Below are 288,358 nucleotides of genomic sequence, written 5' to 3'. Positions count from 1 at the left end.
CTTCATCATCCACAGAATCCATTAATAAAGATAGCCTCTCTCACCCAGCACAAAAATGACCACAAATACCACTAATAGCCAGAGCCTTACAGTTGTTCCAATACTTGGGAACACCAAAATGTATTTGCCCAATGCTGAAAAGATGGCAAAGTTGGAGGTAGGCAAGTTTCCTTTGGGATAACATTCCATAAATGGGGGGATATCACAGAAAAGGCCTGTTCTCTCTTTAATGCCCCTGTCACCAACATCTCACAGAAGGGGCACACAGAGAAGGACCCCCCCTTTCTTGATGATTCATCTACTTTCTTAGTTGTTTTTTCCCCAGATAGACATGAAATGGAGCCTCAGGGATTCAGGTATCACATAATTCAGGTAATCATAAGAGCCAGTTATTCTTGAATTCTTGTATTCTTGAATCCCATATAAGCACGCACACTACATTCAGATTACACAGCAGTGCTGTGCTACAAAGAAGAAGAAATGTGGATATCATTTTTGACACAAATTTTCATTTATTCAATGAAGCAATTGGATTCCAGCTCAGTTTAATAAGCATAATTTGCTTTCAAGTCTGATGGGATGTTGAAATAATAAATCAAATGACACGGCCCCCAAATGTGCATTTTAAAAACACAGAAACATCAACACACTTTGGTATTCTGAGCTTTGACACATTGTTTCTTTCTTTGATAACACATCAAACCGTCCTCTAAAAGATCTGAAGGACTGCAAAGTGTATCGAGGGTAGTTTGCTTCAGCAAAGATCTAAATGGGTTTGGCAACTACTTGAAAATGTCAAGAGATTCATAAACAAATATTCACCCAAACACATTCCATCTCAAGCATAGTCAGAATTCTGGAACCACATATGTTTTAAAATATAATCTTCAACTTGGAAAGAGAACCTATCAGCAGATAATGGATTCCACCAAACACAAGCGTTGATTTAAAATGCCACAGGAGAATCTTAGTAGGAATAAAAATGCACTGAGGAAACATGTGAGCACTAAAACTTTATAGTACATAAACAGCCTCTTTGATAGTTAACATAAGGAATTTGTCAAATATTCACATTTGATTGTCCCAGTAATTTTCTCCATGCAGTTTTATAGTGCTCAACTAAGTGTGTTTGCAGTAAATGACTGTGCAGTAAATTACAAATGGAAAAACCTAACCTGCTTTACTTTATCATGTGCACAAAGCAAGTTGCCTGATGCGGTGCATTGCCCAATGCTGATCAGAACGGTTGCACGTCAGGCAACTTGTTTTGTGTACAGTATAAGACCCTTGCACACAACCCCAAGACACAAAAAAGAAAAGGCACACATTTCACTTTTTTCAAGGGATCTGGTTAAAAGTTGGATCCAGCAGAGTTAACCTGACCTTTGAAAAGCACGTAGAGATGAAAAAGGAAGTGGGAAAGTGTGTCACTCTTTCAACTTCCTTCTTCAGCTCTATGTACTTTTCAAGGGAGAATAAGGTAACCACCCTCACCACCTCATGACCATGGGATCATTGAGTAGGGTAGAGGAGGGCGCAGAGGTTTCATGGGAAACATCAAGGGTGCCATTGTACCCACAGGAGACACATTGACAACCCTTGATCTACACATAAAAAATTACGTTTATAGGGTTGGTTTACACCTCAGGTTCTAATCACAGTGAAGAACACCAGTGTAAAATTTACACACCAGGGCTGTGCAAACCAAACCTGAGGAGGTTGTAATTATTTAAAATTCCTCAGTTTTTAAAACCACTGATATCTGACACAGATCTCCGTTGGATATCATTTATTGCTTGGCTTTAAAAGATGAAGTAGTTGTTTGAGCTCTAACACCAATCTAGGCTTTGTAGGACAATTCACGGTACGAAACTAAAACACTTTTGCTTATGAGGAGCTAAGTGAATCATGCTCAGGCACATCGTAATGCTCTACTAATTTACTTTTAGACATATGTGGGTGGCTATAGTCCTCTTGGAAGCGGGATGCAAAGAAACACTGGCATAATGTAGTAATATAAATCTAGTAGACAGTTCAATTATGAAAGCTCTTTGCTAGCACAAGTCCCATTAAAATGCTTGGAACTTGTGCTGGCAGAACACTTGGGGGATCAGATAGTAAGTGCCATAGAATTTTAAATGTCATCTTGATATTTCTTGTATTTCTTGACTATTTCTACAGGAGGGATTGAACCCAGGCCTTTCATAATAAAACTGATGGAACTTTTCTCTGAAATTTATTTTTTATTAAATGGCTCCCCTCTGCAGCAACATCTTCATTCTTTCTGCACTGATGGATCCGAATGGTATCTAAATACATTTTTTGGCATTTATCCTAGGATACTTGCCTGCCATCCCAACATTATACTGGAGGCAAAGATGGGTCCAATTTGAGCAATCACCCTGTAGCGAGAGAACATTCTGTAGATGTGTAGAAAACTAAAGGGCAGTTCATACATTACAAAGAAGGCAGGGGAAAGTAGAAGCAAAGTGAATTACACTTTATGGTTTTTTTCCACTTCTAACAAGTGAATGGAAATCTGTCAATTTTGGTTACTCTATTTCTCATTTTTCTTAAGTATATGCCCTTATATATACACTTTGCATTTTTCTACACATTCCTTGGCTGGAGAACTGCACTACAAAATCTGGAGAAGTGTGAATTGCAAAGGATCGCTGTGTTTTAGTTCACATGTTGCTTTGTAAAATGAAAAGTAGCTAGGCTTGCCTGTAAGTGTGAACTGAATCAAATTCCCCCCCCCCAATAGATGAGATCCATAATCTCTGGATGACTTGAAGCTAACATCACTTTACAAGAAACATAAGAAATGGCATTGTTGTATCCTTTTTCTGTGTTTTTGGCAGGGGTGAGACTAAATATATGGACTGGTACTGAAAGTATTAATGTTCCTTAAAAAAAAAAAGCTTTAGCCCTATGATTTGCCTCCCCAATATGAATTGATCATGAGTATTGCAAAATAGTCTGTGGGTAAAATCTATGCATTCTTGTTTTCCCCATTTAAGCAAATAGAAATGGGAATTGGCTCTCAGTTGGCTGAAATCTTACAAGAATGCAGCACGTTAATTCTCCTAACACAGAGAAAATCTCAGAATCTGAAGAAGCAAAATATAAAATAGATCTGAAGGGCAGGATCAGCTACCCCATGGGACAGAATGAGGCAGCTACCCCAGGCAGCAGATTTGCAGTATCATGGAAGGGCAGTGCATTGTTCATTCTTTTAATTTATGACTGTTGTATTTTTACTGCTGGGGAGGAGGAGCTTGTGGGATTTTCTTCTTTAGCTGCCAAAACAAAATGGCTAGTCTTAGAAACTATGCACTTAAACGTCGGGGAGGGGGTTTGGGGGTGATTGTGTATGTCAGGAGCTTAGCAGCTTTGTTTGCTAAGAAGCTGAGATGTTCTTTGAGACTTGATGCAATGCATAGCTCCACATTCTTGTCCCCTTTTCTCTCCCTAGTTTTTGTCTCATGAGTGTCCACAACTTTTCCCGTTTCAAGCAGCTTGTACTTAATAGTCTAGCTGCTAGACCATTTACCATCACTTCAGAGCCACCTTCAAGCTACTTGCTAGAAAGCTTTCAGCACTACATTGAAGGGAGCAAGAGAAATTTGAATCTTAGTTCAGCCCAAGTTCAATTATTCCTGTGATGTAAAGAAAACTGCCTGTTACAGGGCCTACCATCACGATTATTCCACCAGTGCCTACCTGCTATTATATGGCCCTATCTAATGGCAATATTCCATGACTTCTTTGTACTATAAAAAATTGATACACCCTCATAGTATGCTCAGGCTTCCCTATTATAATGTATTACTGTGTGACTGTCCCCAGCATTGCTACCCATGAAATGATAAACTGCCAAAAGAGGACTTTTCCCATAGATTTGAAGAACCACATCACTCTGCCCATGCCTTAAAATCAGCTTCAAAGGCCCTGCTTGTCTGCCCACCATCAAGATCAGTTAGGCTAACAGGCATGAGAGACAGGGTCCTCTCAGTGGTGGCTCCTAGGCTATGAAAATCTCTCCCAGTGATTGGCCCCATCAGCACTGGCCTTCAAAAAAAGCCTTGGTAACCCACGACTTTAATTTAGAATGACTTTGGGGCTGCTGCTCAGGAGAGCCCGAGAGGAAAGTGGCTGTCAAGAGCAGATGCTGAGGAAGAACTCTTATATAGACACAGGTTCTGAAAAGGTTTTTAATTCACAGGTAGACCTGTAGCTGCCCAATCAATTGGCAACAGAAAGAGAGAGAGGGAGAGAGAGAGAGAGAGAGAGAGAACAAAGTCCCTTCAATGGCCCAGCTATACATCATTTTTATTTTACAGTTTTTGTGCTCATTGCCATTCTTTATCAACTGACAAAAACTCATGCCAGGATATGAATATAAAAAATAATTCAGAAATATATGTGGAAAGGAGCATCATACTGAGGCTAACGACCACAATTCAAATGGTCCTTGAAGTTATACATGGAATGCTTTCAGTTATAGCCAATGTAAATACAAGCCTAAGACCCTCTTCTCACTGATGCTTGCATTATACAAATTAATCTAACAACAATTTTTTTATAAACTTACAAATTAGCACTCCGAAGATGGGGGGAAAAAACTTTCCAAATTTGGAGAGAAGCACCCAGTGCAATGGCTGATAATTTAAACTTCAGCAATATTGTACTGATGCTTTGAGATGTATTAATGATTAATGAGGTTGTTCTACATTTTCAAAAGCCATATTTTGAGTCATCACAGTTGACTTCCCATTCATTGCATCTGCCTTTTGTTAATGTGTTGTCCTTTTGCTTTCCTCGGTCCCAATGCAAGCAGATGATCTATCAGCATAATTTGAATACTGAAAATTAAATGGTTTTAGAGCCCCTTGCCATCACCACTCATATATTAAATGTTTTTAAGTCAACTCATTCAGCAAGGAGATTTTGGATAAAATACAATGTCGTCACTGTCAAGAGATAGAATGCAGAAGTAATGGCTATAAATAGATGTATAAAATCATATTGCCAAATCTCAGAAGCGGCTGCTCTCCAGAAGAGCAATGCAATTGACAAGCAATTTAAGCTTGAGTGTGAAAGGATGCAGAAATAACAAGATTTGCATGAAAAATATTGAGATCATGAGAACATCAAATTTAAACAAAAAAAAAATCCTCATGTGCCTCATGATTAAATCATGAGAGCTGACATTACTGTTAGAACATTCAATATCCTTGGCTTTGAAAATAGTCTTATAATGAGGAAAGTGTGTATCTGTCTTTACAGAAAGTAAACATTGTTTGTAGGCTGCCACCTCATTATTATGGGAATCAAGGACACACAAATTTCAAATCGCAAAACTGGTCAGGAGATCCAGTTACAGTTGAGCCTCTGTTGTCAGGAAGATAAACCAAAAGCAAAGACAGACGTGGACCTTGCTTGTGAACCGTTCAATCAATCAGAGATTAAACAATACAAAAGGGCAAAAGAATTTCAATCAGACTCTTGATTGTCTGCTTATTACATCTTATCAGGGGCTAATCTTGCTTAGCAAAGGATAAAGAGTTAGCCTGCTCAGTGATGGAGGCAGCAGATGTAAAGCCAGATCACAGGAGAGAGAAACTCTTGCATCCACTTGTCATTGGCCCTTCGGGGAAGGGGGGGGGGAGACCACTTCCAAGATGTGATATAATGGAACATCTGAAAAACCTGCAGGACTTGTTATTGCAGAAAGAGACTCAGAATCCTGTTCATGCTTTCACCTTATATTATTGCCCTCTGAACCTGAATGACATGTCCAGAGGGATGCCATGCTTATTACAAAAATGGAGAGACTGTGACAGGTACACAGCCCTTTTTTGAAAACTGCTTTTCTTGATAGACATATTTTTAAAATGTTAAAGCCCCTTTTTCCTGGTATCATCACAAGTATCTTTAAGTATTTTAAGCTAATACTTTTATTTGCTGCAGTGTAATTGAAAACTGCAAGCCGGCTACATTTCCAGGTAACTATCATTCTCCCAGTAACTCATGACAGATTTTGTAAAGGACCTGGTATTTCAACTGAATAAAAGGATAGATAGTAATCTAACTAGGCTATTGTCTCAGAGCTGCCAGGATCAGCTGCTTCAGTGAACCCTGTTTAATAGGAAATATTAAGCAAGAAAACTTCATGCGTTGCTCTCTAAACAGAAATATATTTGTATTTTAATTTCCACTGCACCCAGCAGACAGATGTGTTATCGTAAAAGGTTTGAGAATACCCTACTTTTGATTACAAATAATTAAGCATGGCAGGACATCTCCTGCTGTGTCATAATCCCATGGAACCATGTCATTTCATCCTACCAGTTTCGTCATGCAATGTTTTGGAGCTGACATTTCGTTGCATTGACATTTCGCCATGCACCATTTCATTGCGGCAGCATCTCGTCATGCAGCATGTTGCGACTGACATTTCATCATGGACATTGTCTAGGGCATTTCTTCATGCTCCATCTCATGGTTGACATTTTTGTCAGAAGGATATTTTGTCTTTCCCAAAATGATGGCTCCATCATCTGACAAACAATTAAATGATTATCATTCGGGATCTAATTTGCATTTCTGTAAATTGAAATGAGCCCATATGACAAACCGGGAGGGAGAATGGACATCAGAATTAAAATAATGTGATTAGTCCAGTCCCCGCTTCATCCTCACAGCAAAATGTGCTACCGTTCCCTAAAATAGAAACTAATCTGTGCAGAGTCACATGTGGAAAGTCACCAACAAAACAATAAATATCTTGAAAAGTATTTTGGGGTATCTGCAAATCATTAACCCAAAATAACTTTATCTCTTTAGTCCAGAAGAGAGAATACCAGCAGGGAATGTATCTAAAGCTAGTAGTTCAAACTGTGACCGAGTAGTATATTTTATGTATGTTGAGTGATATCCAGAATTATCCATCATTGAAATCAATGGACTTGAATAACTTAAAGACCTTTCATTTCAATGGGTTAACTAACCCTGAGTATGACTTGGCTGGATTTTGCCCTTCATTATTTTTTTTGTTTTGGTTTTTTTGGCACTTAAAATTGCTTTTTCAACCAGGTACAAATGCTTGTCAAAAAACAGATAATCTAGGCACAACAAAGACCAACATTTTGAAGCAGTGCCAAGGAGAAAAGTTTACCAGCCTTTGGACCTACGACGTTTCAGGTATGTCCTCAAAGTATTGGCTTAAAGTCGTTTCAGTTCCCAGTGAGCCCTAAAGAAATATGAAGCAAAAAGCCGACCAGCTTTTCAAGGTGAAGCTGTGCATTCTGTAGACTACCCCTAAAAGATCTCTGTGTGAAGCTTTCAATCCTTGGTCTTTCTGAGAGTTTACAGTCCTCAAGCTAGTCCGAAAGAGGCCTGGCAGTAAATTCTAGGGCTTTGCACAAGCCCCACCCACCTCCAGTGTATGTCCCTCTTCCTTGGTCCCCAATCAGGCTGACCTGCCCTGGACCAACCTAGGGACCATCCTATCCTGGAGCTAGTCCCAAATTAGTTTGGAGGTATGGGACTAATTGCATCTCCTTCCTTCCTCCTCCCAACCAACAGCAGGCAATTAAGGTAGTTCTCAGTAGCCAGCAGTCAGGGTAGGCCTTGCCATTTTGGGGGCTCTCCTTGATGCCCCACCCCTGACAGCCAAGGATCACTCTGGGCCATCCAACCCAACCTGTGGTAATCCATGGTTGTGCCCAACTCATCCAAGGCCTGATTCCCTCTGAATATGCCCAGTTTTCCTCGGGACTCAGTCATATCCAGCCCACAGTCCTAGTAGACCCCCTTTTCCAGAACTCAGGAGGTGTCATACTCAAGGCTCTTCCTCTAGGTCACATGGCCATCAGCAGCCCCAGTATATGGAAACACTTATAATGTTTCCCATAAGTGTGACAACAAAATAATGCCAATGTATTATCACTGGCTGAATCAACAGCAAAATCTAGCTGCATATCCCCATTAAAAAAATCAACTAATCTAAACAAAAGCATAGAAAACGAAAGAGAAAATAATACAAAGTCCTATTTCACAGATAAACTTAACTTGTCCCACACAATGAAAGGTGAATCCTGTCAGCTCTCACCTGGGAGCTTCCCTTTCTTCTCCCATTCTCCCATCCTGGGAGATTTATTCTTCCCTGCCTCTCACACAGGGTCCTTTGTCAAATATCCATCACTTTCATTTGCATGTTAACCCCTCTTTAACCCTGAATAGAGAACCACAGAAATACAAAAGACTAGAACAGAGCAGAAACAAAGAAAAAGCAGAAAACACTTCTAGTTTTAGATGCATAGTCAAGAATGATTGTTTTATTAGAAAAGGCCTTGTACTTTTGAGGCACTCTCTGGTTATCTCTGACTTGCTGGTTAACTGTTTTGTTTTGTGTATTTATTTATCTAAAATATTGCCTACGTACCCAATTGTGACCTACATATACGGTACCATCCTCTCACAATGTCTATTCTGCACGAGGCCAGAACAGGGCCTTTAGTGTAGTGGCACCTAACCTTTGAAACTTTCTACCATTATATATCACAGGCACCTTTTTAATTGCCTTTTCAGCACCTGCTAAAAATGCTCCGCTTTCCTCTTGTATTATGTATGTATACATATGCTGTTTTAATATAGGTAAGTGTTTTAGATAGGTTTTTATTATATCATCAATCATTCCAGGATACCTCACATAAAACGAGTCATTAATTAATTATGGTAATGACATTTAATGATTTAGATTGTGAACCTAGCTTACCTGCGAGTAAGCCCCACTGAATTTAGTAGGACTTACTTCCGATTAGACATGGTTAGGAGTGTACTGATACTTTTCCTGTTGTTTTAAGCACTAAGCTGCCCTGAAAGTGGGATATAAATAATATTTCATTAAAATAAATACATTTTAACATATTATTCCCTGCCCTGAACTTTTTGGGTACAGCAGGGTTACCATAACAACAAATAAATTCATGTTAACTAAAGGTCACAGAACCTATTGTACAAAAATATAGCATTTGTAAGGTAATTTTAAATCACTATCTTTTTCCTGAGGAGGAATTAACAGAAGCACACACAACTGAAGCATTAATTTCTAATACAATGGAGGTTGGAGAAAATTAAATTATAGACAAGAAAGAAGCCATAATTTTGAAGGTCACATCACTTTCGTCGCACAAACTTATATGTGTATATAGATACTTTAAGTGTAGATATTTTTCAGCTCTGCACTTTAACACTAACCAAAGTGGACAGGACTAAACAAGCCCATACTCCAGACTTCGTTTTAGAAAATGGAAATCAGGGGGACTCTGCACTAAAGAAATGCTATTTAGACATAAGGAAATGTTATCTGCATCCATGCTTGCCAACGAAGGGAGGATTGTATTCCAGACATGCCTTCTCAAGCTTGTTGAAAGAGGGGGAAAGATTAAAGCACGTCTCAAAAAGCCATTCACTGGGAAAATGGGGTTTACCTTCTTGAAATGTTACCATTTCCTTTTTTTACAATTTAATTCAAGTGTCTTCAAGTTTCTGATTCCAGTTGGAAAACAACAACAAGCTGTAGTATGGTATGTCAGTTTTTATTTGACACGCCTAAAATGCTTAAGATGCTCAGAATTATCCCTTGCAAAAAAAAAAAAGTGTCAGATCAGCAAGCATGTGTTGACTGCTACTCCTGCTTATAATACAAGCAAGTAGAGGAGGAATTAATCTGTGTAGGAGTGATCTGGAAGTATTGGAGCAAGAAAATATTATGTGATACCTTTCTGGGTCGACAGACCCCACATAAGTCAGGCCAGACTGAGTGCCTGCACTTAAATCCCGAGCTAGAGGACTATTTGCCAGCTCAGGGTCCACAAAGTTATCCTGGAAGTTGGAGCAGAAATGCAGCCAGCAGAGAAGAACTGTCTGATTCATTTTGCTTGCTGATGTGAAGGACAAGATGACACCCTTCACATCAGTCCATGTCTGGGCGCTGTGGTATGTGGCCTGCCCTACAGCACCTAGACTACTGCCCTCAGGTGTAAAAATGCCATCCCAACACAACAAGAGTCAGCTTCCTGTCAGTCTATCAATGCAAGCATTTCTGCTTGCCCGATGGAGCATTTGCCCCCTCCTACCCTTGTGTGCTGTTCTGGTGTTCATCCAACCGCCTACCCACCCCTAAGATGACCTGATTTGGGGACACACACACACACACACACACACACACACACACACACGAAGGGGGAGTAACCTGTTGTGCTAGCAAGACTCCATGCACTGGCTCCTGCTAGTGCAACTATTTAGTTCAGGCATGCCCAACTTCAGCCCTCCAGATGTTTTTGGCCAACAACAACAACAACAATTTATTATTTATACCCTGCCCATCTGGCCGGGTTCCCCCAGCCACTCTGGGCGGCTTCCAACAAAATATTAAAATACAGAAATCCATCAAACATTAAAAGCTTCCCTAAACAGGGCTGCCTTGAGATGCCTTCTAAAGGTCTGCTAATCGTTGTTCTCTTTGACCTCTGGTGGGAGGGCATTCCATAGGGTGGGTGCCACTACCGAGAAGGCCCTCTGCCTGGTTCCCTTTAACTTGGCTTCTCGTAGCGAAGGAACTGCCAGAAGGCCCTCAGCACTGGACCTCAGTGTCCGGGCGGAACGATGGGGGTGGAGACGCTCCTTCAGGTATACTGGACCGAGGCCGTACAACTCTCATGATCCCTAGCTAGCAGGACCAGTGGTCAGGGATGATGTGAACTGCAGTCTCAAAACATCTGGAGGGCCGAAGTTGAGGAAGCCTGATTTAGTTGAAGCCACCTCATAATCTCTAAGCAGCGTCCAATAAGGGTACAAAAGCAAAAATAAAGAGATAAATCAGTTAAAATTAGCATAACAACAAAAAAGCTTAAAATGCCTGATGGAATACTCTAGTTACAAACTTAATTCATTCCGGAGGTCCGTTCTTAACCTGAAACTGTTCTTAACTACAGGTGTGCTTTTGCTAATGGGGCCTCTTGCTGCTGTTGCGCCGCCAGCACACAATTTCCGTTCTCATCCTGGGGCAAAGTTCTCAACTCGAGGTAACTCTTCCAGGTTAACAAAGTTTGTAACCTAAAGCGTTTGTAACCTGAGGCATTTGTAACTTGAGGTACCACTGTAAAAAGTTCTTGACCAAGTTTAACAGAGAGAAAGACTGCCTGGTCTCATCTGGGAGGAAATTCCACAGAGTTGGGCCCACAATACTGTACAAAGAATTGTGGAGTTGGAAATGATCCCGAGGGTCATCTAGTCCAACCCCCTGAAATTCAAGCGCTTGGTGGATATGAGCTGTGCAACCCACAGTAATTCACCTAGGGACATTTGTGATTGTGATCAAGCTATCTCTGCCCAAGAAGACCCATAGTAGGAATACCAGCCATAGCTGGTAAAAGTCATTTCTAGCCATTGAGACTAACAGTCTCCAGTGGAAAAGATGGATTTTTGTCCTTCACCTCAAGTAGAGGTATATATATATATATATATATATATATATATATATATATATATAATCAGAAATACATATTTTTATTTTTATTTTTCTCATAAATAGACTGTCTCCATTTGAAATAGACATATTAACCTGAATATTGAGATAATGTTGCATCTTATCCATACTGTATGTGTGAACTGGGTTATGTTTCTTAAGATTAAGTTGCTATCAAATTGCAACATACTGTTGTTACCCTTTTGAAGCAATGCATCTGATAATTAACACTTGAGTTTTAGCACAGTTTTAGTGAAAAGAACATCTGCCCCAGACAAAACAGTTACTTGTAACAGACAGGTAATTGTGTTTGCAACATGAACACCTGATTCTGTGTTCATTTCCTGGTGAATTCTATGGCGGTGATTCAAAATAGAAGTACTGTACTGGTAGGCAGCAGGAGCAGATGTGAATAAAGCAACCCGAGGTCGCGCACCCCCTCCCCCCAAAAAATATGATCTATTTTATAGATCCAGCTTTGCTTGTGCCTCTTAGCTTCGTTTGTGATACAATTGATGAAATGAAGCACTGTAAGCACAATAACAAGTGAGACGAGCTGAACAAACGTCTCAGAATAGCTTCCTTAGGAAAGTGGGAAGAAAGAACCAGAAAGGTCTTACACCTGAGTTGACATGCCCTGCTGATCAATACAAATTTCGTTGGAAAAGTCCCAAACTTGTGTATAAAGAAGTTGTTATAAGGGGACAAACCGCAAAAGATGCCACTTCCTGTGTGTATAAGAGGAATGGGAGCACGGCATGGAGACTTAAATTGGGTGGGGAAAACTGAATGGTTTTGCACGGGATGGTAATTAGTATTTTGTTTCTACAAACGTAGATCTCCGTTGTTATAAACCTACTTCCTCTGTAACCTTGCGGCTTGCATAGCTTCAAGAGACCAGATCCTGTTGATATTCTTAAATGATTTTCAAAAGAAAATCTTTGCAAGTTGCTCAAGCGATTTCCCCCCAGATGAATAATAGCTAACGGGGACTCTGGGATGGGAAGCATTCAGAAACTCAGTTGGTGCCTCGCACTCTATTGAAGGCAAGGAGGGGAGCCTGCTGGCTCCATTATGTGAGTCTCACACTATGAGGCAAGGAACGGGGCTTCCCACTGAAGGTTCTGCAAAATAAAAAATCAAATAATATACAGAGAATGTATAGCAGTTGTTAGCTTGACAGCCGCCAGTAACTTACCTGCAAACTCTCACAATCCCCTTATAGCAGCTCACGGAGAACAATAATTGTTTATTGATCTAAATGTTAACCATGTATCACTTGTTCTTCAATAAGGTCTAGAAATGTGACTGAAGGGCAATAATGGCTTCGTTTAGCAACATATCCATGGAGTCTATGTACTTTTTCCTATTACCATAATTTTGTCAGCAAGCTTGAGTGTTGTTGTTGCTGCTGCTGGCTTTTCCCCTTACTGCTGCCAGGTTATGGAAGCGTTCCTGTTTCAGTCCCTAATGTCATGGAGGGAGTTGCCTCCCCGATTCCTCCGTCCAGACTGCTAATCAATCACTCGCAGGCACCAAATGGGTTTGTTGTTGTTGTTTAGTCACTAGGCTTTATTGCCTTCTTCTCTGGCACCAGCTACAGAACATCAAACAGCAAGTCTAAAATGCAGCATGTTCTCCTCCTGCCCCTAGCTACCACCTGCCTGAGGGATCCCACCCAGCAGTAGTTGCTCACCGAATCACTACTTCATGACACCTAATGCTAGTTGTTTTCATAAACACAGTGAAACACTCAGAGACTGAACAGATTCAGTTCTCAGAACTGTAACCTATATGCTGAAAAAAGTAGGATCTCTAAAACTGAGCATGGAGCCAGAGCAGAGATGGGGAACCTCTGGCCCATCAAGTGTTGTTGGAACTCCACCTTTCTTCAGCCCCACCAGCATGGCTACTCACCAGGGAAGATTGGGAGTTGTAGTCCAACAAAATCTGGAGGCTAAACTGGTCCTAGAATGATTGAGAAGCAGACATTGGTATGGAGCTATTAAAGGATAGAAAGATGATGTTGTGCAAACAGAAGTAGGGTTGATTAATGGTAACTAACCAGGTCAGAAAGCAGGTTGGGGCTCAGCTTCAATTGTGTCTTTGAATGCACTTTTCAATGGCTTCCTCTCACTCCTATGACAAAATGTAAGCCGTGTAAACATAGGGCTCCTCCCGGTGACCTCTTTATTAGGCAGCAGTGGAGAGTGTCCAGTGCTGCCTGGGTATTTTTTAGAAACCAAAAAATATTATGACTTTTAAATGGATAATACAATTTGTAAGTTTGCACCCATCATGCGAAAAATCAGGTGGAGTCAATCCAAAGTCATGATTTGGTTCACCATCTTGATTCAAAATGGTGCCTGGCATTCAAACCTCAAGGAAGACTGCTGCCCCCACCTTGAGAACTCTTGACCAAGTCTGGCAATGATATATCGAGAGGCGACTAAACCGATGCCAAAAAAAAGGGACAAATATTCATTCTGATTTGCTTGCACAATGCTTATGTGGATATTACACTATATATCCTGAACCCTGACCTACCTGGCAGCAAGTCAGGACGCCAAGTCCAAAGTTCAAAGTCCAAGGGTCAGTCCACACAAGCAGAGTCCATAGTCGAAGGGTCAGGAAACGCAGTCCAAAGTCAGTCCAAGTAAGCCAAGTCCAGAAGTCAGGAGATAGTCCAGAGTCAAACCTGAAGCACAGTCCCATGGAGGTTCAGGAGCATCCAAGCCAAGGTTCATCAACATGGGCAGTTCAGAAGACACAGTACCTCAGCTCTGCATGCTGATTGCAACATCTGAGCTTGATGAGACATGTGAACCTCACCTGTTCAAAGTCTACTCTAGCTGAGGAATCACACACCACCTCCCAGAACTAATGAGACCCATCTGGTCATCTGGGCTAGGCTGGACTGGGCTGTGGGCCCTTGCCTGCCTCGGACTCCTGGAAAGCCTCTCCTGCTGTTCCCTACACCTCAGAACCAGTGGTGTTTGTGGAGATAGAAGCTCCTCTGGCTCTGGTGATGGATTCTGCTCTGGATCCTGTGCATTGACCCCCATCCACTCACCATCCTCCATCATCCTGTGAGCATAGCTGCCAAGTTATCCCTTTTTTAAAGGGATTTTCCCTTATGCTGAATAGGCTTCCTCGTGAGAAAAGGGAAAACTTGGCAGCTATGCCTGTGAGTACTTCCTTCCCCATCCTCTGCTTTCCCAGTGTGTCCCAATCCCAGCTTTGCCGGGATCCTCTTCCTCCTCCCCATTGTCCTGCCAGTTCATGTCAGGCCTTTAATGAACATTTGTTCTGATTTGTTTGTATGAATTCATCCTGATTTGCTTATGCAGTGGTAACATGCCTTCTGGTTAATAATTGGTTCATTCCACACTTTTCAGTGCATCTGCCCATCACTTTCCTAACCGCAAAAAAAAATCATTTTTAAAAGCAAATTTGTTATGCCAAGCCACCAGAACACTTTAATCCACTTTACAAGAACAAACCTACATTTCTAGTATGTGCTTGAATCACTCCAGCAAAATACTGGCAGTATGGTGGCAACCTAGAAACAATACTGTGGTGTATCCTCAGTAGCCATGTTCTCCCTGGCCAGATTGCATTCTTCACCCTTGCAGTGCACATGCCCTTCCTCCACAGTGCACCCGTATCACCTGTCACATTGACAGACGTTTTGCTAGCATTACAACCATATATGGACCAGACTAAATGTAAAGTTAATTGCATAAAAGGAATTAACTTATGCTTTAAAAAAATGTAAACAGACACCATAAGATGGGAAGGAGCACCCATGGTGGGTGGGGCAAGAATTAACACTCTCATCCTCTGGACGCGGGTGGTGCTGTGGGTTAAACCACAGAGCCTAGGGCTTGCTGATCAGAAGGTCGGCGGTTTGAATCCCTTGACGGGGTGAGCGCCCATTGCTCGGTCCCAGCTCCTGCCAACCTAGCAGTTCGAAAGCACGTCAAAGTGCAAGTAGATAAATAGGTACTGCTACAGTGAGAAGGTAAATGGCGTTTCCGTGTGCTGCGCTGGTTCGCCAGAAGCGGCTTTGTCATGCTGGCCACATGACCTGGAAGCTGTATGCCGGCTCCTTCAGCCAATAATGCGAGATGAGCACCGCAACCACAGAGTTGGTCATGAATGGACCTAATGGTCAGGGGTCCCTTTACCTTTACCTTTAAAAAATGTAAACAGACACCATAAGATGGGAAGGAGCACCCATGGTGGGTGGGGCAAGAATTAACACTCTCACCCTCTGCAGTCCCAATGAAAATATCCCCATCATGAAGCTGCTAATTGGCTCAGAGAGAAAGCTCCAGTTGGTATCAGAGACCATTTCTCTCCCAGGGTTACAAGGGATGTTTCTCCCCCAGCTGTCAGGAAGATGGGAATTTTCATGAGGATCACAGCATGGAGGGAAAGGACTAAATCTCTCATTGTCCACCAAGGTCCTGCTGCCTGCCCCCCAGCTATATATGCTAACTCATTTCATTCAATTAATGTCGCATTTTGTTAGGCTCTGCTTTTTATTTTATGGTAGATATGTTCTAAAGTACAAACACTTTGGGATCAGATCTTGGACAATATTTAGTTATTAGTTGGAATGTGGGGACTGTATGACCAAGCTGGTGTTCTACTTGATATTGACAGCTAAGATTTTAATAGTACAGTGTTTCAAAGACTCAGAGCCCTCAGCTGTATCATGGGAAATTAAGTGTTGTTATATGTTGTCTTATGTCTTTTAGACAAAGGCTAGGAAAGAGGGTTTGTATTGATAGATTTTATTTTTTACATTACAACACGTATAATCAAACAAGAGCATGTTAACTAAGCTGATTTTTTTAAAATAATGAAGGGCATGTTAAATTTTCATAGGAATATAGATCTTTTCAAAAAATGAAATGATTGTTTGAGTTATGGATTTATTTATTTTCAGACAGTATGTGCATTTTTCTTCTTTTTATAATTTTGGTATTGTACTGTTTTGAATAATTTAATTTTAAAATGAGTCTTGAAAGGCATGGCAATAATATAATTTCTTCTCTGGAGGAGTATTGTGCACTAACTTAGAATGTGTGAGCCATCATGCTTACCACAGCACATCACTAGCTGCATGTGATATGGTTGCCTTCTGTTTGCGATCCATCCTCAAACTCAAGTTTTGTACTACATATTCAGATTTTTGAGCAATGTAAATTAAAGATCATTACCTATCCAGTCTGTTCTCCTGAAAATGTAGGTACCTCTTAGAAATGGGCTAACCTCATAGGTTATGAAGAAGATATTGGCTGTCACCTTGTCTTTTTAAAAATAAATGGCCCTGAGAATGAGTCCTAGGAGCTAAAACTACCTAGACATCAGGAAAATAGGTTCATTGGGAAGTGAGCACAGCATGCTTTTAGGATGCTTAATACAGTATATGACAAATCTGACTCATGAAACTGAAAGCTGTGTGAGAGAATGAGAGAGAGAGAGAGAGAGAGAGAGAGAGAGAGAGAGAGAGAGAGAGAGAATGTGTGTGCCTTTTTTCCAAGCTTTGTTCTGTCATCTTTCAGACAACTTCTTTTTTCTTTCTCAGGAAATAAATATACCATGATGTTCATCAGCTTAGATCCTCCTATCTGCTGCCATTGCTGGATGTGGCTGCTGAAGGCCCATGTTCATATTCTTTTAAGCCGGGACTCCCCCCCCCCAAAAAAAAAATATGGTGGACATATTTCCCGTAACAGTTTCTGGCCCTGTGTATTTAAATTGAGCTGGCAGTACAGCATGATTTTAAATGCAGTGAACGGCAGATGAAATATTGCACTGAAAGATGTTGAACTGTTTGAAACGAGGTAATTCATTACTGCTTAATAAAGCAGAAGGCAGATAATCATCGTGATGGCCCTAAATAATGACAGCGGCGGCAGTCAGCTACAGCACAGTTCTCGCACAAAGGGCTCTCCATGCCAAACTAGTACAGTAAAGTTTTCAAGTTCATGGCTTATAGCAACTTCGTAGATTTGGGTGCCAGATAGACCCTCAGATACTGTGCTGACAATTAGTTACTTATCTTTCAATTCTGAAAATGGAAGCTGAAAGTTAAGTGGCAACAAAAAGCAAAGCACCTCTGGGATTGAATCTCAAGCCAAGGCTAGACAGAAATGACAGAAAATCATTGGGAACAGAAGGCATTAAAAGGTCAGAAATAAATTGCGATCAAGCCCTGTTTGATCATTTTATCAGTCGGTATTTTTCTTTGCTTTAGAATAAACAATATGCTCTTTTCTCTAACACAACTATTAAGCTCTGCAATTAGGAACGTACCTGGAAGCAAACTGTCTTCCTACTTGGGTGTTATTCAGTTTCAAGAGTGTCAAATTTGAGAGCTGGAAGAAGAAAAAATGCATACTCTGTCAGTTTTCCTATAGGAAAGACTAGTTTTTAAATCCAGAAAATACACAAACTTTGGTAAATACTTTTAATTTCTGATTTATGAGATAGGGCACTTGTTTACTGAGGAACTGATGCAAAAAGAGATGTGTTATGTCGATACTTCCCACCATCAATGGGCAATTCTAAGCACATGTGGGCTCTCCCAAGTGTCTATGCAACTTGAAGATCTGCAGCAGATAGGATGCAAACCATGGGTTGATGCGCCACATAGATCTTGTCATGTTAAAAAGCACTTGTCACAGAACTTAGCCAAGTCATGTCCAGTGGTGCAGTGGTACATCTAGAAGTGCAGGAGCTCCTGTAGAAAGCCCTTGTAGACCTGTCCCCAAAGAGACTCCCAAAATTCAGGCAGCTCTGTAGATCCATTATTACATACACAACAAGCACAATACCCAGTTTATTGGGATTAGAATCCCTGCAATCCTGTGCATCGATTCAGTTGTGGTATATGAAGGGTGGTGGAGCAGCAGTAGTCTCCTCCCAGTAGCAGTGCCATGCTCACAGGTAGGGCAGGATGAGGTGGTGGTGAGGTCAGAAGAGCTCTGGATTGGTGGCAGAAGTGGCCCTGTTCTCCTCTCATGCACTGCTGCTCCATCGTTTCATGGGACACAGCTCTGCTGAACTCGTGTGTGCTTACTTCTGACTGTATTGCTTCAACTTGTCACCCACAATGAGCTTTAACCAAAGACATGCTGCCAGCTGAAATGTGACCTTTAGCTTTTAATTAGAAATGCAACCTATCTTGCACTGAAAAGCTTTTTAAACTGGTAGCATCCGAGCCAACCAGGCCATGAGGTAGGGTGAAGCACCTGCCTCAGGCGTCAGAAGAGCAAGAGGCGGCACTCCGCTTACCCCACATCCACTGCCAAGAGGGAGGGGGTCCAGTGTGTGGTGTTGCTGATCTTCTTCCCTGCATCTAGGCAGAAAAGGCAAGTTAGCAGCAACATTTTGAGGAGCACCCTGTCTCTCATTGGGTTCAGCAGGAGCTTGGGCATTCCTACACTTCATCTGCCAGCTCCCCACCCCAGGAAGCCAAGCAGCAATGGTCTGAAGAGCATCTCAGTTCCCACTGACTTTGGTGAGAGCCGGGGTGCAGTGGTGGCAGACGTGGGTGCAGAGCAAAGAGCCAGGAGGCAGCAATTCCCATTTCAGGTGATGAGATGGGATGGGTAACATAATGTAGCAATACCACCAAAGAAAAAGAAGAATCCACAAGGATAGACAAAATGGAGTTCAAATGTTGTTGGACTCCAACTCCCATCATCTCTGACCATTGGCCATTGTGACTGGGATCAATAGGAGTTGCAATCTCACAGTATCTGGATGACACCTCACTGGCTCCTTCTCTACTGCCGTCAGACTGGTGCGATGTATTCTGCGCTATATGGGAACTTCATAGGCATCATGGCTCAAGGCCAAGTTTGCACTGGAGTCAATTCAAGGGGGCAACTTGTCTTCCATCCCAATTGTGGGATCTTCGTGCTTGATCCTACAAGCATGAATTTACTATAGTAAACAAAAATCTGAATGCGTGGTGTGTGTTTTTTAAGTATTTGGCAGGTTCTGAAGGATTGTAAATGATGGCTCAATCCGTGTGTTTTCTTTGAGATGTTCTCTTTCAAGAAGTCTATATTCTACACTGCTTATAGTACATGATTTTAACACGCTGCTTATGAATTAAAGCATTTTATCATTTACACTGTGTCCTGAATAGGACACTGTGATAGTGTGAGATTCAATTGTCTTTAATTACTACTTGCTTCTGTCTTTAAGTGCCCACACAGGGATCTTTTTGTTAATAAGTTAATTTCCTTTATGCTCTAAGAGTGCTACAATTACAAGCTTTGATATGCACATTTGTGTTTCAGTGTAACTTTTTCTTCTGGGATGTGTCTGGTTTCTCTCTCTCTCTCATTATCATTTCAAGGCAAATTTGTAGCTCAGGTGGTAGAATTTGCAACTTACCTACTTTTCAGTACCGTTATGACAAAACTGGACTCCCTAATGGCTTCTACTGCTGAAGCGGGCCTTTATACTTTCATTTTTTTCCAGCTGAAGATTTTGAGAGCCATAATATGCCCTGGAATAAAACTTTAGTTGCGAGTGATAGGCATAGCTGCCAAGTTTTCCCTTTTCTCGCGAGGAAGCCTATTCAGCATAAGGGAAAATCCCTTTAAAAAGGGGATAACTTGGCAGCTATGGTGATAGGCCAAAGTGGGCTAGATGAAGCCAAGATGCAAGGGCATTGAGCTATCTTTGCTATCTTTGCTCAAAGAAATCAGGGTAGCATTTCTGTTTCCAGGTGAGATCATGGCTGGTACCGTGGGAAGTGCTTTCACCAAAGCAAGAGAGTGACTGAGGTGTTTAGTGGGGGCAAAGTAGCACACAGGGATGGAGATGGGTTAAGGCAAAATCTCAGAGGAAGAGAATAGGAGTGAAGATTGACTGACCCTGGAGTCATGTCTATTTCTATCCTAGTTAATGCATGTGCACAGAGCCGTCACAGCAGTTTCTGATGAACTGCATGCATAGAGCAGGATAACCTCAGACTGCGGGACCACCCAGGGCTCTTCCTCCGGCCTTTGGGACTGTAACCACTTCAGGTCTCCTCTCCACACACACCCTGCCTTCTGGAGGCCTTTTGTTGGTTAGAATGTGTCATTGAACTGCGATCATTCTTCTCGTGTGCCAGTGTGGTGGGATGGAGGTATGTGTGTAGAAACCTCTGACTTTTGTTTGGCCTGTACTCACTACTCCTTTTACTTTTGCTTCTGACTCCGCCCACCATTAGCATATGGCCCCTAGAAGATTGCTCATGAGGGAATGTAGCCTTTGGGTCGAGCAAGGTTCTCCACCAATGACCGAGAGTGACCAGAGGTGTCCAGCCCTGGAGAAAAAAATTAGAGATGTAACCCCTGGTTGGGAGGCTCTTACTGGAGGAAGGAGCTGTCCCAGCAGCAGAATAGGAGTGGAGATGCATGTAAACTCAAGCAACTCCTGGTTGTGTGTGCGCCATGTGGATTCGTTTTAGCTCTCGAGGGCCTCCTACCTCTCCAATCTTTGGACCAATTAGGAAAGGCATTGCATTCTCTTAGAATGAATCCTGCAGCATCCCTTTCCCCCTTGCTGTGAGTGTGTGGCTTTTCTGGTCTTCTCTCTTTGGTTTGGGAAGAGTCGGAGTACATATATATACATATACATAACCAGTTCTTTCACAGCATTTATACTAGCGGAGCTGTGAATTCACACCAGGAACATTTTTTTTCAGCCAATAATTTATCATCAGTAATTAGCACACTGCAATTTATTTATTTATTTGAAATATTATAATCTGCTCTTTCATAACATATAACAAAGTGGCTTCCAACATTAAAAATGTGATAAAATCAGTCTATAAATACCTATAAAGCTTAATTTTAAACATCAGTAGATACTGGTATATTTAAAGAAAAATTCATATTGAAAAGGCCTGTTGTTCATGCATCAAACAATATCATTTACCCAGCCAGTTACCATAGCTGCTATAAAACACTAGTGTTACCTCCAGCTGGAATAGATATAGCAGAGGTCTATTTGATATAGACCTTAATGATGCTGTACATAGGTTATCATACTGTCTTGCTGCTAGATGCTAGAGAGAGTATCTTTTGACAACAACTTTGAAGCTGCCACGTTGTTTTAGGAAACCGTTCATTCACTCATTCAATTAATTAAAGTTCTGTCCAACTGTCTAGGCCCCCAGGGCAGTTTACAGAATACAAATAAATGAAGTATAACAATACAACCAAAGTCAAACTTAACCATTAAAATGGAGCTTTTCAAAAGTTTTTTTAAAAAAATAAATAAATCATGCAGTGTGTCAGAAAAATAATATTAAAAATTATATAGTTGAGTTAGCATGTCACAGTCTACTGTCCCACAGAGCTTCTGCCATATATATCCAGAAATAACTCCAAGGAGAGATCTGCTCAGGTGTTCATGGCAAAGGAGACAGAGACATGCTGACTTGTTCTCTGAAATGCAGCAAAGCTAGCCAGATTTTTGTACCTTTCACCTTTGAAGAGATGAGCCACAAGAATAATTATAGGGTGTGCTGGCCAAATTTTATTGCTTTACTTTCAAGCGTATTGTAATTTATGAATGATAATGTAGTGAGTCCAAAATCTGGGGTAAGTGATGGAAACTTTGATGAGACAGGAACTGGATGAAAAAAATGGAAATAAAACAGTTAAACTGGATTCAAATAGGTATTTACAGAAATATAATTAATGTCATTAGTCATACTCCTAATGCACAAAATCAGAGAGATTGCCATTGCAGATCTGAAGCAAAAATGGGAAGGCCCTCAATGTGATTGAAAAGTAGAATGAGGGTGAGAGGATACCATGAAGTACTTAAATGAGGTTGCCTATAGGCAACGTAAAAGCAACAGAAATAATAGATTTGCAGCAAGCAGTAATAATAAGGAAAATATGAAATACATTACAGCATCAGATAAATCTCAGAGCAGAAGTAAAATTTGTGGAAAAGACCAATGGAGTTGAATGAATGCTTAAAAGGATTTCGAATTCTCTTTTCATCCCATTGCTCCACAAACTAAACCAACAGCCTTTGATATATTCTTGGCATCTATAATTATTCCGTGGACAGACTCTCTTAATTGCATCTTGATTTTTAAAAAATGACATACAAGTGTCTACTTCCATTTAAAAAATGGACACTTTTTGTGGACCAGTGAGCTGGGATTCTTTAAAAGAAGTGGCACCGAAACTCAACAAATATTTCACAGTGTGCAGGACCAAACAACCTGACCACTGGTGAACCTACATTCCCCCTAACACCAGGTGCAGAATGAAAAACAGATCAGTTGACTGGAAAAGGTTACAAGAAATGGCCTCATACCGAGCAACCTGGCTGTCAAGGTCTTGGGACTTCAAGCAGTATTTTCCAGTCCAGCTCCCAGAGATTCTTTGTAACTAGAGATGCCAAGGCTGGATTCAGCTAAAAACTTCATGCATGCAAAGAGCAAACTCTGCCTTTACCACAAAAGACAGTTACATTTACGAAATGGGGAGCATTACCAGAGTTGTGTATGGAAAGCATTTGAGATTGATGTGTAATCTGGAAGTGGAATCTACCAGTGTGGTGTAGTGGTTAAGAGCGGTAGACTCGTAATCTGGGGAACCGGGTTTGCGTCTCTGCTCCTCCACATGCAGCTGCTGGGTGACCTTGGGCTAGTCACACTTCTCTGAAGTCTCTCAGCTCCACTCACCTCACAGGGTGTTTGTTGTGGAGGAGGAAGGGAAAGGAGAATGTTAGCCGCTTTGAGGCTCCTTGGGGTCAAATCCAAACTCTTCATCATCTTCTTCTTCTTCATGCCACTTAATCCTGAAGTCCCATGTCCCTTTATCTTGATACAGTACTGTACTTAGCTTTATGCCTGAGTGAGTTTCTACAACATCAGAAAGTAAACAATGTCAAAAATGGGGAAAATGAGGGTGGTTTGATGAGGCTCAGCTATTCTTTCGACTTTTTCCATTCACTTTTCATGAGTAAAAATGAAGAACAGGTTAACATTCTTAACATGATGAGTAAAGTTTCCCCTGAGCACAATGTGAGGATCAGAATCAATTACAATAACTTTACAATTTCTCTTACTTAAAACTTTACTGAGTTGCAGCTGAAGTAAAGGTAAAGGGACCCCTGACCATTAGGTCCAGTCGTGGACGACTCTGGGGTTGCAGTGCTCATCTTGCTTTATTGGCCAAGGGAGCCGGCGTACAGCTTCCAGGATCATGTGTCCAGCATGACTAAGACACTTCTGGCAGCACATGGAAACGCCGTTTACCTTCCCGCTGTAACAGTCCCTATTTATCTACTTGCACTTTGACGTGCTTTCAAACTGCTAGGTTGGCAGGAGCAGGGACCGAGCAACGGGAGCTCACCCCGTCATGGGGATTCGAACCACTGACCTGCTGATTGGCAAGCCCGTGTCCCTTTTCCAGCTGAAGTAGCTGCTTGCAAACTGCTGATACTGGGTTTGAATGGAATAATACTTTGGTTGTAAACTGAGGGCTCGTGCTGTTAAACTGAACCTTGCCGGGCCTCCATAACCATCAACTACAACAAATTTCAGCAAATAGCAGATCAGCCATGATGGGCTAACAACATGAAAAAATTCAGCTCTGTGCCACTTTGTGAAAGCTGCTTTGAACTTTTGCTGATCCTCAGTTACAGTAATGTGGGACTTAGATGATGATATGGTAAAGGACAGCATCATACCATTGGCATAAATAGGATGGTATTTACCTTTTGAAAAGATGTTAAAGAACATGACAAGAAAAACAATAGTGTCACCATGGATATGGAATTATAAATATTGTTGGAATATTTCAAAGGAATGTGCTGGAGAAGTAGGGGTCCCATTTACACACACACCCATATAGATCATGTATGCAAATAGGCTACTTCTTATTGGTCGGGGGTTCATTTATGTAAGTAATAAAAGTGATGTGAAAAATAGGGAATTTCATCATCCTGGTCCAGTTCCTGATCAAAATAAAAGGTGTGTCCTCTCTCTCTCTCTCTCTCTCTCTCTCTCTCTCTCTCTATCTCTCTCTCTCTCTCTCTCTCTCTCTCTCTCTCTCTCTCTCCTTGCTGTGTGTCCAACTCTGTTTCACATGATTTCACTCAGCTGAAGGCCAAAGGGTTCTGGCCCATAGCCCTAGATATTATTCCACATTTTATTCCAGAGTGTGAAGGCTAGAAGAAGGTATACGGAGGCCAAATCTTTGATTAGGATTAGAAATAAAGAAACTATGGGTGCATTTTCTTATGTGGAACACTAGCAAAATTATAATTTGTGGACATACTCTATGATTGTGTGGTAAAGGGTCCATAAAGAACTAAAACTGTGGCTTCAATCAACATATTAAAGTTGTGTTCTATGCCAATCCTCACTGTGTGGTTAATACAGATCCACAATCATTACAGTGCAGGTCTGAAATAAATTACATTTGAAAACAAGATACAGGTAAATAGATCAATTAGATATTGCATATGTGTGCCATGTTTCTAAAGGCCCATGTACAGGCTCCACATCATACTGTATTCAAGAAAATACAACAACATTGGGTAAAACTCCAAAGCACTGAGACAGATTTAGAGTGTTTGTTTCTATGATTTTACTGCAATGGCTTTCCAAAAATTTCCACACAGCTATTCAGCTAAATGGATTGTTTTAAAGGAAAAGATACAAAGCAGAACTGAAACAAATGTAGCACAACTGATTTGAATGTCTAAGCACAAGCCAAGTGCTTGAAATATCCATTCAAGGGACTCCAAACTCACCCATGGATGGTGAGTTTTCTTAGTGGGTTTTGCAAGGTGACACCAGTTTCCATCTGAAAAGATTTGCATCTGAAACAAGTTTGCACCTGAAATGTTTTGCCTTCCATTTAAAATTCCCTGAGAACAGATTCTGCATTTCCTCTCATAACAATTTGCTGTCACAGATCCAAACTAATTAATTTATTGTGATAATTGGTAGAATAAACATCTAACAAGTGGTAGATGACTATATTTTACACATGTCGGAATAAAATGGATAAATTATTCTAAGAGCCAAAAGTCTCATATACTGAGACACATCAAGGTTGTGTCAACCCATCCTACTACAAGCTCCAAGCACCCACACACTGGCACCCACATGAACAGTGTGAACATATGCAAGGAGGGAGCCTTGTCAGTTGCATACGCAAAGACTTCCAAGCTATCAGGAACTCTGGATGATCGAGGTTCCAGATCACATGGTCTGTACAGCTGTAAGTGTAAAGTTTCCTTTTCTGAAAATGTGCACCCTGTAGACAGATGCTAGAGATAGAACTGCTACTGCATAGTGTGCATGATGTCTGGCCAGTCAACAGAGCCCTTCTCATACATTGATCAAATGAATATCACTAATATCACATTTCAAAGGATAAAAATTGAGGAAAGGTTAGATCAAGCAGTAGAAAGTATGGCCAGTGAGCTGAATCCAGCCTGTGAAGCAATTGCCACTTGCCAGAGAAAGATACCCCTTCATGGATCAATGCCTTGTCGTGGCGAAGGGGCATGAATAACTCAGAGAAGCTATGAGATATGCCATGCAGGGCCACCCAAGATGGACAGGTCATAGTGGAGAGTTTTGACTAAACGTGACCCATCTGGAGAAGTAACTGGCAAGCCAATCCAGTATCCCTGCCAAGAAAACTCCATGGACAAAGACAACAGGCATATAATTGGACTGCAAGAAGATCAAACCTATCCATTCTGAAGGAAATCAGCCCTGAGTGCTCACTGGAAGGACAGATCGTGAAGCTGAGAATCCAATACTTTGGCCACCTCATGAGAAGAGAAGACTCCCTGGAAAAGACCCTGATGTTGGGAAAGATTGAGGGCACTAGGAGAAGGGGACGACAGAGGACGAGATGGTTGGACAGCGTTCTCAAAGCTACGAACATGAGTTTGACCAAACTGCGGGAGGCAGTGCAAGACAGGAGTGCCTGGCGTGCTCTGGTCCATGGGCTCATGAAGAGTCGGACACGACTAAACGACTAAACAACAACAGAGAAAGATAATCTATTTCAAGGGCTCTGAGAAATGGAGGCATTACCCATTTTAATGTTCTTATTGACTACATGAATGCTTGGATTGTTCACTTGGTTAGAGTGTGGTGCTAATAATGCCAAGGTTGCAGGTTCCATCAGGGACAGCTGCATATTCCTGCATTGCAGGGGGTTGGACCAGATTACCCTTAGGGCTCCTTCCAACTCTACAGTTCTATGATTCTATATGATGTAATACTCTGCCCATGCCCAAATGCTTGAGCGTCCATAATTTCAAATCCTTGCTGAGGCCTTCCACAGCACCATCAGCAATACCTATCTTCTGGTCAGGATGCTTCCAGTCCTCAGACCACCACCTGCAGGGTGGAGTTTCTGGTAATACCAAAGTTGGTTTAATTGGAAGCCTGGTTCTTCCCTCTTTCTTTTGTAATGTAGGCGGGAAATGTTAAAACTTTGATTGTGTCTTCTAACTACCGTGCTCTTCAAAGGAGGCAATGATTACCCATGAAAGTAAAGGCTCTGACTCGAGGTGCAGAAGTGAAATTTAAACTATATATACTGCTGCTCCTGCTTTTACCAGCAGCATCCCATGCCGACATGTGTCACCCCTCTGTTAAGTGGAAAGTGTCAAGTCTGCTTCCTAGTGAAAGAGAAATCAATGAAGCAGAGCCTCAAGATATTCTTAGAGAAAGTGGTTTATTCCCACTGAAACTCTAGCCTGGAATGGAAGTGGCCAGCGGTATGCCCTTCAAATTCTTTTCAATGCTCCTCAAAACGGACTGTGAGTCTACATACTAAAGAAGCTCAGCTTCAGCTTAATGTCTAATATCTTTCTCCTAAGCATGACTCGGAAATAATCCATTCTCAATTAATTAACCTGCGATCCTATACCCATTTACCTGGGAGTAAGCCCCACTAACCTTCTTGTGTAAGTTTACTCAGAAAGAAATCCCACTGAGACTTTCAGGGAAACATGCAGAGGACAGGAGCCTTAATGTTAAATCCTGTTTATCAGACTGTGGGCCTAATGTGCCATTTCTGACCAGGGATTACCATATGAAGTTGACAGCTTTGTACTCTGTTCTCATCTTAAAACTGTATTCACTGAACACATGGTAGTGCTAGGGATGGAGAGGAATCCCTATTCACACCTTCACCTGAATCAAGGATAATTATGGGAGGAATTCAACTTCTGATCTATGGTACTGGTCTGTTCTGCCTTGGTGAGACTCCACCTGGAGTACTGTGTCCAGTTCTGGGGATCACAGTTTAAGAAGGATATTGACAAGCTAGAAGTGTGCACAGGACAGCGCCCAAGATGATCAAGGGCCTGGAAACCAAGCCTTATATGGAATGGTTGAGGGTACAGTGGTACCTCGACTTATGAAGACGATCCGTTCCGCGGCCGTCTTCGTAAGTCGAAGTTTTCGGTTGTCTAAGCGCCGCTTCTGCGCATGCGCAAGGCACATGTCGCACTTCTGCGCATGTGCTGACCGCGTGCGCTGCTTTGCGCAGGCGCACAATGCGCACACCGGGCGCGTGCAACGAAAAGACTTATGGGGTTGTCAACTTCGGAAGTTGAAACCTTCGGAAGTCTAATTGTTAGGATGTCGAGGTATGACTGTATTGGATATGTTTAGCCTGGAAAAGAGAAGACTGAGAGGAAATATGATAGCCATCTTCAAAAAATCTCAAGAGCTGCCACAAGGAAGATGGAGCAAGCTTGCATTCTCCCTGCTCTAGAGGGTAGAACCTAAACCAATGGATTCAAGTTACAAGAAAGGAGATTCTGACTGAACATCAAGAAGAACTTTCTGAAAGCTGTTCAACAGTGGAATAGTCTTCCACAAGAAGTGGTGGACTCTCTTTCCTTGGAGGTCTTTAAGCAGAAGTTGGAGGTGGTTGGACTAGGCAACCTTCAGGTTCCATTTCAACTCTACAATTTGATGATACACAACACCCCTGTTCAATATGCCAGGGACTGTTTTTTTGCAGGATCTGTATGATGTGCATGGGCAAGTTGCACATAAATATGTGTATAGCAGGAAGTAGTGCTTGCCACCACAATCCCCATCCAACCGAATGTTCATTAGCTCATGTGAAGAGGACTATAGCCTTGTTAGATACATTGGGGGGAAATCCTGTATTCTGTAATCAAATATATAGCACTCCTCTTTATCAGCTGACTTGCTTCTCACATTTTTTAGGCTTGTGGTCTCCATGACTGATCCGTGACTGTGCCATATGCAGTTCCACATTCAGCCACTTCATCTTTGAGAGGCTAAGAAGCAGATGGCCCTGCTTTTGGACAGTAGTTTATATTTTAGTAGAGCTTGTGGTCATTTCCAGTTCTTATAGCCCTATACAGGCTTTCAAGCCACACACTGGAAAGGTTTGTAGGGGGGTACATAGGTAATCACATCAGCTCTAACACTAGTGGCTCCATCCTATGTATGCTCCCCTGACAGTCCCACATTGAAGGTCGGAAATTGAAAAGCCGCCTTGTGACCAGGCACACTGAAAGTGCTGGATTCCCTGTTGTGCAGAAGCTTCAGAGTCCAGCTGCATGTTTAGCAACCCAATTCAGTCCATCAAACGCAATGCACAGCACAAAGGTTTCCTGTTGCAATTTGGGGAGGAGACCTTATGTGTGTGCCGTCTTCACACATTCTCTTTGAAAGCCTGATGAAAGCTTATATAGTCTTTAAATGCAACACTTCCAATGTCAGTGCCTGCAAAGTATCTCCATAAGCAACATTCATTACCTGCCTAGTGAAGTATATCAGGCTATTCAATTAGGTTTCTTGAACTAGAGCTAGAAGATGACTCTCTGCTCTCTAGGTGATGCCCAGAGAGCTGAACATTTTATAGTTCACCAGGTAGGATATATCTCCACAGCTAGACTAATGATTTCTTAAGCTGCCTTATTAGCGGTTTGACGCTGAACTGAAACAAATGAATTCAACTTTGGTAAAGAAAATAATTTATAGAACTGATCCAATCAAACAGTGCATCATTTAACACCCAAAGCCATAGGCAGTGTTTCCCTATGGCAGTCTAAAAATGTATTTTAATCAGCTATGAAAAGATGTAGAATTGGCACCATTGTGGAATATAAAGCATTTAACCCTATTGTGAATAAAAATGCTAAGTCAAAGATGGATTCGTGGTGCTTCCTTTCCTCTGGCTATTTCAAAGCATTAGAGACAGGTGGTAAAATGGATCAAAGAGAACCATTCAGAAAGCAGAGATTGCAAGGGATGTGGAACAGCAGAGGAAATAAAGTGGTGGGGATCCTGCAACAGGGACAGATGTAGGACTTCTACTAGCAACCTTTTTATTGAGCATTCATCCTGATTTGCCTGCACAAAGCTCATGTGGAGATTAGACGACTGTATGTCCAGTCCTTAAAGAGCATATTGTTTTGATGTTATTGGGATGTGATACAAACAACAAACATTTATCCTTGTGTGTTGTTTATACATCTTCCCATTAATCGTTTGTTCATTTCATACTTTTCCATACACTTCCCCATTATCACTCTCCTAACCACAAAGTGTCTGTATATATTGTTTGCTTGTTTTGAAGTGGATTGTTGTGTTGGGTGACAAAGTGCTTAATTGTGCAAACATACATTTTTAGAATGCACTTGATGCTAGAGGTGACCATAGTGGAAACAATGGATTGATCCACTATGGGAAAGATGAGTTTGCCGCAGTGGTTGGATTATGTTTTGAGCTACTCTGTACATACTGCACAATGACAAATGGACTCACACTTCTTCTTTGCATCTTTCTTGCTTTAAAATAAATAAGAGAACAGACTCCAGTGCAATCCTAACTGTGTCTACTCAAAAGTAAGTCCTAATTAATTCAATGTGTCTTACTTTCAGGTAGGCGAGTTAGGATGCCCCACATATTCCTGATTAACTTTCACATTTAGCTAAGGTAAGGGGAACAAACTGGTGTTGCAATCCTGAAAATACACACTGTGAATTGTGCTAATTTCAAGTTGCATAGTGTAATTTCTTCAGCTGTGCATATGCTTTCAGACATGTATACCAGTGTTTCTCAACCAGTGTGCCTCCAGATGTTTTGGGACTACAACTCCCATCATCCCTAGCTAGCAAGACCAGTGGTCAGGAATGATGGGAGTTGTAGTCCCAAAACATCTGGAGGCACACTGGTTGAGAAACACTGATGTATACAGTGTGTGTATTTAAAAATTCTGTAGCAGAGTGAACACACGAATGTTGAACTATTTCCCCAGAGATACTGGCATAGAAGGAGGTGGGCAGCTGGTTGTGTGAGGAGATAAAGAGTGACCCCTGACACCATTTTCTGAGAGGATTTCTGAATTGGCTAGACAACCCCACTTGACTGTGAAGAGTTGTGGCAGCCTTTAGCTAAATGCTTTTTTAAAAGAGAAGAGAAGAAGAAGAAGCAATTATATTGCTTCAGGAGAATTATAAATGTGAATTAATATTTAGTGAGTGTCGAGCATTTTTACTTTGTACAGACCATATACTTTTTTGACAAGAAGTTATCCAAAGCTACAGAGATTTTTCTGGTTTTGAAGTACCCTAGACTGTCTCCCTGGTGTTTCATTCAAAATTGCAACTGTCTCACAGCAAAGGAACTATTATCTATGTCAAGAGGGCCCAGCCACAGATGGCAGTTTTTAAAGTATTCAGTGTAAAGCCGTTTCTGAGTGTCTCCTCATGAAGAAGGGGAAAGAAAAAAACACAGTGTGCCTTCTTAGACCATACTGCCTTTGGACTTCCATAACTAAAGCTTACCTGCACACATCTTAGCTCTTAAACATTATCTACAGAATGCAGAGCTTGACTGGGTCCACTCAGTTGATAGATTTTGATCAAATTGACCAATTCACAAGCTATAATGAGAAAGCTTAGGTGATTTCTAGCAAACTACTTTCCTCAAACAAAACTTTCGCAACCTAGTTATTTAAAATAAAAAAAGAAACAAAAAGGAGGAAAATTGCTTTATATAGATAACTAAGAAAATTGAGCACTTATATCAGCATCCTCAAAAAAATATAGCTAGCTGTGAGGTAATGTGAATTGCACATTTCATGCTGAAAGATTATCCCAAAGGAGTATCATATTGTTTCACAAGCTGCTGATAGAATAACAAAAACCCCAAATGTTAGAATTGGAAGGAGCCTCAAGGGTCATCTCATCCAAGTGCTTCTATTTATGTGCGCTATGCCATAGCGAAGTCTGCTGGATGCATATATACCAATAAAGACTTCATGACTCATCCAGTCACAAGTTGCATTTATATTGGCTAAGTAGTCAGGTGAATCATTGGATGTTTTGTTGGGTGTTTTGTTTTGTTTTGTTTTCCAAAGTGCTGAATCAGAGTGTGAACCCAAACTTGTAGTTAGTGCACAGCCCCCACCAGATCCAATAAGGCTGTGATCCTGTACTAATTTGTAAGCAAGCTCCACTCAACTCAATGGGACTTAATTCTGAATAGATACACCTAGGATTCTGCCGTATAAAGTATCAAAATTATTCTTAAATAGCCATTTGGGTATTTCCCCAAAAGATGTGGATCAACGGGACACAAAGCTTGCTTGATAGGAGATGAACTTGCCAATGGCATAGACCTTTGCCACAGTGGTGACTCCCAGGCACCTGAGTAGAGACAAAAATGATGTGTATTTATAATCCAGCATGAAGGCTAAAGTCTTCAATAGCATCTGGGCACCATAAAAAATGGTTGGAAAAGCACTTTAGGTGCTTTTCCTATAAATCATTGAGCAGGAATAACTAATTGGGCTGCCTATCTTATTTAAATTAAGTACACTCTTTTAAAAAAGAAAAACCAAAATGTCGATATTGCTTTGCAATTGGTACTTGGAGTCATCAAAAACAAATGTTAACCATTAGTAAATGGCCCTTGTACAATGCATAGCATATACTGCCAGCATCCGGCTTCCTGCTTCTAGAGGTTGACAGACTGTTGATCCTGTGTATGCTTAATTCAAAGCTGAATGAATTAAAACAGGAAGAACATGTTGTTGAGTTAAAAACCAGTAACAGGTCTTCACCGTGGGGCTTGACTTTTCTGAGTAGACTTGTGGACTTCTATATCAAAGGAGCCTTTTGCCTTTTATAACCACAAGCATTTAGAAATTAGAAGTTTGAAGTCTCTCCTAAGCTTCACCTTTGAGCCGTCCTGGCAGCTGTAGTGTGCCCTTCCAAATGGAAGTGCAAAGGGTTTTTATCAAGTGCTGCTAACTCTACAGAGACAAGATGATATCGCGTGGCACATTGCCTACTAAATATAGTTAAAGACAAAGTGGTATTTTATATATGCTAGAAAATACCATCTGATACTATACAAAATTGTCTGTCAACTGTCAGAGGCTTTAAAATTCCAAATATTGAAACTGTGCATCAAATAGCACCAGGTCTCAAACACTGATCTAAATCATCAGCAAATGTTTAGTAAATAAAAGTAAAAATCAGTATCCTCGTAGCTCATAGGACAGGATTTTGAGAGATGTTTGGGAAGAGTTTGCTTCAACTATATATGTGTGAATCTTGTATAACCGATTACATACTAATAATAATATGCAACTGATATGCAGCTACAAAAGCTGAGGGTGCCTAGGAGGCTGAAGACCATCTTGGCTCTGAGTTCTGGGGGACCTGCTCCCTGCATTGCAGGTCTTTTCCAGCTGGCCTAGGAGGGCCAGACCCTGACTTGCTCTGGCTACAAAAGCTCAGACTTTCAGGTTGGGGTATTGCATAGTGACTTTTGTTGCTGTTATCATTGCCCCAATTGTTTCTAATTAGTTGCAGGTCCCTTGTGGATATCCAGAACAGCCAGTCCCTTAGTTGACACTTACTCAAGATAAAAGCAGAGCTCAGTTCTGGAAAATAATAATAATCTAAAACATATTGACAAGCTTCTTTCCCTGTTCCATGTAGCACAGAGCAGGGAAATATCCAATAGGCATAGTAACAATTCATATTACATATTGCTTTTCCCTGTACAGCCTTTGAGCAGAACAGTGGAGAACAGTGCTTTCACGTGTGCCAAGACAGGACTGACCTCCCTGCTGCTTCCAACATCCATCAACTCAAGCATGATGGAGGCTGGAAGTTGGAGTCCAACAACATCTAGAGGGTGACAGTTTCCTTATCCTGGCTCTTCAGTTCCCTGTTACCAGTGCCAGATCTTGGAGTCTCAAATTTCAGCAGCACCCTGTGCGATGGCAAAATTTGGCACCCCCCATCTCTTGCCTTCATAGTTGTGACACCCCAAGGCTCTGCACCCAGTGTTACTGAACTAGTCATGCCCCCCCAATCTGCCTCTGCTGTTATCTTAGAAGAAATCTTCATGCACCTGATGAAGTGGGTCACAAAATTTATGTCATCATAATAATAAATTAATCCATTTTAGGATCTGGAATGTTCACATAGGCTGAACAAAAAATGAAACAAATTAAGGACATACATACAAATTAAGGACCTACTAGAGATCACTCAGATGTCTTCTAGGTGACAGCCTGAAAAACTTCCTTGGAAATTTGGGGCATGGATGCTTTTCTACCATTAATCAATGGTAGATATTTGAGAAGTTTCAATTGCCTCTACTGAGACAAATTAAATACTTTCTAAGCAGTGGGACTCACAATACAGCAGGAGAATATTGTTTCAAAAATAACAGCGGTGTCCTTTCTGATTAAACTACCGGTAATTATCAACTAATGACCTTCACGCTTGTCCCATGCTTAGATTGGGAAATAGAGTCAAGTGATTTCTATGTAATATCGAAATCTGCTGTGTATTGTTTTGCTTGTAGATGATACCGCTATACAGTACTGGATTCATGCAATACTCATACATTTGACTCAAGTGATGCATTATTTACAGAATACATTTATGCATTATTTGCAAAAACTTACAGGTTTGCAAATCTGTGCCTGTCTCCTTTTCCTACTGAAGTGCTTTGCCAGTGTGCACATTACTGTCAAAAAGCTCAGAAGGATATTACTGTGCTCTAGCTGCATAGGCAAGAATGACATACCTTCTTGAATTGGGCTGGGGAAACAATATGAGAACCTGGGCAAACTCCCTCATACCACATTTTATTATGATGTGTATCTTCTTGTATGAGAAGCACTGGGTTTAACAAGCATATCCTAGGAGCCCTATTCCTTCCCATTTTTCCTGACAATAAATCCCAGTTGTGAACTAACATCAAGATATTTGAATAGAATAGCCTTTGGCTGTGCACATGTCCTCATGAGGGAATGCAACAAGGTAGCTCACATGGAGAGAGTTTCCAAGAGTGTATTCTGAAAACTGATGAAATAAAATGATACAGGTGATACAAAAGGAGAAAGTCAAATATGTAGCCTTGGTGAATAGCAGGAGGCTGATCACTGTGAGCCATAGAGATGGAAAACATACAACTGAATCATTTTACTGGTTGGGAGCTGTGAGAATAGGACTCTGGACTAGATGGGCTTTTGGGCTGATCCAATAGGGCTCTTCTGGTGTTCTTGGGTACATACCCCTAATCGAAATGCTTGTAACATTAACCTACTGAATTGCATAAATGGATGGATGACAGAGTTGGAGCCAGAAGAGATTCTTTGATGGAGAACATTCCTTCCATTGATGGAGGATGCTCCTCTATATCTGATTGTGGTTGTTTCTAATAGTAAGGAGTAATAATTAATTCCTATTTGTATGCCTATGGGCATAACACAATCCTAGTGCAGCTTTAACTGATGTGGAGCAGAAAACAAGTAGCCCTTTAACTAGCGGTGCACATGAAACCTTACACTCATAAAATGCCATTTTTTAAAAAAGAACACAAAACCAACAGAGTTTTTATCCGGCGTCATGAGGCCATAACCCTGTTCTTCTGAAGAATATTGTCGAGAGCTCTGGCACAGATATCATCAGCACTAATCTATTTTCATTTCCAGATTCATCAAGGCAAGGCTAAATAGGTATTAACTGCTTTCCCATCAAAGAAGAGCTGCACTGAAGAACTGAAATGAGCAACTTCAAGGAGATAATTTAGCACCAGATCAAAGCCCTTTAGGGAAATATTTACATTTTTTTCCAGTTTACTCAGAGAAACTGCTCTGGGTATCTGCAGATATCCACTGTGATATTTTTTTAACTGACAGAAACGTTGATGCCAGAACTCAAGGTAGTGATTTAATCACAGGGCAGTGCAGCCTCCAGCAACCCAGTCTTGAAAAAATAATCAATAAGTACCGTCTCAGCTGTATTAGAGACATTTTATTTTACTTCTTCACTTGTCCAAGTTATTAATTTGGCTATGTTTTATAGCCTCCTTTTTATATATAATACCGGATAGTCTTAAAGAACGTTGAGCTAATTTATGCTGGAAATCCTCTTCATGCCTGGATTTCCCTGTTATCATTATTGATTGACCTACAAGAAGGCCTTTCCTCATGCAATGAGGCACTTAGCAGACTTCCAAACTACACGTGCAGAAGGTTTGTCATACTGTAGCCACTGCCTGAACATTGTCCCCAAAGAGAAGGGTGCAGCAGCACACTTTAATGGCACAAATTATATAACAGTTTTCTGGAAACTGATTTAAGAAAAAACAGACTGGATGAATCACTGCTCTCTCTCTCTTGCTCAGAATACTGTAGCAGATCCACTAAGATTAGAACATTAGAGTAAGCACTGATCAAGCACATTAATCCATTTATGAGTGCTGTATAAAAAAGAACCTTCTTATACAAACAATTTTCAGGAAAACATAGGGAATTCAGGAGCTGCTAAACATAACCCTTTGATGTACACATAATATAGGAACTGCCATTGCCATTTTCAACATGATGGAAAGGAAAAACGCTATTAAGGTTTTTGCACTACAATTCTTGGCTAGATGCCTCTGTCTCAAACACACAGAAAAGGAGATGCCACACAACTAGGGCTAAGGAACAAATTCACATTTAAAGATGAACCTACTTAACCCACATTTTGAAACAAGATGGGAGCAGAAATGAAGCCATCCTTTAAAATTCACACTTCTCTGAATTATGCAGTGCAGTTCTCCAGCCAAATAATGTGTAAAAAAATGCAGATGCTAGGGTTCAGTGTACCTAAAATTGCATATGCTACTGAAAACTGAATTTTAAAATTCATTGTTTAATACAGTTTTCATGCCGTGACAATTGTCTTCTAATGTTGGTGTAAGGAACCGTCATCGCCATCTGACCACAGCCTTTCTGTCTGTTTTCAGGGCCCCATAGAGAAATGTGCAATTGGACAACATGTGGGAGATTGGGGGGTTGACTTCTCCCTATTATGCTGATGACAATTCCTCCATCAAAGAACGAAGCGGGTTTTCGTCAGAATTGGAGGGAGGTACGAGAAGGCTATGAGTGAATAGAAGTGTATCATTAGATCAGGCTTCCTCAAACTCGGCCTGTTTGTTTTGATGTTTTGAGACTACAATTCCCATCATTCCTGACCACTGGTCCTGCTAGCTAGGGATCATGGGAGTTGTAGGCCAAAAACATCTGGAGGGCTGAGTTTGAAGAAGCCTGCATTAGACGGATGTCAGTGAATGAAAGGTGCATGATTGAGTCATGTCTATGTTTGAAAAAGAGAGGGGAGAAAGAGAAGGGGTGGTAAAGATGAAGGGAGCCATCACCTATACTTCTGTGTTTGGCCCCTCTCACTACCAGAGAAAGGAGCATGCCCACTCCTAGTATGTGGCCTCAGGTCATATTTCTTAAAATGAAGTCAACCCTCTAGTAAATATAGATTTTTCATCAAGCTCTAAAATAATCTGAAGTACTTCTCTGTGACTGATTTCAATGTAACATAGAGCCACTGCAAGACAGATACTGTATTGGGTGAACACCAAGCTAACATGGTATTGGTGTGGGATTTAGCAATGGCAAGGGTAGGAATTGAAGTCAAGACATCTGGTTCCTTTTAGCCTCAAAAGCATGCCTTCCTTGTACATCTCACTAATGTGTCTGAATGTCCCCAGAGATCTCTCATCCAAACACTGACCAAGCTCGACTTTACTTAGCTAATGAGATCTGACGAGATCATGGCTCAAGGCTGTATGGCTGCAAAAACCACATTAAACATGTCAATGCAGGTGATTCTCCTAGTATATAAATTGACAGTGGAAGCTTAGCTTGTATTGCATTGGAAATCTATTAACATTTGAAGTAGTTTGCTTGAATTAAAGGCCTTAACAGAATTACAATTACTTTCCTTCTCCTTTGACAACTTTGCAAGGTGCCTTTTTGTGTGTGTCTCACTCCTAGAAAGTTTTATAAACAAAAGGACATTTTCTACACACTCTATGTATTTGGATAGATAGCTTTCATAATGGATGATAATTCCACAAGAGTCATGCAGACATTTTGTAACACTTTATTGATGAACACCCCACCCCACCATTTAGATTACACTTTTTCTTGTTGTGTGAACACAACAAAATACCCAAGACGTGTGTCGCATGTGTTTCTCTGAACATTAGGAAGTATGAAGGAAGATTCAGATAAGAATTAGCAAGGTTAAAAAAATTCTTATTTTCCTGGTTCAGAATATGAACCCTAGCAGCAGGATAAATACTATAAACTTTTGTGTTTATCTCTGACTCAGATTCTAATCAGAAGAACTCCACCCTCTGTGTATACCCTTACCCCATTTTTTCCTCTTTTCTTGGAGTATAGTTCCCTTGGCACCCAATATCCCTGGTGACCATGAGAACTACATAGCCCATGCTCCTATTAGTCCTGGACAGTGCTGTGAAAAGTCATCAAAGTATAACAATCCTGCAGAGGGAGATCAAATAGGCTATTACTGTAACATACAACAGCAACTGCATCACACAGCCATTGAGCCTTTGCTGATTGGCACTGAGAACCCAGTGGACATAACTGGGATGAATTTTCCTAGATCTTTCACCACTGTCTTTTAGACTCCAAGAGAAGTCAGTGATGTTTGCTCCAGCATTTTTGAAATCTTCTCAACTTTAACTGCTCTTAAAATTATTTTACTGCTATATTTATGCTTACAGCTGTTTTCATACACTTTATAATATATTACTAGTTTTCCTGTTTTTTAAATATCTGTTTGGTAGGTATTTTAGAGTGGAAATGTAATATATGATATCAGTATAATTTAGTATATTTTTAAAGGTACTATCTGATCCTGTCAAAGAGACCACTAATCTCCCTTCTGTCATGTCCTGGTACTGTAATTTTGGGGGGAGGGGGGCAATGGGTAGTATTAAAGAGATTCAGGGTGCCCCCCAAACCAGTTGTGTAGCATGGGGGGCAGGGGCTGGTGCCCAAGTGCAAAATTGTTAGGGGTGCAAAATTTCAACACTCAGTGCTGCCATAATACAGCCTGTTAGAATATCGGGGTGTAAAGCCCAATATTCTTCCTCTTGCCACTGGCTTCGGTAAAGAAGACAGCTAACACAGCTGTGCGCTTCCGTTGCTAGGCTTTGTTGAAAATGGCTTCTCCATGCGAACCAGCTAGTGACCTCTCCAGACAAATCTCTGTAGCTGAGATCTGCTAGGTGATGCGGAGGCCATTAAGCAGCTGAATACACCTGCATACTCTGTCCATTTCCCTCCCTCCCTCCAACCCCACCCTCTTCACAGCCCTGGGCACTGGCAACCCATGCTACACCACTGCCCCAAACTCAAAAGAGAGCTAAGTCTATAAACCTGGTGCTTATGATCCTCCACCACCTTATTTTCAGGCCCCACTCCATAACTAACGGTGAATGTGTTCTGTGGCATTCTCTTCCTAATAGTATTCCCATTATCTGAGTGCTGGTCCATTTCTAGCCAAAATGGCCCCATCCATACAACATGGGAAGCTGCCTTATACTGAGAGTCAAACCATCTAGCTCAGTTTTGTCTACACTGGCTGGTAACAGCTCTCCAGACTGCACAGCAAGTATCAACAGGCACAGAGGGAGGGAGGCCTAATGAGGTAGGGAACCCAACAGCCCAATAAGCATGTTAAGTGACCACAGAATAGAGTGTGGTCTACTACTGGTGTAGGGGGGAAAGACTGGAAACATTTTTACATGCTTCAGTTATAAGCAACCTAGTGATACTCTAAGCCTGTGAAATAGAATTCATAAGTAAGATACTTTCAACCTTCATATATTTCCACCTTCATTTACTGAAAGTGGACACACATTTTCAGAACTATTACAGAATTAGGCTGTTTGTTATACAAAATACAAAAATAGTTATTAGTGACTATAATACAAATAGATGACTAAATGCAAACAATATTATTGTCCCCTCAGCTTCTTCCTCACAAATTCCTCACAAAATAACAGTGTGATTATCTGTTGCACTGAAAAGCACTTCCTCAGCAGCCAAATGTCATAACTTTTATTAGCAATTATGGTACTCAAGTATAGTTGTTGAGAAGGAAATAAAGCGCTGTATGCTAAGATGGTTCATTCAGCTTGAGAACAACAGATATGCTGGAAAACAAAGTTATTGCAAACAGCACTTTATTGGAAGATTTGTGTGTGCATGTCATATATGTTTTGTGTTGTGTGTCATAAAATCCAACTGTTGTAGATCAGGTCAGCTGCACTGTAAGAGCAAGTATTGTGCTCTAGATTGTTCTAAGCTTACAACATATCCCTTGCTATGTTGAAGTCATCTATGTTGAAGTCATCTTGAAAATTGCATTTGAAAAGGTTTTGCCTGTTTAAAAACAACAAACAACTCGTTTATCTAGGATATGCATGGTATCAAGCAACACAGAAATGTGTTACTAGAATAATTACTTGTTGGAGCAGTTTGACTTCTATTCCTCTGTCTAGTTTAAATTTCAGTCACAATATAAGGAGTAAGGTCATAGGGTCATTTCTGTCATTTGCATTCTTGACCAACTGATACTACCTCACACACCAAGCCATAGGGACAGTTGCTGAAGACTCATTTCGAGCCACAAGCAAAACATAATTTGGACTATTAGAAATACAAACATTTCCAATCTCCTATTAACAGGCTTGTATTCAGTCAAATGAATGTATAATCTATTATTCAGCATATTGAGAACCCAATTAGAATTCCCTGAATATTGATTGCGTTTTTGACAAATCATAGAATCATAGAGTTGGAAGAGACCACAAGGGCCATCCAGTCCAACCCCCTGCCGAGCAGGAAACACCATCAAAGCATTCTTGACATATGCCTGTCAAGCCTCTGCTTAAAGACATCCAAAGAAGGAGACTCCACCACACTCCTTGGTAGCAAATTCCACTGCCGAACAGCTCTTACTGTCAGGAAGAACTGACCAAGAAATGTGGTGGAGTCTCCTTCTTTGGAGGTCTTTAAGCAGGGGGTTGGACTGGATGGCCCTTGTGGTCTCCTCCAACTCTATTATTCTATGATTCTAAGTTCTTCCTAATGTTTAGGTGGAATCTTCTTTCTTGAAGTTTGAATCCATTGCTCCGTGTCCACTTCTCTGGAGCAGCAGAAAACAACCTTTCTCCCTCTTCCATATGACATCCTTTTATATATTTGAACATGGCTATCATATCACCCCTTAACCTTCTCTTCTCCAGGCTAAACATACCCAGCTCCCTAAGCCGTTCCTCATAACGCATCGTTTCCAGGCCTTTGACCATTTTGGTTGCCCTCCTCTGGACATGTTCCAGCTTGTCAGTATCCTTCTTGAACTGTGGTGCCCAGAACTGGACACAGTACTCCAGGTGAGGTCTGACCAGAGCGGAATACAGTGGTACTATTACTTCCCTTGATCTAGATGCTATACTCCTATTGATGTAGCCCAGAACTGCATTGGCTTTTTTAGCTGCTGCATCACACTGCTGACTCATGTCAAGTTTGTGGTCTACCAAGACTCCTAGATCCTTTTCACATGTACTGCTCTCAAGCCAGGTGTCTCCCATCCTGTATTTGTGCCTTTCATTTTTTTTTTTTGCCCAAGTGTAGTACTTTACATTTCTCCTTGTTAAAATTCATCTTGTTTACTTTGGCCCAGTTGTCTAATCTGTTAAGGTCATTTTGAAGTGTAATCCTGTCCTCTGGGGTATTAGCCACCCCTCCCAATTTGGTGTCGTCTGCAAACTTGCTCAGGATGCCCTCAGGATATATTTTAATGTTGTTTAAAATACATATGAAACTATTTCCAACTGGCTATTGGGAACCTTTCCAATATTGCTAGTTCCTTTAAAAAACATGAATTATTGTATAGCATGACTGGCTCCAGTGGACAACAAAGCAGGCTGTTTACTAAGGAACTGACAAAGAGCTGACAAACAGCTTACCACCCCAAGACAGATGCTATTAGCAGGGTTCATATGTTACATTCAATGAGTGTATAATCTTTGTGCCTCTGTACACAAAGAGTTGATCTGTACACTTGTACAGTTATTCACATGTAACACTCCATGAATGTATGGTCTCTGTACACAATTGCTGAGCTGTACAAATCAACAAGTGTACACTCACTCTCTCGCACACACTTGTTGTACATGTGCAGAAACAGCTTGTACCCTGTATTCACTCTAACATATAAACTAGCCTATTGTGCTTGGAAACTGATTCATCTTCATTCTACAGATAACTAATTTAATGACTCCCTGATTTCTGTCAAACAAGGTGTTTTATGCCACAAATTTTATGTATATAGAAAGCATTCCTTTAATCCAGGCATCCCCAAACTGCGGCCCTCCAGATGCTTTGGCCTACAACTCCCATGATCCCTAGCTAACAGGACCAGTGGTCAGGGTTGATGGGAATTGTAGTCCAAAACATCTGGAGGGCCGAAGTTTGGGGATGCCTGCTCTAATCTGAGCTGATCAGAAAAGGGTGTTTTCCATGTTATAGCCAAAGGAGGATTTATTTCCCCCCACTTTCTTTGCAAAAGTCAATCATGTCTACCAAGAAACCTGATTGATTATGCAAAGTCCACCGATGCTAGATGGCCACTGAAGGGGAGAATGTTAATTATCTAACATTTTAGTAGGGAGATCAAGAATCTAACCTTTAGAAAAGAACTATCAGGGAAGCCTCAAGGGAATAGTAATCAAATATTGAGAATTCTACCCCACTATTCGCTAGTTCAGATCCAGCCTCCTGGGACCCAAAGTTATTATCGCCTGGCAGGTTTTCCATAAACTTATATCAAAGGGATTGATGGTACCAGTCCCATTTGCAAGGGATACATGCCCTCATCGTAACCTAGTACAAATACCAAAAGACTGAAAGGGCATAGCAATCACAGTACTCTCTTTTCCATACAGATCAAGATCAAGAGAGAGAAGGATGTTTTGGGTGTGCAGAGAACTTTCTGCAACTTTCCCATCTACATTGAAATTAGATTTTCTTTTACTATAATGGGTACTTTGGTTAGTTAAAAGCAAAAGTTTTGGTGGGCATTTGTGAATGATTTTTTAACGCACTGATAGAAAAGTACCAAAAGAGTGCCCTTTGCATTGCATTGCCTGTTTTAATTGCTCTCATGACCATAGTCTTAGGCAGACCCTTCAGTTAAAGAAAACTTGAGTGTTTTCACTTTAAAATGTCAACTTGTGTTCAATTGGTGTTTTATGGAATTGCCCTGATTTCAGGACCATATGCTCGGGAGGATATGCTACTGTTTTGAAGACTGCTGCCAGAGTCAGTTAGAATATAGGTCAGTAACTAGAAGGGGACAGACCTAAGAAGCAGAAATATATGCTAGGATCAGAGGTAAACAATGGTCAAATTTAATGGCCATTCTGGATTTCCAGGACTCCTAATCTCCATAGAACCCAAAGCTGTCAAAAGTCGTCGTTCATGCTGCTTGACTGGTCAGAATCAGGAGTCATCCAGAAGGCTAAAGGACTTCATCAGTATAACAGCAGATATAGATATAGGTATAGATACAGGTATAGATATAATGTTTTTCACTAATAATATTATACTTCTTTTTTTTTTAACCATAATTTTTATTGTTTCTTCATAAATAAACATAATCAAATATTCTTACATAATCACAACTTAAATTGAAAAATATATCCCTGATTATACCTTTTTAGGGATATCTCCTTTAATTACAACATATTTTACATTTGTTCTGCCGAACACGGCTTCCCCTTTCTCCCATCCTTGGTTTTATTAATCGAGTTTTTACGACTTGCGCTCATATAAAACAGAATCTTGTTAGTGTTCTTACATCTTATCATCCTCTATGTAATCTCCATTATTTACAGATGCAGGTATCATGAAGTCACAAAAGATACAATTGGTGTTTCGCAGTGTGTTTTAAGATATTCCGTAAATTTTCCCCATTCTTTCTCGATTTTCTGATCTTTTTGGTCCCTTACTCTTCCAGTCAGCTTAGCTAGCTCTATATATTCTACCATTTTCTCTTTCCAGTCCGCTATTGATGGTACCATAGTGGATTTCCATTTCTGGGCTAGGAGCACCCTGGCTGCTGTGGTGGCATACATAAATATTCTTACATCTTCTTTTCTTATTTCCTTCCCAATTAAGCCCAACAAACATAGTTCAGGTTTCTTTGGGAATGTGTATTTTAACAATTTTTTTAACTCATTATAAATCGCCTCCCAAAAGGGTTTAACTGTTTTGCATTGCCACCACATATGATATATTTCTCCAACCTCCTCCCTGCACTTCCAGCATTTCCTGTCCTGTTTCTTATAAATTCTCGCTAGCTTGACTGGGGTCAGATACCAACGGTACATAAGTTTCATAATGTTTTCTTTTAATATCGTACACGCGGTGAACTTGATATTAGAATTAGATCAATTTCTATGTTGTGGCCGATGTCCCTTGCCCATTTGATCATGACGTCTTTTGTTTCTTCGTCCTTGGTATTCCATTCGAGAATAAATTCGTACATGTGTGACAACATCTTTTTGTTTCCTTCCACAATTTCTACTTGAAATTTAGATTTCTCCCTTTCAAAACCGTTCCTCCTATTATCTTCCTTGAATAAGTCTACAACCTGATAATACTGTAACCAGCTGGTCATTTTAGATTTTAATTGATCATATGGTCTAATTTTCCAGCCTTCATCTGATCTTATTATTATGTCGCCATATGTTAACCAGTTAGTTTCCATATTTTTTTTCTTAACTGTCAAGGCTTCAGTTGGTGATAACCACAAAGGGGTCTTTCTTTCTAGTAAGTTTTTATACCTTTCCCACACTTCATAAATAGGCTTTATGAATACGTGTGATAAAAATCCTTTGTGCACTTTTACCTTATTATACCACAGGTACGAGTGCCACCCGAACCTGTTCTTAAAACCTTCCAGGTCTAGTAAGTCAACATCTTTTAAAGCCATCCATTCCCTAACCCAGACTAGACAGGCAGCCTCATAATATGTTTTTAAGTCTGGCAGGGCAAAGCCTTCCCGTTCTTTTTTGTCTATTAACAATTTGTGCTTTATCCTTGGGGGCTTTCCCTGCCATACAAATCTTGAAATCTTTCTCCTCCATTGATCGAGGCAGCCTGTCCCTTTAACTACCGGGAGTGTTTGGAAAAGGAAAAGCATCCTCGGGAGTAAATTCATCTTTATTGTGGCTATTTGGCCGCATAATGACAAATTTAGGTTTTTCCATTTTTCTAAATCCTTTTCTATATCCTTCCAAGTTGTTTCGTAGTTGTCATTAAATAAGTTAATATTTTTGGGTGATATCCATATCCCTAAATATTTTATTTTTTTGACTGCCATTATACCATATTCGTTCTGTAGTTCCACTATCTCCTGTTTACTTAAATTTTTGACCAACATTTTAGTTTTTCCAGTGTTCAGCCTAAAGCCGGCAAGCGTACCGAATTCCTTTATTTCTTTTAGAGCTTCTTTAATGCTGTCCTGCGGGTCCTCTAGCATTAGAACCAAGTCGTCCGCAAATGCCTTTTGTTTAAATTATTTCCTCCCCAGTTTTATGCCCTTTATTGCTTTATTTTCCCTTATTTTTTTCATTAGTATTTCTAACACCGAGATAAATAATAAAGGTGACAAGGGGCACCCTTGTCTCGTGCCTTTTTCAATATTTAGCTCCTCGGTTAGTACACTGTTTACTATAAGTTTGGCCTTTTGCTCGTTATAAATGGCTTTGATGTCATTCAAAAAAGTTTCTCCTACGCCCAACATTTCCAAAGATTTTTGCATAAATTTCCATGATATATTGTCGAATGCCTTCTCGGCATCGACAAATATTAAGGCAGACTTCACATCTATCCTCATATCTAAATACTCAATGACGTCTATAACCGTTCTTACATTATTTCTCATATGACGTCCTGGCAGGAATCCAGTTTGGTCCTTATGTATAATCTTATTCAGGACCTGTTTCCATCTATTTGCCAAAATGTCCGCATAGATTTTATAATCGGTGTTGAGCAACGATATTGGGCGATAATTCTTTATATTTAACAAATCGGCATCTCCTTTTGGTATTAATGTGATAAAGGCATTTTTCCATGAATCAGGTATTACACCATTTGTTAAGATATTATTTACGACTCTCAACAATATTGGTGACAACGGTTCTTTCAATTCCTTATAAAATTTAGCTGATAGCCCGTCAGGTCCAGGCGCCTTTCCTAATTTCAATCTTGCCATTGCTCCATGTAACTCCTCTAATGTTATTGATTCATTCAGGTAGCTTTTTTGATCTTCTGTTATTCTATCCAGCTTACAAGATATCAGGTATCTATCCATCTCACTTTCCATTTCCTTACCTTTCTGATATAATTCTTTATAGAACCTCTGAAATTCCTTCCTAATTTCGTTTGGATCCTCAATTATCTTTTCGTTTTTCAGTATTTTATTTACATAGTTTTGCTTTTGTTGCCTTTTTAGTTGCCAGGCTAAAAGCTTACCACATTTATTGGCATATTCAAAATTTCTCTGCTTTAGCCATTTCAACTTCCACTCCACCTCCTGGTTTATCATCGTAGAAAACTGGGTTTGTAGCATAGATATCTTTTGTTTTATCTGCTGATTCCCTGGTTTACTAATTAGCAGCTTCTCATTTTCCATAAGACTTTGTATCAGCATCTCTTTTTTCTTGTCCCTCTCCCTCTTTTTTATACTATTCTGTTGGATTAAGAAACCCCTCGCTACCGCTTTACCAGCGTCCCATACAACATTTAGATTCGTTTCTTTGTCTAGGTTTAAGTCAAAATATTGTTTCATCATATCACTAGCTTTTTCCACCACCCTTTGGTCGTTAAATAAACTTTCATTCATTCGCCATCTAAACGATACATCATCTTTTTTTAATTCCATAAACATTGGACTATGATCGGAAAGGGTTCTTGGTTGGATTTCAACTTTTCTCACTTTGGGGATTAGTTCTTTTGACAACCATATATGGTCTATTCTCCCAGAGCTTTTATTTGAATTGGAGTAATATGTAAACTGTTTCGTGGTTGGAAATTTATATCTCCAAATATCAATTAATCCCAGATTTTCAACCATCTTAAAAAAACTTTTGGGTAGTTTCCCTTCAAACATATCCTTCTTTCTTACTGTTCTATCCATTTCCGGGCTTACTACACCGTTTAAGTCTCCTAACAAAATTATTTTCTGATCCACGAACTCTTGTAGGTTTCTTTCCAATTTTTTGAAAAAACCGGCTTTCCCTTGATTTGGAGCATAGACACCGACAACCAATACTTTCTCTCCCCACATCATTGTTTGTACCACCACTACCCTCCCCTCTTCGTCATTATAAATCAAGTTTGGTTCAAATTTTTCTTTTATATATAGAACTACTTCTTAGGTAATAACCAAAAGAGTAGATGCATCTGACATAAAGAAGTGCAACCAATATTACATGTGCAACTAATTTAACAAATGTAAGTGAAAATCTTTGATAAAGTTACTGCATTCCTGTGTTTAAAACAGGATATTGCTTCAGAAATGTGGAGAACCATATATAAGATTGGAAAAATGAGCAAACTGAGAAAACACAAATTGATAGATCTTTCCAGCCATTATGCTTTTCGGAAATGGGTTGTCTGCATTATGATAGACAGATAGGCGGATGTTTATTTCTGTAAACTTCCAAGATTCCCCCAACATGTTGATAATCCCTTTTGTTTCTTTGTAATCCCACGCTGTCTACAAATCTGTTGGCACTCACTACCAGACTATTTTAAGCAGCGAGTCTTTATACTTGAGAGATTGAAATTAAAGAAACTGATATACAAAAGTGGGTGTCAAATATTTACAAATGAACTGACCGTGATAATTGATAACTTTTACGAACCTCTATGGAGAACTACAGTAAACACTGAATGGCTGTTTATTATCTACTCCCAGTAAATACTGCTGATTCTGCTTCCAGAGTGTGAAAGATAGCAAGTTTTATTAACAGGTTTGTTCCTTTGGGGAGTTAGTTTATGAAAGAGGTATGAGCTATGTATCTTTCCTTAGTTGCCCACTATCTCAATTTGCTGAGAAACTGTTCTCTGTGCTTCACTGTGTGAGAAGAGAAATTTTATTTTTAAGCTTGACACCGAACAAAAAGCAATGAATACATGAAGCTGACAGGACTGAGGGATCACAATTATTGGCTGCTACCTTCACAAGTTTTATTGGCAGGTGAAAAAGAGGAGACCTCCGGTTCTAGCTGCTGAGGGGATGTGTAGGGTCAATATTGGCAGGTAGCAAGAAAGGTTAAGACCTGCTCCAGAGTGTAACTTCTAATGTGAAATAAGTTGACAGGAGTTATGTACGTTATTTATTTGGAGCTGGGAATTGCTTTACAAACAGCTGAATTGCACCAGGCATCTCTTTCCAATATACCACAAAGAGCCCTGTGGCATCTTAATGACGAACAAATTTATTACGACATAAGCTTTTGTGGCACTGAGCAGGGCAAGCAATGAGGACCTAAGTTGGCAGCTCTCCCTAAAGTGTATCAACACAGGAGTCAAAAGTTCATGGAATGCAAGAGACCCTTAATAGGGGCGTCACAAATGTATGCAAGATGTCCCACGCAGTGAGCCACTCTGCTAACCCTACTGACTACTAAATCTGACTTGCAGGCAGCTAACTGCTAAGACATATTAGAAGAACTACGTATTTAGAAACAAGACATTAGGCACTGCCAGATTGTCACTATTTTTGAGTGGGATGCAGTGACATACCAGCAAATGCAAGTTGCATAAGCTGATTTGGACTCCTGAGCAACAAACCGACTTCTCCCCACAAATTGGTCTTTTTTGGCAAATTACTGGGAAGTATGGTGTAATGTCATCGTATAACCTCTGTGCTAAGAAATCATAATGAGGGCTCGATAAACACCATCAGTTACACACTACTACTACTGTATTACGGTTTTGTTGAAAGGTCAAGATGTTAGGTTATCTGTTGCTAAACATCAGTACAAACTGGAGCAAGTTATAGTTTCTTTTCAGGAACTCACAGCCTGTATAGGCAACACACACAAAAGGAATGGCAGAAAAGAAAGAAAATATTACGTTGAAGTTTTGCTGGTGGGCAAATGAGACACAGGAGAATTAACTTCCCCCCTAACATACTAGCAAGTTTGACGCAAAGTGAAGAAATGAACCACTGGCTTCTGAAGTATGATCTACCACTTCAGTTACATGATCATTCATCCTTTTGTAGTTCAAGGCTTCCAGAAGACTGCATATCAGACTCTCATCTGTCTTTCTGGACTGTTAAGAGAAAGAAACCCTGTGCCTCTCTCCAGAGTCTAACACAGCAAAGTCCCAAGTGTTTGCTCAATATTACAAAGTGCCAAAAGTTATAGTAGAAACAAAGATGAAAGAATTTTTTTCCTGTTAATTTGTACTTGGCATTTCCAGGTCAACTGGTGGTGATTCTCAGCTAGTTCAACCCATTGCCATTGCAAATCAATAAAATGCAGCAGGAAGATTAGTGAATATCTGTGTTAATTAATTTACCTACTGCCCATTCAACCAAGTTATAGGCAATTCAAAGACAATACAATGCAAAATACAATTTAAAAAACAACAACACCCAAGCTTACACACGGGGGGGGGGGGGAGCCACAAAGTAGAAAAATTCCAATAAAACTTATTTTAGGCTATGCTGCTTCTTATAAAGGCATCAATAAAGGCAGATAGGAATACGCCTAGAAATCTCTGAATGAATGAAGTACTAGGAAAATGGGGGAGGGAGGAGAGAGAGAGAAGTAACAAATATTTTAACCAATGTATTAAAGCCTATATACTTTTATTAAATGTTGCCCTGAATTTGTTTCTGCTGTCTGATAGGAAGAACTAATATTTATGTATGGGAGCAGTGCCCTCAGAAATCATTACAGCAATGAATATTTCAAACAGAGCATAGGGAGCACTTTGGGGAGAGAGAAAGACATATCAGCGGAAAATCAAACCAGGAAATTTTTATAGCATTTTAAATCTTTGCCTGTCCTCTCTTCCACATGGAAGATCATTATGTCAGGCTCTGAGTATGGGTCCTGGTTTTAAAAGTAGCTGGGCTCTCCCCAATTAAGGGGGAAAGATTTACTGACTTCTGTGCATAGGAGACATTCCAGCTATCCTCCCCTTCTCAGTTCAGTTCCAAGCAAATAGTTTGAGCATGAACATGTAAATTCATCACTGACCCTGTTTGGGTCACTGGTTGAATCTGAGCCAGAAAGCTTCAATGTTGAAAGGGTGAGCTTTTTGTGCTTTAACAAAACAGGACTCCTGGAAGGCACAAAGCTGTGAAAGTGATAGAGGACTTATTTTTTTAGTGTATATCAAACACCCATCTCCCCCTTTTCTTGATATGGCGGTTAAGACCTAATTCACACATCAGTTTTTCAGTGTTCGATGTGGATTGAAAAAAAAGAGTTTGCAAACAGAGTTCACACTTCTACTACTTTGAAAGATGATTAGACAAATTCCCAGAGGATAAGGCATTCAACAGCTGCTAGCCTTGACATCTATGCTCTGCCTCCTTGACTGGAGGCAGTAGTGCTTGTAAAGACCAGTTGCTGCGAAATACAGGAGAGGAGACTAGCCGCGTCCTGTTTGTGGGTTTCCCACAGGCATCTGGTTGGTCACCGTGAGAACAGTATGTTGAGCTAGATGGGCTATTGGCCAGATCTAGTAGCCTCTTCTTATGATCTTACATGTTGTACAGTGGTACACTTATCAGCATCTGTGTTGGGCTCCATTTCCCCATTGAGTTGTATAAGCAACGTAGGAAGTCTCTTGAAGAAAAGCAGGTTCTACAGCAACAGTGCAAAACAAATTGTCTTTTTCAGAAGTACGGTACTACTCAATATTTATCTGGGCTTGGGGGTGGGTGGGAAATGCATCCTTTTGCTCCTCGGCCTTCAGCAGTAATTAAATTTATTGTTTTCATTTTTATAATTTAAAAGAGAACATTTAAGTAATACTGCCAATAGTTCCATGGCAAATCAGTCATTGATTTTGAGTTATCAGGAAGCCTAGAGGCCAGCACTGCTTCAGTGGCATCCTTCTTGTTTTTAGAATTGGGTTTACTGAAGCAAGAAATACCAATATGTCAGATTCATTTCAGCAATGACACCTGATTCAGGAATGATTCATCAATGTTCACTTTTTAACAGCAACCTTCTCAAGTGGGCAGTTAACGACAACCATACTGGCTTTCAGCTACAGTGGAGCAACAAATGGTTTGTGACCTTCTTTTGCTATTTTGCACATGCCTTCCTGAGGTTACTGGTTTTTACTTAAGGAAGTAATTAGGTCACTTCCAATGAGGTGGGCTTCCTCAGCCAAGAGATAGCACAGTTCAGACAGGAATTTATGTAGTTCAGAAATATCTGGAGATCCAACGGTCCCCCACACCTGTCCTGGTGATATAACCTGGCATTGCTAACTGATGTCAGGAGTATATACTATGCCATCATCATCAATTTCTGTGTTTCATGGGGGGTACCTTGTTGTACACAAGTGGTAAAAGATGTCAATAACATGTACTCAGACACACTTGCTAGCTATCTCCATAGCATTCTTTAGCATGTTCCATTGGTCAGCTCAGTTCACATTCTGTGACAGTCAACCAAGAGTACAATTTTGCAGGAATATTATTCACCTAGAGATGATCTCAAGTCAAGGCAGGTAAAACAAAATAAAATCATAGTAAGATGTGGAACTGGATATCCCAGAAACGTACCCAGCAGATCACAGATACGGATATTTAATGATAAGATAACCTTTTTTTGCCTTTTAGTTCCACACATCTTTGCAGATGGATGCAGAGAGAGAGAGGTGGACCTGAAGACTGAAAGTGAAGTAAATTCTCTATTCTAGAGAGAAGCAAAAAACATATGAAGGCATACGAGCTCCAGGAAGTCAGAAATCTATATTTAGAACACAACTTCACTTCTGCGTAATGCAAGATGATTCCAAAGTTAGAATCATAGAATTGTAGAGTTTGGAAGGGACCCTGAGGGTCATCTAGTCCTTGATGTTCAGACAAATGTCAATGCATATAATTCTCCCTGGAGTGGTTAACATCCCTTTTACAGTTTTTTGAGTAATAGGGGGGAAATGTTTACAATCTAGGGAGTGGCTGAGTTTGGAACTGAATGTGTTTGTGCATTCATATTCCTTCCGTCCCCACTTCACAGTAGTAGCAGGGTACTGTGCTCTGCCTTCCTTTTCTGCCTCTCCTACTCCCTGAGATTCTATCCACAACCAATATCAAAGAAATATTTAAGCATAGATTTTGTTGGGTTAGGATGATTTTAACTTCTTGTAGCATGGCCATGTGCCCTTTACAGACCATTTGCGGTATAGCACAATGCACTGTATGGTGTTCTTCTTTCTCATTTTCACTTCCAATTTTAGCCTTGAGAGAAAAGATCCCCTAATCCACAGCTAATTAATAGGATAGACTGGAATTCTATCATGTCACTGCACTCTTAGTCCGCCCATAATCAGATTAAGACCCTTAATCTAAGGGTTGTTGACATGGCAGATTGCAATCCTCCTGAGAAGCCGTTACATTCTCTAATATGATAGGGATTATGGTGATTTAGTGGTTATTCATAATTTAAAACCTTTTGTGAATAGCATAAAGCAGACACTTGGGAACAAAGGGGTCCAAGTGCACATTTTAGCATGAGCCAAAAAGAAAATATCTGGTCATAATATTGGTAGGTTTATCCTAGCAGCACATAATTAATGGGACAAGAAAGACATGCGCATAAAATATGGTTCTGCTTTGTATACCAGATACTGGTCACCAGTGGGGCCTGCAAGACAGTTTTGCAGCTTAGGCTGCTCCTGTTCAGTGTGCCAGCCAGCCAGCCATGCCCTTTTCCATGGTACACCATTACATTCCCCTGTCCCCCTCAATTTTCCATTTGCCACCCCTAGACACTTAGGAGTTTCTTGCCACGGAACATGTTCAGTCTTTATTCAACTGTTTTCAGAACTCAGCTACATTGGCAAAGAAAAATCACTTTATGTGTGTTGTTTATGCATTCTAGCACTGTGACACCAGATGGGGCTGTAGAATTCCATTTTTTCCAACCCGATTTCTCATACAAAGTTTGCAACACGTTTAACTGAAACGCTTCCAGCCTCAGTTTGGTTTTACATTTTTGCCACCATAGATTTTCCTCCCCATATATTTTCTGCTTCTCCAAAGCTTGAGGTCTTGAGCAAGCTAGTGTCTCCCTCTTATTTCCCAGTAGCTAGCCTGCTTTGGCAAAAAAAAAAAAACCCCAACCAACCCATCAGAACTTAGCACCTGAATTCACTCGTAGTATATATGATGACCTGCTTAGACATAACTTGACAAGAGCAAGATTCATTTTTAAATGTATTTCTGTAAGTAGGTCTGCTGCCTGATTCTATCCCTTGAGAGGGGCAGAAGCAACAATTTAACTAACAACAAACACTGGCACAGCGGCATTTGTAGAAAGAGAATACAAAGACAGTGGTGGGTGGTGAGGTGGAGGTGCTTACTTGACCTCCCAACAGATGAGTTGCTGTTGCTTACCAGGAAGTTGAGGGGTGAAGCCACTGCAATGAAAAGTGAGCCCATCCATTACACTTGCCAGTGTGTTTGCACTGTGACGCCCACCTTAACCCTTGCCTCTCAGTAAGCAGTGACTTACCTGTCAGGAAACAAGGCAAGAACCTCTGTCCCATCACAAAGAAAGACATTGATGTAGCAGGGTAAGCATTGTGGTAAGTCTTTTTGTTAGTTCCTAGATCAGTGTTTCTCAAACAGAAATACTTCTCTTGCCAAGGTGGGAGGAAGGGGGGAAAGGACCAGAGAGATATAATATTAATAAATAATAGTAATAATATGCTTCCAGGGGAAGACAAGTGATGAGCAAGGCTACTTGTCCTTGCGCTCTGTGGTCTGTTTTAGTACGGTAGTAGTAGTTGTAATAATCTGGAAAAGAAAAGAAGGGGATAAAAGCAGTGAAAGCTGTTATAGGAGGAAATGGTGGATTTAAAATGACCAAGGAGAACAAGAAAAAGAAACTGGTGCTTTGAGGTGTGGGAATAAGGTACAAGCAGAGTGTGAAAGGAGAATGGGAAAGGAAATATGTTCTCCACTTCGAGTCTCTGGGTCAGCAAATCCTACCTTAAAATGGGGAGGCTGTCACAATACATCCAGCGCAAATGTCTTTACTTATCTTGAGGAAAGCTGAGCCATGGAACTGCTCAGCATGAGGAAAACATTGCGGCAAAGAATCTAGCAGTTTACAGAGATAAATTAGATATCGGTAGAAAATGATGTCTGCAATTGCCAACTGATTATGTAAAACTCTGCCTCCATTTGACAGGTTCTGCCCTTACACCATCATTTTGTGGCTTCAATAATTTTTAGCTACCTCATCTTCACATGGACCCCCAGGGCAGAAAGATTTTAAAAAAAAAACCCCTGCTTGAGCTGCCTGACTAGACTGACAACCATAGGAATTATTACCTGTATTTGCTTGTAGTGCTGGACATTGCCATTCCCACTTAGGGCAGTGTCTAGGGTCAAACAGATGGCCTATTGTTGCACCCTTTGAGCCTTCTCTGCTTATGCCTATTAAGGAAGGGAAAGAGGAGGTGGAAAAGGTTCACATGGGAAAGAGAAAGGTGAAATGGATCAGTTTCAAACTTCAGAAGGCTCCAAGACTAATTCTAGATAAAACCAGGAGGATAAACACACACACACACACACACACACACACACACACACACACCATTTTGGGCCGCATCACATCAAGAATCACCCAGCATGTTCACAGCATCTTGGAGGCTCTCAACTCTCCCAAATCCTGCAGTCTCCTGGTACAGAATGTGGCAGAAAGGCATGGTGGTATGGATTCTGTTTACACAAGGCTAAATTTTAGCCCAAATGGAGATCATCCAACTGCATTATGAAGTTTTCCCGAAATTCTCTGATATCGAATAGATCTGTTTATCACCAGGAATACAATTCACCAGATGGTGTGCACAAAAAACCCTTCCTTTTCATTCTTATAGCTGCCCTTTCTTTCACCAAGCCACATAAATGTATCCAAACATAACCTCTTGTGAAAATATATCATTTTTATTCCTAGTTAACTGTCATGTAACTTAAAGAATTGTGGAAAATGTAGTTTGGTGAAGAAGCTGCAAATTCTCTGTTAGAGTCCCTAATCACCTAACAAGACTATCATTTTCAGGGCCCCTGGGAGAGGGGGGAAATCTGTTAAACACAGTGCAACTATCTAATCAGCTCTGCACACTCTGCTATTCCCAGAAACTGATATACTCTAGCAGGTTTTATGCAACAGTGATTTAGAAATGCAAAAAAAATCTGTAGACAATTCTTAGACTGAGACTTTTGTTCCAATTGACTATTATGGAATGCTGACGTTGTTGGCAATATGTTCACAGGTATTTGCCCATAATATTCTCCTTCTACAACACTCTCCTTTAAAACACCCACAACTCCCTTCCCTGTCTTTAGATAGACCATCAGGAACCAAATCCATTTGCATTATCTTTAGACAGACGATCAAGAACCAAATCCATTTGCAACTAATAAACCTGTTCCACAATGACCACTGAAAAGTTGGCCAATATATTTCAACCCTTCTGCTGAAGCCAACAGCAGGTTTCCATCCTCTTTTCTAATACCACACATATCAACCAGTTGTTATAAAGTTGATACAGTGAAATACCCTGAAAAGTCAGCTTTTGAAATATGAATGGCCAATGAATGTTAAAAGAGTGAAAATGATTTAGTTCCAAGACTGGAATGGGGAAAAATATGTTATTTTTCTTGCTGTTCAAAAGCACACACGCCGTTTGTTGTATCAGATTGTTCCATTATTGGTATTGTAAATTTTATTTTGGTATCTGTGCAGAATGCTATGAATATAATGTGATCAGGTTTTGCATACTGAGGAATAACAGCAGCCACATGCCCATGGAGAACAAAACTGACTCTTTGGAAAGATGGGATGCTCATTGTTTCTAAAGCTCTCTGGGTACATCCACTTTTTCAGCTATTTACCAGCTGCAAATGTACACATGAAGAATTTATCTACTAACATAAAGAGAAAGGAATTCTAGAACAGAAGACAATGGGCTAAGAAAATCCCTATTGTGCCTGCCTGAATTATGGCCTAGCTTCTTAACCCAGCAATGCTTTTCTAGCTATTGTTAAAATGTCATGAAATTCAGATAGGATTTTTCATCTATGGATGTTGGTCAATTAGGTGACTTCCTTGATGCCCTTGTGTTGGATGTTTGGTTCCCACAGGCCTCTTGTCTTTGAACAATATCATGGCTTTCAACAACAGGCAGTAAATGCTACAAAAAGAAAGTACTTTTTTCAGCTGATGAATAATATGTGCACAATTCAGTATGAGAAAGATTGATCCCTTATCCTACTAAAATGATGCTACAATTATTCCAGTGACAATATACCAATGGAAGGAGCAAAGATACTCTTTTTAAGGGTCTTTGTCAACTTCTGTCTTCCAAATATACTCCAGTTCCTTTCACTCCTGTGCTTTATTCACTAGATGAATGCTGGGATATTTTTTTAAAAAATAAATAAATGGGCACAGTTAATAAATTATGAGCCGTTGGAGTTTTTCTATGAGGATGTGCTCAGGGGATTGAGATGGGGAAGGAACCACAACCCTGTTCAGCTACAATAACTGAATAAGGCTGCAGTCCTATGTGGAATTTTGTGGGACTTGCTTCTAACTGCAAACCTAGAGGGTCTTACATCCGAGGAAACATACACAGGGTCACGACTGTAAATATGATTGCCCTCAGTATGTCAAACAAATTTCCACCTGACTTTCTATACTGACATCATAGCCTTCTATTATGGGGTTGTCCAGCTTGGAAGGAGGAGGAAGTCATTCATTACTGAATTACATTGTCTAGCATTTGTTCCTTTAGCAGGGGCAGCCAAAGCCTTTGCCCGTTTCAGGACAACATGTATGACAAGTTAGTTAATTGTCAGCTACACTTCTCAAGTCACCTTTGAAAAACCCAAGAGGGAGGGAAAGTGTGCTGTTATACTTTCATGGCCTTTAAAGAAGTCTGTCTATAAAGATGCTTTTGCAGGTGAAGCCAATGAAGTTTGTTTTTTATCTTCAGCTTTGAAACAAAAAACACAACAGTTCTAAATATAATGTGACATTGGAAACAGCCAATTTGAGTTCAAATGGCAGTTATCTGAAAGGTGGATGTAGTTACTCAGAGCTATCTCTCTCTCTGTGTGTGTGTGTGTGTGTGTGTCTGGAAACGGTCTTAAATATAGACATTCACAGTTACCATCAAGGCTCCTCCCTTGAGCAGAGTTGGCATCTATTGTAGAAAATGAGGACTGTGGGCTCTTATACTAACTAATAAGATAGTGTTCACAGTGAAACAAGCATAATGCTGGTGACTGTGATGTCATTGTTCAGATGTGAGAGATTGTGAAAGCAGTCTTTGGTTCTAGAGGCCTACACCACTAGGGTGTGATATCTCCTTTGCTGTTCAGAAGACTAGAAAGCTGCCTTACAGCAAATCAGACCATTTCTCCATCCAGCTCTGCATTGTGACAGTGATGGCAATGACTCGTCAGGGTTTCAGACAGGAGCTTTTACCAACCCTATCAGGAGACATCCAGGGAATGAACCTCAGATCATGTGCATGTAAAGCATCCTGCTCTACCACTGACCTAGAGCCCTTTCCTTATTTTGCCCACTGTCTTGCTTCACAGGCCAATGTGTTTTGACAAATACATGCAGTGGGGGGAGGTCCATTGCACAACAAATACCATTAAAAAGTCAGAGTTTCAATAGACTTTCAAACATACCCAAATCATGCTTTGATCTGCACAATACAGAAAAAGAACTGGATAAGCTTCTTGAGGTAGTTTTGTGTAAAATGTGGAGGATTCAAATGTGTAGGGACCAGAGGGAGGTCAATCTGTAGGCCTTAGACAGGAATAGAGGAGACCAAAAAGGTCATTCTTTGCTTTACAGAAGTGCCCAGCATCTTACAAGATACAACTTGAATTTTTACCCTGATGCCTTTTGAGTTTGGGGCTGAAGTGTAAAGACCATTTGTAGCCACTTAAGATAGCATAATTGCTACTCTGAAAAACTGTGTATGTCCCAGAGGTTACATAAGTGCTGTTGAAGCATTTTGGTGGTTGCTATGGTAATGCCTTATATTTTATTGAGTAACAGGTAAATAGTCCTGAAAATCTTGTATTATCTGTTGACGAGGCAGGGAAGGTCGCCTAAGGCAGCTGCACTCTGCAATTCCCCTTTATGCCTTGTCATCAAGGTTATATGTTAATTAATACCTATTAAAATTCTATATACACTTGAAGTTAAATTGCAGGCCTAATATAAACTATTATATGCAAGGGATGGGTGTTTTTTTTAGTCCAATAATAATTTGATTGGGAATGGCATTTTAAAAACTAAATGTTTAATAAAATGCTGCTGGGCAGTTGTTAAAAAAAGAAGAAGTTATCCTAACAGAAAAAGACAGTATGGCTACTTTTCTAGTAATAGAATTTCAAATTAGTTCTAGTTTCATGTTGTTCTTTAAAAAAAAAAATCAAAAGTATCAGTCTAGGTCATAAGCACTTTGATTAATTTAGATTTTCAGTTCAGGGATATGTATATATATCCTTCCTTAAAGAATAATGACCTAGAAAGAGGATTACATTAGCAATGATCTCAGTGCCTCTGTGCTATTGAGAAACAGGAGAGGGATACCCCGAAGAAAAAGAGAAAATAAACCTCAAACCCCTCCTTCCTCAAAAAACAAAAAACCCAAATTGGGCTAAATATACTCATCTTGCAACAGGAATCACTATTTAGTATCAGTCAGGAAAGAGATGTGGAAAGTTGAGGATGTTCTGCCCTTGGGTCTGGTTCAGAAGCTCCGACTGGTGCAGAATGCTGTGACCAGATCGTTGATGGAGTTTCTGGTCAAGAACATGCGACAGTTGCGACACCATTGTTAGAACAGCTGCACTGGCTGCCCATCTGTGTACAGTGTATATCTTCAAATACACAAATAAATAAGAATAGAATATGCTTATCCTATGCATTACAAGATGAATCGCAATAATTACAAACACAACTGCAACAATTTCCTGAAGAACAGAGGAGAAGTGTAATTGTGATGTTGTGGGCACAAGTTAATTTGACCTTCACAACTGCCATCTTTTCCCCAAACAGGCTGGAAACTTGCAAAATTGTCATTGTTTTTCACAGCATTCTCCAGCACATAAAAGACGTATATGTGTTTTCAGAGCACCATGGCATTTTTAAAATAGTTCCACCACATGCAAAAATATTGCGAGAGTCTTTGACCTCACTTTCTGTTTTTATTGGATCGTTCACAGGTCACCCTGGCGCTCTATGAAACTGAAATCTACCCACCAAAAATAACAACATGGGTGTTGATTATGTAGTCACTTCTTCATATATATTTTTTTGTAAAGATATGTGAATAAAGACCTCTAGTCTTGCCAAGAGTTGTTGACTCACTTTCAGCTTGCTTCATTTTTTGATTGACCTCTTATAAAATATGTAAACAAATCAGAATTTGATGTGAGTTCCGATATGTGAATCCCAGATTAACTGCGGCTGTAATTTGGCTCTGCTGTAATTAGCAGACATGAGGGGGAAAAGGAAAAATTGAAACAAAGCTATTCCTTTACTCTTCTTGGGTTTTGCTTGTAAATGAACTAGAAAACAGGAAAGATTGTATCACACCAAGACCCTTTCCATTTTTTCCCCCTGGCATTATCTTAGAAGACAGTAGCAGCAGAAAAATCCCTGGAATACAGGACACTGAATTAATCTTTTCCTCTCTCAAAGAACAGAAAGTATTTATGAAATGAAAACATTTACTGAATGCTTTTAAGTAAACCCACACAAACGTCGGAGCATGAAGTTCACATTGCATTTATCTTGGGAGGGAAGAGATTGAAAGTGTGTGCAGGTGAGAGAGAGATATCATTTCTGTTCTTGAATACTATTCATGATTGCAAAACAATGAAACAAAAATACAATCTGCAGAGCAGTGTATGGCTGTTATTTCCTTACATTTCATCTAAAGGGCAAAAATCCTGAAGTCATAGGCATACTTAAGGCTTACAGCCCAAATTTGGCTGATTGTTTCAAATGAAAACTTCTACAGCTCCTCCTCAGCAGTGGCTCTACCCTGCCTTTTTCTTCTCAAGTATTCCTTTGCCTCTCAAGCCCTATTTGGGCATTGTACTAATAGTCAAGAAGCAGGGCCCTGCACCACGTGATCTGGGCATAAAGGACGAGTTGTTTTTTTTAAAAAAAAATTAGACAGGTCCACGGAAGTCAAGGCCACTAATGCAGTGTTTCCCAACCTTGTGCCTCCAGCTGTTTTCGGACTACAATTCCCATCATTCCTGACCACTGATCTTGCTAGCTAGGGATGATGGGAATTGTAGTCTCAAAACATCTGGAGGCACAAGGTTGGGAAACACTGCACTAATGGTTCCAACAGTAGGCAGTACAGTACTGTAACCCCTCATCTTGAGGCAGCTCCTCTGGCAGGGAGGAGGCTCCAGGTGAGGCATGGCGGAGGCGCCTTCCAGCGCCCTCCAGAACTTGCCGCCGTGGCGCCTTGCGCCAGTAGCCTCTATGGCTAAGATGCCCCTGATCTTATGTAGGGGTTCGGTTCCTAGGGTTCAGTGTATACATTAAAATCACAAGAGTCAAACCCTTGGATCCACTGCACAGCTAGTGGATGAGGAGGAAATAGACTGCACCCCCAGCACTCTCAGAGCTAGTGTGCTGAGGGGGGCCTTCCTACCCACCAAGCAAGAAAGAGAGCTTAAAAGCCCTTTTTGCACTTTGTCTGTATGGGTTACCTGGTGCAAACAGAACTTTTAAGCTCTCCACCTTGCTTGGTGGGTGGCAAGGCCCACTCTGGGAGGCTAGGGATGCTTGCATGAGATGTTATGGGAACTTGGAGACCTCATGAGAGCAACCCAGAGCCCCCCAGTGCCAACTTGCTGAGTAGGCCATGGGTAGGCAAACTAAGGCCCGAGGGCCGGATGTGGCCCAATCGCCTTCTAAATCCGGCCCACGGATGGTCTGGGAATCAGCGTGTTTTCACATGAGTAGAACGTGTCCTTTTATTCAAAATGCATCTCTGGGTTATTTGTGGGGCATAGGAATGCATTCATTATTATTTTTTTCAAAATATAGTCAGGCCGCCCACAAGGTCTGGGGGACAGTGGACTGCCCCCCTGCTGTAAAGTTTCCTGACCCCTGGAGTAGGCCTTGCCCTCCAAACAAGGTGGAGAGCTTAAAGGCTCTTCTCATGCTGGGTAACTCCAAGCGGACCTTGGAGCTTTTAAGCTCTACACCTTGCTTGGGACTTTTATCTCACTTTTATCTTGAGTCCTAAACAATGTCATTTTTAACAGTTTTATTTTTTCATGTTTGCCTCAGGAATTCCAAGGTCACTGCCAGGACATGCTATAATAAAATGTATGCAGCTGAATAGCTTGCTTTTCATCTTGGAATAAAGTTTTTCGTAATTTGTAAATGTGTGGCTCCGGTAATAGATGCTGATCATTTGAGAAAAGTGTTCTTTAACTGCTTACAATGCTAAGGCAATTTCAATAACAGCATTGCATTTAATGCTACTATATAGTGGTTTCTACAAACTCATTTTAATTTCCTTATCAACAGTTATCTCAGCCAATTTTCAGGGGGAAATATTTCTTAGATTACGTATTTAAAGTTTTGAAAATAGCAAAGAATATTTGCAACATAAATAACTTAATGGCCGTAGGTTTTAGAATGAGAGTTTTCTTGCTATTATGGAGTTATTTAAGTATCATAAAACTCTCATTAAATTCCCTGGATTAGCTTCTGCTGTATTATTGTAAAATGTTTTTCCCCCATCATATACTGGTGTTGAGGTTTAAAAATTAATAGTAAGCATTATGAAGCTCATTATGTGATTGTCCAATTTACCTGCACTTCCTAAAAGCAATTGAGTCTGTCAGGAGCCACTGAATTGCAACTGGCAGCCTTCTCAGGGAGGGAACCTTCCAGACTGAATCCTCCCACTGTGCATTGGATCCATCTAGGCAGGAAGTAGTATAAAGACTTCCTGTTCCAGTTGAGCCTTGCTTGAGCAATGAGGTCTTCCTCAGCTCTGGTGTACTGTTGCTTATCCTTTGGCTCCAATTCCTAGTTTGTCCTCTGATCTTGTCTTGTTCTCCAGTTGACTTGACTTGACTCCTAGCTTGTCTCTTTGGTCCTGCCAGTAGTGGGGGGGCAAAGCTCCCCTCCTGACACTGGAGTCACTCCATCCTACCTCAATGGGGCTGGTGTGGGGTGGTGGTGATATTGAGGCTGCTGGATGCATTTGTGGGGGTCTTGGATTGGCTCTGACCTTGCTGCTACCCCGCCCTGACTCACTCCATCCAGGTAAGCTGGCATTCTCCAGAAATGTGCAGGGGGTGAAATGCACAGAGAGACACAAATGGTTTTGAAGCTGACCTGAGGGGAGAGTTCACTTGCCACTAAATTTGCAGCACTTGAAACCAAAGGAAAGGTGAGAATATGAACAGCATCACCAGTATGCATACACCAAGCATTTTACAAGCATTGTCAGAAAAAGTCCTACTCTACACACACACCACTCCCTAAGAATGCTCACAAGCACTGAGGGAACTGAGATCCAAATTGATCTGAGGGAACTTGCTTTGTTGCTCTATCATTTTTTTTAAAATTGTTTAAAGAAACCCCATAGACTTTTTGCAGTTAGGAAAGTGATGGGGATATATACCGAAAAGCATAGGACAAACAAATGATTAACAGGAAGCTGTAAAACATGCCACACGTAAATCAGTGTGTACGCTCATTGCCGTATAACCACACCACAAACACATGAAAACAAATGCTTAGTAAAGATGGGATATACTCTAACCTCTGTGTAACCTTTGTGCAAGCAAATCAGGATGAATGCTCAATAAACAGATGCACTGGAAGAGCCCCACGTTTCCTGGCTTACAGATATGTAAGGATGTTGCCCTTTTCCGGTCAGAAGCACCACCAGCTGTTTCTCAGAGTGCTGCCTCCTAAAGCCATATTCCTCAAGTATATGAGCTAGCAACAATATAAGACACATTCATTGAAGGCAGTATTTTACATTTTATATGTGCCATCACTCACTCAGAGTGCACTGGTAGATAGGGGCTTTTTTCCCATATCAGTGACTCTAGCACCAAGACTAGAAATGCTTTACTTGTGTAAGGATGCATATTGTCTTATGACGGGTATCCATGTCCACTTAACAACCAGCAATGGCACACTCACAACTTTCATTCATGTCTGTAATATCTATCTTCCTCCTTTTGCTGGGAATAAAACAATAGATTTTCAGCTTTTTGCTTTGAGATTGAAATGAATGATTCCTATTAATGTCATATCAAGTTAACAGATGTAAGCTGTTCTCCATTAAAAGGACAGAAATCCATAACCATATAAGTAGTTGTACAGATATCTTATATTCAGGTTAAAAACAAAATGGCTTATGCATGCCCAGTTATACTGTGTGCTAAATATAAATTATTAGGATTAATCATTTTCAAGCTGCACATTTTATAACTTATTATTATCTCAGTCCCTGTTTGGTATAATGCAATTTGTCTGAGTGTATGTACTAATCTCCCCCCCCCCCATCTTAACATAGCCTTGGAATATAAAATTTCCTGCATATACCTGCATATTTTTGCTGTTTTATTATTATGCTATTCGTAAAAATTATTATGTCATTTTCAGTGTGTTATTATTGCTTAGTAACTTCTATGTCTGCTCAGTATTCATGGAGATAAATATATTTACGGGGAAAATATTTAAAGTACTGTATAATACATGTGTTGGCACTCTGGACAACTAACAATAAAGCAGAATCCATTTTACAGGGTAGCAGATTTTACTGTTTTTAAATATTCCACATTTTCATTAAACAATTTAAACGTTTCTATGAGACCTTTTGCTACAGAACGCTAATCCAGAGCAGTTGCCTGAGGTCCCAACAGGAGAGAGTACCAGAGAGTTTTGATAAGGTTTCAGACAGCTGGGCACTGACAATGCTACTTCTGTTACATGCAATGTGTGGAATACAGTTTCTCTTTAATGAATGCATAGCACTTTCCTGTGATGGCGTTGCCACCTTAAGACTTCTGTATGTGAAGCTGCAGTTAATTACACCAGGGAAAACATATTAGGATGCAAACAGTTTGATTTCAGCAAGCAAAACAGCTTGGGATACATCTGCTGCATTCAACAGAGGAATAGTTCATGTTGAGATATCACACTTTTCTACAATTTGAGGTACACAATTGCAGGACACAAAAAAACAGAGGCAGAAAGAATTAGCTGGGACCAAAACAGGCCACAACTTAACTGAACATGAGTGAAACAATGTAGCAGTGTTTACCATGTTGTGGCAATACGGCAAAAAGGCCAATTTCTCTGCCTCCATCACATCCTCAAGTAGCCTTCCATGGGAGCTTTTTCATATTGTCTGGAGTCTATTAACATGTACTCAAGGAAAAAGAGTTTTAGACTTAAAAATCCACTGTGAATTGTTTGCAATGCACTTTGAGGGCAAAGTTGCTTGTCTTTGTGGCAATCTGGGTGCCACATCCATACTTACTGCAGTCTCCAGTGAGATATCCAGTGCAGCATCTGCTGCAATATCTTGATATCAGTTTCAGTTGGTGTGGCCTGATGACATGGACAAGGTCCTTGTGATAATGTGGCCAGCATCATTTCTCATTGACCCTTTTTGCTTGTCAAGGGGTTATGGCTAAGTGGATCCTGGGTGTGGTCAATGTATTCTTGTGGGTGGGAATGGTCTTGGCCATCCCAAAAGAGGCAGTGATCCAACTGCTCCTGGACCCATTGGTTTGTGACAGCTGCTGCCTGGTTGCAATTATGCCCTTTTAAAGAAAGGTGATTCAGAGGGTTGTGGTGCAACAATTGCAAGTACCCTTGGGTGAAACAGGTTGTCTTGACCCATTTCAATCTGGGTTCAGGCCTGGTTATTGGAAGAAGGTGTGGTGGTGCGACCTTGTTATTCTTATTTGATCTTTCAATAGCTGTTGATGGCATTGACCACAGAATCCTCTGGAACTAACAGAAGGATTGTACTGTTTTACAGTGTTTCCAGCCCTATCTCCAGGGTCAGTTCAGAGAATAACATTGAGTGATTGCTATTTGGCCCCTTAGCAGTTATGCTATAGTTGTGCTATGGAGTACCAACTTGTCCTCATGTATGCTGGTGATACCCATCTCTACTTCTCTGTAGCATCTGAATCAGGAGAGGCTGTGCTAGCCCTGAAACAGTGCCAGGACTCAGTGGTGGGCTGAATGAGGGCCAATAAACTGACTCCAAATCATAGCAAAATGGTGGTGCTGTGGGTGGGCTGTTCCTGAGTCTGGAGAATTGGTCAATTGGCTACTTTGGATGGGGTTGTACTCTTCCTGAAAGAGCAAGTTCATGGTCTGGGGGTCTCCTGGATCCATCTTTGACACTATAGAGGCTCAGGTGACTTCACTGGCTAGATGTACCTTCTATTGGCTTTGGCTGTTAATACAGCTATGGCTGTTTCTGGACCAGGATAGGCTGGTCATGTCATCCATGCACAGGCAACCTCTGGGCTGTTTGACTGCAATGTGCTCTATGTGGGGCTGCCCTTGAGGTTAGTCTGAAGCTGCAGCTGGTGCAAAATGTGGTGGCTCAACTGCACACTGTGGCAGCATATTGCCATCATGTTGCTCTGCTGTTGAAAAAAATTGCCCTAGCTGCCAATTAGCTACTGGTAGGGTTGCCAGACTGCCTTTAATTGCCCTGCTCTCTTTTGAGTCTGGAAACCTTAAAGAGAAACCAGCAGACCCTTTGTTTAATTTCCAAGCAAAGGGTCTTATGGTTTCCCTTTAAGGTTTCCAGACTCAAAAGAGAGCAGGGCAATTAAAGGCACAGAAGTCCTGTCCTCTATCGAGTGGCAACCCTAGCTACTGGGCTAAGTTCAAGGTGTTGGTTTTGATGTATAAAGCTCTATACAGCTTGGGACCTGAAAGACCATCTTACCCTTTATATACCAAATCGATTACTGCGCTCTGCAGGTCAGGGCCTTCTGAAAATACAATCTCATCAGGAAGGTTATTCTGCACAATGCAGGAATGGGGCCTTTAGTATTGTGGCACCTACCCTTTGGAGTTCCCTTCTATTAAATGTTAGACAGGCACTGTCTTTTTTGTCTTTCTGGCACCTACTAAGGACCTTCTTCTTCCAACGAGCCTTTTAAGCTGAGATCTTTCTCATTCTGCATCAATACTGGGATTATTTTAAATATGTTTTTATTGATTTTTCTCTCTTGTTGTTTGCCAGCCTGGTCTCCTTTAGGAGGAAGGGCAGGATATAAATTAAACAAACAAACTTTATTAAAGGAAAATGGCATAAAATGATCACTACCTGGGTCAGTGTGGAGGGAGGGAATGTTGCCTTTCTTATTAAGATTCCCATAGGATGCACCAAGCAAAGCGTTTCAAGAGACGTCATGCATATATGTGAACTATGCTTTGGTAGGGCTTGGAAAGAGTTAAGGAGCAAAAGCTCTGTTCCATCAATAAAGTTAACACCCCTGCATTTCCCAATTTCACAGACTAAATGAAAATAACTTATATTTTTGCACAATCAGAAATTACAGCATAGAGGCTACATCACATATACCCATTTGTTCCTCAGTGGCAAAAAATTTTAATTGTAGCCTTGAAACGCAGAAATGAAAGTTATAGAAATAGCGAAACCAATCATCTTGTGCAGAAAGCTGAGGGCATTTCTAAAGTTCAAGAAGCTTTTCAAAAAAGGTAAAATGAATGTAATCTTTAGAGGAAATGTCAATTTTATTCTGGGCAACTGCAGTCGAAACATAAGGGTTTTAGCTGGAATGGCAAAGGACTCTGCACGGAGAAAACTAAAAGGAGAAAATAGTAATACAGGAAAAAGGTTAACATCTTGACATTAAATTATGGTTTTACTAAAACTCACAGTATACTTATTTTTTTATAATCAGGTACCAGTGACTAGTGTGGCAGGTAATAAAACAATAAAAGGAAAAAAGAGTACATTTATCTGTCAATCTTTTGGTTCGCTGGTACTCTGTAGGAAACCTAAATATACAACCCTTTGAACTATGTTAAATGGCTGTCAGCCTGATCCACAAAGTCCACTAAAGCTTGAAGTACTTTTATTTAAGCCAATGGGATTGCATCACATTAAATCCAGATTCCAGGCCTAACTAAGTTGCGGGTTGGGCTACCTAGAAAGGTAAAAAACATGTGGCCCTTGCATTGTTTCAAAATAGATGTTCCCTTTGATATTCAGTGGCATTAAACATGTTCATTCATTTATTTTTGATGTGCTAACTCAGTACAGTCACAGGTGATGCTCAGTTACACGTAGCTTGAGTTTTTCTTTCTCTCTTAAACAATGAAGGCACACAGGCAAAAAGGCAGAGCAAAAGATTTCTCAATCCTTTCTCTTCAAGCAGCTTCTTTTCTTTAAAAAAATGCTTCCCCTCCCCAGTTGATTGTTGTGATTTCAATGCAAAGAGCTCTGCAAAAACAGGTCATCTGACCTCATTGTGACATCAGGTGGTTGACAGATAGGTGCTCCCACCCTCTTGTCAAATTTGGTCTGAGGTGTGGGAGCAATCTCTGGCCTGTGGATCAGATCCAGTTCTCTACACCTGGTTTAACCCTTTAGGACCCATTATGATCCTCATAAAAATTGCCCCTCCTTAGCTACTGTTTGGGAAGGAAGCCTCTATTGGTGCCAGAGAACAGGAAAAGAGAATGGTTCACAGACACATATTCAAAAGTAAATTCAGTCACCAAGGAAACATGTCTTAGTTCTACCCTATGTGCTAAAAATTACTTTCATATTAATATGGTAACAGAAACAACCATTGTCATGGCATAGCATAGAGATTCTCCTTATTTCCCAAGCAGTGGATACCACTGCTAATATGTTAGAAATTACTTAGCAGCTGTTCTGTTTGAACTCACCAGGACCCAGTGTACTCGTTAATTTCCTCTGTGATGACTTTATTTGGTTATTATCACATAGAAGTCATTTTGACAATTAAACGACATGGAAGAAGAAGAAGAAGAAGAAGAAGAAGAAGAAGAAGAAGAAGAAGAAGAAGAAGAAGAAGAAGAAGAAGAAGAAGAAGAAGAAGAAGACTACCTAGCAAGACTTGCCAGAAAGATCTTTCCAGTCAAAAGGAGAGTTTCCTCATCAACTGGAGCAGCTAGCGAGGTGGGGTGGGGTGGCAGCTCTTACTATGTAGTTGCGACTCACCACTGGAAAAAGTCACATTTCAGCTTCAGCCATATACACCTTTACCTTAGGGGAAGCTGGGAGGAGGAATATAGTAGGATTTACTCAAACATGCCACCCCCAAAAAACCTTATACAGTACATGACAGGATTGCATCATGTAAGGAAAACTTGACAATACAGGCGGAAACTATTGATACGCAATTGCCGACGTGTGGGTCCTTTTGACCCAGAAGAGAGCGGAATGGGGGTGGAACAGAATGTGTTGGAATGGGGCAGGGCACACTTATATGCTGACACATGCGGGGGCCAGGAGCAGAACCCCCACGCCAAATGGCCACTGCCTGCACAATGTCAAGAAGAGGTTCAATTATATGGTGTGGCTTGATTTGCTTCCAGACACAGTGGAATACCCACTTTTGTCACCACTTCATATTTCAATCAAATAAACATACATTAATTTTATAGAGTGCTGTTGTATCTCATTTCTCTTCATGTGCACCTGTCCTCCTTAACAGCCAACTGCCTACATGTTACATAGCTTCCCTTTATCTAATCTACCAACAAACTGATCCTGCTTACTAGGCCAGTATCCCCCTTTGTTCTTCCAAAAGAGAAGGCAAAGTCCCTGATTAACAGCACTGCTCATTCCCCTGCCCTCCACCATGTTGTTTTAAATGGCCCATGGTGGGTGGGTGGGTGGTCACACTGTTTTGCCTGCTGCCCCAACCAATTAATGTGAACTTCTGCTTGATAGCCTCAACTTCAGCAACCAGCTGAAAAGAGTACAACTGTTCTGTGGTAACTCTTCATCATGTTTAGCTTACTGCTATTATAAAACTATTAAAGAAATAGTTTGTGGTAATTAACATTTAATTATTTACTCCTTTGTAGCAATCATTGGTATTTAGAAGTAGCTAACTATGCAGCACCGAGAAAAACCATGATCATTAATACTCTTCTAATTATTTTTTGTTCAATAATGTACTCACTTATTACTGCTTCCATAGGTCTCTCATCAAATCATTGTCCTGGAGCTGGTCCCTCCTGCCTAAATGTTTCACTGTATTTAGGTCTGCACCTTAAAAAAAGCCATTTATTACCATAAACAAAGGGGTAAGGAATCTTTTTCAGGCTGAGGGCCACACTTGATAACCATGTTTTTTAACATCTATATGCAGCCACTGGGAGAGATCATCAGGGGGTTTGGGCTGGGTGTTCATCAAGTATGCGGATGATACCCAGCTCTACCTCTCTTTCAAATCAGAACCAGTGAAGGCGGTAAAGGTTCTGTGTAAGTGTCTGGAGGCGGTTGGAGGTTGGATGGCGGCTAACAGGTTGAGGTTGAATCCTGACAAGACAGAAGTACTGTTAGTGGGGGACAGGAGGTGGGCAGGTGTGGAGGACTTCCTGGTCCTGAATGGGGTAACTGTGCCCCTGAAGGACCAGGTGCTCAGCCTGGGAGTCATTTTGGACTCACAGCTATCCATGGAGGCGCAGGTTAATTCTGTGACCTCGCTGCAAGAAGCCAAGTTACAGGGAACCAGGCAGAGGGCCTTCTCGGTAGTGGCACCCGCCCTCCCACCAGATGTCAAAGAGAAAAACAACTACCAGACTTTTAGAGGACATCGCAAGGCAGCCCTGTTTAGGAAAGCTTTTAATGTTTAATAAATTATTGTATTTTAATATTCTTGTTGGAAGCCGCCCAGAGTGGCTGGGGAGACCCAGCCAGATGGGCAGGGTATAAATAATAATAATAATAATAATAATAATAATAATAATAATAATAATAATATATTATTATTATTATATTAGAGTCCTATTTCAGAGCCAGAGGCAAAAATGAACAAAGCAAGGAATGCAAATTTTACCATTGTACTGTAGACTCATTTGTATACATACTCTTCCCTATCTTCCAACCATGGAAGCGAGAGGTAATATCTTGTATTTGAGGTTCCACACCCTTGCCGCGAAGTCTATGACCAAATATAGTTGGTTTTTTCTCCCATTGTCACTGGTAGTGTACTAGGACATGTGGAGTCATAATAAGATTCAAATGCCTTGCATGTAGTTCAGCAGCATCTGGAAGCCACAAGCTTCCTTTCGCTAGCCTAGTAAACGATCTCCTCACCCAGTTTTCCCATTTAGCTCATGAACGAGATGGTTTTAACCTACACCGAAGTGTTATTCATATTTCATCTGTCTTAAAGCTAATGTTACAACATGAAAGCAGGACACTTAGCAGCATTATAAGCTCGACTCTTTGCAAGCTAATTGCTTTGCGTGTCTCTGGGTAGACCTCAGTGACAAGCAAAGGGCAATCGCTCATGCCATTTGCACTTAGCATGGTGTTAGGAAGATGGTGGCAAAATAGATTCAAGATCACACAGACAGATGACAGCACATGGGGCCCTGGAAACGAGCCATCATCTGAATGAGGCAAAGTAGAGTGAGGAAGGACCTGCAGCCATATAACTGCGTAGGAACAAAGGAAGCTGCCTTATATAGAGTTTCATCTAGTTCAATACAGGCTAGCAGTGCTATTGACTGGCTATGGTTCTCCAAGATTTCACAGCTCTGCCTGGAGAAAGAAGCAGTGGGGCTTGGACCTAGGATCTTGTTCAACCATTGAGCTGCAGATCATGCCTAAATGTCACAATCTTTGTACATCAGTGCATGACTGTACAGGGTAACCTGGTGGGGGGCTACAGGGCACTATTCTGCATGTAGCTGACTGAAAGCAAAGGGGGAGGATTGTGCTTGCTTTGTTTGTTTGTTTTTAAGAATCATTTGTAATGCAGATGTTCCAAGCCTAATGAAAATACTCTTTCATTCTTTCACTACCGTACTAGGAAGTATATTGATTTAATAAAAACCACAGACATGTAACTACAATATCATCATCTCTATTTACATTCAAAATTAGCTGACTATTTATAAGCACATCGCACAACACACACACAACACATGGTCTGTAAGAAACAAAGCACACCCCTTTTTTTTTTTAAAACATAATTTTTATTGATTTTTACAAATTACAAAAGATGGTACATACATAAACACCTTTTCCACCTTCTTCCCACCCCCCTCCATGGGTCCTCCCCTGCCACAGAAGTATCCCACGCAGGTGATCAGTCAGAAGTGGTCCATTTTATGATTGGGTTTCTGTCCTCCTCCCCCTCCCCTGCCCCCCAAGCCCCCCCCTGCCACCAGGGAGCTCCAGTGAACCAGGGCAGTACGCAGGAGTTCATCCATCCAACCATCTATTGTCATACCAAAAAAAAAAAGAAAATACAAAAAGAGAAAAAGAGAAAAAAGAGAAGAAGAAAAAAAAAAAGACAAAAAGGAAAAAAGACAAAAAAAAATTCATCATAATTGTTAAATTCATAATTGCTAAACCATATTTTGTGGGCTTCCCCACCCTCCCACCCTTCCCCGGTTTTCCTCCCTTATTTATCATCTTCAACAGTTTCATAATTCATATTTTATAACATACACCTTTATATCTTGTACCACTTTTAAACTATTATCATTTTCGCCTATTGTCCAATCACTGAGAAATCAAACTCCCATTTTTTCTTCCCGTGCCTAATTTTTACCCCTCTATAGGCCTCCATATTTTCACCTTTTTCCAGAATCAATTCACTTTTTAAACCTATAACTATTCCCAAACTAACCTTACACCCCCCGAGTACCGGCTACACCCCACCAATCCAGCAAGTTCCATAGTCTCAAAGCACACCCCTTTTGTCAGAGTTCTCTCTCTGTCTCCCTCCCTCCCTCCCTCCCTCCCTCTTTTCTCCTGCTGCCCCTAAGTTAATTTCTTTTCAGTATACAATGCCTCATTTCAAAGAAGAATTAACTTGGTCATGAGAAATAGATAATGATGAAAAATGCTAAGACAGAAGTTGAGATGGTCCCTTCAGCTCTCTGAGCATAATGAACTATGAATGAGGTGTAAAATTAATTACTATTAATGGTAAGGCATGATGTGAATCTTATCAGTAACTATTCAGCTCAGTTTTAGAGCACCTCAGTGTTTTACAAGAGACGTTTTGCAAACAAGACTATTTGAAGCCCTTTTAGAAATGGTTCTATGTATGTATGATCCAAATAAGTGTTAACTATTCACTGGCCTTTTATTGTGTAAGTATAACATCAATTCAACCTATTTTTAAAACATTCATACTGATATCTTAACCTTATTTGCACTGGCTGGTGGAGAATAACTATTGCACTGGTGGAACCTAAAGATACATAATGTTGAGGATGCCAACAATGCATTATGGAAGTACGACCATCATCATGATACTGGTTTAATTCTACCAGTGCAGGGGAAAAAAAGAGAAATGCTTTGGGGCTTATGGTGGGGAAGGAGTGCAACTTAGCTGGAATTCTTTGCTCACATCTTGTCTCACTCTCTGATGAAGTTGTAATATTATGCTGGCAGAAAAGGTGGTATAAATTAAAATACTCCCATAGCATTCAATGGACAGCCCAAAATCATTGCCATACCACTTCCACAGAATCCTTTCATCCACCCCGACAACTGTGATGGGGATAAAATTTCTGAATAAGCCCAAAAACATAAATCCTGCTGGATCAGACCAGAAACCTATCTATTCCTGCATCCAATATTTCACAGTGACTGTTTTGCCACAATCATGGATAGAACAATGGAGTCAGATCTGGTTGGCTTCCTGACATTGTGTTGATCTCCAACATGATAGCAAGAACTGTTTTATGAACAGCTCTGAATTAACTTTTGGACATCACACAGTCTGAAGAGAGGCACTTCTGCATCATTATGTTTTCTCCATGGGGACAGGACTCTCTGACTTTTGTATGGATGGAATATAAGAGTGTTGCATCCATTGTCCACACACTTTTGTCTCTAGTCCTGCCTACCACTGGCACATGGCTCATGCAACTCCCTAAAATGAGATGTGTGGCCTTATGGATGAAAAAGGCCCCACCTCCCCCCTGCCATAGCCATTTACTAGGGAGTAAGCCCCACTGAACTGGGTGAAACTTACTTCTTAACAGATATGTATAGGATTGTAGTATTAGTTGCTGTAGGATTTGGGTTATGAAGGATGTCCGTAGCTTAGCTAAATGTTTATACTAGTTTCAAAATAGTCCATTGGTTTCAATATTTACACTTTCAACCTCAGTAAGCTATCATTCTAACCTAAAAGTAAGTGTGTGCGTGTGCGTGTGTTTAAAGAAATGTGGTACATGGCTATATAAGTTAACCTATAACTGCAGGCTTCCTAATTATGTGATACTGAGCAGGACTGGACCTGTAAGGGTGTTGTCTCAAAATACTTTATTTTTCCACAGAATTTTTGTCTTTGTAAGCCTGTAACCTACTTGAGGTCTGATCACAGAACCTAAACATTAATACTGGTAATTTTGCCTGGTGAAACTGAATTTAGATCTAATTATAGATCAGGAACCAGAGTCAGAATATTTATTTCCAGCTATTACTTTCTAATACTAAATCTACCTGCTTGCTAATGAGCTGATTTAGCAGTAATATGCAAATATTTCATTTCATGAATGTGGATGGGGACACATGAGACTGGGATACATTTTATGTACACAAATAAGCACTGGGTGGGATATGTATTTGGAAGCCTGTGTAATCTTCAACTTTGGGACCTACAGTAATGTTTCAAATAGGATTTCCCATATCATGAGTATTGGCAGAGATCTCCAATGTCCAGTGTCATTCTGCTATGGTACCTTGTCAGATTTTGGAGACTTCTGGGGCAAATTAATTCCTGTACACAAATACAGAGACTTTATTTCCAAACAAAAGCCTGTCCCATTTGTTTCTAAAATTAGGTGTTATAATTTGCTTAGCAACCAAGGAATGCCATGCATCATATACCACCTGTGGCCTTACAGGTCTATAATGTTCAATGGTCATTGGCCCTACTGGCTGTGCCTGATGAAAGTTAGGATTCCAACTACTAGGCTGAGAACACCCCATTGAAAGCACAGACTTCCCACAAAGAATTCTGAAAACTGTGTCTTGTGCTGGGATTGTAGCTCTGTGAGAGGTGAACTACAGTTCTGTGGATTCTTAGGATAAGTAATGTGCTTTAGGCATGCAGCATGGACAGATCCTAAATCTGGAAGGCCTACCCCACTGTGTAATGTTTTGTGACTTTAATATAAGATTTGGTATTTCAGTCCTGATCACTCCTTAGTCATCAAAATCCACTCCTCTGTCCTGTCCCTTTGGTATGAATATATATGTTTGTCAGTCTAATCCAGGCATCCCCAAACTTTGGCCCTCCAGATGTTTTGGCCTACAACTCCCATGATCCCTAGCTAACAGGACCAGTGGTTGGGGAAGATGGGAATTGTAGTCCAAAACATCTGGAGGGCCAAAGTTTGGGGATGCCTGGTCTAATCTGAATGAATTGTTGGAACACCTCATTAAGCAGTTTTTTTGATTAGGGTACTTAAGCAGTTTGCCCATCTTATGTTAGTATCTGCATTGGTCTCTCTGTGTAATCATTTAATCAGGGTGCTTTTTCTAAACAATAACCCTAACAATTAATACTGGTATCCTAAAATTCTAATAGCTGTTAGCTGATGTTAAGATCTATAACATTCACCACAATGGTTATCCATGTTAACTTTCTTGTTTGTGATTACACCATTTTCATTATGTTTAAGAGTCTTTCTACAGACACATAGCATATGGTATAGGCAGAGGAGATGAGCCTTTGATGTAGAGAACATTAAAAAACAAACATGTTAAATCGCAATTACACTGTTGTGTTGGTAGCAGGCGATTGGGCCCCACAGATAAGCATATTCCACTGCATGAAGTATTACCGTAACACTACTCGGTAAAATGAATTGGTAGAAAGGACACTGCAGTGGTCCCCCGCCCCCATGATGTCATATTGCATAAGACATTTGAAACAAACTTTTCACATTATCTAGAGCATGGCAGACACGACACAGAATCACTTAGGCAAATCCTGGAGAGGTTTTTATTCACTGGGAGAACATTCTGCCCATATCCACCATCAGATTTGAAACTGCAGATGGTAAATCACATATTGCAATGAGCTTTGGCAAAGCTTTAGGAATTTCTTGCTGGCACCATCCATGCATCTCTCAGGAATGATAATTTAAAAATTAAAGTATCTGTCCAGAAATACCATAATGCTAGCATGTAACATAGACCGGTGCACTTGGAGAAATTCAGTGTGAAAAATCAGGCTACTGTGACTAAAAAAGAAAGAAAGCTAGTATACAAAACTAACAGTTGGAAGCTACATTTCCCTTGTATCCCTAGGCAACTATAAATTGTGGCAGAAAGTAATTTTACCTCTCTTCCCCATGTTGCCATTCATGGAGTTGGGAAAAGTAAGTTTTGATTAACCACTTTTTTGCTGTATCACAATCAGGTTCTTCTTCTTTTTTAGAAATTCAAAGCTTTGCTGAGCATTTTGAAAATTAACCCACCCTCTTTCACAAGTGCAGTAGTAACTATGGCTCCTGGAGAACACTCAAGAGACACATTGGCTCACCCTTTCCATAGGCGGAAAAAGAGCTTTTAACCTCAGAAAGGGGTGCCCTGTGCCACACCCAAATTTGGCAACCCTGCCTCTCACACTCCATTTTAAATTATAGTTGTGGTGCCCCTGAGGCTCTGCGCCAAGATTCCTATTTCCTGAAAATTTCTGTGGCCCTTGTCCTATCAGTGATGGAGCACTAATGTTAGTAGGGCTGAAAAGGGGGGATTCCGTGGGTGGGTTGGAAGCATGCCCAGGTGGACCAGAGGAAGGACTGGTTGTGAATAATTCAATGCCTTCCCAATCCCTTGACTTGCCCCCAAACCAGGGGTTAACTTATTCCAAGACCTGGAAATGGTGTAGCTTGGTCTTTTTTTATTTCCAACAGGATAGAAATAGTTAAGGAAACAAACCTGGGAAAAGAGAGATGGGTGCAAGACTGTGCCTCCATTCTCACATGCAAGATCCTGGCACGGCACTGGGTGAAGTTAACCTCCTCTCTTGATGTCATTGTCCTTTGTATATGGAAGGCAAAGAAAGGCCTCCTTGGACTGCAGTGGCATAGAGAATTATACTGTGCTGAGAGAGCTGGACAGGGGGAAGTCTTCTGGGAATCCCCTTCCACATGAGCAGCTGCCCATGGAGCAATGGCTTCTGCTCACAGTAGTTTTAGAATTTGGACCCATATTCTTCAAACTTGATCATGATTAGAAATTCATTATATTTATAACTAGAAGAGATATAAACCCAACTCCAAAAAGCAGAGTTGCCTTGGTTAATTTGTTTACTATATTTACTAGTGAATAAGGAGCAGTCAAATGTCGGTGCTGTTTTTTGTTATTTTTAAAAGTTTATAGAATGCAATAGCCACCAGGTCCCCTTGCAAGTGGTGAGTTGCATGGAAAAATTTACATGCCGAGCACAATGATATAATTGAGGGGATTGTGTGGGTCTTACAGATTTCCTTCTCTCTCTCTCTCAATGTTTATATATGTGTTTGTGATTGCTTTCTTTCTTTCTCTTTCTTTCTTTTGCAAGACAACTTAGGGGAAAGGAGTTCAAAATGTTGCACTTGTACTAAATATGCAATGAATAATTTAATGCACTTTGTCTCCAGTAGCAGCAAGAATAACATGAGGTTGCTCTTTTGAAGTACCTGCTAGCTGGTGGCTGGTTTCTGTGACCCTGACTTCCCCTCCGAGTACATTTGCTTGCAAGTGATACTTGGCAAAAGGGAAAGCTGCAGAATCAAACCATCATGGAGTTAGCTTACTCTCCTCAAGGTGGAATTTTACTATGGAATATGCCATTCCATAGTGGGTGGAATGGGAAAGTCATGCTTGTGCATAAAGTTCCTTCTTTTAAGGCTAGCAGTGTTCGAATCCCCACTTCTGTTTTTTCAATACATGGATTGTAGTCAAGTGCCCTTCAGTATGAAGGTGTTCCAGAGAGAGCCATGCCACTACCAGATCAGCATGCTGAGCACATGCAAAGGAAGTGAGGACTTCCATATTATTAACAGTTGCACAGCAGGATTTTGAGCAGATGACCTACACTTTGGCATCAGTTTAAATCTGTGTTTCTAAAATTAGCAACCTCTCATCTTCTTGTTAAAGTGTAATTCATCGCCTCTGTGAGACAGCAGCTGAAGAGATGTTATATAACTCCGCCCCCCCCCCCCCCGTTATCGTTTCATGTATTGGCAGACCATCAGGTCCAATGACTAGGTGCAATTTTAATTTTCTGAAGTGACCCAGAAAATAGAAGCAATATAGTGTGCTTGGATAGGTAGTGAATAAAGGAAATACAATGAGCTGTAATGTATTTCAGAGGTATCATTTACAATCATGTCTATTGTATTCAACAGAAAAGTTTCCCTCCTCCCAATGTTGCACCATCCCAAGAGGGACCTGACTCACTGCTGGTGGTACTGTAGCCTCTGATTTAGATGCCATGAGATTTAAGGGAAAAGGTAGACCACCTAAAGTGTGTCCCTCATTAGCCTGGAAAGCAACGAGAAACGGTGTGCCACGGAATAGTGTCCTGATGCTGGTGTTGCTTGTAAACATCTTTATAAATCACACCCATGAGTATTCATAAAGGAGTCATGGTACATAACAAAAATAATCATATTTGTCAGGTGCATTGTGTGAGAATGTCAAGTTTCCCCGTCAAGATGTGTCACTGCATTCTCCTGTGATGTACCAATAGTAAAATTTGATGATATATGGGTTTTTCAGGACACTGCCATAATTTGCAATTTACCAGATTGTCCTTCCTTAATGACAGTGTCCTCTGGCTCAGAGATTAATAATAGCTAAACCTGACATTGCATTGTGGCAGTTCCCTCACTGCAAGAAGTGAAGTTATGAGGAACAAGGCAGAGGACCTTTTCGGTAGTGGCACCTGTGGAATGCCCTGCCATCAGTCGTCAAAGTGATAAACAACTATACAACTTTTAGAAGACGTCTGAAGGCAGCCCTGTATGGGGAAGTTTTTAATGGCTGATGTTATGGTTATGCTTTTATATTTGTTGGAAGCCGCCCAAAGTGTCTGGGGAAACCCTGTCAGATGGGTGGAGTACAAATAATAAAATTATTATTGATTAATTTTGGAGTTAGCTTGGGTGCGGTATAGCAGCTAAGGGTGTGAGCAATGAGACAAAAGCCCGATGCAGGCAATAGTATGAAGTGCAATGAAAACACATGAAAGGCCACCACTAAGTACAAGAGTATCTGCTTTGCACGTACAGAAGATCCCAGGTTCAGTCCCAAGCATTTCAGACCCCCTTCAGTGGAAACGATGCTGAACTAGATGGACCAATATATAGGAAGTTTCCTATGTTCCATGTGAGCAGTGGGTCTGGGGATGAGCATACAATACCAGTTTTGTGCTTCCTTCATCATGCTCCTTACCTTCAACTTGTGGAGGAAGGTAACTGTAGGAAGCAGAGAATCTTCTGTATCCTTAGAGGCTCTGGGGAAGCTATGATCCTCCAGATGTGGTTGGACTCTCAGTAGCCTCAGCCAGCATCATCAATGGGCAGCGATGAGGGGAGTTGCAGCCCAGCAACATCTAGTGGGTGACAGGTTCCTCATCCTGCCTTGTTGATTTCACCTGCATAGGCTAGAAATCTTAAACTTTGCCTCAGCCATAAACTATTAGCAAACCACTGTTCTATTTTAGTAGCTTTTCACCTGATTTATGGGGTAACAACAACTTTCATAACTTGCAAGCTGTGCCATACTGAGTCAGACCAATTGTCCACCTAGTTCTACCTTGACTGGCAATGGATGCCAGGATCTCATAAAAGTGTCTCCCCCCCCCCCCCGGTCTTATCCAGAGATTGAATCTGCAGCTTTTTGCATGCAAAGCACGTGCTCCACTACTGAGCTTCCCCATGTGTTGGGAGATGATATTATGCCAATCATAAAACACTGAAAGGTCATTTTTATAATCAAGAGCATGTGAATGGAGGGGATTTCCCAGTTGATATATTAAGAACACTCTCTTCTCAATCTTGAAATTGTTTGGCCTGGTTTATATAGTCCCTACATCATGCTTACAAGAATATCTGATAACTCTGTGGCTTTTCTGAGTTTTAAGACAAAGTGTAGTCCCTATACTTTCAGCATTGAGATTCTCTTTGAACTTATTACAGGCTTTACTCGTGAAACAATGGCATTGATTACTAATAAAGGATCACAGATTTATAGGATTTAGCCTTAATACATGAATAAAAGAATTTTCCCTGGTTGCTCAGCTGTAAAATACTCCATAATTTTGAATTACACACAGTTGCATTGTGAACTCAAACTCTGAAGAGAGCTTGTAAGGGTGTTTCTGAAATAAATGGCAACAAGGCTGTCCATGCTGTATGTCAATATTGATTTGGTCTTCACATGGTTATCTTTTTGATTGACAGAATAAATGGTTTTTACCTATAGGTATATGAAAGTACCATTTATGCCTGAACATGTGAAACTTCCCTTTTTTTCTGCAGCAACCAATATACCCTCCTCCTGCAATATACGCAGATTTCTGTGCGATAAATTCGATCTCCATAGAATAGTATGAATCACTGTAATAGATACACATTTTAAAAGTTTCTTTTTGAAACGCTGACTGGATGTGGAAGCTCATGGCTGAGTACCTAATGACTTAGCCAAGGGTTTCCCAATGAAAAGTAAATCTGTCAAGAGTATAGGTTCCCTTTCTCCTGGATGACTTGAATATTTGGAGAGAAAAAACCTGCCACTCTTTTTATCGCCTCTAACCCCTGTATGAAATCATCCATTGTTTTATAGTTCAGATCAATTTAAACAATTTAAGGCATGGGAAGGGGGAGGGCATTTGCAGAATTAGAGCTATTTACACCATTGTACTGTAGTGCAAATTACAAATGAACAACTTATGTGTAAACTGGATAGCATCCCTTGTACATGGCAACAAATATATTAAATTCAGCACTTTTTGTTAATCCTTGGAGCAAGCTACTAGGATGCTGATGTTATTTGAATAAAAATTCTAATCTACATTAATTTATAGACAAAGGTGTCTTATCTGGACTGTATAAACTATTGCTGGCTGACTCTACTGGTATACTTGTCAGCCATGGGAAAGATATTGGTAAGAGGGAGGGAGGAAAAAATGGACAAAGCATAGGAGAAAGCTCCATTTTACCCAAAGATTTAAAGACAATTCATCTAAATTGATTCTTAGGTGGTATCTGGCTCACAGTACCTGCCAAAACTGTACATTTTAGCATATTTCAGGTGTTTTGGAAGGCAGCGATTTATGAGCGCCAATTGATTATGGGGCAGCTGTTGATACCAGGTCCACTTACTGCAATGCTGTCCATTTCTGATGATGGAGACAAAAATATACTTTAAAAGAGTTTGTTGGTATATTTTTTTTTAAAAAAATTGCTGACTCTATGGTGGTATCCTAAAATTGGAAATTAGTAACACCTAATTTAATGGAGTGGTGGCATTCTCAAATCTGAGTAGTGGCCCTTATGGAAAAACTTACACTTCAGTCAAGGAAACAGAAGAATCCAGTGAAAGAATGTTATACAGTGCTTGGGCTGTTAAGAGGTGGAAGGACATGGGTGAGGATGCATTCTCTACATTTCCTAGAGCTTACACACCTATCTGACTCTTTCTCTTCCTGATGAAAACATTGATAATCTTTCTCACTGTCCCTGTGCTTCTGGGACACAAAAGACGCAGTGTGATATCTGTATTAAAATCTTGAAAATTGCAGCATCCTTATTATTACTGCCAGTGAAGACTGCCTGACAAAAGTCAGCTCCCAAAGGTATAAGGGACAGATGATCCAAGAAACTAGACACCACGAAAAAGCAGTATTCATACAAGGACTAAAAGAAGTCCAGCTTGTAACTTGCCACTTATCTCCTTGCCTGGGGCAAGTAGCAATTGTCCCCAGGTGAGTACTTGAGTAGAAAACTATGCTATCCTTCAGAAGCTGAATTGTACTGAGCTGAGGAAGCACATGTGTAGGAGAGGCGAGGAGCAAGTTGGGATTGACATGCTAAAAAGACTTGTGTGTTGCTCATTGACACATGTTCCTTTGCTGGTCATGTACTGCAACTGGGCCACCAGAAACATTGAACCACAAGAGCAAAAACAAAAAGGAATCAAAGTGTGGGGAGATCTTGCAGACATATGTTGCAGTTCTTAAGGCAAATGAAATTTTGATTAAATTAAGCTTCCTAACCCTAAAATAACCTCACAGCTTTGTTGCAGTGTCTATTTGATGGCATATACTCGTTTGAAGTAACTAGCTGCTTCCTATAAAGAAAGGAAGAACCAACTATCCATTCAGAATCTAAAATTATTACCACCAAGCAGCCATTATCTAGAGCAGCAAACCAAGGGCACGTGATGGTGGCTAGGTACTCAGGGACACGTAACCATGGGCAGCCCATTCATACATGCACACCCACACATACACACACAATATCTTGCAGCAACTATAATCCTGCAGCAACATTTGGTGACAGAAGGACAATTCAGTGGCAGGTGGCTAGCCATGTAAGGCCACACTGAAAGTCTGCAAGGCTGTGTGCATAAGGGCATAAGTAGGGCCCTGCTGGATCAGGCCAGGGGCACATCTTGTTCAGCATTCAGTTCTCACATGCCTGTGGGAAGCCAGCAAGCAGCACCCAGGTGCAACAAAGTCATCTCAACATTGCCTTATGCTTCATAATATCCCTCATGCAGCCCATGTGTTGTCCACCTGTACTCTATGGTACAGTCTTATTTCTCTGCAATGCTGCAGCACAATCCTCACAGAAGTGTGTGGCATAAGCATTTCTCCTGCTTTCTCTTCCTCCTGAACACAGAGTTGGCATTGTAATTATCTGATTTCCTGTTTGGAAGTGAGGAAGAAGACTAGATTCAGGGTCCTCCTCACCAATACAGGCGATTACTGTTATTACATTTGACAGCACCAATCATGACCTTGTGCACAGGACCTGATCCACAGTACTAACATATGTGTAGCCTTCTCCTTTTCAAATACAGAAGTAGAGTTCTTACAGGTAAAAAAGTATCAAAGTAAGTAGAAGAGAATGAAAGACAGATTCCATCTCAAATATGATGCATGAAATATAAGTAAGGGGAAGATTAAAAGTAAGCATCTGGAATATGCAAGGAATTAATTAACTGCTTAAAAAGAGACCAGAATATCTAATATAGTTCTTTTACAAGGAACAACTCCCTTGAAGCAGACCATATAACAGGCTGAAATGTGGTTCTCTCCTTCCATATTTCCACCAGCTACAATTTTAATCACCAAGAAACTCAATTTCCATCTAGGTGAAATAAAAATTGGATAAGGCAAAAAGGTGTGCCATGCTGCGAGTGCTGACAGATTCACAAGCTTTCACTGTAAGTAATATCCTTCTTTAGTAAGCTATTCTCAGCACTGCACCATCAAATATAATACTAAAAACAACAAAGAACCTTAACGACCAAAACTAAAGCTGGCATAACGTGTCAGGGCCAGAGGCCACTTCATGATTTGCATGGAGTGGTCAATGAAGTGGAAGAAATATATGTGAGAATATAAAGAGAAGTACAAAAAAAGTTTTTATTAAGAGAAGTCGAGAGGTCAGGCATGAAAGCAGTTCCTCTGGCAAAGCACTATGCAGAACAGCAATTATTGCACTACCAAATCAAATGAACACAATATTCCATCTCTGAAACTTGATGTCTCAACAAGGCCCTGGGAGTGACCAGCTCACTACAGAAAGCAGTGTTTGTTTAAGCTATTGACCAAGTGATAACTATTAGCCACTAGGGGCTGCTAATCAAACCTGGGTCACACCAGTGTCAATTGGTTGCAGCTAAAGGATCACTTTGAGCCCTACATCTCCAGGGGGTCCAAGCCCTCAGCCATATTCCTGTTGCTCATCTACAAATTGCTGCTGCTTCATAAATTTGTCTCCTCTGTTTACACCAAGACAGCTGATAACGATGCTGTGAACTGCTGGAGCTGTCTCAGGATGACAAAGGGAAAAGCACAAAAATGTGAAGCTTCTACTTCACACGCTGCAACCCCAAAGCACAGAATAACTGCAGGAACAGCCTTTCTCTCTCTCTGCTTCCACAGCAGGCAGACTCTCCATCAAGCAAGGATTGGAAGTCTTGAATTAAAGGACACAGATAAAGTACAAGCTACCATGGAAGGCAGGGTGGGTGGGCGGGCAACGAAGTTCACCTGACAGCAGAAACAAACAACAGTAGAGTCCCATTCAATTAAGAAAAAGAGACTCTTTGCTCTTGGAGTGGGCATCATAGGCTCACTTGCTCCACACTGCAAGCAGGGGACGGGCACAAGGTAGATTCGGAGTTAGTACTTTTAGATCTCTGAATGCATTGAAATAAGAGCTTCAAAAAGGTTTCTGATTCTCAGTAGTTGAGTAACAAATATACTTGCAAGTCCCCTCCAAAAAGTTCTACAAATTGTACATGCAAAGTAGAGACAAGATGTTTGCCTTGACTATAGCTAGGCACATTCCCAATTGGTAGCATAGAGTAGGAAATTTCAGAGCACAGAGCTGGTTCAGATTCTAAGCTGGAGCCCTCCTCCACCAACTCCCACATCGCCACATTTTGGGATACCAATACACTACAAAAATCACAACACTCTCAGAACAAACACATTTTCCCACAGTACGCAACTAGTCTCTGTAATTCAGTGTCATGCTGGAACGAAACAACATTTATAAATGTAAACAAATTGTATTTATTTATTAGATCTATTCCTTGCCCTTCACCATGACATCCCAGAGCAGGTTACAAGTAAAAAGACAAATTTAGAGCAGATAAAAATCACTACAACTTTAACACATATAAAACCATTCCAAAATATGACAGAATACAAATTTATCAAATCAGATGGGTCACAAAACATCTAAATTCCTTAACTGCCAGAGGCCAAGGTATAGAGGTTAGCTGGCAACTACCAGGTAACTACTGATGTCCATGCCTTGTACAACATTTGATGCAAGATGGGCCATTCAATTGCACTTATAGTCACCCTGAGTTAATATGCATGTAGAAATAACTTTCGCACAAGAAATTCTTGTAGGGGGAAGGCACCGGATTCTAAGCTCTCCTCTTTCCTTACTCCAACAAGTAAGGAACAGAATTTCTCTGTTCAGCAGGGATTTTTTTTTTCATGTAGGAATGGGGATGTCATTTGTTCAGGGATCACTATACAGTATGTAGAGAGCTCTAGATATGTGAAGATATCTAACCCAATATTTTCGTGAAGCTGGAGAGATGGGGTGGGGGAGAATGTGTGTGAAAGATAGAGGTTCTTGAATCATACACATGTTGCAACTTCTGAAACTTATATTTTCTGCAAGCTACTAGGTTCAGTAGGTGATAGCCAACAATAGTCATACTCAGGGAAAACTCACCGATGTCACCCAGTACAGCTGCAGGAACAAAATACTTGCTTAGGGTAACTTTTCAAAATTGGAATAATGAAGGAATGTCTCATGTAAGCCTTACATTTGGACAATCAAGGGAAATTTCTAGATAAATTCATTCATTTGCATCCTAAAAGAAGCTCTGAGTAACATACACACCCCATTTTAGCCTCAAAACAATCCTGTGAAGTAGGTTAGCCCCAAAGTGTGCAACTGGGCCAATCTTACTGTAAAAGAACCAGTTTTGTTGCTGATGCAGGGATTTGAATCCAGGTATCCACAGCTCAGTTTTTTAACCACACTGCCTGTCCATGAGGCATGACTGCAAAGTGATTTCTAATAATAGGTGTCCATCTGAATTTATATTTTCCTTTTCAGTCGTGTGCCAAAGGGTTCACAAATACATATGAATGAAGGAGCACAATTTCCCATGTTTTACAACTTAAGAAAATGCATACAGATGATTGCTTAGTACATGCCATTATGAAATCTATTTTAAATGTAATTGGCACATATTTTCTGCCTAAGCATTTCCAATACATGTCATCCAAGTTTACTTTAAAACCTGCAAGCACAGAGAATCTGCAATTATAGGCAGCTTGCTCCAGTGCTGAATGCTTAACAACTCCCTCCTAACGTTTAAACTTCCTGTAATTTAAACTGTTTCTGCTGTGAAATAATATATTTAGCATTTTAATGTATTCATAACTGTACATATACTGGAAAAAAACAAGTTAACACAGCAAAGTATTTTACCACAGAATTATATGTTACATAAAATGGAACTTTTATGAAAATTATTGACATTCAGGATGCAGAAGTTTTGCAACACTCGTTGGTTAAGTAGATATTCTTTGCTTTTCTTCGTTTTCCCAGAGTTAAGATGTTTCAGCTTTCAAAACACTATTATTTGCTTGCGATGCCCAAGTTAGGACACACACAAGACTTTCTGGAATTGTGTAACTTGAAGTAAAAAACTAGGGTACAGGGAGAGAGAGAGACAGGAAGATTATTGAACATTTCTTCATTCTGTTTCTAGGTCTATGAAGGTGTATGGGGAAAAAGCACCTATTTTGCAGAATCTGCAATGGCTCTTTGATTTTTATTTTATTTCATTTAAAGCATTTTTATGTCACTCTTTAACAACAAAAAACAGCAGCTCCCAGGTGAATACATAAAATCAATAATACAACAAATGAGATGATTCCTGTCCACAGGCTTACAGATTAATAGAGACTGCACTAATTAGATTTTCCCTTCATTCTTGGCCCTGACAGACGAGCTGATTTAGAAGGGTTTCCCAGATTAGAATGTCTGAAAACCATAGCTCTCACCCAGGCTTGGGCAACCTGTGGTTCTTCAGATGTGGGACTACATTTCCCATCATCGCTGATGGAACCACAGGTAGCTAGAGTTCCCCAACATCTGGAGAGGCATAGGTTCCTCATTCAAAACATCAGTTCTACTCCTTGCTAGCAATATGAGGATTCTTGTGGCAAATGAAATTGACAGAGTCTGACAAGTATGTCTTGCTTGACATCAGCCTGAAACTTCTCCTGTCCTTCCACCTGTTACTTTGTCAATTTATAAAGAATGACCTGTACAAAGATTAACTTGTTTTACCAGTGTACTTGGAAGATTTGAACAAGGATGCCACACCTTCCTCCCAGAAGCATTAAGATCAGACTTCTATCTTTTAGCTGCCCTATGCACTGTGCAAGGATAGGGCAGGATGACCTTGGGGGGTGGGGGTGGGGAGATATGCCTTTATTGGGAAACAGCTGTTGAAAGTGACCAGACACAGTCCTTCCTGTTTCGTCACCTCAGGTTTCTTCTGCTACTTTATGTGAGCTCTCACTGCAGCTGCTACTTCTCTGGCAGGGTTGGTGGGTGCTGAGGGCACCCGAGATGGCACTGGAGTTCTGCAGGCACCCTCCATCCCACCCCCAAAGTGGGAGGAGCAGCAAGAACCCACTAGCACCCTCCCTTCTCTGGCAGAGAAAGACCCCTATTTCCACCAGTGATTCATACTTGCACTCAGCACACCAAATCTTAAACCAGGTGATGCCCAACTGTAGGCATGTTTACTATGAAAAATATTCCAAAAAGTTCAATGAGATTAATTCCAAGTAAAAGTGCCTAAGATTGTATCTTCTGCCTCTCTTCATTAGTCTACTGCCTATCACCTGCATGGCTTTTCTCCTGGTCTGTCTCCTGGGCGCTCACCTTTGCTCAGTACAGATATACTGGATAACAGGCAAAACACCAATTCCTGGCGGATGTGAAGAGGGCCAAGAGAGGGCAGCAGCTTCAGAACGCACAACTGAGCTTGCTCGTGTTTCCCGAGCATGCTCAGTCGCAAGGACGCTGCAAACCCAGAAGCAGCCGCAGGTTTCGAGTCTCTTAGCAAGGCCGGAACAGCCTGTTCCCGGAGCCCTTCCCTTGCTTAGCTGGGTGACCCCCTTCCCCTCCCCCAGCCTGGGCGGCACCCGGCCTAGCCCTATCCCGAAAAGGGGGTGGGTTGGTGGGAGAGAGGTCGGCGCTTTTCCTTGCAGCCCACCCCTCTTACCCAAATGTATATAGGGAGCTGAGAGGGCGCCGCATCTCCTGACATCCTGGTGCAACTGAGGTCGGATCCTCCCGCTGCCGATGCAAAGATGGCTTTGCTAAGCCCCTGCGTGCCCGACTTGCAGCGCTTGCTGGAGAAGGACCCCTACCTGACTCCCTTTGAGCAGGACTTCGAGCGCAGGTAACCGAGACCAGCTGGTGCACCTGGACGCGCTGCTTCTGGGCTCTCATACCCGCCCATCTCCCCTCCGGGCCCACCCCTCAAAAAACAAAACAAAAACAGCTGCTCCAGACACTAAAAAGCTACACCGTCACGCTTATTTGCTTCTCAGTCCTGCTTGCTTCATCCAGAGTAAGTCCCTATCCGCAGAGCGGCCCCGTGCATGCCTTGCTAAAGTCCCACTAGCTTCTCTTGCCCGTTGGGCTCACTCGGCTTCACTACCTTCTCCTCCTCTGCCTGCTGCCTTTGCAGCTGGAACAAAGCCTGTGCGTTTTCACTCCGGAGTCCAAGGGGGACTTACTCTCGTAAAGGCAGGGCTGCCGCCGCTTTGGTGCCCAGCCGCGGCGAGGAAGGAAAGCTGAGCGGCTGCAGCCCCTCCGGCACCCGCCCCGCGCTCCTCTCTGTTGCAACATGAGCCCCTGCCTTTCACGTGCGCTTCCCGGCGTCCGCGGTGCGTATGCGTCGCGTGCTTCCTCGCTGGCGGGGAGCGGGCGAGCCTGATTGGCGAGCCTTCATCTCCACGGGAAGCTCTGAAGCCACCCGGCTGCCCTCACTTGGGATTGGAAGTTGGGTCTTGCCCTTAGCTGGTGGAGAGGGAGGGACTTTCCCCCCCGTTCACGCTGCAAGAGATTTTATTGTCTGCCAGCCGGGTAAAAGAGCCATGAGGTTTTCAGTACAGTATGTAAAAAAGAATAAGCAAGGAAAGGTGTGTGGAGAGTCCTCGGCTAAATAATCCGTGAGCAATGCCCAAGGCTGGGATCCTAGCTCCATTGAATACAGTGGGGCTTCTAAGTAAACATGCATAGGACTGTGCTCTGAGAGGGAGAGATGAAAACTGTTGCTACTAACAATTTGCAACCTGACATGTATACTCAGATGCAAGCTCCATTGAGTTCGCACCGTTTGACTGGGCTCCTAAGATTAGTTCACCTTCTTCCCACCCTTCTGTAATACCCCCAACCCCCAAAGAAACCAATAATTTAGGGGGCAAGAGTTCCGTAGAAAGTGTGATCAGAAACTTTCATGAACTTAATTTTTAGCTTTTTTATTTTAATTTCTGCAGCAGTTGTTTGAGGCAGCCTTCAATAATTATAGTCAACAATTTTATACAGAGGTATCTTAGACTGTGGGACTGTGAGTTGCTAAAACCCACCCAAGAGCATCGGTCAGAATAGGATTTAAACATTGGTCTTCTACATTTGTGGCAAATTCTTTGTTCATTGAAGCATATTGCTTGCTGGGGCATGGAGTAGCAGAAGGGATCATAAATTGGGCAGTGGTCACAGCAGCCTGGTGTTGTGGACAGTGTTGGATTTGGAAGAGACAGAGCTTGGTTCAAATCCCTGCTCTGCTTTGAAGCTTTACTGGGTTTTCCTGAGTCAGTCGTTCTGTCTCTGCTTAACCTACTTCACAAAGCTGTTGTAAGGTAAAAGTTGTGTGTGTGTGTGTGTGCCTGCAGCTATGAAGAGGTGATTGATAAATCTATATGTAAATGCCAGCGGCTAATATTTTTGTCAGACTAGTGGGATAAAGTAATGGAGCCCACAGTGAGGTTATGCAGATTGAAAGGTTAGACAATAGTATGATTTATTCTGCATGAGTGGGGACATGGATAGAACAGAATTTATTCCCAGTGTCAGAGAGCAGATTTAGACTTCACCTCAATAGTGTCCTTGAGGGCCCCTTTTCTCTGCATAAGTTGTGAAGGACAAGTGCTGTTATTTGAAATACTGGAGCGGGGATTTTTGGCTGCTGTCAGATTTCCCACTGCACTGAGGATAGTTATGGCAGCCAAATATCCCCCTTCTAATATTTCAAACATCAGTAGTGAAATCCCCTGCTACTGCCACCTCCACCCCCCAATTGCAATACAGTCATACCTTGGTTTAAGTACGCCTCGTTTTGAGTATTTTCAGTTTAAGTACTCTGCGGACCTGTCTGGAACGGATTAATCCACTTTCCATTACTTTCAATGGGAAAGTTCGCTTCAGGTTAAGTACAGACTTCCGGAACCAATTGTGTTTGTAAACCGAGGTACCACTGTACTTGTAGGGATTTCATAGTGGCTTCTAAGAGTATGCCTGGGTGCAGTATATGTTTGGTTTCTCCACATCATTGATTCTTCCAGTCTACTTGATTTGTTTCCAGGGAGATTATATGTGCCCAAGCAAGTGCTATCCCACCCTTCCCAGTGGGATTTCCCCATCACTTTCCTCACTGCAAAAAGTCTGATCTTTGAGGGTAGTGACTTTGTTATGCAACATCTTCCAGTCATCTATAATGGCACTTAACCTGGATTTGCTGGGATGCGACTGAGTTCCACTTGAAAATAGCAACAGTCTGGAACTGACCATCTGTTTAATGATGAAGTTTTTTTATTTCGCTAGTACAGAATAATTGTCTCTTCACCAAGAAGGGCATCTTCCAGAGGAGTAGCTGGTTGCACCTAAAATAACAAAGTCTTGCAGTATCTTAATTGACCTAGTTTGCATGTCATGGACTCACGGGAACCCAAACTATGACCATGCAAATGTATGGGTTCCTGGACCGGAGCTAACATCCACTTTGCTGTTCCTTGGCCCCCTTTATTGCAAGTGTGGCTTAGTGTGGCATCTGAGTGTTAGATTAGGGTCTGTCTTCCTTGACCACAATCTAGCAACAGAACAAACCTTGGATAGCCTTGACTTAGCTGCTGTGTTGTGTCACAGGCCTGAGATGAAATGGCAGGGCAGTGCAGCAGCTATGCCAGGGTCTGGAGGAGAAAATCCTGTTTAAACTCATCAGGAGCCAGCCTGTTCACATCGTCCAGGAAAGCCATAGTTTGGCTTTATTTTGATGAACGAACCAGGCTGAAGACTAACAGGTTCATGATGGTATAAGCTTTTGTGGATTAGAGTCCACTTCATCAGATACAATTTCCAGAGGAAGTAGCTGCATTGGTCTCCTGCAGCGAAAACAACAATCAGCCCCGTGGCACTGCCAAGAGTAACAAATTTACTACAGTCCGCTCCATCAAATACATGAAGTGTTATCCTGAGTATCATAACTACTTTCCAGCTGTTATCTTATATGATAACAGCACCTGAGAGTACTTGCTCTCCTGCCTTGGTGTGGTATATTTTTCAGGCACAATTGGTTATAATTTTCTACTATTAACTGCCTTTTACAAGCAGATTACAAAACCTTCTTTTACTGCTTTGCCAGAAAAAAAGGTGATGGCATGTTTTCAAAGCAGCGTTAAAAAGCACTAGTGGCTGAACTTTGTGATAGTACATTAAACTGAAAGTGTCCTATTATGTTTAGTTTTGAGATTTTTATATGTGGCATCATTCAACAATTAGAATGGAACTTCCCAAATCCAGTAATTAACTGAGCATAAACCCTCCTCCGGGTTTGTATAGTAACAATCAAAGTTGACATTTAATGTCAGTAATTAAAAGAACATGGATGTTTACATTGCCTAGGTTTAAAGCCATTGGTTTTCAGTGCACCAATCAATGGGTGAACTTGGTGGTATTGATATAGTAGGACTTATTTCTGACGATGTATATGTAGTACTGCACTACATGTCTCTTTCAAGAAAACAGACATAGCCTTGAAGACAGATTTATTGTGGCAGAGGCTTTAATAAGCCAGGAGTAACCTAGTAGTCTATTTCCAGAGGAGTTACATCTGATGACAGACTCTGTTACATCTGATGACAGACTCTGGCCCATGAAACATTATGCCACTATAAATCTAGCAGTTTTAAATACACCACCAGACTTGTTTGTGTTTGCTTATTTATATATGATTCAGATACCTGTGACCAGTGCTTTTTTCTGGGGGTACACAGGGGTATGCATACTCCTAAACATTTTGTTAATTTTTGTACTTTTGTCCATTTACTGTATTTATTTCCCCTGATTTGAACTATAAAATGGTGATTTTCGTGGTGCAGAATGAGAGTACCCCTAAACATTTTTTTAGAATGCCTGACTACGACAAAGCAAGACTATAAAAGTAAAACAACTTAACATGAAGTTGACACAGACCCAAATAAAATTATAGACAACAGAGAATCATAGATTAGTAGAGTTGGAAGGGACCTCAAGGACCATCTAGTCCACCCTCTGCAATGCAGGAATCTTATTGCCCAACATGGGGCTTCAACTCATGATCCTGAGATTAAGAGTCTCAGGCTCTACCAACCTAGCTATCCCACATGGATCATAAACTGAGCATTCTGAGTCTTGCTGGCAAATCACAGCATTCGCCTTTAAAAAATCGCCCTATTTTAACACAAACTAAAATCAATTAAATTTATGCAGATTTGAATAAATGCAGACACACACACACACACACACACACACACACACACACACACACAAATATCCCTGGCAACACAGAACATTCTCCTTTATTTATTTTTTACCCTGTTATCAATTACTGCAGATGGTAAATGTGTGAACCTTATTTATTTATATATACACATAAAGAAACATGGGTATAAAATGTAAACAGTGGGAGCAAGAGGTCATGCAATGCAAGAGGTTCAGTCTTTGACATTTTTGTGCAAAGCTATCTGGTTGTTTTGTTATGTTAGACATAGCGTTGGGTAGTAATTGTTACAAAATTTGAGATTCAAAGACATTTAGAATAACCAGGAAATTTTAAACTCCTATGCAGAGAAGTGACTAATCGATTTGCAAATCGATTTAGAATTACCTCTTTTCTTGCCTAAGTCAACTATTCTTAATAAAGATACCTGCTTATTTAAAATATGTCTGTGCTCACGTAACTCTGGTGTCAGATAAAATTGCAATGGGATGGACCAGAGGCTCCTTTACACTGATGTGAATGTGTGACCCTGCCATGGCTGTTGAATGTACTGATAGTTTAATTACTGCTCGGAAAGACATGCCCTGAATTGTGGTTGACTAATGTATTGTGACAGAACTTTTGTGGACAGCTACAGTCAGCTTTCATCAAATGAACAAAGTATTATTCTAATTTGGAAGGTACCGTAACATATATTCATGGTTGGGAGGGGGGCAGAAACGGTAGACATTGCAGATGTTTTTTTGAATGTGCCAGACACAATAGAACATACCTACTCTTTTCTACTGTCCATTGTACAACCAGATACACAAAATACGGGCTATCTCCTTTTTTAGGTAGTCTAACATTATGGCACAATGAAAATATCAGATTCTATCTGTCTGACATTAACCCGGAAGTAACTGCAAGGGTGGCTGAGTTTTTATCAATAGTATCTCTCAGAGTGGTGAATGGCACTATTTAGAGGAAATAAACTCCAATGAAAATCCTTGTTATTACATATTTTTACATGACTGTTTATTTGTATATATTTTAAAATTTTATATATGGATGTTTTATGATTGCCTATACAATATTTGTAATGCCTAACAAAGGTTTGATGAAGTAAGTAAGAAGGTATTTGTATCCCTATATTCCCATCAATATGTACTTATCAGGGTTGTCATGTGCCTTATTTACAGAGGACAGTGTATCTGAAGGGCTGTTTTGTCTAAGCCCAGTTTAAAGATAAAGAATCATTTAAAAAACCCTAATCGTGGTTCCTTTCTTAACCTGAAACTGTTCTTAACCTGAAGCACCACTTTAGCTAATGGGGCCTCCTGCTGCTGCCGCGCCAACGGAGCACGATTTCTGTTCTCATCATGAAGCAAAGTTCTTAACCTGAGGTACTATTTCTGGGTTAGCACAGTCTGTTTGTAACCTGAAGCATTTGTAACCCGAGGTACCACTGTATTAGCTTATGCAATTCTTATGCAGATCCAGGTCCCATCCTTGGTGATTTTTTTTGGCACCGTGTATGTAACTGTTATTGAGTGGTATGTTGTTTTAAATATATGAACATCCTTTAACAGGCATGTCTTTATTGTGTGACTGGCAGTGATACTGCATTAATCTTATCAGTTAAAGAAAATATATAAGCAACTGTTCCTTTATCCAACTTACAGACTAATTTCCTTGGCTGCCCCGTGCGGCTGGGGTAACCCGGTCAGATGGGCAACTTACATATAATAAAATTATTATAATTAATTAATTAATTAATTAACAGAATAAACACTCCCCCAGCAGCAACACAAACATACTACACTTGCCTTTCCCAGCACAGTAACAAGCCTTCCATTCAAAACGATCCCTGAATCTGATTTCTTTCATCTCTCCCCCAACCCTCCTGTTTGTCATGGTCCGTCTCAGGTTTAAACTGGTGAATGTGAGTAGAAATGCAAACTGTTCAGTTAACAAATGCCTGAATGAGCTATCACATTCTCTCCTGTTGGGTAAATGACTTTTGTCATTAGCTTAACTGTTTCATTGATCTCAATACATGGAAGTAGGTGCAGTTAAAATCATGTGCGTTTTTGAGCTGAAGAGCCCTTATTTCCATGTCAGAAATGAGAGCTGCTAGAGCGCTATTGAGCGATCTTCCTTGTTGCCCATACTTGTCTGCCCAAAGGAGGACAGAATCTGCCTTCCTGCCACCTTACAGTTTCTGGTGTTTGAAATAGCTGCTGTAATGGATGGAAATCAGAATTGGCTCTTATCTGGATCTGATTTGCTGTTGTATTATAGGTAGTTTCCCAAAATATATGCCTGCTCTGCTAGCCTTCCCTGGGGAAGAGGTCAAGACACGACTTGTACAGGTTCTTCTGCACCCCATTTTTTTTACAAGGGCATTTATTTACTCTATAAAATTATATGTTGCCTTTTTGGACATAGCCGACCCTTAAGCAGCTCACATTATGTTAAAAGCACAAGAAATAATCAAAATCAACAAAGGCAGCCGCATTAACAGCTATTAAAAAGACCAGTTAAAAGAGTTAAAGACACTTAATAAAAACAGACAGAGCTATATTTTGCAACGTATCTCTGTAGAAAAAGCCTCCAACAAAAAAGCAGTTAGAAAAAGGATTTTTAAAGCCTGTTTAAAAATCCATAGTGTATATATGCCATGTGTAAAGGTAAAGGTAAAGGGACCCCTGACCATTAGGTCCAGTCGTGACCGACTCTGGGGTTGCGCGCTCATCTCGCATTATTGGCCGAGGGAGCCGGCGTATAGCTTCCAGGTCATGTGGCCAGCATGACAAAGCCGCTTCTGGCAAACCAGAGCAGCACATGGAAACGCCGTTTACCTTCCCGCTGTAGCAGTTCCTATTTATCTACTTGCATTTTGACGTGCTTTCGAACTGCTAGGTTGGCAGGAGCTGGGACCAAGCAACAGGAGCTCACCCCATCACAGGGATTCGAACCGCCGACCTTCTGATCAGCAAGCCCTAGGCTCAGTGGTTTAACCACTGCACCACCTGGGTCCACTGCACCACCTGGGTGCCATGTGTATATATGCCAAATTTGGGAGTTTCAAATTTTAGGAACCACAACAAAAATGTGTCTCGCCCATAAATTGGATTGAGTACATAACTGGGGACTTTGAGACAGATTATGATGAGTTCAGGTGGTCCTTCAAATAACGTATTCATAAGTCATTTAGGACTTTACAATTTAAAATCAACACTTTGAAATGCAGTGATAAGTACTGCTACTGATAGAGAATCAGTCTTCTGCCCCGATTGCTCTGTCCCCCACCTTCCCGTGACCTAGCAGTAGCATTTTGTAGCTGTTGGGAATTTTCATACTGCCTTCAAAGGCAGCCCCGTGTAGAACATATTCTTTGGTCTTTTCAGTAATATCAAACTTACCGTACTCCATACTGTTTCTCTGCCCCCTCCCATATTATGATTTGTCTTGCAATCCACAAACTGGAAGGAGATCCTCACCTATTATGAGAACATTTCCTGCCATTGATCAAAGTAAACCAATCATACTGGACAGTTATTAGCCAAGGAATGGTCTCCTTGCATCCATAACAATACTTTCTAGGTTACCATTACAATTATGGCATAATTTGAGTGTATCAAGTTATTATGTTAGGCATAGAATCATAGAGTTGGAAAGCACCCCAAGTGTCATCTAGTCCAACCCCCTGCAATGCAGGAATCTTAGCTAAAGCATCCATGACAGATGGCCACCCAACGACTGCTTAAAAACCTGCAATGAAGGAAAGTCCACAACCTCTCAAGGGAGCCTATTCCACTGTAGAACAGCTTTTTCCGTCAGAAAGTTCTTCCTGATGTTTAGTCAATCTCCTTTCTTGTAACTTGAAGCCATTGGTTCAAGTTCTACCCTCCAGAGCTTGGAGCAAAGAAAAAATTATTTAGTGCTAAGAACAAATAATGCTAAGCATTTTTACTACATGAATGCAACTGATACTTAATCTGAGAATGAATTTGGTTAGATAACTAAATAAATAACTTGTTTACGTCACTCATTACAAGTATTTTACTTTAGCTATGTTTAAGTACACCTGCATTCCTGCCAACCTAGCAGTTCGAAAGCACGTCAAAGTGCAAGTAGATAAATAGGTACCACTACAGCGGGAAGGTAAATGGCTTTTCCGTGTGCTGCTCTGGTTCGCCAGAAGTGGCTTTGTCATGCTGGCCACATGACCTGGAAGCTGTACGCCAGCTCCCTCGGCCAATAACACGAGATGAGCGCCGCAACCCCAGAGTCAGTCACGACTGGACCTAATGGTCAGGGGTCCCTTTACCTTTACCTAACATTTACATGCTCAGAATCTTCCTTTAAGACTAAACATGGTTAGACTCTTCAAGTATACATTGACTTTCTTTAAATTTTAGTGAGTAATTAATTTAACTTTTTGCATTGGATTTTCCTTGGTGTTTTTAACCTTTTCTCTAACAAGTAGAGATTTAGTATCAATAATGTAACTCATGGCTATAAATCTCTTAGTATTTTACCAGACATTGATGTTAATAGAGGTTGCAGATTCAGCTAGTTAAAAATAGAATTTAGCCCCATTAGTGGAATTCTTTTATTTTTATATGCAACCCATTTCTCCATAAATATGCAGACTCCCCTTAAAACGTAGATTTTATTGGGATCTGTATGCATCACAAATCTGGGAGGGAGAAAAAAGATGCTAAATAACTTCTTTCTAACTATGATGCTGTTTTACCCATATTAAAAGGGCTAAATTTTCTGCTTGTGACCTGGCATTTATTTCAGCAGTTGCCAAAAGGCATATTTGACCTAAGCCTGTGTGTTGCAGTGGACTGTATGCTACATTTGAATGTGTGCAACCCAGTTTCATGTTCTAGCTTAGCCATAAAGCTTGTTAAGTCATTGTAGGGAATGACTCTCTCTGAACCTAACTTGTGATGGTGACATATTGGTCTGAGCTGCTTGTAGAATGGGTATCAGGCTTCAGGGAATCGGCTTCCTCCCCTGGGGCCGTAAATGAGCAGATCAAACGAAAGTGAATTCTTACCAGTTGGGAGTTAGGAGTACATTTTGTTTATTGCAAAGCAATAGGCTGATGCCGGCTACAGTCGAATATTTTCGCAAAACTGCAACCCCGCCCAATGTGGGGCAGAGGAATTTATAACATTTCAGACAAAGGATTTCATTTTAACCAATCATATAAATCATTACATCATTTCATGTTTAATATGCATGCCCAATAAGCATTGCTAACTAAACGTTGATTCTAACCATGATGTTACATTGTAAGTTAGTATGCGTGTTGGAAACCTGTGTTACGTGTACCATATAACAACTTATGTTCTAGCTTATGAATTGCATCTTTGTGATTGACGTATTAGCTGACCTTCTATCCCAGTAGAGACGGCTTCTTGCTAAATCATCAGTTTCTTTAAAGCATCAGGTTATGATCACTTCCGGGAGCTGCGGACATCTTAGGAAGCGCGGGATAGCCCTTTGGGCCCCTGCTACAATCTGAGTTTGTAACCTCCATGCTTTATGTTCCGACACTTTCTGAGCTCTCCATGACTTTGGAGAAGGGGCGTGAATACTCTCCAGAGACTGTGAATCACTCTTCTAGTGTGTCTTCTGTTAGCTGTTCCCCATCCAGTATTTCCAGCTTTTGCCTTCTGAACTATTTGTTGTTGTTGTTTAGTCGTTTAGTCGTGTCCGACTCTTCGTGACCCCATGGACCATAGCACGCCAGGCACTCCTGTCTTGCACTGCCTCCCGTAGTTTGGTCAAACTCATGTTCGTAGCTTCGAGAACACTGTCCAACCATCTTGTCCTCTGTCGTCCCCTTCTCCTAGTGCCCTCAATCTTTCCCAACATCAGGGTCTTTTCCAAGGATTCTTCTCTTCTCATGAGGTGGCCAAAGTATTGGAGCCTCAGCTTCACGATCTGTCCTTCCAGGGAGCACTCAGGGCTGATTTCCTTAAGAATTGATAGGTTTGATCTTCTAGCAGTCCATGGGACTCTCAAGAGTCTCCTCCAGCACCATAATTCAAAAGCATCAATTCTTCGGCGATCAGCCTTCTTTATGGTCCAGCTCTCACTTCCATACATCACTACTGGGAAAACCATAGCTTTAACTATACGGACCTTTGTCGGCAAGGTGATGTCTCTGCTTTTTAAGATGCTTTTTAAGATGCTGTTTGTCATTGCTTTTCTCCCAAGAAGCAGGCGTCTTTTAATTTCGTGACTGCTGTCACCATCTGCAGTGATCAAGGAGCCCAAGAAAGTAAAATCTCTCACTGCCTCCATTTCTTCCCCTTCTATTTGCCAGGAGGTGATGGGACCAGTGGCCATGATCTTGGTTTTTTTGATGTTGAGCTTCAGACCATATTTTGCGCTCTCCTCTTTCACCCTCATTAAAAGGTTCTTTAATTCCTCCTCACTTTCTGCCATCAAGGTTGTGTCATCTGCATATCTGAGGTTGTTGATATTTCTTCCGGCAATCTTAATTCCTGCTTGGGATTCATCTAGTCCAGCCTTTCGCATGATGAATTCTGCATATAAGTTAAATAAGCAGGGAGACAATATACAACCTTGTCGTACTCCTTTCCCAATTTTGAACCAATCAGTTGTTCCATATCCAGTTCTAACTGTAGCTTCTTGTCCCACATAGAGATTTCTCAGGAGACAGATGAGGTGATCAGGCACTCCCATTTCTTTAAGAACTTGCCATAGTTTGCTGTGGTCGACACAGTCAAAGGCTTTTGCATAGTCAATGAAGCAGAAGTAGACGTTTTTCTGGAACTCTCTAGCTTTCTCCATAATCCAGCGCATGTTTGCTATTTGGTCTCTGGTTCCTCTGCCCTTTCGAAATCCAGCTTGCACTTCTGGGAGTTCTCGGTCCACATACTGCCTAAGCCTGCCTTGTAGAATTTTAAGCATAACCTTGCTAGCGTGTGAAATGAGCGCAATTGTGCGGTAGCTGGAGCATTCTTTGGCACTGCCCTTCTTTGGAATTGGGATGTAGACTGATCTTCTCCAATCCTCTGGCCATTGCTGAGTTTTCCAAACTTGCTGGCATATTGGGTGTAGCACCTTAACAGCATCATCTTTTAAAATTTTGAACTTCTGAACTATGCCCCTCTGCAAATCTATACTGTCCTTCTCCTGGGAAGATTCAGGATCTGGATCAGGAGGAGGAGGTGGCTCCCACTATTCTTCCTCAGTGCAGCCCTCCTCAGCATGGTCCCTGGCAATGGGGTACAAATAAAATAATAAAGGTGGCTTTTCTTTTGATACATTCACATTCCTTATGAATTCTTGGTTGGTGGCCTGCATAGTCGCAGTCTGAGCTTCATATAAATCACGGGGTGAACCTTTTTGCAAGGTGCAGACTGAAATAGAATAGCAAGGCACTGTTCTAATTTAACAGAGGAACAAACAAAATGTTATATACATTTAATATTTTGTGTTCTTATTTCTCCCTTATGCCCGGGGAGAGTCTTTTATGAATCGCCAGGTTGATCAGAAGTACAATGGCTTAGAAGTACAGTTACATGCCATCACAGTGTGTTATGTATGTGGTGTGTGTCTGTCTGCCTGCTTCTTGGGTTCTTAATAGGATTTACAGTATACACAGCACTACCATCTCCAGATCAGGCATTCCCAAACTCGGCCCTCCAGCTGCTTTGGGACTACAACTCCCATCATCCCTGACCAATGGTCCTGTTAGGTAGCGATGATGGGAGTTGTAGTCCCAAAATATATGCAGGGCCGAGTTTGGGGATGCCTGCTTTAGAATGTACTAGCCAACATGTGCCTTTTTGATCAGAGAAGCAGCCTAAACTGTTCAGTACTTTTTATAAGAAGGCAGGAATATAGCAGAAAATGCACCAATTAAGACAAAAATGCAATATATAATCAAAATGCACATATAAAAGCTTCTTCCTGAGCCTATGCTCTTCTTTCATGCAGATTGTTCCTAGCATCTTCAATACAGGAATGCTGTCCATGATAATTAAATAATAATAATGACCACCTGGATTGGATTTCAGATGTGGAATCCCTCCTGTTCTTAATTTTACTGATTTAAGTTCTATGTGGTCAATTATGATGCCTTGCCAAAGCGTGTAGATTTGTAATTCATCCAGGATTTTAGTTACTTCCCAGAGGAGACCAAGAAAATGTGAGTGATCTTTAGAATGGCTCATTTTCATGCAGCGGAGTGAGAAACCCCAGCATGCAGAGCACGGCTGCAAATTTCCCCACATGGACTTAGAAACAATTAAGGCAAGTAGTGCTGCTCTAGGTAGACTATTTGCTCTATCCTGGAAGAGCTTTCTGAAGATTGAAGATTCTGACACAGCAGTCATAGCATGTGCAACAGTCTATTGCCACATAACTCACACTCCAGGTAGTTTAAAACCTCAAACACACAAATCCTGTACACACACACATTATATATACATAGTTTTCTATTTTGTGCTTAGCACTGGGTGTTTTATTGCTTCATATTCTTTGCAAACACTATGCTGCATAATGGCAGTTTCCTAACTTCTTGATCCTCCTATGGTAAGATATAGAAAGCACAACTTTTTGCTTTCCATTATATCTCTGAGTCTGCAATCCTATATTTACAGTGGTACCTCTGGTTACGAACTTAATTCGTTCCAGAGGTCCATTTGTAACCTGAAACCGTTCTTAACCTGAGGCGCGCTTTCGCTAATGGCGTCTCCTGCTGCGCCACCTTCGCAACCAGGAGCATCTACTTCCGGGTTAGCAGAGCTCATAACCTGAAGCATTCTTAAGGAGTGTGGTACATAACACGAGGTTCCACAGTACCTGAAAACATAGGAAATTGTCTTGCCCTGAGTCAGGCCATTGGTCCATTTCAGTCAGCACTGCCTACACTGACTGGCAACAATTCTCCAAGGATTCAGGGGACTTTCCCAGCTCTACTTAGAGATGCCAATGATTGATCTGGAACCTTTTGCGTACAAAGCATCTGTTCTAGATAGACCTTCCCCAAATACAAGGTTTACAAGCTCCATTTAACTCAATGGGACTTACTTCTCAGTAGACATGTACATATGATTGCTTTGAAAATGTCCATATTTAATCAAAAATAAATCTCTCTGAATAAAATTAATTATATAGGAATATGACCTTGGGTCACACATTCCAGTTTCCACAGTCAAACTGCAACAGCATTCTTTAGCCCCAAATCTTTTTGTTTTCTGCTAATATTTGTTATCATTCCACCTTCAGAGTCTGTCTCTTGCTCTCCCAAAGCAGCTCTCTCAAGCCCTTGTTATCTCTTTGAACTATGTGAGTTACTGGTCCTTCAGTTAAGACCCTAGAGAAGGAAGGCAATTCTCTTTGAAGGGCTTTTTTCTCAAAATCAAGTGTGCAGGCAGATGTATTTTATCCCGCCTTCAGGCCTCAAGAAGCTAAGGCAGTTCTCAGAAATTAGAACCCCATTTTAAAAGAACAACAGGCGGCCTTAAAGAAACAAAACAAAACAGAAACATAATAGAATGTAATTATCAGAAAAGACCAAAAAAAAGCTCATCTGGCCAACAAAAAAACTTTTAAAAACAGGGATTGGGAACAAGTGGTCCTTCAGATGTTGTGGGATTACAACTCTCAACCTTAATAGGAAGGTTGGTGAACTTGGTTGAACTTCCAAACTCCCAGCCAGAACATTTCAAATTAAGGCATTATTATTATTATTATTATTATTATTATTATTATTATTATTATTATTATGCCAGCATTAATTTTTCAGCCACTGCGCCAAAACTGGGGCCTCCACTGCAGCCCCCCCCCAAATAGCCACAACACTAGCAATGCTTTTTTTCTGCTGGTAGAGGCAATTGAGAACTTGCACAACATCCTAATATACACGCGCTCAGACATCAACACAGGAAAATAAGGAAGATCATACAGTCAAATTCTATCTACCAGTACCCTTTGAACTTGCATGAGTAAAGTCAGGAGGAAACCAGTTCCTACAGTAATCTGCAACTCCAATAGCCTCACTTTGCACCCCAGTTTTCCATTCTTTCTTCCCACCTCTACTCCTGTGTCTGTTAGTAAGCCACTACTATTGATGTTTATCTGGAAGAAATCTGGGACCAGGGAGAATACATATTTGTCAATAATGCAATTACAGAGTAAAAGATTTAAACTAACACCACATGCAGTTTTATCCCATATAAAGCAGGCCACTGAAAAAACTAAGTTGCTGTGTACATAGTTAACAGATTATTGTGGCACCTGCAGGAAATGGCCGCATATTATAAAGGGAGAGGAGTTGTTAGCATAGAAAAGCCTAACAGGCAGCATTTACTGCACTTGTTTGGAACATCATAAAATGCTATAATACTGCAGGCATTAATGGGTCCAACCGCATCATTTACAGTCTTAGTACCAGAAGACGAAAAGTGCATCCCAAATTATATGCGGCTTTAGCTCACATAACACTTTTCTATTTGCAAAACAGTTGCTAGAGAGTCCATATTTCACAGAAGAATGTGAATTAAGACTGGATTCCTCACACTACATTGCTGGGAATCCAATGGAACTGACTTCTGAGCAGACATGGTCAGAACCGAAGTCCAAAACATCTGGAACAGGCATCCCCAAACTCAGCCCTCCAGCTGTTTTGGGACTACAATTCCCATCATCCCTGACCACTGGTCCTGTTAGCTAGACTGAATTAGAATAGCAAGGCACTGTTCTAATTTAACAGAGGAACAAACAAAATGTTATATACATTTAATATTTTGTGTTCTTATTTCTCCCTTATGCCCGGGGAGAGTCTTTTATGAATCGCCAGGTTGATCAGAAGTACAATGGCTTAGAAGTACAGTTACATGCCATCACAGTGTGTTATGTATGTGGTGTGTGTCTGTCTGCCTGCTTCTTGGGTTCTTAATAGGATTTACAGTATACACAGCACTACCATCTCCAGATCAGGCATTCCCAAACTCGGCCCTCCAGCTGCTTTGGGAAGCAAACTAAAATTGTCCAAGTCTGCACTGCGGTCATTTTAAAATGAGGATATTTTCATACATTGTGCTTAGAAGGTAATTATGTAGCCCAAACCACCAGCTATTGCTACAGCAACCTTTTGCCCAGTTCTTGTTGGCAGGGGTATGTGGATTCTGTTACCAATATAAAACTCTGCAAATTTAAAAATGTATAGAAAGCCTGATCTAGAGCTTTCATCTCTTATGGTTTGAAGAGAAACAGGGTCTGAAATCAACAGACCCTTTAAAAGACTGCGTCTAAACCTTTTGCTGTGTCTACAGTTGATGACATTCATAAAATCCAGCAAGTTTGGCATCTTGATGAAAAAGCAGATCATATGTATAGCAAATGCCTCTAAGCATCTTAGATGCCTAATGGAGCCTTTATCTGTAAGGCAGGGCTGAGCAGATCTCAAGCTGGTGAGATCTACATTTTGTTTTCACTAAAACTCTTGCTGATCTATGGTATATTACTTAGGTCCACCCAGGGTAGATCTACACCCAGGGGAAAATGTTATAAATAAGTCAGAAATTAAACCATTATAACAAAAGAAAAAACGCTATGGAACATAGCATAAAAAAGTTTTTTACTCTACATGTTGCTGGTGTTGCATGTTTATAACACATTTGAAACACTGGGGTTTTTTTTAGTAATGTAGCTGAGCCACCAGTGTTTCTTCTGCTCATCTGTGTTCTAATGGGGCAGTAGAGACCTCAGGGCATCCGACAAAATGCTGCATTTTTCTGAATGTATCATTAGGTTTTTCTTTTTTTAAAAAAAATGCTGAAAGCATGGACCTTGTCCTCTGCTTCTGCTTACCAATTTGAACTGATTTAGGTTAGCATCTGCACGTTTTCCTGTCTCCTTTGAGTTGGCAAGAATGGATGCCTGGTAGTACACAACCCCTTGACAGTTGCTTTGAGATACTTCCTCATCCCCATTAGAGCATTTCCTGTTACTGGGTTGTAGCTGGGAATGGGCTCCATTCTCCTCTGTCTCTCTTTCATTTTCCAGCCAGATGGGTGGGGTAAAAAAACACCACATAAATAAATAAATAAATAAATAAATAAAAATAAATAAAAATAAATAAATAAATAAATAAATATAATAAAGTCTTGCAGATGCTTCAAAAAACAAACCTATTTGCATGCACAAGAAGTACTGACCCCTAGTAAATACCCACCTGAGAGCACACCAGAACTAGAATGCACAATTTCCATTAGGTATTTCAAAAGGGGTGTGTGTATGTCTTTGTAGTGAATTCAGAGTTCTAACATGTCCACGCACAAGCTGTCAGCTGAGTCTTAATATGTAAAAATGGAGCACTGGTACTTAATGAATTAATGAGTTACAGTTCATAAGTGTCATGATTGGGGGGGAAATCGTAAATGGAACTTTCCTTTGAAATGCAAGAATCTGTCAACTTTTGATTTTGCTTGGGATAATCTTGATTCTTGTGTGAACACTGATGAAACGTAAACTGCATAACAAACAGCTAGCTGAAGTGTGCGGCGAATGCCACCATATTTGAAATATGTGTACAGCATGTGTTTACTTAAGCTTGAGATGTGAGAACATAAGGGTAGGGCCTCTTTCACAGCTTTCTGCACATTTGCTCAAAATAAAAGATAAAGGTAGGGAGCCCTGTCCCTGTAGTCGGGCATGGTTGCACATGCTTGGATCCTTTTGAAATCCAACATTGCGGTCTTTGTGTTTCACAACAGGGTTGCGTCAGCACAACGTGCCAGGAAACTCTCTTGTGATTTCTTATCCCTGCAGTGAGTGAGAAAATGTACAATTACTAGGATTGCTATATGGGTTTTTGCATTAATACACTCCGTTGACAGAAATGGGAACGTGGTATTAATATGCTGGTTTGCTTGGGAAAGGGAAGAGGCATACATCTATTTTTAAAAAAAGTTAATACATTAATGTAGAAGTTTGGATCAGGAATGTCCTTTATGACATCGGTCAGGCGTCTGTGCTCTACTGTTGTGGACATGTTCTAAAATGTTTTTGTTTATGTAAAAACATGATTTTTTATTGTATGTATTTGTTTTTAAACTTTGTTTTCTATTAGCATTTTACACTGTTTTAGGCAAAACAAAAAAGTTAAACAAATTAATAAATATCCATGTATTTTAGGACTGCTGTTGATAAACTCTAATAAGCAACAATCCTTGGAATGAATTGGACTGACTTTTGAATGGCTTTGCAGCAGTGGTGGAGATGACTTTTTTTTTAAAGCTAGAACAAAAGTATTTCCGTTACACCAGGCACCCCAAAACTCAGCCCCCCCAGATGTTTTGGGACTACAACTCCCATAATCCCTAGCTAACAGGACCAGTGGTCAGTGATGATGGGAATTGTAGTCCCAAAGTATCTGGAGGGCCGAGTTTGGGGGTTCCTGCGTTAGACTGTTCTAGAAATCATTTTGTGGGAATATTTTGTCTTAAACATTTTGTTCAACATTCCGGTAAAAAAAAAAAACCCAACTACAATCTTTCCCTCCATTTCCCCCCAAATCAAATAAGACTTTGCGGGGGTGGGTGGGTGGGGGTGGAGTCCTGTTCCCAGGGGTGGGAGGAGGAGGTGTCTGATTCCCCCCCCAGGCTTTCACATCTCTACTTTCACTATATCAGTTTTAAAGTGAAATTGGAAACGGGGGAATTTGTGTTCAGGGGGAGAGAATGAAATGTGCAAAGCCTACATCACCCACCCCCGTGGTTAGAAAATGAATTTTGCATCTATGCTAGCAGCACAACATGGAGTATGGTTCCATTGTGTTGTTCCTTAATGGCAGATGCAAAGAAGCTGAGAAATTAATAGTGGTATGAAAGGATACTGGTAATGGTGTCTCTATTGCATTTAGAAGTAGTGTAACTTAATGCTGCCACCTTCCTCTGTTGCAGTAGTGTGACTCCAAAGAACGAGGGTGCATTTCATTTCATTTTTATTGTACAGAAGTGATAAAATGGCATTTCTTTTTATGTGGATCTTGATGCTTTAATTCTATAATATAAATCTATAGGGAGTCTAAATTCTCAGATTAGTATGCAGAAACCACCTCATTGAGGGTGCTCTGTTGCTTGAAAGCATGTCAGTGAACTTGAATTTTATTAAAGTATATTGATGAATGCGCTAATATGTGCATTGTAGACTTCAGTCACATTGGCTCTCAGGGTTTTAATATAGCTAATCTCTTAATTACAGTAAAGATCATGCTAAGGTGACATTGGAAATGTTGTGTTAAAGAAAATGGAAAAAAAACTTGGGATATTGTCTACATTGGGATGGAGATTCCATGCTCCCCCATTTGTTGTTGGTCCCCAAGTCCCATAGGCCCCAGCCAACATGGCAAATAGGGGTGATGGCAGCTGTAGTCCAGAAATCTCTGGTCTTTAAGGAGAATCAGCTTTGAATCCAGGATGAAAAGTATTCTGGAAGATTAATTTTGACATATGGTCAAAAATGCCATAGTATAATAGGCTAAATTTTATTTTTATGTGATATATTATTGATACACCTCATAAAAATAAAATTGATGCAGTTTATTTTAATCCATTAAAAATGTGCTTTTAAAAGTTGCTTGGGAGCAGAGCAGTATAAGTGGATGTCTCTCAAACTGAAAGCATTTGTGTAATTTATTGAGCTGGTACTTTATTTTTTAATGGAGAATGCAGCCACTGTAGCTGAACTCTGAAAAGGCAGCTCATGAAAGGCAAGGTTTTCTCCCACTTCCGCTTACCCCACCCCCACCCCCACCCCGAGTCTCTCTGGAGGTTTGGCAGACCCTCCTGAACAATGTGAGATGGAATGCAGGGGGCTGTTAGTATTGGTAGGCGTGGGTAATTTCCTTCTGCACTTTTCCTTAAGTTAACTCACTTTATAGGTCAAGCCTATATGTTTAAAGACTGAGGGAGTGGTGAGTGGGAGCAAGTGGTATTTCCCCATTTCAAACTAGAAGTCTGGGAAAGCTGTGAAGGAGGGAGCAAGGTTGCTGGTGAGTCCTTAAACAATCCTCTTTTGCCATACAGTAGTGATGGATGGAACATTGACTGCAGGCAAGGTCATAGAAGCAACCATGGCTGGGTCCATTTTGTTCATGTATATATATATAAATGCAGTTAGATAAAGTTACTTTATCTTCACACCACTGAAAAGGTTAGAAAGCCCTATTATGACCCATCTCCTCAGTCAGCCTACCCTATTTCTCTACTAAATAGTTCAGTTTTCTAAAGGAAGGTGCTTTATGATCAGCATAACTGTTTTAAAAATTATTATTATTATTATTATTATTATTATTATTATTATTATTATTATATATTTATACCCCGCACATCTGGCTGGGTTTCCCCAGCCACTCTGGGTGGCTTCCAACAGAAGAATAAAATAATCGATTAAAGATTAAAAGCCTCTCTAAACAGGGCTACCTTCTAAAAATCTTTTTCTCTTTGACATCTGATGGGAGGGCGTTCCACAGGGCGGGCGCCACTACCGAGAAGGTCCTCTGTGAGGAACAGCAGTACTTTACACTAGGACCAAATTTCAATGTATCCTTCCATATCAATGGAGATAAATGTTGGAGTATCTATGATGTTCCAGAAAAAAACGCAAATGCACTCAGTTCTATGGTCTGAAGCATGCATCCCCAAACGTCGGCCCTCCAGATGTTTTGGACTACAATTCCCATCTTCCCCAACCATTGGTCCTGTTAGCAAGAGATCATGGGAGTTGTAGGCCAAAACATCTGGAGGGCCGCAGTTTGGGGATGCCTGGTCTAAAGTCAAGCAAACCAAAGTCTTGTGCCGTGTGTGTTTGATTAGTCTGTGTGAATTAATATCTCTGGCTGGCCATGTATTTTGTCCTTCTGAAAACAGTTAGGTCACCTGCTGATCCACAGTAGCACTAACTATTGTCCTGGTTATTTATCCTTATTTTGTGTGATATCACAATTGAACTAGTAAGTACATATCATGTGCCATCTGCCCTAGACAGGTTGTTCTCAGTTCGGTTTTCAATATAGGTATGTTGCTACCAACATGGTTTTTGCCTGGAGTTGGTGCGTCTCATCTTGGAATCGTGCAAATGTCTCTCTTTGCTCGGTAGACTGTAGTCCTTGGTATAAAATGTGTATCCTGATTGACAATGTATATCCAGTTCCAAATGGGAACAGCCACATCATTCATTCCGATCTGTTTTTATAAACACGGTGAAGAAATCTGTTGCTTTTACAAAATGAAAGGCAAGGTGCCATGCATGAATAATATTTTCATAGCTATAATGTAGCTCATCCGTAAGCATTTAGTGTTCCCAAGCTCAGATCCTTGAATGAATATATAAACACTGTGGGAGGGAGGTTATTGGTTTGTTATTGGGAGTTATGTATTTTCTATTCTCATTTTGTATTTTTATGTTGTGAACTGCCCTGTGACTTTCGGATGAAGGGTGGTATACAAACAAATAAAATACTGTATGGAGCCCCCTTACAGAGGGTGGACCATTGGTCCATTCACCTTTACTGACATTGGGTGTCTAGGGTTTCCGGTTAGATGCACACTTAGAAGTCCTCTTACATCTTTCCAGCTGGTGATCCCAGATATTAAAACTGGGACTTTCTGCATCCTAGGTATGTTCCTTCCTTCCTTGATGTCCAGAAGCAGCACCTCTTCCCCTTCTCTGATGGCATCATGACCACCTTTTTGTCATGGAAAGTTAGCATCCAATTGATACTAATGTTACTAGGTCCCTAGGGTTGCCATATTCCAAAGAACAAAAACCCAGACATGGCGACCCTACTTGAAAATGCGACACCTCCCCCCCCAATTCTTTGGTTTCTGCTGCCTCTCCTCTCAGCAGCAGGGTACAACGGGGAAGAAGAGTAGCAGGCCTCCACGGTGGCAAGTCCCGTCCCCAAACTTGCAAACAAAGCTGCTTCCCCCCTGCAGCTCAAGGGACCTGCATGGGCAGCAGTCACTACCGAAGGCTGGCAGATAGATGTTGGCCCGGGGCAGGGGAAGACATGCTGGGGATGAGACACCCCTCCCTCAGCCCTAAATTTCAAGGAAGCAGGTAGCAGGACAAAGTGTCCCTGAGCCACGAAAATGAGAGAGTGGGGCAGAGGGAGGGACTCACAGCATGCTTGCAACAAAACCGATGTGCCCAGTTGTGTTGCCATATTCCAAAGAGCAAAATAGAAGGTGCCCCCTGCAAGAAAAGGAAGAAAAGAGGCGGAAACACCTAAAAAAAGAAAAGTAAACTTGGGAGAAGTGGCACTAGGAGCTGCCATGCTCCCTCTTGGCTTGTGGCCCTGGCTTTCTTGTGGCAGGTTGTCCCTCTCTGATGCTGCAACTACCACTGCATCATCCCTCACCTGCCTTCATGGGCTGCCGGCTGTGGGCTGCAGTTGGGGGCTTGGAGCTTGCTGGGGACTTGCGCCCCACCATGCAATGAAGGAGTCCCCAAGGGCTGCAGCTGGGGCTGGACTGCCGCCGGGGTCTCACCTTGGCCTGCCGCTGGCTAGAGCTTTCCTGCACATCCAAGCCCCGCTAGAGCGTGCCAGATCATGGGTGGGAAAATCCTTTCCCCATGCTGCTCCTGCTCCTCCATGCCCAGGCTGCTCCTGCTTGACCCTGGACCAGGTGCTGCAGCCAGGAGGCCGAGCAACATTTAGAGGTGCCTGGAGAGGCCTTCCCTCCTTGCCCTACTTCGTTTGCCAGCTGCTTTTATCTTTTAAAGCCATCTGGGCGCCTCCCAGCGGTGGTGCCTGTCAACAAATGGGTTGCCCTGCATCTGGGTTTTCCTGAACATTTGGGTGATTTATTGAAATTCCGCACAGACACTATTTCCGCTGGACGAATCCTGGAAATGTCTGGGAAGATCCTGACGTATGGCAGCCCTAATTTAACAAGGCTATTTTAAGTAGCAATTAAAGGAGTCTTTACAGATGGACAAAGGGTAACTTCCTCACAAGTATATCTAAGTGTTTTTGGAAACTTGACAACCTGAACCAGAAGTGTTCTATTAGATGCTGATGTGCCTGAATCTCTACTGACAAATTATGTTGTGTACTGGGGATGATAAATGGATCCACCTACTCCATACTGTAAATTTTCTTTCACATTTTTAATGATGACTTAAGCTTTTTCTTTCTTTGGCTTCTGGAGCATTATTGAAGCTTTTTGGTAGACCCTGGGACAGTCCACTTTGCTGCACTAGCACCGATTTATGTTTTAGGGCAAGGGTGTTGCCCAGCTATGAAGCTTGGTGTGACTTTGATCAATTTGTAAGACACTTTATCTCCTCCATTAGCAAAATCAAATTGCAAATTGGATAGTTCAGACTTTCTTTCTTTTTAATCTCTGGTTTTGATCTTTCATGATTGGTTTCCTCTTTTTCCTCTCCTTGACAGGGTAATTAAACATGGCACTGAATGTGGACCTTTTCGCATCTTTTTATTTTATTTACAGGAAGCGTTTTTAATCTTGCTCTTGAGCAGATAAAGGACCCCAGAATGGTTTACAAAGATGTGTAATGACACATTCCCTTCCTTCTGGTGTTACAGTTTAAAAGTCAGGGTGCAAAGGAATGAGGGACTGTGAGGGTAGAGGGAAGAAACCTGTCAGTTGATCCTGGTTAACAGGGTTTGTGCAAGGATAAGCTGGAATAGAAAGAGTTTACCAAGGAGAGGAGCCAAACGCTTGTTGGTCCATCAGCTGAGTCAATGGAGAGACCCCACGGTCTTTTACTTTGCTTTTCCCTGATGGAATGGGGATGGAATGTTTTGATGGGAGCTGAATGAGGAGCTTAGGTCCTGCACTTACTTACTTACTTACTTACTTACTTACTTACTTACTTACTTACTTACTTAATTTGCTGCTCTTCAACTGAAGATCACAGGTTGGTTTACAACATAAAAACACAACATAGAAAGACAAAATACATAACAATAAAAAACCCTCTCATGCTCTCACATACTGTACTTTACCTTGTATAAGAAGGTTTTTATTATTATAAATTACCGTAATTAATGTTAACAATTGGGGGTCGTCTTGTACATGAGTAGTACAGAGGGGGGACAGGTGAGCAGCCGCAAGCAGGAGCTTGTCAGTGGTGATTGGGCAGGTGATTGGTGGCTGTGACAAGGCCAAAATAATAATAATAATAAAGCTCAACAACTCTGGGCCATCTCCCCCCATTTTCATAATTTGGAGTTTCCAAAAGTAGGGGTCGTCTTAGACTCGGGGGCATGTTATACACAGAAAAATACGGTATGTGGTGGAGCACCTGGAGGCAGCATTCACATAATTCCCTCTGCCTCACATGGTAATTGCCTGCTACTTCACTGAGAAGCTTTCCTCATACTTTATGAATCATGATCCTAATTAAAGCTTCTGCAAGATGATCACTCAGACATTGCTTCCTCAGGGAATGGCAAGGAATTTTCAAGTCCTGTTCTAGAATATCAAACTTGGACATAATGGATGCACTTAATTTTAGATATTAAATCCACTGTCCCTATTCCTAGTGCATGTTTCTCTCATGCATTTCTTCACCTTCCAAATTATACGTGATTAAAGGAAAAGTTAGTCTGAGAAGCCTGGTGAGAGAAGGGCTTGAAATACACAAGCAGTGTTGTAGGGAAGCTTCAAGACGAACGGGATTCAAATAACATACTGTTCAGTTGTTGCTGTGGTAAGAAACTTTTATTAGAAGTGAACATTCCAGGTTTGTGGCCCACAAACCCGTTCACTTTGTGGCCCACAGTTGGTTGAAAATTAATAAAAATTGGGTTAAATTTCCAAAGACTTTATTAAAAGTAAATACAATGGATTGTGCCTGACATTGATGTGACCTTACCGTAATGTTCATGGTGATTTAAGTGATGCTTAATAGATCTCTCCTTGACATACCTGGCAACTTAGGACATAAATCTAAAAATCAATGTTTCTGTTAGCTTTTTATACCGTGTTTCTCATATTTTAAGGCATCCCCAAAAAATAAGCCATGACAGGATTTCTAAGGGTTGGTGAAAAATAAGACATACCCCGAAAATAAGCCATGTCGTGTAGCCCCGATCGAGCGAGAGGCGAAGGCGCGGGACCCAGCAGAAGCTCCCTGCCTGCTTCCCCGAGCCGTCGCGCATCGGGGGACAGAGCCGAAGATCGGTGGGCTTGACTTGCTGGGCTTGACAAGCCCGGGAAACAGCGCCCGCCGATCTTCGGACCTGTGCTGTGTGACAGGCAGGGGTGGGGGGAAGCGGAGATCGTTCTCCGCTCTCCCCCCACCCCCGCCTGTCACCAAAGATCGGCGGGCGCTGTTTGCTGGGCTTGACAAGCCCGGCAAACAGCGCCCGCCGATCTTCGGACCTGTCCTGTGTGACAGGCGGGGGTGGGGGGGAAGCGGAGATCGTTCTCCGCTCTCCCCCCACCCCCGCCTGTCACCAAAGATCGGCGGGCGCTCCTTGCTGGGCTTGACAAGCCCGGCAAACAGCGCCCGCCGATCTTCGGACCTGTCCTGTGTGACAGGCGGGGGTGGGGGGGAAGCGGAGATCGTTCTCCGCTCTCCCCCCACCCCCGCCTGTCACCAAAGATCGGCGGGCGCTCCTTGCTGGGCTCGACAAGCCCGGCAAACAGCGCCCGCCGATCTTCGGACCTGTCCTGTGTGACAGGCGGGGGGGGAAGCGGAGATCGTTCTCCGCTCTCCCCCCACCCCCGCCTGTCACCAAAGATCGGCGGGCGCTGTTTGCTGGGCTTGACAAGCCCGGCAAACAGCGCCCGCCGATCTTCGGACCTGTCCTGTGTGACAGGCGGGGGTGGGGGGGAAGCGGAGATCGTTCTCCGCTCTCCCCCCACCCCCGCCTGTCACCAAAGATCGGCGGGCGCTCCTTGCTGGGCTCGACAAGCCCGGCAAACAGCGCCCGCCGATCTTCGGACCTGTCCTGTGTGACAGGCGGGGGGGGAAGCGGAGATCGTTCTCCGCTCTCCCCGCACCCCCGCCTGTCACCAAAGATCGGCGGGCGCTGTTTGCTGGGCTTGACAAGCCCGGCAAACAGCGCCCGCCGATCTTCGGACCTGTCCTGTGTGACAGGCGGGGGTGGGGGGGGAAGCGGAGATCGTTCTCCGCTCTCCCCCCACCCCCGCCTGTCACCAAAGATCGGCGGGCGCTCCTTGCTGGGCTCGACAAGCCCGGCAAACAGCGCCCGCCGATCTTCGGACCTGTCCTGTGTGACAGGCGGGGGGGGGAAGCGGAGATCGTTCTCCGCTCTCCCCCCACCCCCGCCTGTCACCAAAGATCGGCGGGCGCTGTTTGCTGGGCTTGACAAGCCCGGCAAACAGCGCCCGCCGATCTTCGGACCTGTCCTGTGTGACAGGCGGGGGTGGGGAAGCGGAGATCGTTCTCCGCTCTCCCCCCACCCCCGCCTGTCACCAAAGATCGGCGGGCGCTGTTTGCTGGGCTTGACAAGCCCGGCAAACAGCGCCCGCCGATCTTCGGACCTGTCCTGTGTGACAGGCGGGGGTGGGGGGGGAAGCGGAGATCGTTCTCCGCTCTCCCCCCACCCCCGCCTGTCACCAAAGATCGGCGGGCGCTCCTTGCTGGGCTTGACAAGCCCGGCAAACAGCGCCCGCCGATCTTCGGACCTGTCCTGTGTGACAGGCGGGGGTGGGGGGGGAAGCGGAGATCGTTCTCCGCTCTCCCCCCACCCCCGCCTGTCACCAAAGATCGGCGGGCGCTGTTTGCTGGGCTTGACAAGCCCGGCAAACAGCGCCCGCCGATCTTCGGACCTGTCCTGTGTGACAGGCGGGGGGGGGGAAGCGGAGATCGTTCTCCGCTCTCCCCCCACCCCCGCCTGTCACCAAAGATCGGCGGGCGCTGTTTGCTGGGCTTGACAAGCCCGGCAAACAGCGCCCGCCGATCTTCGGACCTGTCCTGTGTGACAGGCGGGGGTGGGGGGGAAGCGGAGATCGTTCTCCGCTCTCCCCCCACCCCCGCCTGTCACCAAAGATCGGCGGGCGCTCCTTGCTGGGCTTGACAAGCCTGGCAAACAGCGCCCGCCGATCTTCGGACCTGTGCTGTGTGACAGGCGGGGGTGGGGGGGAAGCGGAGATCGTTCTCCGCTCTCCCCCCACCCCCGCCTGTCACCAACGATCGGCGGGCGCTCCTTGCTGGGCTTGACAAGCCCGGCAAACAGCGCCCGCCGATCTTCGGCCCTGTGCTGTGTGACAGGCAGGGGTGGGGGAGAAGCGGAGATCGTTCTCCGCTCTCCCCCCATCCCCGCCTGTCACCGAAGATCGGCGGGCGCTCCTAGCTGGGCTTGACAAGCCCGACAAACAGCGCCCGCCGACCTGTGCTGTGTGACAGGCGGGGGTGGGGGGAAGCGGAGATCGTTCTCTGCTCTCCGCCCACCCCCGCCTGTCACCGAAGATCGGCGGGCGCTGTTTGCTGGGCTTGACAAGCCCGGCAAACAGCGCCCGCGTGCACTTTATTAAAAAATAAGACATCCCTCAAAAATAAGCCATGTCGTGTTTTTTTGAAGAAAAAATTAATATAAGACATGACTTATAATATGAGAAACACGGTAGAACTCTAGAGATAGTAGCTGTGACAAGCCCTTCCTAAGGACAGAACAATTTGAAACCACAAGCCTCCATATAATACAATAGTGGAATGTGTTTCTGAGTCTTGCCTTTAGCAGTATTAAGGAATCAGGATGAATTTTGGAAATACAGGACTTGATCAAGTGCTCTACATGCTCTGATATGCCTGGGCATTAAAAGTGCCCTGCACACAATTTAGAAGGTTCATGAGTATTTCTATGGGCTCTACATACATTATTCCAGTGATGGATGTGGTCAGTCTCTCTTATGCCCAAGTCCTTCCCATTTAGTAGGCTTCTGTCAGACTGAAGCAAACCAGGAAATTCATACATGCATATGGAGTGCAGCAGATCTGTCTGTTTAAATTTCAATATAGCAAATGGATGTGATGAACTTGGAGTCTTCCTGTGAGACTGAATGAAGTGACCAGGGAATTCTACTAAGGGTTCTTCATAAGCATTTTTAAAGAGAGAGAAGAATGATGCCGCTATGCATTTAAGGGGGGGGGGGAATCCCATGCAATACTACTCTGTAAACGAGTAAATGAATCCAGTCACTACATTTCAGTGTGGCTTGGTCGAAGATGGATATAACAAAAAACGCCTTCTTGTTGCTCCAATTTAGTTGTCTTGGCAGTGAAGCATAATTTTTGCAGCAGCAATTAAGATGGTAAGAACAGGGTTTGAAATACTATGGGTTGCAACTGCCATTCTCTAGTTAACGCAACACTAGATATTGTAGTGACATGGTAATAACAGTTCATCACAAAACCTAGTCTACTTAAGCACGGAATGCCAGAAGCCGGCTTACTCTGCAACAATCCATTTCTAACATAAAGAAAGCTGGAGAAGAACATAAAATTGTAGTATTACTTGATACTAACAAACAATAGGATAATGACTTACCTATTGAAGAGAATGCAGTATGGTATATACTATGCTGATGTAATAAATTATACATTGATCCAAGGAACATTTTGTTTTGGTGACCTGCTTTTACACACACACACACACACACACACACACACACACACACTTCATAACACGTGCTTATTGAAAAGTTTCCAGAAAGAACTTCATTAACAGCAGCAAAGTTCATCATGACTCTTCCGTTCTGCTGAATCATGCAGATGGAGAGAATGTTTGGTGTGAATAGCTATTCTAACAAGTTGTTATTCTACCTCTTATCCTCATTAAACAAAATGTGAGTAGATTGATGAAACAATAATTTTCTTTGGCTCAGGATTGCAGCCTAGCTGGGTCTGAACAGATTTATATCTTAAGAATGTCCAATAAGCCATTGCCTAGTTTAGGTTGCTACACCAACTGCACCTGGACCTATCAGCGGAGATGCATGCCTTGGCTACATCAAGACTGGACTGCAATGCACACTATATGAAGTTGCCTCAATGAGTCTTTGGAAACTGCAGTTGGTCCAGAATTCAGCTGGGGCACTTAGGGAAGCTTTGTTGTGTGAGCATACACTGCCCATTTTAGAACATCCACATTGGTTATCAAAAAACTGCGCAAGATGGACCAGTGGTTTGATTTGATATAAAGGGGCTTCCTGTGTTTCTAAACAACTTTGCTCCTGATCTCCTTTCTCCTTGGCTGCTCTTTTTCTTTAACAGTGTCTCTATTACTGTGGTTTGCTCAGTTGCCTGATAATCCTACTAAGGCATCTTCTTCTGTCATCCTTAGCATCCCAGCCTCTCCTTCCCTTATCTGCTTTTTGCTCTGCTTTTTCTTTCCTCCTTTTTGCATTTAGCTCCCTGCTGGGACGCAGGTGGCGCTGTGGGTTAAACCACAGAGCCTAGGGCTTGCTGATCAGAAGGTTGGCAGTTCGAATCCCTGTGACGGGGTCAGCTCCCGTTGCTCGGTCCCAGCTCCTGCCAACCTAGCAGTTCGAAAGCATGTCAAAGTGCAAGTAGATAGGTACCGCTACAGTGGGAAGGTAAACGGCGTTTCCGTGTGCTGCTCTGGTTCGCCAGAAGCGGCTTTCTCATGCTGGCCACATGACCTGGAAGCTGTACGCGGGCTCCCTCGGCCAATAACGCAATATGAGCGCCACAACCCCAGAGTCTGTCACGACTGGACCTAATGGCCAGGGGTCCCTTTACCTTTACCTTTACCTTTTGCTATGCTGTCAAGCTGCCTCTTACACTACTTCCCTTCCCGCAGCTTTTCTATGTGTATTGCCTACCCTACACTGTTTATTCTGCTTCCTTGACCCTGGGGCATCCAGCCAGGAGGCGGTGGGTCGTAGTCTGCTTGTGATCTTTTTAAAGTTACCATCCTGGCTTATAAAGCTACTCCAGCAAAATGGACATCTTTCCCTTCTGTCCCAGAAGCTGTTCTGCAAATGGTGATAGTTCTCTGAGAAGTTCTTGCATGATCCTAGCTAATCACAGCTGGAGACTTCAGTACCCTATGTGCAGTACAATACAAATACAGTAGTCAGTGAAACAGAGAGCCACACAGGTAGTTAGGTCTTTTTTGCTCATGTTTTCACACCTTTCTAACCATATTTGAACATCTTGAAAATTGTTGTGTGTGTGGCTAGAGGGTTTTGGAATAATAATGCCACACATCTCTTCTCCTGCATAAGATAGGGGGTGGGGTCTCTATAAAGCCTGGCTTGTATCAGCATCTGTAATGTTCTTTGTCTTGGGCTATAGACCACAATAATAAATGAGTTTTAAACCTGGCCATTATCGAAATGCTACTTGCATCTTTGACACTTGGATATAGTGTCTAGCAGATTAATTGTAAGTGGAAACATGCAATGGAATAATTCAAGATAGCTACAGAGAAGCCTTTGCACCTTTTTATTTTATAGGACCATTGTCGTTTTCATTGGTGGTCCTTCAGTGCAAATGTTTTCAACACCAGGATAAAAGTGGCAGTGTCTAGAAGTTCAACTATTTCAGTCTGAGTTTTGATTCTGACTTCATAGCTGTCAGCACAGTTGCTATGGGACTCATTGAGTCTGTATTTTTCCACACTTGACCTTGATATACAAAATAGCTGACAGTAGTATCAAATGGGAATTGGCAGGCCGTTACTAACGGATCCATTTTAAAACAACTTCCAGTAAACAAAACACTTAAGAGACATGCCTCTGACTTTTTAAAAATCTTCCTTTTTTTTTATAAAAAACCCTCTTTAAGATGATTAGCCAAGTCTAAGTGGAGGATGCTAGCATTACAGAGAGATAACTAAGCTGCTTATTTTAATACGGAAAATGGACTGCGATGCAGCCCTTAGTTTAAATGCTACTGAATTACAGAAGGAGACTGCATGTTTATTTTACCACGCATTAAGTCAACCAGCAAAATTAATTGTAATGAATGCCTTGTTTTCATCGCTGCAAACAAATTAATAAGCTATACTGCTTCTCTTGTACTTCACCTATGGATGTGATTAATGGTCAGTATTAAAGATGCTGGTATCTTTTGGCAGTACGAAAACCTGAATGTTTAACAAGAACACAATTTCAAATTAAAGTAATAAATCAGAATTACTCAGGGAAGTCCAGTGGCAGGCCACACTCTTCAGCTGGCATTGGGAATATAGTATTTTGTCCCGCGTAGTTTGGCAGCGGGCCTCTTTATCAGCTACTGTCTTTCCAGTCACGCTTGTGTTCACGTCTTTGCTACATGCTCTGCTGATTACCTTGGAAAAGGGCAATGCTGTAACTGTTCAACTGACCTTTCAGTTTATTTTCTCTTGTGTAATATGAAACATGAGCTAACAAAGTCTTAGTCTACTGATTTCCAGAAAGAAATCTGTCTCTTTGTATTTCGGCAGCTTTCTTCTCAAATTAGGGTGTCACCCTGCTCCCCACATTAATCTAAAGCAAAATAAATAAATAAAGCCAACACTCTCCTGCACAGGGATTATTTGAAGTGCTAAGCAGGCAAAATAATCTCTGGATCATGCAAACAGTGAGTCTGGGTTGATGGGAAGGGGGGGAAGAGAGAAGTTGCCTGCCATTCATGCAGTCTCCCTTGAATGAATCGAATTACTGAATGATGTACTGAGCCTTTTAGATCTCTCACACATGATTTGTCTGTGAAGCTTTTAACCAAGAAAGTTGCAAAGGCTTTCAACTATCTCAAATTTTCTTTTGAAAGTGTTACTTGAGTAATATGAAAATATATGGCTCAGCGGTGTTGACAGTAGCATTTAAAAAACAAAACCCTAAAGAGGGTTTAGAATGAACACTTGGGGGGGCATGTTTTGTAGCCTCCTGGGTTTCTTTGTCAGAAAACCTGTGTGTGTGTGTGTGTGTGTGTGTGTGTGTTTGGTCCCACAGCTAAAAGAAGAGTTGGAAAATTGTCAGTTGCTTCACATTTGGCCAAATGCAAAAAAAAATCCTCCAAGTTAAAAATTATTTACATTACCAAACTTTTAACACTTGTTCATGAAAACAAGCTTGCTGGAACAGACAATATTTTTATGCTTCCCCATAACATAAAGTTCTCTGGGTGGCTTAAAATAAGCCTTAAAAACCCACAATTTAAATACAAAGTTAATTCAGAGGCATGCTGACCTTAAATCAGGCATGGCCTCCAGCTGTTTTTGGACTACAACTTCCATCTTCCCTACCTAACAGGGCTAGAGGTCAGGGATAACAGGAATTGTAGTCCAGAAGCTGTTGGAGACCCAAGTTTGGGAAACCCTTATTTAGACCATAGTGGGCAAAACAATTTACTGGAGTAATTTTCTGATCGAAGTACCATTCTACACTAAAAGCAATGTCCTGATCATTCAGACTTCTCAATGACATTGTCTGGTATCTGATCACCATATTGGAGCTTCTTTGGACTTGTGGGCCAAACTACATATGACCTTATCTGGGTAGTTCTGACCTGCACTGCAGCCTCCCCTCCTTGCCACACATTGCAGGTATGGGTCTCCCAATTTCAAGGGAGTAGGTTCAGGGCTGTGCACCTGAAAATTGGCAGCTGCTGTCCTCCCAAAAAATGGCGGGGTGTGTGCCCTGCACCAGCAAATTTTGCAGTACAATCAAGGTGTTAGTCACATCAATGGGATCTTTGTTTGCAATGCACATTGCACAATGGGGAAATTAGAACAAGGCTGTGGCAGGGCACCAAAGGTTAAAGGCTCCTCCTTTTGCCAGGGTCCCATCTGGATCCCACTCAAACAAACAGTCTGGAAATTGGTAAAATAAACTAATAATACCACTCAGGGGGAGGACAACACAGGCACATGTAGTTTTGCCCGAAATTTTGTGGTATAACATGTGCAGCATGGGATAATGCAAGTTGATTGGATTACTTCTGTTATGCATCATGAAACAGGATCATGGATTTCATCCATGCACTTTTATATCTCCAGCCTTTCTGTCTTGTGGCTGGCAGTGGTTTAATGTTGCAGGAGTTGTACTCGGTTCACAGTTCTCTTGGTAGATACACAACTGACAGCTCTTTTGTGGTGCACTTCCCTGTTCCTCTCTCACATGAGCACCCCCGCCAATCACTTGTAAATGTTGTTGTTGTTGTTAAGTCGTTTCGTGACCCCATGGACCAGAGCACGCCAGGCACTCCCGTCTTTCACTGCCTCCCACAGTTTGTTCAGACTCATGTTCGTAGCTTCGAGAACACTGTCCAACCATCTCGTCCTCTGGTGTCCCCTTCTCCTAGTGCCCTCCATCTTTCCCAACAGCAGGGTCTTTTCCAGGGAACTTGTAAATGTATTTGAGTTTTATTCCCAAAACCCGATTCAAGAGGATCAGGTAATCAATGTGGCCTTTTAAGGTGTTTTTTTAATTTTTTTTTTAAAAAAAATGACTAAATATGAAGATGCCAGCATTCTTTCCCATTTATGTCATTTGAGTTGGGACACTTGTACTGAAGCTAGAGGTTAGAGGCATCATTAAGTGAAGTGATGCTGAAGTAGGTGTTAGATAAATGGCACCCGTGGGTCCCAATACAAAGCAGGCCACTAAATCTTCAAGGCTACAACTACCATACACTACACTTACAAGGTAGTAATGCCCCTTGAGTATTGCTTTTGAGCAGTCATGCTTAAAATGCAAAGCATAAAAAATGATTTGATACAAACATTTTCAAACTCGTTAATTTTTTTTAAAAGTTGTCTTTTGATTTGCAGCTGTGTTAATTCCACAGGGGTCTTTCCGTTGTTCTCAGAAGCTTAAACAGTCCATTATAGACAGTGAGAATTATATTTACTAGCATAACTGAATCTACATAGTATTGTTGCCTTGTTTCGCTCCTTGAGTCTCTCACAGAAGTAACAGTAATTGTACAGGTATTGCTTAGCTCACGAGGTGAACCTCAGGCCGAGAGGCGGAATGTGGCTTTCCATGTGTCTCTGTCTGCCCCAGACCGTGACTATTTCCAAGCCACACCCCTCCCTATACTGTTCTTCACATTCTATGAGTGCTTCTTAATATATGGAATGTGTTCTTGAATTGTGATAATGCTTCTTGTTTGCCTGAATGGAGAGATAGGTTCTGTACCCCTGGCTTAGCTCGATATGGAAATGCAGTTTTGGAGGGAAAGTCTTGCCTGATAAATTTCTTACTTGTCATGCTCAGTGAATGGTTGCAAAGGCTACCGTACATCTGTTAAAATGGCAAAGGAACTTGGAAGCAACTTCTTACTTGGCAAGAAAGATCCCTTTAAGTTAGCATTAAACCTTGCAATCCCTTGTGGTCTACTGTGCTTTTAACATGTTTTCCCTTCACCATTTATGCAGAAAACCAAAATTAGGATTGCAAAAGAGAAAACAATCAATACAAAAGCCATGTGACACATGCTTGGTATAGGACTAACAGTTTGCCCCTAATAACTGTTGAATATACATCAACACGTATCTACCAGTATTTCCTTTGAAATTCTGGTTAACTTTTGTTGTCTCAACTTTTTGCTTTATTTTTTGTTTTTGTCTATTTTACTCATATGAGTGCTGCTCACATGAATTTATTTTAGTAAAAAGTTAAAAACAAAACAAAAGAGGATTGCATGAAACAGTGAACTGAAGTTAGGTAGCAAGTGTTAAATAATCCATCCATTTTGCAGGCTCTAGCCAAGGAAATGACTGATTAGTTCAATCAATGTATGAAATCCCACCAACCTTCCACCACTGCTTCTTAGCTCTTTCTGCCTTTTTAGGGTTTCCAGGTGACAATGCAAAAGTAACCGCAGAAGCCACAGCCAATAAAAATAACCCACCCAAGTATCCCTTACAGGAAGCAGCCTTCCCCAACCTTCTGCTCTCCAAACATTTGAACTATAAAACTTATTCCTGGCCATTGGCTGTGCTGGCAGGGTCTGATGGGAGTTGTAGCCCCAAATATCTGAAGGGTAGCACATTGGGGGAGGATGCTATGGGGTTACAAATTATTTCACTCCCTGTCCTCAGTCCAAGCCTTCCAATCCTTCAATCCATACTTCCCTTTTACTAATGCCACCATCTCTGTATTAAACATTAGGAGATTTTGTTTGTGCTGCTCCTTGTCCAGGCAGTTTGGAATGATTAGCATTTGCATGTCCACACCATTTCAGCCAAATCAATGACAGGACGTTTCCTTGTCAAAGGAAGAATACAATTACATATTTCCACACCATACAATGTGTTTTGTAATGGACACATTTTCTGTGGAAATTGCCACTGCTATATATTGTAAATTTTCAACAAAAGCCTTTTTTCCCACCAGCTTAATTAGTAATGCAATGGTTATACACGATTACTACATAATTAGTAACATAATGCAATGAAGGTGGAAGTGGGCAGTTTCAAAGTTGTAATTAACTTTTTCCAGAGGACTAGTTGTGGTAAGCATGCATTAATTTGCATAATAAATAGAGGAACAGGGTAGGAAGCTGCCTTATAAAAAGTCAGAGCATTGATCCATCTACCTTGACTTGCAGCAGTTCTTCACTTTTCCTGTAAAGTTAGAACATCCTAGGTACACACTTTTTGTTGCACAAGATAACTGATGGCAATCAAAAATGAAGGGAAACAAATAAGAGTAGAATCCAAAGAATTTTATACATGTGATTCTTTGTGCACATATATCACAAATGTAGTAGTACATTTGTATGTACTGGAATGTAGTAATAGAGGGATACAATCTATTTAAGAGAAATAGACCAAACAGGAAAGGAGGAGGAGTAGCTTTATATGTTAGGGATATGTATACCTGTGAAGAGATCCAGGATTTAAAACTTCAAAGCCAAATTGAGAGTATCTGGGTCAAAATTAAGGGAGAGAAAAACAACAGTGATCTCATTGTGGGAGTTTACTATAGATCCCCAAGCCAAACTGAGGACACAGATGATGCCTTCCTGGAAGAAGATGGCCAAGCATTCCAAAGGAAGTGAGATAGTAGTAATGGGGGATTTCAACTATCCTGATATTTGTTGGATGTCAAACTCAGCCAAGAGCATAAGGTCGAACAGATTCCTCACTGGCCTTGCAGACAACTTCATTGTCCAGAAAGTGGGAGAAGCAACAAGAGGATCAGCCATTTTAGATCTGGTCCTAACCAATAGTGATGACTTGGTTAGTGGGGTAGAAGTGGCAGGATCATTAGGTGGGAGTGACCATGCTCTTCTGGAGTTTATTATCCAGCGGAAAGGAGCAACCAAGCATACTAAGGTCCAAATTCTAGACTTTAAGAAAGCCGACTTCAGAAAACTTAGGGAAACGCTGGGTGAAATCCCATGGACAGTAATACTAAAAGGGAAGGGAGTTCATGATGGTTGGGAGTTTGTTAAAAGGGAGATATTAAAAGCACAACTTCAGGCAATACCAATGAGACGGAAACATGGAAGGTGCCTAAAGAAGCCAGGCTGGCTATCTAAAGAACTTTTGACTGAGTTAAGATTTAAAAGGGATATGTACAAAAAATGGAAAAGGGGGGAAATCTCCAGAGAGGAATTCAAACATATAGCCAGCACGTGTAGAGACAAAGTCAGAAAAGCTAAAGCACAGAATGAACTCAGGCTCGCTAGAGAGGTTAAAAGCAACAAAAAGGGCTTTTATGGGTATGTCCGTAGCAAAAGGAAAAACAAGGAAACAGTGGGGTCACTCAGAGGAGAAGATGGTGAAATGCAAACAGGGGACAGAGAAAGGGCAGAACTCCTCAATGCCTTCTTTGCCTCAGTCTTCTCCAAGAAAGAAAACAACGCCTGACCTGAAGAATATGGAGCAGATGATTCAGCAGGTGAAATACAGCCCAGAATAAGTAAGGAGGTAGTACAAGAATACTTGGCTAGTTTAGATGTATTCAAGTCTCCAGGGCCAGATGAACTACATCCAAGAGTATTAAAAGAACTGGCAGAGGTGATTTCAGAACCACTGGCAATAATCTTTGAAAATTCCTGGAGAACAGGCGAAGTTCCAGCAGACTGGAGGAGGGCAAATGTTGTCCCTATTTTCAAAAAGGGGGAAAGAGAGGACCCAAACAATTACCGCCCAGTCAGCCTGACATCAATACCAGGAAAGATTCTAGAGCAGATCATTAAGCAAACAGTCTGTGAGCACCTAGAAAGAAACTCTGTGATCACTAAAAGTCAGCATGGGTTCCTGAAAAATAAGTCATGTCAGATTAATCTGATCTCATTTTTTGACAGAATTACAAGCCTGGTAGATGAAGGGAACGCTGTGGATGTAGCCTATCTTGATTTCAGCAAGGCCTTTGACAAGGTGCCCCATGATATTCTTGTAAAGAAGCTGGTAAAATGTGGGCTAGACAATGCTACCATTCAGTGGATTTGTAACTGGCTTACTGACCGAACCCAAAGGGTGCTCATCAATGGCTCCTCCTCATCCTGGAGAGTAGTGACTAGTGGGGTGCCACAGGGTTCTGTCTTGGGCCCAGTCTTGTTCAACATCTTTATCAATGACTTGGAAGATGGGCTTGAGGGCATCCTGAGCAAGTTTGCAGATGACACCAAATTGGGAGGGGTGGCTAACACCCCAGAGGACAGGATCACACTTCAGAATGACCTTAACAGATTAGACAACTGGGCCAAAGCAAACAAGATGAATTTTAACAAGGAGAAATGTAAAGTACTACACTTGGGCAAAAAAATGAAAGGCACAAATACAGGATGGGAGACACCTGGCTTGAGAGCAGTACATGTGAAAAGGATCTAGGAGTCTTGGTAGACCACAAACTTGACATGAGTCAGCAGTGTGATGCAGCAGCTAAAAAAGCCAATGCAATTCTGGGCTGCATCAATAGGAGTATAGCATCTAGATCAAGGGAAGTAATAGTACCACTGTATTCTGCTCTGGTCAGACCTCACCTGGAGTACTGTGTCCAGTTCTGGGCACCACAGTTCAAGAAGGATACTGATAAGCTGGAACGTGTCCAGAAGAGGGCAACCAAAATGGTCAAAGGCCTGGAAACGATGCCTTATGAGGAACGGCTTAGGGAGCTGGGTATGTTTAGCCTGGAGAAGAGAAGGTTAAGGGGTGATATGATAACCATGTTCAAATATATAAAAGGATGTCATATAGAGGAGGGAGAAAGGTTGTTTTCTGCTGCTCCAGAGAAGCGGACACGGAGCAATGGATTCAAACTACAAGAAAGAAAATTCCAGCTAAACATTAGGAAGAACTTCCTGACAGTAAGAGCTGTTCGGCAGTGGAATTTGCTGCCAAGGAGTGTGGTGGAGTCTCCTTCTTTGGAGGTCTTTAAGCAGAGGCTTGACAGCCATCTGTCAGGAATGCTTTGATGGTGTTTCCTGCTTGGCAGGGGGTTGGACTGGATGGCCCTTGTGGTCTCTTCCAACTCTATGATTCTATGATTCTATGATTCTATGATCATTGCTTCCTTACCAGCTGCATCACACAGTTCCATAAGGTACACTGTGGATGAGCCACTGCATTAGGAAGTCCTGCACCCTCCACAACCCGACAAAAGAAAAAAGATCTGCTGTACATGCAGTGTTCCACACACTTGTTCAAGTCCTAGCCTTTACAGGAAAGTCGCTATATATAACACATCCAATTAGCATCCAAAAGCACAGACACACACAAGAATATTTGAAAAAGATTAAATTGTAATAATGAAGTCCTTCCTTGACATTTCCAGTCATCGGCTGCTATTTGGTAGAGATGTAAACACTAATAAGTAATTAAAATTTAGTAAGTGAGCTGCATATTTTAAAAAAATTCACAAGAAAGTTATTTGACAGCCTTAAAAGACAGTAAATATTCCCTTAAAGTGCATGAGGACAATGCCACCGTCATCTCCCTGATTAATTTATCTTAATATGAAACCACCATTTAGGACTATATAGTCATCAGCAACTAAGAAGTGCTGAGATTTACAGAGTGTAAAATAAGGTTTGAAATCAAGTGTCAGCACTTGCCATAAGAGTATGGGACTAGATTTCCTACCTGTCTTCCTCTGGAATGGCACCTGTGCCTTGAATTCATACATGACAAGTAAGAAATTAATCAGGCAAGGCTTTCCCCCCAAAACTGCATTTCTATATCGAGCAAGCTAGGGGTACAGAGCCCACCTACGATACATAGACTCTATACTGGTAGACTTCAGGTATGAATATAGCTTGGGATGTCCTAAATGGTTTCAAGAGTTCTTTAAGAAAAAGAGAGTGTGTGAGAGAGAAGTTTACTTCTCTATATCTGTATTTGTATTTATATTCATGTATACATATATTCATATCCTGAAACCACATTCCAATTCATGAGGATGCTGATCTCAATGCCCTTAATACTAGGTTGCTCATCACTAACTCCTGCTTGGATCGTGCAAAAGACCAGGTCAGCACAGTGCCTGCACCTCTTGGGGTCATGCTTGATATTAGCTGATGTTATTCATGGCCCAGTATTACGCATATAGGTAATGATTACCTATGTGAGCAGAGCAAAGAGGCTGAAAGGTTTTTGTACTACAGCAGATTCTGCTTCACTGTGTCCCACTACCCACTTAAATACAAACACTCTGCTCCTTTGGGATGGGAAACTGCAATGCAGATGGGCAGTGCTTCTGTTTTGGGGTTGCTAGTGACGGTTTCCCCACAATGTCCTGTACCCTTTGCCAGAGACTGGATTCACGTATATTGCGGCAACTTGTTTTCTCGCTGTGCTTTGACCTTTTCCCCTCCAAAAGTGCATAAATCGTCTTTCCCCCACCTTTTTGTTTGACTTATATTTTATGCATTCAAATTAAATTGCAACAAGCTTTAAAATTCTATCACCTGTCACACATGTTTGTTGAGAAAACAACTTTTATATTTAGAGCTCTAGATAGCGAGAGAGTGTTATATACTGCATAATAAGAGAACTGACTATGGAGGTTACAGAAATCATTACACTGTTTTGATGCATGATACCCCATGGGCAAATTTCCCAGTTGTAATGTTGGGGTTTCTATGTGTGGAACAAGAGCATTATAAGAACATGCCCACTATCCTCAGACTCTGCTTCTTCTGAAATTCTTACTGGCTGTGAGGTAAATACCCGCCTCTGGAAAAAAAAGCTGTTGGGGAGCCTTAACCTTGCGAGTTAAAAAAAGTAGTATAATCAACTGGAATAACGAATAAATGAGACCTAAGGACCCTCTTAATACGATGTCTCTAAAGTGACTCTTTCTATACCACAGCTTTAAATAAACCTGAGACTGTTTCCCAGCAGTGGTATTTTCCCCCAAGGTGTAATATCTTAGTTGTCACTATGATTGATGTTTCCTTTGAACAAATGACCCTTTTAAACTAGATAAAACTGAGTATCTTACAATAGAGGTGCCATGCTCTAGCTTTTGTTTTATGAAGAAAAACTGTTTCTCAAGGAAAGTGTGGGATGTTTTGGTGGCCATTTGCTTTAGCATAATGATCCTAGTATTTTGAAAAATTAGCCTTTTAATAATTGGATTCGGTGGAGTGCCACATAGCTGTCATAGTGAATAAGAATTCACTCCATCAGTTCAAAGCTACTAGTCACAGAACATATAGTATTCTTATAATGCCAGATATACCTAACTTTTAGAGTTTAAAATTTTACGATCTGAACATTTGATGATGCTTAAGAGGAATACTGGGACTATCATCTAATAGACTTGACTGAACAAGTCCTAAAATGGGACTTTCATTGGCAGCTTTACTGAAATTATTTAGTAATACTTTCCTTCATTGCATTTTTCTGTTGAAAGGTATAGTCTCTTCCATCGCATCTTGAAGAACATTGAAGAAAATGAAGGTGGCCTTGACAAATTTACAAAGAGTTACCAAACATTTGGAGTCAACAGATTTATTGATGGAGGATTGTACTGTAAGGAATGGGCTCCTGGGGCAGAAGCTGTGTTTCTTACCGGAGACTTCAGTAAGTATTTCCAAGCACATGTTTTATGTCTTATCCTCTGGATGCATCTTGGAGTTGATTCTGTTTTTATGGCTATATTTTCATGGCTCTGTACATTAGTTCTTTTAAATAAAGGACTGTCAGCTTCAGCGCTAAGTGCAAAATTCTTTGTTGCCAGGTTATCACTACAATCTTAACAGTACGTATATCAGAAAACGCAGTTCAATGTTGAGAGGGGAATGTTTGAGTGAAAAATGGGTGGCATCCACTGATGCCCAGCCACTTGCTTAATGGGAATCCACTTGCTCAATGGGATGTTTGGTATCTCTTTTTTCCCTTCTCAGGGGGATTTTGGTGGGCTGCCGAAGAAAGAGAGGAAGGAAAGCCCCATTGCGCAAGCAGGTGCCTGCAAGTGCTATGTTTGATATGAAGCTTAATTTATTTCATACATTTATATGCTTTTTGAGAAAGTTTCTCCACACAGTGACTTTAAAATTAAAATGGTATCTGAAGAATGCTTGTGTGTGACATAAATTGGGATTGTTTTAGAAAGGTTGCTTGGTCCCATGTGGTGGTAGTGTTGTCAATAGTTTTGGACAATGATTGGGAAGACCCAGGTTCAAATCACTTACCGTAATTAATCATGAAACACACCAGGTGAACTTGCTGGTTCACTATTTGTCAGTCTTACCTGGCTCACAGGATTGTTGTGAAGATAAAATTGGGGGTGGGGAGCGACACACCATGTATGCCACCTTGAACTTCTTGGACGAAAGGCAGGTTGCAAATAAAATGTTAAATACATCTAGACATATTAATTTATAGCTTCTTCTCTAATAAGAGAAAATAGTAATTTTTTTTAAAGTATTCCTTTGAATGACTATTTGGAAAAGATGGGACTGCTATTGGAAATACATGGCAGCAGAATCCAACTGACTTCGAGGTCCTTCACCTTTTGGCATGTAAGTGGCACAAAGGCAACAGAAGTGACTTCAAGAAGTGCCACACCTTTCTGGGAATTTTATTATTTGGACTAGAGGTGTCTTAAGTGTAGCCTTCTAGTACTCTCTGTTCAGTTCTTTGGACTCTGCAAGGCCACACCCATTTCCCAGGCCACATTGGCTCTGCTCTGAGCCCTCCTTAAGTCCTTTGGATGGCTGGAATGCATTCTTGAGCTGTGGCAATGCCTCTTGATTGATGTAGAACAGAAAGATGTTCCACCTGAAGGAGTTGGCTTTCAATAAAAGAAAAGGCAAGGAAAAGAAACCCTGCAATAGGGAGAAATAAGAGTAAGGTGAAATCCTATGTTTACTCAGATATAAGTCTTATTGAATTTGGTGGGGCTTGCTCCCAAGTAAGTGGGGTTAGGACATAAACCTATGGTGGCAAAACACATATTATATATTACTTCTCAAGCTTTCTGGCAATGTGGATGGAGGTTTAAATGGAATGAGGTAAACTAAGAATCACCACTGAAGACAGCAATTGGAAGTTGCTGTGAGCAAAAGTAATAATATGGGCAGACCAGAGCACAAAGCATTACAATAATCAAGATGTGAAATATTAAAGGTCAAATAAGCGTTTTGAAGTTGAAACAGAGAAAGGAAAATATGAGCTTGAGCAACACTGCTAAATATAAAAATGACAAGATTTGACAACAGAATCAATTTGGTGGAAAGAGAAAAGTCAAAAATTGTACTAAGACACTACATGTAATCAAGTTTGTGGAACATAATTTTCAACAGAATATATATGTTTGTGTGAGAGGGATTTTTTTCATCCTAAATAATCAGCTGTTTGACCTATATTAAACTTCAGGTGGCACTGAGGTATGCAGACAGAAGTAGCCAAAGGATGGTCAGGAATGTAGTAATGATTAGCAGTAGAAAAAAGATAAGTAATGTCGAAAGCTGTCAGCATAGAAAAGCTACTGGAATCTAAAAGAGGAAATGAATTTTTTCAATGTGTGAAAAAAGATGGATCACGAACAATGGATCTGAAGATCCCCCACAGACTGAGTAGAAGAAAAGAGAGAACTGCTGGCAAATGCTGAAAGCATATAAAACATAAAATATAAAAACAAAACCAAGTGAAAACTCCAAAACGCTAGACTAAAAAGAAATGTGGTGAAGAGAATCAAAAGCAGCATCTATACTGGCGAATAAAGAATCAAAGGCCATGATTCTTTCCTAAGAGATTATTACTCATGAAAAAGGTCTTACTAATGTTTCCAGGTTGAAGAGACCAAAAGCCAGATTGAAATGGGGGTAAAAAAGTTACTCAAAATATCCTGAGACAAATAGATACCAATCAATCAACAACCTGATAACAATACAGACGAGTACTAAAAAAAAAAAAATCTCTTTTTTTGTAGAAGGCATTGGTTGGGAGGTCGACAGGGGCTTGCATAAGGAAGGAAACTTTATATAACACATTCTGATCCTGCAGGGTCAACATGTAAAGCACAGTCGAACTAAACTGAAATTAGAAAGTTGATAGCAGAAATTAGATGTACTTGGCTTACAGTCGGCAAACTTATAAATTACTCTAAGAGCTTGATGTGCTTATTTTCATTCAATAACTGGCTGACATACTCTTAATTTGAGTGTCTTAATTGATTTGGGTTTCAAAAAGAGCATTAAAAAATATTCTAGTGCCAGAAAACATCTCTCAGATAGAACTTGTTTGCTGTGCCTGTCGTGGTTTACAACAAATGAACCTTATTGGTTCCATGCAATAGTGCTAAGTGTTCAGTGATCAGATGCTGAGTGAAGCGCTAGTTTCATTCAGCTACTAAGTGTGCATCTGCTATTGTGAATCCCAGTATATCCTGGTCCAAGAAAACAACAACTTGAAAGGCAAGAAGAAGTTCACCATTGGTCACTCTCTCCATATATGCACATGACATGCTATATCACTTCCTTTGGCTATGCTGATTGTAAGATAAAATCTGATCTTTGGTTTTCACACGTAACCTTCCAGTTTAGTACCGTTAGCTTTGCACTGAGATGATTGGACTGGACGCATTTACATTTTTATTATGTATGTCAGTCTTCCTCCAGGGTGACCAGAGGCAAAGAATGTGGATTCTGTACCTCTTAAATAATTTGATAGAAAAAGGACATTTGCCAGATTCTGCATGTCATGCAAAACTCTCCCCAATGTTCTTAAATGGATTGAATGCATCTCTTTATAAACTTAACATCACTACTTCAAGATGCTAATAAAACTAATCAGTAAGATGTCTGGACTGACTCTTCCTTTAGTCTTCTAGATGAAAAATTATGTCAGTTGCCCTATATATCTTATTCATCATCAGTCAAAGTAGAAGATTTATTCCCAAGGGGGCAGTTAATGGAATCAAAAGGCCTAAGGAATGGAAGTTGTCATTAAATGCAGATGGGTATTAGTAATATTCCCAGGAGGAATTGGGCTGCAAAATCCCTAAGACGTAGAATCAAGTTGCTAGTGATGTGCTTGCTTTAATATTATATCTTTTTCACCTACCTTTACATTTCAATTATGTTAAAATACTTCAAATTTAGATTGGTTTCTGTTTTTATATTTTGTACAGCACCTAATAGGTTTTAGGGGCTTTGGAAATAAATCAAATTAAATGCAGAATTTATTATTAACTTGGGAGCTGCTTGAAACTCAGAACTGAGTTTCTAGAAACTAAGACCTAGAATGCCAGATTCCTTTTAAAACTTCTTTTACCAAGTAACTGTGCTATGGCACTTCATTATGAGCAGAGAAGGTGTACCAGGGCTGGAACTAAACCAGCCCCCCCCTTCTGTCTCTCTAGAGGTTCAGTATTTGTCCTCTTCCTGTTCCTTTTGCAGGGAGAATTGCTTAGCTTCCATCTGCCCATGACACTGCAGGATGAGAAATAAGTGTGTGTGAGTGAGAGAGAGTACACACCACCCTTTATTTTAACTTTCATTGTGGGCCTCCAGTTGCGTTAAACCAAACGTCTCTTGACTTACCCCAAAAAAGCCACTCAAGACTATTAAAAGAACATTCACAGCATTACGATTTGTCAATTAGTAGTTTTAAAAGCTTTGTAAATCATGTATATGAGGCAATTAGTAAGCTGAAGCTCTGATACGAGAGGCGGTATTGACATTATAGTTTCCTGAAAAGCTTCTGGTAAATGACACTGAATATTTTATTTACACATTTTATTGCTTAGTAACTAAGGGAGTACAAGCAAAATATCAGTATCTTAGAGTTTGCCACTTCACAATAAAAGTCTTGTTCATGTACCGTATATTTAGAACCTGATAGATGGTTTAAGACAGAACCCCCACCCCCACCCTGGTACCCTCCAAATCTTTTTTGACTGCACCTGTCATCTGCTCTAGCCCACACAGGTGTGGATTATGTATTTCAGACTAACTATGTATTTCAGTCTAATTGCATAGAGCTTCTCTAGCTGCTGTTCATGAACGCATGGCTGACATGGAGAAACTTTACAAGATTGGCTCAACTACATAGTGTGCCGAAAGCTAACATTATGGCCAGTTGTGTAGATATAGTTCCATGTGGAAGTCACATTCTCCTGCAACTTCTGTGTCGGTTTCCTAAGAAATTGTTCCTGAGTGGATGTGCGGGCATGTATGCTAAAAAAAGGCATGAATTGGAATGTCACATTATTTGACACTTGGCAGTTTCCCCCTTTGAATTTTTATTGTATTGAAACTTTAAGTGCTGTTGGTTTCATGCCAGTGAATCAATGCAGTTTTCTGTTTTCTGTTTCTTTTAAAAAGGCAACATAAAGTATTTATCCTCTACCATTGGATAGCCTCTTGGGAATCTGTGATATGACATTCATACTGAATTGGTAGTTTGGGGAAACCCTGGCCCCATGACTTTAGCATCATGGGGATGAGCCACAGCCTCACACACTTGCCCCCATACCTCTCTTTCTTCAGCGGCAGTTTGGAAGCTTCTGCAGCTTGCTGTGATATCTCCAACTTGTACAAACTTAACTATGCTTTGTTGAAACAAGCCCACTTCAAACCATGCAAACCTGCTTGCAGCTGTGCTGCAGGAGCAGAGAGGAATGAGCAGACATTGCACACATGAGCTGCGGTGGAGCACTGGGTGCATACACAGCTACTAACTAAATGCAGCTTTGGCATGCAGATTTTGCTTAATATAGTCAGTTTGAAATATGATTACTGGGCTGGGTTGTTGAGCTTGTGAGAAATTGAAGTTTTCAGATGGCGCTGAGGAATAAGGGTCAGCGCCCATTTCCTTTCCTATCAGGATAGCTGGGCAGAGGAGAGAGGTAATAGTTCTCCCAGCCAAGCAGAAGCTGCATCTTGGAGACAGATTCTGCTTGCCTTAGATCAGGTATGTCCAACAGGTAGATCATGACCTTACGGTCGATCACGGTGGCGTTACAGGTAGATCACGGGATTAATCCTGACCGATCCCCCCAAAAAGCTCAGCAACTCTGGCCACTCCCCCCCCCTAAATAAAGCTCAACCACTCCTGGCAATGACAATGGGTATATCTGCCAGTCTTATTATAGTGAGTCTCTTGGTAACTGGACGTGCCCACCTTAGTCTACCCAGCAGACTCCAGTTGTCCTCTCTATAACTTGCTGGATCTCCTCTACATTTCAAACAGCTGCTTGTGAGCCCCCCCCCTGAAATATATCACTTCCTCTATACCATAATCATCATAATCATCATCATCATCATCATCATCTGGCTGGGTTTCCCCAGCCACTCTGGGTGGCTCCCAACAGAATATTAAAAACACACTAAAACATCAAACATTAAAAACTTCCCAAACAGGGTTGCTTTCAGATGTCCTCTAAGAGTCAGGTGTTTATTTCCTTGACATCTGATGGGAGGATGTTACACAGGGTGGGCGCCACTACTGAGAAGGCTCTCTTCCTGGTTCCCTGTAACCTCATTTCTCACAGTGGGGGAACTGCCAGAAGGCCCTTGGAGCTGGACCTTAGTGTCCCGGCTGAACGATGGGGGTGGAGATGTTCCTTATTGATTTATATATCTCCAGCCTTGCTTCTTGCCTGCAAAAAACCTATTGTCTGTGTGTTTGTGAAATGAAAAATGTAGGTACTCTTAAGCACACACACACACACACACACACACGAGTTGCTGACTATATTTACAGTATGTAGATACAAACTTCCAATGTGACTGAAAACCTGCCTTTAATAAAGGTGCTTTAAAATACATTGCCAGATCTCAGTCAAGCAAAATGAACCAGGCATGAGTTGGAAGGCCATTGAAATGTCAGTTGGTTAGATGGGTTGGACTAACATGTCCCGTCCCCCGTCCCCCACACACATGGAAGACCTGCATAGGGTTACAGTTGAATTATTTTGTAATTGTACTAATTCTATTGCATTTTAGTGCTGCAAAACCTAATATACCTAGTCCCAAATACATGTTCTGTTGATGAAAATGCATTTCATCCAGAAAAATGAGGGGGAAACCTTCGTCCCATGTCATAATGAGAGAGAGGTTAGGAACGGAAAAAGAAAGCTTTTTGCAGCTGTCTGTATAGTCATGGCAGTTGGGTTCAAATGAACTGATAGTGGACGTGTATGGGGAGAATCCTAACATGTTCACAGATAAAGGAAAAGAAGAAAAGGAACTACTTCAAGAAATGTTAAGAAAGATCAGAGAGAGAAGATTGCATTTGGCAAGGACAGAGTCTCGGGAACAGAGGACGCAAGGAAGAAAGAATAGTAAGATCAGCTGTATCAGTGATGGCAGAAACCTCTAAGTGAAATACAAAGAAAAAGTGCCATCAGTAGAATGTGTTGTCACAGATATGCACGAAGACACTTTCTAGTGCAATAATCTGGGCAAAATCTAGACTGAAAGGAATCAAGTAGGGAATTGACAAGCCGGAAGTTGAAACACTGAGAGAATGTGACACATTCTAGGGATGGACAGGAAGGGAAGTGGAACAGGGTAATGAGTGCTATTCAGTCACAAGGGATCAAGAAAGTTTGAGGATGGAAGGCACAAGAGCAAAACCACAAGCCAATTTATGAAAATGCCAGAAGAAAACTGCAAGAGTGAACTAATACATGAATCGGTGGAATGGGCGGGGGAGACAACAGATAGCAGAGCAAGAAGGGAGCTGGGGTTTTTTTTTGGTTCTGCTGCCTACCACCCTCAGTACATTTTGTAGAAAAGTGGATGTTAATGCTTATTCTTTGTTGAAAATAATGGTCTGATAAGTAGATTGAAACAGAGGACCTATTTACTGCAGCTTTTGCCAGCCTGGTGCCTTGAGATGTTTTGGAGCATAGCTCCTATTAGCTCCAGCCAGCACAACTGGTTTCATTAGAAGAAAACGGTGAAGAAAGATGGAGTTCAAAAGAAACATGAAGAAGAGGATCAGTAAGCACTGTGACAGGTATTATCAGGGAAGTATTCAGGAAAAAGCCTAAGGAGGTAGAGGTGAAACATGTGAAAGGAGGATGAAGAAAAGAGTTTTATGCCTAAAAAAAAAACTTAAAGTAGTAAGAGTTATTGCACAGAAAGACACTCGGTGTTCACCTGTGCCCACTTTCTCATTTTACATACTAATGATGCATTTTAATACATGTTCAATATTTTAATACTTTTCTTTTATTGCAGATAACTGGGATCCATTTTCTCACCCATATAAGAAAATGGATTTTGGGAAATGGGAGTTGTTCATCCCACCTGGACCAGATGGATCTCATCCTGTGCCACATGGATCAAAACTAAAGGTGCTCGTTTCAAAATTGTACTTTTGCTCTATCCAGTCATTCTCAGTTCCTGATAGTGAAGTTTTTCCTGCTGTCTCTCTGATGTGCCAATTTATATTTTAAAGTTCAAAGGAGACTTGCAGATTCTTCTCTTCACCTACTTGGCTTCCTGTCAAAATAATATAAAATAAAGGTATCACGACACTGCAGTGAACAAAAGGGTTTATGGTGAATAAGGAAGGTGACTTTACTGCAAACCTAAAATAGCTGAATATAGTTAAGGCTTTAATAAATGTTGAGAGAAACCCAGGCAGAGGCTTACAAGTTCGTTTGTTTTTCCAAGTTACGTCCCCACCTGAAGGAAACGTGCAAATTCAATGATAAATGAATAAGCTTTGACTTGCATCCTGGGAAATGTGAATGCAGGATGTTCACAGAAGGGCACATCTTTGTCTCGACCTTCTTCCGCTTCCCTCTGAAAAGCCACTCTGGAGACTGAGTGTGGGGGACTGCTGGGGGGAAAAGGCATTGGCCAAAATTGGATGAAGAATTGAATCGAAGGAGCCATGACTGGAACCAGATTAACTGCCAGCTAAAGGCTCCATGCAACTGCTTGTGAAAGAGCTTAGAGTTTACATACTGTTGTAACAACATATTCTATCTAGAGCAATTGACATGTTTTAGCTTTTTAAAAATTATGTCTAAGTGGAATAGTTTTGGAAATACCATAGAAATGACTGTAGCTCAAAGGTACTGGGATGTACTGTAGAAGGTTCTCCCACATCCCAGGAAAGACATCAGGCAGTGATAAAGAACTGGTGCTGTGTTTTGTTTAATATGTATATCTAATACTCTGATCCATCCAACACTTAAGGACTACTTCATCAAACCCCAGGTACAGCTAGGGGGTAAAGGTAAAGGTAAAGGTAACCCCGACCATTAGGTCCAGTCGCTGACAACTCTGGGGTTGCGGCGCCCATCTCGCTTTATAGGCTGAGGGAGCCGGCGTTTGTCCGCAGACAGCTTCCGGGTCATGTGGCCAGCATGACTAAGCCGCTTCTGGTGAACCAGAGCAGCGCACGTTTACCTTCCTGCCAGAGTGGCACCTATTTATCTACTTGCACTTGACATGTTTTCAAACTGCTAGGTGGGCAGGAGCTGGGACCGAGAAATGGGAGCTCACCCCATCGTAGGGATTCGAACCGCCGACCTTCCGATCGGCAAGCCCTAAAGAACTAGAATGTCTTTCATATATTTTACTATGCAGGCTTGGATGATGCTAATATTAGTTCCATGTGCTGTGTCTTACTTGAAAGTTTGCAGCTATAAGATGAGGGACACTTCAGAACAACACAAACACACACACAATTTCATACAAGAAGATGATGGGATCCAAGCCATATTTTTATATATAAAAAAATAAGGATAAAGTTTTCCACAAATGCAAATTAATCTTTTGAAACTTCACCACTCTGGCACATGCCATGATGGCTCTAAAAGAAAAAAGTGGAAAAGGGTAATTCAGAAAATGCTGGTATTATTTTATTAAATAGAGTTTTACCCCACCTTTCAGGGTCTCTACCTGCAGAAGGTGGCTTACAACACAACCAGTGAAAATAACAACATACTATATAATATCAAATTATTTAAAATAGCAAAACAACATTAGTGGGTCACTTGAAAAGAAAAAGGCAAATAAGGGCAATATGTTCTTAATGCTTGGATGTATTCAATATTAACATTAACTATTTTCAGAATATTGATGATGGTTGCAGTCAGATATCATAATGATAGCCCAGCTAATTTATAGATTTTATTATAGACTTGTGGGTAAATGATAGGAATGTTCTGGTTTACTTTTAATTTACATTGAGCTGGAAAAAATGCAAGAAATCTTAAATGAGCTGTAAACTTTTACTATCTTTCAAACTGTGCAGAAATATTTAATAATTTAAGATGCATTGAATCATTGGGTCAATTATCATATAGTGCATTACCAAACATTGATTTAGTAATATTTGAAATAAGTCACTTTCTGCTCAAGAACTAAAAAAAATTGAGCAGCCTGTGCAAGAGTAGTACTGGGGACCTTTAATTTAGAATAGGGCACTGTGCATTTTCCATATGAAAATAAATGAGGAGCAGAGGTCATAAACAAAGTTGGTTTATCAAAAGTCGTGCCTCTGCCTATTTTAAATTCTCCATACAGACTTCCCATTTTCTCGCTTAAGGGCTAGACCAAATATGCTGTTAAAACCCTTGTTTAAGATGAATTTGTTATTTTTGTCCAATCGTATTAACCTTTATAAACCAGCTGAGGTTTATTCCCTTTAAATTGTTAGCCTTTAGAATAGGTTTATCAGCTACTGAAGGTGACAAGTTTCTGTCACAAGATGTGTATCTGCATGAGTGAATAAAACAGCTCTCACTTGGGTTCAAACAAAAGCTTACCTTAATGTGTGTGTGTGTGTGTGTGTGTTTATACACACACATTTGTATACAACAAGTTCAGTTATTCAAGTGCCAATCATTATGTAGCAGAAATGGCACCACCATCAACACACTAGGGAGGAGATACCAGCAGACTTGGGAAAGACTTCAGAAGACACTCAGTGATGACTGAACATGCTCTCAGTGGGCATCAAATGTTGATGTTTGCGGGGGGAGTGGGGTTATGGAAACTAGAGGGGACAGGGGACATAGACTTGAATCTCCTGGAAAAGGGTGTGCAGGCTAGCTTGGCTGCGATCCTCAACAGAAACACACCACTCAACAACTTTTTGTTGCTGTTCCAGTTATTGTGACTGAAGTCCATATGCTTCCGCTATGTTTATCTTGGAGGAGTTGGAGGAGTATTTTGAAAGCTGCCTATAGAGGAAAGGGATCCATATGGTTTAAGGAAACCAAGACACATGCTAGAAGAAAATGAGAGTGGTGTGTGACGGTGGGGGTGGGGGCTGAAACCTCCTGAGGTCTATCAGCTAATCTCAACTCTTTCCACACTTTGAAAATGAGAATTAATTGGGCTCTGAACATGAGCAAAAATCTGAGTAAAGAGCACACAGTATAAACATTTCAGACCTGTATTAGTCTGAGATTATTTGTTACGTTGGCTATCCTAGGGAGACTTTGTTTCCAGATTCAACATGTTAATGACCAATATGTTTCCATTAGTGCTCCACTGATATAGTGCTTCCCTTATTTTGGGTAAATGAGGTGTGGATTGTGTTCCTCTTTCAATTTAAGTACGGGATGGTTCAAAAGATTTCTCTTGGTTAGTACCAAATTAATTGTATGAACATCTAGTTTAAGAAGAATTAGGGTTACTAAAGTTACATCTTTAGAAATAAAACTCTTTTAGCCTTTTAACAACTTCTCAATTGCAATTTTCTCCCATTTATGGTGCAATCCTATACTCAATTACCTAAGTGAAAGCAATTGAACTCTGTGGGGCTTTGAAGCTTTGCGCTATTAATTTATTCTGATTAATACATATGTTATGATTTTATTTTACCTTCAAATTATATGACTGTGTGGTTATATCAGTATTTATGAAGATTGGAACAGATGGCCATAATGGTGTGGTTTAATATAAAGAACTTGCTTGAGATAAGGGTGTGGATATTTATGCTTCTGAAAGCTGCTTTACGTGTGAAATGCACAGTAGCTATTTGGTCTTCTGGAGATTCCAGTAAAAATGGACTAGGCATGCAAAAGACCTAATGTGTTGATCATGATGTGTGTACATGCCTGTACATGTGTGCACGCACACACATATAGAATTGTAAAATGAAATAATGAGTGGTAGTTGATGTCACACAAGGTCCAACAAATTTCTGCATTGCCTTGCTGGTAATTTCATTTCCCAGAAGGTGGAAGAAGCAACAAGGGGACTATCTACCTTGGACCTGGTCTTCACCAACAGGGAATAATAATAATAATAATAATAATAATAATAATAATAATAATATATTATTATTATTTATACCCCGCCCATCTGGCTGGGTTTCCCCAGCCACTCTGAGCGGCTTCCAACAAAATATTAAAATACAATGGTCTGTTAAACATTAAAAGCTTCCCTAAACAGGGCTGCCTTCAGATGTCTTCCAAAAGTCTGGTAGATGTTTTTCTCTTTGACATCTGATGGGAGGGCGTTCCACAGGGCGGGTGCCACTACCGAAAATGCCCTCTGCCTGGCTCCCTGTCACTTGGCTTCTGATCAATTGAGCTTCTGATCAAAGGAACTGATCAATGTAGTGGATGTACAGGGAACTTTGGGAGCAAGTGGACATCCTGTCTTGGGTTTCCTGATACAGAAGGCAAAGGAAATCTCAGTGTAGTCAGGTATGCACTCTGGACTTTAAAAGGGCAGATTTCAAAAAGCTTAAGGAACTACTGGGTGAGATCCCATGGTCAGAAATACTCATAGAGAAGGGGATTTTCTGATGGTAAGACCTAGGGCCTTTTTTCAGCTAGAACTTGCCGGGACTCAGTTCCAGCACCTCTCAGGTGAGCGTCATTGGCATTATAAGATAAAAGGGAGGCATTAATAGTGAGTTTTCCCCCTTAGAAAAATAGTTCTGGTGAGAGCTGTTTGACAGTAGAATGGATTCTCTCAAAAGGTGGTGAATTCTCCTTCACTGGAGGTTTTTAAACAGAGATCTTGTTTGTTTTTATACATATGTTAAATGATTAGTGCTTTGTTGAATTCATATAGTTAAATGACTGAGGTTACCAGTTAAATATCAAGCATGGATTCAGAATTGTCTTCTGAAGGTGTCATGGATAAGCTCCTAATGGGGAATTTTCTTTTGATAGCTGGTTTTATAATTGAGTTCTGATGAAAATCAAACAAAAAGAGAAGTTGGCTCTTTCATTAATTTTGTGTTTGTTTAAAATGTACTGCAGAAGTGGTTCTAATTTGTCTTTCTATAATGGGGTGTGTGTGTGTACCTAATCATATATCTGAGGGAACAAATAACACACATTTCTCTGCTGTAGTCACCTTCAAAAATACCTGTGCTTAACTCTTCTCTTTTTTTGGTACCATCTTCTCCTTTGGTATTCTAGTTACCAATGCTACTAGGGTGGATTTAAAGAGAATCGTGGTGCTATGGAGATAGGAATCGGCTTGACTCTCAATAACTAAGTTCACTAGTGATCTTCAAGAATAGGAAACAGGACAGCCCACAACCTAACGGTGATGAATGGACCACTTGTATTTCATCCATGTATTTGGAACTGGCACCCATTACGCTGAAGCTTAAAACATGTAAGGTCTCTCTTCAGACACACACTAAGCTAACAATGGACATTTTGCTAATGTTTGAAGTAGTTATCCATTAAAATGTCAGTTACCAATGTTCTATCACACTCCGACATGGTCAGGGAAACAAGCCACAAGGGCTGATTTACTCAGATAGGGTCTTTTTGTTTTCCATTGAGCTCTAGGAGGCAAAGATTGAAGACCCAAAAATCTGGTATTATGAGGGGAATGGACCATATTGAGCACCTCCAATTATATTCTGGGATACATGCATTTCCTCCCTTCCTTGTAAGTGAATTGTTGTCATTGCCATCTTATGATTGCAACAACTCTCTGAGGACACTGATGCATTGGGGGAAATGTTGAGGCAAATGGGGAAATGCTGCTTCCCTCTCCCCTGTCATACTTAACAGGCCAGGCTGAAGTCCTACACATGGGCTGCTTAAATCCCAGTGGTTTCCATGAGATTTGGGTAGCTAACTGAGCAGTGCAACAGCTCAGTGAAGTTTATTTGTTCAGTGGGTTTATTATGACAATTTTAGTTTTCACTGAACCAATTTTAGATCTTTGACATTGTTTCAAAGCGTCCCCAGAGGTCTAAACGTACAACTCAATTTAAAAATTGTTCCTTTCCCCTTTGTATTCTTTTCCTAAATATGAATTGCAGTTACCTCAATTGCTGCACAGTTGTGGTTTTGGAATATTCCGAATAAATGTTTAAAAATCCAAATTGTACCACATATTACTGAACTTAGTACCTTTTTGTATTTTGAGATATATGCTGTAAATCAACTTGAGAAGAATTTTGCTTTTGAAATAAAATAGGTAACTTATTAATATTAAATAGATAAATACTGTAAAATGCCATGTAGCAGGGCAGTCTAAAGCTTTTTCTAGGGCAGTGGTTCATAGTTTGATTGATTGCATTTATGTGCCACTTTTCATTCAAACAAATTGCAAAGCGGCTTACAAACAATAAATAAGAACAATAAAATACTAGAACATAATAGAACACCTCAAATACAACTTAAGTCATAGAATGATTAACAACTCATCAGTAAAACCATTACAAATCTTCACTAGAACAATAAAAATCTATAAAACACTTTAAACAAAGCAACAGTTCTATGATTCTACAGTATGACTCTATGAACATAGAGCATGAGTATGATTTGGGAGGTGTGAATAGTTGTGAGAAAATGTATGAGCTACCCTCTACATCACTTTCTTCTCCTCTCTCTCAATCCAGCATGAACCTAAATTGGTTTGCCTGAAAATAAAGCACCAACCTGGTTTGTCCAAGTTAGTGATCAACTAAACGTTTTGGTCTCTCCTAAGGCATTCCAGTGCTGTTAAGCTAACAATATCGTAATCACATACACTTGATTGAAAGCCGTTTTTAATTGCCAGGTTTTCTAATATTTGAATTTCACTCTGGCTTCATTATTCCTAAACTGAAAACAAGATAGGCCATGCAAAAGAAACAGTTTGTCTGGCTTACACTAGTCACAGCTTAAGACTTTCTTGTTTTAAGAAGCACACTGTTATAAAGTATAGACTACTGTATTTGTTCCTCATGTAGGCTATACCTATACCTAACAACATTTTTTTAAAAATGTCTTTTGCAGGGTCTAACTACACATGGCCCTAATTGCATCAGTTGTCAGCACACCATGTCCCCCCCCCCCAGTTAGTTATAGACACAGGGATGATATTCATTGAGAATGTGAGGAAGGAGATTTAACACTTGGTACGACCACAATGACCCCAGCCATTCATGTGCTGCAATTTGGCTTAAGAAAAGGGGTCTCACTGGTTCCACTGGGTGTTTTTCTCACCAAGGTGTGTGGGGATCTTTATTGCTATGATGGGTGGGAGCTCAAACCTCCCCTGCATACTGCACTTCTGATAAACATCACCGTTACCTAATAAGAAGTAATACAATAGGTGCCAGATGCCTCAGTTGGTAGAGCATGGAGCTTCTTAATCTCAGGGTCGTGGCCCAACCTTGGGCAACAGATTCCTGCATTCCTGTGTTGGACTAGATGCCCCTCTTCCTTCCAGCTCTACATGTCTATTATTCTTTTTAGTTAGGCTATTATTCCTCCATCAAAGAAATACTTCCTGTTTAGAACTTTTATTTCGAATATAGTAACTCTAGCTGAAATCAGATTTAATCTTTCACTACAAGTAGTACCACTAATAGAGTGTTACTAAGGGGTATATATTATGTTTTGTGCTATACTGTAAAAGTGTTCATTTGTAGTGAAAATGCTTACTTCAACAGGAAGCTGCAGCAAATAATAATAAATGTTGAATTTTGAAATTTATATAAATAATTTGCCATCTCACCTTAACTTTGCAGAATCTTGCTTGCTTTATATCTTTCAGCAGTTTCAGTTCTACATTTGGGCAACAGGTGGAACTTCAGCCAAAAGTTCCAGAAAGGAAGTCTGTCACTAGTTCATTGTCCTCATTGGGGAAACAGTGGCGTAATTTACTAAATGGATCCAGATAATGCCTTTTATTTGCTTGGACAGCTATCACAAGAACAGTATCAAGGGTATTTATTGTGAGGATGATAATAATGTCCGACCTCTTTTGGGGGTTGTTATGAAAATGAATGGTACAGAATTGGAACACTCTTTTCACATTGACAGCCTGACTTGCAGCTCAGTTAAGCCAAGGTACTTGGAGTTCAGCCAATTTAGTCCCAGTTGAAGTAAGTGGATTTAAGTGGTAGCAAATCTAATTAGGTTGCGGGTTGTGCTACCGAGGTGGTGTATTCATAAAGTGATTGGATGTCAACATTATATGTGCAGTTTCTTAGAATAAAATTTGGATTATAATCTTGAGGATTTTTGAAACAAAAGAACTGTTGATAGTTATAAAATCTTATTGCTGGATTATATTGTATTTATTTAGCAATGTGCTGCTATTCTTCTTGTGTAGAGTGTGTGGGTATCTTGTGTTTGCCCCTAGACCCAGAAATAAAGGCGAGGGAGATAAAGGTTTGAGTAAGTAAGGCCACAATATTTTTTAAAGTGGATCTCCAGTGAATTTTATGCTAATCTACCCAACTCCTTTTCCAGATGTACCCAATATCCCTCAAGTAAACCCAAGGAGACTTTGACTTTGACCCTCAGTCATTAATATTGTTCCTTTATAATCATAGGGATGTATATAATCTAAGACAGCATTGAATATAATATTAAAGCAGGATCCTGTAGCACAAATTGTCAAGGATTTGTATGTTGGAAATAAATGACCTGTACAGTGGATTGATATTCACAGGTGCTAGACCAGTGTGCAGAGGAAAGGATAGGCCTGATGAGAGTCAACAACATGAGACTGAATACTGATAAGACAAAGGTGCTGTGGGTGGCTTTCCTGAGCTTGGGAATTAGGGAGCTGGTCTGTTCTGATTGGGGTTGCACTCCCCCCCCAAGCAACAGGTAAATAGCATAGTGGTACTGCTTGATTCAAATATGTCATTTGTGGCCCAGGTGTCAGTGGCAAGGAGTGTCTGTGCTTAGCTTTGGCTGGTTCACTTGCTATGGCCATTCCTGAATATCCTTACCTCAATAACCCACACTTTAGGGACCTTCCGGACTAATATAATGTGCTGTATGCAAGGCCTCCCTTGAAAATGGTCAGTAATCTGCAGTTGGTGCAAAATATGGCCAGCAGCATGTGAAAGAGAGCTAGTGAGAGGACCATGTGTCTCTGAAACCTTGAACCGTCTTCCTGTGCTCTATGGGGCCCAATTAAAAGTGTCCACAAAGTTTTCTAAGACAGTTTTGTTCATCCATAGGTTTGAAAGGTCAGTGAGATTCCACCGCTTGTTGCTAAATATTACGGTAGTGCAGCTGTTAACTGGAAGGTTGGTGGTTCAAGCTCAAATAGGGATGGTTCTGGACTCCTGCATTGCAGGGGGTTGGACTGGTGACCCTCAATGTTCCTTCCAACTCCATAGTTCCATGACTCTGTGTTTCTGTTTGCACAAAAATGAATTTTTTAAAAAACTAGTTATAGAGAGGATAATTCTTGAATGCCATGATCCAAGTCTGGGGAAGTACTCTTTGGTTAGACAACCCCAGCAGAGATTTAAAGTCAGAATTTATGCAGAAAAGTAAAGCATGGAAATATAGGCTGTTAGACCTTTAAAATACGCCTTTTAAAGTGAATCCCAAAATGTCCCTTTAAAAGGTTTCTTTCCCTCTTCCTCCAGCACAGGAAAAGACCATGTTTGGTAAGTTAACAAATGGTTTACTTACAAACTTTCCAAAGGTCAGGTTCATGTACTTCAGAACAGTTGCATAGGCTGTAAAGCTTAGTGGTGAACTTTCCTAAATTATTAGTATAGGAACTCAGGAATATCATATGAGAGCATGTGGATGAGTTGGAACAACCAGTTCAAACCTCTTCACACATTGAGCTTCACAGGTAGACTGGAGAACAAAGATTTTCCCTAAAGGTGAGGGGAAATGGACATAGCTAAGCCGACAAAGGTCCGTATAGTTAAAGCTATGGTTTTCCCAGTAGTGATGTATGGAAGTGAGAGCTGGACCATAAAGAAGGCTGATCGCCGAAGAATTTTGAATTATGGTGCTGGAGACTCTTGAGAGTCCCACGGACTGCAAGAAGTTCAATCCTATCCATTCTGAAGGAAATAAGCCCTGAATGCTCACTGGAAGAACAGATCCTGAAGCTTAGGCTCCTACTTTGGCCACCTCATGAGAAGAGAAGACTCCCTGGAAAAGACCCTGATGTTGGGAAAGATGGAGGGCACAAGGAGAAGGGGACGACAGAGGACGAGATGGTTGGACAGTGTCCTTGAAGCTACCAACATGAGTTTGACCAAACAGCGGGAGGCAGTGGAAGACAGGAGTGCCTGGGGTGCTCTGGTCCATTGGGTCACAAAGAGTCGGACATGACTAAACAACTAAACAACAAGAAGAAGCCCGGTAGCACAGCTTACTCTATGGTTTTAACCCTTTCATGCATTAATTAGACTTAAGCATGTTGGTTAAAGCTATGGTTTTCCCAGTAGTGATGTATGGAAGTGAGAGCTGGACCATCAAGAGGGCTGATCGCCGAAGAATTGATGCTTTTGAATTATGGTGCTGGAGGAGACTCTTGAGAGTCCCATGGACTGCAAGAAGATCAAACCTATCCATTCTTAAGGAAATCAGCCCTGAGTGCTCACTGGAAGGACAGATCGTGAAGCTGAGGCTCCAATACTTTGGCCACCTCATGAGAAGAGAAGAATCCTTGGAAAAGACCCTGATGTTGGGAAAGATTGAGGGCAGTAGGAGAAGGGGACGACAGAGGACAAGATGGTTGGACAGTGTTCTCGAAGCTATGAACATGAGTTTGACCAAACTGCGGGAAGCAGTGCAAGACAGGAGTGCCTGGCGTGCTATGGTCCATGGGGTCACAAAGAGTCGGACACGACTAAACGACTAAACAACAACAACAAATGTTGGTTATATGAGGCTGGATATCTATATTTAGTTTTAAATGTTTAATTTTGGAATTGATTATATTTATGATTTCATTATGTTTATGACTACCGGTAGCTCTAATGCTAATAATCACACGCTAAGCTAAAATCATATTAAAACACATGCTGAGGGGAACTATTTCCTGTTTAGGTGTGTGAGATTTTGCAAATTCTTTTTCCTCCCAGTCTAATATATTGATTTGGGGAAAGTGATAGGAAAGATGGAAGAAACAAACTCTTTCATTTTTTTTTGGGGGGGGGGAGGCTAACAAAGTGTCTCTTGAGAGTTTTCTGTGAGCTTGAGAAGAATAATGAAGCAAGCCATGGTTGGGGAGGATTGCCTGACGTGCTCACCCTCTTCACTAACAGGTGTAGGATTACTAGCACAGCTGATAATTATTGCCCACAATTATTGATAGAGCTCTGTTACTTTAGTCCATTTGTATTTATATATGTTTTGCTTTCTGCAATCATGATCAGACATTTCATTTAACACAGGCCAGATGCGAATATAGAGCTGGATTCATGTTTTTAATGAATAGAGCAGTAATGACACATAAGGTGACATTTAATACAAAAGTAAAATGAGAGAAGTTACTGGTTTTTAATAATTCACTGGAATGTGTTTTAGGTGCTTTATTGAAATGGAAAGACTTTGTCTTTCTACGAATGGAGTTATATCTCCCTCTTTTGGAAAATCAAGGCATGACCTGTTTTAGAGATAAGACTTAGCTTCCTTGATTTAAACTCTTTTTCATTTTCTTTATACAGTACAAGTAGGCAGATAAACTTGCTTGACGGCAGGGGGGGGATGACTAATTTGTTTTCCATCCATTGACATTTATATTAAATATTTAATACAGGTCCAAATGCAAATAGGTAGCTAACCCTAAAATATCAGGGGACTGTGTTAGCAGCATCTGGATCATTGGAATTTCCATATGGAAATGTAGTCGCAGGCTTCTTTTTAAATAGAAAGTCACTGTTCCATCGGCTGTTCTGTGTGTCTTTCCCACCACAGCTTAAATTTGTTCTTGAAACTTCCTTCTACACCCCCTCTATGTTTCCTTTTTTGAAAAAAAAACATGAATAATTACTAAAGAAATTATTACTAAAGAATTACTAAAGAAATTATTACTAAAGAATAATTACTAAAGAAATAAATAATTATAAAGCTTGCTAATATGATTAGCTTTATTCATTAATTGCTTAATAAGTGGGAACTTATGGGAACATAACTTACTGCTAGATTCACCACACTATCCCCATCTCTGCCACAGAGAGTTGTATCTTGCATCAAATCAACATTGCTCCTACTCTTTGTGCTGGTGGGAGAAGACTCAATATGGTGGAAGAGCAATACCCAAAGCACCACTTTGGTGTTGGGATGTGGTATGGGAAGGAACTGGCTGCCACACATCCTGTGCATCTCATCCTGATGGCCAGAGGACCATAGAATGCTCTGCAGCCTCAGGCAGCTTGTTTTACATAGGGTATTGCTGCAACACCTAGATATTAATGTTAACAATTTTTCACTCTGCTGCTTTGGTATTTTGTTTAGGTTTTTTATTTTTATTTTATTGATCCTTAGTATTCATTTACTCAGTTATTACCCTCCCTTTTATAGATAGAGTAGATATAAAAGGATGACTTATAGGACTCAACAACATTAAAACCACAATCAAAAGTAATCAAGCAGCATCAGTCAAGTATAAAAATGTCAGCAGCACTAAAAAATAATAAGAATAACTCTGTGGGTCTTAACAGACAAATAGCACTAAAAAATAATAAGAATAACTCTGTGGGTCTTAACAGACAAATACAGTTTTGTCCATGCCCTTGTCCTTGCCAGACGTGAGGGACATGGCAACCCACTGGGATTCCAAAACCAGTGTCACCTCCCAAATAGCCTCAGTTCAGGGTTTTATAATACCGGTAATAGTATTGAAGCTCAGGAGGTAGGCAGTAGCAGCCTGGGCAGCAGTGTAGGCAGGGCAGACCTACAGATTTAGAAGCAGACTGTAGCCCCCTTTTCTCATTATTTCTGCTTGTACAGTGAACATGTTGACAGTGACAGGTTCTGTCATTTCTGTCTGCACACTGAAGTGTCCATCTGTATCTTGAGATCAGGAACACTTGGAGCCTGCAATGATCTGTTATCTGGACATGATGCTTTCTTTTCAGCTTGGTAACTTTCACTGCTAACTCCACCTCTCCTGTCTGGCAGGCTGCACCCCTGAACCTCCATTAGGCACAGCTAGGCTTTGCCTTCTGAACGACCAGGAACCATCCGCTGATATGCCAGGCACCACTCATTCACTCCCAGGCTTAACCACTTGCATCTGAGAATCTTGGTCATAGGCTGCACCAAAGGGGACTGTGTGCCAGTTTTCAATCACCATCATTTCTGTTATAGAGGTGTTTGTGTCCCGATAAAGGTTGACCCAGGTTTTAATGTGCGTAGTCCAGAGAACTAAGGCCTTAGCCTCTGGTGACTGATTCTTGCTTCCAGCAAAGGGGAGACAGCACCTTTCAAATTACATTTGGAAGTGAGTTACCTTTTTCATTGCAGTTATGCTTCGGCTTGCTAGCCTCTTGCTGTTGTATGTTGCTAGGTCATTTTATTTATGTTTTGTGCTCAAAGCAGTTTCTGGGGGAAAAAATCAACAGATGTGCACATGAAGAGGAGTTCCAACTGGTAAAAAGAGCTTGTGTGTGATTCTGCTGATAGCAGCCTCATTCTGCAGTTAGGTTCCTCATTGTACAGAGATTGAAAGACAGGAAATATGGTTGCCAAGCGGACTAAGCGGACCAAACCTCTGGAACTGGTGAGAAATCTTCAGGCCACAGCCTAGGATTTTATCTTCATTATCTCATTTCAAATATGGTGTGTGCTCCCTGAATGCTCAGCTCAGTTTCTCTGCATTGTGTATTCATCAAATCTTGTGTCTCGCACAAATGTCAGGCTAATGGAATGCTATAAATTGCAGAGGATAGAGATAATAGCTTCTTATATACTGTCCTTGTAAATAACCAGTCTCTCTGACATTTGCATATTTATATTAAAGCTGTTCCACTCAAACAGTATTTAGCATGATGATAGTCTCTGATGTCCGGTTGTATTTTAGTCACTTGCTCAAAAGTCACATTTGCCAACAGCTATTTTCAAGTGACTGCATGCCAAGGTGGTTTAAAAAGTGGTTTGTAGGGTAGCAGGTGTGTGTGTGTGTGTAATCTGAAGTAGGCTTTAGACAATAGCAAGTGATCCCATCTCTACTCCATGATTATATTATGGTGTGTTGTCAAAACTAGCAGAACAGCAGCTGGAGTTTGGTCTGCTTGCCAAAGTGACAGAAGCTTTATTTATTTGCATACTTACTTTGTATGTCTTGCACCATAAGTTGTTTCAGCTGGGGCATACCTTCTTGATTTATAAGTTCAGCTCACTTGCTTTATTTCAAGTATACAATAGTGCTACATACTGGTTTTGGATGTGAGAAACCCAGATTCAAATCCTCAACAAGCCATAAATCTTCCTGGGCTGCCTTGGACCATGCGGCTATTCCTCAGGCTCACTTGCCTTGCAAGAGATTGCTAGCTCCCAAGTTTCTTCTGAATGAAAGACACTCCATTCCTAAGGGATAATGATTGTGAAGCTTAACTGGCATTATATGATATATTGCTATGAAAGGAATGCTGGATTTTCTGCAGATGTATTTTTTTAATAGACAAACATGTCACAAGATTTTTCAAAAAAATTCTTATAAGCACTAGAAACTTGGGGCTAGTGTCAGGCCTGAGGAAGAAAGTGCAATTTTGTTTGACCCCCACCCCCAAAGGGGGACAGCTTGCAGTAGTGGAGGGCAACAATGGTGTCAGTGAAAGCAGTACCAGTCCAGCTGCACAGTGCTCTCTCAAGCTAGTGCTGAAAAAGGAAGTGCTAGGCAAGCACATTTTCTTGCTTATTGCCCATGCTGATATACACAGAGGCACTGATGATAAGGAAGGCAGTGGCAGCTTCAACCACCTGTCCCACTTCTCTTTACAGTCCCAGGTCTTTAATTTATTATTTTAAAAGGAGGTTGGTATCAACCTTTGTGGGCCCTGTCATTTGCCTCATAATGTCAGGCGCAGACACCAAGCCTGTAGAAAGTGACCCAAAGCACATAGGAAAATACCTTCCAGAGCTCTCTGGCTAAACCAAGCTGTACAGGCCCAAATAACACCTGAAAAGCACTGCAGAGCTACTTGAAACCCAGTCTCTCTAGGTTCTTTTGAATATATATAGTATTACCAATGAAGACACACATACATTCCCATGTGAAAACACATGGTCTTGATTAATACAGGGGTAGCCAATGGGGTACACTGTTATCGGACCCCTCCTCCTATCATTGTTAACCCTTGGTCATGCCAACCTGGGTTGATGAGTGTTAGAGTCACAACAACAACAACTGGAGGGTGCCACATTAGCTACCCCTGCATTAGAGGTGTGTCCATTGCTTCACAGCAAAATTATTTCATAAAGTTTTACAGACTTCTCCCTCCTTATTAATATTAGAATATTAGAAAGTATATTCTACACAACTGCTCTTGTGGCAAAAATTCTTAAGTAGATATTTTGAAAAGGAAGAAAAAGAAAAAAAGGTTTTTGGCTTAACACATCTCGGAACTTGATTCTGTATGAAGCAACGATGTCTTAAGAATTTCAAAGAATAGCTAGGAAAATAGTCCATATATCATTAGTTCCCTGACTGACACAACAGAACAGAATGGTACACGCTTCACTGGTTAGAAGAACACAAAGTGCTTGGTTGGTGACTTGCCTCAATTGTCTGGGGTATTGTGACAGCACATGCTTAAGAGGGTAGATACAGTAGTATCTGTATCATAACATCTGTAATAAGGTTGAATGGAGATTTAGTGTTGCATTGTCATGTTTCGCATTTCCTTTACAGGAATCTGGATGGAACTTGTAAATATAAGCCCCCGAATTTTCATTTATTGAAGTTCAAAAACCAGAGGCTTTCCAGAGTTTCCAGAGTTTTGCTCGCTACACCTTACAACTATCTATCAGCTTGTATTGCGAGGGATTTTCTATGCAGTAATCTGGCAGCAGCCTTCTAGCAGTTCCTTTGATCAATTCTGTCTCTTTATCACTGTCTGAATGCAGTGGTCAGGTGAGATTTATGTACCGGTATATAGACTCCAGGTACACATTGATGCAAGCCTCTTTGTAGGACTGAGAATTCTGTAGTATTCAAATGGTGCGTAAATAGCTTCTTGCAAGCTAGAAGTTGACTGTATTAACAATTCTTCCACTCTCTCCCTTTTTGCTTTGTATTGGCATCTTTTTTTCAGTTTGGGAACAATGGCCCCCAGTCAACAACAAAATACTGTCTGTAGTGAATATGCACCAACTTGTGAACCACATCGATTAATCCAGAGTAGTAGAGGCCCTTCCTCTGCCGACACATGTGGCTTACAGTGGTTAAAATCACAGCATCATGGTAAAACAGCATGATCACAAACAAAACACAGCAAAGACAGGCTCAGCAGATAACACAATCCTTAGATGAAACATTTTCTACCTGGAAGGTTAAAAACAGACAAAGAAACCCATTCACTAATCAAAGGGGGCCACCTTGGGGCAAGGTGTTATTATAATATTGGCATCTCCACTAAAAAGGCTCTATCTCTTGCCCCAACCAGCCATGGATCCACTTTAAGGTGGGGCACCTCTGTGCTTAACCGTAATGAGCTGGCAAGCTACCAATGTGTCCTAGATTAGTTGGTCATAGAACTCGCCAGGGGGGCAGTGACCCTGGGCTTAATCTTAAATAGTGGCAATGACCTGGTACGAGATGTAAGTGTTGTTGAACCAATTGGAAATAGTCAAATCTCCTCCTCCTCCTCTTATTGCCAAGAAAATCCAACTTTGTAGCATTTGACTTCAAAAGAAGAACAGTTCCAAAAATGAGGGGATTGGAAAAAGTGAATTCTATGCTTGGTGTCATTAGGAAAGCACTTGAAAACAAAACTGCAAATATAATGCCATCATACAAATCTAAGATGCCAGTGTGCTTGGAGGTTAGGAGTTTATCTGCAAGAGGGAGTGGGGCTATGGTTAGAATCTACCGTATACGCCAGTTCCTGTGCAGTGTTTGAGTCGATGATTGCTTGCTCTCTAGCTGCATGTTCTCTCAGATTACCTTGTCTTGGAGCAGAAATGGCTTTCTGTGGGATGTCCAGTTCAAGTGGAAGTGTCACTCTGTTGATGATTTTCTTGGCAGATTTTGATACTATTGCCCATGGCATCCTTCTGAGTTAGGAGCTAGAGGTTCTTGCATTGTGGTATTTCTACTGCTGATTAGATGGCCGGTTCGGAAAGGTGGTGATGAGGGAATGAAATAGCAGATAGATGTAGAATATATTTGAACTTGTCTTCCTGTTTGTTCTTAGCTTTCATAGATTCCAGAACTGAGTCTATCTATCCAACGAGCTCTTTTCTCAGGGCAGCCACTCTTTAATATGGGGACCCTAATTTTTTATTTGTTTTGTTTTGTTCAGCGAAGCCTCTGTTTGAACAAAATGATTTAGCTAATTAACACTTATAAAAGCAACCTTATTCTTATTACCTCATTTATAATTAACTCTTCTTTTATTTACCTCAACTACTTTTTTAAATTCATTTCAGACATTTGAACTTAAAACAAATGCTCTGTGTTGATCAAATAGATCAGGGGTGTCAAACTCAAATTCATCGGGGGCCGCACCAGCAGTTTGTTCACCCTCAAAGGGCCGGTTGTATCTGTAGGACTATGTGTCCACTCTTTATTCTCATAAATTATTGTCACTGCATTCAATTATTACTGTTTTATGTAATAATGTAAGTAATAACTAGCTCTGAAAGCAGAAACATAGTCAGAATAATGGCAAGTAGATATTCAAATGTACAATTATTGTACAATTTATTGAAAAATGATTTTTGGTAACTGCACTGGGTGGTGGAGGCTCGCTAGGGTTTCATAGAATCATAGAATCAGAGTTGGAAGAGACCACAAGGGCCATCCAGTCCAACCCCCTGCCAAGCAGGAAACACCATGCAGGAGCTTTGCAGAGCTACTGGTACCTGGAGATGCTGGGGTCCTTCTGCATGCAGGACAGATGTTCTGCCAGTGAGCCACCACCCTTCACCAAAGGGACTGGCTGAGGTTGACTCACTGGAGCTGCTCTCCTGGTTCCAGGGTTTAAGGGCCAGAAGTATAAAGCAGCATCCTATGTTTCTGAGGAGAGGGAGAGGGAGGGGAGGGAGGGAGGGAGGAAGGAAGAAAAGAGGGAGTGGGAGGGAGAGAGGAAGGAAGGAAAGAGGGGAGAGAAAGAAGAGTGGGAAATAAGGAAGGGAATAAAGAAGGAAAGAAAAAGAAAGAGGGAGAGAAGACGGAAAGGGAGAAAGAAGGAAGTAGAGGGAAAGAAAGAATAAGAATGAGGGAGAGGAAGAAAGATGGGAAGGACGGAAGGAAGAAAGGAAGGAAGTAAGGAAGGAAGGAAGGAAGGAAGGAAGGAAGGAAGGAAGGAAGAAAGAAAGAAAGAAAGAAAGAAAGAAAGAAAGAAAGAAAGAAAGAAAGAAAGAAAGAAAGAAAAGAGGGAGCAGGAGGGAGAGAGGAAGGAAAGAGGTGAGAGAAAGAAGAGTAGGAAAGAAGGAATAAAGAAGGAAAGAAAAAGAAAGAGGGAGAGAAGACAGTGATAAAGAAGGAAGGAAGGAGAGGGAAAGAAAGAATAAGAACGAGAGAGAGGAAGAAAGAAAGGGAAGGGGGGGGTCGCCGCCTTGATTCAGCACCAGAAAAGAGCGCGAAGGGACCCAGGGGCAAAAAGCATTTCCCGTGCAGCGTGAGGCAGCGGGTGTCCGTTTTAGGAGAAGTGCGTAAAGCCTCAGAGTTGCACGTTCGTGAGGCTGAGCCGCTGCTGAGCTCACGTTCATGAGGCTGAGCCGCGGCAGGAGGAGGAGGAGGTGAGGCAAGAGGAGGCGGAGGAGGCGGCTTGCTCTGTAGCACTTTGAATCCTCCTCCTCCTCCACACGGCGCTGCTGGGTGTTTTGTCTGTGCTTCAGCAGCAGCAGCCGCCGTTTCCAGGCGCCGAGCCGTGGCAGGAGGAGGAGGATTCAAAGTGCTACAGAGCACTGCTGCGTCGCAGAGGCTCGGGACTCTCCGTGCGGCGCTGCCAGGCGCTGACCCGGCAAGCTGCTTCCTCCTTCTGCTGTGGCTCGGGGCGCTCCACGCAGCGCTGCTCTGGCCGCCTTTCTACCCCCCCCCCCTGCCCCAGCTGTTTGTCGGCGCTTTGTCGGCGCGGCGCTTCAGCAGCAAGGTCCCGCTGCTGGGTCCCGCTGGCTGGGGCGCTCGGCGGGCCACATGACGAGGTCTGGCGGGCCGTATTTGGCCCCCGGGCCTTGTGTTTGACACCCGTGAAATAGATTATGAACATGATCTCTGTATGCACCAGTTAGATTGTAATGCTTACTTGAAAAAGTTGTTGAATCAGTGCCAAGTGCAAAGGCGTAAATGTTTTGAATCTACAAAATTCTGTGTTCAGTGACTTTTCTTTAGGAGGAGTGAAGGTTGAGTTGGTAACTCTTGTTTTATCTTCAACTTAAAACCTTCAGGCAAGGTGAAACGTTTAATATTGTCTCTTAAATATAAATTCTTAGTGACACCTGGGACTGCTGTGACAGCCTGTAATGAGCCATTGTTATAGACATGCAGGAAGAGTGTTATATATCAGAACTAGATTTGCACTGGAAGATCTAGCTCTGGAAATTTCATGTCCCCCCCCCCCCTTCTGTTCTACATCTTTCAGTTCTCCCTCTAAGACTGTTGCTTGAGAAGTAACAGTCTTAGATATAGACTGTAGGGACTTTCTTCAGTAGGGCAGTTAGCATTTTGTCTTGGCCAGTAATAAAAATCTGCCCTTTGTACAGAGATAATACTCCTCAGTATTAGCAAATACTAACATCTTTTATGCCCATTCTGGATTATTATTATTTTTGCCAGGACATCTGCTATATCTTTGCATAATCTTGTTGAAGTTACAAGGAAAGGTGGAAAACGGAAAGCACAGACTTCAAATGAAAGCATAGGTGGTAGAAAAGATTAAATGAGTAAATTCTAGTTTCTGTTAAATCTTTTGCATGTTTAAGGAATTGATAAGGAGTATGTGTCCACTTAGGTGTTCATTTATTTATTGCATTTATATCCCTCCTCCAAGAAACTCAAGGTGGTGTACATGGTTCTCTTGCTCCACATATAATCCTCCCCACAACCCTGTGAGGTAGGTTAGGCTGAGAGCGAGTCATTGGCCCAAGCTAACCCAGTAAGGTTCATGGCTGAGTGGGGTTTTGAACCGTGGTCTCCCAGGTCCTAGTTCAAACATTCTAACCACTACACCACACTGAGTCTGTTGTTGGACTGCAACTGTGATCACCCATGACTATTGCCCTTGCTGGCAGGAGCTGATGGGAGTTAATAGTCCCGCAACACCTGGAAGGTCACATAATGATGTTATAAAAAGATCACACAATTAATCAAATTATTTTTAACTAGAAGGTTCATACCCAGTGTTGTCTGGGAATTCTAGGAAACCCAAAACACAGTGCAGCTTTGAAATCAGTGGTTAAAGTCATGGTAGTTTGAAAGGTTTAGTCTGCTATATTGACTCTCAAAATGCTATCCAATTGCATCCGGTCGAAAATGGCTCCTTTATCTCAGAAAATACAGAAATTTGGTTATGATATCTTGAGAGAGCATAAACAGGGGGGAAAAACACAACTTTGCAAAATATATAGGCGATACAGTATAAAGAGCATACGAGTCTGCCGATGACCAGTTGGTTATTTCTGATAAAAATAAGTAAACTAGAGAGGTTTCCTTAGAATGTCTTTGCAAAGGTGATGTCCTCAGAATGTTCTGCAAGCTATTCACCCTCGGCTTTGCCACATGAAAGTGACTGACTCCTGGCATGGAATGTACGTTGCACTGAAATGTGTGCTCTAATGATTCTGAATATATGGAATATAGTTTAGCCATTCATATGCCTTTATCTATCTAGGAGTTATATTGCAGGTGATATTAAGCCTGGGAATAGTAAGCTACATTGCACATTGCAGAAGTTTTTAGAATGCCTCTGGCCACCTAGTCCTGCTCCTTCTCACTTACAGTTGAAGAAAGACGTTGCCCTTTTCAAATTACCTCCAAATGACAAAATGTGCTTCCTCAACATAAAACCTTGTTCCCTGAATAATCATTTCCATTTTATTATTCACTTGCTGCTGCTTCTTTTTTTTGAAATAGATTCAGACTTTGGGATCTCTCTCTCTCTCTCTCTCTCTCTCTCTCTCTCTCTCTCTCTCTCTCTCTCTCTCTCTCTCTCTTTCTCTCCTGTTCTGTGACTTCTACAAATATTGTATGTTGGTAACCATACGGACTGAGGGGGTTTTTGTTTTGTTGTTTTTTTTAGTTTGAAGAGATTCATCCCCAGTAGATTGAATCTGAGGCCACAACACTACCAGCAAACATGATTTAAATGCTGTTATAAATTGCATTTGCTGGAAGAAAGGGAAGGATAACGGACTCTGTTGACGTAGCCTAGTGGTTTGGGACTCTATCTTTCAGGAAATAAGAATGTGTACATTATTTTTAGTTCCTGTTCTGGGAAGGACAGTGATACAGATGTAGAATTCAAATGCCATACTGGCTGTTCAGAATATTCAAAACAGGCTGCAAAGCGTGTGTGGAGGGGGGAGGCAGAGAAAGAAAAGAATTTATATCTTGTTGTGTTTGCTTTCAACAGGCTAAAGTGGACTGCCCCTCTGGAAATGGAGAGAATTTTCTGAGTCAGTTGTCCCAATGCTTGGCAACACTAGCCAGCCATCTGGGTTATGATATGGATTTCTTTACCAGCAGGAAGATTCATGTACAGACATGCACACACACACACACACACACACACACACACACACACACACACAGAGAGAGAGAGAGAGAGAGAGAGAGAGAGAGAGAGAGAGAGAGAGAGAGAGACTGTTACATTTTTACAACAGCCAGTTATTCATGTTAGGCTTTGCTGAAAGCTAGACTTTTTATTTTTATCTTACAAGTATGTCTGTGAAACTTCAGAATGCACTAGTATAGGATCATACTAGTATGCCCTTTTCACTGTACAACACTTTAAAAGGCAGCTCATATTGGCTTCATCATTTAATTAAGGACTAGTTTTCATGTGTGCTACTTAAACTCTAAAACCTGGGGGATGGGAGAAGGCGAAAAACGGGTTCTTTCCTTAAGACATTTCAACCTAAAGATTTAGCAGGAGTTTTAAACTGAGAAACCCGAGGGCCCAATATTTGTATTTAACCACATTAAACTTCCCCCTAAACTAGATTTCAGAAAGACCTGTTTCTAGATTGCAAAAGAGAGAAAATAATTTCAACTTGTTCCAAATCTTAATGACATTCAGCATTCAATTCTACTGTGTTACCGAATGAACAGTTTTGAGGAGCTGCTCATTACAGCTGCTTCAAACAGAATTTCCATTTTATGGGAAAGTCTGATATTTCCTCTACGGCAATATAGGACTGGGATACAATTGTCAGAACTTGCACTGGTTTTTGCAGAATGAAGACTTTAAAAAATCCCCAACACCATCAACCATTGGTCTTGGTGGGAAATGAATAGAACATGCTGCTTTAGCCTAGTTCTTTTCTCTGGCTTTTGACCTAATGAATGTGCCTCCCATGGTATGTTGTTTCCTATACTGAATATAAAGTGAACCAAAAGTTCTAATAAAAACTGCCTTTTTCTGTTGGAAAAAAGGTGCTATGGAGTCCAGCTGTTCCTCATCCTATTTAAATGTGTGAATCATGCACCTTTCCCCTGAAATTCTGTATTTGGTGGTATAATAGGTAATCATGGATGTTAGACTCCTAGGGATAATTTTCACCTGGTATTTTAGTGTAGTATGGCATAATTAATGTAGATGACCTACTATGACCCTGTTATTTGCTTTACTATAGAGCAGACACAGGCATGGCACAAATGGATGCTTATAGGTTTTCTTAGCATGATACGAATAAAAAATGTGCACACACAAAATCAGAAGAGCCAATTGATTTGACCTGGTTCCTCAGTCTGAACACTGCATAGATAATTACAACCAGTTTGCCTCTCTGCCTGCCTCCAGACCACACCTGCTTTAACAATTGTATCTAGGCCATTCTTTCCGCCTTCTTTCCATATTTTTGTAAAGCGCTCAAGTTGGCCCAGTAGAGATAGTGGCAATACTCACTAAAAACAGAGTTGATGAAAAGTATAGCATATACTTAAAAGAGAGAGAGAGAGAGAGAGAGAGAGAGAGAGAGAGAGAGAGAGAGAGAGAGATTTTGTTTGTCTGATGGTAGCCTTCATTCCAGTTGCATAAACAAATAGAAAGTTATTGCCTGGTATCTTGAGTGGAAACAAGTTAGGCATTGGTTACATTCTGGAGAAAGAGTCCCAAAGATGTAGATGTCTCTCTGTGTGAGTCTACGTTCTGTGGTGACATGCGTGGGGCATTGATAAGGAAGAGATGAGCAAGAACTGCACTACCATAATGTGAGCCTACCCAGGCACTCAGAGTCTTGTCACTCACTCTCAATGCATGTTTCAGGCAACCATGGTAGAGTTGTGAGGCTTATAATATGTTACAGGTAGGGATAGGGATCACTTGCTAAGATGGGTTTTGGTCGCTTACCCATGGCAACATGTGCTGTGGCACTGAGACCATCCCTGTGAAAACCAACACCTGCTAACCTCCTATTAGGCAAGCCTAAATTTTATTATGTATATATGATTTTAAGATCCTGATTTTATCTCTGTTTGTTGTGTCCACTGTTTTTAATACCTGCCACTATTTTTATTTAACATTTTATACTATTTTATGCAAACTGATTAGAGGTTTATTTATTTATTATTAAGCAGTATATAAAATTGCCTTAAAAAAATAAAAAAAATAAATGTATGCTTTGGAACCTTGAGCTTTCTTGTAAATATAGTCCCAATGGCTAAATGTCTTATTTTTCCTCTCCAGGAATTCCTGTTTTGATTTGGGGTTTGTTTGTTTGTTTTGCAATTTGTTACAATACTGTAAATTGGGTTCAGTAAGTTTAGATACCTTGCAAATGAAAATGTTGTAAAAAAAATATTTATACAGTGGAATTAGATTGTTGTGACTGCTGCTGATATCAGCCTCAAGTTACCTCTCCCGGAAACATTTAGAAGTGTAAAATACCTAAAGGACACACTGTCGCGTGTTTTCCTAGCCCACTTTTAATTGTCTGCAACTTTGAGGGATGGAGAAACTTAAAATGTGATCATGGCATTGTAGTATATTGACCTCTGTATCAGGGTCTCTGTATCAGGCGCTACCTCAGTCTGTTCTCAGACACAGTGGGTTGTATTCGGTGTTAGTTATTCTGAGAGTAGACCCATTGAAATTAATGGACATGACTAACTTAAGCTAATTTATTTCAATGGGTCTACTCAGGGGAGGGGGGAATACTTAGCTAGATACATCCATGTGTTTTTATTTTCAATTTTGTATTATATGCAGCAGCTTGCTGCTCGGTTTCCCCCCTCCGTAACCAGTTTTGTATTAAAGTTCTTTTTGTTTGTGCACCCTCTTTTGGGCTGCCTCTTCATGATATTTTTCAGTCATGTTTTGAATTGAAAAATGTTACAGAGAAATAGAGGAAGCGAAGAAAACATGAAGCTACTACTCTGTAGCAGCCCCACCCCACCCTTACTTAGAATGTATAATTCTGGCCTTAGTTTAACCATGTCTGTTTCTTTTTACATTTAATTTTCTAGGTGGTTATCCGAAGCAGAAGTGGAGAACTCCTCTACCGTATTTCCCCCTGGGCAAGATATGTAACTCAGGGTACCAATGTGAACTATGACTGGGTCAATTGGGAGCCACCAACCCCATACAGAGTAAGCTGTTTTAAATAAGTTAGGGATATAGGATGGGCTGGGTGTGGGTGAGTGGTATGTTTCCTCTAAATTTACATTTTCTGATCATCTAAAAATGGGCCATTTTATACCAAATTTACTCGTAATAATTGTAAAGCCTTAGACAACATTTTACATAGAAGATAAACTTATTCGAAGGGAGGATGTGTTCGTTTTCCTTTTAATAGTTAGGAAAGTGATTCAAATCACATACATCTGCAGATGAATTTGGTACACATTTTGTGCCTGTGCATTTGTATAAATAGGTAAGCTGGAGGAAGATCTGCTGAAAAATAGACTAATGTTAGCTATAATACTTTGGTTGAAATTACATAAAAAAACAGTGCTTTCCACTATATTTGGAATCTGATACTATTTTACAAGTCAAAGCTGAAAAAAATGATTTCATAGTGGTTGTTTCACTTTTTTTTATTTATACACTGAGGCATAAAGCATGCGAATGGAATCCTTGCATGTCCTTGTATTTTGAGTTACCGTTCCTTCCCCTTGACCTCTGCCCAACATGATTACAGAAGTTATTTAACAAACTCGAGGCAACTGAGGATCTTATTGTGAGATTGAAGGACTTGTGGTGTTCTGAAGTATGTAGGTTTTCAGGAAAATTGCATTCAATTTTTAATTTGGTATGCATTAGATATATCAAGTATACAGTGATACAGATAAACAAAGAAAAAGCTTTGTTTGCAAAGTAGAAATTTACATACCAAATTGAAAAATAAATATCCATACTTGTTTGTGTTTACTCTTCCAAAAGTACATAAAAAGTTGTTAGCTGCATAAAAAAGTTGTAACCCTACAAACTTTGTGAATTTAGAAAATCTTGGCAACATTCCACAATATTGTAATCCACTCTGGTATGGCAGGCCTTACAGAGTTCTGCAAGTCCCTTGCAATTACAATTTTTGCAGCAGTCAAAAGATTGGTTATTAATTCATGGTGTTCCTTCTGCAGTATTCCTTCTAATAAGCTCAGTAAAATAACCTTTGGATTTAATGATAGGAATGGCAGATGAGATTTTTTTTTTATTTTTGTGGCGGTGGGGGTGGCAGTCAGGGAGGTAGTACAACACTTTGAGCAGATTATGTGCCTGCCAACAATAGTTAAATAATAAGTTTAAAACATGCACCTGTTTTCCCACAAACTGCTTGGAACCTTAGATTTCCCTGGAAGCTGATCAGGGTCTCCCTGGTGACCAAAGTGCTAACAGCCGGTAGTTCCACGGCCATCCTTCACCCGCCATTTATAGTACCTGAGATGGGCAATGGAGTGTGCATTCTAGGACTGTTTATTTCTTAAAGGTCAGTCCACAGTGCCCTGTGTCAACTGAGGTTTTACTTTAACTCGCACCACATAATGCTGTGCAACACAGAGAGGGTACTCGGGACTCAAATCGACAAGGAAAAGGTTTTCTGGCAGGAGAGGTTTGGGAAAAACCAATCAACCTGGTGGTTTAATTCACAAGAGGTGAATCGTAATGAAACATTCCTTCCAACTGGTGATCTTTTTTTTTTCTGGGAGAGGCTTTTTAAAGGCTGAACCCAAGCAGCTCACTGAATCCCTGGCCATTTTGGTATTCGGTTGGTGGCAAGGGACTATCATGACCAAAGAGAAAGTTTTGTGAAGGGAAATTGTACAGATGATACCAGCCTTGAGACTGAAGTCAGCTTGCCCCCCCCCCACGAATTTATGTGATTTGTTATATAACAGCTGCATTTATCTTAAAGTGAATGTGCTGGTTCAGATTACCAGTTCTTGTCTAATATAACTGACAGCTTCTCACATTTTTATTCCCAAAACATTTTTCCATTGTGCAGCGGAGACATCCTGTTCCTAAGAAGCCTAAAAGCTTAAGGATCTATGAATCTCATGTGGGAATTGCTTCCCCTGAAGGGAAAATAGCTTCATATAAAAACTTCACACACAATGTACTTCCGAAAGTCAAGGATCTTGGTAAGTAATATCTGAGGCTTCTTCTGAGATAAATTTTTAATGAGCCCTGTGCTTTTATTAGAAAAGCTCATTTCGAGAGTCTGTGGATTGTCTCCGTATTGATATTTAATGCATCATAGCAATGTATTTTAGGGTGCTGAACATTCTTTTGTACTGAACCAAAGGTTTTATATTTTTTTTAAAGGGACTGAAATCCTCATGTGGATGAGTGCTTTTTATAGTGTTTAGATCATTTATTTGTGGAGTACAACAACCAGAAATAAAACTCGTATTTCAAATTATTAATCTAATTGCATGTATCTTCCTGCATCTCTGCGTCACTGCATTGTTGCAAGCAAAGTAACTCATTTTTCTTTAGTACAGCTGTAAAGGAGCAAGCATTTTCTTAAAAGCTAGATTTTAAAAAATGACATTTTAAACATGCATTTCTAAAACTATTTTATAGCTGGATGCATGGGTTAGTTGCCAAGAAAACAATAAAATGAAAATAGTCATGTATAAACTAAGTAATACAGGACAGAAAAGGTTTGTGTAACTTTGTATTCAGAACTACTGAAGTGAAGAAAGTTTTAAAATAATTCTTTTAGAGGCAGTTTTTAAAGCAGTTTAAAGGACTAATATAAACCCAATTTACAAGTGAATACTCAATATTGGGAAATAGAAACACATCTGTGCCCCAGCAAAAAATAAAGGGGAAATTATATTGAAAATTGATTTTTCACTGTTGATTGAAATGTCAAAATATGTATGCCAAAATAATTGGTATTCAGTCCTTATGAGCATAGCTCACCCAGAGCAACTCAGAACACCATAAAACAATGCATAGCAACAATGTTAACAATTGCTAGGCCAGTTAAAAGAGTTTACAGACATCTGTATAAATTACCAACAAAACAATTGCTACTCAAACGGCCAATTATGAGAGAATAACCTTTAGGATAAAGTGTTCCAAAGAAGAGCAATCTCCCAAACAGCCAGCCAAGTATGCATAGCTTTTGATGCAGATCTTAATATTCAGGCAGACTCATATTGGTGTACAGTATGTGGTTCTTCGGAAATCATGGTTCCAAACTTCTAAGGCTTTAAAGGTCAAAACCAGCATCTGGTGCCACTGGTACGAATTGGCATTACATGTCCCAATCTCCTTGTTCCCACCAGCAACTCCTAATTGGAGTTTCTGGATCATCTTCAAAGGGAGACTCACATCGAACAGATTATATTAGACTATCCTGAAGGTGACTACCTAGACAAAGTTCAGTATCTCTAGTTAGGGTCATATTTGGCATATCAACCTCTTCTGGGAAACACTCTCCTAACCACAGATAGTGCAGAGTTCAGTGCAACCTCGGCAAGACAGTATGTACCTCTCTACCTAGATGGCTGTTCAGGTAACGTCACACCTAAACATTAAGGCAGGCATCCCCAAACTGCGGCCCTCCAGATGTTTTGGCCTACAACTCCCATGATCCCTAGCTAACAGGACCAGTGGCCGGGGAAGATGGGAATTGTAGTCCAAAACATCTGGAGGGCCAAAGTTTGGGGATGCCTGCATTAAGGGCTTTAAAGGTTCACACCAACACTTTGAATTTGACCCAGAAATGAACCAAAAATCAGTGCAACTGGTGCAAGGTTGGTGTCACATTCTGGTCTTATGATTCCCACCAAATATCTGCATGGCTCAGCGTAATCATGTGTCGTCAAAACAAAATTAAAAAATTCCTTCCAGTAGCACCTTAGAGACCAACTAAGTTTGTCATTGGTATGAGCTTTCGTGTGCATGCACACTTCTTCAGATATGTGTCAAGTGATGCACATTTACGGTAGACAAAAACCAAAACTTTGCATTTACACTAGTAGGACCTGAGCGATCGGAGATTGACTAGGAAAAAGGGGTATTAGTCATGGGCTAGAAGACCCCTTTCCTAGTCAATGTAGAGCAAAATAGGGTATGTACATGGGCAATGAGATCTGTTCGCTCTGTACTCTCTCTATGCCTTCTATACCTCTTCCGTTGCATGAGTGTGGACCTTGTCCCACACATGCAACAACTTAGTTGAACCACACTCATGCTGTGTACCCTATGACAGTGTTTCCCAACCTTGTGCCTCCATATGTTTTCGGACTACAATTCCCATCATTCCTGACCAGTGGTCTTGCTAGCTAGGGATGATGGGAGTTGTAGTCCCAAAACATCTGGAGGCACAAGGTTGGGAAACACTGCCCTATGACATCAATCCAGTATTCAGCAGTTGTGCATAAATAGTCTCGGCATGGAGAATAAGCTTTTAGATCTCACTCACAGTACTAGAACCTGGAGTCATCCAATGAAGCTGAACAGTGCGAGATTCAGGACAGACAAAGGAAGTATTTCTTCACGAAGTGTGTGGTCAAACTAGAAATTTGCTCCCACAAGATGTAATAATGGTTACCATCTCAACCAGCTTTCAAAGGGATAAATTTGTGAGAGCTGTTGTCCTTATGCCCTGCTTTTAGGCTTTCCATAAACATCTGGTGTCTGGTGTTTGCTGGTCTGGATGAACTTTAGTCTGATTTAGAAGGGCTGTTAGCTTTTTTTTTTTTTTTCATCTTGAAGGAAGCTCCACTGTAGCTCTGTAGCTCAGGTGTTGAGGGTTGCAACCTAATTTAACTAAGGTTAACTAAGCTGATACTACCCATCTCTCACATCTGATTTGAGGGCAAAAGAAAAAAAATAAGTAGTTAATTAAGTAAACATTATGAAAATTTTGAGGAGCAGGTTAAGTGACATGGCAAAGATTTTCATGAAAACTAAGAATCAAGAGAAACTGTGGCTTCCACGGAGTTTCAAACAGATCTGAAGGTTATCCTTTGCCTATAATCCTTGCTTGGTGGCTGAAGGGGCATTTATTTGCTGACATAAAAGTTAGCTTAGTAAAAGATTTGTTTTAAGTGCTGGCGGTTTCATCATTAAACTGTACTTTTCCCTTCAGATTTCCTTCACTTAATATCACAGAAAAACATTTTGGGTTGGATAAGGGACAAAAAGAAAGGTTTTTCTTTTCCTTTGGTCCTCAGCTCCTTCAGTAAGCTTCAAAGCAAAATTCCATTGCTTTAATGTTTGTTCTTTTAGAGAGATTCCTTGAGGGAAATGAATTTGGAGAAAAATATGTTAACGATTAGATACAAATGGTGCATGTTTGAAACATTAAGGAAAGCGCAAGGTTTTGTATGTGCATAGTCGGTTACTTTTTTTCTTTTTATGATCAACAGTGTAAATATCAAAAGTGCAGTTGAAGTTCAGGACATGCAGATTGGCATAGTTAATATTCTAAAGTCAAATTATGATTATATTTGCATATTATGTACTTAAAAGGCTAATCTTTCAGTGCTTGAGAAATCAACCTTCCCAGTATGGCTGGGAAGTCAGTCTCCCGTAGGCTTTATTTTAGTAGGTTTGCTCATAACTTATTGTCTAAATTATCTTTTTCTGGCTAAATGCAATGTGTCTTTTAGCTAAAATGAATGTTTCGTAGGCCAGATACCTTGTACAAATGACAACAACAATGAATGCAATTTTGTTTCTTCCTTCTTCTTTTTCTTCTCTTTGGAAAAAAAAAAACAGGATATAATTGCATTCAGTTGATGGCTGTGATGGAACATGCTTACTACGCTAGTTTTGGTTATCAGATTACAAGCTTTTTTGCAGCATCAAGGTATGCTAAAGTGTTTTTATGTCTCATGAGTTTATTTTCGTATTCCAACATTTTTGGGTGTTTTCAAAAAGCAAGTCTTCAGATAGGCCTAGCAGTCAGTGAGGCAAAATTGAGTCAAATCTTCTGGAGGCTATATGTATGTTTGGGAAGTGCATTTTCCCTTTTATATTCTAGCTTCACAAATGTAGGAAATTGTTTTGCATTCAGTTGTTCAGTAGCTGCACTCAGCTGTGACATACCTACATCCTGAGTTGGTATAATCTCATTACACATATTTGGAATCTGCTTGATACGGCAATCGGCTTTATAGATCTGGCTACTTTATTGCTTGAAAGTTTCCTTTGAATTATTTTTTTTCAGTAAGGGCCAACTGATTTAAAGCTTTTTAAACCATGGAAAAGCAGCTCCCATGATGATGTATCCTAATAATAATTCATTATCTTTATTACTCACCCTTCATCATACAACACAAATAATATATGGTTGTTGCTGTATATGTGTAGTTCTTATTTGGTTTTAAATTGTGATACAATTTCAGACCAAATAAGTACTACACATATATGACATAAATCATGTAAGTTAGAGATCTTAAAAATACGTTTCAACTCTCTCAGCTTGGTATGCTGAGTGGATTTTTTCTGGCTATAATCTGTCCTTTAGCTCTGTTAACACTGATAACGCCTTGGCCATTGACACCTGAGATAAACATTTTCCAAACTCACCATATTGCCATGATTGTAATTTGTTTTAAACAGTTTTAATATAGAATTTTGAATTGTTGTAACCTGCATTGAGACCTTCCAGGTGGGTAAGAAATCAATCAAACAAACAAACAAACAATGCCTTTTGCTTGTCCGAGCAGAGGAAAGAGGTGTGTATAGACACTAGGATTATGCACCAGATACAGCCGAGCCCCAAGCCAAATATTCAGAGGGATTTGGACATTGTCACAGTTGAGTTTGGGCAGCCATGCATTGCTGTAGGTGGCCTAGAGCATTATTGGGGTATTAGAGGGTGGCAAAACCCCACAGAAAGCCAAGACCTCCCTGACCACCAGCTATATTTTCCCAGGAGAAGGTAAGAGCTTGGTTCTCCCTGAATCTCCTTCCTGCCTGCTGTCCTGTCCTTGAAGCAACGTGCTGCAGAATCAGTGCCTCGGTGCAACAACGGTTGTGTGCAGGCATCATGTAGGGTGCTGGATGCTTCTTTACAAGCGGCTTCCCCGCAAAGAAGGCCCATGTAAAGGAACATTTTACAGAGTTGACCCTTCCTCTGTTTTTGGTTGGGATGGGGGAATGGAGATGCAATGTTTTCTTCGCCTGCTCTCTTCCCAGCTGCATGTCTTCAGGAGAAAACAAGCTTGCACCATCCTTTACATGACAGCTGGTTAGATATTTGAAGATGGCCATCATATCTCTTCTCAGTCTTGTCTTTTCTAGGCGAAACATACCCAGCTCCCTCAACTGTTCCTTATAAGGCTTGCTTTCTAGACCCTCGATCATCTTGGCTGCCCTCCTCTGCACACATTACAGCTTTTCAATCTCCTCCTTAAATTGTGGTGCCCAGAGCTGGACAGAATATTCCAGGTGGGCAGAATAAACCAGTCCTCTAGGTCAGAAGACTGCAAAGTTGAATTCCTCCCATAATTTCCTCCTGAAATGCCTGAGAAGTGGTGCGAATTAAAACTTCAGTCTTTCCATTTGTAAGATACTTCACTGTGTTGAAGTACTTTACAGTCTTTATCTTTTACATGCTCACAGCACCCATGTCAAGACAAATTGGCTTTCATTTCTTTAAGCCTGAACAGGGGAAAGTGATTTTCTTTCATTTCTCCTAGTGGTCTTATTCTTTGGCCCTCTTTTTTTATGTTCCAGGTCTCGAGCATTTGCAGTGTGCCAACATGTGCTGGGCATAAAAAAGCTCCTTCTACTAAGTCAAGCTATTGGTCTTCCAAGGCCTGGTATCTTTGAAATAGCTTATCTCACCATTTTAACAAGAAATGTTAAAAAACCTCACACACAAAGCATATGTGTCACCACTACTGCATAGTAAACCAATAATGTTAAATGTTCAACCTTTTAGCCGTTATGGACCTCCAGATGACTTGAAGGAACTAATTGATGTGGCCCACTCAATGGGAATTACTGTCTTGCTGGATGTTGTGCACAGCCATGCATCAAAGAATTCTGAGGATGGCCTGAACAAATTTGATGGCACAGATGATGCATTTTTCCACTCTGGTCCTAGAGGAACACATGCATTGTGGGATAGCCGACTTTTTGACTACGCAAAGTAAGTATAAATAACTTGTGTGAGATACCCATTATAAAACATGGCATTTAAGAATAGTTGTGTATGCTATTCACTTCATTAAGATAGCTCTGTAAAAAATAGGATTATTACATTTTTCCTGAAATAATTCTTCAGAATATTTCCCCCCGCCGAAAAAAATCCTGTTGTTTGTTCTTCCTCTTGAATGCAATATGCCAAGTTGAATTTAGAGTCTCTTCACTCATCATGGTTACAGAATGTGTTGGCTGAAGACAGCAGTAATTTCCCAGGATTTTGGAGCTTGGGTCAACATGGAAAGCACTTTAAAAACATGTTAAACGGAGAGATTATTTGCTATTGTTTATTTATTTCATAAAATTTATATACTGCTTGATTGTAAAGAAAACCCCCTCAGCTTCAGAGTACTTCAAATCTCCACACCATTTAGCATGTTGTTGGTAAGAACCAGCACTTTGAATTATGCTTTGAAATAAACTGGAAGCCAGTGGCAGATGGAACAAAACAAAATAAAAAAATATGACAATGAACGCTGATTTCATAAACCAGTCTGGCCACTGCATTTTCACTGGCTGAAGTTTGCAAACAACTACATGGTAATGATAGTGATGAGAAGTTATACTTTTGCACTACAACTCCATGTGCACAGTGCCATATAAATAAACTTTTTCTGAGGAGCTTTACGCAACTTGGCCCTCAAGCGGAATTTGAAGAATCCTCAGCCTGCTGGGACAGGATTGCAAAGCACTTTACAGATACCTGCTCCAGATTAGTTTCTGCAGGTGTAGTGTTGATAATGAAAGCTAATGAATGTAGCTTTCTCTTGGATCTATCAATATAACAGTGATCTTGGTGCCTTGGAGTACAATTATCAGCTTTGGCTGATATATACTTAAAACCCTATCGAGAGAGAGAAAGAGATCATTGTGGCCGTTATCCACACTCTAATAAGCTCCTGGTTGGATTGCTGCAACGTAGTATATGTGGGACTGCCTTTGAAAATGCTCCAGAGAGTTTGATAGGTCCAAAATAGGACAGCAAGATTATTAATGGGGAATGGCAGATACGATCACATTATTCCAGCGTTTTGTCCACTGCACTGGCTCCCTGTTCATTTCCAGTTCCAAGTGCTGGTGTTCACCTGGTTCCAAGGAATCTAGGCTGCATTGTTTTCTAAAGGACTCCTTCCTTGTCCTGACTGGCCCTTCAGATCTTCATCAGAGGCCTTTCTGAAGGTGCCCCCACCCACCACAGTTAAACAGGAAGGGTGTACAGAGGGCCTTCTCAATAGGGTTATCTAAGTTGTCGAATCCCCTTCCCAGAGAAACTTCCCTGGTTACCTAGGTTATGCTCTTTTCAGTGCTTGTTGGAGCATCCTCCTCCTCCTCCTCATCAGCACCCCAGGACTTTTAATACCAATACGACTAATATGTATTAGTCAGTGCATTCAAATCTCAGCAGAAATTGCTTTTTTTTTTACTGGTTTTTAATTTTATGCTCGTCTGCTTTTATATTGTTAGATAACGTTTTATGTTGCTTCTATGTTTTTGTGCTATTTGTATTTTATTGATTGCATCATATTTATATATTTTATGTTATTTTTGCAAAATGTCCAACAGACTTTGGTCTGTAAGCAGCCTAGAAGCGGTAGAAATAAATAAAATATTACAAACTGTATCACATTTCCCTGCATATATATATATATATATATATATATATATATATATATATATATATATATATATGTCTGAGGATGTGGACAGGTTGTGCATGTGTGCTAAATGTAGTATTAACCTTTTTATCTGGTCATATTTCAAATTATTCAAATTTAGTGGGAATTTTCAGCCAATTAGTTAATGTTTTCAAAGCTGCATTCACGAAGCAGGAATGGCATCCTGTGGCCTTTCAGAGTGATCACAGGTGGGTTTTCTCTGGGGATGTAGTGGGCATTTAATTACTGTCAAATTAAATTATGCTATTTTGAGATTACTGTATGTCAAACAATGACACCATCAGCGAACCAATGCATTTGACAAGTTTCATATTTCTGTTGTGGGGATGTGTAAGAGCAGTGAGCATATTTTCTGTATGAAAATAACAGAAGCCTTTTTTTTGGTTAATGGTAGTGCACTGTTGTTGTTGTTGTTGTTGTTGTTGTTGTTGTTGTTGTTGTTGTTGTTGTGACTGTTATTTTAAATTCCTCCCTTATCACCACATACACCTCAAGGTAGTATAGGTGCCAAACTCCAGAAGTACAGTAGTCCCAAAATGTCATAAAGGCATCAAGAAAAGGGGTAGGGCAGGCTTTCACTCACTCTGTCGATGCATGTGAGGTCTGGAATGGAATCCCTGTGTAAAACGATAGCCTGTCTATCGTTAAACTCTCCTGTCTTCTAAAGGTATCCTAGCTGAGCACTCTGCTTGCGTAGTACAGTGGGACATGATGGATACAGTTATTAATGTTTTCATTATTTTATTATATTTATATCCTGTCTTTCATCTGTCATGGAACCTATGGTGGCAAAGATGTGCTCACCCACCTGGACATTGACCAGACTCAGGCCTGCTGAGCTTCAGCAAGGTGGTGGCGTTGTGTGGCTTCAGAACATGACCTGGTTTGAGGGGCTCTAGGCAAAATGTCCTCCATGGGCTGTGCTGCTTTTTCTCTCCTATAACCCTCAGCTGCACAGGTCACCATCACCACTGACGTTAAAATTTTGGTTGTGCATTTTTGTTTGGCTTTTGGAATTGTGAATGGACAGTGGTGATGTGCAGTCATCTTCAATATTCCCCCCAAAACCTAGCCCTGTGCATACGGCTCATAATATATACAAACCAGATATGCTACAGAAGACATAGTTTTAATTTTTAATAAACAGCCTTGCTGGATGAAACCTTTCTCCTGCTTTTACGTTTAAATTGATATGACAGAAAAGAGACTTTTAAGCCACAGATGCTCCTTTAGTTAGAAGATGTTGCAATAACATATAATTTCCCTTGAAGGATCCAGTTTCCTTTATTATCTACAATCAAACACAGCTGTGTGCAAAATCTTTAAAATGTAGCTAGGGGAAGGGTGTGTGTGTGTGGAAAACCCCAACAAAGATTGTGTGGTAATTAAGCTGTGCTCTGAGATATTTGTGAGGGACGTGGAAAATAATTGTATTTTTTTTCTTAAATTTTTATTGGTATGCAATAAAACATTAAATGGTCACTTATATAAAAAAAGAATAATTATCTTTGGTCCAGCATGGAATGTCTAGACCAGCTTTCTCTCCTACCACTTCCAATTTTTGTTCCTCTCTCATTTGTTGGAAAAAGAAATCTTTCTCCACTGATTCTCTCCACTTGTTTAAAATTTTATAAATTGTGATAATGGATGTAGGGCTTCTATAAGTTGTTATAACACTTGAAGAGGCCTGAGCCAGTCACAAAATGGCAGGTTGGGGAATGAACATAAGAGGCTTGCTGAACCAGACCAGAGCCCCATCTAGTCCAACATCTTTTTAGAAACTCTTTACCCCATTTTGTAAATGGATAACCCAGAAGTAGATGCTGGATCTCGATTCCATGCTGAGCAGATAACTCAAGAAAGCAACAACAGCTGCACACACTTGGTATCTTCCTCATGATATGGAAAGCATTGTGGAAAGCATTCAAAGTGCCCTCAGCTGGACACACTAAAGGTCAGAAGGAGAGCCAATAGGGGATGCCGGGGAGGGCAGCAGGCACAACTGCACTAGGGTTGCCAGACTCAATAGTGGACAGGACCTCTGTGCCTTTAATTGCCCTGCTCTCTTTTGAGTCTGGAAACCTTAAAGAGAAACCAGCAGACCCTTTGTTTAATTTCCAAGCAAAGGGTCTGCTGGTTTCTCTTTAAGGTTTCCAGACTCAAAAGAGAGCAGGGCAATTAAAGGCACAGAAGTCCTGTCCACTATTGAGTCCATACCTGCCAAGTTGCTGTCGGAGAAATAAGGGACCGGGCGGAAGTAGCAGACTGGAAGTAGCGCTGCCGCCATTTTGGAACTGGGCGGAGAATGCTCAGAAGTGACTTTTGATGCTGCTTTGCCCAGTTCCAAAATGGCTGCTGCGCCAGAAGTCGCACTGCAGCCATTTTGGAACTGGGCAGAGCAGCACCAAAAGTCGCTTCTGAGCATGCTCCGCCCAGTTCCAAAAGGGCCGCCGCGCCAGAATAAACCGGGGAAAAACAAAAAAAATCTGTTTTTTCCCCAGCTAGGAACAGCTGGAAAAACGGGGATTTCCCGGGGAATACGGGAGACTTGGCAGCTATGATTGAGTCTGGCAACCCTAAACTGCACTCCCCTTCTTCATTGTTTTTAATTTAGTAGGCTTAATGCCTGAAAATGGTTTTGTCTTCTTTTGCTCTCTTATTTCAAGTTTCCATTCATAAACAGGAAATGTCAATGGAAAAGTGGAAGCCAAGGCTTTGGTCCTCACACACACACACACACACACACACACACACACACACACATCTTTCTCACTCATTAACACTATCTCAAACATTGTTGTTGTTGTTTAGTCGTTTAGTCGTGTCCGACTCTTCGTGACCCCATGGACCATAGCACGCCAGGCACTCCTGTCTTGCACTGCCTCCCGCAGTTTGGTCAGACTCATGTTGGTAGCTTCAAGAACACTGTCCAACACGGAACTAAAGAAACATACAAGAGCAGAATCTGGTCCACATTGCTCATTCCTGGCTAGGATTTAAAGATGAGTGATATAAATGCATCTTACTTGTTTTGACACACACACACACACACACACACACACGGAGAGAGAGAATTTAATATAGAAACTGACAAGCTTTTGAAACCATTTTGTTGTTTCTTAACAGGTAGGATGGGGACTCTTGTGGTCAGGGATTGTGGGAGTTGTGATCCAGCAATATCTAGAAGGAAAACATTTTATCATCCCTGATCTAGTACTGTATTTAGAAATGCACTATCCTTCAGTATAGTATTGGTACTTTTTGCTGCGGCTTTAGTATAAAACACATCCTGTGAAAAACATGCTGGTATAACAAGGCAGCTTTCTAAACTTTCAATATATACATATATATATATATATATATATATATATATATATATATATATATATATATTAAAAAGAATAAATTGGACTGTTTATTAACTTTAATTTATTCCCTCCCTGAGATATGTGGTAGTTTTCTAAACAAAAATGGAGAAGAAGAAATCTAGAAAAAGAAAAAAAAGTTTCCCAACATCTACATTATAATTTAATTCTGATAAGTTAAAGCAACTTCTGAAATTTCAAAACAGTCGTGAACTCTCAAATCTCTGGGCTACTATTTTAGAAGAAATGTGCTTCTTTCTTTTAATTAAATCCCAGATGATCTGTATAGGAAGGGAAATCTGCATAGGAGATTGTGGGAGGGAAAATAATCCCAGGCAGACTTCCTGCTGCTTGTTTAGTTTTGTTGTTCAATAATTTACAGTGCTATGCACATACAAAGATTGCCTTTTTCTTTTATCCAAGAGGTCCATAATGTGAATTTTTATTTTATAGTTCTTATTGTATTATGCATTTCCATATTGCAAACTCGTATAAAAATATACCTGTGTGGTGCACAAAATCTTAGTTGAAACCCAAGTAATGTGACAATAAAATGAAAGCAAAATATTTTAAGGAAACAAGAGCACAGGATGGATAATCTGACAAGAAGGTTATAAAAACAGTAAATTATTTTTTTATAAGAAGGCTGGCTGAAGTCTTAAGTTTGTGCCTAAAACTCATTACACATAGCGCCAGCGTGATATCATTAGGCAGAAAGTACCATAGCCACTGTTCCACCAGACTAAAGGGACAGTTTCTTGTTGAGGACAGATGTGCTTTTCTGGCAGATCCTAATGACATAAAGATCCCTTCCTGGATCAAGCCAAGGGCCCATCTAGTACAGAACTCTGTTCTTGCAGTGGCCTACCAGAAGATAAGGCAGAGGAATAAGGAAATGGGCAAGTTTTTCTAGGTTGTTTAGGACTCACTCAGTAATGTCCTGGCAACCAGTGATGCTCTCTCAACACCAGTATTCAATAGCAAAATGTGACGGATTGGCCTGGTGGGCAAAAGAACTCCAGGGTGCAGAGAGTTAAACCCCAACCTCCTGGATAAATGACGCATTCCATTCCTGAGGGGCGGGACTGCCAGGAGTTTAAAAGGAATGGGAGGCAGTTAATTCGGTTGATTAGGAGAGGGTTGTGGGAGTTGAGAGGGAGCGTGTGGGTAGGCGTAGGAGATCTTAAAGTGTTCTGAGGAGTTTAATTGAATTATATTATCTAGCCATTGTTAAGTGAAACTATGAATATGATCTAAGAACCTGTACACATGAAACCATTACGCATTTAAAAGTCATCTAGTCTAAATAAAGCTTTCTTAAATGTTAGTGGATGTGCTTAATTATTCCAGCTGGGTATCTAAACTCACAGAAGTGGTGGCTCAATAGAGGACAAAACTTACCTCGGGAATTGAGGCAACGGTTTGTGTCTTAGAGTTACACTGAGGAGGCTTAGGAGGATAACCTGGGGTGCTACAAAGTTGCCAGAGTGGAAAGGGCAAACTTTTGCAGTGGGGAATCAAACTGAGTGAGACCCTTTACTGTAGGCAGGAGGCTATTCCGTCAAACAGCCTAGAGTTTCTCATGATACCAGGCCACGTAAGCTGGAAGACTCTCTTTACTAAGAAACCCAAGTAACAGGGGTTTATTATAAGGCAGCAGGAGAAGTGGGGGGTGGTGGTTTCACCCCTGGATTCCTGTGGCACATTTTTAGTAATAGAGAGGGTGGACAATTCGTCACATAATTGGTGGCAGCGGATCCCCGAAAGTTTAGTGACAACGCCGGGACTGTGTTTGTCGCATATTAATTGGTGGCAAAGCCCTTTGGGTTTCGTCGAACAAACATCTGATAAAGTGTGTTCTCTTTCATGGAGAGCACGTGTTTCGGTGGGACCAACAAGACATCCCTCTGTTGCTGGGCGGGTTAGTTTGGATGGCCTCAAATCTTATTGGGCACCTCTTGGTCATTGGGGAGAATTTGATGTTGCAATTTATGATTGATGGCCAAGGGGCTATTTATTCCCTGCATGGAGCATTGAGCTGCCTCTTCTTGCTGCACACATCAGAACACCCTCCCACCCTCCCTATATTTAGGGCTGTTCGCATTGACCTTGCTATGCTTGTCATAGGATTGTCTGCTTTGGGGCAAGGGCCTGGTAGGAAGTTTTCCATTTGGCTGATTGGTGGGTGCAATTTGGTTTTTTGCCTACTGCGTAGCAAAATAGTCACCACTTGTAAGGTTGCGGTTAGCCATTGATTAAAAACTGGTTGGTGGATGGGTTATGGTTGGCTGTGCCTGCCCCTCCAATGCTGCTGCTACAAGGGTATTCCATTAAAGGAATCCAGGGGCTCGCCATGCTCTTGTCTGAACCCCTGTCAAGGCGCTAGGGCCACGCAAGAGCCCCTGGGAGCATTTGGGGAGAGGTGAGGGCCTGGCACCCAGCTCTATTCTCTCCCCAGAAATGTTTTCCCTTATTGACTTTCTCAGGCTTGCGGGTGTCAGTTCTGTTCCTACCTCTAGGTGGGAACAGATAGCCGCGAACCAATGCCTAAACCAGTGTTTTTCAACCACTGTTCCGCGGCACACTAGTGTGCCGCGAGATGTTGCCTGGTGTGCCGTGGGAGAATTACTTTATATATAGTCAATATAGGCACAGAGTTATTTTTTAAAAAACATTTTCTAATGGTGGTGTGCCTCGTGATTTTTTTCATGAAACAAGTGTGCCTTTGCCCCAAAAAGGTTGAAAAACACTGGCCTAAACAACCACTCACATTCTGTAATCAATAAAGTTGTGGCCAAAAAATTATGCCAAAAACCTTAAACAAAAATTCTGTGTGAATTGTGTTTTATTTGAGGGTGGCTTAGGGACCTCGACACGTAACAACCAAGTTGCAGTGTGTGTGTGTGTGTGTGTGTGTGTGTGTGTGTGTATGCATATTACAAGTGGCTCAGAAATTATCTTGAATAAAGCATATCTATCTGTATATCTATCTGCCACAGGCTTCAGTGCAGTCAAGAGTTGCTTGCCCAGTGGGGTGCTGCTGCAGTTATAGCCTCCTTGCAGTAGAATCTCTGCCCCATATCAGTAGGGCAGAAGCAAGGCAACAACGTGGTCAGGGCAGTGTGGACAATCCAGCTCTCACACCAGTTCCTCCAGGCAGCCTTAACCACATGTCGCCCTATGTCACCCATCCCTGTCCTAATATATATGACAGTGATGCTGCTGCCAGGAGACTTTTGTCACACTATCCACCCGCCCCGCCCCATGAGCTGCTTCTCTTTCCCATCTTTCCCTCCTGTCAGGTGTCTAGTCCTAGACGCCAGCCAGTATAAGATGCTTGAAAGCATTTCATCACCAGCATGTGAAATGGCTTCCGTCCATGAGGGCTCTACCATATGACTACTTGGTATAACAAGAAATGCTCTAAGCCACAGTAACCAAGTTGATTGGCAGACGGTACATTTCAAACTGCTGTGCATGCAAACGTTGCTGAAATATCTTTGATATCAATGGAGTATTTGAATAGTGTACAAAGTATTGTAGTTGCTTTAAAGTTTCAGACAGGAATTTTTAAGGCCTCATCAGTGACACCCAGTGGCTCCCTGATGCTAATTTTAATGGTGTGTTTTGCAGTTTTTAAGAAAGCAGCTAAGAATAGTTCCAGACTTAGCAGCCCATATGTTGTTTCAGAATATAGTGAGTGACCCTAGTTAATCAGTAATATCCTTATTGATCTTCTTTTTCAACAGGTCAACACTCTTTGTGAAATATAAGTACCACCCAGATCTGCTGTGGGCAAATGAATCTTACTGGACGCTAATAGTTGTCTGTAGACAAAATATTTTCATTATTCCAGCAGGATATTTAAATAGGAATTATAGATGTTGCTCAGTAGGGGATTTGTTTTGTTTTATGGCTGCAAACACTTAGACAAGCACTTATATTTGTTAACAGTGTCTCAGTGCCTGAGCCAATATTGGCTGACTTGAACTTCTAATGCTAAAGAATCTCTTATGGAAGGCAAACCTTTTGGCTATGCTACTTTCTTATTCTGTTCACCTAGCTATGTATCTCCGAATCAATCTTAAATCATTATTAAGATATACCATCTTGCCAAGCTGTTCAAAAGACTGTCTCTCAAGTCAATAGATCTTTTTAACTTCAACTAAATGTATTTCATTTTTAATATCCACAAAAGAACAAAACCTTACTTGAAAAGCAGAACCCTTCATTTATATTTGAAGAGTGCCTGAACCACAATGTCTGAATCCAAATTAGTATCTGGAGATTTCCAATTTTAGGGAGGGGAGAATCTAATAAATCAAGAATCTAACTTGGAATTAATGATTTTTGAAAAGGCTTTGTTTTTCCTTTGACTGTGTCTTGCATTTTGAAATAAGTTATTTCAAAGAAGTTATTTTAGATAAGTTATTTCAAATAACATTTTGGATTTCAATTCCCATATTTTAGGTTTACTACCTTTTGCCGCTGCTACTTGTTTGGGGTGAGGGGAACAAAGGCAGTTGGATGTATGTGCAAAGAATCCCACATATCTTTTCCACATTTCTTTTTGCATAGAATGTTTTCATAGCTTAATTATTGAATAATGAAATAAATAGAATCGAGACCCTTGCAATAGATCAATATACCTATTTCAAAGGAATTTTGAGCTCCTGGGTTTCAGTAAAGATTTTGAAAAATGATGCAGTCCACAACAATTCACACTTTAAAGCTTTTTCTTTCTTTTTTTAAAAAAATCTAAACTAAACTATTATGAAGGTGATTTGTTGTACCACCCCATGTGCACTCCAGAATCCTGTTTATTTCCCATTCAGTTGAATGCTAGGCAATGTTTTGGATACAAAGCAATTTCCTTGCAGGACTAGTGTTAACAATGATGTGGAGAGTAACCACATGGAATGGACCCAAAGTATAATGTCCTATTCATTACCACTGCAAAAAGATGTGATAAATCTGTGCAGGGGCAGCAAGTCTTCAACAATGTCAGAATGAGCCCTAAGTTAAACTTAACAAATAGATGGACTTGTTAAATCATTGTACCGTCTATCACTTTGTATATTAACGGTAGTTTTTTTTTTGTTTGGTCTGGTTTGCAACACCATGGTAAACCAAACCGTAGCTTGGAGCAAACTCCTGGAGAGGAGATGGCTGCTGCTTTGCTCCTCCCTGCTTACCTTTGGCACATAATAGTAATAAATAATAATAAAACAAACATTAAAATACATCAAATATCACAGATTAAAAACTTCCCTAAACAGGGCTGCCTTTAGGTATTTTCTAAATGTCAGGTAGTTGTTTATCTCCTTGACCTCTGATGGGAGGGCGTTCCACAGGGCTGGCGCCACTACCGAGAAGGCCCTCTGCCTGGTTCCCTGTAGCTTTGCTTCTCACAGTGAGGGAACCGCAAGAAGGCCCTCAGTGCTGGACCTCAGTGTCCGGGCAGAATGATGGGGGTGGAGACGCTCCTTCAGGTATACTGGACTGAGGCCGTTTAGGGCTTTAAAGGTCAGCACCAACACTTTGAATTGTGCTCGGAAACATACTGGGGGCCAATGTAGGTCTTTCAAGACCGGTGTTTTGTGGTCTCGGCGGCCGCTCCCAGTCACCAGTCTAGCTGCCGCATTCTGGATTAGTTGTAGTTTCCGGGTCACCTTCAAAGGTAGCCCCACGTAGAGCGCATTGCAGTAATCCAAGCGGGAGATAACCAGAGCATGCACCACTCTGGTGAGGCAGTCCGCAGGCAGGTAGGGTCTCAGCCTGCGTACCAGATGGAGCTGATAGACAGCTGCCCTGGACACAGAATTAACCTGTGACAGGTTATTTATAACCATATGACACCAAGTCCTTAGCATCTCTTGGCTTCAGTCTCTTCCCTGTTCTCCTGATATACCCTGATCATTGTCCCCTACTGTACCTCCCAATTCTACTACCTTCAGCCGCTCTTATGATCCCACCGCCCTCTTCCTGCCTCCTGTTTTTCCCTTCGAATCCATCTTCTATGAACCCTTTCTTTTAATTTCCTACTCCTCTTCCCCACAAAGCTTAAGTACGAATAACTGCATGTGCTCAGATTCATCACTGGCTGCCATTGTCTCTTCCTCCCCTTGTCGTTCCCCTCCAATGCACTCTAAGTGCAATGCAATCTAAATTTAGATTGCAAGCTCCAGAGGGCACTTCTGATTATATTTCTGTGTAAAGCACCTTGTATGCTGCTGGTGCTATATAAATAGCAATAATAGTGAGCACTTTCTTCTTTTAATCACATACTACAACTGTCTGTTGCATCTTAAAGGCTTTTCCATTGCGTCCTTTAACATACAGTCCCTTGAGATTTCTGCTTCCCATTGGTCTCTGTGTATAAAGAAAAGCTGGTGGGGTGAGTTAATATGTTCACTGACCTCAGATTAGTATCCTTTCTAATTCAACATTTCTTACCAATGCTCTTATCCAGGCTGGCTAAGATTAATTATGGTTTTCTCTAATTTACGTAATTTAATAATGAAATAATGGGAACACATTGGACTTTTGCTTTCTCACGAAAGTGAACAGATGCAGTACTGTTGTGGGAATAGCTGAGAGTCACTCTCAGGATGAGAGGCTTGTGAAACTTTCAATAAAAAGCATTGTTTGTTTGTTTGTTTGTTTGTTTGAAGGCTATCCTGTTCCCCTAATTCTGAAGTGTGTGCATGTGAAGAAATTGTGAGTGCTGTCCCTGTATACTATGTATACTGTGTGTGTGTGTGTGTGTGTGTGTGTACACACACACATACACAGTATCAAATTTTATGTACTATAAAATGTTATGTAATATAAAATTAGTTCTGCAGTGCTACCTCGGTTTGCGACCACAATCCGTTCCACAGAGGCAGTCGCTCGCCAAAGTGGTCGCTCCCCGAAGGCACGCTTCTGCGCATGCTCGAAACACTGATAGAGCGCTCAGAACCCGGATGTAAACACTTTCGGGTCCGCGGCAGTCGCTCGCCGAAGCGGTCGCAAACAGGTAGACGTAAACCGAGGTTTGACTGTATCTCTTTTCCCTTGCATGTGTACTTTATTATTCCTGCTTCTTTAATTTTGCTGTGAAAAGAAAATGTGTGTATTTGGATTTTTAAAAGAAGGGGACAGGACAAACAACTGCATTGTAAGCTGTAAATGAACAGATTTGAGTGCCTGATGTTACTACTGTAGAAGGGAGAATACTTTAAATATATGGCTATGAGTTTAATTTCTCATATGATCTGTCTGTACCCCTATCAATATCCGTGCTACCAAAAACCAACCAAAATTTTAAAAACAAGTCTTATACCAAAGCTAAAATCTAAGCAGCAGCAGCAGCAGGATATGATAAGGGGAAAGGGTGTTTAACAGTAGCTAGAGGGGCAGTCATACTTTGCATGTGTTGTCTTAAACTGAAGATATTTTAATTTATGTTTATGATTTAACTACATATCCATAGAACCTCAGGCACTGTTTCTACTTCATAAAAGTAGTGTGTTGAAGATATTTGGAAAGGTAAAACTGCATGCTGGCAGCTCAGAAGTGATTTTGTTTGCCATTTTGTCCCTACTCCTACCGACCCACCCTCCCCCAGCAGGGATTTTAGACATCTCTAGCAACAGAATCCTTACTGTCTTTACCTTAATTAAATTGCAAAATCATTAAGGGAGATAAATAATTACACAACTTTTAGAAGACATCTGAAGGCAGCCCTGTTTTGGGAGGTGTTTAATGTTTGATGGTTTTATTATATTTTTATATATGATATAAGGCACCCAGAGTAGCTTGGGAAACCCAGCCAGATTATTATTATTATTATTATTAGTGATACGTTGCGACAGATTAGATATTTTTCTGTTTCGAATAGCCTTTTTCAGTATAGACTCAGTAATGGGATAGCTACTGAAAATGTTTTAGGGTCTGCTAACTTAGTGCTTTGGGTTTTTTCCTATTAGTGTCTTCCATTTACTGTTTTCCCAATTTGTAACTGTCCAGTTTACAATGGGTTGGTGAACTGCAGGGCCTAATTTGTGCACAGAGTTACTAGGGACAGAAGCTGCCCTCAGTGCCAATGCTAGGGTTTGGGTTAGCATTCATGTGATCATTTTTTGTTTCAATGATGGCTCGAAAAGGGTCAACTGATACAGCCCAGTTGCAATAAATCAGTGAGGATTTGCATTAAAATCTTGTGAAGGCAAACACTTGTTTATTGCAACATGTGTTGAGTTTCTGTCAAAAGGTGTTTTCCTAAGTGACACCACGAGCCTTAGTTCTAGGTCAAGATTTTAAGTGGTCATCCTGGAACTCAAAACATTATCAATCTCAAATTCTGCAGAAGGTTGGAGAAAGAACTAGGGTGCATTAGCCCTACTTGAATTGACTGCTCATTACTTCCATTATTTTCCAGTTAACAATGATTTCAAACTGAGAAACATAGGTGCCTGGAAAAGCACCATTTAATTAATCTTGTTTTGTTAACATCTGTTGCAAATAGTAAGCCAGTTTGGTCTAAATGTTAAAATAAACCAATAAATTGGCTCTTTGAATTGCAGACAAATACCCTGTTCCCCCGAAAATAAGACATACCCATAAAATAAGCTGTAGCAGGATTTCTAAGCATTTGCACAATATAAGCCATACCCCGAAAATAAGACATAGTGATAGGCGCAGTTCTGGAGGACCCCAGGAAGAGGCGAGGCTGGACACGTAATAAAAAAATAAGACACCCCCTGAAAATAAGTCATAGTTTGTCTTCTTGAGGAAAAATGAATATAAGACAGTGTCTTTTTGGGGGGGGAACACGGTATTGAATTTTTAAAAGTTTTACACATACATTGGGGGGGAAGGCTTTTTATTACTTTTGGTTTATTTTGTAACTCTCAATCATAGAAAAGACTTCAGAGTACAGTCATACCTTGGTTTTCAAGCATCCTAGTTTTGGCTCCCGAATGATCAAAACCCGGAAGTGACTGTCCCGGTTTTTGAATGTTGTTCGGAAGCTGGACATCCGACAGGGCTTCCATGGCTTCTGATTGGCTGCAGGAGCTTCCTGCAGCCAATCAGAAGTCACACTTTGGTTTTCTAACATGTTGGAACTTGAATAGATTTCCAGAATGGATTCCGTTCGACTTCCAAGGTACGACTGTAGTTCTTTTTGAAGTGAAGTAGTTCTGAAATCACAGAAAGCTCAAAGAGTACCATCTGGTGCATAGTTAAGAGCACCGTTAATTTATTTCAGTAAAGTTAATGCCCTTTATGTAGACCTAACTGTTCACAGTTGCTGACTAATTTGGGATGTTCCTGCGTTCATACCTTAACCTAACTGGAGATGATAAAAGGATAATTGATATTATGAAACATGAAGTCCACTAGAATGGATAATTGTTTAATTATCACCAAAAAAATGCACACTGTAAAAATCAGGGAGAGAAGAAGACAAATGAAAACATTTCACCATGAAAAAATAAATATTTAGCATAGAAACCATAGGATATCTAAGATAGATTGTACGCCTTAATATTTAGACTTGTTTATTGTTTGTTTTCAGCTGGGAAGTCTTGAGATTTCTTCTTTCCAACCTAAGGTGGTGGATAGAAGAGTATGCCTTTGACGGCTTTCGATTTGATGGTGTATCATCTATGCTGTATCACCATCATGGTATTGGTAAGTTTAATCTGCACACCAGTGATGTTCATAATATCATGCAGTAGTGTAGCCATGCAATAATTTCAAATTTGTTAATCGTTCCTTTTGAAAATCTTGGTCTGAAGCCAAAGCCTTGACTTCCTGCTTTTGAGACTTTCTGATTTTGTCTTATTAGGCACAGGTTTTAGTGGAGATTACAATGAATACTTCGGGATGCACGTTGATGATGAAGCTTTAGCATACCTAATGATGGCAAACCACATGATACATTTCTTGCATCCAGAATGTATAACGATAGCAGAGGTAATTCTTAGAATACATGTCGACATAATTAGTTTTAGCTGTTTTATTATTTGAAATACAGTTTAATTGAATCAATTACAGTTACATTAGCACCCACATACTTATCTTTAAGCAAGTTCCAGCCACTGTTAAGCTTCTTGTTTTGAATTTTTTTAAATCGATTGATTTGAATTGGAGATTTAAATACATGTTTAAATATCTCTCATTTAAATAACAGGAACAGGAATTCGCTCAGCTTGCGATGGAACGTACTGCTTGTTGATAGATGCCATTCAGTACATTTTAATGTACCATTATTGCATTGTTTTATAATATATATATTATTGATTTTCATGAAAAAATAGCAATCTAGAAACAAGTAAGTCTTCCCCCTCCCAACATATACTGATAGTAGAACAAGCAGTTGAAATGCTTTTGAGGATATCAAAAGCAAAAGAAACTAGTGTCTAAATGGAGAAGAAAGAATCATTTTACCAGTGTTCCACAGTCTCAGGAAGGTAGACAAAAGATGAAGACTTTTTATTTTAGGATGCTCACTAATTGCTAGTAATACATTTGGATAAACTAGTTCTTTCATTTAGTCACAGGTACATTATTTCACAAATTAAATGTTAAATTTAGAAAGCATTGAAACCATAAGTACAGTATCATCATCTGAAATATTTTTAAATTCTTAGCCTGTTTAATAAGTGAGTTTCTTTATGATTTACAAATGTTTTATTCAAGGTGTTGAAAGCTTACAATTAGTATTGTCAAAGCAAATATGAACTAATATATGTATCACTGAAAATTCCAATCTCAATTTATCAGAGCCCTAAATGTTTGGCCCACTTCAGATTTATCAAGGAGATTTTTTTGGAATGCTTAGGTCTGTGTGCATGATTTATGAACGAAACAACAAAATCAATGAGAAGATGCAAAAGAATATTATTTGCACAGTAGGATGATTAAACTCCAAAGCACTAACTTTGACTGAAAGGCCTGAACAAGTTATTTGTAGTTATTTTGATCAAAGAATTATGTCTAGAATCCTGCTAGCATTTAACATTGTGAAACTATTTTACATGCAACTATTTTATATGCAACCTGGGAAAACAGAATTAAAGGGAATTGCAGGCACACATAAATCTTGGTATGTCAGGACTTAAATACTTCAGATGGGCAGTACTACCAGCTTCTTCGTTCTAAAATGAAAAATGTAGAATATTATCTTACCATGTAACCATGGGAAATAAGAATTTCATATTCCGCCATAAGAAACCATTACACACAAACACCCAAGTTCAACAACATCAAGTATTTAAAACAGAAACTGATGAAATGAAGCAATTATGGGATATATTAAACTTAAAATTGTCTTATTGATTTTGGGGTTCATTTCAAGTAAAATTAGCCCATCATCTAGTGAGCCACAATATAGTTATCAGTATTCCTACCAATGAAGCAAAGTAGAGCCTGTTTGCATTACCTGATTTAAGATTTTTTTTTAACAAGATGTGCCTTCAATTTATTCTACTTAAATTGAAAACTACTTCAACTTCAATACATCATTTTTTCTGTCTTGTGGGAGCCTCTATACAAAATGTGGAATTGATCCACATTCTCATGGTGGAACGAAATTGGGAGGGAGGAACTATTGATATCATTCTAAATTACAAATGGCTAGCATGAATTTGAGCTTGCATGTAATGATAGTGGAATGACTGGCGCCACAGGAGAGGAGCACGCTTTCATCTAGAGTAGGATCGATTTGTAGTCTTGTTCTGTAAGGACCTGTCTGATAAAATTAAGTAACAGACTTCTTTTTAATATTCTGAATATTCTCCACTGAATATGGGTTCTTCCATTGCTTTCCCTACACACATAGGGGCGAGGAATGTGCTAGAGAGGTAATGCATCTCTCACCATTGCCCGTGATCAAATTCTGTTTCTGTTATGCCAGCATATAATTAATGGAATGTGTAAAAATGATATAATGTGAAAGAGAAAATGAACAGACAGTTGAATTGTGTCCTTTATTGATATTTCACATTGCATTTCAAGAACATCTAAGGACAGGCTTACACACAGGAAATAATCCATTTCAGCTTCTCTCCCTACCCCCACTCCACATCTTGGTAGAACTAGTTGGATACTTTTATTTAATTTCCTGGTACCCTTCTCATGGAGATACTGGGTTAGTGCTATGCAGTTCTTAACAAGTAGGATTTAAAGTTTTACATGATTTACCCAGTAGTTATACCACAATCCAATTCCTGTACTTTATGGAAAATGAACCTATGGCACTCCATATGTTTTTGAAGTCTAACTCCCATCAACCCAAGCCAGCATTGCCAGTGGTCATGAATGCTGAATGTTGGAGTCCAGAAACATTTGGCAGACCACAGGTTCTTGCTTTTGTAGTTATTTCTCCAGCTCACCCCTCTTCCGGAAAGCTCTTTCAACTTTTGGTAAGGTTTTGCTGTTTGGACAATGATCTTTGATTTGTAATATTGCATTGTTTTTCAAGGAAGTATCTGGAATGCCTGCCCTTTGCTGTCCAATAACAGAAGGAGGAACTGGATTTGATTATCGATTGGCTATGGCAATTCCTGACAAATGGATTCAGGTCAGACTTTCTCTCTCTCTGCCTTCCTCTCTCAGCTCTAGCTCTGTTTCCTTTAACAAGATTAAATCTTTAGAGCATTTTCAGTGTCAGTTTAATCAGGGCTTCACATATCTTGTCTTGTCTTACTAAACTGCCATAATTTTAGGATAATCATTCAGTCCTCCCTTCCCTCAAATCCTCTGTTTCTGCTAGGATAACTAAGAGGGGGTGTTATCTTCTCTTGCTATATGTTTCACAAAAGTGACACTCCTGCGACATGTTGCTGTAATGTTTGATACCATGACAATTATTTATGGATTGAATTTTGATACGTACAAAATGAAGATTTAAAAACATATCTGGATCTTTGTTATGCACATCAGTAGGACAAGGATATGATGACACGTTAATTTTGTATTTATAAATATTGTGACATAATTACAGTTAGACAAACTTCTGTTTAAAGCCTGCCAAATTCCAGTAAAATAAAATACAGTTAAAATATGTAACAGTCTCTCCCTCCCCCCAATAATGGCATGCTGAATAAATCCAAACTCTGCTATAGGTTTTTTCTTAATAGAAAGAATGCTACTTAGCTGTTGTTTTTAATACCACCCTTCCTCCTAAAGGAGCTCAAGGCATCAAACAACAAAACAATAAAAAGCATGCAAATAATTTTGAAACATTTGCAAACAATCAAATATCCTCACAGCTAAATTTCAGGGTTGCTAAGAAGAATATCTATCAGCAATCAAATGCCTAAGTGAATGGGACTGTTTTTAAATTACACCGAAATGTTAATAACAATTATTACAAAAGGCACACAACAAGACTAATGTGAACTGAAAATACTAAGAGAAAAAAGTAACTAGTATGTGCACTTGACAGCTGCAAAAATAAAAGCAGGATCACCTTTTTCTGCACTTTGAGAGATGTCCACTACCATATTTTGTCCACTTTGAGAGATGTCCACTAGACGCACTTTTTTCCTCCTAAAAAGCAAGAGGAAATTCTGTGTGTCTTACGGAGCGAATGCATGGTCCATGGAGCCGAATGCTGAATTGCCCAGGGGCAAAAAGCAGATCGTGCTATTTTTAGAAAGAGCTAAAGGCTAACAAGAGGGAAAAAGAACCCGCTCAGCAGCTGATTGCAAGAGATCGGGGAGGGAGATAAGAGACACTAGCTCCCTTCCTGGCCCCACCCCCTTGCCCAGGCCTCCATTGTTGTGTTTCCCCAGCGACATGTGACTGGCTGATTAGATTATCTGTCTGGAAACTGTAGAAATGGCTCCCTTTCCTTTCCTAAAGAAGCTGCAGAACTGTGAGTGGATCCGCAAAAAAAACAGGATTTTTTCCCTTTGCAAGGTAAGCTCCACAACTCTGAGCTGATCTTCAAAAATGGAGCTTTCCCCCTTTGCAAAAAAAAGCTGCAGAACTGTGTGCTGATCCCCCCCAAAACAGGGCTTTTCCCATTTGCAAAAGAAGCTGCATAACTTTGAGCTGGTCCTAAAAAAACGGGGGAGCTTCAGCATAGTTCACTCTTTCAGCCGCCAGTCCCCCCCCCCCAAATAATAATAATAATAGTCTGGTAGAACAAATTTAACATTTTTGCAGTGTTTGATCCAGCTCACCTGAAGAAAAACTCTTTCTTAAGCTAATTGCTATGAACATGTTGGAATTGTGTGTCTGAGAAGCATCTTTCTTAGTCCCTTCATGAGCCATTTTTTCTCCAAAGTTATGTTCCCCTGATGATATTTGTTAATACATCTTGAACAGGGTAGGAAGGAAAGTGTACAAAGTATGAGTCCTGGCAATACAGGCATGTTCCGTAAGGTAGTGTATCTTTTGGTTCCCTTTTATGTGAACAGTCCTGAATGAAACACTATTTTTGTAAATTAAACAAGTGCTGCTAACAGCAAAAAACAGTTATACATCCTTGTTTTTTATGTGAGCATCCTATACTTACCTACCTACCTGCATAGAAGGTGAATCCTGTTCCTAATAAAAATGTAGCTTAATAAAGATTTGTTTGTATACCTGGTGCTCAATATTAAGCAAAAGAAAAAGATGGTATGCACATTTTTTTGTATTTTTGCACACAAGCTACTTTGTCACATAGATTAACAACATGAAAGTAAAGAATTCGCCTTTTCATTTTGACACGGTCTAATAGCAGATTAGCCTGTTTTGATATTAATTAATTTTTAACTTGCTCCAAGCATTTCCTATGCTGCATGCCAGACAGTAAAATACCCAGTGAAACACTACAGAAATAACTCTTCTTCTTTTAAGGTTCAGCAGTCATCAGAGGCTTATGCAGTATTGCATAATAAGGAACAGGAAGGTTTAGCAGTGAAATTGCTACATTTAGTCAACCATTAAAATGATGGCAAGTAGCCCTCATTGTTTTACAGAAGTATAGAGAAAATCAATTTAAATAACACTGACATGCATAGTTAATAATCAGACATTGGCAGCTGTTTTGGCAGAAAAGTAAAATATGGACTTTAAAATGCTACAGTATATTATGGAATTGAAAGAAGAATACCATTTGGGACATCAAAAAGTAGACTTTTACCATTTCAGTTCTTCTGAAAGACTCAGAATACGAATGTTAGCTTGACAATTCAGAGGGGGAAGCATGGAAAAAAGTGATACAGTGTAACAAACAACAGTAATTTTGAATGCTTCCTTTTTTAATTTTGCAGATAATTAAGGAGCTTAAGGATGAAGACTGGGATATGGGCAATATAGTGTTCACACTAACAAATAGGCGATACGGAGAGAAATACATTGCGTACGCAGAGAGTCATGACCAGGTACAAAGCTTGAGAAGAAAATTGAAATTCTGAGATATTGTTCAAAGACCTAGGGAAATTTTATGAAGAAGGGTAAAAAAATCTTGGTGAACACAGAAACGCAGGCATGTTTGTGGACGGGGAGGGAGGGAGAGAAGGGGAAGGAGGCAGCAGCCTCTTCTGCTAGCACTACCGTCCTCCGTTCTGTGGCTGGGGCAAGCTGTAGAGGTGGGTGCAGATGGTGCGGCTGGGAGAAGGGGAAGGGAAGGGGTGGAATGCTGGTTGGGTGCGAAGAGCAGATGGGGCAAGGTGGAGGGTGAGATTGAATAAGGGGGATGGGCGTGCAAAGTGGGGCATTAATTAATTGTGGGGAGGTACAGGAGAGAGCGTGATAGAGAGAAAAGGGGGGAAGAGGGTCATGGTGAGTACCAGAAGCTTTTTTCTAGGAAAAAATACAGCCATTGCTCTTCAGGGTTTTGTATTGCATGAGAGTCCCTTCCCTATTTATACATCAAGATCAAAGTAAGGAAGCTTTTCTGGCCAAAGGGCTTTATCTCTTCCATCCCTGGCAGGCAAAAATTGACAGGAGATCAGAGCTCATTTTCTAGCAGCACAGTTGCTAATGTTTAACTGTGTTGAGCAGCATGTTATTTTATTTGTACTAGAACATATATGTAATTTGTAGCTTGGGAACCAATGATACGCCGAAGATTTCTTTCCTCACCCCTTTATTTCTCAACGCAGGCTCTTGTTGGCGACAAGACCCTGGCGTTTCGGCTGATGGATGCAGAGATGTATGAGAACATGAGTGTCATCTCACCTTTTACCCCAGTTATTGATCGAGGAATACAGCTTCATAAAATGATTCGCCTCATAACTCATGCCATGGGAGGAGAGGGTTATCTCAACTTCATGGGTAAGTAACTCTGCATTTCAATTTGTGCCAAAAAAGAAAAGATGTTTTGTTGTGATATACAACACATGAGGTTGGATCCAGACCCATTGAAATCAACAGGACAAGTTAGTGAAGAATAACTGCTTTCAATATGACTGGAACATGATTGACTTCCAAGGGTGTATTTGTGTGATTGCACAGTAAATAAAACTCTTGATATCAATAGGGATCACTCCCAGCCAAGTGGTTGTAGGATTGCATTCTATGTCTTCTGGGTCTAACCTTTTGTCACTTTTGCCTTGCGGAAAAGTTAGCCGTAGAAAGGTTTTATGCTGTAGTCTAATTCATTGTTGATCAACAAAGCTGATTTACTATTTTCTGCAGCTGGGAAACCATTTAGGGTACTGCATGAAAGCTTCAGAGCACAGAGTTTTAGGCCTTGCTGTAGAATCAGCTGGAATTCTATCATTGCCCTGTTCAGGTAGGTTTACCTTGTCTCATCTACGCAAGTTGTCAAGTGGCTTTATCACCCGCCATCATTTTCCCTCCTCCACGCTGAGAACAATTTATGTATAAACACAACCACTGTTCCTTCAGGTGCTCAGTCAGCAATGGAGAATCAGTTCTGTTCCCTAAATAATCACAAATCATTGCCCCAAAGATGCAATAAAATGACTTTTGGCCTCTTCTCTTTTAGTTCATTCCCAGATCTCCCATCCCATTGGTTGGCCAACTGATGGTCATCCTTCCATAAGTGTCCAGATTACTGTTAGCCTACATACCAATTTCTGCACCCCAGTAGGTCCCAAACTGCCTCTTCAGTCTATTGACTGCTCCATGCTACAGTGCAACTGTTTTCCAAGAACCTTACTCTGCTGCACTGGATGCCACTGCCCTCGCAGCTTCTGCATTTCGTTTGTGGCTCCTGAAGCTAGCAAAGCATCTGCCATCCGTAATGATCTCTTGCTGTTGGAGCAATTTCAGAACTGCACCAATGGCCCTGTCCTCGGCCTGTACATACTATACCTCACCTCCCAGGATGCCCTGCCAGTGCTGTCCCCCACCCACTCACTGCCGCAAGAGGAGAGAAAGGAGTAAACCTGTTTTCAGCATTGGTGTTGCTCCTGTGAATGTTCTTAAGTATATTGAGGTGGTGTCTTGATTGTAGAAAAAGCACACAGATGGGCAGTCTTCCTTATTGAAATACAGTTTGTAGAATGCTGTAAATTATTTTAACAACAAAGCATGCTTACATTATTTTGTCACTGTATTGCAAGTACAATTGCAAATATGTTTACCATGTTTACCAGTAGTTTGTTTGTTTTTTGTGGTGTTAAGAGCCAGGAGGCCTTGGTAAAGATGGGATTCTGTGGTCTTATTTTATCTGAGGAACTGTAAGAATATTCATATAGTAATTACTTTGTGCTAGATCAGGCATAGGCAAACTCGGCCCTCCAGCTGTTTTGGGACTACAACTCCCATCATCCCTAGCTAACAGGACCAGTGGTCAGGGATGATGGGAATTGTAGTCCCAAAACAGCTGGAGGGCCAAGTTTGCCTATGCCTGGGCTAGATGTTTTCTTTTATGAATGATTAGCTTAATGAATAGCTTGGAGATTATTATTTTTTGTAGTCATACTTTATTGGTACTTCTAGAACACTGACAAATAAGTAGTGAAATAATATCAAAGCAATATTGTTTGATAGTAAAATATGTATCTTTCTCCCTTGCAGAAAAATAAAGATAATAAATTTATGTGCAGTTAGTTTGTATACAGAAATCAAAGTAAAGTAATTCCCATTGCACTACAACTTAGCAAACTTGAAGAGGAGATGTTTGGGAGAAGCGCCATTCTATAGAAAGTTTGACTACGATAGGCATTACTTAAGTGTCATTCATTCATAATGTTATTTGTATGCCACTCTTAAACACCCACACCCACACATCATGTTTAAAGTGACTTACAACAAAGTAAACAGGAATGTCTTTCAAAATCCAAAAGTGCAAAAACAATTTCATAATGTAATAAAACAATGGTGCAGTACAGGAAAAAAAAACACATACATTTCACTACTATAAATATAACAAAATTACATTAACAATTTGCAGCATCCAGTAGCAAAAATAATAGGGGAGCTTGACAGTTTCACCTGATGTTTCTGGCAGTCCCTCTCCTGTACCAAGTGTCTTCATCATCTCTTTGTCATAGGGACCAAATAAAATCCCTTATCTCAACACATCTATAAATTAGGCTTTAAATCAGTATTAAAGTAGTTATCATCCACCCACTGTTTGAATTTCATGTCCTGCTGTTCCTCCCTTCCTTCCCATTGCCCCCCTACCACCATCAGATAAGGCCAATTAATTTCTCTTAATGAATAAATGTATGTGTAAAAGAACTAATAATACTAATTGCAAATGGGCTGCAAAAATCATCCACCCCCCAAAAGCCTTGGCGAAGAGAAACATCTTCAGCTGGTATTGAAAGCCATGTAATGCAGATGTCTTTTAACTGATTTTAAAAAATATTGTATATTTTCATTGTTAACAATTCCATTGTTGGAATCTCATAATAAAGGCTGGGTAAGAAATCTATTAAAGCTAATCTAAATCTACCTGTAAATTTAGTGGGTCACATTCAGCCACAGGATGAGTGAAGCATCTCACTATAGCAGAAGTTCCATATGTACAAGTTCCCTTGTGTGGAGATAGGTAGAGAGAAGGAGAGAGGACAGGCAAGGGGTTCTTCCCACGACCCCATCATTGCAAGTTTTACAGTCAAGTGAAATCTACAATGGGTGAACCTGCAATAGGCAAACAGACCAGTTGATCCCTTCCCAACACCAATTGGTTTGATTGCACCATTGTTATCATTTGGCTCTGTTACATAGTTTATACATGCAAAGTAATTTTTATATTACCTTAAATTTTTTGTGACATGCTGAATAGCACACCAAAGTCATGTAATTTGCATGTTGATTTAGCACAGGCTGTGCCCAAAGTCCTTATTTACATGGTGAGGGTCTAAGCCTGAGACTTCAGCCATGCTGAAACTGTTCCAATTAGCAGAGTCTGAGGAGGCCCTCAAAAATGCAGTTTGTTACAGCAAGCTGGTTCACATGTAGTACTAAGCCATGGTTTATTCGATCATGCAAGCAAGGCCCAGCAGCTTAACCGTGGATTGTTAAACCCCCCCCCCCACACACACACACAAATGGTCTTAGTGTTACAAGTGAACTCAGACAGCTTCACACTACAAGTTTTTTACTGTCCTTGTTACTTTAATTTCCCTGCTTGCGGCTATTCTTTTCACCTAGATAAGAAAGAGAAAAATGTAAACAAAATCTTAACTGGTGGAGGAATATGCCAAATTCTCCTGTCTGCTTGAATTCATGCGTACTCCTCTACATTCCAACCCAGAGCTGCACATAGCGGGATGTGGGTCCTGGGGCATATAACACTGTCGGTCCACATTGCCTTCATCTCCTGCCTGCCTTTGCCACTCCATACTTTACATGGTGATGTTGACTGCCAGGGCTGTCTTAAGCATATGCAGCGCCGGGGTGCAAAGATCTGCCTGGCACCCCTTCTGGTTGCCCAGTCTCAGGCGTGCAGGAAGGCAGAGCCGGCCGCCTGCCTCAGCGTCTCGCTGGCTCGGTCGCCCCCGAACTCGTGGCGAACTGATGGGTGGGCTCTTCCTTGGACTCAACTCTCGGGCCCCAGACTCTCGGCCTGGTGCCCCTGAAAGCCTGGCGCCTGGGTGCCCTGCACCCCTAGCGCCTATGGGTAAGACGGCCCTGTTGACAGCAATTCCTCCCAGCTTACTCTGTTGTTGATAGGCAGCAACCTCTTCCTTCCATACTTCCCCCCTTTTCCCCATGGCTTTAGAGTATCCACTGACAGCAAGACCTTCCCTCCCTCGCCCTAAGAAGGGAGGAGAACCTAGCTAGGAGGGCAGGAGGTGGCAGGGCTGCCTAGGCACCATGGCTGCCGACTGTGGGAATCTGGTGTCAGGCATGGGGCACCTCAGAGTTGTGGATTGCCTTTCTTGCTTTGTCTAGAAATCCAGTACTATGAACCCCCAAAGGATGATCTGTTTTATTTGCTTTTGTAGATGATGGGGTGATAGAGACAGGTTGGCTTCTCAAACAAATAACTGTTTGTGAAAGCAATTCCATGCGGTGACAGGAGGCCCTGAATATCTAGCAATCTGTGCAGGGTTAACTATGAATTTTAGCGAGGACTTCTACTTCTTAGGAAATAAACATACATATTAAGCCCAAAATAGATATGGCCAACCCTGTTGCGCTTCCCCTGCTGGAAGCTAGATCATTTTCCTTAGTTTTATTCAGAGAAATCTATTGACTTGTGATGGATTACTATTACATGTGCAGTGTTAAAATGGTATGATAAATGGTATATTTTGCAAGGTAACAGATCTGTAGGAAGAAATGTTTAGCAATAGGAGTCCTAATGAATAATTTCATTCTCTCTGTACCTTGCAATAGCAGAAAATGCGACGGATTCATGCTGGGACTCGTTTCTCATGAAATCAATAGATTTTTAGTCTTGGCACATTTAAAATAAAAGGGGGCTGGGATTTTGCTGTCTGAACAGGTTATTAAGGAGCTGCAAACCACACACACACACACACACACACACACACATCATGTACATCTGCACAAACACAAAAATTATAGTATAGTATAGTATATAGCCTTCCCTAACATTTTCTGTGGCAAAAAGTAGTGAATTGAAACTTTGATTATAGATTTATAACACTCACTAGAATTAATTTGTCAGTATAAATACCATAGTTGAAACTTTTGCTTATATATAGGAAAGCAAGAAGCCTAAAGGAACTCCTAACATCTTGAGCAGTTAGAGAAATTGAGTACACTGGTGGAGTGTGTGTGTGTGTTACTGCATTTATGCATGAAATGAAGGACTAGATGCATTGTTTAGAGAATACTCAAACCTAAAGGATTGGGGTTCATAAAGACAGAAATGGAAGGAGTTTATAAATAAATCACGGAAACACTCTGTTACTAATTCAATTCAATTGCTCATGATGATTTGGAAAACCTGGGCCGCAATATATACGACAAAGGTTATCAAATGTGAGGGAATGTCTACAAAGGGCATGCTGCCAAAAATGCTAGCAATTTCAAATCAAAACAAGAGAAAGTTAAAGCTGACTTATGTCAGATATTATGAATAAATTGTCTCCCAGCTGCTTAATTCTTTTCACTGTGGGATGCATTGGGAGAGAAATGCATTTGTAGCTGCAGTGCTCAAGAGTGTTCTGCCAAGGTAGGAACCACACTTGGATGGATTTAGTATTGCTTTTACGCTTTATTGGTGTTTTTATTATTTCAGATTAAATTGTTCTAAAGAAGATTGCATAACTTAATAAGCTTAGTTAAAAAATCACTTTAGAGATTTGTGCTCTAAGCCAGGCATCCCCAAACCTCGGCCCTCCAGATGTTTTGGACTACAATTCCCATCTTCCCCGACCACTGGTCCTGTTAGCTAGGGATCATGGGAGTTGTAGGCCAAAACATCTGGAGGGCTGCAGTTTGGGGATGCCTGATCTAAGCTATCTTAAAAAAAATTAAATACACTTATTCTCAGAGTTTAAAAGTCCAACACAATGCAGAGTTGACTCAGACATGTTAAATTTAATGCTTGAAGCATAATTTTAGTGGTAGCAAATATGTGTGCTTTCTACTACCATCTACATATTGTTAACTGTTCTGCAAGACAGTAAAAATATTTAATCCATGTTGGCTGATAATGCAAACATATGCATATTTTCCTGGAAGGGATTCTCACTCAGTTTTTTGGTAAGCCCAGTCAATTGTCTGCAGGATTTGCAGCCCACTTTGAACAAACTGTTAACCAGAACCACTATTAGGATATTTTGTTAAGTGTAGGACAGTGTCCTCCATTACAGCTGTGATCGAAATTATTAAACCTACATTGCAAATTAAGCTTATTATCAAAATTTACATCCTTTCAGCTGTTTGCAATGAGCAAATCAAACAAAAGCAATTGAGATAGCTCAACACAACAGATGCTTCAAGTGGTTCCCTCAGATTCAGCTGAAAATGCAATTTATACTGGCTTCTCCAGGATGCTGGACTAGATGGGCCATTGGCCTGATCCAGCAGGCTCTGCTTATGTTCTTATGAACTTAAAACTTCTGATAAAGGTGATTTGACCCACAAAAAACTTACTGATGTTGGTATCTGAAGAAATTGTTTTTGAATGCCAGGGAACTTTGGTCAGATTAATTCCCCTAAGCCTTCTCCCCACAGCCTGCTTGCCCTCAAACTAATTTTCTGCCACTGAAAAACAGCACAGAGAGTCCTGACATGATTTTGATATCCATCACAGTGTTGGGTTGGGCAAAAAGGTTTAAAACACTCCACACAGCTCAGTACTACGTTGAGGATAAAAAATGCAACTCGTCTCTTTGGTCATTTGAAGAGTGGGGAAGGAACAATAGCCCTTTTACTCAGGACAGTGTATGGCCTGCATGTTCATGCAAACAATAATGTGGGGGGGGGGAGCCACACCTGCTGTCCATGTGACCAAAAGTGAATGCACCCCTTGAGCTGCATTCCCCCCCCCCCAACCCTTTCCTTTCTCTTATCTGACACCCCACAAAAAATTTGCTCTGATTTCCGAGAATTAATTCTCATTTGTTAATTCTGTATTTCAAACCAGTATTCCTCGGTTTGAAACCTATTGTGAATCAGTTCATAAATAAAAAAGGTGACCTTTTATTCATCTGATGAGAGGGCATTCCACAGGGTGGAAGTGTATTTGTGTTTGTGTGTGTACATGCCCTGTACATCTGTACATGCACTGTTTTACTTTCAGTCTCTAGCCACCTCCAAATGTTGAATTTTAACCTATTAGTCACAATGCATGTGATTGTTTTCCCCATCTGTGTGCAATAATGCCAAAACCTTTGCCTTGGGTATTATGTGGTTGGGAACTTCTACCTTTTGATTCCTCATTCATCCATTTTGGAAAGATTGGAGGTCTTTTTATTCTGTTTAGGATTTTGCCATCTTCATATCACCTGAAAACTTGCTCTTTACTCCATCACCAGAGCAGAGTTCTCAATGTGTCAATGAACCTGGGATTTGGTTCTACCACTTCAGACTGCAGGTGGGGACTCAAGTGATCTAATTTCAACATGTAGAAAATTACTACATAAGGAAAAGAAACAACCTAGAACCTTTCTTCCTTAAATGCTAGTTTTCCTCCTTTTTTTCTTTATATCGTATTTTTCTGGTATGAAAGAGCAATCAGGCATTTGAATTCCCGTCTACAGTCTAAAGTGATATGGGCTACATGCAGGTTTAACACCTCGTTGAAAACTATGCCATAATTGCACTAAAATAATTTTAAAAACACCAGTTCCAATGCAGGTCTTCAGGAGCACCCCACAATTTGTTTCCTTCTATAGTGTAAAGAATTCCAGTACAAATCTGCCACATTGTACTTATAAATTGTTTAGCACATTTAGGGTTGATAGTTGCTTTGTTCAGACAATGCTACACAAGGCAGACTGTATTTGCCATGTGGCAGAGTTATTTGTAGAAGGGAACACAGAGAAACTGCCAAAGTTGTTAAGTAAATGTGTTCTCTTAGCTTTTTTTTTATCCCACTAATTTCAACACAATTTTAGCAAGATTTTAAACCATGATATGGTCACTTAGCAAATGACAGTGGGCAGAAAGAAATATATGGTAGCTTTATATACTAAGTTACTAGCTAGTTAATCTTCTTCAATTTACCTATTTGCTGGTAGCTTTTTCTGTTCTTTTTTGGTATGGTATTTCTTTTGAACTCTTAAATGTTTGCTTTTCTCAACTGAGATTGTGATAATGGGAATCAGAGCCACCCAAAAATTACTTCAGTAAGAAGCAGTATAAATTACTTGTCCTCCCCGATTTTTAAACCATGATGAACTTATTTCTTGCGTTATTAAGATCTACACTGGCTTCTAATTTGTTTCCAGACATAATTCAAAGCAATGGTTTGGTGGGTACCAAACATTTAACAGACATTTTATTATCTTTTGAATCTTCCTGTCTTCTGAGGCCCTTCTCATTTATTTTCTTAAAGGTAAAGGGACCCCTGACCATTAGGTCCAGTTGTGACCGACTCTGGGGTTGCGGCTCTCATCTCGCATTATTTGCCGAGGGAGCCAGCATACAGCTTCCAGGTCATGTGGCCAGCATGACAAAGCCACTTCTGGCGAACCAGAGCAGCACATGGAAACAGCGCTTACCTTCGTGCTGTAGCGGTACCTATTTATCTACTTGCACTTTGACGTGCTTTCAAACTGCTAGGTTGGCAGGAGCTGGGACCGAGCAACGGGATCTCACCCGTTGTGGTGATTCGAACCACCAACTTTCTGATTGACAAGCCCTAGGCTCTGTGGTTTAACCCACAGAGCGCCACCTGCTTAGTGCTATGCTAAGTCCTGTTATTTGATGACTTTAACAGATGTAAGTCATATTTGATCTGTAGTTTGTTGCCATTGTTGCTGCTTCTTTATATAGCTTAATCGGCATTATAGGTGCCTGCTAAGGTGGCATGATAGTCCATTGTTGAGGGAATCAATATGTTTTAATAGAAATAGTGCTGTAGAGGCTCTTAAGATAGGCCTGGTTGTCATGGGCGTACCCAGCACGGGGCAGGTGAGGGCAGCTGCCCTTACCTAGAAGCAGGGCCGGCGGGGTTGGTGGGCAGAGGTGGAGGCGGAGCACAGCCCGGCGGAGCGCAGGTTCAGCGTTCCCGCCCGCCGCGCTGCGCCCTCCAGCTTCCCGAGAGGTGGCCGAGCTCCGTGCTACAGCCTGCCCTCGGCCTCCCTCCACCGCATGGTTTCCCCGCGGCCGGCAGGTGCGCCACTGACGCTGCCGCGCTCCTTGGGAGCTGGGCAGGAGCTGGGAGGGAGCGCGGCTGCTTCCGCCCCGGGCTTGCTGGTGGGGCCGTCGGCGCTGCGGCATCTCTGTAGTTGCCAGAGGCCGCGCTCCTGGACGCCTGCCCTCGGACTCCCTCCTCCGCATGGTTCACCTGCGGCCGCCAGGTGCGCCACCGGCGCTCCTGCACTCCTTGGGAGCTCGGCAGGAGCTGGGAGGGAGCGCGGCTGCTTCCGCCCCGGGCTTGCTGTCGGGGCTGTCGGCGTCTCTATAGTTGCCAGCGGCCACGCTCCTGGGTGCCTGCCCTCGGCCTCCCTCCTCCGCATGGTTCACCTGCGGCCGCAAGGTGCGCTGCTGGCGCTCCTGCACTCCTTGGGAGCTCGGCAGGAGCTGGGAGGGAGTGCGACTGCTTCCGCCCCGGGCTTGCTGGCGGGGCCGTCGGCGCTACAGCGCTGTCTGTTATTGCCAGCGGCCGTGCTCCTGGGCGCCTGCCCTCCACCGCGTGGTTCACACGCGGCTGCCAGGTGTGATGTCGCCGCGCCCGCCAGGAGTGCTGCTGCCGCCGCCGCGATCTTTAGCGATCGCTGGCACCCACGGAAGAGGAGGCCCCAAGCCTGATGTCCCGGCGGAGGGAGAAGAGAGAGTTGCCTCAGCGCTCACTTCCAGGCCGCCTCTGTCGGCGGAGAAGGCCGCCCGCCGCCTCTAGAAAGGCTTCCTCTTGAGGAGGAAGGCGCCGGGCAGGGAAGAGGAGGAGGAGGAGGCCGGGCTGGGATCTAGAAGGAGAGCCAGGCGCTGCGAGGATACGTTACTTTTATTATTTTCATTTTTATTCTTACGTCATCATCACCATCATCATCATTCTCCGTAGCCCCGCCCACGTTCCCACTTTGTGGCCCCTCCCCTCCCGTGCCTTGCCCCCCCCTAGTTTTGATCCTGGGTACGCCCCTGCTGGTTGTCATGATGAGGCAAGACAGATGGTGGCTTACTGGAACCCACCTTGCTTCTCCCTGGTTTTTTTTTTTTTTTTTAGCTTAGTGTGGTGTATCAGCTCAGCCAAGTTTTGGCTTAGCATGTGGTCCAAACCAGGCATCCAAGTTAAGCTCTCTCTTTATCCATGAGCTATAGTCAAGAAATGAGTTTTCATTTTAGGATGAAACACTTACCCACCTCAATCTGTGTGTGCTCTTCTACGCACGCATCACCAGAATACTCCCATTTGGCACAAAAAGATCAACACAAAGGGACATCTCACTTTCTTCCCATGCTGGGAACTCCCTCTGTCAACTATACTAACCTATCAGTAGCTATACCAGCCCTGGATAGAGCTTGAAGGGAATGAAAGAGGAAGGCATTGCCTATTAAATGTTTTCAGTTATCACCAGACTAGACCTATCCCTATAGTACTGTGCAACTAGGAACATTGACGTTCTGGAGTGGAACACAAGGTAAGAGAGCGGGTATTAAACTGAGGGAAATTGTTCCTCTTCAGTTGTCTTGCACAGGACACTGATTTATGCAATTTCAGCACTGTCTGTGTCTCATTTCTTGATGCTTCCGATTCATATAGCTAGTTTTTCTCTTTTCTTGAGATAAATAAATAACATCATTTTTCTCAGTCTGCGTAAAATTTAAGAGGTATCCAGATCTTAAAGGGGTAAATTTTGTCTTACTTAACACTGTATAGATGATATTTCATCATTTCAGCACTTCTTCCCCTTTTTATTGCTTGCAGTTACTGTTTGTATTAAGAAAGTAAAAAGAAAAAAGAAACAATGATTGTTTCTTTGTTCAATGAGCCATTAAATATGTAACAATCTAGAATATGTAATAAAAGCACTCTTACTGTAGTTAACTTGATTGCTATAAATTTATTCAAAATATTATCAGTTTATGTAATTATGGTGTACTTTAAAAGCTGTGTTTTATAAATCAGCTATTCCAAAGCATCTCATAAGGGGGAAAGCAGATTGCAATGAAATACATTTTATTGTGTATAAGCATTTTCTTTTTGAGGCTCTGAAGTGAGTCTTTATAACAAGTTTATAAAATGGTTTTGTATGCATTACTGACTTTGCTCATAATGGACGCTGAAGGGGGGAAAGCAATTTATTTCCTGTATTTCAAGCACAAAGCACTTTCCAAGGAAGGCTTCCAGCCTAGGTTTTGATCCCATCACAGATTTTTGTTCAGAAGCGGTATTTTTCGGATGCCTAACTTTTCATTTCTGTTGTGAGTGCTCTTACTAATCTCTTGAGATTCAAGGATAGAACTTGCTGTAGATACGTGCAAATAAAGCAAGGATACCACTATTCTCAGTCAGAGTCATAAAGGAAGATTTTGGAATAGGTGACAATAATCACACCATTTCTGGATTAAATAACCTGTATCTCTTTCATGTTTTACTGTGGAGGGGGTGAGAATGGGACCTGTGGCTCCCCAGAGCTCAAGCTTCCATCAGACCCAGCCAGCATGGCTAATGGCGTGGGATGATATGTTCTAAAAAGAATATCAGTCACTTGCTAATGCCAACAAGATTAACAGGATAATACCGTGTTTCTCCTAAAATAAGACACGTCTTATATTTATTTTTGTTCCCAAAAAACACACCACGGCTTATTTTCAGGGGATGTCTTTTTTTTTTTTGGTGTCTTTGCGGAGGGGGGAGAGACGGAGCGAGGCGAAACGGTGTGTGTGTGTGTGCACCTGGGTAAGGAAAAGGGGACTTCTCCCTCGCGCGCACGCACGCACAAGAGCACCAGAAGAGTGCTCTTCGCGCTGCACTGTGCTCCCCGAAGCGGCAGCACGAAGAGCCCGGTGAGAGGCAGCTGCGGCTGCAGGTGAAGCCCGGGATCTGCGTGGGCGACTGGGGGTGAACGCACTGAGCGCTGCGGCGGTAGCGAAGAGGCGCCCGATCAGCTGAGAAGCGGGCTGATCGGGCGCCTCTTCGCCACCGCCGCAGCGCTCAGTGCGTTCGCCCCCAGTCGCCCACGCAGATCCCGGGCTTCACCTGCAGCCGCAGCTGCCTCTCAACAGGCTCTCCGCGCTGCACTGTGCTCCCCGAAGCGGCAGCGCGAAGAGCCCGTTGAGAGGCAGCTGCGGCTGCAGGTGAAGCCCGGGATCTGCGTGGGCGACTGGGGGCGAACGCACTGAGCGCTGCGGCGGTGGCGAAGAGGCGCCCGATCAGCTGAGAAGCGGGCTGATCGGGCGCTTCTTCGCCACCGCCGCAGCGCTCAGTGCGTTCGCCCCCAGTCGCCCACGCAGATCCCGGGCTTCACCTGCAGCCGCAGCTGCCTCTCACCGGGCTCTTCGTGCTGCCGCTTCGGGGAGCACAGCGCAGCGCGAAGAGCCTGTTGAGAGGCAGCTGCGGCTGCAGGTGAAGCCCGGGATCTGCGTGGGCGACTGGGGGCGAACGCACTGAGCGCTGCGGCGGTAGCGAAGAGGCGCCCGATCAGCTGAGAAGCGGGCTGATCGGGCGCTTCTTCGCCACCGCCGCAGCGCTCAGTGCGTTCGCCCCCAGTCGCCCACGCAGATCCCGGGCTTCACCTGCAGCCGCAGCTGCCTCTCACCAGGCTCTTCGCGCTGCGCTGTGCTCCCCGAAGCGGCAGCGCAAAGAGCCTGTTGAGAGGCAGCTGCGGCTGCAGGTGAAGCCCGGGATCTGCGTGGGCGACTGGGGGCGAACGCACTGAGCGCTGCGGCGGTAGCGAAGAGGCGCCCGATCAGCTGAGAAGCGGGCTGATCGGGCGCTTCTTCGCCACCGCCGCAACGCTCAGTGCGTTCGCCCCCAGTCGCCCACGCAGATCCCGGGCTTCACCTGCAGCCGCAGCGGCCTCTCACCAGGCTCTTCGCGCTGCGCTGCGCTCCCTGAAGCGGCTCCCACCCCCGGCTTATTTTCGGGGGATGTCTTATATTTATACTACTACTTAAAAGCCTGGCATGGCTTATTTTTGAGGACCGTCTTATTTTAGGAGAAACACGGTATTAGTTATGCTTCCTCAGAGAAGTAAGGCTTACCAAGTCCAATCAGACTGGATCCTAAGTAATAGCTCAATATTAATCACATTTACATGGAACCTTGGTTTTTGAGCGTCTTGGAAGCCAAACGTTTCAGAACCCAAACGCCAAAAACCCGGAATTGCTTCCATTTTCGAATGCGCCTCGGAAGTCGAACGGCTTCCGCTGCGTGTTTTTCCATTTTCTCAATGGAAATTGCCAACAGCCCTTTGCACCTCATTTGTCAAATGTTTTGGAAGTCGAACAGTCTTCTGGAATGGATTTTGTTTGACAACCAAGGTTCTACTGTACTCAGAAGTATCTCCTATTGAATTCAGTCAGGCTTATTCCCAGGTAGTTTAGAATTGCATCCTAAAGAACTGAATGTCGCATTCTCTTCACATCAAATGTATTAATTTATTGGCCACTCTTAATTCTTTTGGATAAAGCAATGAAGTGAATTGATTTCTCCTCCCCGTATTTACACACTAGCATCACAAATGGCCTCAGGTGAAATGCTATACTCAGTTCCACCACTGCCCTGAGCAGCTTTGCATAATCAGCTGCATTTTTGACCTTATCTACTGGAGGCTTGCCATATTTGGAAGGTATGCCATGGTAACATCATAAAGAGTTGTCCTCTATTGATTGCTCTGGAGTTTGAAGGCCGGATTCATTTCCTTGTAAGCCTTAAGCCTTTCCTTCTTTCCTTCTCTCTGAAATTTCCAGTAGGCTTGACAGTAACCCCAAAGTGTGTGACAGAGTGACATTCCTAGTCACCATTCCAGTGACCTGATGTCTGCTGTCTCTGCCATTCCTTCCCTGCCCTCCTCAGTTAAATGTCATTCATCTTTATAGAATAACTTCCATTTACTCTAATCCTGATAAACAAAACAAATAGCAGGTTGCTGAATGAAGCCAGAGCAAGATGTTCTGGTCCTTCCTCCCTGACTAGTCACTAGGATGCAAAGGTAACCCAAAGATTACATACGGTGAGCCCACAAAGACTTTGGCCATCCCAGCTGTCATTACACCCAATGTGTTTTGAGTTTGCATGAGTTTGTCTTTAGGTGCAATTCCTGGAATGTAAACCTGACCTCCACACCGCTGTTAAATGCTTAGTGAAGAACAAGTGTTAAAAGAGTTAAGCAGCTCTTTTAAAGCCTAACGTAAGGTGGATGAAGTGGAAATGAAAAAAAGTATTCTGTGATTTGGCCCGATAAATCAAATTTTGCTTTATTGTTGTAGTAGTCTAAGCAGGAGTCAGCAATTTTGTCCTTGGTTAGCCTTCTTCCTCAAAACTGCTTTCTATTTGATATTTAGGAATTGTTCCTCACCAGCTGAGTATACCTTTTTAAAAGAAGGCCATTTTCCACAGTAACTTGATTGCTCCATGCTTGCCACTGCGCAGTTGTGTGTCTCTGTGTGTTTTAAAGGGAATACCGCAGCCAATGTGACAGTGCATGTTTTGCTTTTTTAGAATTTTAGAAGACAATTGTTCAAAACTGTTTTTCCCTCTAAGCAGGAAGGGGAAAGCAGAGAAATTATTATAGCCAAATTAATTTAAATGGAATCTGAATTTAATGCGAGGAAACTTATTTTATATTTGGGCCATCTGCTGCTTTGGCAAAACTTGGTAACTATTGGGCTTGTTGCCATCTTTATTGCTATAACTTTTTATAGCAGTTTCTTTTCATGAATAGAAGTTCACCTGGTAATTTTTCCTCCCACTTGCAAGAGAAAATATTGCCATTTGAACTTACAAAAAAGGATAATTTTATCCACAGCAGCAATTCTGATCAGAGCCATCCTTCCTACAAGTGAGTGTGTTTTTTATTCCCTCCCACTCTTGTTTCGTTCCTGTATTTATAGGGCAGTAGTTTTGCCTTTGTATGTTCTGTGCACACTCAAGTTGTTTTAATACAAAGCCATAAGTATGGGTTGCATGGCAATTACAAGATATTAAGCCTTTCAAATTTGTAGCAGACCACTGGTAAAGCATTTGATGTATTATCAAGTTAGAGCACCGTAATTTTGACCCACTTGAGAAATAGGGAAATATAAGGAGAGAGAGAAAGAGCATAAATTTAGGACTGACTAATAGCGACTCAAAAGAGAACTAAAATGAGATGTGGTAGATGATTATGATTCAACCATTAATTCGAAAAGTAAGAACATCTTTTAAGTGTGTGTGTGTGTGTGTGTGTGAGTGAGAGAGAGAGAGAGAGAGAGATCAAGACCGTATTTTTCGCTCCATAAGACGCACCTAGTTTTTAGAGGAGGAAAACAAGGAAGAAAATATTTTGCTTTCTTGAATTGTCCTAGGCATAGCAGCCAACTCCTAGAGGCCTAGGTGCCCCCCCCCCAAAAAAATTAAATACTTGAGGAAGCTTCTGCAAAGGGGGAAAGCTCAATTTTTTAAAAGAATCTGCTCAAAGTTTTTTTTTTTTGCAAATGGGAAAAGACCCATGGGGGGGGGGGTCAGCTCACACATGTCTCCCTCTGCAGACAACGATTGAGGCCCAGGCAAAGGGCTGGGTGGGGCGGGAAGGGAGGTAGCTCCCTTACCTACCTCCCCACTCTCTTGCAATCAGCTGCTGAGCGGGTCCTTTCAACACTCTCTTTCCCTCTTGTTAGCCTTTAGCTTTTTTTTTTTTTTAAAAAAAAAGCATGATCTGCCTTTCGCCCCTGGGCAATTTGGCTCCAGTGATCACGCATTTACTCCATAAGACGCACAGACATTTCCTCTTACTTTTTAGGAGGAAAAAAGTGTATCTTGTGGAGCGAAAAATACGGCAGTTTTTTTTAAAAGTTTCTTTATTTGCATGTAGCTGAGGTTGGCTTTTGGAGTGGCCCATGTAAACAGTTCCATATTCAAGCAATAGCACAGGATAGCATTGACCCGAAGCCCACAAAGAAGCATTGGGCAGGTTGTGTCTGTCCAATTATCTTGTTCATTCTCTCCCTTCAGACACAACCTGCCACCTGAATGTAGGAGGAGCTGTTTGTGGGGCTGACTGTGTGAGATCATTTGTTTTCCCTTTTACATTTCTATTCCATATTTCTCCCATTCTGGAATCCCATGAATTCCTAGCTGACGTCCTGAACACACCTTTGCCAAAACGTCCCCTTCTACCAATGTCCCTTCTCCACTTGCAAGGCCGGAGTGGTGGGGATAGAAAGCTGCACAGAGAGGGAAAGAAGATAGGGGGGGGGGTCTCTTGCTGCCCCTTCCGTTCTCTGGCATTTGGTGTGCTGCATGTAAGTGCAGTAAAGTAGGACAAAGTTACCCTGGGAAATGTGCTGTGGGAGCACGTTTTTGGATATGTGTTGTCTGTTTGTTCATTTCATTATTTCATTATTATTTTATCACATCTATATACCAATTTTACTTGAAGGAGCCGAAAGTCGCATGCATCATTCTCCCCTTCTTATTTTATCCTCACGGTAAGTGTCTGGCCCAAGGTCACCCTAAGTGAGAGCTAGAATGTGTCTTCCCAGTCCTGTTCCAGCATTCTAATTGCTACATCACCACCTCTTGGGGGGATATACCTATATCTGTACTGAAACAGGGTCTTAAAATGATAAAATAAGAAAATAAAACACTAGCACATGCTGGAAACGAAATTGTTCAGTAAATATTGTGAGTGTAGCAGATTAGGTACAAAACTCTGTTCCAAAACACATGGGCTAAATATACAATTTGCCCTAGTGACATTGGAGTTTGCTATTTGGGACCTTCCCTCAAACAGCTGTGTTAGGAAAACAAATGGGCCCAATTTTTCTTTTGTCTTTCTGTAGTGAACCTGATTACATGAAAAGTGGCAAATGGACTAATGTCACCTAACAGAACCGCATCGTGTGACTTATCAAAACCCTTTAATGCTCTTTCTTCAAAGCATTTCCTTGTCAAAGATATAGAAGGAAGAAGATAAAAGGGTTTGCATCATGTAAAAAGCATACACTCCACCAGAATTGCCTACAGAGACTGAACGCGATAACGTTCTGTTAGTCCTTATGTAAAATAGTTGATACAGTATCTCAATATCCTTGGCTGTCACTGTATGAATTTACCTTCCATTTCACCTCTTTTCCGACCCTTCTTTGCCCCCTTTTATCTCCCTGCTTCTAACTTGCTTCAAAGTTTTGTATTCCCTCTTGTCTTTCCAAGTAAGCATGCATAGCATGAGACGCTTGGATAAAGGTTCCTCCAATCCTGTTAAAATACTGGTATAGTGTTTTATCACATTCTTTTGTTTAAAAAAGGTAACATTGTGCACTCTTTGCTACTGCTTGGTTTTAAAACTACTGTACTGTATGTTGCAATTTTGTTTTTAAAGCTTTCATAGTTTAGGGTCCAAGGAGTTACATTAGGCCTGCTCAGAGCCTAGAAGTCTAGTGAGATTTTTCCCTTATGAGATTTTTCCTATTTCTTTTTTCCTGAGGCGCTTTGAGAGCATTTGTCAATTTGGGGAAGTCAAATATCATCCGGGACTCTTGAGAACAGGAACTACTACTAAGAAAGCTTACTTTTTCTTGACTGCTCATCAACTGTGATAAGTTGCAAACTCATTGAATGCATGAGCCTTCTCGCCTGGTTTTCTGGTGATTAATTCTAGCCATAATTATATGGATTGCTCATACTGTCTCCTGGAATTTTAGGCAGTGTCACAAGTGTTTGAAAGTGTTGCAACACTATAATAGTTGTTATACAGTGGTACCTCGGTTTACAGACACAATTGGTTCCGGAAGTCTGTACTTAACCTGAAGCGTACTTAACCTGAAGCGAACTTTCCCACTGAAAGTAATGGAAAGTGGATGAATCCGTTCCAGACAGGTCCGTGGAGTACTTAAACTCAAACCGAGGCATACTTAAACCGAGGTATGACTGTATTAAATATTAGAAGGGAAAATGTAGAAGAAGATGGGAATGAGAATTAAAAACAGTAAGTTAACTGGGCATCTTGTAAACTGATAAGCGTTTACCCTTGTTAATAATGGGAGCAGCTTTAGTTCACATATGTTTTAAAACACACAAATTTGCTCAACTTCTTTAAGCTATCTCTAACCCTCACTGGCAAGGGAAAAATGCATTTCAGGCCTTTAACTTCTACCTCGCTAAAAATCTCATGTTTGTTTTTTGTTTGGGTTTTTTTAAAAAAAAAAAGATGAAGAAAATATATTTCAGCTTCTCCTGTACTTTGTATTTACTGCTGAGTCATGTAAATTCCTGCAAATGGATGTGTTATACATTTTCACTGTGTGCTTAGGTTTTTATTCCTGAAATACATCTTGACAAGATGACACATTGAAAGGAATCAAATAGGATGTCCAGCTTCATCTGATATCCATGCAACATGGGTCATTTGTTTTGGTTATACATATTGTTTTGTTGCACTTATATTTAGAAATCTCATTACAGGCTCCTTTTATTGCCTTTTCAGATGGAGTAATACCTGTGGAGTGTAATTGCAGATAGACAATTTTCTGTCTCTGCAGTAGTTTTGAACTTCGTATTTGATAAAATTAAGATGCACTCAAAATATGGATTTAGTTCTTTGCACATTTCCCACAATCTCATTGTGCAGCCCATCCATATTGCAGCAGTCATCCTAAAGTAGTAGGATTGGTTTGGCCAAACATCTTTCCTTACTGTCAATATAAGCATTTGTTTTGTTTTTATCTGTGCTACTCTATACTATACAGATATGTCATCTAACTTTGAATATCCATGAAAAATTATTTAATGTTTGCCTTGTAAATTCTTTTGCTGAGAGGTAAGAGAATACAATAAAAATTTAAATGCCTTTCTGCTAAGGGCTGAAATTGATGTAGTTCTAGAAAAAGAATGCATCTCCTTCCAAAATGTAGGGGAGCTATATCTGGACAATTTTCATTTGCTCAGTAAGATAAATGTATTCATCAAATGCAAGAATTTTATAAAAGAAATGGAAAAAGAGTTCCCCCTTTACATTTTAAAAGGCATAGCATTCAGTCCAGAGCCTATTGTATATCGAATTGCAATATATACCTGAAGCTCCTGAGTTAGAGATGCTAACTGTTGACTTAAATGAAGGAAGACGTCCATGCATAGATTGCTTTGCCAGGAGAGTTTCATGAGTGCATCAAAGCTATGGGCCTTGAATATGGGTCATAGACAGTGTGCATTCTTTTCTTGCAGAACACATCAAGTTTCCTCCCTGAAATTTCCAGTTAAAAGGACTGGATCATGTGAAAGACACTAGCAAACTGTGTTCCCCAGTTCATGGTAGGTGGCAGGGATGATAGGAGTTGTCCAAAATATCTGGAGGGCAGTAGGTTGGAGAATGCTGGAGGGATAATACCAAATTAGATGGACAAAAAGTCTGGTCTGGTATCGGGAAGATTCACGTGTGTTTATTTTATTTATTACATTCAAATCTCAGCTTTCTTCCAAGGAGCTCAATACATGCTTCCTCCTCCCCATTTTATCCCCACAACAACCCTGTGAGGGAGGTTAGGTTAGTCTGGGAGTAAGTGACTGGCCCAAGCGCACCCAGTGAGCTTCATGACTGAGTGGGAGTTTGCTCTGTGCTCTTTACCTGTAAGATATTCCTGGAGTGATGCAGTTGCCAAGGCTAATGAAAATATATTTGACAATACTGAATATACACAAATGCTCTCTCCAGCAAGTTTTTTTTTAATATTTTTAATTACTAAACAGAGTAGTTTGTATCATAGACAAAGAGTGGCATTTTTAAATGGCATGTTAGTACTGACTCATTGGCAGTTTTTTTGCATTGATGCATTCTGGCTCACACTGTGTTTTTTTTTTAAAAAAATGATCAGGCTCTTTAATTTATGGGATGTACCAGTATGTACAAGATGACGGTTCTATGACTAGTACCACCCACATTACTTGATACTCATATATATTTGCCAGCCATGCTAAAGTCAACAACATGGGAGGGAAAAAAATGACAGCCATAACATTATCTGTGTCTATTCTTGCATGCCCGTTTGCACAAAAATGGATCTGCAGATACATTATGGCAGGGGTGTCAAACTCAAATTCATTGGGGGCCGCATCAGCAGTTTGGTCACCCTCAAAGGGCCGGTTGTATCTGTAGGACTATGTGTCCACTCTTTATTATCATAAATTATTGTCACTGCATTCAATTATTACTGTTTTTTGTAATAATGTAAGTAATAACTAACATAGTCAGAATAATGGCAAGTAGATATTCAAATGTACAATTATTGTACAATTTATTGAAAAATGATTTTTGGTAACTGCACTGGGTTGGTGGAGGCTCGCTAGGGTTTCATGCAGGAGCTTTGCAGAGCTACTGGTACCTGGAGATGCTGGGGTCCTTCTGCATGCAGGACAGATGTTCTGCCAGTGAGCCACCACCCTTCACCAAAGGGACTGGCTGAGGTTGACTCACTGGAGCTGTTCTCCGGGTTCCAGGGTTTAAGGGCCAGAAGTATAAAGCAGCATCCTATGTTTCTGAGGAGAGGGAGAGGGAGGGGAGGGGAGGGGAGGGGAGGAAGGCACTGCTGGGTGCTTTGTCTGTGCTTCAGCAGCAGCAGCAGCCGTTTCCAGGCGCTGAGCCGTGGCAGGAGGAGGAGGATTCAAAGTGCTACAGAGCACTGCTGCGTCGCAGAGGCTCGGGACTCTCCGTGCGGCGTTGCTGGCCGCTGACCCGGCAAGCTGCCTTCTCCTTCTCCTGCTGTGGCTCGGGGTGCTCCACGCAGCACTGCTCCGGCCGCCTTTCTACCCCTCCCCCAGGCCCCAGCTGTTTGTTGGCGCTTTGTTGGTGCGGCGCTTCAGCAGCAAGATCCCGCTGCTGGGTCCCGCTGGCTGGGGCGCTCGGCGGGCCACATGACGAGGTCTGGCGGGCCGGATTTGGCCCCCGGGCCTTGTGTTTGACACCCGTGCATTATGGCATCTTCTGTTACTGAACTCAGTGTGATCAAACACAAATTTCCATGATCAGAAGACAAAATAGTGGCTCTTTTACCATTTTCCATATGCAGCAGGATCCGAGTGAGGGTTGCACACAGGGGCCTGCAATTTTAAACCACCATCTAACTGAACCCATAAGGGAATCCTTAACTAAGATAATTAAAATAATAACTAAGATAATTATTTTAAAAAGTTATACCTTTTTGAAACATTGCTTAATTCGTGAGCTGTTGGTGCAGTATAAGCCAATGAATGTTTGCTCAAAAGGAAGTCCTGTTGTGTTCAATGGTGGCTATTTTCAAAACATTTGAAGTATCTTTGGGGGGAAGGATTGCCTGTAGCCCAGTAGTAGAGCAGATGTTTTAGGTGCAATCAACCCCCAGCATCTAAATAGTGCTGTGAAAGACTCCAGTTTGAAACTCTCTAGAAAGCCATTGTATTTCAGTATAGATGAGCTAGATGGACCAATTATCTGTCTCAATAATCCTGCCTTTTAAAAACAAGAATGTGCTTTAGATTTTCCCATGCTTTATTCTATGGTGCCTTTAATGTATGTTGTCCATTCATTATCATAAGTCACTTTGGGTTGCATTGGCCAAAAGAAGAAGAAGAAGAAGAGGAAGTGTCGAATAAGTTTTAATAGTATTAACGTAAGACCAGGGACTTAACGTGTAAATAGGATTGCAGCCTTAGTTATCAGTTGTGCTTTGTATTATGAACATTAATTGGTAGTGTTTCTCTCTTACCCCCTAGACTTGTAGAAATATAGTTTTAAATGTTTGTTTGAATGGTAATCATATTGAAATAGCATGTTTTCATTCAGCACTGGCATATCGCTTTAAATGTTTGTCAATTTATAAAGATTGAGCAGTGATTTCGAAGAATCTGGGACACATTCCAACTGCAAGCCTTACTCATTAAGGATTTTCCCATATCTTTATTAGTGAAGTTGGAATTAGAAATGAAATGCCTTTTGCAACTAACTGGCTTACCTCTGGCATGCTGCTGAATTGTGCGGAAGGAAAAAAATGCCCACAAAATATCTACCTAGTTTTGTTTTACATTTTAAAAGTCTTTATGAGTGTTCCTGCTACAGTAGTGTGGTGGAGAGAGGTTAACCTCTAGCAGGCAAGATAAATAAAGTAAATTATTTTCCTTAAAAGGTTTTTAAACGAGTCAGATACAGAGTGGTGGTGAAGGGAGAGGATGTATCTCTGGTCCCCAGTGATAGCGAGACACTACCCAAAACATGCCCTTGGCATCTGCAGAACCACAATCCATAAAGCACTACAGATTGCACTAGCTGGGACGGAAATCATGTCTTCCCTTTATCAGCAAGTAGCAGATGGCGTGCTTGGGAGAAATATGATTTCCCCACAACTGTCATACTATCTTGGGGAAAGTGGTTGGGATTCTCCACAAAGTCTATGCATTCTTCATGCAGTAAACTAATTTCCTTTAAAGGCCCTAAGGGGATTGAATTCTCCCTCCGTTTGGGAAACTTCCTGCATCCGGCGCAAGATGCATTTCTTTGCTCTCCCCCCTGACGCATTTTCTGTCATCATAGTCCTTTTAGACAGTGGTAAACTCTATTTATCAACAAGAATGTATCTCTTCTCCGTGTCAGCTTTGAAATAAGTGTGAAGTATTGCGGCATATAAAACGTTTGGATTTAGTAGTTGCTTCGTGTCTGAGGGTTTGGGGTGGGTTGCAACGGCATAAGAATCAGGATATAAATTATCCTGGCTTGTAATTTTGAATGTCTGTTGCTTCATGAATATTAATGCATTCATGAAGCTTGACATCTGTCACTTGGGATGTTCAGAAGTTTTCTATTTTTAAAAATGACAAGTTTAATGGCTCTTTTTAGAGCCAGCTAGTCTGGGGGAGTTTGCTGGAATATCTTGACAGGGTTGTTTTGCACATTTTTTGCACCAAGTTGTGAAGCTCCCAGATAGCTTTGTTGCTTGTCAATTTTGACACCTATTTCAGTCCTCTTTGTAGTATAATTAAGTATCTGGTGGATCCCCGGGCTATGTAGACACGCTGATGGCATTTCTAGATGAACTGCTTTCTCAGATCAGTGCTGCTTTATGCTCTTCTTGTTAACTATATATTTAAAGAACTATATGACGATAATAGCAAAGAACAATGCAAAATCATTTGACTCTTGAATTGTAATGATTTCTGTATTTTCAGCACTGTGGCTGCGTTAAATAAACACTCATTATTTTCTAAAGCACAGAAATAAGTGCCTCTTGTTTCAGGAGAACTAAATCACTTGTAAAGGTGTTGCCGGTTGAACCATCCTCATCCTGCTTTAAATTTGCAGCCTCCGGGAAACATAACCTGATATTGGAAAATTGCACCAGAGGGCCATTCTAGATTCAAAGATCTTTGGTATGTTCCATCCAACACACTGTAGGTGCCTCTGCCTTGACTTCAACTCTAGGTAGATTCATTTCTAAATCCTTCTGTTTGGGCTGGTATAGATCCATAGAGGTCTACATTGAGACAAAACATAACAAACCCATACAGAGCATAGTCTTCCTTAATAATCCTCTTGGCTTTTCTGGTCAACAGGGCCAAATGCTCACTTTCAGGTTTCAGGATAATAGATGCCTTGAGTCCTGGGCATACTCCTGGGTAAGAGGGTTGTCAACAAATGCAAGCATTACAGAATCAGCAAAATTTCAGGGACCCTGATGTGTTCCTTAAAAAGATCCCCTTAGCTCATGGCATGAAAGGCACTGCAAAGCATTAGTTGTCCAAGATGCCAGGTGATCATATTTTTCCACAGTCCTAGCAGGCACTAACAAAGGACTGTAATTTTATGCAAGAGTTTTAAATGTATTTTTAGTACACCTTCTAAATCCATGACTGGTAAATTGCCAGCACCATGTACTGCCAAAACTAATACACATATTGCCTTACAACTGCACACCAGCATGGTTGTTTTTAATATATCAGTTTATTCATTGATGTCTGCATAGAAAATCGTAATTCACAAATGCACACGTACACAGCGGTATACTTCAATTAATTCCTATGTGAAATTAATATTCATTATAGTTTTGTGAAATAAAAGCATCTACTAATCAAAATGTTAAGCTAATGGAGTTTCCTCCCCCACTCCCAATTAGTATTGTTGTCTCACATTCCATCACTTGCAGCAGCTGGCTTGTTGTCAATTTATAGTTTGGACCTTTACATAGAAGTGGAGGGAGGAAAAGAAATTAATTACTGAGAAAGAAATCCCAATAGTACGTTAGCGCTCAGAAATCTTCAGTTACCCACTTGTTAAAGCTGCTGGTTGTGCAAGAAATGAAAAACAAAAGGAGAATCCTGCAGATATTTTTCTTGAAGGCTACCCATTTGTAAGTGACAACCACATAAGCAGCTGCGTGTTTGTCCATCTGACACAGTATTCCTTGCTCTAACAGTGGGCATAGATGGTTCACATCACTTGTTACCTGAGAGAAATTATAAGATATTATTATTATTATTATTATTATCATCATCATCATCATCACCATCTCGTTTCCTCTTCCCCTCCTGTGTAGACTAGAAAAGAACAGCCTCTCCCAGCATCATTTTCTAGACAATCCATATGTACTACATTTTTTGTGAACAAGAATGGCTATTAACTCTTATGCTTCTTTTCAGAGATTAAACATGGGAGCGCATTCCTTATTTAAGGCTAAAATGTTATGTTGATCTGAAATTCTACAAGCCTTTAAAAATTGCTTTAAGCTACCTTTTTTCTTTTATAGCTGTCTCCAAAATACATGTTGTGTTTCATTCACATCACTCAAGTCTTTCCTAACCTTATCTAGCACACATGAGATAGGAATGTGTGCATACATTGTATATAGCATCCATCTGAATTTGGATACCATCATATAATACCATTTTTAAATAATGAGGGTTCCTGTTTTGATTTGATGCAAATTTCACCATCATACTCTCCCAACATTTTCATCATATTTTCAATCCATTATTAGCCCAAGGTCACTTTCACTGTTTTTCTGTGATTCAGGCACAGTACTTCATACTTATGTTAGTGTTTTGTGATGGTTTGCTTTTTTCTGAATGTGGAGCTTAATGGCTACATATGTCAAGATGAAATTTAATTTGCTGCTTGGTGGTTCGTTTACAAAGTGGCACTATTCAAAACTATTTGCGTTTTGTGCCTTGTTTTTGCTTTCTTTTATGATGGATTTGTTGTTGTTTTTTACCTAGCTAATATTTCTTGCTAGTATTCCAAGTATGAACAGTGTTTAGAACCATATTTTATAAGCATATATTCTCCCACAACTGTCTGTATTTTCCCTTTATGGTTCCTAATAATGAAAACCTCAGGGAAGGCCTCAAATGGAGACTCCATGGATGAATTTAGCATTACTCTCCAAGTTGTCTTTCTATTTGAGTTTATGAAATAGAAGTCTTTCTCCACAACCTGGTTCCCTTCAGATGTTAGTTGGACTTCAGTTCCCATCAGCCCCAACCAGCATGGTCAGTGGTTGAGGATGATGGACATTTAATTCTGCAACATCTGCAGACCACCAGATTGGGAAGACTGATCCTGGTTTGTGGGCAAGTGGAGAAACCAACCAATCTAATGCATCTGTTGCATTCAAAAAGCAAAACATGAGAAATGAGTTGGCTTGATTATACATTAATATTTGATTTATATACCATCCTCAGATTAAAACTCACTTTATTTCAATGTCTGAAATAAGGAGGAGATTCCTCCCTCTAATGTCACGTAGCACCTGAAGGAGCGTCTCCACCCCCATCGTTCTGCCCGGACACCGAGGTCCAGTACCGAGGGCCTTCTGGCAGTTCCCTCGTTGCGAGAAGCCAAGTTGCAGGGAACCAGGCAGAGGGCCTTCTCGGTGGTGGCGCCCAGCCTGTAGAACGCCCTCCCACCAGATGTCAAAGAGAAAAACAGCTACCAGATTTTTAGAAGACATCTGAAGCCCTGTTTAGGGAGGCTTTTAATGTTTAATTGATTATTTTATTTCATTTTTCTGTTGGAAGCCACCCAGAATGGTTGGGGAAACCTAGCCAGATGGGCGATCCCCATATGTTGTTGGACTACAAGCCCCATCATCATCAGCTAGCATGGGTGAGAATACATTGCTTAGAATACTTTTGCAAGCAGGTCAAACAAGCCACCTGCCAATTTTTAAACTTTAGATTTCACTTCTCAGCTGTTCATAGTATGATTTAAGTGCAACTTTTTCAATGTCCACAGCTCTGTTGCCTGGGGACAATGGAACACCCACCCATCCAGTAACCTCTTGTCTAGTCTCTGATCTTCTTAGTGGATCATTTGTTGCTTTCAGGACCCTCAGAGTCAGCACTGTCTTTAAAAAAATGTGGTGTATTTACCCCACCCACCCACCCACCCTTGGCATGTGGCCTCTGGAAAGTTGCTCACTCCTGGTTCAAAGACCCAAAAAAATATAGTTTAAGTATATATTTTTAAGAACTATGCATTTGAATGTGTTTTGGAGAGGTGTTAACTATTGCAGACATATTTATATTGTATCTCTTTATCTTTGTTTTGTTTAATATAGGTAATGAGTTTGGGCATCCAGAATGGTTAGACTTTCCCAGACAAGGCAATAATGAAAGCTTCCATTATGCCAGGAGACAGTTTCATTTAGCTGATGATCAGCTTCTTCGCTATCGATTCCTAAATGAATTCGACAGAGATATTAACAAGTTGGAAGAAAGATTTGGCTGGCTTTCATCACCCCCGGTAAAGTATATACATTAGGTTTTTTGCATTTGTCACAAGTATTGTGCATGTTTGAAATTCTAATAGTAAACTGCATTTGAAAAGAAAATAAAGCAATTTCTTATATTCTGCGTTCTCCTTTTAACATATTTTCAAAGCATATGAGTGGTGATGTTGTGTTCATATCACAATGAAACAGTCTCCTGTTTACCATGAAAAGAAAGATCTTTTCTTTCCCCTCCATTTGATGTATTTTATTTTATTTTATGTCCAGTAATAAAACTGTCTAGATCACATCTAATGTTTACATTATTTTGACATATTTGTTTGATAATAATAATAACAACTGTGCTTATTTTTAGAAAATGCTTTTAGCTTTCAATAAATTGTTAAATGTTTGTTATCATAATATCAATATTCTACTTAACTGTAGAACTAGACTGCAAATAAACTCACTGCCAGGTTCAGTTGTTGTGCTACATTTCTTGCTTTCTTATTATTCTTAGCTCCCATTTGCAAGCTTCACATTGCCCGGTAATTTGCTTAAATTAGGAACACTTTGACTGTTTCCATATTATGCAGCCTTATTTGTAAAATACTTAAGCAAATGCTTAAACAAATACTTAAACAAATGCTGGTGGAAGAGAATAGGCATAAGGTGACTTTGCATGCCCCTCTTGCATTCGGCAGCTTCCTGCAAATCATATGCTAGAAATTGGGGCGCTCTCCTGAATAGAGGCATGCAGGTGCTGAGGGGAGAACCCTGAAAATCAAGCAGCAACTGAGTGTGAAAACTGATGAAATCATGGCATACAACCATTTGCAATTGAGTCAAAAATTCTACTTATATGCCATTATTAAGAGTATTTCCATCTGTTCCACGCAGTGGAGAAAGACTTGCTAATTATACATCTGCAGAAAGGCGGCTGAAACGTTGATATCTGCAGATGGTTTGCATATCCTACCAGCAATGATTAGAACAGCATGGTAGAAGTGTGGCTATTCTATTGGCAGGGCAATGAGGAGTAGATTAGTATCTTTGCTGATACTAATGTTACCCAACCATGTGACTCCTTTCCCCACCTGAAAGGTAGCATGAGAATTCCTGTGTGTCATGGAGCATCCATATTGAAGCTGTTCCCCACATGAGCATTGAACCAGTTTTTAATGCTACCCTCCCAACCCTGCTGTCTCTGCTGCTTACCAGTGTGATTGATGCGGGGTGGTGGCAAGGTTGGGGCTGTGCAGGCACATTTTGGGGAGTCTTCTCAACCCCAACCTCACCCTTGCCCAGCTCCAAGATCATCTTGATAAGCGCCAGCAATGTCAGTGTCAGAGGGCATCTCTGTGGCACCACTCCACGACACTGGCCCATCTTGGATGCTGATTTGAGGAGGAGCCATGGTATAAGCCCCTCCCACCTGGTGCAGCCCCTCCCTCATTACCCCACCAGCTTGGCTACCATGCTGTGGGAGTATTGTGAATACCAGGGCTTATCTAGGAGAAAGAAGCTGCTGCTATTAGCCCATAAAACCACTAATTGGCATATTATACACAATATAATTTAAGATGTGGAAGGGGAAAGGGGTGGAGAAATGACCATGAAATCAGTGGTGCAGCCATATGTGCATGGTATGGTTGGAAAATGGGCAACTATATGTTCAGAGGCAGTAAGCCACTGAATACCAGGTGCTGGGGTGAGTCCCTTAATTTCCTGCCTATGTACTTCTTGGTGGGATCTAGTGGGTCACTATGGAAAATGGGATGATAGACTAGTTGAGCTTTTGACCTGACATCCCCTTATGTTTTTAAGGGAGCTCATTCAGGATCAAATGACACGTGACACGTAATGAAAAGCATGTAGCAATCACTCTTGTTTTTCTTAGATCAACTTCCGCTCTGGAGGATGCTTATTGGCACCAGCCACATGGTGGTGCACAATTTTCTGAAGGTATCTGAAGAAGTGTGCATGCACACGAAAGCTCATACCTATGACAAACTTAGTTGGTCTCTAAGGTGCTACGGAAGGAATTTTTTTATTTTTTGTTTCCACAATTTTCAAGGGAGACATGGCTGCTGAGGATGGAATTTTTCTCCCAGCCATAATCACAACAACAACCCCCTCCTTAGCAGCTGTAATTAATTTAAGAAAAATGAGAGACACAGCTGCACTATATAGATTAAACATAATGTGAAGCTTGGTTCTAAGAATGTTATGCGTTGAGTCCCTGGTTCTAATGCCACTTTGCCATGAATTTAGGCACTTGCTTAAGGCTACTTAATATCTCACAGCCTTAGCCTTCTTGACCTTCCTTACATGTATGTTACTCAGTTAATATATGTGAATTGGTTGGAGCAGTAGAAGAATGCTACGCAAGTATGAAGAAATAAAGGATGCTGAAGTTACTAAAGGAATGAAAGATAACTAACAAGCTGTATGCATTCATTGCTCTACCTCTCAGGCTATTTTACGCACGTTTCCCAGACTGTCAACACTTGTGTTGACAATAGATAGGATTGCAGCTTTTAATTATCACAGTTGCTGCCACAGGAGACTTTTTGGAAAGCTTTGCAGCTATATAACTCAGGGAGAAAGAGAGAAGAAGCAGCAGTAAAATAACCATAGAACTTTACAGAATGAGTTGTTTTATGAAAATTAATTTCATAGGTAAGCAATTAGTCTAAAGTGTCATCCACGGTTTGTTGCTTTTCTGATTCAACCAGATTTTGCATTGGAAATTAATACCTTTTTTCATATTTAACATGCAAAGCAGATATGCGGTAGCCAATGGCGTTATAGTAGACGCTGTTCGTTCTTATTTTCATCACAACCTATCTGGCCACTCACTAGGACGAAATTGTCCTGGTGCCTCTACCAATTGTTTGTCATTAATAAATGTTCTGCTTTTCTCTTGCAACATAGGCAGGCAGCACATTGTCAATAAGGATTATTTCAGAGATTTTTAAAGCCTGTAAGGGGAAAAATAGCACCATGAGGTCAATTACTGTATAACTTTTAAACCAGACCTCTGATCTCTGAGCCAGCATTCCTGTGCAGCCTAATCCTATACATTCTTATCGTAAGTCCCACTGAATCAGTGAGACTTGAACACAGGCAAGAGTCTTTCCTGCATCTGTCCTTAATTGTATTTAGTTTCCCCGTTGTTAATTCTTGCACCACTTCTTCTTCTTCTTCTTCTTCTTCTTCTTCTTCTTCTTCTTCTTCTTCTTCTTCTTCTTCTTCTTCTTCTTCTTTTTTACTGTACCTTCACCCTCACGCAACTTACAGAACAATCCAAACCTGGGCTACAAAGCATCAGAGTGAGAATCACTGCCACATCCCAAACTCTGCTGCTCAAGCTGGCTAGAGAGGAAGTTGGGTGGGGTGGAGTTTTCTTGTCCCTATGCGGATCTCCAGCTTGATGTACGTAGCTGAGGGCCGCAGATCAGGTTTCTTTCACAGGGATGGTGCAGCTTTTAATCCAGTGGATCCATTGGTGGTTCTGCTTTGCTCCCATTCCCTGCTTTGCATCCCTGCGTCTAATACCACCAACTGCTAGCAGCAGTTCCTTACCTCCTGTTCTTTCTGCTGCTTCAGCAAAGGTTTTTGCAGCCGCAACAGAGCCCCCACATCAAAGGCTGGTGGGTGACCACTCCCTTCATATGCTAACCCGCTCTAGCAGCAAATACCAATAGATTTGGATTGCACTCTCATTGTATGTGCTTAATTTCTTGCTAAATACAGGTATAGTACCAGGTATAATAAAATATAATACAGGTAAAAACCATACACGGAAAGAGTCTGCCTTGATGGAGGTAGAAACTGTCTCATGCCTTGTTATGATGTCATTTCTATGGAAACATACGCTCAGCATTTATCACCCCTGCTATGCAAAAATCTTCAAATGGGTCCGATTTTAAACATTGGTTTAAAATCTCTGGAAGAGGACAAAGATCCAGAGATCATGTAAAAGGTTGCCAAATTCTGTGCGATTGCCATAAAACTTAGGGAACAAGCTGTGATATCATCATGATTAAGGTTTTAAATGACAACTTCAGGTTATATTTTAGTGAGTAAGATCTAATTTACCGGTATATCTTTTAATTGCTGCTATATCTGTACTGTCCCTGTTATACCGAACTGCAAATTTAAATGTACCCCTATTGTGTTTCCTGATTTTGTATGTGAGCTGGAACTGGTCTGTGACTGGCTGAAATAATAAATTCATTCATACAGGTATAGTACAGTTCTAAAACCCCAGCATTCAACTCTGATATTAATACCTAATAGCTGCCCCAGTTCAACTTGAATGCCACACACTTGTCTTCCAGTGACATAGCAGGTACTCTTTAGCCCTCTCCCGACTTGAAATTAGCCCTCTGTAATTCATACATGGTTCAAGCAAAATTGCCCTCTGAAATAACACATGTAGCAAGCACCACTTTATAAAACAAAATTTCTTTTTGGTGTGTATAATATATAGTGAACTGAAATTGTTTAGAATATTGTGCGCCACTTGATTGCTTCAGATGTTCCTTCCTCCACAAGCACCTCTTTTCTTAAGCAGTGAGGTTCTTCACTCAGCATACTTCCCATTTCCCTCTCCTGAGCAAAATTGACATGAAATTGATTAAGCATTCAAAAGTGACACAGGCAGCATCTCAAAGACACTGCTTATAAGATTCATGTCAAAAGTAAAATTCTGTGCAGCCATAAATCTCCATCAATCCAGCTGTTGGCCTAAGCAAGAAGGAACAGAGAACACTTAAAAAGAATTGTGAAGTAAAGGACAGGGCCTTTGAAAGAATTTTCTCCTCAGATGTCATTGTGGTGGATTTTCTCCACAGATATGCATACCACCACCTTCAATAGCTAAAGTGAAATATATAGCACTATAGCAGGCTCGTTATTCCTCCCCCCCCTCTTATAGCTTACCCAGCTTTTTAAAATCTGAATTCTTATATGAAGTTACTTACTTCATGACAGACTGTCACTTACGTGAACTTCTTTCATCTCCAGAATCTCTTGGTTGAATTGACTATGATGGTAAACATATTGCCCTACTTCTATGTGGTTTAAGTTCAAAATCATTTTAGTAAGCATCTAAATCTACCTTTCTTTATCTTTTGCAGGCTTACGTGAGTGAAAAACATGAATCAAACAAAGTTATTGCTTTTGAGAGGGCAAATCTTCTGTTTATATTCAATTTCCACCCATCTAAAAGCTACACAGACTACAGAGTGGGTATAGAAAAACCAGGAAAATATCCTTTCCTATTTGTGTTTATCATTATGACTTCATTTTGGATTTAACACTAAACTATAGTTTAGCACTATGTGAACGAGCCTCAGGCTCACTTGGTCTTTCCTCTTCTCACGACATTTAGCACAACCATGAGGAGGAGATTAGATACACCTGCCTCCTTTTTATGCCCGGAAAGGGCAAATTGTTCCATCTCAGCCCGTCTCAAACTGTGATTTATCATCTTGGTGTATTTCAATAAACAATAGTTTAATCACTATTTGCCCTTTTTTTAATTTAATGATAAACCACAGTTGTCGAACAGCAGGAAGCAGATTTTTCCTCCTTGTGGTCATGCCAGAGAAGTGACAGAGGAGCCTGAGGCTTCCACTTCATGAATGTAAACCATTATTATTATTATTATTATTATTATTATTATTATTATTATTATTTATATCCCACTCTTTCTCTTCAAGGCTCCATGGGAACCAAAAACAAAAGCAGGTTTATAAATAATAATAAAAATCTGAAAACAGTCGAAACAGCCATAATGGGCCTCTAACGACATGATGCGTCTTCACTGTTGTTTAAAATTTGACTTCAATATATAGTTTTGTTCAGTAGTTTGTTTTTGCAGTGTTAATTTAAATTCTTTTACTTTGGCTCTCCATTAGAACAAAATTTACACTTGTAAATGTGCAGTATGTTTGCATTTTATTAATTGTATAATAGCTGAACAATGTGAAAAAAATGCATAAGATAACATCCTTGAGTATGTGGATGGACACAAATGTGTGGGAAATGTGTTTATAGTGGTATGGTTCACATAGCTCCAGTTGTAGCTGATAATGTGATTTATATAGCACCACCAATATGCAGTTTCTTTTCTCTATATGCAAAGCAAAAGAAAAAAGATTCCTGCCTAAGGGAGTTTAAAAATTCAGCAGTGTGCTGATAATAGAGAGATGCGGTGATGAAAGAGACATAGGTAAAAAACGATGCATCTGAGCAAAGACAGTTACAAATCTTTATACTGCAGTCCTAAATATCAGTTTGGGAGTACGCCCCATGACACACAGGACTTACTTCTGAGTAAGAATGTTCAGACTCTTGCTGTTAGGGTTTTTTTTGGGGGGGGGGGGTTGTGTGTGGCTTGGGGTGTGACTACATTTTATACAAGGCCTTCACTTGGAAAGTAAACCATTTAATTTGGAACTTCTAGTCTGGGTCAGTTTGCGTGGGAATTGACTCCTTCCCCAGGCTCTTAAATGCACAGCCTTTAGCAAGGATGTGTTCATGCAAGGGTGGGACAGGAACCAATTTACTCCATGCCTGCCTTCCTCAATCCAAATCTGCATTCAGAGCCTTGTACCCTTTATTTGTTACTGTGATAGCAACGTTGGAGCGCCTTACGTCGTTTCTCAGTATTTTCTTATCATTGTGAAATCATGCATAATTTTGTTGTCCTTGGCTCACTCTTTTAATGACAGCTTTGCCAATTACCTTGAAAATTAGTACCTTCCAGGATTTAGCAAATTTTAGCTTTTATGTTTGGTGGTTTTGTTGTTGTTGTTGTTGTTGTTGTTGTTGTTTTGCATTCAGTAACTTTGTATGCATTGCCAAAGTTTATTTGGTAAATAGGCTTATTTCTTGCTCTGCCTCATCACATTGGTAGCAAGTCAAGTTTCCAACATGGACAAAGGGCCACAGCAGGTATTTTATAATGCCCATCCATAACTTCTCTTCTCTGTGTGTGTTGTGTGAAGGCTTTGACTTTAAATGAATACTGGTTCCTGAGATGATAACAGCTTCCAGCATGTCTCTTTAAGCCTCTCTCTGTGTTTGCTTTTCTTGGCAGCAGGACCCAATCTCCAAAGCATCCTTCTTTTCTCATTTTCTTCCATCAGTTTATAGCTCAGCTGTTCGTAGAATCTGCATGAGATTTCCCCACATGCACACCACTTTCCTCTCATCCTTGCAGTCCACCTTTGTCAAACCTATACCTTGTGTGCCCATAAGACCTCTTCCTCTTGCATCAGTCTGTTTATTAAGCATATTTTTCTAAACCCACTGTTGTCCTTCCTTTAGCTGCACTATTCCTTGCCTCTTTGCTCCTCTAACTCTAGGCCAGTGGTGGCCAAACTTGGCCCTCTAGATGTTTTGGGACTACAATCCCCATCATCCCTGACCACTGGTTCTGTTAGCTAGGAATCTTGGGAGTTGTAGTCTCAAAACATCTGGAGGGCCGAGTTTTGCCACCACTGCTCTAAGCGATCCTATGCAAATGCCAGCCCCTGGCTGCCCTGTTTCTTCCCATAATGGAGGTTGTTGTCCTTGGAGAGGCAAACTATGTAGAATGTTTATGAATTATTCCATGACATCATTTCCATGTGGTGGTGTTTAGTAGAAGGGCTTGCAGATGAAAGCTAAATTTTAGCCTACTTTATATATGTGTATGGAAAGAGAACCCAAATATTTCTGCATTATTTGTATTTTAGTATGCATTTAAACTCTCAGCATATGAGATTGATGAAGACCAATAGAATCCAGTGTGAATTACTTTTCACCTTGAATTATGCTAGACCACTATATAGTGTACAGCAGGCATCCCCAAACTGTGGCCCTCTAGGTGTTTTGGGACTACATCTCCCATGATCCCTAGCTAAGAGGACCAATTGTCAGGGATGATGGGAATTGTAGTCCAAAACATCTGGAGGGCCAAAGTTTGGGGATGCCTGGTGTACAGTTTTTGAGTCAAATTCCCTAGCTCCTATTTTCCTGTTGTGAATTGCAAGTGAAAGGTCTCAGTGGTTTTCAATGAGTTTGGTCCATTGCCATAGCTGCCAAGTACCCCGTTTTGCCCGGGAAACCCCCGTATTTTCTTACCGTTTCCCGCTGGTCTCCCGAGTGGATTTATCTCCCGTAAAGCAGCTCCTGCCGGCGGCCATGTTTCTGGTGCCGCTTTGCCAATTCCAAAATGGGCGCGGCACCAGAAGTCGCTTCTACATATGTCCGGAAGTGCGTAGAAGTGACTTCTGGCGCCACGGCCATTTTGGAAATGGGCAGAGTGACGCCAGAATTCGCTTCTACTCATGTCCGGAAGTCGAGTAAAAGCGACTTCCGCTGCCGTGCCGCTGCTGCTGGTCCCAGATTTTTCAATCTGGAACTTGGTAGCTATGTCCATTGCTAGTTTCTCCAGGGCATCAATGCAGTCCCAACACTGTGAACTGAACATAAGCGTAGTCAAAGCAAAATTGAATTCTTATTCAAGCAAATGATATTGGAAAATTAGTTTGAGAGATGCACCCAGTGGTAGCATTTGCCACTGTTTCTTGTGTGCTCTCTACATTTATTTTGACTCAGTGGAAATCAGATTAGGATTTAATGAAGTGAAAATACATCAGGCATTCTCAACACAAATAATTGCTTACATAAAATTCAACATGACTTTTTAATATTAAGAGAGGGGGAAAATAAATCTAATGGAGAAACCAATGCACAAGATATCTTTTATTTTTATTTATTTATTTGTACTCCATCCTTCCTCCTGTAGCAGCCCAGGGCACTGTACGACGTAGTAGTCAAAAATAGAATGTTTTTTCTAGCCTATTAAAATAAAAGTCATTTTAAAAATAGTAGAAAATAATATCAGCTAAAAACAATTTACTCAGTAGGACAGACATTGACTATACTAGGCCATCAAACCCGAATCGCCTATCTCCACATGTCTAGACAAACAGGTGCATATTTAATTTAAATTGAAATGTTGATGGGGATAGTGGGACAAATGCAACTCTATGGGGAAAGACGTTCCACAGAGAAGACTGTATCTTGTATTACTTACAAATGGGCTAAACCCATTTCAACAGGAAACACACACATGGGAACACACGTGCGTTAAAGTACTACAGTATGCATAATCTGAACTTTGTTGCCATTTTTGCCACACTACTTCCCTGCAGGGTTTTGCCTCTAATAGTGTGAAACTTCAAGCACAATTCTGACTCTGAGTGTGACATTCACTCTCACAGTTACCTGTGTCTTCATTTAACCAGCTTCTACCACAGGGAAGTTATGGCAGAAAGCACCTGTCCTGTGTCTCAGAGCTTCTGTCCTGACTTCACAAATGCACCCATATATGAGCATTTCATATCGCTGTAATACTGTGTCGCCTACAGTGCAAGAGAACTTTATACAGTATATGAGAAATGCATTCAAAGCAACATCTAGAGTGCCTAGACAGGTATTGATCAAGCCATGGTGCCATTGGACGTGAAACATTAGGGAGAAACTCATCCACACAGTCATGCTTTTAAGAATAGCTAGCACTGTCAGCTTACACTGAGAAGGTCTCTCATTCCTGCTTTTTTCTGACCCAGGCTGTGAATTTCATCCAAGTAGTTGAAGCTTTCAGTCCTGTCTTGGAAATGTATGTTCAACCCTCTGGCGAGAAATGATGACGTTTGAGATACTATGGACTTAAAAAGGTTATGGATAGAAAATTTACCAGAACTTTAAAATTTGGTATACACAAAAATGAAGGAATTGCAGAAATAATGTGAAGGGCTTTTGCTGTCCTTTCTCGTTTGCTTACTAAATGACCCTTAGTGGCTGTTTAATTTGCATTCCTAGATGATTAACTAACTTTTCATATATGCTTTTTGCCTTAAACCGTGCTGTGCATAAGTCTTTTTCACTTTGCTTTCTTCTCACTACTCAGGCTTTCAGAGAGGGACAGTCCTCCTGGCCCGTTCTTCATTAATTGCCTGCTGTTTAACGTATTATAATTTTTTAAGTGTGTGTGTGCGTGTGTGTTAATCCTAAAAAGCTGAGGGCACTCTGGAAGAGAAGAGGATTTGGATCTTTTTACAGGGGAAGAGTCTTGTTGCACATGTCAAGGTACATGCAGTGTTGGATTTCACCCATGATATTTTTATGTGTTGCTGACATGTAGTGCTAATTTACTCGGTTTAGGTCCGCATTTTGTTTTTAGCCTTCTCTGAGATCAGCATGGTGAAGGGTGGGTTTATAAATCCACAAACCCACACGCCTCTAACATTTCCCACCAGAGGGTTCAGAACATTTCCAGTTTCCCATACATGCAAGAGATGTTGCCCCATGTTGTAATTTTAATTTTATTTGTGCTTTCTGGTCCGAAGAGCTGTTCCAGCAAGCAGAATATAGTCTCATCACCAATTCAGATGTGTGAACTTCCAATTTCCTTCTTCCAGCTTATTTTATTTTTTAAAGAATGGGTTGTTCCTTTACCTCCAGTGTGCATGATAATGTCACTGCAGTGCATGAAACATATGTTGATGCTTTAAAAAAAAAAGTTTTGCAAAGGGTCAAAGAGAAAGAGTTACCTCAGCTGCAAGCTTTCTAGTTTTGCATACTACCTGAAGCATCAAACAATTTAATAACTAGGGTGAAGGCATACTAATGCAGATTCATAGTAGGGATGGAGCAGTATGTCACTGGATAGCAAAGTAAATAATGTTAAATATGGCCTGAGATCTCAGGAAGATTAGCATTAAAATTCAGGTAGCTGTACTTCTTGAAGATGTAAATTTAAGCTCCCTGACATTTGCAACCTGCACCTAGAGCTTCTAATGAGCAAATAAGGTCACTTGAATGAGTCACTGGAGTGTGATTGCCCAAGGCAAAAATGTTGCTTTGTAGCTGCTTGGTTTGGTCGATGCTTTGAAGTGCAGTTATGTAACTGTCCCTGGTTATTAGAATTCAAGCTTTATAGAAAATGAAGACAAAGAATTTAATTTAGGATCAGCCAAATGCCAAGCTCCATCAAGGTGCTTCATCTGTTAAGGTTAATATCAGTGAATGAGAATACTTTTCACCTACTATTGAAATGTTGTCTGGGCGGGGACGGCTTTAGAATGAAATTCAGATTTCATGTAACATAGTAGTCGAGCGGCATGCTTTTTACTAGTTTGTTGTGGCATCTGCACAGTCCCAGGTCTAGAACTGCACATGTGTAAGGTGAGATATTGGAATATTCTGGAAAGCTTCAGAGGACACCTTGTAGAGCGACAACTCCTGGTAAGCAAAACTTTAATTTTTTTAAAAAAAGCAGAGTGAATAAATTCAGTATTTGCTGATGCATTTAAGTTGTTTTCACAACATTTTGTGGTACAGAGAGCTTAGATAAATGGGAAAAGTTCCAGTCTCCTGGGAAAAGTTGGCCAGGCTTCATTAGTTGTGAGGTTGCAATTAAATACTTTCTTTAAAAAATAGTTTTATTGTGAAAAAAGATCTGTTCTACAGACTCCATGTTGTTGTTGTTTAGTCGTTTAGTTGTGTCCGACTCTTCATGACCCATGGACCATAGCACGCCAGGCACTCCTGTCTTCCACTGCCTCCCGCAGTTTGGTCAAACTCATGTTCGTAGCTTCGAGAACACTGTCCAACCATCTCGTCCTCTGTCGTCCCCTTCTCCTAGTGCCCTCAATCTTTCCCAACATCAGGGTCTTTTCCAAGGATTCTTCTCTTCTCATGAGGTGCCCAAAGTATTGGAGCCTCAGCTTCACGAACTGTCCTTCCAGTGAGCACTCAGGGCTTATTTCCTTAAGAATGGATAGGTTTGATCTTCTTGCAGTCCATGGGACTTTCAAGAGGCTGAACCCAACTGAAGGTGCCTAGGATTGAACCTGACCTCTAGGATTGAACCTGGGACATCTTGCCTGCAGAGTATGTGCTATGCTGCTGTGCTCCACCCCTTTCTCAGAGCTACAGTCATTTCCGAGACTATTACAGCTGTTGAAACTTGTCATTAAAATATTTTCCTAGAGGTCTGTTTTATCTGTGACAGACCAGAACCGTTTCTTTTCTAAGATTCATGACGAATGTCTACAGAAATGAAATCAGAAAGGAAGGAAGCTAATAGTTCCCCCATTAATACTTTGATCAATGCTGGCATGCCACATTATTCAGCAATTGGGCATAAATTCTCATCAGCCTTCTCTAAACAAAAGGTCTTAATTATGCCGTATCATAATCTTCATAAATGACAATTATCGTTTATGCTACGGGTGAAATACTAATTTTCTGCTTTATATGTGGTTTGAATTTACCTAATGATGCTTTATGCGTCATTAAGCCGGCATAAGATATATTTTTTTGAAAAATAATGCTTTGCTTTAAGAATTAGTTTGGAAACATCAAAAGCATAATAATTAAGTGCGACATATAATAGATAATCACAAGATTCCCATTTTAAGCTCACTCCATGCATGGGTTCATTGGGTTTGTTCGTTTGTTATATATAACAAACAGTAAAGATAATGCATTTTGTTTTGTTTTCAGGTGGGTTCTCTTTTGTCTCTCTTCTGTACTTGAGCTAGAGTAGAAGATGAAAATAATGGTATTATACAAGATGCAATGGAAGTACTTCTTAGACCTCATTTGAAGTATGAATGACAGAAATAATTATAAAGGAAACCTGTCCAGGTCTGAGGAACCTGAATGAATTAGTCTTATTGGTTATTGAAAAAATTTCTGTGTGGTATGCATAATCTCACTGCCTATGAAGAAACTCCAGTGGAATAGTTGACACGTTCCATCTAAGGTTGGTGTCTGCAACTGCGAGCCCTCAGGCTGAATGAAGTTGTATGCAGTTGCATTACATCTTCCTCTTGTTTATACTACTGGAGGGTGATTGAAGGGAGGACAGGCAGAGACTTGGGAGTATGTGGTCATATTATGCTCAGCCTGCATTAATAGTTTCCTGTGGTAGCTGCAATGGTAGGGCTGCCTATACAATGTGCAGGAAGTGTTACGTGGCTTCCACATAATCGTATTGGCCTGAATATAAGCCTCACTTTTTTTTCCAAATTTCGACTGTGAAAAGTTAAAGTGCGGCTTAAATTCACAACCTTACAAAATTTGGCATTTACGATATTGCTGCTGAAACAGACATACAGTAAAACAGGAACAGGTGTGAGTGCCTGCAGAATTTTAAGGGAGCGGCTTATATTTGGGTATTGTCTTTTTTTTTCTCCCTCCCCCCTTGAATTTTAAAGGTGCAGCTTATATTCTGATGCGGCTTATATTCAGGCCAATATGGTATATCAACTCCATATCATGTGACGCTGCCATGGACACACGTGCGATGCAGAAACCTTTTCATTGATTTTTAGGCAGGAAATAGGGAAATTTGCTCAGTTCCCCCACCAGACTTTTAGATATTTTCAAATGCTAAAGGAATTGAACCCACAATGAACTTATTTTGGACAGTTTGGGTCTCTTTGTATGAAAACTGTTTTTCCGTTCCTTTCTCCATTTGTGAAAAATTTTCTTAACATGTTTATGAGTAATTTTATTACAGCAAATTGAGAGAGATATAGAGTGGAGCAAGAGGAAAATATCATTAGGTAAATATACTTCCATAGCCTTGCTTAGGGAGATGTGACCATATATATTATTCTTAAAATTAACAAAGCTATAAACATTTTCATTTGCTGGTAAATAAATTTAAAGCAGCCTTTAAAGATGTCAGAGCTTTCGGAAACAATGATGAATTATAAAATGTAACATATACTGTAGAAATGCCGGCGGGAAACATTATGCTCACATTCATAAACTACAGTGACACAGTAGAAGCATTTGCTGGTGCTGAGTTTTAAAAGGCACCAGAGAGACTATCTGAAGTTGTTCTTTATAGGTCTCTGTGTGGTCTGTGGCAATAAAACAAGGAGCCATTTAGGCATATTTATAAAATAGAGTGTGCCAGTGTTTTAGGTTTTCCGGCTTTCAGAGCTTGGCATTATATGAAAGGCAATAGAGCTAGCAGTTAAAAACTGAGGAAAAAACTACAGCCTAAAACTAGGTATGACCTATATTAATATTAACTCTTTTAGAATTTTAGATAGTCCAATATCTCCAGTATCCCCACAGATGCTCTGATGTACACACTGGAGCTGGAGTTACCTATTCACTTTGGTATCAGGGAGTGCGCTCCAAAAATAATTTTAAAAATGTACTGGGAAGCCCCAGGACTGGAGTCTTGGACAGTTTGGGTGGTTGTATGTTCTGTTGCTTCTTTCAAACAGACAAAAGTGCTGTGGGATTTTGAAAGCCAACTGGCTTATTGTGACATGAGTTTCTATAGGCAAAAGCCTGCTTCATCACATGGTGAAACTGGTGCAGGTTTGTGTTTTATATATGCATATATTGGTTGAAGTACAATGGAAGGAAAAGCAAGTTAACAAGGTGAAAACTAAAGATAACAGGAATGCAAAAAGCATATCTCAATCCTTTGGCTGTGCAATATGAATATATTATCTAAACATCTCTGTTTGCTGGAGCATCAAAGCATGAATACTAACAACGGTTGCTGGAAAACAAAGATGGGAGACGTACTTTTTCATAGCGAGAGACCCAACAAGAATTCATATTTAAACCTTAGGAAATGGTGTCAAACAGCATAATGATCAGCCCTGATGGTTGTTATATATGCTGTTGCTACATCAGTTGGAGTCATGACTGGGGTGGTGCAGTTTGGTTTGTCATTGCTGGAAAAGTAGGGAAGAAGTTGAAAGTCATTTAATTCTGCACGTGTGGCTTTTTTTTTACTCTTGTGTTCTAGCAGAAAGCATGTTGGCACTCATGGCCATGGTATGGGAAGTTAAGTATGCCCATGTGGTGATGAGAGCTTGCTTGAGCAACATGGAAATGTAGAGTGACGATACCACGCAGCATTTTCTCCTAGGCAGCTGTGCCAGGTGTAACTGTCAACGATCAACACCGAGTACAAAGATTTAGCTGGGAAGCAGGCTTTGGTTATTGAAGTCATAAAGCTGCTGCTTCGAGAGCAAAAAGTAGACTATGAACCATCTGTGGCGTTTCCCCCAATGTGGTTGTAATTGTGTGGAGGAGGAGAGCAGAGACCTGACTTCTTCCTGCAATATTCTGAAGGGGGAAGCTAGGCTCAGTGGCCCTGCTGGTCACACGTTGGGGCAGCGGATGCCTGTACAGCAGAGCCTGCTGTATGTGTATAATATCTCCACATGATCTTGGTTCCATATTATGAAGAGAGCCCACACTCATACAACAAGCTTCCTTCTACAGGCCTTTTACCCAGTGGTACCATTTTTTTCTGCAGGATTGCAGTACAGGCGGAGTGGAGGGCAAACCCTTCCATCTGAAATGTTGCAATGATAGAAATCATTCACACACACATATATTTTAACGGCAGCAAAAACAGTTTTGTCTCCGAAATAGATGCTGCCTAGCACCAACATAAAAGGAAAGGATTATATGCGGTAAATAGCTTCAAAGGTCAAGTTAACAGATTTTGCTCATTTACATGAAGACAGACAAAAGAAGCAAACATTTGAGCAACTGTGGGGGCCTTTTATTTATTATATGAAACAACAATCTAATACAGATATTAATTACAGAGCATTTGCTATGCTAGAATCCTCTTGTTGCTAAGATATCAGATGAAGCATCTTGCGTATATTCATCTTTATTAATAAAATGTAAATGTCAAATTATTATTTTCTTTTATTGATTAATCCTGCCTTCCCCTCCAAAAAGCTCAGGGTGGTCAACTACAAAAAAGCAACACAAAATATAAATAAAAATGTCAAATATTCCCACAGCTAAAAAAGTTCAATGTTTTCATAGTGAGCTAGCACCTTTTGCTAATAATATATTATTCATCAATATTTATAATGTGTTTGTTATGTTTTACATATGTTGTGTATATTTGTAATAAAAATGTTCAAAAAGGGAAGAAAATCGTTCCCTCTCCCTCTTCACGCAACTATAAGGCTTGGGGCAGGACTCCCACTGGTTCAGAGGTAAGGAAGAGTCTACAGGCAGCCCAGGCTGGTAATTCCCCCAAAATAAAATCACACTAGTGGATTTTAAAAATAGGACAGAAGTACTATCAATAGAACTATATAGCCTAAACTCTCATGATTCATCACAACTTGGAACTGTCTTAACTTAAAATCTCTTCTTTGTTTTGAACAAAGTGCTAGATAATAAACCATTTTTATGGAATGTCAATAACATAAATAATATAAATGTTATAACCCCCCCACCCCCCAAAAAAACCTAAACAGTTATCATGTGGCATCATTCAGAAACAAATTGGATTAGTACTGGAAATGAAGACATTTGAGGTGAGCCACATTCTTATGACAAATCATGGAATTATGCAACCCTATGGCAATAAATTTATTTGTTTTCTCAACAACCAGACTTCCAATTTTATCATCTTTATGCAGTATTTCAGACTTCCTTCCTGATGATTGGATGCATAAATAAAAACCATTGTAACTTGTTGCTAAAGCCCAATTCAGCTGAGAGAGTTGTGTCAAAAGATATAAATGATACCAATTCCGTTAGCATCGCAATCCTCAGACTTGATCAAAAGGCTGAACAAACAATGAAGCCTTAGAGCACTTTGAGCCATCAAAAGAACAAGCATGGCTTCATTCTGCTCTAATCCTATTTGTGGAGGCTCCATCAGAAAGTCTTTTCCCCAGCTCAAAATTAAGGTTGTGGAACATTGTTCCAAACATGTTACTCTTCACTCTTAGGTTTTGTTTTGTTTTCTTTTGCCAGTAAAACTTTTTGAGAGCAAAGCCAGTTCTTGAGATAGTTTTAAATTGCCATTACTTCATTGGCCTGGTTTCCCTGATAGAAAGTCGAATGGTGGTTTGGGACAAAGCTTCTTTTTGGGAGCCCACACATTGGCCTGGTCTGGATAAGCCTTGGTTTGGTTTACTGTGTCATGCAAACTAGGTCTTTGACTTTTCCATTGAGAATTTGTTTTCCCTGTTGTTGTTGTTGTTACATGCAAAGCGTGATATCCAAATAAGTCATACTTAGCAGTGCATTTATTTTCAATGGGTCTACTCTGATAATACCTTAATGTTGGGTCCCACCCACCCACAGTGAATGATTATTAGTTATTAGTGCTGCTCTGTCACAAAAGAGGGTGAATTTGAAACTTTTCTGTGAATCCGGGTGAGGAAGAACCACCATTTTCAATTTCATTGTTACAAAATAACAGTGCTTGCAAGATTATATTCTTACTAAACGTTTAGTAAAATAGATGACTAGTAAATCTAAGGGATACATTTGCTGCTACAGTTGATAGTATTCTGTTACATGTAGTTGGGGAATAGACTGCACTTTTCTTTTAAAGTAATGTTCTGAGTAGTGTGGCAAACACAGTTGGGATCTTTAGGTGTTATATTACATGAAAAATTCATTTTGGTTGTTTTAAGTTGCTTTGATTCCATTTATTATGAAATGTTTTCAGTTTATACCGAGTGTAAATTCCTTAACCGTTACCTTAAGTATAAAATTGCACTGGATTCTGATGCTCCGGAGTATGCAGGACATAGCAGACTGGACCATAATACAGAATTCTTCTCACAGGAGTATGGACATAACTGTCTGCCTAATTCTCTTTTGGTAAGTACATTTTTTCTACTTCACTTCTGCAAAGGTATGTCTGCAGTGATAGTTAACATTTTAAATTCCCCATTAAAACCTGCATTATGCCTTTTGTTTCTGAAATATGACTACTGAAGTTTGCATGAAAATCTTAAGATTAAACTAAAGGTCATCAGTGAATGTGGTGTGACTTGGGCCAACTAATAGTTGGACAATAATGTTCCTCAATATGCTATCAAGTATAACTGAACAAGATACAACAATTATCTGAAATAACTAAGCATGAAACCATTTTAGTGTGCATTTTCTTTCTCATGCTGTTTAATTCTGAATTGTCGCATTTTCATGTCTCAGTAACTTGCATGTTTTTCTATTTCCTTTTACATATAAACTTTGAATTTTGCTTTGTGTGTGTTTGAGTCTGGCTGCATGAACTGGCCTCAACATCCTAATTTTTCCAGTAGTGGCTTAGGGAACCTGCCTTATGAGGAACAGCTTAGGGAGCTGGGTATGTTTAGCCTGGAGAAGAGAAGGTTAAGAGGTGATATGATAGCCATGTTCAAATATATAAAAGGATGTCATATAGAGGAGGGAGAAAGGTTGTTTTCTGCTGCTCCAGAGAAGCGGACACGGAGCAATGGATTCAAACTACAAGAAAGAAGATTCCACCTAAACATTAGGAAGAACTTCCTGACAGTAAGAGCTGTTCGACAGTAGAATTTGCTGCCAAGAAGTGTGGTGGAGTCTACTTCTTTGGAGGTCTTTAAGCAGAGGCTTGACAGCCATCTGTCAAGAATGCTTTGATGGTGTTTCCTGCTTGGCAGGGGGTTGGACTGGATGGCCCTCGTGGTCTCTTCCAACTCTATGATTCTATGATTCTAAACAAGGAGTAACAAATTACTAGTTTGACAATTCTTCAAAGTTCTGTAGATACATATGCTTTTTTCTTAGGGTTCCGTGAATTATTTTCCCTTTCAGGTATACTTAGCAATGACTAAACCATACCTCTCTTTTTTTCTTGGTGACCTAAAAACATGATAGTATGTGGGGAGAATATTTTTGCTCCTTTGATTCATTGGCTTACACACAATGTTAGTCCTACTTAGAGGAGACCTAATAGACAGCTGATTTAGGTCCATTAAATTCAGGACATCTACTCTGAGTTGGATACAACCCATTGTTTCAGTTCTATTTTACATTTATAATCATATCCCATTACCCTGATACACTTTATTTCATACAAATTATCAGCTCACTATATTGGCTATACTTTAATACTGTAATCCAAAGAGGTATGTGAATAGTCTCTGTACATGCTTGCATTTTTTTGTAGATCATTCTTTTGAGTTCTTCCAGTACACTTGGATTTATCTCTGAATTTACTTATGCATTTACATTATATATGGGCTCTTTACTATCTTCACTTTTCTTAGCAACTTACTGAAGAAAATGGTTACATCACTATAAATTTGAAGCCCTTCTCACAAATATTAGTACAGTGGGTGCATCCATTCCAGTCTTGTAGGCCTTACAGGATAAGATAACTAGGATGCCTTACAGGATACCTGTAACTAGGATAAGATAGTTGACCACATTCCTGGCTCATAGTTCAGTTTGGGTATGCACCAACCAGAAAACTTGGTTTGGACCTTAGTTTGGTGCTTCAGAAATGGCCCGATTCAGAGGCTGCCCATTTTTGGAATAAAGAAATTGTCATGCCTTTCTATACACTACTATCAAATGGGTAGGATTTTGGGGGGGGGCGGGGTTCAAGGAGGAGGTTTGACAGACATTGATGAAATTTGAAAGCATGACTTTGCCAAGCCAAGCAAACACTGAACGTGTGCAGATTCTTGTTTTGCATTTAAAGCTATATTAGAACTTTTCAGAGAAATTGCATTTGATTCATATTGAATCTAACCATTTCAACATAGGCAAATTTGTATTCTGAACCTTTGTGGCATCACTAATTAGTGTCCCCCAGCCCCATTCTGTATGGACTAGAGGTGTAACTCTGCCAATATCAAGTTGTTTATCCTACAATTACCATACCATGTTAAACATTCTAACGTTTGTTAATAAAATCCCTAAATTGTTTCTAACTTAATTTCTCTTTGAGGAAATAGGAAGCTTTGGTTACCTAACTTCTGTACCACTTTAAACCTTTAAAACATTGTGAATTGTTAGTTTACCATTTCTGGAAGAAATGTATATTTATTCTGCTGCTACATTTTGCATTCAGTGGAAAATTAAGTATCTATTGTTAGGAACGCTTACTCTCGAGTAGAACCCTGGCAGAGACACAAGCCTGACTGGCATGTTCCCTCCCTCCTGGTCGATCATTCGAGAGCTTCAAAAGCTTTCTTCAGCCCAAACATCACAGTGACTGATGATCCGCAGAGTTGGCACACTTGCGTAACAGACCTCAGCAACTCAGCATTTGGCTAATCTATTTTATTTACATATAAACACACACATAGCACTGCAACATGGCTCCCTCTCTCTCTAGCATCAGGCAGCAAAGAGAAAGAACAAAGGACAATAGTCCCACTTCAGGAAACACAGTAACACAAACATCCTCTTTCTGTCACGTCCGACTCTGTGGGATGAAAACATCCACCACCATGTGATAGACAACTATCCCATGAATGCAAACACGGGGAATGAATCTTCAACATCTATTTCATACACACAACAGAAGCCAAAGCAACAAAATATTATGTTTTGGTCAAAAATCAAATTTATCCCAAGAAACAACACAATAATACCATTATCCCATTTCCCCTTCCACTATTCTAGCAGTAAACATTAACACAGCTAATATTGTAAGATAATAATTGTGTGTCTTATTAACCATACCTTACTTGCAAGTTGGCATGAATATTGGCGATGCATAGTAGAAAATAATCATTCCCAGGGGCTAAAACTATGGTAAAGAAGGATCTTGGCAAGTGCATGTGAAATAAAGCATGTAGGGTGGGCAGGGAGATAGAAGGCAAGCAATGAATGAACTAATATAGTTTTGAAGTAGCTGCAGGTTGTGGCATGGCAAGTGCACTACTATGTTAGTTACAAAGCCCAAAAGTGTGGGTCACACTTCTCCTTTATATCCTTCAGCAACCCAATTCACTGAGTGCCAGTGATCACCAGCCCCGAGGACGACAGCACACATACTACCTGGAGGTAAAGTTGCAGATAAAAGTGTGCCAGCCAAAACTGTAGCACTTCCCCCCCCCCTCCGAAGGGCAGGATCCTCTTCTTCAGTGCCTGAGCCAATTTAATTTTAATCCCCATCCCACCACCATAGGACCATAGATCAATTGTAGAGCATCTGCTTTGCATGCAAAAGAAGAAGAAGAAGAAGAAGAAGAAGAAGAAGAAGAAGAAGAAGAAGAAGAAGAAGAAGAGGAGGAGTAGTTTGGATTTGATATCCCTTTATCACTATCTGAAGGAGTCAGCTTTATCACTACCTGAAGGAGTCAGGTTTGGTCCCTGGTGTCTCCAGGTCATGCTGGGGAAAGCCCTATCTGTCTGAAATCCTGGAAGGCCACAGATAATCATGGTAGACAATACTGAGCCAGAGGGACCAGTGGTCTGACAGAGCATCTGGGAGTTTCTTATTTTTCCAGCTCAGCAGGCCATGTATTGTGCATCTGAACTTATAGAAACAAATGTTATTTCTGTAGTGGTTTGCTAAAAATAACACTTTTGTTCCATGTCTGTGAGCTGAAGGAGCCCTGATCAGCTGACAAGCAGATCTCAAAATTCTGTTCATTTCTCTCCCCACCCCCAGCCTTATCACTATCACCCAGCTCATATTATTCAGAGCAATTCCATCCAGCAGAAATGGCGTGAGGACCCTTGTTGTGTAAGCAGAGCTCTACACACCACTTTCTGGAATCTGCCCATTCACAAATCAGCAGCAACTAAAAAGGAGAAATGTGGATCACACAGTTCTTTAGAGAATCCAGGAACCAACTACTATATCTTAAGCCATGTTTGCATATTACTCATGTACTGGGTGTCACTGTGATTACTTTGGAGCAAGGACAGTTCCTCAAACACTCCTGTTCACATGTAGGGGTGCCATGTAATTGGACATTGAGTTATGCGGGTGTCCCAGTTGCACAGAGCTCCTACATGTGAATAGAAGCACACTTCCGCTTTAGACAACTTTGGCAACAGACAGTTGTTTGAGGAAGGTAATGTGATGTCAGAGACAGGACTAAAAGTACAGTCCCACTATCTACAGATGAGTAATATCTACAGCAATATCTACAGATGAGTAATGCATGAATGGGGGAAAGAGTCATTTCCATTCTCATAAAATCGAAGTTGAAGAGAGCAGGGGAGCTTGCTTGATTCTGGTTCCTGTCCAAAAGTGGGCCTTCATTTCCTGGAACTACCTGCCATATCCAGACTACCAGTGGAGAGGACATGCATAGCAGAAAGATTCAAGCAGAGCAAACAGCTCCTATGTTGACACATGCAGGTGATCTAAAATATGTGTTTCATTGGAAACTCCCATGGTGTATAATCAGCAATGGTGGGCATTCTGCTGCAAATCCCAAACATGCCAATGTCTCATCATGAGCAAGAACCTCAGGGCATGGTCTGAAAGCAGATGATGCAGCCATATTGGGCTATAAATATATGAAATAAATAAAAACCAAGATATTGACTCCACCCTAAATAAAATTATATTGTATATAATTCCAGCAGTAACTATGTTCTGTCTCGAGTTGAGGGTAGTACCTGTAGCCCCAAGGAGATGAAAGAACAGTACAGAACCAAACTTGCGTAATTCTGTTAGAAGTGATTTTATAATGGCTATGCACTTTAGCTAAGGCTGCAAAGATCCATACACTTGAAGCACTTAGGTGTTTCCATGCACCAGAACAAAACCAACATCAACAAGCCCACATAAAATGCCAAGTGTATCTGTGATCCAAATAGCATCTGTGGTGGGATAAGGCTACTTTAAATCTGTCTGAGGGGAAAGAAAGGGGGAAAGCGGGAGGAGAATTTCCTGTGAAAAATACGTGAGAAAAAGCAAGTGATAAATTGAAGTTGTAAGGTTCATTACACCGAGAAGTTGCTTACTGCAGTTACGGTAATGGCATATGGGCAGACACACAGTTGGTTATACAGGAACAGTTTTTAAAGCTATTAACAGTTTTAAAATCCAACAAGGCTAGCTGGGATTCAGATACATGTTAATTATCCAAATGCCTCATTTCTCCACTCATCACTAATCCAAATAATATTTTCCTTGCTATTTTTGCTGCCTTCCTGACTTATCTCTTTCAAGGTCGCTCATCATTACTTCGGTACTTATAACCAAATGGTACTCATTTGCTAACTGTTTTTAATTATGTAAGGGGTAACCTTTTCGATAAACGTGTTTTTATTTGCCAATTCCTTAACTCAAGGTAAACCCTACTTTTTTTTCTTTTTTGTTACCTGCGATATAAATGGAGGGTGGTGCTGTAGGTGGTTTATTGTGTACTTCTACATAAGAACATAAGGCGAGATGGCTGGATGAGGCCAATGGCCCATCTAGTCCAACATCCTGTTCTCACAGTGGCTGACTAGATGCCTGTAGGAAACCTGCAAGCTGGACATGAGCACAACAGCACTTTGTCTATCCTGCTAATACCTTTTGTGGAGCCCTGTGCTCATTCGGAGGTATCACGTTCCACGAACTATGTTAACAAATTGGAAAAAATACAGAGAGCTGCAGATACAATGTCAAGTTTTGTTCAATTGCCATTATTTTTCCTTTATTATATAATAATGCACATGTTTCTTGTAGTCCAGTGAGTTGGCTCCAAAGACGGTTCCTTTCCTCTTACGGAAGGAGTCTTATTCTGATGTAAGAAGTATGTATTTGAATCCAGCGAGGAGCTTTATAAATAATAAGTCAGGAAGTGTGGGAGGGACTGGTCTTTAATAGGTATTGAAAGTATATGGCACAGTTCTACCGCTGAAGTTGAACAGCTCAACAGTGCAATCCTCTAAACGTCTACTCAGAATTAAGTCCTCTAGGTAAGTGCTTGTAATCCTAGGCAAGTAAGCCACAAGGATAGGAGATACCTTGTGACATTTATGTAAGCCATTCTTGACTCTTTTTTTGGAAAAAGACAGGTACAACAAAGTAGCAAATATCCACTTTTCAGGGGTGAGAAGTATATGCTGACCATTTTGTATTTACATATTTTCCATGGATTCATGGCGTGCATTCATTAGTTGATCGTTTCTGTGTACTATTCTATGGCAGCCTCTCATTTTGCTGTATTTTTATTTTCACCTGTGTTTTTTTCACCTGTTCTAATGCACGAATTAATGTGGTCATTTATTTACATTAGCTCAGGTACTTTTCAGAACAAATGCTTGCTGTTTTGTACATTTCATTGCACACCCAATGGAATGTTCATGCCGTTAGTTTGATGTGGCAGGCCACACTTTGAATGAGTGGCTAAGTGGAGGAGCTGTGTTTTTCACTAATTTCTTTGTCTTCCTGGAGGATGGCATGTTGAATCTATCAGAACGGTCTGCTCCCAGAGGCTAATGGAATCTGATAAGATACTTGAGTGCCCTTAGGGAGTTTCCACTTTGCACAGCTGTCCTGCCAGAGCTGTAATCTCTCTCTGGAATGCTGAGATGACTCAGGCACTTGACACGATCATAACTAAGTGCCCTCACCCAGAGCGCAGATCCAGTTAGCTCCCTGTTTTATCAGGCATCTGGGGGGAATGGAGCAGGATGGGAGATGAACAGCGATGGTAGTGAAGAAACTTATCCATCAGCCATGGAGTGTTATCCAGTCAGTCACAAATGGTGCCTTCTTGAGTAAGGTATTCCTGGGAGTGTTTTCTGTAAAGTTCCTTTCGGGTAAGATGTTATCTATACCTGTTTCAATCCAGTTTTAGGCCTGGTTTTGGCACAGAAGCTGCCTTTCCGCCTTAATGAAAGACAGGTGGAATATAACCCTGATAGTTATCTTGGACCTTTCAGTGGCCTTCAGCCATGGCTTCTTTTTTTAGTTTTGTGAACATGGCATTTGAGGCACAGTGGTAAGGTAATTCCACTCCTGCCCGAAGTGTCATTTCCATAAGGTGTTATTGAGAGACAACAGCACAATCCCTGCAGTCTTGCAAGTGTCCACCTAGTGCCCTGTACTTTTCAACGTCTACATGAACCAACTGAAAGAGGGATTTGGCGTAAATTGCCACCAATATGCTATTACCCATGTGTTATAGGTGAGACAGTGGATATTCTGAATTGATACTTGGAGTTGGCAATGGTTTGGGTAAAAGCCAACAAAAAGCTCACTTTTGACAGTGCAAGGGTTCTGTGGATGATGGTTCTTCTTTTGGGGGAGAAAGTTTTCAACCTTTGTTATATTTTATTGTCTTTGTGTGTGCTGGAAACTGACAAGGAGTCAACAATGAAGGATGCTACATCAGTCTTCTGAATAGAATATTTTCCACCCTAGGAATAAAAGAGAATCGAATGTCTTGGGCAGATATTATGTCCAGATACTGTCAGAAGCATAAGTGTTGTTTAAAAAAAAGGGGCCAGGTTAGAACAATTGAAGCTAATTGAAATGTAGGACCCTTAACAGGCATCTTGTCTAAATATCCTTTCTCACAGACCTCTTTACAGGTATACTGAGCCCATTTGGTACAGCAACTAAAATGCTAGTTTGAGGTTAACAATTCTGATTCTGCTCCTTCCCAGTTAATTTGAGTGGTGTTGGGCAAGTCATTAAGTCTTATCTAACGTACCTCACCATACAAGTTCTTTGTTTGACCGAAATCAAATGGCTATAAAGAAATACAGTATACAAATGTTGTTTTTTTAAAAAAATAACCAGTAGGAAAATTATGAAAATGCATGTTTCTTGTGTGTGAATTCATCCCTCGTGACAGTAGTACATACATTTTCCCCCTTTGTGTGATAACTGTTCAGGAAAATTGTCATGTGAAAGTGATTTAAAAAGCCCAACTAATTCATGGTATGCAAGTCTTCAGCAGCACTTCTTAATATAAGCGACTAAGCTGTGTAATCCCTTAATGGAAGAAAGAGAGTTTGTCCTTGGAGACTAATATTTCCAGAGAATCAATATTTGGGATTCAAAGATCTGGTTCGTAATAGAGCATTGACAAAATTATCAAGTCGCTGTGAGGAGTCCTTTGGATCCAACCCATTACTTTTCTGACAAGGATTTATATATTGACTTTGGAGGATGTGATATAGGCTTTTTTTCTTTTTTTTAAGTTTGCCTTTTTAAATGACATTTGCATAGACCAGGGGTTTGTAACTAGAAGATACACTGTTTTAAAACAGGGAACAGATTGGGAAAGCTGATCTGCCAAATATGTTTTGGTATCATTGTTGCATCCTCAGAGCTGTGCTTCCTCCCCTGTTTGTTTGTTTGTCTGCTTTTTGCCCCTAAAGATCCTCAGTGGAAAGGGGGACGATAGGGGGAAATGGAGAGGAAGAGAGAGAAAAGACAGAAAGTGCAAGAACCAAAAGGTGAAAGGAGAAACAGATAGCCTTCTTCATCCAAGCCTTACCAAGCCTTTCTGTACTTTAATGTTTTGTTGGAAGCCGCCCAGAGTGGCTGGGAGAACCCGGCCAGATGGGCGGGGTATAAATAAATTATTATTATTATTATTATTATTATTATTATTATTATTATTATTATTATTATTATTACCAGCTGTGTCCTTATCAGGAACAAGATACAAAAAAACAGTGCTGGCAAATGCTGCCTAAACTGCATGTGCTATATTAGAATAAATGCTTCTGTAACCTCTTAAGGATTATATACCAAGCCCATTCATACATCACTTGAATAAGTAGGCTTCCTAGATAGTTTTTTAAAAAATTAATTAGAACATTCTAGCTTTCAGCTGAACAGATTCTTCATAGTGCCTATGAGTATACTCTAAAAAACTTCAGACATGTAATGCACATGACTGGACACAAACCCCCAAGAAGAAACTCCACATTCAGCTTTGTGGAAGACGTGGTCTCAGCGGAGCCCAATCCTGTCTCCTTGCCTCCCCCCCCCCAAGCCTCCATTCCGGAGGGGGTGAGAGTGGGGCGAGTGGAAGACGGAGGGCTCTTGAGTAGACGCTACTTCTGCCTGGCGCAGCTACAAGCCGAAACCAATTAAGCACTAGATCCTTCCCAAATTGGATCTAACATTTGGACCTCGTGAGTACAAAATGATTACAAATTTAAAGTAATTTGGACGTGGAGCGGGGTTAAAAAAGGGACGGGAAGTCACCCCCCTCTTCTGCGACAAAACCGAAAGTAACTACAAGCTGCTAGTACAGCCTTCACCAACTTGGTGCCCTCCAGATGTTTTGGCCCATGTCTCTTATCAGTCCCAGCCAGCACAGCTGTTCTGAAAAACAAATGAACAATTGTGGAAGTAATGGGTTTCTCTTTCATTCCCTGTGTAAGGGTGCTAAGCAAACCACATAATCATAATTTGTCATAATATTGTATGACCAGTAATGTCATATTTTTTTATGCTTGACCTCAGGTTGGAGATCTTTGCTTTATTGTTTGTCATCTTTCACACAGAAAAGCAGGCTCGACGTAGGCTTGGTTGTATAACAATCATATATTTACATCAGGCCATTTTTAAATACAGTTCATTTGTTTATGTAGTTACTATATTTTTAATCCTTTTATAAAAAAACATTGTCTCCCAAAGTGGCTTACATCATTTTTTTTAAGTGTCAGGCCCTGTCAGAAGGCTGACAAAACCACACAAGGGAAATAAGCGGAGAGGGGAAGGCTTTTAAAAGCCAGAATGCAGAGCTAGAAGTAGCTGTTTACATCCAGCCGAAGACATACAGATTTTCTCTTGCTGGGTTTCTTGCCTGGATAATAGTTGGCAGCTCTTCTTCTTTTGGTCTGTGAGTGGGGACACACTCTTGCTTCTGCAGTCCTAGGGCATTGGCAGCAGGAGACGAGCATTTCTTTGGCAAGCAGGGAGAAGGAATCAAGCTTCTTCTATGAGGCTAGGTTGGCCTTCCACGTGTCATCTTAATTTTTGGATGGCAGGGGACACAGCCTTTCAGGTACCCTGATACTATAATTAAATATAATTAAAGCTGGTTTTTTTGAAGCAATTTCCATTCTTAAAATAATAATAATCTCAAAATGTGATTTTATTTCATTACTAAATTGGGTGTGTAATACCAGTTTCTAAAGTACATACTTGCTTAATTCATCCCCATGCAATTCTGTGGAAGCAGATCTCTTGGTAACAAAGTTATGTGTGTGTGTGTCTAATAGCCACAAATTAGTCAGATTTTAAGCCACACAGACCTATTCTTTTCCTTGAAGTATCTGTTTCACAGCAATCCAGTTCCCTTGATAGTAATCTTCCACAGGTCCTGAAAGATGGTCTAGAATGCAGCAGCTTTTCTACATTGTGCTAATTTTCTTTGTTTCAAGCTGCCAGCTGCTTAGATCTGTGTGACTTGGTTTATCTAAAGCGATTTGGAAATAAATTCTCTGGCACTTAAAACTGCAGTAGTAAATAAGTGCAAAAAAAGCTACAGCTATATTTTTCCCCCTTTGCACATACATTTGGGGGCACATGACGCTATCCCAAGTGTATTTCGCATTTTCTTCCCTGCTGAGCAGATTTGTAGGAGTTATTTATCACAGAAACCTTAGGGGGAAAAACACTCTGTTCACTGGCGAGAGCTGAGATGCATTGGACATGCTACAGTCTGGTTCGATGAAGATCAGCTGTTCTTTTCCTTTTTTCCTAAAGCTGTTTGCTTTACACCTTTCATTCCGGTTGCCGACTATAAAAGCTTTTCATGCCATCAGTCAGACTCTCGCTAGGAGATAGCATGGCTGAAAATAGCATTATATTAGGAATGCCAGGAGGAGGAAAGTCTTAAACACTGGCATTGTCAAAAAGGAAGGCTGCAATCTTCACTCATCTGCTGACTCTTTTCTAATTGCATTGTTATTGAGTTCAGTTTACGTGATCAATTGCGTTCAGCAGTCTGCAAACTACTACGTATCAAGGTAATTGGTAAACAGAACATATCTGTCATGTTTTGAGTTGTGAATCTAATCTGTGCTCGGAAGCAGCATTGTGCGGAATATGCTGCCACAGGTTCCTTTCCACCCTTGTTAAGAGACGTACTTCTGAAGAAGAAAAACAAAAAGGGGATCAGATTAAATGAGATTAAAAGTTTCAGTGTGAGAATGCCAGTGAAGGAACTTAGGTCTCAACATGCAAAGGCAAACGAGTGGCTTGTTTTTCTGCTCAAGAATCCATACCATAAAACCTGCTTCAGCGCTGTATTTTCAAGTGCCTTGCTGTGTCATACCTTGCATTTACCTGTGCGAAATGACATCATGGACCTGGAGCAGCTTTAATTCAGAACACAATAGAGCTCAAATGCAGTAGTAAGAGTTTGTCATTTATCACTGTACAGTGTATCGACCCGAATGTCCTCAGATGTCTGAAATTGGGGATTGTAAATCACATGGAGCCCTCTAGTGGTAATTGCATTTAAACCTATCACCAGATCTAACTTTAGGAAGTGGCAAAGGGAAAGGAAGTGCATCATTTCTATTGCCTTGTGGGCATTGAGAAAGCATGTCCCATCCATAATTGCACTCTACTTTTAATTAATATTGATGGCACATTTCATGAAAGTTCGGTTCCTAAATGTATATTTCATGTTCAAACAGTAGATCACTTGCAGTACGTTATTTAGATTTATATCCTGCCCCATCCCAAAGGCATATTGTGAACAATATGTAAGTTTTTCCCCCTTCTCTTTTTTTAGGTGTACATTCCAAGCAGAGTGGCTATGGTGCTTCAGAATATGGATATCCAAAACTGAAGACATCCATCCTACAATTAGATCCATGACGTCAAAGGCCAGGCAACATTTTGAGGAAAGAGATATCCGGGGTTTACTGTTTGGAAACTTTTCTATATGAAGATACATATTAATACTGAGAGCATTAAATATATGCCTATGGTTTGTTTATATTTTCCCGTTGTGAAATGCTTATTCAAAGAAATAAGCATTTAAAATCAGAGGAAAGCAAAGGGCATTGTTAACACCTCGACGGATTGTTTAACAGACTTAGATTTCAGAACAGCTGGTATCCTCAAAGTAACTCTTCCAGTATTTTATGAGAAATAATTCAAAAACTGCCTTCACTGTTTTCAACTATTTGCTTCAATCCCATTTATAATTTTGGTACCGAATGCAGGTATTTCATTAGACGACATTTTGTGTTAGAAATAAATAATTAATGATGTTGTTGCCTTCAAAGGTGGCATTATGTGTTTGTTTGGCAGTGGGTTCCAAGTTTATTAAATGTTTTCAGTGTTTACATATGTTAAACCACTAAAAAAGCAAGGTTGTTAGATTTAACAAACCTATTGGAAAAAATATATATTTGGGGGAACGATACACCTGAAAGTACTATTATACCCTATGGAGCTTGCACATAATAATGATAATAATTTATTATTTATATGCCACCCATCTGACTGGGTTGCCCCAGCCACTCTGAGCAGCTTCCAACAAATTAAAACATCAAACACAGTTAAAGACACAGGCTCATTCCCAAACATACTTTTTAAAAACCAAAGTCAAACAATAAATTGCTTAGGAAGCAATCCAAGCCCAAGATCCACCAGTATGAGTAGAGTTTGGAATTGGGGTAATTTAGAACATCATAAATTACACTGGGATTTATCATGACAACTTCCTATAGTTTGCATTGCTCTGCTCCTCTTATTTTTGTTTCATTGTATCAAAGCACCTCGTAGCCAGTTGTACAAATGGCAGGCGAAGCTTCCAACTTCAGTATCATGCTTGGAAATTGCGACCTCACATCTTTATAAATCAAACTATCTAACTTGCTAACCATGAGTGAACACGTATAGAACATTATTTCAATCAAGCTAGGTGATAATTTAAAATGTTAGTGTAACAGAATTGATTCTTCAGTACATATCTTGAGTGAGATCCAGCGTAGTGTGATCCTGAATCCACTTGTGTAATCGGGCTTCTCCTTCCCTCTGTGTCTCCCTCCAAAAATATCTGCTGTGTAGGATTTGAATCCACAATCTTTGTCTCACTTTGTAAACTCCAAACTACTTGTGCCAGTATTCACAGCACACTTGTATCACAAATGTATTTCCTAACATTTCACCATAATTGTTCAAGTGCAAGGTTATATGTGCCAATGTGGTCCTATATATATATATATATATTAGTAGAATTTCTTCCCCTGCATCTCCAATAATGTTTCTATATTGGAACCAAATCAGCAAGGGAAATTGCATGCAGCGGCGGAGCTAGCCACTCTGGCACCCGGAGTGGCACACATGCCGTGCACCCAGGGTTGGGGCAATCAGCCCATGGAGGTGATTGGTGCATTGACAATCTGCCTGGGGGGGGGGGCTAATCGGCGCATCAACGATCTAACGGGTGTGGGGGCAATTGGCGCAGCGGCGATCCACCCAGTAGGGATTTTTTCACCCCCTTCTGGGATGACACCCAGGGCAGACCACCCCCCCATCACACCCCTCCCTATGCCCCTGATTGCATGATTCATTGCTGGGGCCAGGCAATATTCATTTCACCCTGCCTACAGAGTTCTGACATAAGAATTGTTTCCTAAGGCCTTTGAGGGTTCAGGGGCGGCGGGAAGGATATCTTCCATGAGAACAGAAAAACAAATCTCAGTTCAGTCCCTCTGGATCACAGAGGCATTCATAAATGTTGTAGCTTCTGTTTGTGTTTAGTTCATCATGTCTGGGAAACAATAAGTGCTGATTAATATCCTACCTGTTTTTCATTTGACAGTTTGCTAAGCAAGAGCCAAATAAGTTACTGTTCTCACATTTAAGTCCGTGGTGAGTCTGTAATTGTTTTACAACCTTTAAATCTGGAGGTGAGATAAACAGCTCTATAAATATCTGATATACTTTTTTGCTAAATGGATTTATTAATATATAATGAAAACTTTACAGGCCCCGCGTCTGGGCATGTAAATGCAGTGCAAGGCAATTGTCCATGTCAAACTTTTGTGCAAGAAAAGCAATAAATATATAATATAATTAGAAGCTATAAAATTACTTGCAAATAAATGGAGAGATGTAAAAAAAAAACCCTGCTTGTGGTGTTTTGATATCATAGATTTACTCTAGATATTACCGAGGCATGCAGAAGCTTTAAGCAAAATAAAATGTTGGCATCAGCAGAAGCAAGTTAAGATTGCAGAATAATTATAATCTTTTCTGCTTAGAACCACAGCAGAAATGAAACAACATTAAATGCTTCTATATGATTTGCAAGGTTGCCAGATCCCAATTCTAGCTTTACTTAATGTCAAGTTGCTGTATTGCCAAGTTCAAGATTTTCAAAGTATGCCAATTCATGCACAGATGCTTAGAAATCTACTGCTAAAGAAATCCACCCTAAAATGGGAGTGGGAGTTACAAGTAGAACCACATTTTTATGCTTGGTGTCCTAAATACATATTTCATATTCGGATGTGCATTTTGATGTAAATAGTCTACCGTAAGGCTTCGGTAGAAAGTAGATGGAGTTCTATTAAGTGTTTTGAGTGTTAGCCCAAAGGGTCTACCTGTTGGAATAAGAAGACAAATTTTTGAACATCTATAGATCTAGGCAGTCTGCTTTGCATTAGTTTCTACTCACTTTGTCAACCATAGGCTGACAGAAGCTTGAAGCCATTAACAGGGCTTCGAACCCTCTATTTAACACAGTCTGCCATCCATTCCTGCTTTAAAGCAGAGTTTCATAATGAGATTTCTTACATTCAGAAAAGCCAAACCTGTCTGAGTGCAACTGGGAGCTGGCAAAGACATTACTGCAGCTGATAAAACTATTCACGTGAGTCGTCTCTTTGTCTGTGCAGTCTAATCATGGAGGAAGAATTCTGATCTTCCCCTTCCCTCACATTTTTCTCCTCACACTAGTAGACTATTTGTGTCAGCAGTATATAAGCTGTAATAATGTCTGCTCGTGATAAGGGCTGCTTCTCATTAGGTATGGGGCATGTGAGGAGGGACCATAGATTCAAGCTGGCACCATATTTCAGAGGCTCCTCGGCCAGTCTGGCACCTCTTCCCCCTCCGGACAAGCTCACAGCACTGGGCTCTCTTCCGGAGACACTGGAGATGTGCTGCTGGTTAGGACAGACAGACCAAAAGTCCTAACTGGCCTATGGGGACTTTTATGCTGCTTATAAATTGGGGGTGGGGGAGCAACATCCCCCTCCCAAACATTCCTTTGGGAGTAAACATTCCATTGGGGATAATCTGGCGTGGGGACACATGCCTACTAGAAGTGGGTGGAGCCAGTAATGGTTGGATCAGAACCAAAACTAGGTGAGGGAATCGCCTCTCTCCCTCTTCCACCTTGGCCAGTGGTGGTCTGGGAGGTGGGACACCTTTTTCTCACCATGGGTCTGAACTGATTGCTTAAAGAGGGCTTTTCTGATTGATTGAAGAGGACTTTCAAAATTTGACCACGGTCCTTATAAAACAGGGGTGCAGGTTGCCAACCTAAATACATCATCATTGCATTTGGTATCAAGGGGTGAATGTTTGTTTCAAATCCATTTTTCCACTTCTGAGTACTCCTTGCAAGTTTTTGAAAAGACGGTCATATGAACAGTCCACTACTACCCATAGCAGAGATCGAAACCTGTGGCCAGATGTTGTTGGACTACAAGTCCCATCACCCATGACCATTTGTCAAGATGGCTGGAGCTGATGGGAGTTAGGTTGCAGTTCAAGTGAAGTAATAGCACTGCTCTGTCTTACCTCAGACCACACCTGGAGTACTGTGCCCAGTTCTGGGCACCACAGTTTAAGAAGGATATTGATCAGCTGGAACGTGTGCACAGGAGGGCAACCAAGAAAGGTATGTTTAGCCTAGAAAAGATGAAACAGAGATTTGATAGCTATCTTCAAAAATCTAAAGGGCTGCCACACAGAAGATGGAGCAAGCTTGTTTTCTACTGCTCCAGAGAGTAAGACTCGAACCATGGATTCAAGTTACAAGAAAGGAGATTCTGACTAAACATCAAGAAGAACTTTCTGTCAGTAGAAGCTGTTCAACAGTGGAACAGATTCCCTCAGGAGGTTGTGGACTTTCCTGCCTTGGAGGATTTTAAGCAGAGGTTAGATAGCCATCTTTCATGGATGCTTTGCATTGCAGGGGGTTGGACTAGTCCAGGCATCCCCAAACTTCGGCCCTCCAGATGTTTTGGACTACAATTCCCATCATCCCTGACCACTGGTCCTGTTAGCTAGGGATCATGGGAGTTGTAGGCCAAAACATCTGGAGGGCCGCAGTTTGGGGGTGCCTGGACTAGATGATCCTTGGGGTCCCTTCGAACTCCTATGATTCCAGAATAGAATCTGGAAGAACACATCTCTGACCTATGCAGATCTCTTAATCAGGCCCACTGAAGGCAGGATGAGAACACAATTTCTCTGTGATGAGAAAGTTTAGGGGAATACTACAGACAGAAAGCTAGAAATTTCTTTGTGGAATGGAACCACAACTAGGACTCCCCTCCGGTGGTAGAGTCACAGCCAATTTTATGTAATGCAGGTAGTCTGAAAACTCCTTCCAAATGAGAGTGATTATACTTGTTCAGATAAGGCTGGTCTGTGACCAAAATCTTCAGAGTGTATTGCATGACACTATCGCATTCAGGATAGATTACTGGTGTGCTCTGTAGCCTGTGCTTCCTTTGAAATTAATTCACAGTTGTGGCAGCCCATTTGCTGGAGGCCTTGCTCCCAAGAAATACATTAAACTCTTTTGCTTGTAACGTAATAATGATCAGATTTAAATTTCCTCTCTTTATTTTTCTTCTCAAGTTAATGTCTAGGAATTAACGACAGTGAATCAACATTCAGAAAATTAACGGTTGTGTCAGGCTTCACCATGTTAGCCCACTAATTGTGGTGATAAGGAGATAAAGCATTGATTTATGTATTTTTTTAAAAAAATGCATAAGTGATGTATGCACACAGTTCAAAGCAGGGAAAAGCTGCATCTCTTCTACCTCAGAAAGTCAGGGTGGCCCTACCATTAGGCACAGCAAGACAGCTAGCTCAAGCAAGTGATGTTGAGTGTCATGAAACAGAAGCAAATAGTTGCCTACTTCGTTGCATTTTCACCACCAGGCAGGAGAAGCAACACTTGCAGGATTGTCTGCCTCAGCTGCCAAAGTACCATTGCTAATCTTGGATACTATGAACCTTGATGTGTGGGCAGATAAGGAATCATAGAATTGTATACAGTCATACCTCAGTTTAAGTACGCCTAGGTTTGAGTATTTTTAGTTTAAATACTCCGCGGACCTGTCTGGAATGGATTAATCCACTTTCCATTACTTTAAATGGGAAAGTTCGCTTCAGGTTAAGTACGGACTTCCGGAACCAATTGTGTTTGTAAACCGAGGTACCACTGTAGTTGGAAGGGACTCTGAGGATCAATCATTCCAACCCCCTGCAATGCAGGAATATACAGCTGCCCCATTCAGAGATCAAACCTGCAACCCTGGTATTATCAGCACCACACACTAACCAATTGAGCTATCCAGGCTGCACCTCAGGCAGCAAAACACCTTGGACCAGCCCTGTAGAGACTACAATCCCAGACTGACTGAAAAGCCTCCAGGCCATATATTAGGAAAGTCAGCATCACTGGCATGGACACTCCTACAAACAATTCATAAATGAGAAATAATAAATGTGCATAGCACTGGTTTGCCAGGCCTCATGCTACTCATACACATACACATATAACAGACTGGCTAGATATGGACCGGTGGTCTGGCTCAGTATAAGGCAACTTCCTGGATCCATGTGTTGGAGCCAGACCACCGGTCCATGTGTTGACATGGATCCAGGAAGTTGCCTTATACTGAGCCAGACCACCGGTCCATCTAGCCAGTCTGTTATAAACTCAAACAAAAGAACAGCCAGTCCCTGGTGAGGCCACATGGCAGGCATCACCCTCTGAGACCTGGGGAAATCATACCCTCTCCATGGACCTACTTCTAGCTCAGTATTGTATACACTGAGTAGCAGCACGTTTCCAGGGTTTTAGACAATTGAGTTTTTGGCAATCCCACCTCGCAAAATCAATATGGACATGAAGTGTAAATAAAACAATATACCCTAAAGATAGCACAGTCTCCACTTAATTTCAAGGAAAACAAGCATGGAAACCCTGGAGTCTCTCTCCGCCCCGGGGTGGTGTGTAAACAATATGCAAAAGTCCAAGTGACTGATGCTACAAATGTGGTTGTGTCAGTCAGACCTACAGAATGTGCTTATGGGGAAGAAATAGCTGCCACAAAGTTGGAGGGCTTTGTCTAAAGCTGCGATGGGGCATCTCAGGCCCTGGTGGTCAAATGTAGCCTCCTCTATCTGCATTTCAGGTGTATTCTGGGCCACAGCCACTTCCTAGCCAGACCTCTTCTCCCCAAGCCATACCCCTCAGCACCCCTGCTTTGCATCCTCCTTGAGTGTTTTCGCCTGGCTAGAATGTGCCAGTACCATTACTGTTGCTCTGTTTATGCTTCTTGCTTGCCTGAGTCTGTGTGGACCCAAGCCTACTGTACAAAGGTAAGAGGAACATTTGTTGCCCTGCCCACTTTTGTTTCTAACCCTGCCTGTCACTGACATGTGAGAGTCTGGCCCCAGAAGGTTGCCTAGAAGAGACCATATCTGACCTTCGGGCTGAAAAAAGTTTCCCAACCCTCAAAAATGAGGGCTGTAGACTTCTACACTGCAGATAAATTCTTAAGCCTGACAGCAGCTACCTCACAGAGAAAAGTTGGGAGGAAGTTAACACTGTAAAAGCAGATACAGTGGAACCTCTACTTACGAATTTAATCCATTCCGAATGCACATTCGTATGTGCACCCCGGCGGGGTGATGGGAGTTGCAGTCCTGACGACGTCGGAGGCTGAGCCAGGGCACCCGCAGGCGGCCGTGTCGGACTTGGGCTCGCACGAACACAGTGTGGGCGGTGGCGATGCGGAACCTCTCCCAGCGGGGCCAGCAGACCCGGGCGGGCGCCTAGGCCGGGGCAGCAGTGAGGGACGGAGGGCACTTCCTCTGCATGGCGGCTCCGGCTGCGCTCTGAGCGGAGAAGCCGAGGGCAGGAGAGGCGGCCATGGCGGCCTCATTGGGCTCTTCGACGCCCGGCCCCGTGTGGTGCTGCCTGTGCTGGGCCAGCTGCGGAGACGCCGGCAGAGGACACATCGCCCTCAAGAAGGTGCTGCTCGTGCAGCTGGACACACACAGGATGGGTAAGCGGCGGTGGCGAGGCAGGCGAAGGGGCTCCAGAGCATGAAGAATGAAGCCGCACAGCTGTGGCGGGTGAGGAAGGACCCGTTGCCATGGACTTGAGGCAGCGGCAGCGGCGAGCGCAGGGCAGCGAGGCCATTCAGATGTCAAAAATTTCGTAAGCACGCCGCCATTTTTTACTATTTTTTTCTCTTCGTAAGTAGAACATTTCGCAAGTAGAGTCATTCGTAAGTAGAGGTATCACTGTAATTGAGTCAGAACTTACTCTGTCTTTTCCTTTGTTTGCTAATGGTGAGTTTTTGTTCCTGAAGTACATCATCACTACCTGTGACAAAGACAACAGGTTATGGGGATTTGTGGTGTTTTTCATTTTTTAAAATACAATTTCCTCCATTTCCCACCCTCCGCCCCTTTCCAGGCTTAAGTGAATTAAAATGTTTCTCATGTTTTGCTATGACTTACTAACATGATTTTCAGCCAAGCAGATTGCCAAGTTAATTACAGAGCTCGTTTCTTTTGGATGTGAGCCTGGCTTTGGGATAGCCTGGCTTACTTTTAAGAGTAATATGGAAACCTTTCCTTCTGCCAGCCAGAGCTTTGAAAAAAGAGAGTGGAAGAGGGTGGGCTTCTTCACAATACTCCTGGAGAGCTGTAGTGTCCCCTCTGCTTCTGTAGAGGTTTACATCCATATACTATCCCGTGGCCATTTTAGGCCACAGGCCCCGGTTCATCCATAAAAATTATGCACACTTGAGAGCTGGTGAAATCAGGGCTGGTCCTACCATTAGACAGAGTGAGGCAGAGTGAGGCAGAGTGAGGCAGCCATCTCAGGCAGGATGTCATGGAAATGCAGCACACTTATAGAATCAAAGAGTCGTAGTGTTGGAAGGGACTATGGAGGTCTTGTATGTAGTCCAACCCCCTGCAATGCAGGAATCTTTTTTTCCAATGTGAGGCTCCAACTCATGACCCTGAGATAAAGACTCTCATGCTCTAAGTGTTATACTTTTGTTTGCCAGGGGTAGTGGTGGTGAAATTTTCGAAACATTTTGCCTCAAAATTTGGGTGCCATTCACTTTGACTGGGGATGGACAGACAACTTGCTGCTCTCTTGGGTATTAGCTTGGGTGAAGTATAGTGACTAAGAATGAGTCTGCATAGACACCTTTAAAGCACCCCTGCTCAAGAATCTTGGGAGCTATAGCATACCCCTCTCAGATCCACGATTCCCATTACCTTTAACAAACTGCAGTTCCCAGGATCCTTGGGGGCTGAGGTATACTTTAAATGTGATTTAAACATATGGTGTATATGCAGCCTAAAATATGGATCCAGAATTTTCCATTCTGCCATTGACTGGAATCACCACGCATGATCTTGGGGCAAGTACAGTGTGCTTATAGCGGGCATCCCCCGACTTTGGCCCTCCAGATGTTTTGGACTACAATTCCCATCTTCCCCAACCACTGGCCCTGTTAGCTAGGGATCATGGGAGTTGTAGGCCAAAACATCTGGAGAGCTGCAGTTTGGGGTTGCCTGGCTTATAGGGTGCTTACAGCCTTGAATCTGGCAGGCCTCTCGTATTAACAATGTTTACCGAGAAAACCTGCCCTTAAATCATAATGTGGAAAGGATTTACAGTTTCATACATGTATTCACATGTGAAAAGGGTGTGGGAATGCCAGACATAGGGAATTATCTTTGATCAGCTTACCATACCCATATTTTTATAACAAGAAGGCTGCATAAAAATACTGTCCATAATTCTGAATAACTTTCACAGACAACTTATAACATAGGAAGCTACCCTGCTGGTTTCTCTTCATGCAAATTTCTTTATGGGAACTACTTTACAACAGAGACAATAAATAAAGCGTGGATTCACTTCATTCCCGCCCCTCCACTTGCTACCTTGAAAAACAACGGTGTAGCACTTAATAGCAAAGTGGCAAAAATAATGTCAGTCAGTGTGCGTTATTCTGCTTCATGCAATGCAAAATGCCAACACACACATGCCTACCCTAGATGTGTGAATTAGTATAAGACTTTTGTGTGCATAATTATCACTGGCTACCTTATGTGTGGCTTTTGCCATAGCCTCCAAGCAAAACCATCCTTTGGAGTTCATGGCAACCAAGTATCACAAGGATCAGGAGGGACCTTGAGTAGTTTGAGTGCCGCATGGATTTGTGAGGCTCTGCTCAGATTCTAATGATGTAATCTTCTAGATTGCTGCCTCTTAAATATGCAAGGCAGAATAAGGAGCTTTATCTGTATGGACTCCCATTAATTTTAATTAGACTGGCACAGTTTAACTCCTTTGTAATTCTTTGGTAGTCTTTACAAATAAATAGTCTCTACTGAGTGCAATTTTATCATTAAAAATTAATTTTCTGCTAACACTTCTAAAACTGCATGTACACATTAATTTCCCCCCAAAATCCTCCAGGACTTCTTAAAATTCTGCCATGAATTGATGTAATGTACGGCAGTAGAACGGTAATGCACGGCGACCCTTTGAACTAATCAACATGTAAGACTAGACTTCTGCTTTTCAAGAATCCCAGAGGAATCATTTGTTAATATAAATTAAGGACTTTAAAACAAGTTAAGCATGCTGGGCCCAATTGGGAAGGGCTGGTGAGTGGTGATAGCAAAGCATCAGATAACGTATGTTGTGTTTTCTACACTTTTGAAGCAGATATGGGAAGCTGTGAGCTACTACGGAAACTTTGAACAATGGCTGTAAGCTGGACAACACACACTGCATAGAAGCAAGCAACAACCAAGGGGCAATTTCGCATTGACAAAGAGAACTTGCATGCACTTTCAGAAAATATGTTTACAACGTATCAAGCAGTCCTTTTCATAACTGCTCAGAAGCTAGGGTAGCCTGGTAATAATTTTCTGGTGGCTGACATAAGATGAGAGCTCCTGGAACAGACCAAAAGTCTATCTAGTCTGGCATTCTGTTCTCATAGTGACCAACCAGATGTGTACAGAAAGTTCAAAATGCAACACCTACAGTTACATTTACATTTAACTTTGCTTTATAGACCAGTTTGAACATAGAGAGAAGATGGGAAACTGCTATATCAGATCAGATTATTTGTTTTTAAACCCTGTATTGTCTATCTACTCTGATTGGTAGAAGCCCTCCACAGTCTTAATCAAAGAGACATCTTTCACATTGCTTGCTACCTCATCATTTTGAATGGAGATACCTGGCACCTCTGTATCTAAATAAGCTCCACCATTGACCTATGGACCCTTCTGCACCAGTGAAGAGAGATTAGATAAGCTGAAGTGCTGAATAAGCCATCCTATCAAGTTGGCAAACTAACCCTGGCCATCCATGCAGGGATGGTTCAATCAAATGTAGCATTTGTACATAGGACTCATTTATATAGTTGATTTCCAGATTTTATCAGAGAAATGACTCCACAATTGATGTGCATAGGATGTGCACAGCATGTGCATGATGAAGCTAGCTGGAAATGGCAAAGGTAGCACAATGTATGGGTCCATATGATGGTCCAAACTGGCACTTCAGCATATCCCCCAAATTGTCCTTATATGAAACCCATTTCCAATATCCCATCTTTATCTAGTGAAATCAAGTACTGTAACAGAACCCTAGATGGAACTATGCAAGATATGAAAAGACTTGATTCTTCTGAAGCACTGTAAGTTTAGGTCTTGACTCAATAGTACTTACAAATGCATTGTTTCACTTCCTTTTGTAAAAGTGTATAACAGCAGTAGATGAAACAGTTATCAAAACAGGGTTCCATAAAATCACCCCAAAACAGACTGGAATAAAAAAGTTTTAGGGCGCACCCAAAATTCAACAACCTTATCAACATCATTTATATTTGATTCTAAAAAGCCAAGGCTTAAGAGCACCTTGTGGTGGGTGACCTCAAATAGTCCGCTGTGTTATGAGGTATGTCAGCTTAAACACCTGCTCCTATATATCAATGAACTACTGTGGCCAAACTATCCCAGTCTAGGTCGGAATGGTCATAATTGTAATACCAATTGCACTTGGTAAAAGGCACCTCTAGCCACAGAGGCTACCCAAGTCTCCACTGACAGAGTTGGATCCAGAAGCACCCCTAAACTGTGAACATCCTCCTTCGCAGGGAATGCAACCCCATCTAGGGTAGACAATTGACCAACTTACTTCTTCTTCAAGTGTGTGGCTGTTGTTGGTTCGTATTAAACAAATTATATTTTTTAAATTGTCCAGCCAATATGACTGAACCCTATTATTGCTGAATTCCTGTTTCTATCTGCTTTTATAACACTGTTTTGCTGTGTTTTAATTCATTTCTCTGGGTTTTTGTTTTTTGGTGAATAAGTCCCTACCCCTAGAAAGCTAGCATAGCAAGAAAGGAAGTTAGGCTTAAATCCTTCAGCAATGTGGTAGCTTTCCATGCCTGAGGATGTTTGAAGGAGAAATAAGAGATAGGCAAGCTGCGCTGTGACTGTACAAGCTCAAGTAATACAGTCCCATTTGCTGTTTATGAAGGCAGAAAGGAACAAAAGGAGGAAGCAGTTATTCAGGATTAAGTAGTTCAGGGTATAAGAAGATCTGTTCTCATTCACGAGAGAAGTGAGCAAGGATATTTCTTGCCCTTTCTTCTCCTTTAAAAGGAGCACCCAGACCTTGACAGGGTGTGGGAGTAAATCGCTTAGGCCTCGCTGAACATCAACCTGTATCGGGACTGTTGGGCTGTAGCCACACAGTGATTTCAACCAGCATAGCTGAAATTTACCTTGGCTAGTCAGAGGCATTTCGTAGCATCCCTAGCATGTACTGCTAACATTTGCATCACACAGGCAATACTGATAGCAGAGTGAAGACTGATGGATAGGAACATAAAGAGAGAAGGCTTGAGCACTCAAGCCTTGCCTGTCAGAGCAGGAGATCTTGGCGTATTTTGCTTTCATACTCCTCTCTGGAAAGCCTGGTTTTGTAACAAGGCAGCATTTGAAATCCTCAAATGTATGCCATCTGCATACAAAATCACTATGTCATTAGCATTTACATGTGTTCTATAGACACCCCCATGTGGTTGTTCCATGAAAAATGTTGCCAGCATCACTATCTCCTGAAGAATTCCTTCATTTAAAAGAATGATCCAATCTCTGAATTATATATATATATATATATATATATATATATATATATATATATATATGATAAAGGGAGCATTTAAAGCTTTGAAATGGTATTTATTTTTTTCATCTTCATATTTTGTTTTTCACAGTTATTAAGGGTAGTTGCTTGAATTTTAAAATTGAGACACGTGGAACAAATGCAGCTCCATATTAAGTCTGTAAGCCCCGTTTGGCTTTAAGTAGAGCCAAATGCAGAGGACGAGGACATGCACCCTCTAACTAGAAAGGTCTGTCTTTACATTGCCACTTTTGTTCCTTGACTGTACCACAGCCGGTATTTTTGCCTTTTTCTCTTTGAGATGTGCCATTGAACCTTGAGATGAATCCATAGCAATGATGCTTAAAATGTTTACATAAACTTGATTCGTATCTACAATTATTTTTACAGTTTCCTTAATGGCATTCTGTTTTAATAGCTGTGCTTACTCACTGCTCTTCTGCTTGCTAAGGCAAATAATGTCCCTGTCTAATGTGATAGAATTTGCAGACTGAGGCAAAATCTATAATATCTAATTTGCTAACTCTAATTTTGCACTCTTTCCATACGAAAGGCAGATTTTGTAAGTTAAAGGCACAGATGTCATGTGTCACCCAGTAGATCTTTGATGGGGAGTTATTCTTAATTTCTTGTGAAATAAGAACTTACTGTAGAATTGGAAGGGGCCTGTGATATCATATAGTTTAAATCCCTGCTCAGGACAGGATCTGCAGTGCAGGATACAACTCGGCAGAAGCTGGTCCATTAGGGATACTAGGATACTGCCCTGCAAACTTCAGTCTGCCAACAGTTGTCTACCTCCTTACCAGTCCAGCTTCCTGAGAGCCAGTGTGGTGTAGTGGTTAAGAGCGGTAGACTCGTAATCTGGGGAACTGGGTCCGCGTCTCTGCTCCTCCACATGCAGCTGCCGGGTGACCTTGGGCTAGTCACACTTCTTTGAAGTCTCTCAACCCCACTGAGCTCACAGAGTGTTTGTTGTGGGGGAGGAAGGGAAAGGGGAATGTTAGCCGCTTTGAGACTCCTTCGGGTAGGGATAAAATGGGATATCAAATCCAAACTATTCCTCTTCCTCCTTAGCACAGCATGGAAGTGAATGCACAGTGAGCACAGCATGGAAGCGCTCCCAGTCCCGGATACGGGTTAAAAGGATAGGGAAGCGAGGGCGACTAAGAAAGCAGATCCAAGCAGCACAAAAGCGGAGGAAGGTGGAAGAACCTCGGCGTGGAAAAGATTGCACACCTGACCATGAGATGCCCCTTAAGACCTGAATGAGAAAGCACCAGGCTGCTCCAAAACTGAGGCTCTGCCTTTCATTTACTTGGCCTCCACATGCTATCAGCTTCTCTGCCTCCTGCCCCACAAGTTCCAGTGGGCACCAGCCATCACTGATAGAACTACAGCTTCCCTGGCAAATGGCCAACCAGTCTCTGTTTCAATACATCTAGTGAGGAAGACCCCACCACCTCTTGAGGCGTGTAGTCTCTTCCATTCAATAATAGCTCATACACATTTTAGGAAGCTTCTTATGTTCAGCCAGAATCTGTTTTCTGTAATTTTTACCGATTTGCTCTGGTGCATTCCATCTTCTTCAAGACAGCACTTTGAAGAGCACGGTCATGTCTCCTTTTGCTCTTCTCCAGCCTTAGCATACTGAGTTCTTTGAACCATTCCTTTAATAAACTTTTAAAAGGTTGGCACCTTTAAAAACAAAGAACACAAAACAGCAACAGTGAGCAGACTTGAGCTCTTATCCCACCTTACATATACCAATGCACAATAATAATAATACACTCAGTAGACTTGGATTGTGTGTGGATGTGCTTCTCCTGAACCCTTGGCCTACCTGGCGGCAAGTCAGTATGTCAAGTACAAAGTTCAAAGTCCGGGGGTCAATCCACACAAGCAAAGACCAAAGTCCAAAATATAAAGGTCAGGAAACACAGTCCAGGGTCAATCAAAGTAGCAAAGCATTCAGGATACAGTCAAACCCAAAGCACAGTCCCATAGAGCTCCAGGTGCATGCAAATCAAAGTCCAACAACATGGGCAGTTGAGCAGAACATCACCTCAGCTCTGCATGCTGATTGCAGCATCTGGGCTTAATGAGGCATGTGAGCCTCACCTGTTCCAATCCTACACCAGCTGAGGAATCACAACCTCGTCCCAGAGCTAGTGAGTCCCAGCTGGGCAGCTAAGGAGCTGGGCTGTGGGCCCTTGCCTGCCTCAGCCTCCTAGAGTGACACTTCGCTGCTCCCTAGGCCTCAGAGCCTGTCATGTTCGTGGCTCTGGTGATGGGTCCTGCTGCTCTGGTTCCTGTGCACTGACCTCCATCCCCTCGCCAACCTACGTCAGCCTGTGAGTACTCCCCCCCCCATCCCTTGCTTGCCCTGGTTTGTCCCAGTCCCAGATGGGATCCTCTTCCTCCTCCCTGTTGCCCTGACAGTTCAGGACAGTACTATTCTATCTTTACAGAAACATAGATGGAAATGTAGTTACCATCCTCACCCCATACAACAGAATAATGCAAAAGAAGCCCATATGATTTGTCCATTAGGTGCATGATGCGCAAAGATGGTTCTAGTCTGTATGTGCTGGACTGGAACATCTGTTTTGTGAAGTTATGGGACAAACTCTCTTGCTTAACCTTTTGCATTATATATTCTCTCCCCCCCCCCCCTGAAATCACTTTGGTCAGCATTTTCTCCTCTCATTTCAATAGGAGCTGACCTGTGAATGCCACAGATTTGCAGATCTACATTTGGCATTTTCTGTACACATAATTGGGATTCTTCCCCATGTTCAAGCACTGCAGGAGTTTACTTCATTATTAAAGACACATGATGCCTGCCTCACTGATTCTCCCGTGGGCAATGGAGCTAATAAAAGAATGAAAGAAACTGTATCTATAAATTAAATCCTATAATGATTTTTTAAAAGCATTGGTAGGACTGCAAAAACAAATTGCCATTTTGTCCTCCCCAACCCCAACCCGATGCACACACATAAACACACTTTGGGGTTAATTTTACACTAGAAGGTGGATTTAACAATTCCAGTCTAATATGGGATACATTCAGTGCCATTAATATGACCTATGCAGTATTCCTATAAATACAGCCCCGGCGTTTCCATTAAGGCGAACTAGGCCACGGCCTAGGGCGCCAAAATGGAGGGGGCGCTGACCAGGCCGCCCACCGCTGCCCGCCGGTGCTGCCTCAGGCCGCTATCCGGAGGCGCGCAGGCCTGGGGCCGCCTCCTCTGAACAGCTGAAAGGCGGGCAAGGCGGCCCCAGGCTTGCGCTCCTGGCGAGAAGTTTCGGAGGTGCGCGGGGTGTGGCAGAGAAGCGGCAGCGTCAGAAGGGCGAGTGGGGCCCACCAGCCAGCATGATCAGCAGAGAGTGGGAGGAGGCAGCCCCGCCCCCAGGCTTGTGATCCCAGTGATCCCCGCGTGCCGTCGGAGCTTCGCGCAGGGAGCGGCAGCCTAGGGCCGCCTCAACTGAACAGCTCCAAAGGCGCGCAGGGGGAGCGTGAGCCTGGGGCCACCTCGCTGCACCTCTCAGCTGTTCAGTTGAGGCGGCCTCAGCCTCCCACTCCCCACGCAAAGCTCCGCAGGCGCGCTGGGGCGTGCGTGCGTCATGACGCACGCACCCGGGGGGCGCCAGAAAGTGTTTTGCTTAGGGCGCAAAAAGCCCTAGCACCGCGCCTGTATAAATAAGCGCACAGTAATTTAGTGATGTTCTGTATTCCTTCTCCTCCCTGGAGTAGGAAGCTTAAGGGCAGCCTTTCTCAGTCAGTTTCCTTTGCAGACAGAGAAGTGAAAGTTGTGGTGTCTTAATAAAAAATCTGGGTGGTTTTTTGTTTTGTTTTAATAAATAAAACAGACAAACAAATATCAACAATAACATTGGGATGGATCCAGTCTTGGTCGCAACTAGCTTCGGTCCCATTGATTTCAGTGGATTTTGTCTAAACGTAACTAAATCTGGATCCAATCCAGTGATAAAGGTGATACGCAGCAAATTACAAACATAGATATATACCAAAACAACTAAACAGGACTTTCATAAAAGACAGGTAGCAACAACATAATATGGATAGAACATCAAAACTATGTTAATGGAATTTTATTGTTATATATTTAACAATATATTATTATTCTTTTAAACATAAGAACATAAGTAGAGACTGGTGGATCAGGCCAATGGCCCATTTTGTCCAGCATCCTGTGTTCTCAGTGGCCAGCTAGATGCTGGTGGGAAAACCACAAGCAGAATCTGAGCTCTAGAACACTCCCACCCTAATGTGGTATCCAGAAGCATGGATACCTCCAGCCATTAATTTTCAGAAGTGAAATCCTTGGGGAGAACCCTACTTCATATTCAAATATCATTTGAAGTACACAGAATAGGTACTGAAAAGTGTCCTTTTCAGTAGTGGCACACAGGATCAGGATTTTCTTGCCATGGGAGGCTCGTTCAGCTTTTCCTTTGCCAGTGACAGATTGAGATCACAGAATCATGGAATTGTAGAGTTGGAAGGGACCCAGAGGGTCATCTAATCCAACCCCCTGCAATTCAGCAGTCTCAACAAAATCATACATGGTGCTGCTGTCTTGGCATGGGAGTTTGACCTGGACAAAGCTAAACTGATCTGCTGGGCTTATTTTGCTACTGACGACATTTTTATCGGCACCATTTCTGATGTATTCATTTTGCAAGTGCATTAAACAAACTACAGGCCTGAGAATTGTTTTGCTGTGTCACAGCCATTCAATTCTCTTAAGTATGTTTGGTGTTTCTCCGAGACAACCAGACATCGTGAGAATAAGGAGAGATATCGCCACAGGGGAAAAGAAACGTATTTAGCATGTTGTACTTCAAGCTGCTGAGAACATGCTGTGCCTACGAGTGTATACTTTGCCCAGCTGTCAGTTCTGTTATCGAGGAAGACTGAGAATTTCTCCAACAGACAGCATTTCTCTCTGGAGAAGATCTGCCAAGCAGCTGTGCATAAGGCAGTCCCTCTACAGTGTATTCCTTCCACAGAAAGACAAACAGGCCTGTCAAGACATCTAGGCCTGGCTTGGATATCCATAGGTGTTTTATTATTTTGCCCAAAATCTGTGTCGGCAGCTTTCATGGTGTGTGCACCATGTGAGTTGTGCGCTTCAGGTGCGCCTCAGGCCTGTTTAGCACAAGGTGCCATGTTCAGGAAATGCCCAGGCGCTACCACTGCCTCTTTGATGCTGTCCCTTCCTCCCATACATGAAGATGCTTCTGCTTCCTCTGTGCTCACCACAACTCTCATCCTCCTCCCCCCTCACACCCATCCACCAATAGTTCACTTTCATAGGGTGGTGATATAGGTAGACCAGAGGATTATCATGCTGCATGACAGAAAGGGAACTATGCAAACCTGGAACTAGGCCTGGGTGCTCCAGTGAGTGGTGTGAATTCTTATGTGCAACAACTGACCCGCTAATTTCAGAAGAGCCTTAATTGCTGGGATCAGGCCCAGCAGAAGTTGAGAATCCTCATAAATGACATTGAGATGTTTGGCAATCAGACAGATCTATATATCTATAAATCAAGCTTTTGATTTAGCTTCTTGATCCTGTTCTCAACATAAATACATTCAACTGAATTGGTTCACACCAGTACCTAATTAGCTCTGTCTCTTCCTCCTCACTCTCTGCTGCATCCCTCTATATCTTTTAAAGGTAAAGGGACCCCTGACCATTAGGTCCAGTTGCGGACGACTCTGGGGTTGCGGCGCTCATCTCGTGTTATTGGCCGAGGGAGCCGGCATACAACTTCTGGGTCATGTGGCCAGCATAACCAAGCCGCTTCTGGCGAACCAGAGCAGCGCACGGAAACGCCGTTTATCTTCCTGCCGGAGCAGTACTTATTTATCTACTTGACGTTTTGGCGTGCTTTTGAACTGCTAGGTGGGCAGGAGCTGGGACCGAGCAATGGGAACTCACCCCGTCGCGGGGATTCAAACCGCCGACCTTCTGATTGGCAAGTCCTAGGCTCTGTGGTTTAACTACAATATAAACTCCTTGAGAGCTGTGAGCTGTCTTACCGTATTATTATCCTCATGAAATAGTGTAAGGATGATTAAATTAAAAAACAACATTTTTATTTAAAAATAATAATTTTAGTGTAAATATTAATATTAATAATGTTCACTCCCCATTATACAAGATTTAGTTAAGTGAAAAAAAGTGAAACCCCTTTCTCATGCTTTATGTCCATTTATCCAATATATGAATTAAGTTTTATTTTATTTTTACTATGTTGACTAATGCCTGGGGGTTAATAATCACATTTAAACCCCTAATAGGCCTTTTAGGAATATAGGAAGCTATCTGTGACTGAACCAGGGTATTGATTCATATGATTGGCAGCAGATCTCCAGGGCTTCAGAGAGAAGACTTTTTTTCTAGCCTTCCTGGAGATCACAGGGATGGAGTCTGATCTTTCTGTATGCAAAACATGTGCTGTACCAGTGAGTGATGGTCTTCTTCCCTATTACGATTCAAGAAATGGTGCAAGGAAAATAACACAAATGGCTTCTTCTGGAAGAAAGCTAATGTATTCCATCCTTATAAAATATATTTAATAATTTGCTTGCCTTCTGCACTTAATTTATCTCATCTCCCCACATTACTTTGTTATATATAATTAATTTTTTCTTCCTCTTAAGCTTTTCGGGCCTCGGTAATACCTGTGACATGGAGAGATCTGATGAACTTCATATTCTAATTCTTCTGACCTATGGGAGTAAGAGCTTAAATACTTGGGCCATCAAGCAATTCATCTTCTCCTTGACAAATTGGAATTCCAGCTTTACAGTAATTTTGATCATATCCTCCAAGTTAGAAATTGATTTATTAGCTCACTTACTCCATGGCTATGTCAGGGCAGTATTGTTCCCCAGAGAATATTTTCCACTGCTTTGCTTTATATATATATTTTTAATGGATCAAATGCTGTGCTACCATCATTTTCATCGTGACACTATACCACAATCACTAAGGAAACATGGCATGAATATTAATCACCCACCTTTCTTTTCTCTTTAAAATACTATTGTATGCCACCACAATCTCCGAGTGGTGTGAAATTCCAGCAATTCTAGGCACTTACCCAGGATTCATGTTTCTTTTTTGAAACAAGGCACAGCAGAGACTGTGGTGTCTTTATGATATATGGTTTGTTTACACATATTTACAACCTGAGCCTGCGATGCAGGGGTTCATAGCATCAGCACCACAAGAGGGTCTTGTTTCTCCCATAGCCACAGTCTTAGATTCAAACAGAAATCAAACATTGTTCTTAACCATTGATCTCCCTCTATCCAGCTTGCTGTTCTCCTTCTGAGTCACATCACTATGAATTCTAAACTCCATCTTTTGTCCTTCTTACTATCTGTGAGTTGAGGAAGGAGGAGCCCCACCCACCTGCCATCTCCCACAGAGCCCCTTCCTTTGTTCTCCTTCCACCTCAACAGGATGCTAGCCTGGCTTTTCCAAAAATGTAAAGCATTGATGAGATTTCAACACTTGCTGGATCCAGGGATTAGAGGAGTCTGGCACACAGCGTAGCAAACCAAATTCATAACTAGATGCCTATTTTTGGCATCTGGTGCATAATCACTTGCAGTATTTTGCTACAGGAGCTAGAGCTATGAGAAGCTGTCCTGCTCACAAAGACTATTCCATTCCTTTCAGTTCAGGGAACAGCTTAACTTGGATCTGTTACTTCTGCTGGACTGAAGTAAACAACCAGTGTAAGCAGGAACTAAATGTGCACATTGCAGTGTATCAGGCCACAAATGCAACAGCGCAACCATGAGGGAACTCTGACCCACCAGGCACCTTCCATCATGCTTTATTTGTGTGTGGGGGGGGGGGGAGAAAAACAGATGGAGGGAGAAAGTGAGAATGGGGTGTATGTGCAACAGAGAATGGAGTGTACATGTGTGATCTTTGGATATCGGCACCAAACACTTTCCTAATTCAGCCCTTGGGAAATATAGCCAACCACCAAAATAGAGCAAGTTTTCATAGGATTTTTAATGTTCACATGTAATGATCCCAGTTCAGAATACCATGCCATATTATGAGTCAAACTCAGGTCTCTCTAGATTTGGGCTAGGAAAGCATTCACTGCCCCTGCCAGTCAGACCAGCCTGACCGCTTTCCTCAGCCAAGAACACAGATCTTTGATAAAGAGAAGGGGAACTGGTAAGGCCTTTCAACTCCCTGTCTCCTGATGGAGAGAGGTCTCACATTCAGACTATTTTCATTATAGTCCTTGGGGGGAGGACTAGGAAGGGAGAGGGTGGGGCAGAACATTTCAGATTATGATTTGTGGGAAATGGTGAGGTCCAAAGTTTGAGCAAATATGGGGGGGGAGAGCTATTCTGGAGGGCAGTATAGTCTGTTGTACATGTTGTTCTGTGTGATATGTAAACAAGGCAAATTTTGTCCAATTATTTGTTTTCTGAAGTATATATTGCTGCTCTCCTATGTCTCCTGAAATAGCCCCTTTTCTAGATGCAGTAAATGAAAATATGAAAATATGTATAAATTATTCTAGGAAGGTGAGGAGGGGGAAAGCTGTTAAGTGTTTACATTCCAGCCTTCATCATATCCCAAGACTTGGAAGACGAGACACATTTAACATGTGGCTCTTTGGCTTTCACATTTCACCACTTTCAGACACAGAGAAGGGACAGCAAAACCCAAAGGTTCAGGGCCATTCATGGAGAACACAAAGCCAACAATTCGTTCTCTGACAAAGTGAGTTGTATTTGCTTGAATGACTCCACTGATTGCACAGGGGACGGAGGTGGTCTCTCAGAAATGCAGGTCAGACCAGGACGGGCTTTGTACCAAGGTCAGTTCCACACCTTTACTTTTGCACTTGGAAACCTATCAAGCTTTGCTGTCTTGCCTTCAGCACGAAAGCTCCATTTATCAAGCGAGCTGTTTGCCTCAGCTGAATGTTTTCAAGGATGTTAATCAGGAGATGGCAGAAGTCCGTGGCTGCAAATGCATGCAGCTTCTGCCCTCCACTCAGTTCAATCCAAGTATTAGAGACACGGAGCCATAAAAGTCTCTCTAGCTACTTTTAATCAATGATTTGAAAAATCAGTACTCTTCTTCATCATGAAGAGTTAACAGATTTTAGTGAGCAGGAAGGGTCTGTGGCAGAGAGCAGTTCAGAATCAGATGCAGAAGGGGGGGGGCGAAGAGGCACATATGAGGCAGCCTGCTGAAGAAGCTTCTAGGAGCCACAGGTAAGAGCGCAGGGTGGGACCAAAGGTGAATGAACTGGCCCAGAAGGAGCACAGTATGTTCCCCAACAAAGTTACTACCCCTCCACTACTTCTCCCTTAACACCCCACACAATCCTTCTTTTTGTGGCATTTTTTTTTTAAAAAAACCAACAACTTTTAAATGAGAAAAAAATATTAATGAATTATTGAATGAATTATATGAGGAAAGGACCAGCAAGAGAAATGCTGATTGGAGGAGGCAATCATATGTTCATTGGTTGAATGCAAATGACATGTTAATGAGAAATACTGTAGTACAATAGCAACAGCAATCTGTAAAGTGGGCAGGTGGGGGGGGGGAAGAGACTTGAATAAAATGCTATTTTGTTCCCTGTTCCTAAAGATGCCCTTAAATAAATTGTTTCAGACTGGCCAATCATATTAATATGTTTACTAGTCACCACTGTGCAATTAACAAATTCTTCCATATGGCGTAATTTGTTTTGTATTACTTTATATTCTGAAGCTTCAGTACCAAGGATTTAATTTTGCAGGGTGAGTGGCCAGAGGACAGGGAAGAGATCAATATTGCTATACATAACATCTTAAAACCTGGCAGTGAAATAAACCACCAACTTTGAGTCAATGTCTGTCCTTATAGTACATTGGAACAGATGCAAAGGAAAGATTTAGGCAGGCATCAGGTAAGAAGGCAATGAGGAGAGAGGTCTGTATTGGCTCAATTAGTTTTTACACTTCATAAAGGCATGCAGACTTGCATAAATCCTCCTATCATCCTCTGGATTCTACCATACATTTCTCTGTTGCCTTCATTATCAGAATATCCTTTTAAAAAGTCATTTACAGTTTAGACCCAGTGGTGTCGCAATGGGGGGGGGCAGGGGCGGTGCACCCTGGGTGCCATGTCTATGGGGGTTACAAGAAGGCACCCCACGGGAGCTTGTGGGGGCGTGAGCAGCCATCGCACTGCCACAGCCACATGTGGAGGATCCTCCATTCGCAGCTGCAGCCGTGAGCAGAGGATCCCGGCACCGTTGGCAAACCGCTATGTACAGCGCATGTGCGGCATCACACACATGCACTGTACATAGCGCCGCCACACATGCACTGTACATAGCAGTTTGCCACCAGCACTGATCCAGCGCCGTATGGATGGTGCTGGGATCCCCCTGTTGCCGCTACATCCATGAGCAGAGGATCCTGGCACCGTCCGTACGCTGCTGGAGCGCCGGTGGCGGCAAACTGCTATGTACAGCACATGTGTGATGGTGCTACATACGGCACTGTACGTAGCAACGCCGCACATGTGCCCTATGTAGCGACGCCCTGCCCCGGGTGTCACGACGCCTTCGTTCACCCCTGTTTAGACCAATGCCTTTGCTTTCACTAGAATCTAGATAAACGGGGGGGGGGGGGGAATCACTGAAAGACACATAAGGTTAAAAATAACTCTTGAGCTGTTAAACAGCCACCTATCAATAGGGAGGAAAGTCATATACCGTATACCAGCAACCAGCAAGCTTAGTCACAGAGAGAAGATCTTTGTAGTTTTTACCTGTTCAGAATAGAACAGAGGGGAAATGCCCAATCCAGACATCAACAAAACATTTTCAGCAAAGAAGAAGCCAAGTCAGAGGGGACATGAACGAAGCAAGTAGAACAAAATTATTGGTTGCATTTTTGAGGATGTATTTACTAAGACCCTCTTTCACAGGAGCCGTGGGAAGTTCTTCCCCCACCCCTGGTTGGAGGCGATGGGTTACTATTTTGTGGGTGGGATTCAAGTGCATCCTGGAAATTTAGGCGTGCACAGTTGAGGTAGATTGAAGCCCAATAAACCCATTGTTTTAAGGATTTTATGCAGTTAGGAAAAAGTGATGGGGAGATGAACTAAAAAGTGTGGAATGGGAGGATGGAAGGAAGGAAGGATGGATGGATGGCTAAAAGGAAGATATATATAAATGCCCCACAAGCAGATCAGGTTGCATACTCTACTCTTTGCAGTATAACCAATCTGGAGGGAAAATCAAAAGGAATCCTCAATAAAGATAGGACATAGCCTAACCTCTACTTAAGTTTTGTGCAAGTTTTGTACATGTCAGATTTGGAAAAGAGTACGAAAGAGAGGCAGAGGCTTGGTTTCCTCTCTGGGATGAATCCATTTCTTTTATACTGTACTGGGAGCACCCCTAGAGAAGGACTTGGGGGAGCATCAATGCTGTGAAACTTCTCTCTCTCTCTCTCTCTCTCTCTCTCTCTCTCTCTCTCTCTGTGTGTGTGTGTGTGTGTGTGTGTGTGTAAATAAAACCTGCTACCAGTCTCCAGTGACCTTCAGTCCAGGGAAACCAGTCTCTATGGGCAAATGTCTAAAACCTCTCTCCACTCGGAGACTGAGGTGGGCATAACAATATATTCTTCTGGGCTTAACCTAGTTTTTCAAAGGGAATTTTTCAATACCTAAATCATCTTCCATGGGTGAGAAGAAAGTGAACCATAGGAGTCACAGAAAAAAGTTACAAAGGTGTGATTGCCAGTACGTTCTTCCACCCACGTACAAATAAGAATTGCAGAAGTACAGGCAACACGTCATTCATGTCATAGAACTGTATATATGTCTACTGAGTAGCAAGGCGCACGGAGCTGAATGAGACTTACACTGTACAGTTAAGTGTGTTATAGGACTGCAGCCTCAGGCTTTTATATTAAGACTAGAATGGGGAGCAAGTGCCCCTCCAGATGTTGTTGCACTACAGCTTGCACCATCCCTAACCACTGGCTCTGCTGAGCAGAGTTAGCAACATCTGGGAGGGCTATAGGTTCCCCCATACAGTACCTGCCTGAATACATTCAGAATTGATTATTTCAGCCCCTCCCCAAATATTAGCCAAATCATGCTCTTTCTGCAGACTTCTGAAAATAGTAACTGAGACCTAGACCCACTTACCTAGTGGTCCCTTCCAACTCTACAGTTCTATGAGTCTATGATTCTGTGAGATTTAGTTGTGGGCATAAGCCCCCCTTTCCCCCTCTCAGACCCACAATCCCCAAGGTTTCTGGGAAGAGGGATTGATCATTAAACCACTCTAGAATTATAGCTCTGTGAGGAGAATAGGGGTCTCCTAACAAATCTTGAAGTTTTCACGAAGCGTCGGACATGACTAAACGACTAAACAACAACAAAACAACTCTCAGACACCTCAAAGTTTGCAATCAACAAGTGATAAAATAATACAAATGTCTTTAAAAAACTCATTTGGCCTACAATATATTAAAGCATAGACCACTAGGGAATGGGGAGAGCAGGGCTGGCCCTATGGCAAGGCTGGGTGGCACAGGGCGCCAGGGCACTGGGCCACCAGGGGGCGCCGCGCTGCGGCACCCACGGCAGCCGCGTGGCGGGCGCTGGGAAATGGGGCAGGCGGGGCGCCGGAGGGATATTCGCACCACGGCGCCAAGGCACCAGATATGCTTAAGACGGCCCTGGGGGAGAGAACAGGAACTTGAATGCTTTTATGCATGCTCTGCATGCATAGGTTTCCGCCTACCTCTGTTTATCTGCTTCTCAGATTCATTATGAGGTTTCACTGATGATACTTGAAATGGTATATGAGAAAGTTAACTGGCAAAAGGGCTATTTATCTGAGAATTATGCGGCAATCTCAGTGAGCCTAATAAATTGTCTCCCAACGTGCATACTCAAGACTCAATTAAGCCAAGCAATTAGAAACTGTTGTACAGAACTGACATAAAGCTGAGCTACCTACGGTGCCATTTCTTCCTGTTCTAATGACAAATTCCTCAAACTGCAGAAGGGGGTTCAGCTCCCCAAAATAGCAAATTGCTAAGAATTTTCATGAAATGCTCTCGGAAGGGGAATGTCGTGCCTTCTAAGTCGAGCGGTGCTATCTCACAGCATGATAACTGCACACTTATTAAAAATAAGCAGGGAGCAAGCCTCATGGCATTGTGGCAAACTCTAACAAAGCTCTTTAGATTAAAAAAAGAAAAGGAAGAATGCAAAGTAATGTTTGCTAATATGGATTACTGGAAAACCTAAGACTTTGGCCTTGTTTGTCCTGAGGCCGTAAACCTGGATGTCTGGGTTGCACCTCTTTAGTCTTCAGTCAGGGGCTGCGTGAATGATTTTCTACACAGAAACAAAATGAAATACCACATGGAAAACAAGCAGAAAACCACCCAGAGTAGCCTAAACTAGAACCCCTTAATTTGATATGTGTAAGGATCTGGTGGTTTAAAATCCCCAAGTAGCATCATGGGAGGGGTGTTTCCATGTAGCTCACCCCTTGCCTATGGAAGCCTTGCAAGCAGCTACAAGAGAGGGACTGTGATCATATTCAAGGCTGGCATATTTCTAGGACTAAGGTGAAACTGTGAAGCACCCTTGTTATTTTTGCTATTGAATCCTGCATGCTGTTTAAGTAATCTTGCTATAATTCTATGGTTTATAGTATTGGAATGTGGGTTTTTTTGGGAGGTATGTTGTTAGAATTGCTATTGTTTAGCTATGTTATTATGAAATTGTTTTTGTAATGTTTGTTTGAGATGCTTCCCTATTTCTTTGTTTTAAGCCACTATGTGCATGTGTGTGTGTGTGTGTGTGTGTGTGTGTGTGTGTGTGTGTGTGTTGAAAAATGGCAAATAAATAAAACAAATGAATTAGTGAATGTATAAAAGCACAAGAGGCCCCACTGGATTCCCTGAATATATCTAGTCGCTGATCCAGATGCTACTTCGGTTAGTTGTGTCACAGCCCTAGGAATACATTAGGTTGCCAATAGCACATCTGTCACCTTAACTCAATAGTTCACATCTGTAGCTCCACCCACTTTGGCCTCTGGCCACACCCACCTCTGGCATATAGCCTCTGTGTGAGGTTGCACCTATCAGGCAATATGGCTCTCAGGATGAAGAAAGGTGCTTTTGCCACCCCCAGCACACTGTGCTCTTGCTTCTTAAGAATTATAGAAAGCCATACATGCCGCGAAGCATTAAACATTATAATTCAGTAGTAATAGATTTAAAATTAAGTGCTTGGGCAACATTTAAGATTTTATGTTGAATGCCCCCCACATCTCATCTCATCTCACAGATTCAACCCCCCCCCTTCTCTCTTTCGACAAGTTTCCTAGCAAAGGTTTCTGTAGAATGCTTCTAATTTAACTGGGAGCAATCCATAAACCAGCTTCTCTCTGCTTTGAAGTCAGACAGTATTTATGCCAAATAACTATTTCTAAGGATGTTAAGTTTCTGATTAATAATTATTCTGTCTCATCATTTTAAATGGTTACCCCATCAGTATGTTACTTCCTCTTAATGACCGCAAGGCTGGCAATAATTAACGCTAGAATGGTAGAAAACAAATTACTTTCTACATCAGAGAAATATTAGGGTTGTAAAACAAATACATCTTTTCTATTGTGATTAACAGTAAAGTCAAGTGAACTTAATAAAAAAACGAACAACGAACAAGTATTCCCACTGAAGAATTTGAAAAGAATAGTTAAATCAAAGCTGCATCTTCTGTTGCCTAACCCTATGTAGAAGAGATTTATCTTAGAATATGCTCCTGCATTGATCCTCAAGACCCAGCATGGGCCTAAGACATGTGGCTGCTGAAGCAAAATCCAAATGGCACCCACTCTTTGCTAGGGCCAGGAGAGGGATGGTACCTCAGTGGCAGAATATTGCCTTGTCTTCAGAAGGCCCCTGGTTCTATCCCTGGCATCTTCAGGTACAGCTGGAAGAGAACCCTGTCTAAACTCCTGGAGAGCAGCGGCCATTCAGGGTAGGCAATACTGAGCCTGATGGGCCAATGCCCTGACTTGGTAGAGGGCAGCTTCCTGTGTCTTGTTGTGCCATTCAGCCACCAGTTCCTGCTTTCATCTATCCTTCCCTCCTGAAGCCACCTATAACATGTAGCTTCACTCTGCTATATGGAAGAACTGGCCCTGTCAATACCCTATTAAATGAGCTAAGGTTTATGTCATGTCTTCGGATACTGATGTTGTCAAAGCATTTTCGCTTTGAGCCACTGCCATTTACCCACGTCCTGCCTAGAGTGTAATAAACACTAATCCATTGTGTTCTTGTCCAAAATGTGTTGCGTTTTTTTGGTTTTTTTAAAAAACAATAATCCTCCAAATGCCCAGAGTAATCCATTTGTAGCCAAATGACATGATTTTGACTGAATGTCAGCCACAGATTTCTCTGGAGCTTTTGTTCTTCTATCCAGCTGTGGGAATTTGACCTGATTTTCAGTTGCTTTGAGTACCACTTGTCACAATAAAAGGCACAAATCTTTTAACCCCTCAAAATATTGACCTTATGATGTTTCTTAGCGATGGCCTCTGGAAACAAGGGGCAGGGGCCTGCTGGTTCTTAGTGCTATGTTGGAAAACTTCAGGGCTGCCACTTAGATTCCTATTATAGTTTGAAAATGTTTTGCACTAATTAGTTGTCCTGAGCCATTCTGCATCCCACACAGCTTTTAGGAATCAATTTTCTCTTTTTCATAGGCCACAGTTTCTAATTAGACAGTGGTAGGTAATAAGTGTAGGCGTTTTCATCCCATTTATAGGATAAAGTAGTAGTCAATTTTTACTGTACAGGGTTTGGGGAAAGTCATATGCCAAATCACTTGGCACTGAATTTAAACTGTTAAAGGTAAACCAAAACCTGGAATTCAATTTGGGGCTTTCTTTGAAGCAGAGCTTTGTTCCAGAACTCACCCCAGTGCCAGGATACAGACCATCTAGAGACCTCAAGGAAAGTGCCCTTTGGGCATGAGTAATAGAAAACATGCCCAAACCACTGAGAATGGTTTCAAAATGCAGTCCTGCTGTTTTTAAATACTGCATGATATATGTTTTGCAAACTGCCAAGATAATTTTATCAATGGGCAGCCACGGTGGTGGACTTGGGTCTTCAAAATTTCAGCAGAGCCCTGTGTGAGGCCAACCCCTGCTCCTGCCTCTCACCTTCTGTTCTGCTATTTTGTATTTGCAAAGGCCTGCAACGTCCTCTAGGGTCAGTGCCTAGTGCAGCGGAACCAGTCGCACTACTCCCTCTGGGCAGCCATACAAATTAAATGCAAGCATAGCAATGACAAAAAATACAGGGTGAGTCCTTTAAAAGAGGCCCTGTGGATACAGAGTACACATGTTCCATGGGGCCTCTTTTAAAAGACTCACCCTGTCTCCACTGGTTCTCCAAGCGTTCAGGGGTCTTCACCACTCCTACCCGGAGAAACCAGGATTGAACCTGAGACTTCTTGCAAATTTTGTTGCTATACCACTGACATGTGGCCTTTCCCTGTCATAGGGTTTCTCTCTTTGGCCAGTTACAGGTAGGTAGCCATGTTGGTCTGAGTCGAAGCAAAATAAAAAAATTCCTTCAGTAGCACCTTAAAGACCAACTAAGTTTTTATTTTGGTATGATCTTTCGTGTGCATGCACACTTCTTCAGATACAGTACACTGATGCATCAGTCAAGCATATTGGGCTACACCACAGGTTCGACAGGCACAATATACTGCTAGCAAGGTAACTTTGCTTTTCATGCTAGGTAGGTATTTTGAATTCTCTCACAAACCGGAACTTCACCCTGGTTACCAAAGAGTAAAGGGAAGCATGATAGGTCACCCATGTCTGCCACAAAGGCATTTTCAGATACTTATGCTAAAATGCAACGGGCATTTTCACTTGAATGCTACTCCACATTCCAGTTCTGATTTTTCCAGTTTGAACTTGACTTATTACAGTATGAGTTATGGAATGGTGTCTTTTTAACCAATATGCTGGCATGTCACACTAAATTTCATGCACACCAGTAGGTGTGGCATGGCAACAATGGACATCGTTGGACATCACTACTCTTCCACCCTTTCCTGTTCCCCCATGATCCCCCAGGAAAACAGCAGGAAATAACTGTATGGGCATTAAAGAGCTAGGAGGTGGAGTCAGAACTAAAAGTACACTACAAGGAGGGAGAGGGTAGTGTGTCAAGTACAGTTGACAGAGAAGTTAATGTTCTACTTCATCAAACCATTCTAGTATTTCTTCGGCACATCCTTCATTCAGGTTATATCTGACTGGTTTTGTTCTTATTTGCTCTAAGATTTGATTTTCTATATTTACCTAAAGAGAGAGAGAAAGATAAGGACATTTGTATAATTCTTCAAAGGAGGTTGATGGTGAAGTTCTGCAGCAAGCAGATTGCATTTAATTAGCACCATCTCCTCTGCAGGGGGCATGATCTAAATGCAATGAGATTCACTCCCATGCATTATAGGATAAAAAGCATAATTTGCATGCATAAGAGAGTGAAATCTATTTTACCTACATCTACTGCATTTCTTTCTCAGGTGAAACATAGCTTCTTGTGGGATATAAAAAGCAAAGGGAGCTGGTTTGGTCAGAGAGCGAGTCAGAGGACCAACCGCTCACTGTTCCCCAAAAGCATAAAGATGTAACAATTGTCGAGTCCTGCAGAACCCTTCATCAGACATAATATTAAACAAAGCAGGGGGTGGGTGACATAAAGAATAAAAAAAACCATCCAAAAGTAGAAAAATCAGGCTACATGTTGCAGCTATGAGGTTAGCTTGGAGACTCACTTCTAAGGTGGAGATTGCAGACTGAGTAAGCCCCTCCCAGGTGCTGAGTCTCCAAGCTGGCTTCTGGCAACATCTAGCCCAGGCACCCCCAAACTCGGCCCTCCAGATGTTTTGGGACTACAACTCCCATCATCCCTAGCTAACAGGAGCAGTGGTCAGGGATGATAGGAATTGCAGTCCCAAAACATCTGGAGGGGCAAGTTTGGGAATGCCTGATCTAGCCTGATCTTTCTACTGCCCCCCCCCCATTGACCCAACATCTGCTGTTTGTGTAGATCTTGCCTGCTGAAGAGTTATGCATGATGTGAAAGTTTGCCATGCCTTTGTGACTTTTTGGGTGGTCTTAATAGGTACTACTCAGTGTTGGCCTTGTTATGGTAGACATTAACAATTGTCTAGCAAATTACTTTGACATAAAACATTTAGCTATTTGTCTCTCACCTAAAAAAAAAAAAACATATTCATTGTTATCATGGGATAACAAAACTCCTTTTGAACAAACAGGTGGCTATTCGAACACTAGGGGTGGTTGGTAAGGTCCAGATATGTTGCTTCATGACACCAAGCACCCGTGGCAATAGAAAGAGATTTAAGGTACAATGAGATAGAACTGCAGATTCCTTCCTAAAATGTATGGTACCTCTATTGGATGAGCACATAGCCCTCCCATCCTTCCATCTCCTACGTTCCTCTGCTCCTCCTTGTAATTATTAGATGTAAGCTCCTAGTGAATAGGGACCTGCTTCTTTGACTTACATTAGTCTGTAACTTGTCATATAAATTGATGACACAATATCATTTCCGCTAAAAGTGAACTCAATATCCCTGTGCTTACCAGAGTTGAGAGGCATCACGGGGCCTCTGAGAAACAAGAGTTATGTATCAGGCATTTGGAAGGTTTTTGCAAAAGAACAAAGACTTTTTTTTTACAAAACAAAAGGAGCACACCCGTCCCAAATGAAGAGACCAAAGGGACCAAAGCCTTAACTTTGGTTAGAGAAGAAAAATGAAATAGGTGATTCATTTAGCCTCCCAGGTAGCCACCCAAGTGGCTCCACAATGCAAAGCTATGAACTGAAGAGATGATCTGCATTTAATAGTGAACTCCCACCATCAGGTATCCATTTTAAATCCTGCAAATGCTAAGTGCATCAGTCAAGCAACCAAATGCATCAAGGTAAGAACTGCCTTGGAGATGCAGCGAGAGCTACTTCTCTGTATTAGAGATGCACAAAGCTGAAAATTGGCAAATCCACCAGGAGAAGCATTTGGACCTTATCCAACAGCTGCTTGCCATATGAAACAAGCTCTTTTGCTTGAAGGATCTTATCTCTTTCCCTCTGCCCTAGCAATCCAGTGTGTTGGAACTGGCGCACCGGTCCATTGACATTCAGCCTGCTTTTGTTTTATGAAACAGTTTAATAAAGCTAGAGTAGGGGTGTCAAACTCAAATTCATCGGGGGCCGCATCAGCAGTTTGGTCACCCTCAAAGGGCCGGTTGTATCTGTAGGACTATGTGTCCACTCTTTATTATCATAAATTATTGTCACTGCATTCAATTATTACTGTTTTTTTGTAATAATGTAAGTAATAACTAGCTCTGAAAGCAGAAACATAGTCAGAATAATGGCAAGTAGATATTCAAATGTACAATTATTGTACAATTTATTGAAAAATGATTTTTGGTAACTGCACTGGGTGGTGGAGGCTCGCTAGGGTTTCATGCAGGACCTTTGCAGAGCTACTAGTACCTGGAGATGCTGGGGTCCTTCTGCATGCAGGACAGATGTTCTGCCAGTGAGCCACCACCCTTCACCAAAGGGACTGGCTGAGGTTGACTCACTGGAGCTGCTCTCCTGGTTCCAGGGTTTAAGGGCCAGAAGTCCTATGTTTCTGAGGAGAGGGAGAGGGAGAGGGAGGGAGGGAGGGAGGGAGGGAGGGAGGAAGGAAGGAAGGAAGGAAGGAAGGAAGAAAAGAGGGAGTGGGAGGGAGAGAGGAAGGAAGGAAGGAAAGAGGGGAGAGAAAGAAGAGTAGTAAATAAGGAAGAGAATAAAGAAGGAAAGAAAAAGAAAGAGGGAGAGAAGACGGAAAGGGAGAAAGAAGGAAGGAGGTAGAGGGAAAGAAAGAATAAGAACGAGAGAGAGGAAGAAAGAAAGGGAAGGGGGGGTCACCGCCTTGATTCAGCGCCAGAAAAGAGCGCGAAGGGACCCAGGGACAAAAAGCATTTCCCTGGCCCCAGCTGTTTGTCGGCGCTTTGTTGGCGCGGCGCTTCAGCAGCAAGGTCCCACTGCTGGGTCCCGCTGGCTGGGGCGCTCGGCGGACCACATGACGAGGTCTGGCGGGCCGGATTTGGCCCCCGGGCCTTGTGTTTGACACCCGTGAGCTAGAGGATAATAAGGAATAATTATAGTTATGCAGTCGGAGCTCCACAATTAAAGCTACATAGAGATTTGGTCTTAAATGGGATGTCGAACGCTTCCCTGCTGTCCACCCTCATTGCCCCCTCCCCCATTTGAAATACATCAGCTACATAAACTACAGTATAAAATTGGATCAAGTGAATAAAAAGAATACTAATTGATTTGTTGCTGCAAAAAAAAGTACTTCTGATGTGACAATTCATGCATCCATATTTCTGATAGGTTCAAAAGTGCTTTAAAAAACTACTTAATTAGCATTACAGTCTACATCACCCACAGACCCCCTCTTGTCAAATTGCAATATAAGTGCATGCAATGAAGTGCCAATCAAACATATATAATTTCAGCATTGCTGTCCTAGCACAACACAACATGACTGATAGTCTACTGTTAGTTTGCAGATGCTGCTGTGTAATAATAACCCAGATATAGAGAGTTTTGTTACCTTAAATCAACATATCATAGAATTCACATAATGTTAAATGCATTTTTACCTAACATTCTTAGAACAGCGCATGTTTCTTTCTTTAGAAAAAAACAGTCACACACCCTATTCTGGATCAGAACCATAGTATGGAGGCAAGATAGGTTTAACCTTCACCATTTTCCTGCCCTCTAAAGTAAGAATAGACAAATTAAGTTTCTCCCAGTTTTTCATTTTCCCAGTCTTCAAATTCATTACATGTCCAGATCAATATGCTGATTTTTTTTTTTTAAAAAAAAAATTCACCAGCACATTTTTGGCACATTTCTCCCCATACACACATTCTTGTATGTAATTTTCACTAACATATCCATTTCTATGGAATGGCAAGATGCACTGGGCTTTGGATATGATGTATCCCGAGTGCTCTTTCAACAATGTGGAGCCCAAAGTAACCTGTGTTGCCAGGAAACTTCAGGCTATGAAAAAGGATGGGTAAAGGCTAAGTTGTTGTTGTTGTTGTTGTTGTTGTTGTTGTTGTTGTTGTTGTTGTTACCTGCGCTTTCAATCTAAGGTCCAAGGATGGGCTACAACAATTAAAACACATTGCATGATAGTGAAGGTAGAAAATAAGTCTTATTTTGCTGCCTCTATGCATTCTTTGTAGCCAACCAGCACAACTTTTCCATGTGATGCGGGAACAGCTGTCCCCCAAAATGGAGTGTTGGAACCATCAGAGTTCTGCTGTGACAGGTTTGCCAGATCCTTTAAGGATAAAATCTCTCATCTTCATATTGAATATTACCATTATGAAAGAGTCAGGTGGGGTGTCTAACACAACATCTTGCCCAATCCTGTAGGTTCCTTGCAGCAATTCTTGTCTTTCACTTCAAGCAGCAAAATGTATTCTGTAGCTACTGCCAGTGGACACAGGAGAGGTACCTATATAGGGACGCCCATTGCGATTGTGTCTACACTTTCACTCATACTGACTAGCAGCAACATCAGAGGCAAATTGCACAAGATTTAAACCCCATACTATAATTTCATAGCCCAAAGTATCAATTGTTTTTCCCTTCTCGTTTGGCTACCTTTAAACAAAGAATACAACGTTGAAAGATTCTCTCAAAGAGTTCCCACAACACATCTACCTTCAAAGTACCCATTATGTTCTTTGCCCCAATAGTCTTTCAGATTAACAACATTGTTGTTTGCATTATCCTCCATGAATCTGCAATGCAGTTAACAGAGGGGAAACACATTTCATGCCAGGAAAGCGGGTTTTTTTTGTTTTTTGTTTTACTCTTCCCATACTGCTTTCTGTAAAGGCATGAATATCACTTAATAACCCATTAAACTGGCAGTCATTACTGCAGGTGAATTAAACAACATTGGCAGTAACAGAGCTAAATGGGCATGGATAGCAAAATAACAAAAATATCATAAAACTTTGCCAAAGCATGCCACCTAGAGGTCTTAGAGACTTTAGAAATAACCTCTTGCTTCAGCCAAACACTCTCTAGAGCTTTGCAGGCGGTATGTATTACACCTGGTTTTGATTTCCCTTTTACCACTGTAAAGGGAATGTGAAGGAAAGAGAGAAAAAGGAGGTTATGCTCATTTCTTAATCTGGGAAAACTGCTTCATACTGAACTGTTGTCTTTTATCTTAGAATTTAATCTTCAATTTAAGACCTGGCTTTCAGTTTCTCTTCTCCTAATCTTTTTGGCACAACACATAAGGAGACACTTCAGGTGCAGCATATGATACATTTCTCCGCTATCTTCACAGTGTTGAAATTAAATGACTCCAAAGTCATAGGTAAACATTTTCATCTGAATACAGGTGATTAAAATTGGCCAAAGAGTTCAGAATGAATACCTCGTGGTGATTTGTATTCCCAGTAGCTCTTCTGTTTCACTAGAGAGGAAGCATAGTTGAGCATGTTAAATAAACTAAAGCCCTGGCTTGAAAATAGAAGCTTCCAATGAAAGTAGAGTTTCTGGAGTTATACACTTCAGGATGTTAATTTTGAATAAGAGCTTACAGTCGCACCTTGGTTTTTGAACAGCTTAGTTCACAAACAACTTGGAACTCAAATGTCGCAAACCCAGAAGTAGATGTTCGGGTCTGCGAACTTTGCCTAGGAAGCCGAACATCCAGTGTGACTTCCACAGCTTCCGATGGGCTGCAGGACGCTACTGAAGCCAATTGGAAGCCACGGCTTGGTTTCCAAATGTTTTGGAAGTCAAACGGCATTCTCTTCGAAAACCAAGGTACGACTGTACTTGGACGGAGTATTGCACCATACTAAGTGTATAGTTATTCACTCAACATAGAAATTATGCATGATTTTTATTTTTTAATTACTGATAGGTTGTGATTTCATTTTGGCAAACAGCCAAGTGGTCATGTGAATGCTGTACCAGCCTTACCCCTTGTAGCATTTCACACATTTAATTAATATAGGTAACAAAATATATGAGTGTTTTGTTCTCAAGAGTAACTTCCATTGATGTGTGTCTTGCTTGCTTATCTTCCTGGTTATAGGGAGCATACAACTCTCTTGCTAGAACAGCTCCATTGGCTACTAGTCTGTTTCCAGGCACAATTGAAAGTGCGGGTTATGACCTATAAGGCCCTACATGGGATGGGCCCAAGCTATCTGAAAGTCTGTATTCCCTTATACCAACCTGCCCAGGTTTTGAGATCTTTTGGGGAGACCTTTCTCTTGGTCCTGTGACCCTCACAGGCATACTCAGTGGGGATATGGGAGAAGGCCTCCTTGCTGGCTGCTCTCAGACTTTGAAACTCTCTCCCTAGAGAATCTGGACTGGATCCCTCCTTGTTGTCCTTCTGCCAGCAGACTTGCTTGTTCCAGCAGGCTTTTGGGAACTGAATGTTTTTAATGAAATGTCTGGTGCTGCACTGTTTTATTGTAATTATTTGTATGGTTTCAAAAGATTTTATAGATGTATACATTTTTATTTCTAAGAATGATTAATTGTTTTTTAATTACTGTTTTTCTCTCTGTTTTTAGTGGTTTTCACTTTTATATGTAAGCTGTCTTGATTCCCACCAGGAATTAATAATAAAAATAAAAAAACCAAATCTGCGATCACACAGGAGAAGCAAATTAATGAAGCTGCTTGCCATGCTAATGTTGTCAGATATTTTGGCTTCACTCTTCCGTGGAGAGCATGAACATAGGCAGGGGGGCAGGGGGAAGCTGCCACCCCCATCAAATAAATACATAGAAATACTTAACTAAAAGTAGAAATAATTGGAATACTATTTGAAATTGAAATGCTCGCTGAGGTCACTCGGATGCAGTTGTGACTCATTCTAGCAACACAACTGGCAACCTGACTGATAGGTGTGGTTTCCGTGAACTGGCCAATCTTGTTGTAGGTAGCTTGGTCCTGCCTCGTCCCCCAACATAAATCCTGACTATGCCCATGGTGGGGAGGAACCATACACTGGTGCAGGCCCGTCCTTCCTATTGGGGCTGCTGGCGCATTGCGCCAGGGCACCGCCCTCTCAGGGGCGCCCCAGCGAGTGGGGAAGCTGCGCAGCTTTGCCAGTGGCATCCCCTTTCCCTGCACGCCGCCCACCATGCCGCGCTGGACCTCCGGCAGCCGCGACTCGGCGCCCAGCCTGGGGGGGGGGGTCCTTGCCGCCAGCCCATGCACATCACCAGGCCAGCGGCCAGGCTCCAGAGGCGGCGGCCCGGGGCGCAGCTCCATCCCGCCCACCCGACGGGGCAGGACCTGGCCCACTGCTGCTACTGGGTGGCCGGTGGGTGGAGGTCGGCCCGCCTCCCAGCTCCGCAGCAGCTGTCCGCCCGCCTCCATCGTGCGCTCTCGCCCTCGAGCATCCTGTTCACTTCTTAGCCCGGCCGCTCCTTGGGGGAGGCGAGGGAGGCTCGGGTGGGCCAGGGAGCAGCGGCACTGGCTCCCTGTCTATCCTGAGCACACGCGGTACCCTCGGCACCTCAGAGAGGGGCGGACTCTTCCGTCTTGGGGCCTCTCCCTGCCCAGCGTAGCCCCTTGCCTGGTTCCTGTCCCTCTGCACTCCCCGCTCTTCCAAAGAGGGACGAGCCCGCCCGGAGGGAAGGGTGGGGGTGGGGGGCGCCCGAGGGATCCCTGCACCAGGGCACCACATAGGCTTAAGATGGCCCTGCACTGGCAGAGGAAGAGGAGTGCGGGGTAGCACACCGCCCCCGGCAGTGCGATCCTGGTGGGGTGCCATCACTGCTCCCCCTCCCGCGCTGGGTGCCACACTTCCACAGGCGATGTGCCACACACCCCCAAGATGCGCACCACACCCCTGCGGGTGGCGCGCCATGTCCCCGGGATGTGCGGCAGCCCCACCCTGCCTGCTCTCTGCCCCCCCCCCGTGCTGGAGCATGAAGCTCCGCCACTGGAACCATAGTGGTCCTGACCAAATGCTCCTTGGAGTCTTGGACAGAGGAAAGAGCCGTGCTGCTGACGCTTCACCATTGCAGCAACACAAATATCCACGCCTCAAGACTAAGGGACTAGGTTAAACATCCTTCTTCATATTTCCAATGCCCCCTGGTGTGTGTAGCCAAAACACCCTGACGCTGCTTTATTATGCATGCAAATGCAACTCTGCCTGGTACTTCTCTACACATATTTTTTGAAGGGCATGCCCCTTTCCTGTCTTTGTCGTTGATTTTGGTATCTCCACAGAAACTGACTCACTCTCTCACTTTTCTCTTTTGATTCGTTCTCACCAGAACTTAGTACACGGGTGTCAAACACAAGGCCCGGGGGCCAAATCCGGCCCGCCAGACCTCGTCATGTGGCCCGCCGAGCGCCCCAGCCAGCAGGACCTTGCTGCTGAAGTGCCACGCCGACAAAGCGCCGACAAACAGCTGGGGCCTGGGGAGGGTAGAAAGGCGGCCGGAGCAGCGCTGCGTGGAACACTCCGAGCCACATCAGAAGGAGGAGGCAGCTTGCCAGGTCAGCGCCCAGCAGCGCCGCACGGAGAGTCCCGAGCCTCTGGGACGCAGCAGTGCTCTGTAGCACTTTGAATCCTCCTCCTCCTGCCACGGCTCGGCGCCTGGAAACGGCTGCTGCTGCAAAGACAAAGCACCCAGCAGCGCCGCGTGGAGGAGCAGGAGGATTCAAAGTGCTACAGAGCACTGCTGCGTCCCAGAGGCTCGGGACTCTCCGTGCGGCGCTGCTGGGCGCTGGCCCGGCAAGCTGCCTCCTCCTTCTCCTGCTGTGGCTCGGGGCGCTCCACGCAGCGCTGCTCCGACTGCCTTTCTACCCCCCCCAGGCCCCAGCTGTTTGTCAGCGCTTCTTTTCTGTTTGTCGACTCTCCGTACGGCGCTGCCGGGCACCGACCCAGCAAGCCTCCTCCTCCTCTTGCCTCACCTCCTCCTCCTCCTGCCGCGGCTCAGCCTCATGAACGTGAGTTCAGCAGCGGCTCAGCCTCATGAATGTGCAACTCTGAGGCTTTACGCACGTCTCCTAAAATGGACACCCGCTGCCTCACGCTGCATGGGAAATGCTTTTTGCCCCTGGGTCCCTTCGCGCTCTTTTCTGGCGCTGAATCAAGGCGGCGACCCCCCTTCCCTTTCTTTCTTCCTCTCTCTCGTTCTTATTCTTTCTTTCCCTCTCCTTCCTTCCTTCTTTATCTCTGTCTTCTCTCCCTCTTTCTCTTTCCTTCTTTATTCCCTTCCTTCTTTCCTACTCTTCTTTCTCTCCCCTCTTTCCTTCCTCTCTCCCTCCTGCTCCCTCTTTCCTTCCTTCCTTCCTTCCTTCCTTCCTTTCTTCCTTCCTTCCTTCCGTCCTTCCCATCTTTCTTCCTCTCCCTCATTCTTATTCTTTCTTTCCCTCTCCTTCCTTCTTTATCTCTGTCTTCTCTCCCTCTTTCTTTTTCTTTCCTTCTTTATTCCCTTCCTTATTTCCTACTCTTCTTTCTCTCCCCTCTTTCCTTCCTTCCTCCCCTCCCCTCCCTCTCCCTCTCCTCAGAAACATAGGATGCTGCTTTATACTTCTGGCCCTTAAACCCTGGAACCAGAAGAACAGTTCCAGTGAGTCAACCTCAGCCAGTCCCTTTGGTGAAGGGTGGTGGCTCACTGGCAGAACATCTGTCCTGCATGCAGAAGGACCCCAGCATCTCCAGGTACCAGTAGCTCTGCAAAGCTCCTGCATGAAACCCTAGTGAGCCTCCATCACCCAGTGCAGTTACCAAAAATCATTTTTCAATAAATTGTACAATAATTGTACATTTGAATATCTACTTGCCATTATTCTGACTATGTTCGTTATTACTTACATTATTACAAAAAACAGTAATAATTGAATGCAGTGACAATAATTTATGATAATAAAGAGTGGACACATAGTCCTGCAGATACAACTGGCCCTTTGAGGGTGACCAAACTGCTGATGTGGCCCCCGATGAATTTGAGTTTGACACCCCTGACTTAGTAACTGAAGAATGTGCAAAACTGTGGTTGCAAAGTTGCTGTTTCCTTCCACTAACACATAGAAGCAGATAACTCACCAGCAATCCACTGATAGCCCTTTCCCCCTGGAGTGATTTGGTGCTAATGGGGAATATATTGCCCCTGTAGTGCACTCAAGCAAAGCCATGTCCACAGGCGTTCCTAGTGAAGTCACTCATTAGCACATCATTAACACACACTACGACTGAGTGTCAGATCTCCGAAGGCTGCCATTGCACAGCACCTTCACAGTGACTGTGCAGTTACTGCTGAGTAGCATATGAATTAATAAGGTACTAATGAGCCATTTTCCCAGGAACTTAAAAACTGTCCATCTGCACCTCCTTACTGGACAAAATCTTAGAGCGAAAGCCCTTATCAGAGAAGGAGGAAGTCACTCAGGTCTTCATTTTGTTGGGTTAAAAACAAAAAGAGAGTCTAAAATTCCTCTAGTGCATAATGCCATGTGGTGTTTTCTTTTTTAAAAAAATAAGCTGATATGACATAATACCTTAAAAGATAGGCATGTGTGATATATCTCATAGAATGTGGTAGAGTTGTAAATAAACCTTGATGGAGGCAGGGGGAGTAAAGGTTACTGCAAAGTACATTTGAGCAGGCGAGGAAGGAAATCATATTATCTTATTCACTTGCTATGCACACGAGCATACTGGGAATTAAATTCTGTACCTCAAAAATCCTTCCAAGTGAAGGAGAGATTAGTCCTATGGAGGGAATAGGATAAAAATTGATTCAAGGTTGACCACCTCAAAAATTCAAAAAATACTATCAGCTGTGTCTACCTTCTTTAAAAAAGGGAAACTTTTCTAAATTGGTTTCTTAATCATGACTTTTTTCCGGGAAAAAAGAAAAGAGGTTTCTTATTTTACTCTAAATGTTGAATCCTTTAAATTATTTGTTGAGAAAACCAGAAGAGCTCCTGAGCCATACAGCCAGCACAAATTTTTAAATAAACACCACTTAATTCCCATGAACATGAGACTGTTGTGCAAGCAGCAAAGGGAATGAGGTTGTGGTTGCTAAGAAATAAGACATTCATACTGAAGGCTGTGAGAGCTGGGCCTAGACCATCCTAAATGGATGGTTGTTCATGAATCCACTTCTGGAATAGATTTCTTGACCTCGGCTACTGACTAGACCAGGGCTAGGGTGATTTGAGCCAGAGGTGCTGTAGGAACAACTCTGTCGCTATCATTTATAGCAGCCCTATCCTGTTGAGAAACTTCATGTTGCTTTGCTAATCACAGTGTTAATAACCCTCCCATCAGAGGTTAAAGAAATAAAGAACTATCTGACTTTTAGAAGACATCTGAAGGCAGACCTGTTTAGGGAAGTTTTTAATGTTTTATGTTTTATTGTGTTTTTAATAATCTGTTGGAAGCTGCCCAGAGTGGGTGCGAAAACCCAGGCAGATGGGTGGGGTATAAATAAATTGTTGTTGTTGTTGTTGTTGTTGTTGTTAAAATGGGATAAAATCACCCGATTATTTTAAGAATAGATCCTTGAATTTTTCTGAGGTAGATTTCAAAGGCTCCTTATTCCCTATTCTTTCCCATTTAATGAGGTCAGTATCATGACCTTGTGTCCATCTTGCTTGGAACATTACTTTCCCTTGATGGTGGTCACTTCTCTACCTCCAGACTCCCAAGACCCACATTAAATTAGGTGAAGGGCCACAGGTTGCCCACCTGTGTCCTAGAACTTTGACATGCCACCTTGGATTAAACAGATTCCATGACAGTATTAGAACCGACATATGTGGGAATGGTAGAGAGAATACTTTGCCTCACCTTCTTGCTTGGATATTCTTTGAGAATGTAATGAATGTAGCAGATGTCCGTGGACTATTGACGATAGTGATATTCAATGATCCCAATTCACTGGTTGAATAACACAGCAGAATGTTTACTTTGGGATGACCTTTTGTGTGTGTGGAACAACATTCTGTTTCACACAACTGAACAAACAACTAGGCTGTTTTGGACTTGGTTGTCATGTATACAGAAGAACTGCTGTAGAATGCAAAAACTGACAAAACACAAGAGGAGAAAAAGGCCATGAAATGCCAGGTTTTTGTAATCATAACAAAAGGAAGGATACTAAAGCTCAAAACTCAAAATAACTTTTCTGGCTGTGTAAGGAATGTAGTAGCAGTCTATAGCTCTATTGTATAAAGCTACTCCATTGCGTGAGTCCACAACTCCAAATGCTTACACCTTTTTTGCAGCCTTTATCATATCCTCTCTTTCTCCTTTCCTT

General features: G+C 41.4%; 1 protein-coding gene and 1 long non-coding RNA gene across 3 annotated transcripts; one reads left to right on the top strand and one right to left on the bottom strand.

The window, feature by feature from the left end:
• Positions 1-84,310: 84,310 nt before the first annotated feature.
• Positions 84,311-88,365, bottom strand: LOC148685962 (uncharacterized). The gene is made up of 2 exons (XR_015949623.1): positions 88,115-88,365; positions 84,311-86,002 (listed from the first exon to the last, which is right to left on the bottom strand). It is a non-coding gene; the product is annotated as an uncharacterized LOC148685962 (long non-coding RNA).
• On the top strand, positions 85,994-248,427 carry GBE1 (1,4-alpha-glucan branching enzyme 1). 2 transcript variants are annotated; one of them, XM_035114820.3, is made up of 17 exons: positions 85,994-87,774; positions 127,947-128,116; positions 135,730-135,845; positions 160,492-160,614; positions 162,468-162,603; positions 166,205-166,295; positions 168,378-168,587; positions 183,247-183,362; positions 183,520-183,647; positions 186,157-186,255; positions 188,942-189,052; positions 189,776-189,947; positions 216,396-216,580; positions 221,693-221,823; positions 234,134-234,251; positions 237,351-237,416; positions 246,080-248,427. In XM_035114820.3, the coding sequence occupies exons 1-17, from the start codon at positions 87,683-87,685 to the stop codon at positions 246,134-246,136; spliced, it is 2,121 nt and encodes a 706-aa protein (XP_034970711.2). In that variant the 5' UTR covers positions 85,994-87,682; the 3' UTR covers positions 246,137-248,427. The 2 variants fall into 2 exon arrangements, with proteins under 2 accessions (XP_034970711.2, XP_034970712.2); XM_035114821.3 differs by lacking the exon at positions 237,351-237,416.
• The last annotated feature ends 39,931 nt before the right edge of the window (positions 248,428-288,358 follow it).

This window comes from Zootoca vivipara, chromosome 4, assembly GCF_965207765.1.
Source record: "Zootoca vivipara chromosome 4, rZooViv2.hap1.1, whole genome shotgun sequence".
Taxonomy (NCBI): Eukaryota; Metazoa; Chordata; class Lepidosauria; order Squamata; family Lacertidae; genus Zootoca; species Zootoca vivipara.
This window is presented reverse-complemented; position numbering and strand designations above follow the sequence as displayed.

Excerpts from the sequence above, each read along its gene's own strand:
- GBE1 (XM_035114820.3), top strand. The coding sequence starts at position 87,683 with ATGGCTTTGCTAAGCCCCTGCGTGCCCGACTTGCAGCGCTTGCTGGAG. Across the intron at positions 135,846-160,491 it reads CACATGGATCAAAACTAAAG|GTGGTTATCCGAAGCAGAAG; the intron begins GTGCTCGTTTCA and ends TTAATTTTCTAG. Across the intron at positions 183,363-183,519 it reads GTATCACCATCATGGTATTG|GCACAGGTTTTAGTGGAGAT; the intron begins GTAAGTTTAATC and ends TTGTCTTATTAG.